At 46.6% G+C, this 287,241-nt stretch overlaps 11 protein-coding genes and 1 pseudogene across 23 annotated transcripts in view; 5 read left to right on the top strand and 7 right to left on the bottom strand.

Annotated features, from left to right (window-relative positions):
• LOC144094936 (sperm-specific sodium:proton exchanger-like) overlaps positions 1–6,135 on the top strand; it is a 25,092-nt gene extending 18,957 nt beyond the window's left edge. The window contains exons 16-21 of the mRNA XM_077628804.1: positions 1,300–1,395; positions 1,533–1,712; positions 1,924–2,061; positions 3,267–3,464; positions 5,797–5,931; positions 6,021–6,135. Of these exons, the coding sequence (XP_077484930.1) occupies positions 1,300–1,395; positions 1,533–1,712; positions 1,924–2,061; positions 3,267–3,464; positions 5,797–5,931; positions 6,021–6,083 (810 nt within the window). The 3' untranslated portion in view covers positions 6,084–6,135. The remainder of the gene's footprint in view (positions 1–1,299; positions 1,396–1,532; positions 1,713–1,923; positions 2,062–3,266; positions 3,465–5,796; positions 5,932–6,020) is intronic.
• A 4,954-nt stretch (positions 6,136–11,089) lies between these two features.
• Positions 11,090–49,035, bottom strand: LOC144094935 (protogenin B-like). The gene is made up of 7 exons (XM_077628803.1): positions 48,792–49,035; positions 46,542–46,832; positions 45,462–45,698; positions 41,630–41,847; positions 40,261–40,339; positions 17,504–17,758; positions 11,090–11,856 (listed from the first exon to the last, which is right to left on the bottom strand). Exons 1-7 carry the CDS (start codon positions 49,018–49,020, stop codon positions 11,423–11,425), a joined length of 1,743 nt encoding a protein of 580 aa, XP_077484929.1. The 5' UTR covers positions 49,021–49,035; the 3' UTR covers positions 11,090–11,422.
• A 1,784-nt stretch (positions 49,036–50,819) lies between these two features.
• On the bottom strand, positions 50,820–54,087 carry LOC144095466 (uncharacterized). The gene is made up of 2 exons (XM_077629196.1): positions 53,969–54,087; positions 50,820–51,212 (listed from the first exon to the last, which is right to left on the bottom strand). The coding sequence occupies exons 1-2, from the start codon at positions 54,020–54,022 to the stop codon at positions 50,820–50,822; spliced, it is 447 nt and encodes a 148-aa protein (XP_077485322.1). The 5' UTR covers positions 54,023–54,087.
• A 3,772-nt stretch (positions 54,088–57,859) lies between these two features.
• Positions 57,860–58,493, bottom strand: LOC144095465 (solute carrier family 22 member 7-like; annotated as a pseudogene).
• Positions 58,494–75,422: 16,929 nt separating this feature from the next.
• Positions 75,423–76,672, top strand: LOC144094020 (methylmalonyl-CoA epimerase, mitochondrial-like). Its single transcript, XM_077627861.1, has 3 exons — positions 75,423–75,692; positions 75,754–75,934; positions 76,305–76,672. The coding sequence occupies exons 2-3, from the start codon at positions 75,758–75,760 to the stop codon at positions 76,617–76,619; spliced, it is 492 nt and encodes a 163-aa protein (XP_077483987.1). The 5' UTR covers positions 75,423–75,692; positions 75,754–75,757; the 3' UTR covers positions 76,620–76,672.
• A 368-nt stretch (positions 76,673–77,040) lies between these two features.
• On the bottom strand, positions 77,041–111,745 carry LOC144094019 (uncharacterized). Its single transcript, XM_077627860.1, has 11 exons — positions 111,591–111,745; positions 110,800–110,946; positions 106,627–107,717; positions 97,485–97,578; positions 96,415–96,630; positions 96,035–96,135; positions 93,482–93,615; positions 88,309–89,176; positions 86,225–86,389; positions 82,556–82,693; positions 77,041–79,885 (listed from the first exon to the last, which is right to left on the bottom strand). Exons 1-11 carry the CDS (start codon positions 111,602–111,604, stop codon positions 79,386–79,388), a joined length of 3,468 nt encoding a protein of 1,155 aa, XP_077483986.1. The 5' UTR covers positions 111,605–111,745; the 3' UTR covers positions 77,041–79,385.
• A 184-nt stretch (positions 111,746–111,929) lies between these two features.
• Ccdc56 (Coiled-coil domain containing 56) lies at positions 111,930–113,189 on the top strand. Its single transcript, XM_077627858.1, has 3 exons — positions 111,930–112,058; positions 112,202–112,387; positions 113,024–113,189. Exons 2-3 carry the CDS (start codon positions 112,207–112,209, stop codon positions 113,092–113,094), a joined length of 252 nt encoding a protein of 83 aa, XP_077483984.1. The 5' UTR covers positions 111,930–112,058; positions 112,202–112,206; the 3' UTR covers positions 113,095–113,189.
• A 381-nt stretch (positions 113,190–113,570) lies between these two features.
• Positions 113,571–153,152, bottom strand: Mccc2 (methylcrotonyl-CoA carboxylase subunit 2). The gene is made up of 17 exons (XM_077627856.1): positions 152,916–153,152; positions 152,703–152,769; positions 152,255–152,339; positions 151,963–152,061; positions 145,334–145,461; positions 143,255–143,367; positions 142,448–142,561; positions 138,939–139,003; positions 135,993–136,092; positions 131,898–131,993; positions 130,200–130,272; positions 130,021–130,097; positions 129,309–129,375; positions 123,297–123,453; positions 122,002–122,116; positions 118,126–118,211; positions 113,571–113,712 (listed from the first exon to the last, which is right to left on the bottom strand). Exons 1-17 carry the CDS (start codon positions 153,045–153,047, stop codon positions 113,595–113,597), a joined length of 1,692 nt encoding a protein of 563 aa, XP_077483982.1. The 5' UTR covers positions 153,048–153,152; the 3' UTR covers positions 113,571–113,594.
• Positions 153,153–153,283: 131 nt separating this feature from the next.
• On the top strand, positions 153,284–184,901 carry AspRS (aspartyl-tRNA synthetase). Of its 2 annotated transcripts, none has more exons than XR_013306380.1 (15): positions 153,284–153,440; positions 153,753–153,849; positions 153,968–154,148; positions 154,891–154,993; positions 158,566–158,668; positions 159,171–159,245; positions 163,085–163,265; positions 172,272–172,406; positions 173,834–173,981; positions 174,660–174,728; positions 175,225–175,345; positions 177,027–177,107; positions 177,886–177,997; positions 179,389–181,291; positions 183,490–184,901. XR_013306380.1 is itself a non-coding variant. In XM_077627857.1 (15 exons), the coding sequence occupies exons 1-15, from the start codon at positions 153,409–153,411 to the stop codon at positions 184,840–184,842; spliced, it is 1,602 nt and encodes a 533-aa protein (XP_077483983.1). In that variant the 5' UTR covers positions 153,284–153,408; the 3' UTR covers positions 184,843–184,901. The 2 variants fall into 2 exon arrangements, 1 of the variants encoding a protein (XP_077483983.1); XM_077627857.1 differs by having other exon boundaries at positions 179,389–179,460; positions 184,751–184,901.
• A 3,866-nt stretch (positions 184,902–188,767) lies between these two features.
• On the bottom strand, positions 188,768–246,534 carry LOC144094014 (uncharacterized). Of its 9 annotated transcripts, XR_013306378.1 has the most exons (23): positions 246,358–246,526; positions 245,841–245,945; positions 245,550–245,696; positions 243,181–243,308; positions 241,272–241,381; positions 239,608–239,763; positions 239,228–239,322; positions 236,801–236,962; positions 234,303–234,456; positions 228,315–228,402; positions 226,476–226,565; positions 225,646–225,784; positions 208,621–208,702; positions 206,795–207,916; positions 205,704–205,916; positions 204,768–204,923; positions 202,873–202,975; positions 201,570–201,701; positions 198,927–199,013; positions 197,839–197,937; positions 196,393–196,448; positions 191,510–193,232; positions 188,770–191,192 (listed from the first exon to the last, which is right to left on the bottom strand). XR_013306378.1 is itself a non-coding variant. In XM_077627853.1 (22 exons), the coding sequence occupies exons 1-21, from the start codon at positions 246,391–246,393 to the stop codon at positions 196,418–196,420; spliced, it is 3,453 nt and encodes a 1,150-aa protein (XP_077483979.1). In that variant the 5' UTR covers positions 246,394–246,526; the 3' UTR covers positions 188,770–193,232; positions 196,393–196,417. The 9 variants fall into 9 exon arrangements, 5 of the variants coding, with proteins under 5 accessions (XP_077483979.1, XP_077483980.1, XP_077483977.1 ...); XR_013306375.1 differs by lacking the exon at positions 196,393–196,448 and having other exon boundaries at positions 188,768–191,192; positions 206,795–207,934; positions 246,358–246,532; XR_013306377.1 differs by lacking the exon at positions 196,393–196,448 and having other exon boundaries at positions 188,768–191,192.
• Positions 246,535–248,281: 1,747 nt separating this feature from the next.
• SNRPG (small nuclear ribonucleoprotein G) lies at positions 248,282–249,559 on the bottom strand. Its single transcript, XM_077628802.1, has 4 exons — positions 249,387–249,559; positions 249,123–249,145; positions 248,508–248,632; positions 248,282–248,442 (listed from the first exon to the last, which is right to left on the bottom strand). Exons 1-4 carry the CDS (start codon positions 249,416–249,418, stop codon positions 248,389–248,391), a joined length of 234 nt encoding a protein of 77 aa, XP_077484928.1. The 5' UTR covers positions 249,419–249,559; the 3' UTR covers positions 248,282–248,388.
• A 193-nt stretch (positions 249,560–249,752) lies between these two features.
• On the top strand, positions 249,753–277,506 carry mr (anaphase promoting complex subunit morula). 4 transcript variants are annotated; one of them, XM_077627850.1, is made up of 14 exons: positions 249,753–249,980; positions 250,046–250,231; positions 250,326–250,566; positions 250,932–251,040; positions 251,139–251,271; positions 251,548–251,637; positions 252,866–253,058; positions 255,860–255,977; positions 257,329–257,504; positions 258,550–258,641; positions 263,239–263,433; positions 266,695–266,953; positions 273,946–274,196; positions 277,262–277,506. In XM_077627850.1, the coding sequence occupies exons 1-14, from the start codon at positions 249,909–249,911 to the stop codon at positions 277,475–277,477; spliced, it is 2,331 nt and encodes a 776-aa protein (XP_077483976.1). In that variant the 5' UTR covers positions 249,753–249,908; the 3' UTR covers positions 277,478–277,506. The 4 variants fall into 4 exon arrangements, with proteins under 4 accessions (XP_077483976.1, XP_077483975.1, XP_077483974.1 ...); XM_077627849.1 differs by having other exon boundaries at positions 266,692–266,953; XM_077627848.1 differs by having other exon boundaries at positions 258,547–258,641.
• The last annotated feature ends 9,735 nt before the right edge of the window (positions 277,507–287,241 follow it).

The raw sequence follows: 287,241 nt of genomic DNA, 5'->3' as shown, positions 1-287,241 counted from the left end.
GTCACAGCGCAGCCTTTTGACGCTTAGGTTATGAGGAATAGCCGCCGCTGTGGCTCATCAATCCTTATGGCTCTCGGCTGCTGACCTGAAATACGCGGGTTCGATTCCGGCCGCGGCGGTCGAATTTCGATGGAGGCGAAATTCTGGAGGCCCGTGTACTGTGCGATGTCAGTGCAGGCTAAATAACCGCAGGTGGTCAAAATTTATTGCGCCCTTTACTACGGTATCTTTCATAGCCTCAGCCGATTCGGGACGTTAAACGCCCATAAACCAGACCAAGCCAGTTTACGAAGAAAGTATTTAATATTTTCTAGCTTAAAAAGTTCACCCTCATACTGCTAACTTAATGTTTCTAATGTAATGAATGATTAATGGGATCGTATACGCTTATGTAGTCCTTCTATGCAGCCCCAATGAGAATATTCACTGTATTTTTTCCAACTTCAGGTTTTTCTTACTGCGCAGTGGTGCTTTTGGCGTCATGAGAAAAAAATTGGGGGGGACGTTTAAGCTTCGCCTTCAAGAGTGGAACGCGACAGTTGTTGCAGCGCTGCCAGGATATTACTCATGTACGCAACAGTAGTCAAAGACACTTCACGAAGACAAACACCACAACGCTTTCACTAGATCCACTTTTATTCAGTTCGAACCAACGCTTTTGTATCGTGCTCGTAGCGTGTTTTGCGCGCACTCACCTCGCAGTCTGAAAGGCCTTGGTTCGATTCCCCGTATCTCCAAAAGTTTTTTTTTATCTGGAGGTTTTCTTGTTACCACGCCAACAACGCCAACACCGGCTTTTCTGCGACACGAGCTCCTTAACGCGGTCGCGTTAAAAAAAAAATTTCGGCTTGCAGCAAAATTTTCGCAGTTATTTTATACATCCAAGTCACTAAGTGCGCCTGTGTGTGCAAACAGTCATGATTGTTCACAAATACTGTACATGTATACTCATGCCGCACTCTCATTAAACAGGGCCTGAAGTCATGACAAAAAATAAATCGAAAGAGAAAATTCGACGAACCCGAAAACCGTCAGTTACCGCGTTTTGCTGACTGCACGCATGGGCGTCAGATGTCTAAACAGCGGGCGATATTCTCAGCCGTTCTAGACAGCCTCAAGAAGGGTTTTGAGGCGGGCTAGTTGGTGGATTTCGTTCATGATTGAACTGCGCGAAAGAAACGTTGACTGTGTGTGTGTACGTGTTTCTTCTTGGTCAACGTTTCTTTCGCGCCGTTCAATCATGAACTAGACAGCCTTGAGCCAAGGAGTGATTGAATGCGTGACTCACCCTCCCACCAGATACAAATCCGTCCCGTCGTCTTCTCTCCCGATGACGTCATCGTGGAGCGAGGGCAAGAAAACCCAATCTTGCTCACCTACTCCGGGATCCTGAAGGTAGGCACATACATCAGAAGCGCCGCTCGCGTCTCTGTACAGTAGCCTTATAAGGTGAGGCCCAGAGGACGAAAGCACAGTGCACTGAATGGATTGCAGATGATTGATGCATTGATCGATCTAATGGCTGCGTACAGATCGAAGGCGAGTTCGAGAACCCTGGCGACGGGTCGCTTCCCAACTCGGCGTCGCACCTGTTCTTCTACAACGAGGGCTACTTCCTGGACTACGTGAGCGCACCCGCTTGCCTCGGCGTCTTAGGACTCGTCACCGAGGAGCCGTCCATCACCCGAGTGGTCGCCGAGACGCAGATAAATGTGAGAACACTACTTAAAGAACTTAACCCGCCTTGACCCCAATTTTTTGTTAGGGGGTGGGGAGCAGGAGAGAAGAGGGGCCTTATGGGCAGAGAGTAGTCAGTCTTACCTTGCGACCAATCCTCCCAATCCTCATGGAGAACTCCTGCAAATTGTTGGCCTTCTGTCTTTTGGTCTTCTGTAAGATCACCAAATCGCCACGGCTTTGCAGGCGTACGTGGTTCCGAGGGATCGCGTCATCGACGCCATTCAAATCTTCACTCGGCCTCCAAGCCTTCTATACCAGATCTGGTCCTACATTGCCAGAATCATTGGCTTCATGGTGCTACAGACACACCCGAAATATCAGGTAAATTTCATGCGTCCAAATGCTTCTCTAAAGGTGCCTTTTTTACAGCACTGGAATATGGACTGCCTATTGCCGAAGCATGTATGTTGACCTCGGCACATTTCACAAAACGCACTAATTTCATGCTGAACTTTTGTGTTCTCCATTGGAAAATTAATTCGTAAACTGATCAAGTTACGAGTTTGTGCGATTAGGCCCCATATAATGGTACGAATGTCCGGTGCGCGGCAAAACCGCATGTTTTAAGCTTCTATAGAAACATTATTGCCTGTGTTCTTGAAACTATTCTCTAATTTTTTTTTCGAAAACACGTTCTTCCCCGAATTCTTCCTAAGCCTGAGACAAGCATTAGCCAATACGTTCGGCTGTTGCTGAAGCTGCAAGCCAGCTGCGTAGTCTTGCAAATGCCATACTCAAGACCATATAGAATCTCGGAAGTTTTGGAAGTGATAGAACGTCGTTGCAAAGAAACATAGCTACAGAAATATCTTTTACGAACGAAAATATCTGCATGTTTGCCAAAAGGATGCAATATCAATTAGGAGCAGCACGTTTCTGTTTGGCACAATGTTCAATCCGTTGAAATGAAATTAGCCTGCGTTAGCTACAATATGGTTTCAGTGAGGAATTTTGCTGAAGGTGATTTAACTAAAACATCCACCTTGATAGAAACCGGCAGAAACGCGGAAGTTTTTTTTTTTTATCTGCAGCAACGCAGTGGAAGCCGTTACGTAATATGTTTTCAAAAGCGTGTGTTCCATTTAAATTTGATTGTTTTTGAAAGGAAATATATATGGGCAAAATTACAAAATAAGCTGAACTTCACCTAAAATGAACGTCTGCATTTAGTTCAATTCGAAAAAAACTACTCACGTTATTGAAGTATAGTTCATTCAAGCGGCGTTTAATTGTACCGGGTTTGCGTGTTCCCTGTTGTGCAATATTTAAATATTCTAACCGAAAGAGAGTGGTTGTACAGACCTCTGCTGTCTGAAAAACTCTTTTCTACACTCGATGACATATAAATAGCTCACGAAAGCATGCACCGACTGCAGTGTAAGTGCAAGAGTGCCTGCAATTCTGAGTTCGTACGTTCGAATCTCATGTTACCAGCCGTATCGATGAGCAGCAGCAGAAAGAAAGCGACAAGCTGCTATCTGCAGCCAAGCCTAACAGCATCCACCTTTGTCTGCATTGCGCGCCAGACTTGGCCCCTGGATAAAATCAGCCGGCGGCTAGAATCCTTCCTTCTGCCCGACTTGGAACGCTGCTCGAAATTCAACCTGACGGCGGACATAGAAGACGCCATTCTGATACATGGCATCGCCCTAGATCCCGAGACGCAGGAATACTTCGTCGCTCCAGCCTACCTGCCACCGCAGACGATGAAGATTACCTTCCCGGTAAAGGACCACTCTGCCTGTGCTGTCAAGTAGCTGTGCGAGAAGCTCGACTCTCAAAAGGAGAGCTAGTTGCTTTTTAAATGCGACGCGTTTTATCATGAAAATATAAAACAAGGACAGAGTAAACGACAGCTCCACAGGACGAAGCGCAAGTCTCGGCTGGCGGACATTAGATGGACGTGCGAGTGTGTATCTGTGATATCACATGAAAATTGTGCTTGATATTAAATAAATAAGCCACTTGACAGTTGCGCTCCGTCCGGTGAAGTTAGTTTCTTGTGTCCGTGCTGTAATCGAAAACAATTAATAGTATGCGGTACCAACTAGCTCCCTTTGTGACTATGCTAAGAGAGAAGTGCTACAGCTTGCGCTTGTAAACTAGACATTCATGTCATGGCGTGCGATGTATCCACTACCAGCAACATGCGACATCCGTTGTTCTACGAAATATTCAGAAATGAAAAATTTTAATGGTTAGAAACGCAGTCATTTAACTTCTGAAAGTGGCCTATCAAAAACTAATTGAATTTAGAATTGTTTATTCGCTGAAAACATGGCCAGATAGCTTTACATGAGGATGGAATAACAGCACATGTACAACACTGTAAAGCACTATAGTAATGCAAACTGCCAAAGCATATCCTTTTTTTGCTGTTTTTTACCTTCGCAACTCCGGATAACGATCCGTTTATCGGTCCTGAGTTTTCAACCCTGAGTGCCCCGGATCATAAATTTATTTCCGTAGCAATAGAATTGGGTGCAAGTGGAACACAATATGAGTGTTACTTTTGGCATTCAGTTCACTGAATATATTTTGATTGTCACCAGCGCACTGACTATTATAGAATTCTAGAAGCGGCAGGATATTATCACGACCTTCTCACACCTTGCTTAGTTGTGCGGGAATAGTCCATAATGCAGTATATGCCAGGCTAGTGTCGTCATGCGACTTTGTCTATGCCTTTTTCTATGTGATGTCGAACTTCGCCATGCTTAACGCTGATTATCGATTAAATAGCCTGGAGTAATAGCATCCCAGCTTGCACGATGTGCGACATTTACTTCTGTTAAATGCAAGAGGTCAACCTATGCAGCCATAGATGTCATATTGTTGTATGATCGTCTAATAATGGGCCCTTCGTCCTACGCTGTGCAATGTGCTTGTAGAAGCTCTTCACCCCCGAGAGAATTTGGTGAATTTGCCCCATAACATCGCGCTGATTATCGAGAGGACAGCCTAACGAATATTTTCCCAAGCCAACCAGTAATTCAGCATCCAAGGCAACCGCGGTGGCTCAGTGCATGGTTATGGTGCTCGGCTGCTGACCCGAAAGACACGGGTTCTATCCCGGCCGTGGCGGTCACATTTCGATGGAGGCGAACAGCTACAGGCCCGTGTAATGTGCGATGTCAGTGCACGTTAAAGAACCCCAGGTGGTCGAAATTATCTGGAGCCCTCCACTACAGCGTCTACCATAACTTGAGTTGCTTTGGCACGTTAAACCCCCATAGACCAATGTAACCCAGTTCAGCACTCCAAGTATGTCTATGAGCGGCAGTTAACATGATTGGTAACGGCATTCGTCGGCGCATAAAACTCAGCTCACGTCTAATTAAGCTGAACTTTTGGATTGTGAACAGTGAGGCTTCTGCGTAATAAGGAGTTCTCCCAATTCTTCTCACTTTCTTTGTTATTTTTGGACTTCTGGCCCTATGGAGCAGTGAATGTTTAGTCATTTCAGAGAAAAGTACCATTTGGCTGTGCGAACCAACTACTTACTCACTGATCTCCTTTGGCGGAGTTGCCGCTTCGCCATGAGCCCTTCAAGCAACAAATTTATTCTCCAAAAGAGTACCAAAATCGCCAAATTTCTTGGCAATGTTGCCACAAATCAAATGATTCTTGTCCGTCTTTAAACAGCCTTTATAGGGGCGAAACACGTTTTTTGTGGACAACTACCGACCTCTAGGGTGGAAAGCCTTACAAACGTAAATGCCGGCCGTTAATCGTCTTTGTCAGTGGGAGCAGCGTAACATCAGGCCGCACGAGTGTGATTCGTCATTGGTGATATTAGTACTATCTCCCATGACGAGTACAGTTAGGTGACGGTGTTTGAACGTTAGACTCAAATCATCAGCCACCTTTGATTTGTTCGGGACTGTGAAACGAGGTGGCAGGTATCAACTTCATACATTGTGTCCGACCCAATTTACGTGATAATATTTTCCAAGGTTACGCTTCATTCTAAGCATTCGCTTCTTTTCTCTGCATTAACGTACAAACTGGGCGCTGCGTAAATAGTGTTCCAACTGGCTCTTCCTATCCGCACAGTTCCACCAGAACCGGCTGCGTCCGGTCATGATGATAATCGCCAGCAAGACCTACAGGCTTCCGCCGGAGGTCGACTGGCTCCAGACAAAAGTGGACGACGAGAAACAGACCGAATACGAGGACAATTTCAAAATGGTGGGCAGCCTCTTCCGTACTTTTAGGGAGAGTTTGACACTGGGAAATTGTAGTTCGCACTTGTGCTGATAATGAATTTTTTTTTTCAGGAACGAGGCGACGATTTAACCGACAAGGTATTGTCGCATCGTCAAAGCGTGGAACTGTATTGACATTGGTGGTGATTCATAAAAACCACCGCTGCATTATCTTCGCTGTGAGTGCCAGGTACCGTCGAGTCCCAGAGCACACAGCGGAGACGACGATTTGTTACTCTGCGCTGAGTTCGCACATCTGTTGTGTTTTAAAATCTTTGTACGTTTCAATTCTATTTCAGTAGACACTAATGTTGTTGTTTCTTTTTTGCGTACAGCAACTGGCATCTGCCTGAAGACGCATCGTGCAGTCTTGAGGTGACAATGCAGCCTCAGAGAGGTGGAACCACTTGTAGTCGGGCTCCATGCTTTATTCTCACTTTGGATGCCACTGGAATCTGAACCTGGCAAGGTTTGCAAGCGCAGCAGGGGGCGGCAGAAGGTTAGGTGGGCGGATGAGATTAGGAAGTTTCCAGGAATAGGGTTGGCGCAGCTGTCAAAGGATAGGATTAATTGGAGATACATGCGAGAGGACTTTGTCCTGCAGTGGGTGTAGTCAGGCTGATGAAAATGATGATGATGATGAGAGTACAATTTCTCGTCAAGTTCTCCTCCTCTTTCATAAATTCGGAGATCGCGGGGAGCCATACCACTGCTGGCGCAGTGGTTCAGCTGTTAAGCGATGGGCCATTGTGCGCCCGGAGGTGGCTGTTTCAAACACAGCCGCCCGGTGGAATATGAGACTCATGCTGCGCTGCCCGAGCTCCCGTAAGGATCATTTTTTGCGAAGATGGCTCTTCTGCAGGTTGTCGATATCTCTCGAACAATCAGCTGATGCCCAGTACACGGTGGGCAGGTGGCAATTGAATTTAATTCATTTGAATTAATTTAAGTTCCACCTGCATGCTGGGAAGGTTGCCAACAACCCGGTGGCACCATTGCAGGTGGGCCACTTTTGTGGCCACGTGACACGCTTTAAGTGTGATGTAATCACAATGTCTCGACCAATCCAGGAATTTCGTCTCGAACATCAGCGGAACTTAATCACAATGTTTCGACCAATCCAGGAATTTTGCCTCGAACATCAGTGGGACTTGTGTTACGTCACTACTTATGCGCTCTAATAACTCAGCAAACATCCTCGGTAATCATCTAGGGGGAGTCTCTGCCATTCTCCGCAAAACTTTCTGCACTTTTTAAGACTAATTTCAACCTTGATTGGCTGCAGGAACCATCTACAAGAAAATGTCAGCGATGCATTGTCTCTAATCTGAGAACACGCTCAAGGACAGCGTCAGGAAGCGAATATTCATCCAGCAATAAAAGCAGAGAGCACAAAAGAATGCGGGGTAAGAGTGCTTGAATAAATATGTTGTCTTTCTTGCTTCAAGCACACTACAGTCTGTCAAACAACTAACTGAATGCTGCAACGTTTGACCAACTCACGTCCGTGTATAGGAAATGTTTGGCCGATAGGCATGATCGCGGTTGGCACGCCAGCGACGCGTGACACATCAAACTCAGGAACATCTCCGCTCTGACGTCTGACGTCTGACGAACATCCGGCCTTGCCGAACGGAACCCGCCGCGGTGGCTCAGTGGTTAGGGCGCTCGGCTACTGATCCGGAGTTCCCGGGTTCGAACCCGACCGCGGCGGCTGCGTTTTTATGGAGGAAAAACGCTAAGGCGCCCGTGTGCTGTGCGATGTCAGTGCACGTTAAAGATCCCCACGTGGTCGAAATTATTCCGGAGCCCTCCACTACGGCACCTAATTCTTCCTTTCTTCTTTCACTCCCTCTCTTATCCCTTCCCATACGGCGCGGTTCAGGTGTCCAACGATATATGAGAGATACTGCGCCATTTCCTTTCCCCAAAAAAACAATTATTATTGCCGAACGGCAGTGCCTTTACAGATGCCGCGATGATGCGGCTTCTAACGCCACGCACAAGGTGCTGAAATTGTCCAAAGGCTTCAGCTGCCCACAGTTGGTGACGTACGGAAGCTGAAAAAAGGTGCCTTTGGTAATTTTTTTTTCTGCAAAAACTTTTCCGAATAGCTTCTCGCGATTAGGGTTTGCTGCAGCAGTCGGCCTCCAGCAACCCATTTTTTTTTTTGCTAAACTTCCATGCATGATGCAGACAAACCTGAAAGTTAAGCAAGCGCAATGCGTCGAGCAGGAACGCAGCGCGCGCCTATTGCAACTATAGCGACTGCTACTACGGCGAGGAAAAAGTGAGGGGACGATGTCATTGGTGAATTCCAACGTTGCAATAGCTGCCCAAATGAGGAGCGGAGATCAAATAATCTCCAAACACTCCGTGTCTTCTAGATACGCCCTCGGCACATCTACGAGCGCAAGCTATGAACATTAAGAGGCAACAACGAAGGAGTTAGAAGGTTCTTCTCGCTTCGATCTGTATCGTTGCGAGGTCAGGCCGTCTCGTTGCCGTTACGGCCCGTTCTTGTGATTGGCATTTGCACGAAGGGTGATCCCGACGACTTTCGTTGTGAAACAAAAAACTTTATGTATATTAGAGTAGCAAGGGTGATACAATCAAGACAGAAAAGAACAAAGGGAGAGCAACAACAGAGTGGAGCGCCAGCTCTCCCGGTCAAAAGCTCCTGGCGAACACCCCCCCCCCCCATTCCCGCCAACATCTGCTCTTAACCCCTCAGCTCATCGCTTATTGGGTCGGCCCCATCGTGACGTAGCCGTCGCCTGTGGCCGAGTATTTAGGCGGACTCACAGTGCTTCCAGCGAGACCCATGTGACTGAGATAAGGCACAAAACAAGAAAAGCGGGACGAAATCGTAACACAGCATCATCTCCTCAGGAAGTCGGACTGCGCTGACGAATCGAGGCAGGATACACACACACACACGCGCGCGAACAGAACCGTCATTTTCCCTCTTTTCCTCGAAACGGCGTCAGCCAGCAGAAACAAAAGCACATGGCCAAAAGAATAGTATCGGCGCCGCCGCTCACTGCAAGTTCGGGCAATGAGCGTAGCTGAGGTGTATATCTTTCCGCACCCCTCTTGAACCATGGCATGCCGCCGCCGCAGCCGCCCGTTGACTTAAAGAAACAGAGACCTAAAGGCCAGCGTTCGAAAAGCGCGCCACTGACACTGACCAGGCACAATCCGTGTTCCCGGCTTCCCGCGCGCCGCCCAGAAGCGGTGCCGTTTCCCCCACGGTGAATACGTGAACTCGGCACACACCCGCACGAACAAAAGAAAAGGGAGCGTTTCCCCGAGAAGCGGTGTGAGTGAAAGGGCCGTTTAGGGTTTCCCGAGGCAGGGATCCTCCAACGAGACCGAGACGAGACTGCCGGCGCTCTATAACTCGCGTAACGTGTACCCGGCCAGCTCCTCGGCGCGGGCACTTGTCGGCGGGACCGCGTTGATCGTGTCGGCAAAAAGCTCGCAGGCCGACGGGAACACACATATTTCGGCTGTTGCGTGACGGTCTTGAGCTCAGTGGCTCTACAGGTGGTCTGCATGCCTCGAAACAAAAAGGAAAAAATGGTTATATCCGCGAATTTTGTACGTAGCCACTGCACAAATGCGTGGGTCTTTCCTCGCGGGCTCTGCTAACTTACCCCTAAACCGCCACCCATTAAAAACAGCCGCCTCACGCTCCTACCACGTCGCCGCACACTATAGATTCAAGATGCAGCGCATACCTTTGCATTTTTCGAGCGCAAACAAACGAAGATCGTGGAAGAAGGGCTGTTTCATTTTTTTGCGCTCGAAACATGTAGAACCAGTACCAACCAGCTCGACTTTCCGTTTCACTGAATTTCTCCCCACCTCCTTCATCACTACCATCCCTCCTTAACCCTACCACTCTGCTCCACATGAGGCGACCAAGGCCACCCCGATACATTGCCTGTGGGAATGCCCCCCCCCCCCCCCCATACTCAAGCCACCCCCCTCCTCAAGAGCGGCCTGATCTGCGGGTTGCTAAACCGACTGGCCAAATACGGCAAGTGGAAGAAGCTCTCCGTGAAGCCCAAGCCTGTGGACTCCTGGGTGAGTATGAGCCCACCCTTGATGACCTTTAACTTTCAAACAAAACTTTTAACCACCGCCACCTCGGAACTGTATAGGGCCGACGAGAGTACACACGCAGATCTTCGCTCGCCCCACTTTCTCCTCTTGGGAGGCTGCTCTGCCCACCACAGACCCACAAGACCAGCAACGGCTGATCGAGCGGGAGCGCAGCATAGCGGCAGCCAACGGAGTCCTGGACGGCAGGACAACACCGGAAGAGGATGGAGCCCAACTGACTTTGGCTAAATAAGCTTTTCCTCCTCCTCCCCCTTTTTAGCGAGACAGTTTCATACCACCTCTTCGCAGCACCAAGAACAATCTAAGGAACCCAGGTCAGTGGACGTTAAAGGGGCACTGAGGACAGCTCTATCAAATTGCAGTGTGATGCGAGAGGCCTTCGCCGTGCAGTAGGCGTAGTCAGGATGGTGGTGACGACTCTAAGCGTTCGTAACTTTCATTCCGGCTAATAGGTCGGCTGCACGACGGTATGCCTGGTGTCCTGGCGCACTGCTCTCTCCACGATACATTTACTCCGTTTCTACTGCAGCTCGAGCAATCTATAGAAGCTTCTTTTAACTATGCGCACCTAGTATGTTCGTTGTAACAAAAGAACTATTTTTCTTCACTTTATTATGCTGGCCGCTCGGCCGGACGGGGCTGTGGTGCATCGCTTGACGGCTGCACCACTGCGCTAGGATTAGTAGAAAGATTCCCGGGAATCTATGAATGTAGAGAATGACCGATTCCGCATACATTGACCTTAACCCTGTACCGCTATCCGAAACCTTGCCACCCATGAGCACTGGACCTGAACACCGGAGCAGAAATGAAAACCTGCTAGCGCTCCTAATTCGCATTTTGCCTAACTACGCAAACCGATCTTTTTTCTCCTTCGTTTCATTTTAGGAGAGACTGCCAATCAAACAAAGTACAAACAGTAAATAATGAAGCGGGGACATAAACGCCCTGGAGCAGAAAACATACAAGATACCACGCGATCAATGGCATGATAAGGATCGCTAGCAGGAGATAGCAGCAACACGTTGTGTTACCAGGAATAAATACTCGTTAGCTGTGCGCGAACGCGTGACGTAGAGCTGGAGACGGGAACCCAGTGGTGACCGCAGGGAAAGTTCGGGCACCGGCAACCATTCTGCGGCACATATTCCGAGCACTTCCCACCGCGACGTTATCACCGACCAAGCACAGGAAAACTTTCTTCTATTATCATCGTCGATTAAAACGCCAGACAATTCAAAATTCATTAATCGTACACAAGACAGCACAAAACGTCCACAGTGGTCGCAAATTTCTTCAGGGCAAGCGCCGAAGGTTGCTGCCCTGCTGCTCAGGACACTCGACTAGTCGCCGCGTTCGCCGCATATCGGCAGCGAACTGGCTTCAGCCGGCGGCGTTTCCTCGGCAGCGTTCTCAGCCGCCGTCGTCGCGGCGTGTGGCGTCTCTATCCGGAGCGTCCACACGCGCGGCGCATCCTCGGCGCCGCACGTGGCGAGGGCGCGCACTTCCACGGCGTAAATGGCCGAAAGGCGGAGGCCCCGCAGAGTGAACCGAGTGTCCGCGATGGTCTCCGCCTGCAGCACGTCTTCGCCTCCGTCCGAGCCCTCCGGTGCCCAGGACACGCGGTAGCCCCGGTTACCCTCGCGGCTGCTATCGTTTCCGGCGGCTGATGCTGCCAGAGCACAGTCCTCGCCGGGACCCCAAGACACGAGCACCGAGCCGTCGCCCAAGAAGACGTACGTCACGTTGGACGCCGACGGTTCAGTCTTTCCTGCGGCTGAGAGGACCGCAGACAGAAAAGCGTCGCTTACACAGCGGCACTTTCTTGCTCTGGACGCTTCAACGCACACCGGGCCGTAAACGAACCGAAAGAAGCAGTGATACCAGTAATATGCGTTGTGCGTATAGTTGGTCCATTCTCGGAGTTCATTTTTGCGCACACAAAGGCGACACAGTAAGGACGAGGAAGACCAGATGACGAAGACGACACCAGGCTGCGCACCGTCCTGTCTTCGTCCTCTTTATTGTGTCGCCTTTGTGCGCGGAAAAAAGAACTCCGAGAAGTATTGTGGATCTTGTACTTCAGAAATGCTTCGGAATTTCCAAAAATTCGCAATCCACGGCGTCGTCGAATGATGGCGACAGCATGTTTTGCGGAAGTAGCGTAGCAATCCGTCGGATGGCTCAAAGATGCTGCCTTTAGTTTCGCGCATGAGATTCGTCGTGAGAAGGCCAGATTTTCGACTGATATTGCTGAGAATGGGAGCTAAAATGACGTCATGCTTAAGCTCAACATTTCCTATGAAAATAGGTTATGGGCAGAGTTAATTTTGAGGATGGGTGACTGATCGATCGATGTTAGTGACCGACAGATCGATGGTGTTGATCTTGAAGTCTTCTGATGGTTCGGTGATCCGGCGACACGTTGCGGAACAGACTGGACAACTTCTCCGGGACACCAGCTCTTTATTGTACGGGCGCTCACAGGCGACCTGCCCTCCGATCTCCAATCTCACGTTCGCGCCAAAAACTCGCCCTTAAATCCCTTCGCCCAGCATTCTGGGGACCTTTCTTGTAACCAATAGGAAATGCGCTTCTCGGAGCCAATCAGGAGAATTTCGTTCAAACTGAAGGAGCCAATAGCACGCCGATGCTCACGTTGTTGTTGTCGCGCGGGCACCGCGCGAATTCCACGAAGACGTTGCGCATTTCCGCTTGGTTACAGCACAGACACAAAATCACTAAAAACGCCAGCGGAAGCTCAGGGAAACCGAACACCCAGTCCGAACCACGCACACTGCCCTGGTCGCGCTCCCCAATTCTGCTGCCTGCTCCGAGGCGTCCGGCCCGTCCCGCGGCCGGTTCGCCGTTGAAAGCAATAAATTTACACGCGACCCCCTCTCGAAACCCCAGGGGTCCGCGCGTCGGCCGCGTCTTGCGGCCCGAGTGCGACTTTACAAGGACGGGCCTCCTCACTGCCGGTTAACCGTCGTTGCCACCATCTGCCGCGTTTGTCTCAAAACAAACCCATTTCTGCGGCGCCTGGATGGCGGCTTCTCGAGGAGCTCTGAAAAACATCCAACACACCCAAACACCAAGGGGGCCAAGCTGCCGGCTTCGGGGTGCGCGCGCGATCGGTCCCTGAGCAACAGCTCGACAACTTAACTCCTCCTTACCGAGAATGTTGTGCGTACACTCGCTGTACGCACAACACAAAGCGCGTTACAACAATGAAAAAGTGCGAAGGGACGTACGAACCAAAATATACGAAAAAGCACATCGATAATACACACAACTACCACATCTAACAAAAGCAACTTAAGTCTTAACAATGGTCCCGATAGTTTTCGTACGAACATATACACGCAAATTGCAACACACACTTTCAAGGCATTCGTACAGTGCGATGAAGAAATATGTCAGGGCATTGAATCGCGGTTCCAACTTAACCCCGTTTAACTTGAAGCATACCAGCGCAGCGAATTACACCCACATGCCACACCACACGAGGAATAATGAATCCAAGTCAATCACGCGCACACACACATCAAGGCAGGGCCCTGTCCTGCAAGCACTCAGTCCGCCATGTCGGTCGCTACCACACATGTTAGCTCTTGCACTTGAGTACCATGCTGCAACAGGGGCACCCCTTTCTCTTTCTTTCAGCTTCCAATGTCGCTATCCAGCCTCGAAAGAGCATCTGAACTGGAGGACATAACTGTCCAGCCGCTTTCTCTCTTTAACCTTAGCTGGGCCCATCCATTTGGGTTGCGTGTTACTGTGCTGGCCTGTATCCAGGACTACTTCCCCATTGGTGAACTCTCGTAAGGACGCGGCGTTTTCGCTGTCCTCGTGAAGTGCGGTTTCACTCTCTGCCCTTATCGTTCTATCAGCCAACTCAAAAGCGTCCTTCTGTACTCTGCTCAGCCCCTCGAAAACATCGGGGGTCAGTAACGCGTCTACTCCCTCAGCCAGCTCATCTGTAACGGCACAGAGTTTGAAAGTTTGCGGGTTCGAGCTGCCGTCTCTCGTGACCAAACTCAGGGGAACATACATGAGATCAGCCGGGACCGTGTGGCCGAACGCGCCGCGCAGTCGCACCTTTCCCGCGCCTTGCGCTTTGACGTTATCTGAGACAACCCCCTTCCTCAGTACCGTTATGTCTGCACCTGAGTCCAGGCAAGACTTGAACGGGCGCACACCAGAGATCAGCTCCACCCAAGTTAGTCTGGAGTCCTGCGCTGGCTCACTTGCCCCGATCTCTGTCTCCGCCTCCAGCTCACATGCGGCCCTCGCTGTCAATATCGACGACAGCTGCAGCTCCCCGCCTGACTCCTGACCAGCCACTCCCTTTGATCTAGTCTGCGGACAGTTCCGCTGCATATGACCGAGGTGCCCGCAGCCAAAGCATTTCACTGCAGGTCGGCGTTCGTTTCTTTGCTCGCCGCCCCATGTCTGGCTGCCTGCCTCTCGTGGCTGGCCATAAACTTCATTCGGCGCGTCCATCGTTCTCGGGCAGTGCACGACTCTGCTCTCCTCAAACTTTTCTGCAAGCTCAGCAATCTTTGTGGGCATAAACCACTCTCCTGTTTCGCGTTGCAGAACATATGCGCGCAGTTCGTCTGACATCATCTGTTTGGCGCGGTCCGCGACCAACAACTGGCTCAAATCCTCTAGCGTCGCGACATTTCGGCTACGCAGGTAATAATCCAACAAAATTTCCAGCTTAGTCACGAACTGACCCCAGCTTTCCTTGCCCTTACGGTATGCATAGAGCCTGCGCTTGTACTCTTCGGGGGTTAGTTTCAGCTCGGTGAGCACCAGCTCTCTGATCTCTGTATAAGGGAGCACCCGATCGTCCGACTTGTTGGCGACCAGAGTGCGGCTCTTCTCATTTAGAAAAGGAAGTATTACCTGGCCAGAAATGCTATCAGGGATTGGACAGCTCCGGAGCATACTTTCCGCTGTCTTAAACCATGCAGGCACAAGTTCATCAGATTTGGGCATCGGTGCGAGGACTGCCCTCAGATCGTCCGCGTACTGCCCTAATTTTGTCCTACCGCCTCGACCTCCACCCTCGATGGTTCTAGCTTCAATTTCAAGTCGCTTCAACTCGACCTCCAGTCTCAGCCTCTCTATCTCCAGCTCTCGTTCCCTGACTCGCATAGCAGCGTCACTGCTGCCCGTGGCTGCTCTGCCCTGCCTCTCCTCTGGAGAGCGCTGCTCTTCCGAGTTAGATACGTTCTGTGGGCTTCCAGCCCCTGATTCCAATCCCCCAGATTCATCTGCCCGTTGAGATTGCGACCGTGTGGTGACCGACATGATTGACCCGTAGCAAGCAGGAAGAGGGCCCACCTGAATTCCTCCGTCGCTGTCGTCCCGCGTGCACCCTGAAGGATGGTGCCCCGCTTGGACCGCACAGGGCGCCGGTACGAACCGGCTCAGGAGTCACCTTGCGCTGTCACCTGGAAGTGTTCTTATAGACGCGTCCCTTACTGTCTCGGACGCCTGCACCGAAGGGGTGTTGTCTCGTCGCAGCCGCAGACGCCGCCTCGTCCTTTCCAACGGCTGCAGCACTCTCTTGCTCGGAGACCTCTCGTTGCCTCCTCGTTGCTTCGCAGATTTGCACCAGTCTTCGTCCAAGACTCTCCTCAGCTGGCGTCCCCTCTTCGACTCCAACAGCTCCAGAGGCTTCGCACCAGGATGTCGCCTCTCTTCTCTCCCAACAGCCTCCGAAGCCCGTCACCAGGAGCTCGCCTGCTTCCTCCGCAATGGCGCCCACTTCTCGCGATGCTCAGCCACAGCGCCGGGGCCTCTCACCAGGGTGTCGTCCTCCGCTGGTGTCCCATAGTGCCCGTGTCCGTGTGCGCTCCGCAGAAAGCCGCCGGAATCATCCTGTTGACTTCGCCAGTTAATTTTTGATTGATGTTGGGTGACCGACAGACTGGACAACTTCTCCGGGACACCAGCTCTTTATTGTACGGGCGCTCACAGGCGACCTGCCCTCCGATCTCTAATCTCCCGTTCGCGCCAAAAACTCGCCCTTAAATCCCTTCGCCCAGCATTCTGGGGACCCTTCTTGTAACCAATAGGAAATGCGCTTCTCGGAGCCAATCAGGAGAATTTCGTTCAAACTGAAGGAGCCAATAGCACGCCGATGCACACGTTGTTGTTGTCGCGCGGGCACCGCGCGAATTCCACGAAGACGTTGCGCATTTCCGCTTGGTTACAGCACAGAGACACAAAATCACTAAAAACGCCAGCGGAAGCTCAGGGAAACCGAACACCCAGTCCGAACCACGCACACTGCCCTGGTCGCGCTCCCCAATTCTGCTGCCTGCTCCGAGGCGTCCGGCCCGTCCCGCGGCCGGTTCGCCGTTGAAAGCAATAAATTTACACGCGACCCCCTCTCGAAACCCCAGGGGTCCGCGCGTCGGCCGCGTCTTGCGGCCCGAGTGCGACTTTACAAGGACGGGCCTCCTCACTGCCGGTTAACCGTCGTTGCCGCCATCTGCCGCGTTTGTCTCAAAACAAACCCATTTCTGCGGCGCCTGGATGGTGGCTTCTCGAGGAGCTCTGAAAAACATCCAACACACCCAAAAACCAAGGGGGCCAAGCTGCCGGCTTCGGGGTGCGCGCACGATCGGTCCCTGAGCAACAGCTCGAGAACTTAACTGGCAGGGTGCACGATAGCACGCGAGGCTACCATTATTTCTGCGCGTTTAGAGATGATTGACTAAATTGGGCCGTGGTTGCGAGAAACTTGCCGCAAGCAATCTAGCAGTGCTTGGTCCAACTAATAACATGATCATTTATGCCAAGGCATTACTTTAACACGGCCTTGTGGATAAAGACGCAAAATGCCCATTGTAAATGTACACTGAAGAGGTATCTTGAGTGTGGCCTTTGAGCGGACGAAACACGAGTGGAGCACTATACTCCACCTCACAAGTCATTTGCAGTGCTGTGAAGGTTGCGGCGATCTCAGCCAATCAGAACGGCGTGCGCGGCAAACTGTGTTCTTCTGTACCTCTCACGCCGCAACCGGTGGCTCCATCGCTCGGAATGAAAAGCACCAGTGTACAGCTGCTGCGCGCAGGAGACCCGGCCGATTCGCCTGACTTGGTGTTCGGCATGCTTACGAATAGCGCCGCACCACTTTGCACCCCTGCCTCCGCTGTGCTGCGTTCGTGCGGTCTTTCTCTGCTAATTTAAACGTTTTATGCATTAAATACACGCTGCATATTCAAAGCACCATGCTGAAATATTTTTTCAAGTAGTTCAATGTTTTTTTTTAAATAGTCACAGCACTCCTCAATATTTGGGGGACTATTTGTTGTCTTCTTTGACCCTGATTGAACGAGAGAGCTCCGACTTTCATAGGGCTGCAAACGACGTGCGAGATGAAGAATAACCAGGCTCACCGGTGGTGAAGCGCTTCCTCAGCAGCAGCGCCATGCCGCGGAGGCGGAAGAAGCGCACGTCGTACGCCCTGGATGGCTCCAGGGGGCGCAGCAGGTGCCGGCGCGCGCTGCTGTTGAGGCACGCTTGGTGCGGGCACGCGTCCTGCTGGTCCGGCTCGCAGCAGGTGAGCAGCAGCTCCTCCTCGGCCACGTCGTGGCGCAGCGTCCACCGCAGCTCGACCCACGTCGCCCCGCTGCTCACGTTCACGTGCATGCCTGCGTAAAAGCCGCCGTCAAAAGCCCTGCTCAGCTATAGCCCGTCGAACACTTGTAAGTGCCGAGGTTTAAACGAAATTCCGGCAAACCACCGATGCGAAAACAAAATATCATCGTTGTTCGGCTTTAAAACGCTTAGTGAGATTTGTTTGGACAGGGATGGGTGGCACATCCTCCATTCTCAAATGTCACATTCAATAGCGAAGAAAGCTGGTCATGTTGACACACATTCACGGCAGGAAAAAGCGTGGTGGACGAACAGACTTTTTCCCTTTTTCCTTTTCCTCCCCTTTTCCTTCCCCTTTTCCTTTTCTCCTTTCTCTTTCTCCCTTTGTTTTGTATGTTCATCCACCGTGTTGTTTTTGTCATTCATTTGTCCAGTTTTTTCGAAAAATCTGAAGAACGCGGTATGTCTTTATGTCGTGGTATGTTGTGGTTGTTGTGTATCAACCCCCTTCTGGAAACAAGAATAGATTTCTTTTAGTGCTTGATCACATGTTAGATTACTTGCACAATCATGTTAATAGGTTTGTTATAATGGGTGATATGAATATTAATACTCTAGTCAATGATTCTCGTGCAAAAGTATTGAATAATGTTATCAGTCGCTGTTCATGCAGTAATCTTGTCGCAAGTCCTACTCTCATTACAACTCATTGTGCGGCCTTAATGGATGTATGTATCACAAACGATCCTGATAATTCATTTGCCGGCCTTCCAACATCAGATGTTAGTAATTATCTTCCTGTGTTTTGTTTTCTTCCTTCTGTTGGGCATAACCGCAACAATAATCCTGTGTCTATCTCCTATCGAGAAGTTAACATGATGTCTTTAGATTTCTTTCGGTCTCTCATAATGGATGTAAATTCGGAATTTGTTATTAATGAAGCCGACGCCAACAACGCTTACACCTTATTTGCAAACAAATTTAAAGAATGCTATGACAGATCCTTTCAGCTAGCTAAGAGTTTTGAAGAAACACAGCAAGATAAGGAAATCTTAGGTTATGAAAGTCCACTACAAAAAAATCGAGAACAAAATGTTTCACACATTTCTGTAGAGCCGGGACCATAAAAAGCTTCTTGAATTCAAGAAATTTCGAAATCAACTTAATGGTGAATTGAAGAAAGCAAAGGTAGAATACTATGCAAAATCGTTAGCCCGTATTTGCAGTGACCCTAGAAAAATTTGGCAGAAATTAACACTCTTAGGCATAAACCTACTCGCAATCCTAATACCACTATTCCAAGGCTTTCATTTGGGCTAGTTGGTTGTAGCAGTGAAACATATTGACTAGCGCAAACACAGACAGGAACCAAAGTAAGAGTAAGAGACAGGACACACGCTGGACCAGCTTGTTCTTGAGCGCAAAAATCATCACCCTAGCACGGAATGTGCTAAGAGCGATCAGGTTGACGTAGGTAAAAGAAAGATTTTGACACAAAACAGAGGGAAGGAGGGGAGGGCCCCTGTCTCTGTTTTAACATTATATCTGCTAATCAATATGGTTTCCGCAAAAATGTACCGAGGAAGCTTTACTAGATACCAAACATGAAATACTCCACAATATTGAAAATAAGTTGTTCTCACTTGGACGATTTCTTGTCCTACGTAAAGCGTTTGATTCCGTTAACCATGAAATATTATTAACCAAACTTAGTAATTGCGGCATACATGGTGGTGCACTAGACTTGATGCGGAATTATCTCACTAACAGCTACCAGTATGTAAAATTCAACAATGATGCATAGCCCAAACTAAAATTAATCAGTGTTGTCCTGCAAGGGTTTATACTAGGTCCAATTTTATTTAATATTTATATAAATGACTTGTCTGATATACCTGATTCCCCTCGTCTGATTATGTAAACAGATGATGCTAATGTATATTTTGCGTCTACTTCGCTTCCAAATCTAGAATGTACAGTTAATGAATATTTGAAGAAACTTTCAGCATGGTTCATACACATAGGCTACAACTAAATATAAATAAAACCAAATATACAATTTTTTCTCCAGTTATAAACCGGTTGAAACAACCACTACTATAATATTTAATAATATTAAAATGCAACAAATAGCGACGCAGAAATTTTTGAGCGTGTGGTTTGAGACCGGTTTATCTTGGAACACACACGTAGACAAGCTAAGTGCAGAATTAAGTAAGATTGTTGGGTGCCTTTGTAGTTAACTAACTTGATATCTCTCTGGTTGAAGACATTAAACTACACTTTATTTCATTGCCGACTATCATAATGCAGCCTAGTACGGGGTGCTACGAGTAGACCTCACGAGACATCTACGAGACCTCAAAATTTACCAACTAAACCCCTCTTCCTAAAACATGAAATCCTTAACCCTAGTCAGATATACTATTACAAGCTTGCACAATCCATAAATAAAGCTATATAATAACGTCGGACCTAAGACACCAAGTGGACACTGCTTACGAAAAGAAACACTTAGTACACCACGCGTACGTACAAACTATGGCACGCAACACTTGAACTACCAAGTCCCCCTATTTTCAAATAACCTAGGAGACAGGATTGATTTCAGGACACGTATTTCAAAGAAGTCATTAAGAAGATTCCTGCTGGAGCGTGAAATACTAAATACTTAACTTTATAATTTCTCCTTATGCTGCTTTGTTAAAATACAATAATCAGCGTGTGTTATATATAGTTGATGTATTTTTTATGCCTGTTAGTGTTTTTAATTTTATCTTTTGTTCATTTTCAACGTTTGTTGTCTGTACAAGATGTATGGTATATGCTAGCAAGTTTTGTTTGAAATTGCACCTTGTCTGCCGCAACTGCTCGATAGGGCAAAAGCCCCTGTCAAGCTACGCCTTTAGCTCCTGTTTTATTGCGCGTTTGTTACCTGTATAACAAAGCAACGAATAAATTTGAAACTCACGAACCTGACACTCTAGCACCAATCCTGGATAAACTAACCACCCACTGTCTTTGAAGCATGGATGCCGAGATCTCATGGCCGATCATGACTCGAGACCCCTGGTTTTCGTTTGAGAAATACTGGCCATGCCAAGCCCGCCCACAGGTGCATACCCGGCCGTGAAACGGGACATTATAACCATCCTATTCCCATTTTATTCTATTCTGATTTTTTTCTACCTTCCACTTGTGTTCATCGACGCTCCGGCCCTGGTAACGGCGGGAGTATAATATTGCTTGGGTGGAGAATGGCCTAGGAATAAAAACAAGAATTCGAACAAAATCATTGCATTATCTCGTTGTGGTCACGTGAAGCTTTTCCGAGATAGACCGAACACGTGCCCAACCCAGTTGAGACCTTTATTCGACCCCTCCGACAGAGGGGGGCGCTGCGAGCAGCCGAGGCGAGCGGACGCACGTTGCATGGGCTCCGCGAATTTCGAGCTTTTCGGACCGTTCAATCCCATTGGACCATCAAAATTTTGGTTGGAATCAACGGCGGATCAGAAGAGGACCAAACTTGGACACCAAATTCGAAACGGTGGGACCCATTTTTTGAATTTTACCGGACATTGAATTTCCCACGTGGTCGGCCGCACGCTAGGCCTATCTAGGCCTAACACAAGTACGGGGGTTCGCGAGCTCCCCGGCCTCGGCCCGAGGTGATATGCAGCCCGGAATGATGTCCCGACCTAGTAACCAACCCGGGAATCGACGTGTAATGGAAGGACCGACCAGGGATTTTGCCGAAACCCAAGACATGGAGGAAGACTACCTCGACGCCGCAGGGCCCGCACTCGCGGAGAGCCGACGCGGACAGGAGGCAGGCAGACAAGATCCGAAGTGCAGCACACCGTTAACAAGATTTCACGAGGAAGAAGAAGGCCATAATTGGGAGATCGCCATGTCCAAGCGATAGAAAAGGCGCCAACGAGACAGCGAGCGGAGCGGCCATACGGCGGCTGTGCAAGGGAATAGAAAAACCCCAGACGGAGCGCGGAGCACAGCTGGCGCGCCAGCTGCGGCGAATCAGAGAGGAGCAATGCAGAGAAGACTACCTCCGCTCCCGAAGGACGACCTCAAGATAGTACTCAGGCCGAAGGGGCTCATCGTAAGAAATTTACAGACCCATCAAGTGGCTCGAGTGGTGGTAGCAGCAGCCGGATCGAGGTGCAAGGCGGAAGATTTAATCACCAGACTACGTAACGGCTCAAACATTATTATCGTGAGCACGGACAATGAAGAAGCGGCCCAGCTCGTGAGACACATTACCCAACTCACGTTCGGGTGCCGCACCTACGCGGTAAATGCACACGTGGTGTACCGGAGGACACGCAGCGTGGAGTCATCCATGGCGTGGACCCAGGTACCTCACCAGCGGAGCTCAAGGCAAATTTAAGAGTACGCACGCAAGGAGTCAAGATCCTCGCCGCCCGCATGCTAGGAAAGACAAGCACAGCAGTCATCACCTTTGACGGCCCCATAACCCCGAATCAAGTACTATACTACGGAAGGGAGACAATCGGACAATCGGCACCATGTCTAAGCCTCCGATCCTGCTGTTACAGGTCCTGCCGTGGATTGTTGCCGCAAGCATTTCCACCTGTGGAACGGATGAAACACCATTTTTCTACGCGACCCATCACGACAGCGATAACCTGTTCAAGGGGCGTCTTCCGTCGATGACAGTGACGTCACCAGTGGCTAGCCTACAAAAGGAACTGCGCGACGCCGGAGCATTCAGAGGGCACGGCACCTGGACAATCGGCAACATGTCTAAGCCTCCGATCCTGCTGTTACAGGTTCGTTATTTGACTAATATTGGAAGTGTTAGGAGTGACAACCGCTTTCTGTTAGTTCTGCCGTGCCCTGGAAGATTGTTGACTGCTTTGACTGTTTTGAGTGACACTTGGTCTATGTTATTGTCTTTGTTGGTTTCTGGTGATATTGAGGAAAACCCGGGGCCAAAGACTGCTGAAATGTTGCAGTTAATTCTAGAAAACCAGGCCACGTCGGATGCTAAAATAGATAAACTGAGAACAGAAATGACCGAACTTAATGCAAAATGCGATAGGATGACTGGATTTCTTGATATTATCGAAGAAATGAACAAACGAATGCAAACTTTAGAGACCCTTGTTCGTCAGCAGGCAGATAAGTTGACTGAATACGAGAACAGGAGCAGAAGTAATAATCTTTTGGTTTTTGGTGTCAAAGAAGCAAAAGACGAATCAGATTCCGATCTGAGGGAAGCTGTGGTTCAGAAGATATTTAATGAAAAATTGGGCGTTCAGGCGAAAACTATAGACAGAATTCATCGTATAGGCAAGAAAAAAACTGGTAGCCATAGACCTGTCATTATGCACTTTTTCGACTCTAGAGAAAGAGAGTTGGTATTTAAGAATTGCGGGAAGTTGAAAGGCGGCCCGATAAGTGTAAGCCCAGACTATGCGAAGGAAACAGTAGCAGTACGAAAAAAACTGTGGCAAAGTAGTAAAGCAGAAAGAGATAACGGAACAAAGGTCAAACTGATACATGATAAACTTAAGATTAACAACACCATTTACGCATGGGATCATGAATGACAAGAGCGTTGTCTGTACCGAACCCACCAAGATAAGATAGGACGACCCAAAGTTAACGATGAGTCTGCTGGTCATAGTTCGCTATCCCCGACCAAATCAACTGCAGATTCCGATGATCATAGCGATTGCTCGCAAATATAGCTCAGAATTATTCTGTTAAACGCCCGCAGTGTAGCAAACAAAACAACTGATTTAGAACATTTGCTAAATTTCGAGAACCCTGACTTATTGTTAATAACCGAGACCTGGTTACATGAGGGAATTAGTAACGATAGCATTTTCCCACCAGGCTACCATGTTTTTAGATGGGATAGAAATTCTAAAGGAGGGGGGGGGGGGTGGCTATTGTTATTAAAAGCACAGTATCTGCAGTCGCTCTTAACTGCAGCCTTTCTGAAATGGTGTGGTGCAAGGTTTCTTGTGGGAACCTTGTACATTTAGTAGGTGTTGTGTACAGGCCGCCTTCTACATCTCCTGAATTTTTGGATGAATTGCTTTTGTTCCTTAACTCTCATGTAAATAAGAACACCAAACTGATAATGGCTGGCGACTTTAATTTGCCACATATTAATTGGGAAACTTTGTCAACAGGTAATGTAGAAATAAGCAGTGCTAATAAAGTAATGGAAATTATGTTTACTCATAACCTTAAGCAAATAGTAAAGGATTTTACAAGGGTTACATCGGGGTCCCAGTCATTGTTGGACTTGGTTTTCTTATCCCCTAAAGTGGCAGACCACACTATATCTGTCAAGCCGGGATTATCTGACCACAAGATGATCTGTTTGAATGTGCGGTTGAACACACAAGTTCGCAAAAAATCGCATGTTTTAATACGGGTCAAAGATTACAGCCGGGCAGACGATACGTCTATCTTAGACGTCTTAGAAGAAAACTTGAATCAGTTTGCAACTGCATCACACCATGAAAGTGTCGAGGAATTGTGGCAACGTTTTAAGGGCACACTAAAATATTGCATTGATAGGTTTGTTCCCACTCGCTCAAAGAAATCGAAGCAGCTCAATCCTTGGATGACTAGAGAGATCATTCAGTTAAAGCGCAAGGTAAAAAGGCTACGAAAGCAAAAAAAATAGAGCGACAGAACTTTCAAACATCAAAAAGAAGCTCAAAACAGTGTTATTAGACTCGAAAAAACTTACTTCAATACAACAATGACTAATTTTCTCACAAGCTCACCACAAAAGTTCTGGCGATATTTTTCAGCGAAAAAGAACGCAATCGCACAGGTAATGGATGGGGACGATGAGGTGACTGATAAAAACGATATTGCAAATCTGTTTAATGATTTTTTCCAGTCGGTCTTTAGTAGGGATGACAATTATATTGAGAGTGATCATACAACAATTTACCCGTTGCCATACTCAATGCACGAGATTCGCATTAATAGGGAGGGCATCTTTGAGCAGCTGCTGTCTCTGGACCCGAAGAAATCGAGCGGTCCCGATGAAATACCGACGGAATTCCTTAAACGGTATGCTGAGTGGTTATCATATTATTTGCAAATTTTATTTGAAAAGTCATTGCGGGATCATTCTTTACCTCGTGACTGGCGCAGCGCAATAGTAGTTCCGGTATTTAAAGGCGGTAATCGACTTCTTGTAAAAAACTACAGGCCAGTTTCACTCACTTCCGTATGTTGCAAGGTTTTTGAACACAAAATAGCTAAACACATCCTTCATTTTTTGGAAATAAATGACCTATTGTGTCCATTTCAGCATGGTTTTCGGACCGGCCTTTCGACAGTAACGCAGTTAATTGAAACAGTGAACGACTTTTGCAAGGCTATAGATGAACGTCAGCAGGTAGATGTGGTCTGTGTAGACTTCTCGAAGGCTTTCGATAAAGTTCCGCATCATAAGCTTCTTTTTAAACTACGCATATTAGGAATCGCTGAAAATATAGTACTATGGATTCAGGCCTATCTAAGTAACCGCTGTCAAGTCGTCAAAATAGAAAGTGCAGTATCGGATAGGCGTGAAGTTCTGTCGGGGGTGCCACAGGGCTCCGTTTTAGGTCCGCTTTTGTTTTTATTGTATATAAATGATATTTCTGCTATCGTCGAATCACCTGTCAGAATGAAACTTTTTGCCGATGATTGTTTAATTTACTCTCCTGTGGCTTCCCCGGCAGATCCGATGAACATAAATAGGTGTCTTCCGTCGTTAAACTCGTGGTGCCTGAAATTGGGTATGGAAATAAACTACCAAAAATCTAATTACATGCAAGTAACAAGGAAGCAGAATGTTATGATGTTACGATACAATATCGGTGAAAATTCCTTAGATCAAGTAAAGTGTCTCAAGTACTTGGGAGTGACATTAACAAATAATCTTGACTGGCGCACCCATATTGAAAATGTCTTTTTAAAAGCCTACCAGAAGGTCTGTTTCCTGAGGAGGAAGTTGCCGAATGCGACTAGAGAAATTAAATTGATTGCGTACAAGACGTTCGTGCGGCCAATCATAGAGTACGCAAGTGCAGTGTGGAGTCCTCATCAAAAGGGTTTAAAACGGCAACTGGGAAGATTGCAAAGGATGTCAGCACGTTTTATATGCTCTAAATACCGCCGCACTGATTCAGTCACAGCAATGCTAAAAGAGTGTCAGTTAGAATCACTAGAAGTAAGAAGAACAAAGCAGAAATTGAAACTTTTTTTTCTGATAATGAATGATAAAGTCAAAGTTAATAAACATCACTATGTTACACCTCCCCTGAAGCGTTGCCCTCGGAAAAATCACAGTAAGGTATTACAACCTATTATTACACGTACTGATGTCTATCGCTACTCCTTTTTTCCCGATGCTGTAGAAATTTGGAATCAACTACCAAATGACGTTGTGGCCCAAACAGATGTAGATAAATTTGTGATAGGTGTGAACGCGTTCCTGGAAGATTGCTGTGCAAATCTGTAATTCTGTGCATTTGAGTGTTTCTTTTTTTTTAGCGAAGAGAATTGCACTTGTGTCTGTATATGTTTCCCTCCCTGTAATGACCCTCATGCAGAGGGTTAACAGTATGAATAAATAAATTAAAAAAATAAAAAAATATCGCCCCACAAGACAAGTCTGCTACATCTGCTGCCAGCAAGGCCATCGATCCGACGTTTGCCCGAACCCCGAGACCAAGGCTTGCAAGCAATCCGGCGAGTAAAACCCGGCGGAAGAACATCATTGTAAGCCAAAATGCCTGATCTGCGGAGGAGACCACGCGACAGGAACGAGGGACTGCAAGCAGCGCCTCAAGACAGCCGAGGAGCTGCGAGGACGACCGACACAGAAGGGTCAGCGGCGCAGCCGGAGCAGGAGCCGGAGCCGCGGGTGGTGGCCGAGGTGGTTCGGAGAGGAAGAGACGGACCACACCCAGGGCCGGAGCAGAAACGAGCACAAGTCGAGGAGCCGAAGCCGCAACCGGGCCAGGAGCCAGAGCCGAGGCGCCAGCAGGGACGAGTCCTACCCACCGCTGGGGAAGCAGAACGGCGGCCCGGGCCAGCGGCAGGGGCAACCACAGCAACAGCAGAAGAGCGGCGTTAAGGCGAGCTGGGGAGTGGGCCCTCCCAAATCACTTGTTCCGCACTCGGGGCAAAGCACTAACAACAATAACATGCAAACAAATAACGACATGAAGCTAGCCGATGAAAACAAGGCGCTCAGAAAAGAGCTAGAATTATGCCGCGAAAAGACGAGACAGCTGAAAAAGAGGATAGACGACCTAATAAGGGAAATGCAGTGGCAAAGGAAGGCAGGGTGCTCGCCTAAGAGATCACCACCGCCGCCAGCCGAGCAACCCACACAACAGTCAGAAGAGCAAAGTTTCAGAGATGAGATGAAGAGCTTTATGGCAACAATGCAAAGCCAAATACAACAAATACAACAGAAAGTAGCGCTGCAGGATCAAAGCTTCCGCACCTACGTAAAAAAATCAAAATACGCAGAAAACCACAAACGGCGCCAGAGATAGGCTATACAACGAGAGGAGATTCGGAGCAGAAACCCAAAGTACAAACACTAACAACAACACAACATGGCAGGACAAAACCAACTAGAGCTGTGGCAATTGAACTGTAGGGGCTACCGGCGTAAACAGGGGCTCCTACAGCAGTACATGAAGACGAAAGACACACCACCAGACATTATCATGCTTCAAGAAACCAACACTACACCCACGCTAAAAGGGTACACATGCCAGGAAAGCGGACGCACCGCAACCCTCATCAGTAACAAGATAGTAACCACAGCACACAAAGAAATTGAAAGTACAAAGATAGAACACGTGATAACAGAAATAATTCCCAAGAAGAAATGAAGGGCCAAAAGCACCTTCGTAGTAAATCTCTACAGCCCCCCCTCCCCCCAGACAAAAGGACGGCGACTTCGTTAAGCTTTTCGCTGAAGCGAGTAGGCTAGCCAAGTCAAACATCCTAACCATAGCAGGGGACATCAATGCCAAAAGCCCGAGCTCGGGATACCAGAAAGCCGAGAGAAAAGGGCAGAATATATGTAACGCAGCAGAAGGGATAGGCTGCGAGCTCTTAACAGATGAAAACCAACCAACAAGGCAGGGTAACAGCGTCAGCCCAGACACGTGTCCTGACCTAACCTTTGTTAAAGGAGCAAAGCAGACCGAGTGGGAGAACATGCTGGAAAACCTAGGAGCGACCACCATATCATAAGAACCACGATAGAGGCAGAAAACGTCAAGAGAAAGATCGGCACGGCCCGCCTTACGAATTGGGACGCATTTCGACAGCACAGCCGACAGCTACAAGGCGAGATCACCTCGATAGAGGAGTGGTGCCAGCAGCTAAAGCAAATACAAGAAATGCACACGCAAGAAGTAGATAGAACGGAACAAGTACCGGAGGTGGACAATCGGCTACTCGGGCTATGGGAGGCAAGACGCGGACTCACCAAAAGATGGAAAAAAACAAACTGAATAAGAAGCTCAAGAAGAAAATAGCGGAAATCACGACTCAGGCGGAAGACTACGCAGCCGCCGCGGTCGGGTTCGCCCGTGTACTGTGCGATGTCAGTGCACGTTAAAGATCCCCAGGTGGTCGAAATTATTCCGGAGCCCTCCACTACGGTACCTCTCTTCCTTTCTTCTTTCACTCCCTCCTTTATCCCTTCCCTTACGGCGCGGTTCAGGTGTCCAACGATATATGAGACAGATACTGCGCCATTTCCTTTCCCCAAAAAAACAATTATTATTAAGACTACGCGGCACAGCCAGCCAGACAAGGGTGTCAACAGTCCAGCAGCTGGCTGAACGGAACACTCAGCGTGATGACCCCCATAATGCGCAGGTCCACACGGGACGGAGAGGCAAAGAGACACCGTATGGCTCAGTTTAAACAAACAGGTATATTCAATAATTACACATGATTAAGATTATACATCAGAGGCTGGGGCGTCCGAGCTTACGTGCCGACGACTTCATGGGGGCGATGGAGTGACTCCGGAGTTGGGCTCGAGCGGTTGCTGGCAGAAGCTGCACGCCGTCGGGCTTCGGCGCTGAAGGCCCTCTTGGCGAACGATGTCGTCCTGAGCGTCCTTCTTCCGTACTGCTTCTCGATTTTTATATCCTCTTCTCCACACTCCCTAGGGTGAGGACGCCCACGCCGGAGGGGAAGGAGGGGGGGCTAGGGCTTTCACTTGGGCGCACAAACATACCACCGCACTTATTGTCTCGCCCCCCTCACGTGTTGAGTCCGAGGGAAAGAATGTTGTCTTCGCGGTAGCGCATAGCGTCGGCTGTGGTACGGCGCGCTCCGGATCGCTGACAGTTCCCTTGTCCTGGAATCTGCCCGGGAGGGCCGCCCCTGAAACCGCCACGCCAATTGGGGAGGATAAAGCCTGTTTCCCCGCGGCGGCGGCGGCGGGTCCGGTTGGGTCCGGTTGGGCTTAAACCCCTTCGTTCTGGTTGTCACTCTCAACGAGCATGGCTGGGTAATTGATGATGCCTGTCATCTGGGTCTACGCCGCGCCGTCGAACGTGGAACCTCGTAGCACACACAAGCAATGTACCTCGTAGCCCACACAAGGAATGTACCTCGTAGCACACACAAGGAATGTACCTCGTAGCACACAAGGAATGTCACACTCGCTCACCCTCCAGAAGAATGTTCTCCGAACATTTGAGTCCCTGCAGCTCCCCTTGTCTTTCTGAATCGCCTCGCACAGTGCGTCCGACAAAACACTTTTCGCTGCACTCAACACCACTGCACAACACCATATGCCTCCGCTGTCATAACTGGCGTCTCCAGGGGCAGCACTGATCTTCTTTTACAGATAAACATGAAACTCAGCACCCAAGCCTCTCCTTTCTAGTCCAAACTGGACGAAATAAATTTACCACAGTTACAAAGGAGCTCCCACTTCTAGCACGATCACGGCACAGACAAAAATATAGATAACGAAAGGAAGTAGGGCAGGTTCTGCATGCGCTCCGCATGCTCTCCTGTGAAGGTGTTACTTAAAGACAGAAAGGTTTAACTACTAACTCCGATAACTTAACACATACGCATATAGCAATGTTATGAGCTGCGGCATTACACAATTCTGACCAGTTCACAACTCCGCTCTGTTTACACCATTAGTCCGACTTAGCTTTCCGATTTCGCAGCGGATATCGGCCTTCATGAGTCATACTAAGTAAGTCTGTGACCCTTTGTCTGCTTTGGGACTCGCGAGGGCTCGTGGCAGGAGCCTCTCCTGGCGTTATCTGCGCGGCAACCTCGCGCGCTTCTTCTTCTAGCAATGCATGAAGTAAATCCGGTGGCATTCTGGCCGTCACCTCTGGCGCCTGCCGAACAAATGCAGGAGAGGGCGTTTCTTGCGAACTATCTGCGCGCTCCGCTTCACTTCTGTCCCCATCAAAATCCGCGCTTTCCCTTTCCTCATTTCGTGAATACTGAACCGGTGCCGACTTGAGGCTATTTGCGTGTATCCTTATCAAGCGCCGGTTCACGTCTCGGACTCTGAAGTTTACCGGAGAAAGCTTCTCGACAACCTCGCACGGTCCTCTCCACTTCGTCTGGAACTTACGAGCTATCCCAATCTGCCTTTGGCAGTTTTCAATGTACACGCTGTCCCCCACATTAAACGGCGCGTCTCTAGCACTGCGATCGTGCACCTCCTTCCTGCGCTTCGCCGCTTTCATTAAGGCCTCCTTTGCGATGTCCCTCGCCACTTGCAAGCGCGATTCTAGCTCCACCTTATAGTCGTCCAGTGAAGCGTATGGGACACGACGGGGGCCCTCTGGCACTTCACTAGGCTGGTCCGGGTCTCGGCCGTAGAGAAGAAAGAATGGCGATTCGCCCGTGCTCTCGTGTGCTGCGGAATTGTAGGCAAACATTGCATACGGGAGCCACAAGTCCCAGTCCCTCTGGTCGCGCGAAACAAAATGCGACAGGAACCCGGCCACGGTTTGGTTCAATCGCTCCACCGCGCCGTTGCAAGCCGGATGGTACGGTGTTGTCTGCTTCTTAGCGATCTTAAGCAGCTCGCAAACTCTCCTCATTAGCTGCGACACGAAGTTCGTTCCCCGATCTGTCAAGAGTTGCCTCGGGGGTCCATGTCGGAGCACGATCTGTTCGACAAATGCTCTTGCAACCGTGTCTGCCTTCTGATCTGGGAGTGCTACCGCTTCCGCGTATTTTGAAAGGTGATCGACAAATACTAAAATGTACTTGTTTCCGGAAGTGGTCGCGGGCAATGGGCCCATTATGTCCATACCTGTCCGCTCGAAGGGAGCCGAAACCTCAGAGAACGGCTGAATTGGAGCTGGTCTTCGTCCCTTGGGTGTTTTTCTTTCGAGACAGGAATGACACTTCGCACAGTAGTCTCTAACATCCTGTCGCATGCCACTCCAAACGTACAAACGCTCCACACGCCTGCGTGTCTTCGCTACGCCAAAATGACCGGCGCATGGCGCATCGTGAAACGCGCGAAGAACCCTTTCTGTCCACGACCGAGGTATGACGACTCTCTCCCAAGCGGTTTTCTCTAATCTCCCTTTCCTGGTTGGCCTCGTGCGCCGACACATGGTGCCGTCGTTGTCAATGAAATAACCTAGCTGTTCGGGGTGAGACGGTGCGCCCTCTAAGTTTTCGATTATTCGCTTCAGGTCAGGATCTTTGCACTGCTCTGTGCGTAATTCGGCGGGGTCGACTACGGGGACAACCTCATCTATAGCTGCCACGGCAGCTGTGCGGCTGAGTGCATCAGCATTCAGATGTGTCTTTCCTGAATTGTGCTCAACTTCAAAGCAGTATTCCTGCAGGTGTAGATTCCATCTAGCGAGTCGCGAGCTAGGGTCCCTGACACTCATCACCCATTTCAGAGGATGGCAGTCTGTGACTAGCTTGAATTTGCGGCCGTAAAGGTAGCATCTGAAGTGCTTTACTGCCCAGACAACGGCGAGGCACTCCCTTTCCGTAGCTCCGTACTTTTGCTCTGTGGGGCTCAGCTGTCGGCTAGCAAAAGCAACGGGATGTTCTTTGCCCTCGATAACCTGAGATAGCACGGCACCAACTGCGAACATTGACGCATCTGTGGCCATAACGAAGGGCAAACTAAAATCCGGGTGGCGCAACAGCGGTGCACTCATTAGCTTCCTTTTCAGGGCCCCAAAAGCATTCTCCGCGTTTTCGTCCCAGCGAAAGGCGACATTTTTGGCTGTTAAGGCGGTGAGCGGCTTAGCGAGCTTGGCGAACTCCTCTATATGCCTTCGGTAGTAACCGATCAGGCCGAGAAACTGCCGGACCTGGCGGACGCTAGTCGGGGATGGAAAATCCGAGACACACCTTAGTTTCTCAGGGTCCGGTCGCACGCCGTCAGCTGAAACAACGTGCCCGAGGTATTTCACCTCGTTTTTGAGGAATTGGCACTTAGGGGGCTTCAGCTTGAGACCCGCTGCTCTTAGTCGCACCAAAACCTGCTCAATATCGCGCAAATGGTTATCAAAACTGTCACTGTATATGATAATGTCATCCATATACACGAAGCACAGCCTCCCCAGAAGACCTGCCAGGATAACATCAGCGGTTCTCTGCCAGACAGCAGGGCTGTTGGCCAGACCCATCGGCATTCTTTTCCATTCATAGTGCCCTGAGGGCGTGTTGAATGCCGTTTTCTCGGCATCTGCCGGATCCATTGCTATCTGCCAGAATCCCGCCGCCATGTCCACTACCGTGAAGTACCTGGCAGAGCCCAGCTGAGAAAGCGTCTCCTGTATATTGGGGATGGGGTATGGATCGATACGAGTTACGGCATTTAGTTTGCGGTAGTCCACTACCAATCGATACGAGCCATCTGGCTTTTCCACCAATAGTGCTGGTGCTCCCCAGGGTGACTTTGAGTGTTCGACAATGCCGCGATCAATCAGGTCCTGCACCTGCCGCTCTATCTCCTCACGTTGGGAGTAAGGAATCCTGTACGCACGCTGGTAAACGGGCGATGAAGTGCCGGTTTCTATCCTGTGCTTTATAACGCCACAGCAGCCCAAATCCAGGTTGGACGCGGCGAATACTTCCGAGTAGTCGTTCAGCAAACCAGCCAGAGCCTCCCTCTCCCTGGATTTTACGTGAGAAAGATCGAACGACACTTTTGGAGCAGCCGAAGGACTAGCATGCTCTACAGTTGCGAGTACCGTATCGGTGGGCTCACGTTTCTCTATCGCAGAGGTGAAGAAAGCCAATGTTTTGTTCTTGGGAAGGCTCAGTGGCTGCTGGCTACAGTTAACCACCCGTAGGGGCACTCTGTGGGCGTCATTAACTGTCACGAGGCACGCGGCTGCTTTCAGGCCATTGCTGAGAGAGTCGACCGGCTCGAGCACTCCCACGGCGCCGCTCTCTACATCTGAAGGCACAAACGCGTACAAAATGTGCTCCGACCAAGGAAGGACGACCGCCTCATCGACCAGCCTGACGGCAACCCGCGAATATACCTTCTCCAATGATCCCACTGTTTGACGGGTGTCAATATCGGTAATGCGAATCTCAGCCCCTCTCCTGTTCAAAAACGGAACTTTTGATCCGCCCGCATTAACCTCTTCCTCAGAGAATGAGACTACTTCCTTCCCTTTTCTCAAAAAATCCTGCCCTAATATACCTGACACTCCGTTTGGCAGAGACACCGTGTCCGAGCATACGTAGCAGGGGTGCTCCAATGCAATTCCGCCGAGAGAGAAGTGTAACCGGTAGAGTCCACCTATGCCAAGAGGATCCCCCGTTATGCCTACAAATTTGGTTGCCATACCACCAGACGCTTCCAACACCTCGCGGTCCCCCTTCCTTCGAAGCGTGTTAAAACTGCTCTCCTTAAGCACTGTCACCTTTGACCCCGTATCTATCAACAATTCCATGCAACAACCATTTAACTGGCAACGCACAACAGGGCATGCCTCGTCGGCCACACAAACTACCACCACCTCATCATCCACTGCTCCCTCCCCACGCTCCTCAGGCTGGGGAGGACTATCTAGTTTTTTGTCTCGGTATCTGGAGCCCCGCTGTAGGCTTGCTTAGGGCGTGTCTCGCCTGCTTCTCTTTGTGGCTCCCCACGGCGCACGTTTTGGCAGAACCTGGCGATGTGTCCGCGACCCTGGCAAGCGAAGCATACGATTTCTTCAAAATCTCGCATACCGCGCCTGTAGCTTTGTGGCGGTCTCCGGTTTCCAGCGAATGGGCACTGTTGAGCGCGCGCTTCAACCTGGCGTTCCACCTGCTGAGATAGCAGCTTTTCTAAGCGATCTAACCGCTCTGTCAAGAGAGCAACCTCAGGGTTGAGCACCGCTCTCTCTATGACGCGTACTCTCGCTGCGGCTGTCGTTAACGCCTCATTTCGTTCCTCATCCAATGCGGCCGCCACGGCTTGGTCGAAATTGCTCGGCTTGCGCGAGAGCACGAACCGGCGCACGGGGTCTTGCAGACCAGCCACGAACAAAGCGGTCATTTCCTCTTTAAGTATATCCTCCGCGTATTTCTTCTTTAGCTGGTCTCCTTCCTCCTCCCTGCTTAACGTATCGCGCGCTAAGCGCTGAAGCCGCGACGCAAACGTTCGCACGTCCTCCCCTACCATCTGTCCGGCGTCACGGAACCTCTGTACCCGCACGTGACGTGGTTCAGTGTCGAAATGCTCAAACGCGAGCTTCTTAAATTCCGCAAATGATTTTGTGGATTTTACTTTTTCGTCTCGCCATGCAAAATCATGAGCAGCTCCTGCCATCTTACACCTCGCCATTCCCAGCATTTGAGCATCGGACCATCCCCCCATTTTCCCAATCTCTTCTAGCATGGAAAAGAAATCGCAGATTGGAACCCCTGTCTTATCTCCTGTAAACGTCGGAATGACGCTTCCTAATGCCGGCATGCTTGCTCCGAGCGACGGCTGTGGAGTGGGAGCTCCCTCAGATGAAGACATTTTTTTTCAAGCCCTCCGGTGCCTCAAGCCTCTCAAATGGGGGTAAAAGTCCCACAATCAGTCCCGTGATTCCCTTTTGATTACAATTTTGAAGTCATGAATGTCGCAGCATTCAGAGGACATTTGCTTTTGAGACCCCACTTCTGACACCAGTGTGATGACCCCCATAATGCGCAGGTCCACACGGGACGGAGAGGCAAAGAGACACCGTATGGCTCAGTTTAAACAAACAGGTATATTCAATAATTACACATGATTAAGATTATACATCAGAGGCTGGGGCGTCCGAGCTTACGTGCCGACGACTTCATGGGGGCGATGGAGTGGCTCCGGAGTTGGGCTCGAGCGGTTGCTGGCAGAAGCTGCACGCCGTCGGGCTTCGGCGCTGAAGGCCCTCTTGGCGAACGATGTCGTCCTGAGCGTCCTTCTTCCGTACTGCTTCTCGATTTTTATATCCTCTTCTCCACACTCCCTAGGGTGAGGACGCCCACGCCGGAGGGGAAGGAGGGGGGGCTAGGGCTTTCACTTGGGCGCACAAACATACCACCGCACTTATTGTCTCGCCCCCCTCACGTGTTGAGTCCGAGGGAAAGAATGTTGTCTTCGCGGTAGCGCATAGCGTCGGCTGTGGTACGGCGCGCTCTGGATCGCTGACAGTTCCCTTGTCCTGGAATGTGCCCGGGAGGGCCGCCCCTGAAACCGCCACGCCAATTGGGGAGGATAAAGCCTGTTTCCCCGCGGCGGCGGCGGCGGGTCCGGTTGGGTCCGGTTGGGCTTAAACCCCTTCGTTCTGGTTGTCACTCTCAACGAGCATGGCTGGGTAATTGATGATGCCTGTCATCTGGGTCTCCGTCTACGCCGCGCCGTCGAACGTGGAACCTCGTAGCACACACAAGGAATGTACCTCGTAGCACACAAGGAATGTCACACTCAGCACGGCTAAAATGTGGTGCATGCTTAAAGCCCTTATGGATCCCACAAAGACTAAGGCCGAAAGCGGAAAGGCGATCCAGAGACTCATACACCAATACGAGGGTAACGACGAGCAACTACTCGAGGCGGTACGAACACAATGCTACGGCAAGAACGAACCCGAAGGCTACGACGGGGAGTACCCAAGAATAGAGAACCCCGACATGGACAGACCCATAACACGCGAGGAAGTCACCGCGGCAATGAGGGCGATAACCAAGAACACGGCAGCGGGAGCTGACAGAATCAGAAAGTCCCTGATACGCAACCTCAGCGACGAGGCGACGGATCAACTAACGGCATACCTCAACACACTGTGGAAAGAGGGAAGAATCCCAGACGAGTGGAAGCACGCCGTAGTGGTGATGATCCCTAAACCGGGCAAGAAGTTGCAGATAGAGAACCTCAGACCAATCTCCCTCACTTCATGCCTGGGGAAGCTCTACGAGAGAATCATCACGAAACGGATCCAACTACTTACCTAGAAAACAAAGGGCTATACCCGCACAGCATGTTTGGCTTCAGAGCAAACCTATCGACACAAGACGTCCTCCTACAGATCAAGGAGGAGGTCCTCGAAACAGCAACCAAAACGGGCGAAAACATAGTCATGGCCCTCGACATCAAAGGGGCCTTTGACAATGTCAGCCACGCAGCCATCATGGAAGGGCTGAATAACGCCAACTGCGGAAGAAGGACCCTTGACTACGTGAGGGCCTTCCTGACCAACCTAACTGCCACAGTAGGACTTGGGGACTTGAGAAGCGATACCTTCACTACGCCGAGCAAAGGAACGCCACAAGGCTCCGTCATCTCACCCATATTATTTAACATAGCGATGATTGGTCTAGCCAAGAAACTCATCAAGATCGAAGGTATACAACACGCAATGTACGCAGATGATATTACAGTATGGGTCAACCAAGGCTCCTTGGGAGAAAAACAAGAGAAACTGCAAGAAGCAGCAAGCTGCGTGGAAGATTATGTTAAAGAAAGGGGACTAGCCTGCGCCAAGGAGAAATCCGAGCTCCTGAGAGTAGGAAGACGCCCCACCCAAGCAGAGCTAGAAGTGAAGCTGGAGGGACAAAACATACCAGAGAGAAACATGATACGGGTCTTGGGCATGTGGATCCAAGGAAGTAATAAATGCAGCCACACGATCAGCCTGCTCCAAAAGTCAACGGAGCAGGTGAGTCGTATGATAACCAGGGTCCCCCAAGGAAGATACCGAATGAAAGAAGCTGATACGATAAAACTGGTCAGAACTCTGGTGGTCAGCAGAGTCACCTACTCGCTCCCGTACCACCCCATGAACAAGCAAGAAAGGGAACAAGCTGACACGCTCTTAAGAAAAGCATACAAGACGGCGCTACACCTGCCTAGAAACACGCCAAACGACAAGCTGCTGCAGCTGGGGCTCAGCAACACCTTCAGCGAACTAGCGGAAGCACAGCTCAAGACGCAGAATTCCAGACTCCGAACGTCAGCCGCCGGCTGAGCACTCCTAAAGAGGTTAGGTTACGACATGGAAGGGCATTTTGATCGATCCGGCGATATCCCCGACAACATTCGTAAAACCCTCCAAGTCTGTCCTATACCAAAGAACATGGACCCGAATCTCCACGCGGCTAGAAGACAGGCGCGGGCAGATTATGTGGAACGCCATTTGGCTAAAATAGAAAACACAGTGTACACGGACGCAGCGCTTTATCCGTGGGATAAACGCACAAGAATTATCAATGCCGCCGCAGCAGTCGTGGATTACTCCGGCAAACCGATCACATACGCAACCCTACGGGGCCACACGGTAGCAGAGGGAGATGAAGTCGCCGTTGCACTAGCGGCGGCCGAAGGCTATCGGAGAAACATATCACTGATCATATTAACAGACTCGAAATCCACATGCAGGAACTACGCGCAAGGTAGAGTCTGCAAGGCGGCCCTAAGAATCCTCCTCGAAACAGGGTCCCTTAGCCAAAAAGTAACCCACAAGATACTCTGGATACCCACACAGAGGGCAACTCAAAGGTGGACAGATTAGTTTGCGCGATCACGTTCCGAGCTGAGCTGTTGGAGACCCTAGAGAATTGCTACAGAGGACACAGGCTCAAGTACCCTCCGCCACACAACTCAATAACACAACAAGAAGCAGTGAACTGGCGGAGACTGCAAACAGGAACATTCTTCAACCTATACATTCTACACAAAATGTACCCTACACAATTCAGGGACACATGCCCGTGGTGCGGGGCAACCCCCACGCTATACCCCATTACATGGGAGTGCAAACGCAATTGTGCATTCCACAAACTCAAAACCCCGAGTGCGGAGCAATGGGAGGGTCTGCTCACCCGCAGCGAGCTCACAGCCCAAAGGGCCCTTGTGCAGCACGCAGGCGAAGCAGCAAGACTCAGCGGAGCCCTGGAATAGGGGCCCGACCTTGCGAAGAGGCGAGACGTCAACGATGAAGACGACGGCCCACCGCTAATCTCACTGAGATTTCAATAAATGTTTTTCTCTGTCTGTCTCTCTCCCCGACAGAGACGTATTTGTTTTCTACCCATAATTCATTCCCGCGTGAGGTCTCAAAGGGACTCTGGGGACATTTATTACAAATTTCGTGCTTAGCAAAATTACATATTTTTTTGCTTTTGTGGACCCATGCAGCAAAATATATGTTTAATCCAGGTAAATTCGGAGCATAACATTGAATACTTTTGTATAGACACTGTACACAAACGCGCGACGCTGGTGACAACGTCGACAAATTGTGTAGTCCATGAATGCTCAGAAAATCCGCAAGCAAAACACACTTGACATCATCACACTTTGTTCGTGAAACTGCATGTGGCGGCTGGTTTTCCCTCCTATAGGGTTCACGCACTTCTTCCCCACCGGAAATTTCCTGTACAAAGCCTAATGCAGATAATTTTATTCTTTGCACTACTCAGTAGCTAAAAACAAAGCACGCTTTACTGAACTGAGAAACAAAAACGTGAATCACGCCTACAAAAGCTTGTACTTTGTACCAGATGTTTCAGGGAAGGCAGCCACTAAATTGAAAAGTAGGGTTTTTGTGGTGAAGAGAAATTTTTTGCGGCATTGTAATACCAGTGCTGGCGGACGTCAAAAACAGGCGAACCTTGTTAACTAGTACAGTGATTAACTGAATTGGAATCGCAACTTTTTAACTATCACTGATCAATCAGAGGTTTGTAGCCGGCCGTTAGTAATACCCGTATCAGTTTATAGAATTTCGAAAATGCGATTACGCTCGCCGCCGTGGCTCATCTAATTTGGGCCATTTCGCGGGCCATTCGAAATCCGCGCGCTTGCGGGAGTGCGAAAAGATACGTCAACCAAATCGCGTCATTCCGTGACGCACGCACCCGGAGACAGTCTCTGCCCCGCCCGTGCTGCTGTGCTCCCCGCTCCTCTCCACTTCACTGCTCCAGCGCGGGCGAAGCACATGTTGTCACGCATCAGGTGCGCCATGCAGTGACGCGATTTGATTGACGTCGCTTCGCACCCTACCGCGAGCGCGCGGTGTTCGAATGGCGCGAGAAATGGCCCAAATTAGTTTAGAGTGGCGAAGGCAGTGGCGTTTGCGAAATTCTAAATACAGATGCGGCTATTACTAAAGGTCGCCTAAAATCTCCCATTGCATTCGGGCGCCTATCTGTAATAGTTACACAGTTAACTATTATAATTTATTTAATGACCTTACTAGTTAACGTGATTCGCCTAAATTTTGACGTGCACCAACACTGGTATTGCAATGCCGCAAAAAGCTTCTCTTTACTGCAAAAACCCTATTTTTAAATATTAGTGGCCGGCTTTCTTGAAACACCTGGGAAATGAACAAGGCTACGGGCTTCGAAAGGAGCACTGTGACAGAGGAGTGATTTACAGCGCACTGTTGCCACGAATATGTCACTGAATTCATGTAGAGCGTCAAGCGGAGGAATAATCAGCGCCAGAACGCCGTGATTCTCATCGCTGCAGTGCGAGAACGTCCTGATGCTGTTTCATCTACGCGCATTGTTAAGGTTATCTTTTTCTTTCGCCCGCGGCAGATTGTTAACTACAAAGGCACGAACAGCAAGCTGCCTCGAGTCACAGCGGTGGGCCGCATGACCACAGGAGCGCAGAAGTTGCAGCCCGCAGGTTGGAGAGGAAATGCACTCTGGACATGAAATGAAACGCGAGCAGGAAAATTGATCGCTTTGCTCTTCTCGCTGCAACTGCTCGGTTCATGCTGATATTTTTTTTAATCTGCTTACGCTGTGGTGCGCCCAAATGTGCAACTGACGCACTTAAGAAATATGCTCACCTGATCAAGGTGACGGCCGACTTTTTTTTGCGGAGTATTCATAAAGAGCGATCTATGACTTTTTTAGCTTGCTTCTACATTGCATAGTCCGCTTAAGTTCCATCTATGTTCTGCATACTGTTACGATAAGCTAGTGAGCATACGGTGAGGAAGATTTTAAGCACAGGCGGCTGCAGGCAAAAAGATGAGATGATGGAAAGCATGATGTGGCTCACCGGAGGAGTAGGAGATTCCGTAGGCGACCGCCTCATCCCCTGACAGGAAGCTGCCGGACCAGAGGTTGTACGCGGCCACCTGTTTGAATGGGAGAACATTGCAACGGATTTCATTGATGTGCAGACCGCAAATAGGTATAGTGTTTACTGGCATGTGAATCTATAATATGTACTTATATCCGCCGCCCACATCACGTGAAGCCCTCACAAAACGTACTGACTTTGTTGAATACGTCCTGTAGCGGCTCTTCCGCATTAGGTTGCAATGAACGTCAGCGGTACTATTTGGAAAGATTTTAGGACTGCCGAATAGGCAAAGTTTCGAGGCTGTTACGACAGCACAGGCCGCCGTGGCGCCATTTGAAGAACAAGCAGCGATTGACGATGTAAACCTACCACATTACAGCACAACGTTACAAAGACTGTTCTGCACTGACATTGACTTTACACTTTAGAGGGAGACAGGTTATTTTGGAATTCCCTGAAAATGTCTCAGCATTCAAAAGAAAAATCACACTCATGTTAATAAGTGTGCGAGTGTTGAAGATGATTGTAATGACGCCAGCGGTGAGCCTAGGAGACAACAGACCAGTAGTCTCCATGGGAAACACAAAATTAAAAATTATTTAATTATTATTCCTAACCGCGATATTTACTCAAGCACAGGTCGGGATGCTGGCCACTATGCAAGCCACCTGGCTTTTCCCACCAACATGAGAAGACACCCATCCGTACAGTAGCAACGTCATCGCCCACAGTGACGATGTCAGGGAGGCATATGCCAAGCCCTCCCTCTCTCAACCTCACCCTGCGAATACCATCATTCTGCTTATCAGGCAAAATAGAGCTAAACGTCTCACACACCTCCGCACGGTCCTATCTGTATCGCCTTCAAACTTCCTCAGCCTGCCTTAACTGCCCCCTTATCTTACGCAAACCCTGAGCATTTCCTGCACACGTGCCCGGTCGTCAACAATGCCCCCCTTCGATTAACCGCAACCTCCGTCATGGAGTGCGTGACCTCGCACCTATTAAAGGATCAACTGGCCGCAGAACATGCATGTTCTTTCCTCTGCGACTAACACAGAGTTTTATCGATTCATGCGTTATTTCTCTTCTCTTTCTGACTCAAGTTCCGCTGGATAAGCCGCTTGGCATCTGCTTTCTACTTGCAAATATTCGGTCGCCAAGCAAGAGGTCAACTCCAAGAAAAGTCCTAACGCTCTGACTTGGAAAAAATGCTATTGCAGCTAAAAATCTCAGCAATGAAAAGCCGCAGCTGTAGAATACATGATGATGGTTCCTGCATGCCATCGCGAGGCGCAGGGCGGGGTTGCTGCCCCTTCCTGGTGCTCAGCCGCATGTATACCTGCACGGTGTAGGTGTTGAGCTCCTCGACGTCGCCGATGAGCAGCGAGCGCAGGTCGCGGGACCCGAGCCGCAGCGCCTCTCCCTCGGCGTAGAAGGTGCGCCAGCGGACCAGGTAGCCGTCCACGGGGCCCCGGCAACGCTCGGGCGCCGACCAGCGAAGCTCCAGCGCCGACGAGTTCACCGGGGACACGCGAACATCCCGAGGGGCGCTTGGACCTGAATGGGGAAGGCACGCGATCCAAATGAACGAGAGACACGCATTAGGAACTGCCACTCTGCCCTTCGGTGCGGCTCGCTGTGCAGCAAGTTGCTTAAACGCGGAACAAAGCGCGACTCCTGCAACTCGAAGAGTGGTTCGCATCAGTGGCGCGAAGGAATGAATGCCTAATCGTGAAAACGTGAGGCCTGTGGCGCGTATAAAGGCTCTAGGATTTCACGCCATCCATTAGGACATCATTTGAAGCCATGAATTCGGAGTTTTCGTTTTGCTTTTTTATTATATTATACTGAATGCTTCAGAAGGGGCCCTATTCATAGCCGCCTAGACACACGCAGCGGTTCTGAATTATTTATGCACTGCAGTAGGCAGTGAGCATACTCAGCACGTAATGCAACTATCTAGTAGCGTTCATGATAACTATCTTTTACCGCTTAGAGACAAAGGAAGACCAGAAGCAAGCTCCCATGTACGCATAAAACTTCGCAAAAATGTTAGGCGCTAATATACACACAATGTTACGAGAAAAAATTTCGTGTCTGTGACGTCGTTTCGTAGAGGAATACCAGGAGGCATTCCTTACAGGTTACTGCATGAATACTGACTGAGTCTGAATTAAAAAGTTCATAAATGAAAAATTTTTCAGACAAAAGTCTCAGAATTCTGGAAGACCTATGCACGACTGTCGAGGGCAGTAATTATTTCCTCTGACGAGAGCGTAGAAAAGCTTTGCACCTTATATGTTGCCAGTGTTGCAAGCAGGTGTCTGATGCTGAACTTCGACTCTATGCAAATGTCTATAGCATTAAGCCGACGTCATACGGAAAAAAAATTCCGTTCATCATGCCGGCATCAAAATCACATAAAAATCTAATCAACATCACAAAATCAATACTATCAAATCAACAAATAATTTATGAGGACGCTATACTCTAAAGAACCAAACCAAATCAAACACGCTCACCACGAGGATCCCCATCAAGTCCACTACTGTGGAACTTCACGATAGCTGATATATTTAAATTAAAGCTTCCAAGAAACACTCACAAGCTTAAGCAGACGATATTCTACTTCTTATTATATTAAAATCTCGAACAGAGCTGGAAAGAGTAGCAAATGAAGCTCCAGAAGCTATCTATTCTTGGGGACGAAACAAAATTCACTACAATAGGAAAAAGATACCGTATTCGACAAAAAAATTTAAATAAAAAAATAAAAACTTAGATACACAGATGAGATTAAAATACTTGGGGTTATTTTTTATCATAAACTATCCTTTCTTCCCAACTTAAAATATGTTAGAGAGAAAAATCAATGCCCTAAATCATAATGTCTACAGATTCACTGATCAAATAAAGGCCTAAGAAAGGAACAGCTTAGGCAACAGCTTAGAGGAACGGAGCGAATTATTAACTATGGCTCACCAGTGAGGTACAGTGACAGGTACAGTGAAGTAGCCATAAAAAACAAGCTTAAGACAATAGAAAGGCCAGCACTGATACTTATTACGAAAGAGCATAGAACAACATCCAATCTTTAACTCTCGTCGCAAGTATCCCACCTGTACGTTTAAAATCGAACAAGAAAACGAATTCTATAGAATAACTCAGGAATGAAGAACGTTTCGGTGGAAAGACGCAACTTTCACTCAGGATCAGATTTCACGCAAGTATGACTTGTGGAAATATCAGCCGACTTTCACGCCAGCGTTTGACCTTCGAATATACGAAAGAGGATATAGATACTGCTGGCAAAATATATGCAGACAGATCAAGAAACAACGAAAAATTCGGAGCAGGTTTTGTAACAATACAAACTGCTGAAATATTCCACTAACTTTGAATCAGAAGCAACAGCTACAAAAAAGCAATATATTTTATCGAGAATAAAAATGACCATTACGAATTTCAAATATTTACCGATAGTTTGTAGGCACTTAAATCCATAAAAAATCCGAGCAACACTAACCCTATTTTTCACATAGTCAAAGAAAACCTGCAAAGACTCCACTGATACCAAATACGTTTAACTTTAGTCAAGGGAGACAGTGGAAATGCCGGCAATGAAACAGCAGATCAGCTAGCGAAGGAAGTGCCAGATAGAAGAGAGGAAAAAAGCTACCGATAACTACCCAATTCATAAAAAAGCAACTTGAAATTGAACTTGCAGATAAATAGAATAACATATGGCAGAACGAAGGAAAAAAAAAACAAATACCAAAAACATTTCCCACCAGTCACTACCTATCACAGGCCATCACTGGACATGGATGATTTGCATTTTCTTCCAGCGATTCAACATCCAAGGCAGGAAGTAATTGTAAATGGGGTTCTGAAGAGGAAGACTTCTATCATTACCTGAAAAATTGTGTCTTGAAAGAAAAATATGAACAGGAATGCTCGGGAAGAACATAGAGAAGAGAAAACCAGAGACAGTAAGAGATGAAAAGCGAGTTAAAATATTACAGGACATTGTGAAAAATAGGCGGGAGTAAACATACGACTAACAGCATGCCTGCGTTGGCACCCAAAGTCACTCCTGTGGCCGCAAGGCAAGGAGCTAGCATGATTCCAATGAGAAAACGCAGCCTGTACCAACATGCTCCGTCAACACAGCACAATCAGCGCCTGCGAACTAAGACGCATCAACAATGATTTGGACAACCGAAGAGTACGAACTAGGGAGAAGAAACAAGAAACACAAGATTTTATTGGACGCCCACATGGTGAAAAATCTAACTTAACTCTCTTTCCGACTTTCATATCCTGAACCTTTCTCTCTTGCATTTTTATCAAAACTGATTTATTTCCTTGGCACTGTGCCCCTTTCTTTAATTTCTAATTAGATTTTTTTCATCACCCGAGATTCGTTAGCGGCCTTCTTCTAGAGACCTCAGCCTATAAATAAGTATCATGCTATAAACACCGTCAAATAAAGCTTGAAGCCCTGAAAACACAATTTAAGAAAGGAAGGTATGGAACAAAAGCGGCACTGACGACGCGGCAGAAGTCCAGCCTCCGATTTATATGAACGTACAGTGACTTGTGAGGCCATACGAATGCACACAAAGGGCCCAAACACGAAGGAGATGAAAGAAAGTTGGATTATGGGTTCAAGGCAGCACATTGTAAAATGGAATTCGGTGACTGTTCCTTCCGGAAAACGTGTATTTGGACGTTAAGGAGATTTTTTTCGAAACGACATTAAGGCTCTGAAACAACTCAACCACCCCTGGAAGTAAACAGAAGCCATGAGTCACGGCCGTGCTAACAAAGGTCCGATATTGATGAGTTGGTCACGATCCCCGCTATGAATGGTTTTGAGCGGAGTGCTACGGCGATCGGATGCTGCCGGAGAAGGTTTCAAAGAGGCCTCTATACGTATGTCTCCGGAGAATTGAGCTTTCAGAGGGAACACGAGCAAGCGAGAATATATAAATTGGAAACCACGCAGACGTGTTTCTTACGACTCGTTGTGCAACTTTTGCATTGGAAAGGTAAGAAATTAGTGCGTTGCCTCAGAGTTGCCACATGTTTCTGCAAGAAAGCCTTCCACACGCATGTAGCCTCAGCCTAAGTAGTGTGCACAGTCCGCATGCGCTTGCTATGCTCACGTCCTGGCGGTGACCGGTAGACGGTGTAGAAGAGGAGTGCGTCCGACGGGTCGGTCACTTCTACGCTGGCCAGCGTCCAGGGCTGGCTGTTGGCGATCTCAATGCGGCCGCCGCCCTGCACGAACGACTTCTCGCAGTTGCCGGCCTCGAGGCAGTGCTTGACCGTCGACACGCCGGCGCCCGACCACGACAGCGACACCGCCATCCACGCCGATGCCTCCAGCCGAAAGACGAGCCCTGAGCACGAGTCGTAGTCTTGGCAACAAAGTCATAAGACATGTCTCGCATTTTAATAAGCGTAAGGGCGAGTTCTTAGTTCCCTCGGAGATCTCATCTACACTGAAAGACCTGCATATTAGTGTGAATTTGCTACACGCAGTCATTAAGTCGATGCACATGCAGACTGACCACGTGTTGGAATGGTCTGGTTTGGTTTCTGCGGTTTACCGTTCCAACGCGACTCAGACGATGAGGAACACCGTAATGGAGGGCCCTGGATGGTTTAGACCACCAGGGGTTCTTTAACGTGCACTGAAATCGCACAGTGCCTGGGCCTCCAGCATTTCGTTTCCATCGAAATGCGATCGCAGCGGCCGGGAACGAACCCGTGCCTTTCGCTCAGCAACCGAGCACCATAACCATTGAGCCATCGCAGCGGCTTGCGTTGGAACCGTAGTCTTTAAAGTTGGCGGGAGTTGGCTGCAAGCTGTACGAGTTAGTGTCGCCAAGCCACGTTACGTGCATTCAGCGTTCTAAAACTGCGATGAGTCCTGTCGCGTATTTTTTTTTTTGTCACCATTAATCAAGAAAAAAATCTGACTACGTAATTGTACGCATTCAGCAATCTCTTTTTATTAGAGTATCTAGTCCTTCTGCATGAATGAGCCGCTTAAAACGATGTTAGATGTCATTGTAACCACGAATGCCAAGATCCGTAATCCCGTGCCTGAAAGATCCGAGGGCCATCCTGGTTCCTCTTGGAGCAACCTAAGCGGGTTAAGAAATCCGATGCTTCCAGTGAGTGGCTCAGTCAGCCAATGACGAGCGACAGGGTTAACCTCATTGACGGCGCCCCCTCACCCTCGGGCGGCGTGAAGACGGCGACCTCCGCGTGCGGTCCTTCCAGGGGCACGTCCTCCAGCACGTTCTTGGCGCGCACGCGGAACGTGTAGTTGGTGGAGGGCAGCACGGGGCGCAGCACTGCGTGCCGCGTCTCTCGCGGCGTCTCCAGGGACTCGCACGCCTGGCCCGAGCACCAGGACACGTCGTAGGCGTGAAGGGGACCTCGGGGCAACTCGGGCGCCAACCAGGAGAGGCGCGCCTCGCCCGCGCCCACACGTTCCGCGTGCAGCAGCACTGGGGCGCTGGGCGCTGCGCGGCAGTGCGGGGTCAGTGACATGACCCACAGCCGCCAGATATGTATGTGCACTATACAGATTCGACGCGGTAGTCGTGGAAGAAATACCATTTTATTCTGCACTCATGAATAATGAAGCATTACAAATCAGAGAGATCTTACAGCAACAGCGATGAACGTCATGCTTAACATATAAATTCAAGCTAAATTAATCCCTAATTTTGATAGCATCCTAGACATGCCTCAGAGCGAATATGTAGCAAATATAAGAGAGTAATTTAACACGTGCAGCATAGTGCAGGGAAGCGAAATTCATAAGAGGACGCTCGTAAGTACAGTCCGGGAATGATGACCATAGGCAACTGGTACTTTTGGGGAGAACTGCTCGTTCAAACCAAGTGGCGGCTCTGCAAAAAAAAAAAAGCAAGTGCGTGTCCATCATATAATAATACTCGCCGGCTTAGGAAAGATGTACATATAGAGAGAAAAATAGGCTTTGTGCAACGTCACACTACAATAATGGCACATGGTTTCTCATGATGGCACTTATCTCGTGTTTTAAAACGCATTTTCCTGCTCCTCTTCGGTTCTTATTCTTTACTGAATACACACAAAACTATGATCACAACAAACTGACTGGCGATCATACGATGTGATGCGGCAGATCTTTGTTTGCAGCATTGGATTCGGTTTTCTCTTTCGATCTATATGTTTCACTATGACCGTCGCCCATTCCGTATCTGAACTTGATTTCGCCAACGCTTTTCTATTGCGCTGCGGCGTGGGTGGAGGCTTCTAGAGAGTGAAGGTGGGCCAGGTTGGAGGTCTTCTGAAGGGTGCGGTAGGTGGCGCGGTAGGCGGTGGGTGAAGGTGGACGGGTAGAAGCTTGATTTCTCCCGACAACGCGATAGTATTTGAGTTTTCTTAACACCGTGCTGTTATCCGAGATGAAATTAGCGGATTGATCTAAGTAGGTCACGTGATATTGTGGCGTCATCACAACATACCTGCCGTTCGTCGAGACAGGTCACGTGACCTTGTGAGGTTATCACAACCGGCAAAACGGGTTGCGAGCAACCTAGTTTCTGACAGCAACCGAGGTAGGGAATTGAAATCAGAAAAAAAAAACGATATATGCGAATGTCCGAATCGTTACAGCATAGCATAGCGGACACCTGATGAACCGAAAAATGGATAGAAACTGACGCACAGAGTGGTTACAACAGAAGCTGCGAGAAATGTGAAGCCTAATTCTATCGCATTCCACTCCGAATATGTTTCGTGTAGGTGCTGCGTGGACTTCTGGTGAATGAAGGCGTCTGGAGGCTGATGGGTGGGGGGAGGGGGGGGGGGGTGGCTTGTTGGGTGGAGTTTCATTTTAACCGGTGGGTGGTGCATCCACAAGAGGATGCTTCCGGAGGGCAGACGCTTCATACACACACAGTGATCACGGATTTTTGGGAAAATAATACTATACTGCTAACGCATTAAAAATAGGTTCAAATAACCCGTGGCCTTTACGCATTGGTCTTAGTATCATTACTGCGAAGCAGTGATCTTGTATTCTCCAGGTGTTTCCTGTTTACCAAGGTGTGCGGGCTCATTCTTCGTGATGGCGATTCTTATAGGGAAAGGATTCCCATTCATGAAGTCAGAAAACGTTCTCTTTTTGAATGCAACTCCGCGAGAACTAGAGAAATCTGTAAACAAACAACTACAGATTCAAGATTACCGGGAATAAGCTTTATCGCAGTCTCAGCGTGTCTGTGTGGTTTGCATTTCTTTAGGAGAAGGTGAAAGCGATCATGGATATATGCTCTGGTTTCTAAACATACACGTCTACTCAATACACGTCCACATATGTATTCTCATACATGTCCACACTTCTCAATAGATAAGCGTTTCAACTCCTAAAGTACATCAATGAATGTGCAAGAATAATTTCTGAATGCATGCATGGACCTATAGCTCACTGTCTGGCCTTGTCCTGAAGTGTGCCGCGAAGAGGGGCTCCGAGTCCCGCGTGGGGCCCCCGACGGCCACGTCGTAGGTGCGCCAGGCGCCCAGGTCGGTGATGACGACGCCGTCGGTGCCCGAGCTCTTGTTCTGGCAGACGCTCAGCGCGCCCACCCAGCGACACCAGGTGACGTCGTGCGAGCCGGCGCCGCCCGTCCACAGCAACAGCGCCCGCCTCGGCTCCATCAGGTCCACGGTGAACTTCCAGCCTGACAAGAGCAAGAGACAGGAGCAGGGGTGGGACGTTTGAAGGCGGCCGAGGACGAGTCCCGCTGCTTAAATATGAATCGAAGCGGTTCCTGGTACGGCAACCGGAGCCGTGACCATGGACAATCAGGTGTGGTCAACAAGCATCAAGAGCGAGAAAGATTTTTTTTATAAAAGCCGCCATGACAACGTGCCCCATACATCCTTAAGCTAGGGTTTCAGCGAAGATCTTCAGCAGTATTTAAACGTAAGCTTTTAGAGTACAGAGATATCATTTCTTTGGCTTAGTAGTTCAACGCCGGCGGACGTCAAGAAACAGGCAATACGTACGAGTTCAATGGTTTCCCTAAACCTAAGTCATCTTTAACCATTACAGTGAGGTGCCTCATTGGTAGCTGGTCGTTGGGATAACCATATTAGTTTTTAGATTTTCGAACAATGCTGCTCTGCTTGGCTTTACGGCGCATTGATTTCTGGCTCCTCCGACATGATAGACAGAAACCGAGTGGCCGAGGATCGTATGCAGCCGCACCCACAAGCACACGTCATCCGGCTGCGTATGTGCCCTGTTATCCCAACGGGGCTGTAGCGGAGTGCCGGCGTCCCATGTCGCATCACCGCACAACTAGAACGGTGGCAGTGGCTGCTTGAGCTGTCAACACCCGTACCACGCTACTTAACACCTCCTCGATTGCGTAGTGGGGAGACAGAGGGCGCTCGGGCCGCTGCTTCCCTTTCCAGCCGGCGGCTGAATTTCCCTAGTCCAAAAGATTCTATGCGGTACACGAGGTGATGCCCAGAAAAAAATCGGCAGTGGCTTAGCTCGGCTATGCCAGGATATACGTAGCGAGAGGTACGTTTCCCTGGCTGAGCTTGTTGTGGTCACTGTATATTTAGCAATAAGAGACATTGGGTATACACATCTTTTATTCATTTTGCTTCACAGAGACGAAGACTGCCCGATGATCTGCGAAGCAGCATGCAGCAGTCTCAATTTTGTCGATAAATTATTTCGATTTGGTAGAGCCTCTTTAGTATACAAGCTCTATAGTAGTTCCCCATTGTGTAGTCTGGACATGAGGGTCCAAAGCTAAATTAAAGTCAAACTTTTCTTTCATACACTGACTAAGAGAGTTTTGTTTCCTGTTGAAATCACCCAAAGTCACACACAACTGTGAAACAGTGACGATAGGCTGGTATACACGTGGCAACTACATCAATCGTCTGCTTGACAGATGTTCCCGGTGCCACGTAGACCCTTGGATGATAATGCCGCTCTCCAGAAGCCGAACACAGCAGGCTTCACCGTTATTCACCGCGATTTAAGGGAGATGTCTGACAGTAGTGGTACCTAGTTTCACGTACACACAGACTCCAGCGTTCTTAGTAGGTTCAAGCCAAATGTCAGGCGACATCAGGATCGGAAGAGTTAATCTTCTCTTGTCTATAACGCCGTTTAGCAGCAGATGGACCCTCCTTCTCTGCATGCATATCAAACGTTGATACAGACGCCCACTACATCTCCGCCTTTTATATGCAATGCTGCGCATGTGAAGCGCGGTTCGGGTGATAGAGTGGCGTGCGGCGAGGCGGGCCTTTCTGGTTACCATGGTATCGGCGCATGCGTACAACTGCTCATCTGAGTGACGCCACGCAGTGACGCCGAAGCGCGCGCCGCACTTTGCTCCTCATCGGTTGCCATGGTAACGGCGCTTGCGCACAACTGGTCTCTCCCATGTACCGCGAAATGTTCGACTTGTAGCCCAGTGTAGCTCTCGCTACAAAAACACCCTGAGCAGCGGGCGCATACCTTCCCGCTGTGCGGAGCGCACCCTGGCGCACTCGGCGTGCGGGCTGTATCCGCCCCCGGCACATCGGCGTCGCGCGCAGAACACGTGCTCGGTAGCCGGCTCCAGGGGCGCGGCGCTGATGGCGGCCGGCTCATCCGGGTCGCTGTGGCGGCACAGCCAGCGGGAGCCGCCGTCGCAGCCCTCGAAGTCGGCCGTGAATCCGGCGCGGGCCACGCTGCCGCGGCAGAGGCAGTAGGCGGAGGCCAGGCGTGCCTTCTTCCACAGCAGCTCGATGCGCGAGTGGCTCGCGTTGATCAGGTACGGGCTGATCGTGTTCTCGCACCGATCCTCCTCCTCCTCACGGCCCGGGGTGGCGGCGCCCTGCGAGTTTCATGGGTGTTCTGCACCGCCCGATCTTTCCACATCAAGGTTAGAGAGTTCCCCATTACACGCCAGACTTCATATAATGCGTTAGCATTTGAGGGGACATGCCGCGTTGAAAGTGAAGCCATAGGTGAAACCTAGGTGTGAAGCCCTACCCACCTAATGGTGAGCAAACTGCCCACTGTGGCAGGTGGCAGTTAAATTAATGATCGGTCGTTCAGGAAGAGCAACCTGGGCTCCACAAGAACCACCGCTGGGAGCACCTGGCATCGCAGGGCAGTGGCGCATTGCTTAACCGCTGCACCACTGCGCCAGGAGTTTCACGAGGACTCCCAAGGATCTATGAATGTATAGTAGAGACTGGCCAATGTCGCGGAGTTAAAAAAAGATGACGAAACCGAAGACGCCAAGATCGAGAATTAAATTAAAAATAGATCGGTGTGCGGTCAATGAGCGCAGTTCGTAAAAGCGACCACTCGAGCACTGCATCACCGCCTGGCTTTATCCTGCCGTAAAGACACAAAGAATAAGATAGGTAATCTTTGCTCTCGCGCTAATCCCACAAAACTCTTAGCCCCCTACACTACTCGAGCTCCGGAGACTTGGTGTGTTCCTCATCCTCGAACTAATTATGGTCAACAAATGTTATGCTACAGGTTGCCAAAGTTACCTAATGGCCTTACTCAATGTAACATCAACGTGCTCACTTGTTCTGTAAGACACCTGTTTGAAATATTTTTGTGCGCATGACTGATTTCTGTGATAAGCTGTGTACGGCGTTTTTTTTCTTGTTTTATTTTCTTTTTTTGTTTACTGTTTGAATAGTATCTTTTTTTTTGCTTGCCTTTGTTTTAACTTTTAGTATATTCATAATCCTTCTCTCCGCCCTGCTTCAGCCATTGTAACGGTACTTGAGGCCAGTCAAGCTGCCCCTGAGCAGGTTTTTTTCCTTTGTATCCCCCACAACCATCGTATCTCCCTGGTTGTGGAAATAAACTCAAACTCATTTCCATTTTGTCCTCCAAGCAAGTGCCACTTTTTTTCCCCTGCTCGCAGAGCAGAACTAGGATGATTAGGAAAAATAGCTGTCACCTTGCTGGTGGATTTCCGGATGAGAGATACCACGGTCGGAAACCGTATTTAACTGATTTTGCACGAGCTAGCTGGTCGGCCTGAAGCTGAGAGTGACAACGGGAAATGTTTGCATTGGTGGAACCAAGAGCTTAAATACAGGGGCGCCCATCAGCTAATCCGGAATTAAAAGTGTATTTGAAGATGGCCAGGTGCTAGAGAACGTGGTCCGACTCCATATTTTTCGCAGAAGAAACAATTCTGTACCCAAATTATGCAGATTCGTCGTTCAAGTAACACTGCCATCTGCCCACATCCACCAGCATAATTAGCAAGTTCCGCTCCACGGCATGAATTTAAGGTGGCCGCAAAAATATAAAGGTGCGCGTCCAAGTTTGGTTGATCCCTAATACACTCCAAAAAATTATGCAACAGAGAAAAATATAGATTAAGGTATTCCATCCCATGCTATATGTTTTGTTTTGTTTTGTTTGTGTTGTTTATTGTTTCCAATTATAAACTCCCTGTCCAGAACTATTCTGTGTATATTTCCAGAGCGCGGGACTCCACTAGTCCCGCCAGGTGATCGAACTATGAGACCGCCTTTTCCGTTTACGGAAACTAAACACTAGTAAAATAGTATCGAGCCCTGTAAGAACACAACACGCTTCTTTAATGGTCTTCTCATTTCACCATCGAAGCCTATTTACTGCCCGAACATTTCTTTTAGAGCGCCGGCCGTATTTCGATGGAGGCGAAATGCTAAAAGGCCGTGCACTTTACGATGTCAGTGCACGTTAAAGAACGACAGATGGTCGAAATTTCCGGAGCCCTTCACTACGGCCTACCGCATAGCCTGAGTCGCTTCGACACGTTATGCCCGGTAAACCGAACCATTTTTTTACCGAGTTAGCACTTATCAGCTGGTCCCTCTGTTTCGCGCTGTCGTCGTCGACTTCCGCTTCGCAATCTGCCTCTGTTGGCAGGGAGCCAAAAAGATAAAGGCAAATCCTCTCTCCGCCCGCTTTAGGGAAAAGGAGGGAGAGAGAAAGTGGAAGAGGGTTGTACGCGATGGGTAGCATAGTGGGGAGAAAGAGAAACCTTCCTCTGAGCCTTCATCGCTGCTCACGGTTTAGCACAGACAGGTCGCTCACCGCGTATAACTTGACATTAAGCGGATACAACCACTATTGTGAAAATCAAGATGCAGTAATCTCGCTATCCACGGCTGTCAACCAACATTCCCAGTCTATCAGAAGGGGGGGGGGTCTCCCTTTCGGCTATTCCCCTGTAGGAGACAATAGTTGATCAATGTGGCGCGTGTGGCGAGATGGATCAGAGGTCTCATAAGAACAAGATATAATTAGAGGCCACGGAGCCCCATGGCCTGCGTTGCGGTCATGTGACGAATAGTTTCCCTAAACAACTGCGCGTTACTCAAGTAGCGGGCAGTTGCCCTAAACAGCGAAGTGGAAGCTTACAGCTCAGCGCCTTTCTCCCTAACAAGAGCAACAGGCTCTGTCGCACAAAAGTCGGAAGAGGTAACGAGGACATTTCCTGTGCCACATCACGCTGCGCAGTAAACCGTACAAGATTCAACGACGTTGATCCTCCCTTTCGATAGGACGACGTCGCCCACCCTAACACTAGCGCACAATAAAAGCAGATGCTCGAGCACTCACCCAAATTGCGTCAGATGCCGACAAGGAGATGATAATTAGAGCAGACACAAGCATTTCGCCGAGTTGTCTGCTTCAGCAAAGGCGCCGTGCTTCCAGTATCGAGGGACACGTCACCTTCTGCGTGTCGGTAGGCCAAATATCCGCTTCGTTCTTCTCAGCGTCGTCTTCATGGTCGCAATGTGCCACAAACCGTAAGGGCACGCGGCCTGGGAGCAATTAAGGTGCAAGGAAACACGAAGCGCAATATGAACATAAAAGCTGAGCAAAGTAAACGAGAGCATCGAAGTGTGGCTACTTCATCATGACCAACACCCCTGGGCAAAAATTTTGAACATTATAATACTTTAAGGACATCATCATCAGCAGCAGCAGCCTGACTACACCCACTGCAGGGCAAAGGTCTCTCCCATGTATCTACAATTTGCCCTGTCCTTTGCCAGCTGCGCCCACCCTATGCCTGCAAACTTCTTAATCTCATCCAGCCACCTAACTTTCTGCCGCCACCTGCTACTCTTGCCTTCTCATGGAATCCACTCCGTTACCCTTAGGAATTAGCGGTTATCTTGCCATTGCATTACATGCCCTGCACAAGCCGATTTCTTCCTCTTGATTTCAACTAGGATGTAATTAACCCGCGTTTGTTCCTTCACCCACTCATGACCGCTTCCAGTCTCTTAACTTTACACCTATCATTTTCCTTTCCATTGAAGGTAACGCTCCATTCCTCCGATGCGTAGCAAAATCTTTCTTTTCAAAGTTTTTCCATCGCTCGCAACGAGCAGTTAAGACTGCAATATAAAACCGATGGGGAACATTTTTGACGATAGCAAAAAAGTTAATAGCAAACAAATGCAAGTCAGATGATGGGATATCTGCGGATTCATGTAACACTTGTTTCCGAGCTAGTCGGTGCATAGTTCTATGTACAAACGTTAGCGCAAAATATGAGACATTAACAAGAAAGGTGGACAAGACAACGCTCTACGAGGCTGACCGTTGTGAAGAAGGTGATGAAACACATTTAAAAGGGTGTTTCCAATACTGTGGGCCCTTTTCTATGTGTTTCATCACCTTCTTCCCAAGTGTCAGCCATCGTAGTGCGTTGTCTTGTACACCTTTCTTGTTAATGTATCGTATTTTGCGCTAACGTTTGTACATATCTGCAGATATATTGATTGTTATAAATGAAAAATTGCGTTAATGAACTCTTTGCCGTTGAAACATGCTTTCGTCCAAAGTAGAAGACTGGGCGAGTTGGTATGCACTCATACTGAAAAACAGCGCACACAATACAGAGACGAAGAAAAGAAACGACAACACGAGCGCAGCGCTCGTGTTGTCGTTTCTTTTCTTCGTCTCTGTATTGTGTGCGCTGTTTTTCAGTATGAGTTTTATGCCAGAATTTCTGGGTATGGAAAACAATCAGGTACTTGATATAAAACTAGGCAATTATTGAAGCGCTATGCAAATAAAGAAAAATAATGTAAGGTGGCCACCAAGGCAAAGCAGCATCCTCAAGTCGCAAAAGTTCTGAATGGCGATAAAACACTGCTTATGTTAAAGGGGTAGAGACAATAAATTTTCCGGAGAGCGTTTTTGTTCTTGAATGATGTGCACAACAGTAGTAAACATCGAGTGCCGTGTGGAATTCATAAGCGCTCAATAAGTAACTTGTAATTGAATTTTTTCCCTCTGTAGTTTCAGCTTGCCAGACGATGGTTGTGACGTCACAAGTGAGTATGATCACGTGAGGCATTTAAAAACTGCACTATAACCTCTGCTTTGTCGTCTCAGTTCATTTAAACTCTTGAAAACGCTAAACTGCTCCAGAAGCCGGAATGACATCATGTAAACAAACAGCTGTTATGTTGCAGTTTTTTATGCCTAACGTGATATGGCGCTCACTTGTGAAGTTGCAACAGTCTGCCATCGTTTTTGAGGCGTCAGCAACAACAGTCGTCCGACTGTTTAAGTGGAAACCAAAACTGCGTGCAAAACAATCGGACTACAAGTTAGGTACTGAGCGCAAGCGAATTTTCCATGACGATTCATGTTCACTAAAGTCACTCGGTCCGTGGCCACAGCAGTCGACTGCCCTCAAGACATACAAGGCACTCTTTGCCTACTTGAGAGCGACTGGATTGAGTGACAAATTGTGACAGCGTTGTGCGTGTCTGTGTTATGCCTTTTTCCCTTCTCTCTTCCTCCTTTTAGTCCCCTAATCCCTCTTCCCCAGTGCAGGGTAGCCAACCGGAACCCCTTTCTGGTTAACATCCCTGCCTTTCCCTCCTCCTCTTTATCTATCTAAAGTCGCTCTGCTTTGGATGCAGATATCGAAACACTCGCTTCCAGAGCACTGAATTTGCAGTTGGTTAGCAAACAGCTGTACATAGTTCACTTGGTGGGTTTTACGGCGTGGGTGCACTGGAGCTCTGCGTACCAACCTCGGTTGCATAAAATATTCTTACACGACAGTTTCCCCCTACATCTGAGTGCACCACACTATTTCGCTGTCTCGTGCATCGCCATGGAGTGGAAGCATGCCGAAGATCGTCCCCGTTCTCAAACCTCGCAAACAACCACAGAACTAGGAATCTTCCAGACCCTATAAGATGTTTAGCTAGACTAGGGCACAGATGATCTACCAAATTTTAATGTGGTAGAACCTTAAATTAGCACGCAACTCAAAGTACCTAAATTCATGGCGCATACAGAAATCAAAGGTAACCCCACTCGCACATAACAGCATGTGCAGGACCCGCCGGCTTCCTACAGCCGAATACAACTCAAGATCGAAGTGGCGAATTCATCTCAAAGCAGGCCCTTGAGACAAAAGCGTCGAGCGAGTGTCGCCACATTTAATCCCCTGTAGCGTGCAATCACAGATGGCTGGCCTGTGCCTCTGTGAAATGGGATTAACCACGACATCATGGCACTCGGTCGACGCCATTGGCTGGAGAGCCTCCTATGAGAGACATCTGCCGCTTCGTTCTTGAGTTGTGTCTGACTATAGAAGTGCTGGTCCGTATAACCCCGAACGGTCTAACCTCGGTGGCGATGGTATGGATGGGCATACATCCATCGCCACTTACCTATATCATGCGCAAAGGAAAGGCCTCCAAATGGAAGACGCACTTTCTACAGAATAGAAAGATGGGAGGAGTTTGATCGTGTTTTGTGGGCGCAAACTTTACGTACGGCGAGTGTATAAAGTCCCCACCCACACATCATCATGCACTTTCTAAGAGTATACGAGAGGAATCTCAGCAATGCCGTACGTGCACTCTTGTGTTCTGCACAAAGTTAACGCCAGACAACAGACCCTAAAACCTGCGGGCAGTGCGTCGCGAAGATGAAGACACTATACAGCGGGCTGTGTCTGGAGCTGGTCTGGGGCCGTGTAGATTGTGATCACCTGCCTCCGTATGAGGGCTCTGCGTCGTCGAAATTGAAATGAACGCACCCTCCATCCGAGCAAATGGTTCCTGTTGTGCGGCAACTCTAACTAATGTAGTCTTTGTCAAAAATATGCAGCCCAAGAGGCAGTTTTGCCATGCTCTACACTGGGTCCTTCACTCAGTTCTCCGCATCTGAACTTTGGGCGGAGAGTGTCGAACCTCGCTACTTGCTATAAAACTTTGCGCAAAATTTGCGAAACATAATTAATAAATTTTTAATCAAGCAAGAAAATCGCTGAGTCGTCTGGATGTCGGTGATTGCGAATACAGTGATCTGTGGTATGCGGATCAATAATATGTCTAACAATGATCCATTAGTAGTTTCTGTCTAAGTCCACTGTGAATTCCCTTATCGAGGCAGCGAAGTAAATTATATATATTCGCTCAATGAGGATGATGGATAGTATGATAGTATGATGAATAGCTCCCTCAGTCACTGCGCATCCTGTCTTTCACTTCCAGCCGCCTGCTTCGACCCCGTCTGGTCGCTCTCGCAAATGGCGGACTCGCCACTTTTGGGTCGCTTCCGCTTGCCCCCTTCTCGCGCGATCCTCAGGGGGGAGCGCAGCTGCCACTTTTCCGCCGCCAGGTCCCGCATCGTGTTGGCCGGCTGCAGCTGCGTCGTCTCCGGCAACGCCAGCGCCATCTGTCCGCAGAAGAGCAGCAGCGCGGCCGCCACGGCGTACATGCAGCAAGCCCTTCATGTCCTCAGAGTGGATTCTGTTGAGGAACGGGGCCGCGAAGGCGCCCATGCGTCCGCAGGTGTAGCAGAGGGCGAGCCCCGCTCCACGAACCACGGTCGGGTACAGCTCTCCGGGCAGGATGAACAGCGTGATGGCGCACAGCTCAAACACCAGCATCCACAGCACGACGACGGCCGCCTGCACGTGGCTGGGAGCCCGGACCACGTGCGCCGTGGCCACTGCTCCGGCCACGACGGCCAGGGCGGCCATGCTGAGGGCCAGGGTGCGGCGCCGCCCGGCGTGAGTGATGATGAGCACGTTAGCCAGAATGCCGAGAAGCTTGAGCAGGACCAGCGCGGTGCGCGCCCCGTGGTTGGAGCTCATCACCTGGCTCGTTGCGAGTTTGTCGTATACGGCGAACGTCACGAACCATGCATGCGCAGATGAGCAGGGGCCGGTTCCGAAGCAGCTCGGTAACGTGCACGTCTGCGATCGAAAAACGTGCCAAGAGCGTGTTTAATAAACACTGAAAGCATCTGCTGAAGGGTCAGTAGGTAGCCCTTGAGAATCCGGAGGCTTCTCGAGCGGTGACAAGATGCCTCCGAAACTTCGGAAGAAGTGCATCAGCTGAGATCTCCAGGAAATAGACGCCCAGAGTAACTCTATGATTCTAGCTATTACAGACACATTTTGTTTGCTATGTGGCTAGACTTGAAATGAAAAAGTGTAGCAACGCAGCAGTGCTTGATGTGCTTACGGTTTCATTCTTCAAGCAAACGCGCGTGGCGTTGATTGCATCAGCCTGCTCGTATGAAAGCGCACGACTAACTCTAGGCGGCTGAGCTTTTATATGCAACGGCTTGCTGCGTTTACCTTAGTCATGCAGGTCCCTTATGCGACTGTAATTAACTACTTGAGTCAAGCAAGTTATATGCCGGAGCTCGCAGCAGATGCAAGCCACAGATACTTTTTTCGTGGTTGACAAAGCACTGTGAAACTGAATCCCCACTGCTGCCTTGGCCACCAAAAGGTGGCTGGCAGTATTGAATAAATAAATAAATAAATAAATAAATTAATTAATTAATTAAAGTCGCAAGCCCGTCAAATTCCACAACTCATGTTGATTTTCAGTGCACATGGGTGTTTAAGTCGACCTATGCAAGTTATAAAACCAAAAATTATCTGCCACTCACTTAGGGCATGATGTTAGGATAGGTTCACTGTACAGCCTCCGCCCCCCAAACACACACACACATATCTGAAGATGATTTTCTCGTGGCACATTTCCTTTCTCTACGTTTCCGGACCTGCACTCTTGTTCCGTGGTTCCGAAATTTGACGTCCGCACAGAACTCTTTTCAAGTCCCAAAGCGACTCAGGCTATGAGGGACGCCGAATCCTTCGTGCTGTTTTTTACACCAACGACCTACTGGTGTCGTACGCATGCCGCTTATATATCCACTTCCTTAACTTAATTCTTGCTGAACGCGGAGGCATAAATTTGCTCTGTTTGTACGGACGGCGTGTGAAGTTATGATTGGTCTTCTCTTATGAAGGACACGCGCGCACCCTGCCACAAAATTCGCGCAACCAAGTGCTCCACCTTCATGTTCCAGAATGCGCGGAGCCCTTCTATCTACCTTCATTCGCAGCACCATCTGCAGCAGCAGCTGCTATCGGAGAGGCTCGTGCAAGAGATCGCCACACTACCCGCAGTATCGTGGTCATCTAATCACTCTTGGCGCTGTTTTGCATCGCTTCGTTGTGTTATCGGCCAATTTCTCGATTTCGAGTTCGACAGATACGCCGGGAGCTCGTGAAACCGTACTGAGTCCTGTCTTTGAGTCGGTATCTCGCGCTGCGTCGTGAACGATGTCACTCACGTCGAACTGTTTTCCACAGTCATGGACATGCGGCTAGTTCAACGTATAACAACAAGTTTCCCGTCGCGGTATGACCACTCCCACACCTCGCGTCGTTTGATGTCAGTACACAGAAAACACATCTTTTCCTCTCTTCATCTGTCGCCGGAAGGGCAGCAGGCAGGTACGCAGCAAGTCTTATGCATCCTCCGCGGCATTCACAACGTGTTAGTCCCATCACGCTGTAATGAACGGCAGCAACTACGTGCGCCATTCCACTCACTGACAACGCTCGCCATCTTCCCTGCCGTCTGCTTGGTGCCTTTAGACGACATCTATCGCCCATAACGTTACGGCCGAACTTCGTGCCCAGCAATGGAACTCTAGTTGTGCTGGTAAAGGGACATAAAAATGTTACGAAGACGACCACGAGTGCGAAGGACTGATACAAGCGTTTGTTCGTGCCTTTCCAACTTGCGGTAGTTCTTGACGCGCTCTCGCTTTATAGGGCGGAAATTTCGCAGGATCAGTTCCTTATTCGAATGTCTTCTCATCGCAGCATTGTGCCACCGTGACTTCCGTATTCCATGAAGCAAAAAAACCCCGCTGATGGACGTGATAAAGTGCCGCTTGTATCACATTTTCCACGTAAATGCGTGTTTTAACCGTTGGCCGCATGCCAAATCTAAGTTTCACAGGGTAGACCTACGTCGCTGCTACAGATATACGAAAACGTTCGCTCATAAAAGTTCTGTAAGGCAGAGCACAAATACGCACCAGAGCGTCAAATGCAAGCTCACACAATGAACTGACTCACTGCTGAGTGTCACAACCAAGCGCACGCTATATGACAAATGAGTGGTGAGTGAAGTGAATGCTTATGTGAACACTTGTGTATCTTCGGCGACATCTTCCCTTTGTGGGGCCCCAGACGCCCTTAACTGTGTGACTGCAGTGCGCGTTCTCGGAAGGCCGCTCTCTCCTGCGACATCTTCCCTGTGTGGGAACCCGGATGTGCTTGAACTGCGTGAGTCGCACAGTCCCTGACTGCACTGCGCGTTCTCGGAAGAAACACGGGGGGGGGGGGGGGGGGAATGCTGCTGTCGCCAGCGCTGAGAGGAGGGAGAACGATACACTGATTAAAAGATCGCTCGAATTGATGGGCAGAAAAACTAGGAACAGCCAGGCAGTTGCAGTTCGAGAAGCACTCTGTTCCGTGGCCGGCATAACTATGCTCTTGCGGCCCGCGTTGTCATCCGCACTGACGCCCTTCAAGTTGTCCGGTTGCTACGACGTGTTAGCCGCTGTCCAACGATATGTCAGGACATCCACCGGCTCGCGGCACGCATCCCGCAGCCAGTACGTATTGAGTGGGTCCCACGAGATCTGCTGACGTATCAAAGCCAGGCAGATTTAGCGACCCGCATTGCGAATCCAAACTCATCACTGCCTCGGCTCCTTCATTTGGACAATTTTACACTCCTTTCATCAAGAAAGTAACTCCTCTGGCGCCGCACACGTGCTCTCATCCCTCCGTGTGCGGTAACCCTCCCCCGCGGTCTTACCCGGACAGAGGAGGTTGCGCTTAGGAGGATCCGGGTCGGGGTTGCCCTCACACCTGCCGTCACTCGGAAGGGGCCTCAGTACCGAGAATTGTTTCCTGGGCCAGGTTGTCCGATATGTAAACACGAGGACATTGAAGCCGAGATTCATCACTTAGTGTGGGACTGCCCTGCTCTCAAGCCTACAAGGATCCGGCACTTGAAGGTAGGGGGTCTTTCACCAAGCAACCTTGCTTCATACATTGCTTGGACGCAGGGACCGTACCATCGTTCTCTGCTGGACTTCATCAAATCAGCTAGCCTTTTTTCATTCATTTAATCACTGATACATATTTCATCACACCTTCACCCATTATTGATGCCCTGGGGCAATAAATTTCGCTTGAAAAATAAAGCCAGGCAGTTGGCGACGAGCAAGGCCGTAGACGACATCGCAGGCAGCCGGTCCTCCGGACGGAAGCGAACAAGCCTGCGGGCAGAAGAGAAGCCTGGGCGAACGAGCAAGGCCCACTCCGAAGCCCTTCCGTTCCTTCTGACTTCGACGCCAACACAGCGACATATATTTGTTTTTGCTTTAACTGAATCTAGCGGTGTCTCTTTTGTCTCTCTGTCCAGAGTGGACCCGCGCAGTATGTGGGGTCGTCACACTTTGCTTATGGTTGTTTCTTGATGCTTTGTTTCCTATTACGGCGATAATTTAAGGAATGAATCCAATTTCGCCTTGCAACGTGTGTTGAGATTTCTTTTAATGCAATATCCCTGTAACAAGTGTCAGTACTTACAATATTGTGTCTGCAAAGCAAAAACGAGCACCTTTAGGCTGTGAGAAGAAGGCAAAGCTGATGGAGTCTTGCTGCCGTTTGAGTTCTACCTTCAGCGCATTTAGGCGATGCTTGAAGGCGTCCGGGTCGGCGCTATTGACGCGCGCCTCCCACGACAGCACGTCCTCTGCGCGCCGCATGTCCAGGACAGCAAGGAGCCAACACGGCGACTCTTCCATCGGGTACACGCCAAAAATCAGGCCACACGTGGGCACCACGTACATGATCTGGACGGCCTTCCAGTCGGAGACCGTGACGTACACGACAGCGCCGTAGAGCGAGGCCAGGAGGCTGCCGCCGGCTACGGCGAGGCTGCAGAACAGGGCCCGGTGCTGCGTATCGGTCACCTCGAACAGCACCACGGTGGACGTGACGAGGACGCTGGCGGCCGCGCCGGACAGGAGAGCGCGGAGAATGGCGAATACGAGTACTGTCTTGGCGAAGACCAGTGCTATGCCGGCAAACGCGAGAGGAAGATCCCGATGCACAGCACGGGGCGCCGATACGTGCAGCGCGGATGTGAAGAAGGCCAGCGTGGTGCAGAGCAGAACGAGCCTCTGAAACCAGCCGTGGCCGAAAATGAGGATGTGGTCCAGCGGCGACGTGAGCCTGGTAGTGGTGGTTGTTGTGGCAGGGGCGGAGACGGTCGTGCCCACCTCCTGCGGAGCTTCAAGGGACTGCACTGAGATCGGCGGGGCCGCGGAAGGTCGGCTGCTAGTCCGGCGATTTTTCTTCGTCGTGCGAGTTTTCCCTTTGACGGTGGCCATATCGCATCACAGGGGCAGCGCTGTTCGAATATCTGGACGTCTCTTCCCGATAGCTAGCAGCGAAGTGCAATCATGGCGGCTCCTCCGTGAGAACGGCCTTGCTCGTGATGATGGTGTTGATGTCCTCAGGCTTCGCTCACTGATCTTTTTTTCTTTCTCCTTTCAAGGCTTTGGAGACGGAATAATGGGCTCAGACTGGTACCTGAGGGCAGAAATAAAGCTCATATACATGTAGCTTTATGCGCAGTGCCGAATGCAAGCCTATATGTGAATGTAAATGATAATGACGCAAGGCTTTTTACTGTTTGTTCGTTCGTCAAGGCTTCCGGCACGCGGCTTCATCGCTCTGTACGTGTTGCGAGGCGCGGCCAGATTTATCTCGATTGATCGCACCCAGGCAAAGCTGATTCTACACTGTTCAAGACTGTTACGGTTAACTTGCTCGCCGTAGCTCAAAAGTTCGTGTCAGCTTGAAACCGAGCGCGACCGAGAGCGGCGGGCATTCTGTTCGACGACCGCCGAACACGCTTGTTGCTTTCGCCGCCGCCGAGTTATTCAGTTCTTTGTGAGCGCAGGTCAGCCCAATAAACAGTTTCTTTTTGAAACTCCGCTGCCTTCCCCACTGCCTGGACTGCCGTTACCACTACATGACAATATATTGCAAAAAGAAAGCCATAAAGATCAGAAGAGGATTTTTAGAACGCGAACTTTTTGCTGTCATGCGCAACTTAAAAATGTCCTGTTCATTAATTTTTGCTGCGTATGGCGTACTTTTCAACGTACGAGTAATAAATAAACGCTACCAGCCAGGGAGCCATGGCTGAAGAGGGTAAGGAAGACGAATCATGTTTAAGCTGCGCAGACGTCTTATACTCAGGGGTGGTATGTAATTAGTGCGCAGGCGCATTGCCATGACGTAAGACATAATCCCGGAGTCCTGTCTCTGGGTGCCATTCTACTAACTCATAGAATTTTTGTTTTTGCATAAACAATGTTGCGTTCGGCTGGCCATTAACTAGTCCTTCGTTTTCATTAAACAGAATTCACTACATGCCCTGTGCTGCGAAAACCGTTACCAGAGATTTCTTGCGGACACTTAAGCTTTTGCAGGTATGTGTGTGAGGGTTGAAACTATCAGCGTCGACTGGAGCTAATTCTGTGTATTAAGCAGCAAAACTCGGGCCTGTATGCCTGTAGTAATATGAGTAATACGCCAATAGATATGGCTTCGTCTAAATTTACGAGCATTTTTTTGTGCACCACCCGGCAAGGATGCACGTTTCCTCATTTGTAAAAGCGATGGGTAACCATCGAAATGAAGCATTCTATAGACTCGAAGGTATTTGTGCAGGACTCTTGACACTGCTGGCGATCCAGTTTGTAGTCCGGCTTCAGTTTTCACAAATATCTTCGGATTGATTTGGTGCGCAATTTTTTCATGACAGTGCGGTCACCGGACGCCCACTTCTCTCCTAACCTTTCTTTGAACTTGTGTGCTTCCTACGTTCTTTAAACCACTGCAAAACGCGCGGAAAGGAACACCGTTCCCTAAAGCCCTTCGTGAAAGCCCAAAGCTGTAAGTCTTGTTCGTTTAAGCAACCTTTATAGTCTCGCGACTATCGCGCACGACAAATGATTGCCACACAGACGAGAAAAAAACACACTCCCCCTATAGCACCGAGAAGCAAGGAAGCAAAGTCTCGAACAAACTAGGGAATAAAAATGCGAGCTGATTTCGACCTCATTGCTGGCAAGTGAGACAGTGCATCGCAGCGTACACTCTAAACACGAATACGCTTACCTATATAGGGGTAAGAAAGGAGCAAGCTGTCCTTTAGCACACTGTCTTTTCACTCATTTCTGTTTAGAATATAGCCTGCCTCAAAGTGTTAGACAGACTCGAAAACACTTAGTAGCACTCGAATTTGGGATAAAAATTACTGGTCCTTGAACCGAGCTTTCGTAAGGTGTGGCGGTGGTGTTGAAAACTTTATTTAAAAATTCAGGGGGCACTTTGTTGACCTAAAGTGCGGTGAGGAGAAAGCCTTTAGCGCGGTGTTGCTGCTTGTGTCACTGATGTGTGGTTAAGATGTTGATGAAGTACACTATTGTTTGTGAATCTTAAATGCTGGAGACACTGGGGGCGTTTGGGAGGCATCCGTCTGATTCGACGCCTTTCCACAAACACTCTCCAGCGTCCTAGACAAGGAGAACAACATACGCGTTGGCAGGAAGTAGCGATTGCAAAGGTTCTTTGCAATCGTCTGCAGCTAGTTGTCGCTCACTTAATAGGCACGCATCAGGTCTGCGGTATCAGAGGCCGCAGCATCCAAGCCCATATTCATATTGCACGTTCAGCAGTGGAGACAGTATAAGATGAGATCGGACAAGTAGCTCTAATTCAGATTGGCCTTGCCAAGGCGTTTGATAAAGTTCGTCACGATTTCTTGTTTGCGGTCTTACAGCATGCAAATATTGGAGATGTTTTGCTTAGGGGCATAAGACTGTGCTATAAGGAGTCCTATACAAGGCTAATAATTGTTAACCAAGGGCTAACCAAACCTATTCCATTGAAATTATCTGTTCGCCCAAGGCTGTTCATTATCGCCTTTGTTGTTTGGCCTATATCTTGAACCCCTTTGCTTCAGTATTATTAATTGCACATCTATCCGTGGTTTCTCCCTGGCACAGTGTGAAATTAATATTTTAGTCTATGCAGATGTTGTCGCCCTCTTTTGTTCTGACAAAAAAAAGTGTACTTAAGGCATTACGTTTGACTGAACAGTTTTGCGAGGTTTCAGGTGCGGCTCTTAATCTAGATAAATCCAAGGCGTTTTGGTTGGGCTATTCGGGTACAACGCGAATTCATCATAGTGGCATAAAATGGAACTGCGGGACCCTTCACTTCCTAGGGGTTCCTCTTCACCAAATTCGCAACAGTGGCGCCTACTGGGATTCACAGATAGTCTCCATGAGGCGACAAACACAGGCTTGGATGGGTAGGGAACTATGAGCATTTGCTCGAGCTCAAGTCTGTAACATTTTTTTATTTGCAAAACTTGCCTATGTGCTGCAGGTTCTCCACTGTGCGAGGAAGAAAGTGCAGGTGATGCACAGAATATTTGCTACATTCGCATGGCGTTCCCAATGGGGACCGATGCGTCGCGATAACATATTTCTTTTTCTAGAGTCTGTTGGAATAGGTCTTGCTCACTTATTCGTGCATCAGCTTAGTTCGTTTTTTTTTATTTTTCAAATCGTGGAGGAAAAACGCTAAGGCGCCCGTGTGCTGTGCGATGTCAGTGCACGTTAAAAATCCCCAGGTGGTCGAAATTATTCCGGAGCCCTCCACTACGGCACCTCTTTCTTCCTGTATTCTTTCACTCCCTCCTTTATCCCTTCCCTTACGGCGCGGTTCAGGTGTCCAATGATGTATGAGACAGATACTGCGCCATTTCCTTTCCCCCAAAACCAATTATTATTATTAACCACCCTTTTTTAGTAGCTGTGCTTATTAGGCGTCTCAGTGCTCGTTTTCCTTTCCTATTCGCACCGAAGCGACGCACTCGAGAGGGGCCTTTATTGAGATTCCTTAAGGAAGTTGCTGACACCTTCAATTTCCTCACTGTGCGCTTTTCTTTAGACTACCTGTATAGCCTCTCCAGAAGGCAGATGACTAAGACACTTACAGAGTATTTGTTCCCTGTACCGTTGTATCGGCAACCTTTTCTGGAGTTCCTTGACACCAGTGTTTCAAAACGTGTTAGGCGAATGTGCATTTCTTCTGCCGCAAAAACATTGTTTTTTTTAAACTGCACACATTTAACGCTGCCTGTGAAAGCATGGCTTCATGCTAAGGAGATGCTTGCGCCATGGGCGGTGGATTGCCGCCTTTGCAATACACCAGAGACAAATGACCGTTTTTTTATTCTGTGCATTGATGCTATATTCTTCTGGGACATTTTACAACGAACAGTTAAGAAGGACATTGACATCACACCCTACAGTATCCGTTTTTTTCCCGTGGAGAAACACTGTGTTGTGCGATACGATATATTTATAAGTACCGAAAGCTGGGCAAGTTGGTTACGGTAAAACAGCGCGGAAAAACACGTGGAAGGAACAAACACGACGACACGAGCGCTGACTTTCACCTGGTGATTTATTACGCACGTGTGTCCAAATACTATTCCCGCCAAACTCTAAACAGAGCAAAAGATAAGCGCACGTGCGCCCCATTGCTTCATCAGACATCCGTCATCTCCAAACATATATAAGGATCGGATAGCAAGGGAACTAGTAGAGGCATATCACACTGACAAAGGGGGCGCAGCATGCATTAGCAAGCCCTCATTATCGCTGGCTGACCGCGAAATCCCCTTTTTGGAGAATGCATTTGTAGAATTTCAGATTTAAGATGTTCAGTGATGACGCAGTGTTTATTCAACATTTTTTTGTTCTTTTTAGTGTTTGGCGGGAACTGTATATGTACATATGTGCGTGATAAATCACCAGTTGAGTCAGCGCTCGTGCCGTCGTGTTTTTCCGCGCTGTTTTACCATGGATCTATTTATGTTTCTGGGACTATTTAGTATCTGGAAGAGCCGCATGATGGACCGCCACGCCGAATCACCACAGCCGTCGAAATCTTTGTGCCGTGACCATTGCGCTTTGGTGCGGGGAGTATATGCTGCCCTGCAAGAGCCGCATAGCTGGCTCCCCTATCTGGATGCATGCGTGTGCCTCCCAGACTTTTGATGTTTTGGAAGGAGGGGTCATGCAGGGGTAAGGTGGCCTGGTGTTTTGTGGCGTAAGCGTGCTTAGATTTTTCTTTTCGGCACTATTTCCATGCAATAAAGACAAAAAGGAAGTAACGTAGTCGTTAGCACGCTCAGCTGCGGCACGGAAAGATGGTGGATCGAATCCGATCGTGCAAAAGAATGTTTTTTTTCGCATCGAGTTCCTGAAGAGCGTGACATCGGACGGACAGAGTCATGACCGCGAGTATGAACCATTACAGGCTTTCGCCTTAAAACAAGGGAGTTTAGGACACGCAGGTCCTTGGGTCCCCGCACGGCCCCACTGTACTCAAACGTTCATGTCCCGGAGGCTCATGAGGCTGGCAGACCGGCCTGTGGCGATGGCTTGCTTGGCCGGGTCCTCGGAGCGCAGTAGGGTCTCCCAAGCCTCCCAAGTAGTACGGGGCTCCATGCCCCGCGGGGGAGGATCCGCCGGGCAGATGCTTTGGGGTGGTGGCAGATGGTATAGGAATGGTTTGTGCAGTCGTTTTAACGCGATAGCGACTGCTATGTTAAGTTGTAAAATATTTCTCACGTTGTGTGCTTTACGAAACTTAATCATGGGTACACTTTTTGAACATTTTCTGGACGCAGTAGTTGCCTAGTAGGGCTTAATAGGTCCAATGGTTTAGTTCAGTTGGGTCCAATTGGCGGGGTGGCAAAAAACACACCTACAACCAATTGGAAAATGCACCTGGAATGCCTGACTGGTTCCAGTTGAAATTTCCAATCGTCTTTTTTTTTATTTTACTGAGGTCCGCAGCAGAGGGATGTTGAGCCGCCACAACCATTACGAAGTGCTCAGGATGCTTTGAATGATAGTAGCTGTCCCAGGAATAACCTGATCCAACACCGAACAGAAAATCCGGCTCTGTAGGGCAGTTAAAAATGGTTCCAGTTAATACCATTAATTTGGAGTTCCAGTTGGAACCAATGCGCTTTTTTCAGAGTCTATGCTGCTCTGTAGGTACTATAGTGTTCCTGGAGAGGCATCACAGGGACGTGGAAAGAATGGCCCTGGTCGTTCAGAAGCAAACACTAATGGAATGCATCTATGGCGACCTTTGTTTACGGGCGCGAGGCCGTGGCGAAGGTGAGCTGTGAGGATAGACTTATGCGCCTTCCCGATGCCAGCCTGGTCCTCCAAACAGTGGTGCACACCATTTTTGCGGCAATCAACGGGGTGGATGTGGCGGACGCTCCGCCTTCGTCCGCGACTCAGTCTGCCTGCGGTAAGCCTCGCGTCTCCAGTTAGATCTGACGGCAAGAAGCTGCTGGAGAAAGTGCGCCTCGTTGCGACGGAACAATAGCCGCGTTTACATAAATGCGACAGAAGTCGACTCCAGTCCCCTTTTTGAGGGAACTTGAATAAATGGGTAGCGCAAAAAGGACGACTACAGAAGGAAGACACCAGAGGAAAGAGGACCAGCCCCTTTCATCTGCCACTCCCTGCATTGTCACGCTAGCAGGGTCATGAAAATCGGCCGACGCCATTGGCTGGAAGGGGGTCCTTTGACGGGGAAAAGCCGTTTCATCTTGAGTTGTATCCGACTACAGACGAGGCGCCCTTCGCATTCTTACGTGCATCTCATGCCGGCCAAGCACTTAAGTTTATCACGGAGTTATTTTCATTGGTTATAGCACTTAGCACCAACCGGATGTAATAACAGAACTGTTTCAGTGTACGAGCATCGAGCTGTGCACTAGCATGGCACATGCTGATGACATGAACGCCAGGCGCTGCAAAGGTAGGAGATGAACCATTGCTGTTTGAGTTCCTTGGTCTGTAACTTCTGGGAGTGCTGCCTTCAGTGTCAGGGCCTTGTTCTTTTTTCTACAACGCTGCAGTTGTCTGTGGTCAACAGTTTTCGACTTCGCGGCCTGTTCATCAAGATTTGTCTCTGCAACTGCCCAGATATCAAGCCACCGATTCCGTCAGGATTCTCTCACTGAGATCGGTGACAGAAGCTGCAGTTTTCAACAGCTGTTGTGCAGCGCGTATTAATTCACGACGCAGCTGCCATCTTCTTGACAATAGCCTTCGGAGTTATTAGACGGCCTGTAGCTAGCTTTCTTGAGTAGAAAACTACAAACCTTCTCTGTTATTTCGCCATGAGCCCAACGCTGTCCACGCCGCCTGTCGTCGCTCTTACGAAGCAGTGACGGGGTTGCTTGCCGCTGGCTGTTGCTGCTGTTCGCTGGCCTTTTGCTTGCGCGTCTTTGCTTGCGCGTCTCTCTTAGAGACTCTACTAATTGCACAAGTGCTACCATACGCAGGCTTTACGGATTCAAGTGGTAATCGGACAAGTTGGCTTGTTTGTGACGTTACTCGCAACTAACCCATGGCTACATATCGCGAAAAGAGAAACTGTTCTGAGGATGTGATCGATTTGAGCTTACCCCTGGCCCCGGGTTTCTTTTAGGCATGAACAGCGTAACGCTATTAAGTACAGAACTGTTAACCGTTCAACTGTGCACTATAGTATAGCAAGCTTCATTGGCTGCTATAGGTGACATGGGATGTCTGCATTTTTTTGTTGCCTGTTTACCTCTGTCATGCGCTGTGCAGCGGCACTTTGTGCTCCTGACTCATTCCTGTGCGCTGTATTAAATGGCGCATGATTGCACTTTGTGCACACGCGTATTGGGCTCGCCATACTTCAGCGGCGTCGAAGATGCCACCGCTCTCGTTCAGCGCCGATCCATCTCTAAATCTATTTCTGCAGCTAAAGAAGTATCCTTCACTGGAAAACACGAAGATGAAATCTCAGCCACTAACTTGAACCGCTGTGGCCGCGACAAGCCGGCAACGAGGCTGGCAGACGGCGTGCCAACGTGGCGTAGGCCCAGCAGGCGCACGCGCAATACTAGTGGCACATGCTGAGCGAGAGCGAGAGAACTTTATTTTCTGAAAAATTGGGGCAATCCTCTATGATTGGGGCCACGAATAGGGGTAGTCCTCCCATCTCCATGGTGGGCCTCTTCTTAGGCCGGATGCCACGTGGCCGTCCAGCGACCTCTGCGGCCCTTCTCGTGACCCGGAATGAAACTTGCGGGTCCGAGCTGAGCAGCGTGGCCTTCCACTGGCATTGGCCAGCGCAGTGAGCCAACGTTGTTAAAGAACGTTGGCGGGGGTGGATTGATGGAAGGTAGGAGCGTCCCCTTTGAAACGGGGTTATGGCAGTTGCCACCATGCTCAGCTTTTTTTTTGTTTAACTGTGCTGTAAGTTGTGAGACCTCTTTCTCGAAACGTCCATCCCAATATAATATCCCTCGCCGCGTAGCTCGCGCTAATGCCCTCCATAAGTATTACGGCCAAGCCCCCGATGCCGTTTGGGTAGACGCTGCATGTACAGCGCATGAGGCGGTAGCAGTTCCCTACAATCAAACCCTACCCCACCCCCTAACTCACCGTCTTCCCAAGAGGAGACCGCCATTGCTCTAGCCCTTGCACATTCGGAAGCCCAATACATCTTCAGCGACTCCAAAACGGCTCTGTCCAGCTTTGCCAGGGGCAGGATTCACACCCCTGCCTGGCAATTGTTGAACACCCCTACCCAAAACTTACCGCGCAAGGTAGAGATCCAGTGGGTGCCGGCTCACTCTGGGAACCCTTGAAAAGAGGCTGCCGATAAATTGGCCCGAGATTTGATTTGCCGGGCTCAGGACAGTCTCGATCAAGGATTATCGAGGGAGCGCGGGTGTACACCTTTGCAGAGCTCACGCAAATACCCCGTTTGGACCGTCGGACTTACCCTCGTCCCCAACCCTCTCTTACGCACTCCAAACAGATAATATTCGCCTCCAGACCCGCTCTCTGTCATCTCTGCTGTTATCCCACTCTTGTGGCACATCCCCTGCATGCTCCCTATGCGATGCCCCTCACGCCACACTCTCCCACATCCTTTTCGGCTGCCCTGCTGACCCTCCCCCGCAGGGACAGCACGCTATCTCGAGCTGGGTGGACTGGGAGGTCCTGCTCACGTCTGCAGACCTGAAATCGAAGCTGGCTGCGGTGACTCGGGCTGCCGACGTCATGTCTCGACATGACCTTCACGATGCAGCGCGGGACAGCGCAGTGGCCCAGGGACCCAGCAGGGTCTAAAACTCACTTGAAGCAATAAAATTTTATCTCTGTCTGTAAGTTATTAAAACTCGAGATGTTCTTTACATACGTCTTCGCACGCTTCTAACCTTATGTCATCCTCTCTGCTTTTGAGCCACAAATCTTCCAATCGCTTTTTGCTAATTTCCACCGAAGGTTTATTTGCATGACCATAGTTATCTCTAAACTATAGGGCCCCAGGAAGAGTGACTGTGCCTGCATCGACATCGGGATGAATACCATCTCATTTTAGTATGAGGTCTTCTATTGTTCCTACAGATTTACCACACAACACAGCGCATGCGTCATCTTCTTTAAATATCTTTTTGTAGCGGCGCGTTCTAAGACACCCTGACCTAGCTTCAAAGAGTAGGGCACTGCCTCTTGACTCAGTCAGAAAAACTTTGTTTACAAAAAAACAAAAAACGAGGTGAGTTGAGAAAAGGCGGGGGTAGTTGCCTAGTCCGGCAGACCGGCTCGAGCCCGGCTGACCAGGCCACGTTGGGCCGTAAGCAATATTTCTTCTGAAGCAGATGCAATTTCACTACAGCATGACCTCAACTCTGTATTCTCTTGGTGCAACAACTGGAATATGGCGCTAAACATCTCCAAATGTAATCTGGTCCGGTTTACAAAAAAGAAACAATTCCTCCAAACAGACTATTTCCTTGGTAGCACTGAATTATCCGCAGTTTCAACTTATAAGTACTTGGGAGTCTTTTTTTCTACTGACCTACTGACATATCTGCTAAAGCCAGCCGCACATTAAACTTTCTCAGGCGTAACTTTAAGGACGCTCCCCTTACGCTGAAGGAGACATTATACATGTCTACTGTACGTCCGATACTTGAGTATGCTTGCGCGGTTTGGGACCCGCATACAAAACTGAATATTGAGGAGCTGGAGCGCGTCCAGAAACGGGCTGCTAGGTTTGTGTCCGCCGATTACAATTTCCAAAAAAGTTCTTCTGGTTTGCGCGAGAAGTTGGGATGGCCGTTACTTGAAAACAGGCGCAAATATTTGAGACTCTCTTTCTTTTATAATGTGCTTAATAATAAAACTGGAATTCCAAAAGAGAAATACATTAATGAACCCAGCTACATTTCCGCCCGCACTGACCACCCTCTTAAGCTGCGCGAGTACAATTGCCGTATAAACGTATTCAAATATAGTTTTTTCCCACGAACAGTGCATGATTGGAACTGTCTCCCTTCGCGGGTCGCTACCGCTCCTCCTACATCGTTTCTGGCCGATTTGCAAAGCCACCTGTCAATATAAGTGCAATAATTCTTGTCCGAGTGTATTATGTTTTAAGCAGTGCTGTATTTTAAAATGTATCTTTTTTTGTGTGTATGTGTGTGTTTAGGGTATGTTTGCCTTTCTACAATGGTTTTTATTTTGTTTGTTTGTTTGTTTGTTTTTGCTTCCGTGTGCATGGGTTTATTGTATTTTCTGTGTAGACCGCATCATTTGCCTAATTTATTACGTACTAGATGTTTGTTATTATTTATGATGTTTCCCCCCTACAATAATGCCCCAATGAGGGCGCTGTAGGTACTGTGTATAAATAAATAAATAAAAATAAAAAATAAATAAAGGCCAGCGCAGTTGGGCAGAGCAGCTTCACACGCCTCCTTTGTTATGTTGGCGGTCGGGGTAGCGTTGGGGCTGGAGGGACAAGCCCATACCATGTGATAGGTATCAGCCTGCTCTGCATCGCAGAGCGGCCAGGCTGTTCTGGATGTCGTGAATGTCACCTGTTTCGGCGGTGGTCCATATGATGTCCTCCGCATAGAGGGCGTGTTTAATGTTGCGGATAGCTGTTAGTTTCGCCGGAAGGTGCATCATGGCTATGTTGAAAAGAAGAGGGGAGAGTACTGCTCCCTGTGAAGTGCTCCTCGTTCCCAAAGTGCATGGTCCACGTTCTGTACCCTGAATCTTTATGTACGCATGCCTATCAGCCAAGAATTGCTGGATGTATCTATAGGTATTCCGTCCGCAGCCTGACCGTTCTAAATTGGCCAGTATGACATCGTGTTTGACATTTTAAAAGGCCCCCTTAAGGTCGAGTGCCAGTACTATCTTGTGGTCGTAAGTATATGTTGGGCCCTTAATAATTTCTTTGTTGAGTTGTAGTAGAATATCTTGTGCAGATATGTGTGGTCGGAAACCATGCATTGTGTGCGGTATTACGGTCCGCATATCTGCGCCATGCCCGCATATCTGCGGCCCGAAACACTTGCGGTTCTGGGTCAAACGATCGTTCAACGACTTTATGTGCAAGGTTTTTCATACCGCGGTTCGCATATTGTGCGACCGGTGTCGCGCACATAGATTGTCTTTTCGGGGTTGGGAAGCTGTTCGTGTGGCGGTGGTAAACAACCTTTATTGCCAATGCACCTAGTCCAGGGCTCTTTGCTCGTGAGCTGTGACAACGCCTCCGTTGGCTGTGACCACGCAGGTGTCTACTCGGCTATGTTGGCGGCAGGTATACGTGTGCCTCGCGCTGTCGATACGCTTGGCATTCAGGCATGCCACGCTCCTTTGGCGAGAAGGAGCGAATAATTCGAGCCCCTACTATCATGATTAAATATCGCATGGACGTAAGGAGGTAAATATACGCGCGACGACGCCGTGAAAGAACTGCGTTCGCTCCAGCGGAACGAGAGCCGCAAAGGCCGCGGTCCGTAACTTTGCGAAAGGCCGCATCTCCGAACCCGCTTTCCGGCTTCTAAGCCGGTCTCCCGCCCTTACCCGACCTATTCAGCTTCTCTGGGTCCCGGCCCACGCCGGCCACCCAGGTAACGAGGCGGCTCATTCTTTAGCTCGAGGTTTCGTCAGCCGAGCAGGAGCCGCCGACGCCTGGGGAGACGCTCGAGATCGAATGGTCGCGTATCACGAGATCACTCTACACTACCGTGAGCAACGGCTAACGTATCCCCCTCCGCACAAGTCTCTCACTAAATTGCAGCAGGTCACGTGGCGACAGCTACAAACCCGCCCCTTCCTCTCCCCTGCCCACTTAGCCCTGTTCACCCGGGACTGTTCACGCCAGTATGCACCCTCTGCGGCGCTCCGAAAGCGGATTTTGCACACATTCTTTATTCTTGCTCTGAGCTCCTTCCACCAGCCGATTGGCAACTCACAGACCTCGAGCGATGGGAGGCTGCGGTGTCCAGTTCTGACCCGGCTGCCCAACGGCAGCTAGTGGACTGGGCTTTGGAAGTCGCTGTGAAGCATCACCTTCCGGCCACGACACGCATCCAAGAGCAATTCCATCACTAGAATGTAACAATTAAGGCTTGCTCTACTTTATATAAAGTTTTTCACCACCACCACCGTTTCGGAACCGGAAAATCGAATGTGCCCATCGAGAGCCAATCCAAGCCCAAGCCGTAGCGTTAAATGGTCGCTTGCTTACGCTTGCTTGTCGGACGTGCGTAGAAATTATGAGGAAGCAAAAGACGAGCAACCTGTACAACAAACTACACAGGGGGGCAGTAACCAGCCTCATTGCACTTACGGCGCTCAGCGGGGGATATTGTGTTTATTTAACCTTCAGTTTCCTGCAGAACACCAAACTCCAAAGAAAAAAGCGAGAGCTAGCCGTGCAAGACCAGCTTCTCGTGGACGGAGCGAAGGAGCTAAGCAACTGAAAATTTTGCAGGTATGGATGCAGCGACATGCCGCGTTGTCACGCGCCGTTAGCAAAACCGAAACTTTTCCAGGACAATGCAGTCGCTGCTGGCCGGGGTAGTCCAAATCACCAGCAGGCCTCTCGTGCGAGCGCTGCAAACGTCGCCGATTGCCCGCCAGAAATGGAAAATTCTCCGCCTTAATCACGTCGCCGTGGCTACTCTTCAGCTCGAGAAGCTCACCAGTTTCTACAAGGACACACTGGGGCTTAAGGTGAGTGTTTTGATTGCCCGAGTTTACGCTTCGATCTAGTGCTTTAGATCGTTAGTGGCGTGTTGCGAATGGCCAGCATAACTGCGGTATCACAGCATCATTGGGAGCTTGCCAAGCAGTCGCATTGCACCAGTTCGCACATGGCCGAGCCGTGTGAAAGCTCCAACCTTTCGGTGTTGCTACATATCGATACCTTATCATAATTTCGTGCCGGTCCGCTGTCGTTTGTACCTAACTCTAGCCACTTCAGCAGCGATTAACTACCTTAGTCGACATTCCAGACAGTCGGTGCTGCAATTTTGTGTTTGGCGTTTTGCGACCCGCAGGGACGGCACCTAACCTGTGCTCCCGTTTCCCGATCGCTCCTTAGGTCAGCGAGCCAGTACCTCAGAAAGAGCACGGGGTGACGACGGTGTTCGTCGACGTCGGCAACACCAAGTTCGAGCTCCTGTTGCCGCTGGGCGACAAGAGCCCCATCGCAAGTTTCCTTGAGAAAAACAAAGGTGGCGGCGCCCACCACGTCTGCCTGGAGGTCGACGATATCGAGGCAGCCGTGGCCGACCTGAAACAGAAGGGCATTCGCATGCTGGCCGAGAAGACGCGCATCGGAGCGCACGGGAAGCCGGTCATGTTCCTCCACCCGAAGGACTGCGGAGGCGTCCTTGTCGAGCTGGAGCAAGCGTAGACACTCCATTCCTATGGTGGGTTAGGTCTCATTAAAGGAGTTGGCCAGAAGCAGCAGCGCAGTCACTTATTTACAGCGGCACTATGGATAGTGGATGCTGAACTAAAAGCGTCATTGCTGGCTACGCAGCACGATTCTCTCGTCTGGGGACCCATTTCCATGGAGGCTGGTTACACTACAGTGGAATGCTTTTTCTTTTGCAAATTTCAAACCTTCCAAGAATAAGAGCCGAACAAAACAACCGTAGAACATCCACACCTGTTCAGAGCAAGCTCTGAACTGTCTTTGTTTCGAATGAAGGGAAACAAAGCCTGCTGCAAGCTGCAAAGAGCTGCACAGCTGTAGCACAATCTGTAGGCGCTGTGAACTCAGACTCTGGGGCTAACTGGGATCATGACAAGAAATCGACACCACAAGGCAGTCGAGGTACAACATAAAGTTGCAGGAGTATTTATTCCGCAGTGATGGCTTATGGATACAAATCCAAATTTAGACTGGAAAGCTGCTATCAGCCCCATCCAAATCCACCTTAATGCAATAGTGACAGGTTATTTATTCCTGGAAACATTAAAACTGCTGGCAGGGTGCTTTGAACAGCTGCTAAAAGCCAACTTATTTAAAATGTGCTTAACCAGTGTGAGCGCGGGAAAGGAAAAGTGAACGCAATGGGTGAATGAACATATTCGGCCAGCTTTGTATGAATGCATTGCACAGGACTTTCTCGAAGACAAAAAAAAATATATACCCGTTCAAGAACACAATGCATTTAGGGAGGTGCCTCAAAGCAACAAAGGCCAGTTAGAGCGCTATTAAAAGCCATTCACGATTCCTTCCCCTGATCGTTTTTAAAAACCCGCTTGCACATTGATATGAAGTAACAGTCACACTGAGAGTTACACGATAGTTGTCTAAACCATTCCGAAATGGTACACTGGTCAACTAACCCAAGAACCATCTACTTCGACTACTCCCCAAACGAAGGTAGGCCCGCCGACACCACAAGGCTCCATCCAACACGAGCAAAACCAGGACAGCCAGGCGGCACAACCCAGTTGTGTGGGAAACCAGCTCTGCTTCTCTCCGGCTGCCCTCACGCATCCACCATCTCCATCTTGAAGCCTTGGCTGCGGCTTCTTTCCAATGTCACTTCTTCCAAGAGTCCTCCACAAAGAATCAAGGCAGACGAACTGATAGCAGTGCCATGCTAGGCAGTGTGGACATACCCGACCTAAATGCATATTGCGAGCAGTTTCTTCCTAATCGCTTAGGCTTCAACAGTTCCACTCGTCCCAACGCACTTTTTTTAATCTTTTATGAAATATATAAATAACAGGGGTACCACAATGATGCAACGAATATGATAAAAGAGATGGGCAATGCCTTCCACTTCTCACTCTAGATGACCTAAACTGATGAGGCGCCATGTTTCATTGCTAGAGATGTCATGATCAACAACACGTCATTGGTACGCTAAAAACAAAATCTGTACAAAAATCGTGTTTGTGTTTGTTCGTATCAAGGAACCAAACAGATTAAAGATTGATTTTTTTTTTCTCTTTTTCCTGCCACAAGAAAATGCTTTTAACACTACACTACTAAACTCCTGCCAGTATACGAAAAGAAGATCTATATTTTTTTTTCCAAGTAGCAGACAACACCGATAACGCCATTTCTGAAACAGCAAAGTTCTTATCCCTAAGAATAGCATTACTCATATACACATGTATACATATTTATATATATATAACATACTGGCAACCTTTTATGTCCACAAGTCATATGGTCCACATCACAAGATGAAACAAATGGAAAGAAGTGCGTTCAACAGTAACTCATTTGCTTCAAATTGTGCAACAAAAAGTCATTGCAAAATGCATAAAAAAAGCATGCCTCACCATTTGAACATCATTAAATACCTGTACACAGGATGATGTGTGACAAATTGTCAACACCGACAGAAACAGATATAACAAAAGTTATCGCCACGGCAAATGTGAAACAATGACAGAAAGCAGCATCAGCAGCGGGCACCTATGATACACAAGAGTTACTTTACAACCACGCTACCTATCACTTGGAGGGGACAATGAGAGAGAGAGAGTCTCGAAAGTGAACCGAGAGCTGTACAAGGCTAGGAAGGAACCAACAAAGGGAGAATAATGCGCTCAATTCACAGGAACACTTCTGCCATAGCATTTTTTTCTTTCATTTCTCCCCACCCACCCTTGAAGAGTCCTGTCAAAAACGTCACATCACTGAATATATCTTCACAAAAAAGAAGAGAGAAGACCACAAGCACAAGAAATTGAGCACAACAGCACAAGGAGAGAGAAACTGGCAGCGGCCACCACTGCCAGCCTCTGGACGGGACTCCCACATGACAGCGAGGCTGCCCCACTAGGGAGAGCCGCCACAAGAACACGACAATCGCCCCTCTTCCCCCTTTGGAACAGGTACGTGTGCGAGACCACCGGAGGAGAACCCTTCTGACCCAACCCCGTCTCAGGCCACCGTGGCAGGTGGCGGTGTCCCCCGCAGCAAAAGTGGGTCTTCCCACCACAGGAAAGAGGGCAAACCCAACCGTGTGTGTGGGCTTTGTACTGCAGCTTCCGCTGGCGCCATTGGGAGGGGTGCCAGGGAAGGCGGGAGATGTGTCATCGAGCCAGGAGCTGCGCCTGCCACCACTGGACAGAGGAAGGAACACTTCACAAGCGACTCTCGGGCCCAGACAAGCAGCAAAGCCTCCCCTCTCCCCTCAATTCACCGCTAGGACACCGACTCTTGGGCCAGCACCGAACGTTTGGGCAACACTGCATTGGAACCCTGGGTGGGAACCTCGGGAGCCACGGCAGACGAGGAGGAGGCGAAGTCGGCAGTTCCCAGGAGCCAGCCTCCAGATGCTGCCGAAACAGCTGGCGCATCACCGCTGGTGGCAGCTACAGCCTGTTGTTGCTGGGGCACAAAGGTGGGCTGTTCAAGCAGTGTGAAACCCTGGTCGGCAGAGGACAGCAGTGCCACAGTTCTTAGTGCTTCACCGCCCATCAGAGCTTGGGTGAGGGAATTGATATCGCTCGTGCTCAGCGGTAGGTCTGGGAAGGCATCCACCAAGTCCGGCAAGTCGGGAACTTCACCCTGTCCGACACCAGCAGCCGAAAGCTTGGCCAGGGACTCTCGTGCCATGTGCACATCCTTGGAGACAGCTGCCAGGGCCCGTTCCAGCTCCTCAGTTTCCTCCTTGCTTGGAACATACTCTCCATTCTTTGCTTCTGTAATGGCAATACATCGTACCATTCAGCACTGCACATGATGAAGGCTCCCAAGAAGCCTGCAGACCCATGCGGGGATTACAAACACTGTGGTAAGTGCTGCTTTCGCCTGCCATTTTATGCTGTTTTTGCAAACCTGTTAAAAGTTAATTTCACATGTGCTTCAAGAAACAATGCAGAGTACTCTTCCAACAGCTGCAGATCTGCAAACCAACTTGCCTGCACTTTTGTTTGCAATAAAAATTTGGACAGACAGAAGGAAAACAGCAGCTATATGCCATCAGCCACTAAGAAAGGTTATGTTCAAGCCGGGCAGAAAGTTTCAGTAGAGGCTCTTCAGAATAAAAACTGTATCCTCTCTTCTTTCAAAGTTTGCACAAGAGCAACACCATGCACTACAGCAACATTTTTGTAGCGATAGCTACATTACGGTAGCATTTTGAGCCTTCAGCGTGGCGGTGCCGCCACGCTGTCACGTGGTTCGTCACGCGGTGTGGAGCAGCTGCCGGTGGCACGGCACCGTGGCTGATCACGTGGTGGTCACGTGACCAAATTCTACTTGGCCAACGGTAGCTATCGCGTCACTTCAGGTTTAACCAGAGCTAAGCCGCTGCCAATTTTTTAGTCAGCTCCATATTGGAAAACTCAGCTTTCTAACAGTCATTTGAACAAATAAATAAGCACTGGAAGCCACACATCACCGCCAATGCAGTTTTTCTTCCAATGCAAAAGAAGCACAAAATGAATGGCAGACATATTGTGAACCTTGACCACAGTAGTACCTTCCTCCCTTCAGTTTGCCAATCCATTATTACAGTCGCCGACCGATTTTTCGGACTCGAAGGGACCAGGAAAATTGTTCGAATAATCGAACAGTCTGAAAAATCCGTGAACTACAAAAAAATCACTTTATTGAGATTAAATCGGCTTAAAAAGTCACTGATTTTACTTCGCAACAAATTTCTCTTGCTGGCAACGATTTGCGCCAAAATTGTGCTTTCACTGTACACGCTAGACCGCGAAGTCAGGGCGTTCATTTGAATACTTCCCACGCTTCTATGACGGGCCCGGCGGCACAGGCGGGGCCATGTTGTCCACAACCCAAGTGTGCACCACACCTCTCGTCAAACATACGCAAGGACAAGGCACTTTTCATTCAAAGCGGAGTAACCGCCGGATGCAATGACAAAATGGCGAACGGATGTAACTTCGTGAAGACTGAGCGCCACTCGGTCGACGCGGTCGGAGAAACCCAAGTGAGGAAACAGCGAATGGCCAACTTTCCCCACCGCAGTGGCTTAGTGGTTAGGGTGCTCGGCTACTGGTGCTCGGGTGCTCGGCGTGAGTATTTTTTCGGCTGTTGGCGCAGGTTCATCACCGCTGCGACACATGTGCAAATGAAAAAAATTGGCGGTGGTTTAGCTTTGGTTAAACCTGGAGTGACGCGATAGCTACAGCTGGCCGAGTGGAACTTGGTCACGTGACCAACCATGTGATCAGCCACGGCGCCGCAGCGCGGGCAGCTGCTCTGCACCACGTGACAGCGTGGCGGCGCTGCCACACTGAAAGCTCGAAATGCTACCGTATTGTAGCTATCGCTACAAAAGCCACGAAAACAAAACTACACTGTGGCAAACACCGTTTGGGCAGCGCTGTACGAGAAGCAGTTGCACGGGTTGGCTCCGAGGCATGTTTCTGTCATCCGAGTTTTCCGCGCCACCTGTAGCCTAAAAATGCAATTTCTAGGTTGGAACTGACGAGGATTGAGTGTTGTGTTTTATGGCACATAGGCAACTGAGGCCATCATGCGCCAAGAACATGATGAGGATTGAGTTGGATTAAAGCGGTCACCGCAAAAGTAGGGCAGAAGCATGCACACATGCCCAAACTTCACCCGCTCTCTTTGCTGCTGCCTCCCTTGCACCAAGTTTCAGGCTGACAGAGAGGCATTGCAGGGCACTTAGGACTTTCTGTGCATGTGAACGACCCCTAGAGATACAAACCCTAGCAAATTCCAGTATAACGAAAACAACAAGGAAATGGCAACCACCGACATACACTTTTCTTTCCTTTTTCATGCACGCTTTGAGGCTACATTTCCCAGCTGGTGCGCTTCTTTTACCGCCGCTCCTGTGACAAATGTTAACAGCAGGGTTCTACTCTACTGCTCTCGATAACTGGAAGGAGAACCTAAATTTATTCAAACTATGCAGCGTCTGACTTGAAGGCCATCTCTTAATACACTTGATGCTGACAGGACCAAAAGCATCGGCACAAATTAACGGCAGTTTACTGGTGTCGCAGTTACTGTCAAATGCTTTCTGCCTCTCCTGTTCACACCAGAGATGCAAAGAAAGCAAAGCATCAGTGAGGATGTGTGTTTATCTCTTCTGAAGCCCCAACATTTTAGCCCGGAATGTATAAACATTCCCAGGATAACACAAAGACAAGTGCTGTAGCATACAAAGCATCTCATACTTATCTTGGAAATCGAGACGCTGCACACTATTTCTTCTGGCAGCCTGTTACCAGCAAGACGCCATGAATCAATGGAAACTATACCTCCTGCACATACCTTTCACACAAGCAAGCCTGCTCGCACATTCGATCTGTCAGACAAAGTTTGTTGGCTGATCTGTTAGAAGTGCCCAGAACCTTATCGCAGCTCACCAGCAAAGAAGTCGCTGAAAGCGTCGTCAGAGATCTTGTTCAACACCTCAGTGAAGTCGTGCTCCTCAAGAAGTTTTGTTGCTTGATTTGCCAGCTCTGCAGCATCAAGTGGCAGCTCCAAAGACTTCTCTATTGTATCTGCAAGAAAAAGTGTCACACCATTTAAAATAAAGTAGCAGAGTTGAGCAGGGAAAGTTGATGCCTCTGTTTTCATGCCTGGTGCATCGTAGCCTTTATGGCTGCTGAACCATAAATGTCAAATTACTACTGCTACAAACTCTCAATTCCGAATAAAATTATATATTTTAGGGTTTAGTGTCGCAAAGCGATATGTAGGTGAGGAAGGATGCCGTAGTGGAGGGCTCTGGGTTAATATAGACCACTTGGGGCTCTTTCAACACACATTGACATCGCACAGGCACCGTTTGCATTTTCTCCTTCATTGAAATGCAGCCACCACAGCCTGGATCAACCTCGGATCGGGCAAAATGAATGGCAGCATCTACAGTTGAATCTCAGTGAAACGAACACAGTTGATAAGTACGAATTTCGCGATATGAATTCGTTACATTCCTTGGCCACAGTGCATTGTGTATAATGTGTAAAATTCGTTGGAGGCACTTACATATCTCTTAACTGCGGGAAGACTTAAGCTGTTTGCAACTCATTGCACCGATTTGAATTTGAGCGGTGACGTCACGCTGCACATGCGCAGTCGTTGCTTAGCGGCGGATCACAGCACCCGCCACAGTGGGCAGTTTGCACACAGTCCAATTGCCAGGCTGTGATCACGTGACGTAGGATGTAACAGACGGACAAGGTCGTGTGACCTGAAATGTAACGGATGGACGCGAGTATGAGCCATTAAAGGCTATGGCCTTAATATTCCTTGCTCTCTCCCGTACCACTACAGATGATACGAACGTGCGAGCCGCAACCTCACCCTCGAGCGCTAAATGCTGCTCGTAAATCACTGAAATCGTAAGGTATACACACAGTGAGGTGCAGTCCGCACCCTGCACATCGGCTCATCACGACCGCTAATCGTACGTTACAAACCACGGAGCAGCAAGCAGCGGTGCGTGGCCCGTACATCGCCGACGTTGTGATTCTAATTGTGCAGGACACGCCGCGAGCAGTGAGCAACAGTTTGCGGGCATGTCCGCGGTGGGTAACATTAGGGCCAGGGCAGGCTTGCAATCGCCACTCACGCTGTACATACCGTGAGTAGAGAGCTGTGGCCACACTGCCATGAATAAATCCTGTCAGCAGTGAACAGATCTGTGTTTGAATGCATTTTCCATGCTTCTGCATATGAATTTTGTTTTTGGATGATACAAAATTTTGGATCATACGAATTTTTTCGTGAACCCATGAGATTCGTATCACTGAAATTACACTGAAGTTTCAAAGGGGCCCTGCATCCTAAGTGTGGTCTTTCTGGGTTCCTTGCGAGCATGCTTAGTTATATCAGCAAGATAAGAAAAAGTTTTCTTTCAGTTTCCGACTTCCCAACTTCAAAACACATTACCTTAAAGGTGCTCGAAACGCCTTCTGAGGAGAGTATATCAATTTGCTCGATCATTGCATTGTGTTGTCATGAACACTTGAGCCAAATACGGTATAAAGGTGTGTAAAGGCCACACCTTTTGTTCCAGATTGGAGGGCCAATTTTCGGGGTGCGGCCAATCGGCAATGTGCGGGAAAAAAGTTTTTTTAAAAGTAAGAACACACCAATCAGGGAATGAGCAGCATTTACTCTACGTTCAATCGTCACTCGTGGGGTCTTCCAACTCCGAGCTGGTGCTGTGCTCTGGTGCAAGTTCATCCCACAAGAAGTCATGCAGCATGGCAGCTGTTAACGCGTAGCCATTGTTCCGCACTTCCATCACATAGCAGAGCAGCTCTTCTTCCAGTTGGGCAAACTTGCACGGCTTGCCGCGGAAAGCACGCTTTTTGCAGCTTGCGTTCCTCAATGCATCCCTTTGGATGCACCACCACACCACCGTCGGGCGCACTTCTCGGCCGTGTCGAATTTCCTGCCCGCTGCACGCTTGCCTTGTTCATGAGCAAACTCCCAGTCGTGTAGCTATTAAGGTGATTGCCCGTCGTGCTAAAACTGCAACGCTCGGCAGCAGCACATGAAAGCCACAACTATGCTACCACAACTCCCGTGCCTTTGACAGCCACTAAAAGCTAGAACTGGTGATACTGATGCCGATATGGATAGCGAGAGCTCGCGGCGGAAGAAAAAGCTGACAATGATGATGATGAGCCGCAACACCAGGCGCCATCTGTGGGCAGTCCCTGGAAGCTCCTGTGCGCGTGCGCAGTGTGGTGTGATCAAGCGCACCATAGATCACAGCCGGAGCTGATTGCGGAGGCCACGGCGTGTGCCGCCCCAACACAGATCTTTATTTTTTTTAAATTTCCTTAGGGAAAACAGGGTGCAGCCCTTACAGGCTTTCAAATGGTAATATACTGCAGAGAACGCACTATCATGAACAAAAGTTGGCGAGCCATTTCGGCGACTTTTTCATGCTCACACCCTCCTCCGTCGCTCCTGCCTATGTCAGTTCAGATATGGCTATTGGTTAGATTCTTGCAGACCTCAGGCAGCTACCATAACCGCAACCAGTAAGCCATGTAGCTAATATCAGCCTCCCTCATCTAAAATTTTCTTAATTTGCTGTTTCCATTTCAGCAGTCTTGTTCATATGTTTGATTTGTTGCTTATACAGTCTAACCCAAATTTAAAATTTGCAAAGTAACACAGTTTTTTGTTTCCCAATCTCTGCCTCATCAAAAGCCATGTATTTTTTTTTTTTTTTTCAAGTGATGCTATACCGCACTTTCAATTTAACAAGGTCCTCACACATTGCTTGACAAGATGATGAAAATGAATACTTCAGCCGAGGCAGACCACGATTTGCGTGCACCCTTTTATGCACAAATGTTGCCTGTGGGCTTCAATCAGTAGAGCAGAACAGGAGCAGAACATACCGCTGTGTTATAAGTCGCGTACATATGAAACCTGCGGTGGACGCGCTCCACTACCACCCATTTGTGTAGTGCGGTGAAGCCTGCCGCCTTTCATCACTGTGGGCATCAGTTGGTGATAGGGTTCAATATACCTAATCTTGTTTTTTTTTTTTTTTTGCAGGGGGAGGGGGCTCAGTTATTGCCGGCCGGAAAAGTTCAAAGCTTTTTTGGCTCTTTTTTCCGCTGGATGTGTCGCATCACCATTTCTGCGCGCCCGCTGGCAGGCACATTGTGGTTCGTATGTTTTTATCATTTGCCGAGGGTTGACAAATTGTTTGCATCACCCAAAGCCGTATTGTATAGCAATGATGCACTCTGGCTGAGGCATTTTAAAAATTCGTATAACAAAATATGGATCAACCATAATCATATCATGAGTTTCTGCTGTACGTGTATTTAGAAGGTGCCATCTACCAGGAGTGTTCAAGAATCTGTAACTTTGTTTGAACTACTGAAACATAGGAACTTCGAATTAACGAAATTCGCGATTTAACTAATCATTTGGCTGCAAGTATGACTGTTATATCGAGGTTCAACTGTAGTACATAACGCTAACATTGTCATCACTAAAATGTGGGAGGAATAAAAAAAAAGAAGAAAGACCTATATGCGTTTTCAATGACACACCTGGTGAGAACTGGTTCTCGAGATCGCTTGCCAGGTCGGGCTCTATCCTCTCAACCAGTTCCTTGGCCACAGTCTCGGTGCCGATGCCACCAGAGGTCACCACAGGTACATAGCTGTAGCTGTCAGCCATAGATGTTGCACTCAGCGCCCCAACGACTGTGGCAGCTGGAGGGAGCAATGAGCACCATGTGTGAACAGCAATATGGCTGCCAGCAAAAGAAGTATCTCCACTGCAGCCACCTCCCAGACATAAGCTTCGCATACTTCTGCGAGACACAACTGGTAGTCCCAAATCTTTGAGCCATGAGAATCAAGCAGCATCGACATGCTCTTACATCAATGTTCAAATTCTCTTTCAAGCCAGAGATGACATGCCTCATCCGCTGCTACTCCACTTATAGCACTCTCCTTTACATTGCAGTCTGATGCCTTTCAGGATGCATTACACCACTGTTTGAAGGATTTGAAGAAGGAGGTGCCCTTTCTTGACGTTTGAAGGACACCAGAGATTTTTTAACACATTATGAAAGTCAGTGGGGTTCCCAAGGCTACAATGGTTGAGAATGCCTGCTTTTACAAGGTCTTAGAAAATTTAATGAAGTCATAATTATGAAATACAAATACCTTTATTTCAAAATCAAGGATGTTAGGGAAAACCAGGGAACATGTATCTTTGCATACCGATTTCGAGTATGTCACTTAATTCTATGTAAAACAAGTCCTTGTTCACTTGCGTAACATTATGCAACTTTTTACAGAGATTGATTGACGAGGAAATGTTAATTGAAAATGATGGTGGCTGGAGCGCATGCAGGTGGGCCCACAGGCCAGGGCTCCAGAGGCTTCTGCCGACCTTCTGGCGACGACAGAGAGCACTGCCTGGTCATCCAGGGTTTTCAGGAAAATTTGTTGCAGGGAACTTGCTAAAATGCATGCCACTGGTTTCTCGACATTGAGGAATGCGATAAAGGTAAAATTATTACCCTGCCTATCATAGAAGTTGAGTTGTAGGGTTTTGAAGTTGCCACAGAAACAGGAAGAAAAATTTGTATTCCTGTTTCTGAAGTGGAACTTCAAAACCCTATATAACTCCCGCAGCAAACTACCTGTTTCTGAAGTGGAACTTCAAAACCTTATAACTCAACTTGTATAACTCCCGCAGCAAAATTTCTTGAAAGCTCACGGCTAAATGTTGCATACCATATTATATAGGTGCACAAGGACTTGTACATAAAATTAAATGAGATATTTGAAATCATCTCCCAAAAATACATGTTCCCTGAAGATTTCATAGTAGTGACTTCGTTAATAGCAGTTTTTTTTAAGACCCTCTTCCCCTTTAAGGACTATACACACCAAATTTATGCTTGCATGTTTCCTTCTTTCAAATGATGCGTCAGACATTAGAATACAAAAATCATCGCATAGTATTCGATTATTATTGCTAAAAAATTTGAACTGAATTTCTCGTTTCAGTTTGATCAACCGAACAACGGCTATTACCTGTAGTTTAAACTTAAGTCACGTGCGGCATGAAAAAACAAAAACAAAAAAAAACAGCGCTATAACTGCTGATATGTCATTTGCTGTCATTTCGGCTCTGAAGCAGGCTGGTTTAAAGTGTTGTAGTGAATTAAAACTGCATATCAGCTTTTATAATTTGCAGTGTGAACTACACATCACAGCCATCTTTCGGTTGATGGAACCGAATCCTAAACAGCATGAGTGAAGAAATTCAATTACAAATTATTTAGCGGTTGTAGGCAAATGCCACACGGTGACACATGTATTCTAAAGTCTAACGCATCATTTGAAAGAAGAAATACACAACTAAAATGAGGTGTTTATATTCCTTAAATGAGAATTTGCTGTGCCAATAACTGGGTGAACCATATTCAAGAGGCAATTAACAGTGCCCACTGTTCCAACTAGCACACCACGGAATTCCCAAAACAATGTAGCATTTCACAACATAATATTGACCGATTCAATAACCGAGCACGAAGCTGAAGCAGTTGCACCAAACATAACCCACCTTGAACATTTGAACAAAAATGACACAAGTGGCAAAGAGAGTAACGCACCGGGTGCCTCCATGGCCACCATTGTGGAATGTGGCACGGCCACTGTGGGCTGCGCCACCAGGTGTGGGTGGCTCACTGCAGGTCGGGCAACCATCGCCCCACTGGTCACCAAGTGCGAAGATGACTGGTGCGTGACAGCAGGCAGCACACCAGCTGGTGCATTTGCCAAGTGGTTTGCCGTGGCAGGGATGGCAGCCATTGGCAATGGGGGGTGGTGAACGGTCATTGCCCGGGCTGTCGTCAGGACGTGCGGTATCGCTGCCACTGCTGCTGCCACCGTGACAGGGGCGTGGCTAGTTGTTGCTGTTGACCTTGGCAGGGGATGACTCGTCAAGACTGGCATTGTGAGGGCTGAAGAGGAAGAGGAGGAGGGCAGCGAATGGTGCAGCTGCTGCTGCTGCTGGTGCACCATCGGGGGTGACTTGGGCTCCGTCTTGATGCGCACTGCCGTTGAGCACCCAACGGGCACCACTGTTTGCAGGAGGGGCTGTGGTGTGGTCACGGCAGCAGGCGATGTCAGAGCAGGGACTTGGCCAGAGGAGAGTGCTGCCCCCCCTGGAACGGCCACAAGGTTGCCCAGAAGACCAGATGATGAGTCACTGCCTCCGAGAAACGGGGGTGACCGAGAGGAGCACGGGGACGAGGAAGACGAAGAGGAGGCTGGCGACTGGACAAGAACCTCGAGCGGCACACATGATGAAAACGATGACGATGAAGGGGAATGAGGCGTTGGAGGTGGAGATGTCATGCCCAAAGGTACAGCCTTCTTCTTCTTGCCCCTCTTGGGCGGCCGCGTGAGCGCAGGCGGCTTGGACTTCTTGCGGGGCTTTTTGGGTTTGGGCTCAGACGCCATCTTGTTGTAGTTGTCCTGAAGAAAGCACGAAGACAAGAGGCCACAACAGCAGCCCCGTGTAGGCTATGAGAAAGAGCTACGAAGGTGGAACACTGTTGCCATTCCTTAGAAATGGCAGGACATACAAAAACTTGTCAAGGAGAGTTCGTTAAGCCAAACTTTCTCATTCTTTGCTCAATTCAGCAGAGAAGTGGTATGAACCATTTGCAAGTCCACGTCTTCCGACAAAATTATTCCTAAAGTAACTATGCATTCAACTCCTAATATCAGTGAAAACACTTCAGTGGCAAGAGGAGAAAATGTGCCCAGAAGTGTGCCACTCAGCATAAATGTGGATTACACACCTTGAAATAGTTTTCGACACAGTGTAAGCAGATATTGAGCAGTTATCATATGTTGCCACTTATCAGTAGACTATGAGGATGTTGCCCTCCCTCCCAAACTTGCAGCCTTCACTGTTCATAAAAATATTTTACGATTCCAAATTTAAGTTGAAACATACTGCCCTTCTTGCATGTGTGGTTGAGCACATAGCTCAAAGCAATACACGCATAACGATGTAGCTGCAAGGCAACCAATTAGAGACAAACAGGGATTGCAAGCGATAAATTTCACTCCACCCTGCCTTCCATACTCTTATGCAGCCCCGATGACTAGCAGAAAAGCAAACTGCTGACAGTCCTATAGTTTCGCATTCTGGCACAAAGCATGCTCAAAAGGTTAATGGAAGTTTGCTCATGTGCTGTCTACCACATGTAGAGGAAAGCAACTGCCAGTGCGAGTGAGCTAGATAAACAGAGCGCCATTTGAATTTTCGTCAGTGCAACAGGATGAAGTATCTTTTTTTTTACATATGCAGCTCCATGCATCCTGTCAGGAACAAGCATCAGCACAGGGTATGTACTGCTCATAGCTCAGCCAAACTGGGCCAAAACTACGTTAGATTGGCTTCGCAAATGTATCGCTCCCCAAACTTTAGAAGACTGTTTCAGGCAAAAAAATATAAATAAAAAATCAACTTATCATGGCAATACCGTATTTACTTGTATAATGAAGGCCCCTCTTTCTTTCGGAGCACAGTATGTTAATAACGATGCTAGCAGGTCCATTTTCTTAAATGCTGAAACACCCATGTAATAGTAAAGAGCCTCATCCGTTGAATGAATGTCAGGGCTACTACAGTGAAACGTCCTAAATCAACCCCCTTTATCAGACTGCCTAAGTGGTCCCGGCCAGCGTTCATGCAAGTTAATGGTGCCAGACACAGGTTAAATCGGAAACTGCTGGGCCCACACTGGTCAATTCGGAGGCACTCCCGACTGGAAGCCGTGTCGCTCTATGAACAACATAGCGAGCATGTTAATCTTCCATGCCATGTCAAATATGACGTCGGAGAGGCATCTGTGCCTCTTTTACCAGGCAATGGCTGCTGTGGCGACATTTGGAGGGCCCCAGCGATGAAAAATTGTGCGGCTGCATAGTTTCGGTTTCTCTTGAGAGTTTCCCTCTAGAGCGCGGTGATGGCACCCTGGCTGTGCCCCGGCCAACCAGATGAGTGTAGTTTTTGCAGTTTCGTATGCTGATTGGTGCATCACTGGCCTTCATTTTTTCTCACCAAAAGGTGTACCGCCGTTGCTGCGCAGACGTGTTTCTCTCTGTTCTGACTACATGATTTTGCAGTCATTTTATTGCGGCAAACTGGCACTTCCCAAGTGCTGTTTGCAGTTTGTGCGGTGGTGCACCTTCATGTGCAACGACACCGCTTCTGAGGAGGCTCCACTGCTACTGCATTGCACCATGATAGAGGCCACGGAGGCCTTCTGAGAGCGTACATGCAGTATGCATCTGACAGCATTAAAAAAAAAAAAAGTTTCTGTACGGTCGTTTCTGCACAATTTTCATCTCAAAAGCAGACAACAGCCACCCTGGTTTTTGGCAAATAAATTTACTACAATGCAGATTGCTTCTGACAATTTCAGGAGGGAAGTTGGGGGGGAGGGGGGCATTTGTTAATTTGGACATTTTTGCCCCATCCTTTGAAGTCCGAATTAATGAGGTTTTACTGTATAACCTCACCCTACAGAACATTTCAATAAGAATGTTCTGGGAGGAAATCCAAGAACCAGAAGAAATTATGCTTGATCACGAAAGGCTTCTCTGTTCGATCTGCCATACTGAGGATTGAAGCAACTAGTCGTGATTGGGCTTCGTGCTGAATGCTATCAGTTGCTGCAGGGAGAACTCTGAACGTGCTCTCTCTCGACAGAATTATGGGCCGCTAGGCGAGTTATACGTACAGAGTTAAGACAAAATTTGTTTATGCTCTTGAGCACAAAAACCATGCTGAAGAGTGTGTTTTGCTTTTATTTGGAAGATAAGTCGTACTGAGTGAAGCATTTATTCCATCAACCTGGTTTTGTCAGAGTTTTTACCACTTGTAATGACACCCCTAAAATTATCGAACTTTTTGGGGACAAAAAGTGCATTCATTTTGCGAGTAAATACGCTATACAGTACATTCAAAATCAAAACGACCAATGAAAGTTCACAATAATCTCAAACAGTCTACAACAATCCTGGAATGACATGACTTTCTCCAAGTCACCTACAGAACCCTTCACAGTAGTACTGTTCTGCACGAGAGCCGTACACAGTAAAAGCTCATTAATTCAAACTCCTTGGGGATGCCGACCAGCTCAAATTAACCAAAGTTCGAACTAAAAAAAGTGAACAGAGTATGCCGTACTCTGCTATTGGAAAGCAATCAGGTAGAGAAATTGCCCTATTTTATTGTTCTAAAATATTCCGTTACCACCTGCTTTTTTTCCCCAGAAGGCAACAACCGACACCTGTTCTAAAGCCCGAACTTATTGCAAAACCTGTACTTCACCTTGACAACAGAAAAAGAGGTGGGCAGAGTTCAGCATGTCTGAACTTGCACAACGGAGGGCCGCAGCGGAGTCTCGAAACGTATGCAACCCACCTGTGAGTCCGAGGTCCAAAGGCTGGAAAATCGAGCACTGTGTAGCTGTCCCGCGGATGGCACTTTTTTGCAACCTCTGAAACTCGTAAATTCATACTTGCGAGTCACGGAGTTTGCATGACCGTTCAGGTCAAAAGCGAAAGTCATCAGAACAGTCTCGCTTACATGGCCTGATATTCCAGCCTTCCGACCCCAAGTCACAAACTGCCAAACCAATCAGCATGCTTTTCGGCGATGTCCTCTTTCAACAACACATCGGCATCAACTTCACGCATGGTTTCTGTCTCCTCTTGAAGTGTTTTGTAGCAGTAACTAGTGCAAACAGACATTTCTGAATCATCACACCGAGGTACACCGCATTAAGCTGACCACTATGTATATAGTTAATCACATGGAACGTGATGCAAAGGGCGCTGGAAAACCGAGAGAAGCGTAGCAAACATCAGCGAGAACTCCAAATCATTTTTTCGCAGAAGTCGCGGTTCCCTGCATGACCACATGGTTTCAAGTTTAGAGTGGTGAGGCCGAATCCACGAGACGGTTCGCTTCCCAACCAGCAGCCACACCGTGCGGCACCAAGTGCGATTGGCCGCATTCGTCATCGCCGGCATCATGACAATCGGAGGTCCCCTGTTGCTGGGTCAAAAAATATCCTGCAGTAACTGTAGCTGTCAGCCACACATTCGCCAGTTCTCCAAACACAGATGCGCACCGCTTTCAAATGCCAATTGGCGCCTTGCTGGTCACTTATTTTTCATTTTTAAAAGCAGTCTCGCCTTTCCAGCTTCAAAGTATGTTGCCCTCGCTTACGCCCATATTGTTCTTCCAGCACGTCAAAACTCTGCACCCATCCTCATAAGGTTTCACCACATTTTTGGAATGTTACCTTTCTTTCTGGGGGTGGGGGGGTGGGGGGGGGTTATAAACCAAACTTTGGATAATCTGGCCATTTCCTCCAATCTCTTGAAATATGAACTAATGAGGGTTTGCTAGCGATTGCATTATCTTTTAATAGCCAGTCATGTGTCATTTGACAGATTTCATTTTGTTACTCGTGACGTGGTGTTGAGTCAGTCTAGCTTTGTTTATTTCAGCTGCAAATATCATTCACTATTTAAAAATAAATAATGCAACAAAATTTACCTGTTTATTCTTCTCTGAAATATTTTCATACTGAACAGATAGTCAAAGCCATTTTTCTTAGATTTATATTCGATTCACACTAAAAACAATATACAAACACCCTAACACTACATGTAGCATGTAGGTAGAGGTGCAGCACTGTGATGTGTTATGAACAGGCAGATTCCTGGCAAGACTGAGGAGGAACCGCTCACCCTCTTCTTGGCGTGCTCCGGGCAGAGGGGCAGCTCGTGGCACATGTCAAACACTGGGACGCAGCACTGCGTGTTGTCTGCAAACTTGGCGGTGCAGTGCTCAAACAGGAGTTGGTCTACGTTGTACATTATGTCTATGAGCAATGACAGTCAAGGAAAAGGCAAATAGCACATCAGACAAAGAAGAGACTTCTTTAATAGCACTACCATCTCTACCCTACATTTTACAATACAGTCGAGCCCACTTATAACGTCCGCAAATGTAACGAATGCTCACTTATTACGAAAGAGTGCGGTACTACAGTCAAAACATGCATTAGGGAAATGGCGACTCGTCTCAGATACGATGAACAACAATGGCCACACCACCAAGAGGCACTGTAAAGTTGACCCCCCCCCCCCCATCCTCCCCTTCAGAGTTCGAAGTTGAACTCGAAGAGTGTCTCTCCTCCCCCCCCACGACACCGCCTGGGAAGAACAAGTCGATCCCCTCCACCCCCCCCCCCCATCCCAAAAAAATAAAAAGGCAGCATTGCAACAATAAGTAAGCACCATCCAAGTGTGCACATCGATGGCCTACAAATTCAATTGTTGCCTACATGTTCACTGGCTGTGCAGAGCATCCTAAGCGGAAGCAGAAGCATGCAGGGTGTGAGATAGGGGCAGCATCGAAAGTGAAGCTACTGCGCGTGTTCATGGATCAACTAACATCAACGATTTGAGAAGTTTGAACGTCTTGCTGGCCATGTGGTATGTGTCTTCTGTCCAGTCAGGTCCACCTTTTGTGCTGCTGCCACGTGCAGTCACGCCAGGTTGTGAAGAGTGCATATGATACACACTGTGCCACAAGCGTTGCGCTATTTTCATCGCTGCATGGGCCCACGAACGACAGATGTAGGTGTCATAAACACACATGATCAGACGCTTGCAGATTTGTGGCGACAAGCCGTTGGTGTGTAGCTGGCCAGATGTTTCTTCGGATTACTACGTTCTTGCGAATGACACTGCAGAGCTGTGCACATGCTGTGACGAAGCCCTTGCATGTCAAGTACGAGCACTCCCTACCGCTAGGAATCTGATATGGCTGACCTGCCACCAGCTACTGTGTTCACTGCAACTACGATTAGTTATGTCCTGTCCCCAAAGCTGATCGACTGTTGCCAGCAGGGTCTCGGCAAGGAGAACATGACCGCCCTGGAGAGCCTGGAAAGCGCCGCCGTAGGGTCTGCTTTCAAAAAGAAGACGTGCATGTAACAGTATTTAAAGAAATAAACACCACTTTTGGCGGACTTGATATTTATGGCCGCAACACAGAATGTCCACTTAGTACAAACATCGGATACAACGAACAAAACCTGCCTGATTGTCAGGTTCGTTCAGTCGATCGTCAGTCAGCAAGCTCAACTGTGCTGTAACATGTGGAGCCTCCATTTATTACAAGGTGAAAAGAAGTAGCGACAAGAATGTAGGGCAAGCGAAGCAGTTCGAAGTAATGCATTCCATTTGACAGCACGAGTTCCAGGAAAAAAATTCTAGTGGTGCGAAAAACTATAACTGTTTCCTGCGTTTCATTAGCAAGCAACAATATTAGGTTGTATTTGAGCCAGAATCATGCTTTCATATCCACAATATATCACATCACCGAACCAGACCGCGCAACACAGCCAAATATCATGTGAGTGACGTGTGCATGTGCGCTGCAATTCATGCCCTGTGCTGCTCTACATGCACTGCAGAAAGAGAGAACCGAGTTTGTTTCTCTGGGCAACGACAGTTGAAAATACAGGGGGAGCGAACCCATGGGAAGAAGCAACTATATAGGGTAGAAGTGAACGGAAGCGAGCGCCTCCGACAGCACCTCCACCCCTGTGTCATCTGCCCACAACACGGGTGGCGACGACTACGCCGCAGAGGACTCTGCAGCTGTCGCAGTTTCAAAACAATTGCACGCATTTCTTTTTGGGCCATCCCGACAGCAATGAAGAGCGTGCCATTAACTCGAGTAGCAACATGAGCAACACATCCAAGCCAGTCCATCTGACAAGACTCCGTTCATGATTCCCTGTAAATCCAAGATTGTGCCTTTCATGGTGCTGAAGAGCTGGCCGCTTGCGACAGCGATGTATGCTCGCATCCACGTTAGGTCACAAGACACAAACTTTTTGTCAAAGGAACGACTTCCAGTATTGCTGGCACCAATTTTAGTCTAAAAAATTGAACTTCTGAACTCCAAAGTGCAAAATATCATTGGTGAATATACATATGTACATGTTCTTGTGAGACGCATTATGGTTGGTCAACAAAGCCCAAAATATCACGTATCTGTATTATTGGAGTCTGAAAGATCGGTGAGCTACTGTAGACAATTTTTCTTATCAGTGCACAGACTTCACTTCCACGAAAGGAGAAAATGGTTTTCAAACAATAAGAAACTTCATATTAGGTGCTCGACAAGCCATCAAAAGTCTGCAACAGTCAAGCAGAGAAGGAGGATTTGTTTCTGCTCTGCCCCCCCTTTTCCGATGTGCCCTTTGTTTTCCAAAGAAAGGATACGCTTTGTACAGTGCCTCGTGTAAGGAAGAGCAGGCTGTGTGCAGAACACACTTTCATCCCGGTAGCAGCAGGTACGTTTCTCCACAGCAGCAGGCTTCGGCCTGCAATAGAGAGACACAGGGTCCAATCAAACTGACTCCTCAAACACACAACTCAAGAAGCGCCTCCTTCTCTGTCCGCTGCCGTAACAGGAAGCGTCTGCAACACTCTTCCAGGTTGGATCTGGAAAAACCATGGCCTCCCTAGGCCCCCAAAGTGAAACTGAGAAGCTGAAAAGCACATGCAGTCATAGCAATCATTTTAGTTTCACACGTTCGGAGGAGGGAGAACTAGCAGCTATTTTGGAGGGTGATGATCTAGCACACATGCGGTGTGCTAACCTTGTGCTGGCGGCGCTGTTCCCCATGAGGACCTGGGCTGCAGCATCGGGGCAAAGTTTGGCTGCGCGCGCCAGATGCCGGACCAAGGCATCTTGCCTCTCCAGGGAGGGTCGTGCTGCTGCCTGCCTTTTGCACAGCACCTCGTAGCGCTTGCGCAGCTCTGCCCGCAGTCGGCTGATGCGGAGGGAGCGCACGCTTCGCACCGTTGACGCATCACTGCACAACACACACACGCATGCACATCCGCACAGGTCAAGCGCCAGTCTTGGCAGGTCCACATCGCAGCACAAAGTAATCGCAGACATGAAATCAAGTCGTCTTCCTTTTTGAGAGGAAACTGGTCGAGAGGCCCCGTAGCCCTACTTCTCACATAAGAGCTTGAAAGAAATTTCATTAATTACCATGTGGTTCCATCACCCCGTTTACAGCAGCTGTGTAGCTTCATTGCCAGCACTTTCCACACTGCTATTCTTTCATATGCGCACTTTTAGAGGCACAGCAGTAAAAAAGAACTCCCTTCAACCTGCAGATGAGGTACCATAGGTAGCACCAGGCATCGGGATCTTTATACTTTAGGCCTGCGAAATCAGTACTGATTTTAAATTATAGCACACTTCATATCGGAAGCCAAACACATACACAGCTGCCAAAAAATTGAAATGCGATATGAGTGCACTGCATTCAGTATATTCCACATCTCAGTGTACAGGCCCCAAGAGACAGTGGAATCAAGTAACCCAAGCAATCTTGTAGCTCCATTCTATTTTGTTCTAACCCCACAAGGTCAGGACAACATTCCTAGGAAACTTAGAGTAAATACATAAATAAGAAAAGCCATACTTGAGGTCATAAATTAGAATGCAGGCAGAGTTACTCTGTCCATCTCTCCAAGAACATAGCATCACAAGAGGAGAGGGTCAGGGCTACTTACTTTGACACATGCCTTGCTGAAAAAAGAACAGTAAAAGGGGTGCTACCTGATGCACAATATATGTCAGCCCAAAGCGTTGTCGCACTCAAGCATTGCTCGTTACGCTCAATCAGCAGCACACCATCCACCGGCCACTTACCTACAATCAAGGTCCCAGTTCCATAATGAAGGCGCCCGTTCACCACCACTGTCTTCATCCTCACTTGAATCACTAGCTGAGCTGTCCAGATCTCCTGCACCACAGTAAAGAGCAGGCACTTTTTGCAGTCTATTTTGTTCACCTCACCCAAACAGCAGAGAACTGTACAGAGAGCACAATCCATTCTCATAATAAACTGTACATCTCCAACCAAAAATTTAACTTTAGCCCAACGTTTCGAAACCGACTCATCTCCTTCATCAGGGGTGACTGAGGGCAGTAGCTAGCAGTAGCTAGTCTTTTAAGTATGGAGGGGAGCGGTTTAGGCTGTTAGTCACGCTGGCGCACTGCAGGGAGGTGGTGAATGGAGACTTTTTTCGTTGAGTCCAAAAGTGAAGTCCCTGGGCATATACTGGGGGCAGGTTTCCTTTTGTGCGGTTGATGTTGTTTGGGGTGGTTTGGATGTGCCAGGATTCCAGGAGGAGGCTTTTTGTGGTAATTTGTTTCGGTTCTGAGGATGCGGGTTTCTTCAAAGTTGATTCTATGGTCGGAGTCCTTGGAATGTTCGGCTACTGGATTGCGCTCTCTTGCGAATTTGCGGACGTCGTTTTTATGTTGCCGAATTCTTTCTTTGAAATTTTTGGTTTCGCCGATCTACGCATGGACGCAAGCTACATCAGCGAAACCAAAAAACAAAAAAAAAGTCGCCATTCACCACCTCCCTACAGTGCGCCAGCGTGACTAACAGCCTAACCCCCCCCATGCCTTTCGCATCACAGATGTTGTTCCTTTGACCCCCTCCTCCCCTCCATACTTAAAAGACGCTAGCTACTGCCCTCAGTCACCCCTGATGAAGGAGCCGAGTCGACTTCGAAACGTCGGGTTAAAGTTAAATTTTTGGTTGGAGACGTACAGTTTATTATAAGTCTTCAAACCCAACCAGACAGGCAAATCTGTCAAAATGTTTGGTTTTCAATCCATTCTCAGTACCCGATCTCACTTACACAGCAGGGGTTCTCAAACAGGGTTCTCTGGAGTGCTTTCCATGCACTCACCAAGCATCTAAATTTGTGCATGCTTCAACATCCCCCCCCCCCCCCCCCCTCGCATTTTTCATTTACCCACCTCAGTTTGTGACTAACACACCATAATTGTTTGAACAGACTCTCTCACCATACGGCCAGTCATTGTGGAATTTGGCATTTTTTGAGGGGCCATGCATCTGCAAGCGCTCTTCTGCATGCATGTTGGGCAGGAAGGGACTGGAGCCAAGACATCAGGGGTTCCTCAGCATCTTTTGAAAGCCACCGGGATATTTCGAGGTTAAAAAGAGAGCCCCTGCTTTACAGATTAAAGGTGGCTACCTTTGACTACAAGCCATATCACTTTATTCAACACCGCTGCCACTCTCATGTAATGCTGGGGTCCTCGAACCGGATTCCATGGGCTAATTTAGCGGTTTCTGCGAGTGCCCACTCTGGCCGGTCCCCCTTTGTGGTACATATCTTGCAGGCACCTGTGGGCAAGACACAGCATCTGGTCTGTTAAAACTTTTGATTTTCTTGGCTTTTAAACGCTAAATTATCTCGCATGTCGCACCAGCAGGGTAGGACCAAGTGTGGCAGTGAAAAAGTTACATCCGACATCATTTCGTAATCAAGCTCATTCTCATCATTAACCGCCTATATTTGCACTTCTATTCCTCGGTGGGAAACAGCGTTGCACATGTGCACTTGGTGACTGACCGCCAAGCCAAGCTGAGCCAAGCCAAGCCAAGACGAAAAAAAAAAAAAAGAACGAAGTGCACGTATCCCTGCCAAACTAATCATCGACCATATTCGAAGTTTTCCCAAGCGTTTCGATGGGGGCCACCTGCACTGAGGCAAAGTCTTGCTACCGGTGAGCCCATTTGCACCAAAAACTCAGTAGTCTTTTAGCCTACCACGTGCCATGTGCCACCAGTGCACATGCTCATGCTGATTGGTCCCAGCACAGCAGGCATGCACGCAACTGGGCAGAGCCTGGTGCCATCTGGGGCACTCAAGGCAATCGGTGTATGTGCACTGACATCGCACGTTTCACGGTACATGCCACGCTAAAGGTCTCTAGTATCTGCCGAAACAGGGAAAAAATGTTGGTGCTATGCTGCCACTTAAGCAGAAGACTGCCAATGGCAGGCAAGCTGTCGTGCTATTCTGTGTAGCCCAGCTGGCCGAGCGCACAAATGCAGTGGAATATGTGAGAGTAGTTTCCTGTGTTCTTGCCTTGGAGTAAGAGGTCTGACCATAAGGGAGAGTTGGGCATTTAATAATAATAAAAAAACTGACAGCTGAAAGCAACAAACAAGCAAACAAAAGTGGACGAAGCTGTAAAAAGACACAAAGGATCCATTCACAAGCAACACCAATCAATTGTAACATTTCGCCATGCAAGCACCAATATAAAACATGAAGAGTAAGAGAGAGAGAGAGAATGCATGTGTGTGCATGCGTGGGGGAAGGGGGGCTCCTTGCCACACAATGAAGGCTGCCAGGGTTCATTGAGATAAAAATGTTTCAGAACTCTTAAGGTACTGGGATGGTGCTTCTGCCACCATGACAACAATGTGGTCTGCATGCTCGAGAGACCAAAAAAAAACCACGGCAGTGCTGCTACAAGAGTGTCTTAGTGTGCTGCCCTTGACCATCTGCCGTAGCAATGCCTTGCTTCACTCATCTTGAACCACATTCCCAGAATGTTCCCTTCTTCATGTAAAAATGGGACGCTACTCCATCTCGATAACCACATCCAGTCAACTTCAACGAGTACCATGTTTCTTGGCACTACTATACCATGCACACTGAGGCAGCCTGGAAAATCTTCTGCCTCATGAATACAAGTTCACTCCCGTGTATGTCACCACTTCTGACAGCCTGTTCTATCATTCTGATCCATTTACTCAAGACCACCCCCCATCCCTCCAGTGAAGATACTTACAGCTGGCCAAATCACCTAGTCTCGGACTGGAACCCGCCACCTACCGCTGCATGGGCCCATGCCTCGAGCCCTACTAGGTTATCCTATGGACACAACAGCCTTTCAAGATACTGTATGCTTGCAGGTGTGCGAGTGTTGTGTATGCTTGACTTCCTTTTCATCTTTCTTTTCCCTGTCTCTTCATAGCATGCCACGTCAACTACCCGGCACACCTCTTCTGCAATCAACATCTTTATGGTGAAATAGCACCAACCCTGCCAAACTTTCATGCACTTAAGATAAATAAAGTTGGCCTTTGTTGATAGGATACTGCAGTCTAATTCCGAAGAGACCACTCTCCTCACTTTAAGCGAGCTTTTATAAGCTAGACACGACGAAAAACGAAATACAGTGAAAGCTCGTTAATTCACAACTCGTTAATTCGAAATTTTGGATAATTTGAAATAGTCATCGTGGTCCGGTCCACAGTGCATAGAAGTCTATGCGCGTAACAGCTCGTTAATTCACTCAAAAATTGGCGCCGCCACCCATAATTCGAACTGCGCGCCGCCAAGCGCCGCTGTTGAAAACCATCGTTGGAAGCTTTCACGGCAGAACGATAGATGGCACAACCATCGGGGCGCCGCTAGGGTGCTGGAACAAGTACTAACCAGTCTTTCCTGCCGCGACTGCTTCGAGGAACGACGTTTTAGTGTTTTAGCCCTCGTTTTGCACGCCGCTTGCTCTGAGCTTGTGTCCGCGAGATGTGTTTGCGTGGGAAATACTGCGCCAAGACAGTGAAGGAGAAAGTGGCGATTTTACGCGAGGTGGACAAACGGAAGGCCAGCAAAGTGGAAATCGCGAAAAAGCACGGGATTCCACCAAGCACGTTGTCGACCTATGTCCGAAATAGGAAGGCCATCGAGGATGCCTACGAAGCCGAAGATTTCGCCAGCAACAGAAAAAGGCTCCGATTAGCCAAGTATCCGGAAATTAAGACTGCTGTGATCACGTGGGTGAAGGAAATGAGAAGCGCAGACATTCCACTGAGCGGCCCAATTATCATGGCGAAGGCGGCCGATTTCGCCCTGCGCATGAATGTGGAAGATTTTGTCGCCTCCGAAGGATAATTTCACCCCTTTCGAGACAGACATAATCTTGTCTTCCGGGTGTTGTCCGGAGAAACCAAAGAAGTGAACGCAGAAACTTGTGCCACGTGGCGAAGCGGTGCTCTGCAGCAGTACTTAGAAAGCTACTCGGCACAAGATATATTCAATGCTGATGAGACGGCTTTGTTTTATAAGCTCCAGCCCGACAGAACAGTAACATTTAAAGGGGACAGCTGCGCTGGTGGCAAGCGAAGCAAAGAGCGGATTACTGTTCTGGTCGCCGCTAATATGACCGGGACGGAGAAGGTCCCTCTTTTTGTTGTCGAAAAGGCAAAGAAGCCTCGGTGTTTCAAGAACATTAGGACACTGCCAACAGATTACGCCGCCAACAGCAAGGCATGGATGACGGGCGAATTGTTTAAAAAATGGCTCCTGAAATTCGATCGGAGGATGGAGCTAGGGAAGCTTCATGTTTTCCTCATTGTGGTTAACTGCTCGGCACAAAATGTCGACGCCGAGCTGAAAGCCACAAGGCTAGTATTTTTGCCCGCCAAGACGACTGCGGCCTTGCAGCCAATGGATCAGGGGGCGATCAGAAACATTAAATGTTTCTATAGGCGCCACATGATCGAGCGCAAGATTTTGTGGACTGGAAAACAGAAGACCAGCACCATCACATTGCTCACAGCAATGCACATGTTGGTGCCTACATGGGAGCAGGTCACGCCGTCCACAACTGCAAACTGCTTCCACCACTGTGGCTTTGCTGCCGGAAGTATGGAAGAAAGTGGCGACCATGGGAGTCCAGAGCCTCTGCCTGCGGCTGTGCGTGCTGTGCTGCAGGACGTTAGTTTTGATGATTACGTTGAAGTAGACAGCGATGCAGCAGTGTGCGGCGCCCGAAGTGATAAGGACATTGTCGCTGAAATTGTTGGGGAGCAATCTGTCCCAGAAGACGAGGACGACAAGGAGCAAGAGCCCGTGCGTCCGTCCGCGGCAGAAGTTATGGGAGCGCTGAATGTCGCGCGCCTTTTCTTCAGCTTTGAAGAGGGGGAAGAAGACTCTCTGCGTCGCATTCGCGCGCTAGAAGACCAAGTGACTACGGTAGCCCTCAGAGAGAAGAAGCAGAAGATGATAACAGATTGTTTTGCTAAATAAATGTTTTTCCAGGCATCAAACGTGTCCATTTTTGCTCACTTTCATTAGTTCGAATTTTGGTTAATTCGAACTGGCCTGGCGGCCCCATGGAATTCGAATTAACAAGCTTTTACTGTACAGGTGTGGTCACCAATTTTGTAAGTAAAGTGCCTGCGCTGACACCGATTTTTGGGCACGATGCCAGAAGCAATGCTACACAGTCCTTTTAGGTATAGGCTTCATCAGACTGAATCATCTGGTGGGCACAGTCCTTTTAGGTATAGGCTTCATCAGACTGAATCATCTGGTGGGAAGATTTTTAAATGAAATGTTCCTGGCGAAAAATGCGCCTTTTGCTGCCGGATAAACCTCAGAAAGGGCCTCAGACAGAATTACTTTGCATAATTAAACTGAGCAGTTTGACATATCTTGATTAATCCTAAAAAGTTCTCCGAAAATGCTAACTCATTACTCTATGAAATCATCATTAAGTGTGCGGACAAATCGCCTTATTGTCAGCACTATCGCTGTGGAACAGATTCCTGACAGCCAGCATACCAGCTTGTCTATAATAGTTTTTTTAAAACACCTTTAACCCAGTCTCAATAATTTCTTTTCCACATAATCACCCATTTTAACACCTTAAATGTTTTATACCAAATTTACTAGCCTAATTTGTGCATTTTTTTCCTTTAAATTAAGGTTTCAAAAAGGGGGCACACAAATTACATGGAGATTTTGCGAACACGTCCTTAAAAAACTACAAAGGTTGCAACATACAACCTATGCTGTATACTGCCGACTATACATCAACCCCTCCGACATCTCGCACCTCTCACTGGCCAAAAAAATCGATACAATCGCAAAGCTAGAAGGAAGGGGCAAACGAACTAGTCCAGCCAGCAGCCCAGCAGGCTAGCAGCAAACCGGACAGCAAACAGTTTGGCAGTTTCAGATTCCGGAGCGCCGGAGGTTACCGGCAGTTCGCGCAACTGTTCTTCCAGGAAGGTCACCACACCACAAGTGAGCCAGGTAAACAAAGCGCAATTCTAATTCTCTGGGGGGCCGACTTAGCGGCATCACCTCGCCACTCACACCTTCCGCAGTGCATATAGCAAAACGGCCACACTGATCTTCCCAAGACTGTCTTGTGCGCACCCACATGCATGCTGGTGGTTTGGTGCAGCAGGGAGCATAAAATGCGCGTTTTTTATGCGTTGCATATTGCAATCACTCAGTTCAGCCCTTGGGCGCGGCCGGGCAGCCACCATTGACCTTTAGCGCAACCACGTGACGTGACGTCACGACAGCCGGAGGAAAAGCTGGGCCCCAACTCGCGCGGTCGCGCGCGGCCGCAGCCACCACCTGACTCCCGCTCCTCCCGCTAGGGGCGCTGCGCCGGCGCGTGACGTCACGGAGGAAAAGCTGGGCCCCAACTGGTGCGGTCGCGCGCGGCCGCAGCCACCACCTGACTCCCGCTCCTCCCGCTAGGGGCGCTGCGCTATGATTGACGTCACGGCATATGTATAAAAGAGCTGCGCTCCTTCGCCAGGACAGTCTTATACCCCTGTCACACGGGCATTTCGAGGGCCCTCTGTCTATCGACTCAAAGGCGATCGAGTGCTGCTACACGGGCAGTTTCAATGGCGATCGAGTGAATAGCCTATCGAGTCAACGGAGCAGCACGGAACTCCATCGAGATATGCAACGCATTCTTGGCTTAACCAAGCTAAGCCTGGCCATTTTTTAAAATAAACCTGAGTAACAAATTAAATCTGAGAAAATTACACGAGTAAATACGGTATTCAGTATTTTTGCCCTGCTGCTGTTTTGAGACTGTTGAGTTCCTGTATTTCTTCATTATCGGTATACATTTTCAATATTCGTTTTGCAGCTCTACATCCTTCACAGAAAACTCATCATGAAAGCTCTCATTTAGCAAAAAAAAAAGTATTTCAGAGACTTGGATACATTATTGAATAACATTAGTTTGTTACGATGCCTTTTCCCTACAATGTCAATTCGGCTGAAACCGTAATGAGTGAACAGGCCAGTTCCACTGCTAGAATTCAGGCAATATGTTTTATGCTTCTTTGCAACCCTCCATCGTTAATTGCTGAAGGGTTTACTCAATTAAGGGGGGAACCTGGTCTTGAAACAAAAATTGTATTAATGATGCCACGGTTAAGAAATCTTCAAGGAACATGTATTTTTGTGTGCCGATTCTAAATATTTCACATAAAACAATTCCTTGAACACTTCTGTAATTTTTATGTATGTATTTTGTGAAGAGCTTTAAAAAAAATTTGCTGCGGGAAACTTGCTGATATGTATGCCATTGGGTTCTCTTGATACCAAGGGATGCAATAAGGGTAAAATTGTCTTCCTGCCTATCATAGAACTTAAGTTATAGGGTTTCGAAGTTGTTGCTTCAGAAATGTGAAGTGTGTATTCCTGTTTCTGAAGTGGCAGCTTCACTACCCTATAAATCAAGGTCTGCGATAGCCAGGATGATAATTTTACCATTATTGCATTCCTTGGTATCAAGAGAACAGAATAGCATACATTTCAGCGAGTTTCCCACAGCAAATTTCCTTCAAAGCTCTTCGCAAAATATATGCAAAAAAATTTGTATAAGAGCTCAAGAAATTGTTTTACATGAAATTAAATGATATATTTACAATCAGCGTGAAAAAATACATGTTCCCTGAAGATTTCATAACTATGACTACATTAATAAAATTGTTTTCAAGACGAGGCTCCCCCCTTAAATATCTGCCTAATTTTTTTTTTTTCCAGTAACCAGTCCCATTCACCTAGCTTCCCATAAGATGTTGCAGCCTTACCTAGTTCCCAAGGCAGACCAAAAGCACACAATAATTGTTGCGAAGTAGCAGTCCCACATTAAACAAAATAAACACAGCTCCATAGTAAAGCACTCACTACTCTATGATGCATTTAACACTCCTCAAACGTCTCAACACTGCACACTGGTTGCGCAGCATGCTGTGCACACATCGTTCATTGCCTAAGGAAGTACGAAGGTTTTGGAAGTGAAATTTTTTATTTTTGCCTCAAAGATAAAATTTGGCACGCTTATTGGAAAATGCACCAAATCAATAAATGCAAATTTTTACTCATATATCTTTAGTAGTTATAACTGCAGAACTTTGTGCTTCATCGCTATACCGAACTTGCAGAAAGCATGGAGTGACAACATAACATGGTAGGAGCCTAGAGTCGCTCTTCAATTTTAGCCAAAGGAATGGTTCATGCAGTGACATTCTCCAAATATTTTTATCAACCAGAGTTCCTTCTACACAGAACATTATTTGCATGTCCACATAATGCACTCATTACTGTCATGTGAAATTAGTGACAGGGTGAAAAAAAAGTAATTCAAAAATATAGGAACATCTCTGCATGTAGAATTTATCAAGGAACACAATGCAACAAACCACATCAAAATCCATAAAGCCATTGTCATGCTATGCTTTCAGCAAGCAGGGCAGTTTAGTCAAAAAACACTTTTGAGAAAGCTGGCATTTTCACGCAAATCTCAGCCAGTTTTTTGCTACCTATGACAAAAAAAAAAAAATTGTTTAAAGTCAGTTCTGCACTGTTTTCAGCAAAATTTTTGGGATTATATATAGAGAGATCGTATAGATATGAAATCTGGTGTTTTCTCATTTTTTTTCTCGAGATTTTCGTGATTTGCAAGCCAGGAGGTCCACATTTTAAATAAAGCAGATTTTTTACAAAACAGGCACCGTTCGAACAGCTAACTGATTTAAATGGGAGCTGACGTGCCAAAGCGACTCGGACTATGATGCTACGTTTCACTTCAATTTCGATGCAACCAAGACCGGGTGGATACTAAAATCAACTCATAATTTAAAAGACAGTGAGAGGGGTGAACAGATGACAGATGACATGCTTACCTGCACCCACTTGGGAGCCCAGACCAGGAAGTGAGTGGCAGGTACTGTAGCTGCCACTACCACTCGTGCTGGCCTGCGCCTCTTCCGCTCCAATGTTTTTCTCAGCATTCCAGAAACGCCGCAGGTTGCGCAAAGCAGCAGCAGGACTGGTGGCCAACGATGTGGTTGTTGCCGTCGGAGCCACAGTCGCAGGCGCCACCCGAATACGTCTGTCCCGGTTGGGCCTCTCACGTGGCCGGACCAGCACACCTGGCTTGGAGACTTCGTGCCTGTCGTGCACAAAGGCAGCCCCCGCAAGCAGCGATGGCGGCGTTGATGAAGATGCAGAAGACACCGCCAGCCGGTGATTGTGACTAGAAGAGCTCGACGTGTGCCCAGAGTCCTGCTGTGCTCGTTTGAGCTTGTCCAGCACTCGGTTCTGTGCTATCTTGGCCTGCAGCCGGTTCATAGTCTTTGGCTGCTTGGCCAAGCCTCCGGGAGTGGCACTGGTCCCTGTGGCACTGCACACGGCCACCGCCGTGCCACCGCTGGCGGCAACAACCTTTGGCTTGACCTCCGCCAGTCCAAACACAGTGGTCCCCTTGGCGAAAGACACGGACGACAGTGGCTGGGAGACAATGGGCAGCCGTTGGATGGGCTGGACTGCCTGGACCTCCTTGTGCACAACCACTGGCTTAGACTGGGCCCTGTGGTTGAGCAGCGGCTCACCACTGTGCCGCCCGAGGCTGCCATTTTCAACGGTGCGATGCACTTCGGATGTGGTGGGTGGTGACGCGCTGGCTGCCACCGAGATGGGCGTTGTCTGCTGTGGCAGGGTGGCAGCGGTGGTGGCCGCTGCCACCACCACCGAGGAAGGGGGTGCCTCTGAGAAGTCATAGGGGTCCTGGGGAACGCCCCCTGGCTGGTGGTTCTCACGCTTGAGCAGGGCCCGCAGCCGGTCAGCAAAGCGGAGCTTCCCCTCCGAGGGAAGCGACACGGCGGCACGGCGCTGCCGCCGCTGCTCCTTCCGGCCTCCCACGTGAGGGGGACCGTCCACCAGGCTGGGGCTAGCGTAGAGGCGGGCGGCCACAGGGGCCCCTAGTTTCCCATTCCTGTAGGGCAGAGGCAAACAGTCAGACTAACCTACGACAGCTGGGTCACATCTTGAAGACAATGTTTCTGTAACAGAGTAGCAAAGTGGACTAAATTGTGTGTTACCTGTAATTAGTGTAAGGTTACCTCGTTTGTGTGCTTTTCAATAAAATGTTGGTTGTTGTTTACAAAACTGTCCTGCGTCCTCCTCCTCTTTGTGCCTGTTTTTTTTTTTAAACTGGCGCTGTTACGTCTCATTATTCTCCCATCACCACAATCATACATATGTCAAAGAGAGCATCCACGGACTGTCATATCCTAGACCTGGAATAGCAGTCAGATCTCACACCGCACACTCTCACATTAGTCTAGAACAAATTATCACAACAGTACTAATCTAAACATCAATGCCAACTAAAACACAACGTAATTTCATACAAATGACATCATGTGGCCATGGTACATTTTCTGATGAAAAGGATCCACTCTAAGAGCCTGTATAAAAGTATATCACAGCAGCAAAAGAACCCAAGTCACCACTACAAACCACAAAAAGAGCCCCAACAAGGCTCACTTCAGTTTTTTCCCATAGCCATGAACATTATACAAATGCAGTGAAACAGAATCGCACCATCAAAAACCCCCCAGGTTCATTTTTACCGACACTACCTTTTTCTCCGGACATTATTCCATGCTTACAATAAACATCAAGGTACCACTGGTACCATAACACACTAATCTTTGGCCCAGACATCAGTGCAGGCCAACCAAACTAAGGAGTCTGTCAATGCGACTCATCCAACATTTAAAAGGCCTATAAAGTTTTATCTCTCTGTTTTGCTCGTGAGCCACACTGGACATCAATGACTGATATAATGAAGAACCATGCCGCCAACACAGGGTCTCACTAACCTCCAGTGCCCAATCAGAGCAAATCCCAACAGTAGGGGCTATAGAGCTCTGCATGTTACATACACACTTCAGAAAGCGCAGTGCTCACTGGCATAACACAGTCCACATAATGCTGCCTCAAATGCTCAACATGTAGAAATTACCCACACCTTCAAGATTTAAAAGAAAGAAATAAAAAAAGACGACGTGGGTCACCGAAAAAATGCTTCAGCTATTCATCACACGAAAAGCTCCAAGGAATGAGGCATTTCAAATTGGATCATAAAACAGCAGCTTCCAAAAACAGGTAATCAATGAACTCTATTATAAGGAGCTACAAATTCTCAATGTGCTGCTAGGCACACACACCAGTTAATGATATGAAGCTTATAGCTGCTTGGCGGTGCAATGGAGCAATGTTTTTCTGATCACATAAGTGGCCACCCATAACATCACAGGTGGGCCCAGTATCATTCCATAGCACACCTCATATTTTAAGCAGCAATCTACGTAGAATTTCGTTCCTGCAATATTTTTCTATACGCCTAGCATTCTGCAATGTGTGTGGTTTCAATAACTAGGACTAAAGATTTTGGAAACAAAACTGTTGGTGGCTGGCTGTGCAGATGGCGCTTCACTACCTTCATTAATACAGAAACACTTTTAGACCTCTCAAAACATTTTCAGTTCTATAAACTATAAAAAAAATAGCTACTAAACAAGTCATCACATTATTTCATAGTGAAATTTACAAATCGTACAACCTCCTTAATATACCGTTGCACCTAACTAGAATTCAACCTTTCCAGCATGCCAGAGAAATGGCTAAACGTTTTTGAAGGCTGATAAGAGAATCTCAGGACACAATCAGTTGACACAATAAGTTGAATTTCTAGAATTATGTCTCAATTACTGCCATAGGATGGCGCACAAGCACGCCAAGACACCCCCGCCAAGTGAACTCTCTATACTCAAGCCTGAAATCGAGCAACGAATTTATCACACCCAGAGAAACAAACTACGCCATGCAGGACATGGAAGAAAAGTTTGCAAAACATGCTACCCAGTTTTTAATAAGTTTCAAATAAATGAAAATCCCTGCCATACCCACAGCATTCAAACTACAAGGCAAGTACACCACAAATTCAGCGCACATGAAAGTGAAACTTGGCGCATTCACTAGTTGTATTTTTCTCACTAACGAAGTGCAAAAAAAAAGTAAACAGGGTTATCTGCTGCAGGAAAGAAATGCGATTACGCTCAGGGACCCTAGATTACAGCCCTTGTCTTCCGGGTCAACAACCTTATCTTGAAAGCTATCAGGCAGCAGGACAGTCATACATACCTGCAAAGCATTGCAACAGTGAAGGTGTTTAACTGGCAGAAACAAGGCTCTAGAAAACAAAACTGAAATGAGGACCACCGTGTTTAATGTAAAAATGCACGCATTAGTGACGAGTTGTTTCAATAAATGGTTCTCTTTGGTACAGGAGAAAAATTAGTACTACTGCTGAATAGCAGAAGTGACCCGAGTGCCTGCAGCCACTCCCAAGATAAATAGCAAGCCCAAAACCCCAGTCACATGAGTAAAAGGCACCACATATCATCAACAGAACAAATAACCATCTTCATGCTGTTACTAGACTATATCGTCATATTCATAGTAGTAGTATTAACTTAGAAAGCAGAAAAAAAAATACAAACACGTCACTGCTTACTTTGAATGGCTTTTTGTCGGGCAGTAATCGGACATCAAGGTAGACTTACGATCAACTACTGAAGCGCCAAGGCGACATTACACAGACTATGCTTACACTACGGCTCTACGCCGCTCTCTAGGTAAGCACGACCCTGCTACAGAGCTTCTTGCGTAGACACTACACACAAACTTCGCGACGGCACAGCGGCAGCGCCGAAATGCCCAGCCTCTGAAAGCGGCAGGCCTTCGCCTGAAACCTCAATGTGCGGGCGGCAACACCTAGCCGCGCTGCGTAAACTCATGCGCAGAGAAAACGCCTTACGAACCCACTGAGCCAATCGCGCAATGTTACATCGACAACAGCATAAAACAGCGCGTACGAAGCGATTCTGGTTACCACCGGCGCACGCGATGGCCACGATTTCTGACACCTGTCAAACGGCCGAGCAGACCGACCGCGATTCGCACAACAGCACAAAAAGTGATCGGAAAGAAGCTCCACATCTACTTACTGCTCTTCGCTGGAGAAACCGTGACACTTGTTGTTGAGCTTCGTGGCGTTATTGCTGCCGTGGGAGTACCCCAGAGTGTTTTCCTCGAAGATTTGTCGAATGCAGTACGTGTATCCATTCAACTGTCCCTGTTTGTATAATTTCGTACTGCGAACGAAAACCACAAAACGCACGTTTATTCACGCGGCCGTCACAGCAGCTGTGCACCATGAAAGACACAGATTGCGCGCACGAAGTGATATTTCGCACCGATCACTCGTACTTATACAAAGTTAACATCACTGTTTACATAGACGACTGACGTGAGAGCACGTATCGCCGACTTGACTGGGAAGTTTTCAACGGCACCAGCAACAAACAGCTGCTACAGCGGTGACAGAAACGCACCGCGTACTCTTCCGCCGCAGAATAAATCAAATAAAAAATAACCCGACGAAATAATCGCAAAACTGCAGCATTTTAGTGAACCACTCTCGCGCAAAGGTCCCTAGGCCTAATCATTAACACACTTGCGTCTCTTCGAAAGAGCAGAATTAGGCTTACGAAAAAAAGTGTTTAATCTCAGTGAAACAGTACGAGCTCACTTGAACACTAGGAACAAGAATTTTCCCTGACTTAAGCACTCAAAGATTCCAGATCGTTTCAGTGTATCCGTTAATTGTAAAGGGAATTGATCGCAAAAGAGTGTCACATTTGAAGGTCACTTTCTTAGGGCTAGCTTCACAAAGCATAAACATTGTCAAACGTATATTAAAGCGGAGAGCCACAAAAATGTGAGAATGGCTATTTACCCATTTTTGTTCATTATCGAGCTTCTCGCTATGATGTACACTTCCTAATCGGAGCCAATTAGGAGAATATATCCAACATCCGCGTGTAAAATCATCGTTTCAAGGGAAACCACAACAAATAATATGGCTGCCGTTGCGCTGACACAAGTTGATTCATCAACTTTTCAGTCGCCTGCAAATTAGTATTCACACTAACTGCACAAAAAAATTGTGCTATATAAGAAAAAATATTTTAATTTTAGCCTTAAAAATAATATTTATATATAAGATGCTTATCCTAGCCTGACAAAAAACACGAAAATCTGGTCATGTGCTTGGTCGATTGGTCGGCTTCAACTGGATTTATTAAACTTGCTTTGCGGCGCTGCTATGTCTTCCATGTGGGAGTGCTTCTGAGGGTGTTTGCATTATTCCTAGTTTCGTTGTCCGCTTTCGTTAAAAATCGTTCCTACCGTGATTAATTATAAGGTGAGGAATAGTGCTACGGTGCTGCGAGTGGCTCGTTATTGCGGTTAACGCGCCTGTGTTATTTAGATGCACACAAACAAACTGACCTACGAGGCACGTCTGCTGCTCTGCGGCGTCACCTTCACGATATATTTTTCTTTCAGGTAAAATGTCGGGTGACAACGTTATGCCCAAGATCGACATTCAGAAAGAGCTGAGTGGGTCGGCGCAGCTCAACTATATGAAGATCGTCGAGAGAGAAAACATGGAGAGGGTGCGGAGGCTGAAACGCATTCGCCATAGGAACCTGCTGACGGGATTTCTGCTCGCTGGTGGAGTGTGTGGAATATGTATCCTTTCATTAAGCATTCCTCAGTCAAGTGTTCTTTTGCACTTTCGTGCTATTGAAACAGGGAGACTTAATTAGAAAGCGCATTCATTGTAAATGCAGGAGGCCACCGTGAACGACTTGCTTAGATACCCCCATCGTTTCTTAGCGGTGTACTCAGAAATATAGTCGCACGCTCAGCGCAGGAGCTGACTCGGGAAAACGCATGCATAAAGCTGTTACTAGAAGTGCTACAAATCTAGCAAGCAGTTTTTTTCCAGATTCGAATTCTAAGTGAAGGACAATTTTGGCTTGGAAACGAGGAGGGGGGCAAAGGTCAGGTGCGCAGACGAAATTGTGGAACTGGGGTAGCCATGGCTAGCACAGGACCGGTGTAACTGTTGATCACTAAAAGAACACCTTTGTGCTGCAGTTGTAATCGGCCTATGATGATGCAATAACATTGCATACATGGCATGATGAAAGCCAGCGGAAGGATGGAACGCAGAGCAAATAATGGTTTGGCGCGAACTGTCTGCTCTTTTGTTCCGTGTTCCATCCCTTGACTGGCTTACACCATGCCTGTGTTGAAGTTTTTAACATTTCTGTAGTGAATTTTTGGCATGCCATTTGCGTGATACCTTAACTTGCTGTGCAGTTGCTTACTCGATACTTGCTGTCAAGCAGGAGAGCTTCCTTGACGACTTTGAGGAGCCTGCTCCAAAGTAGATGACGTAGTGCAAATTGTTCTGTACATAAAGTATTCTTGTTGTTCCGTGTTGTGCAAATGACTGAAATAAAGTGTGGTGAGTTTACAAATATTAGCCAGGTAAATTATTGTCATATGATTGTCACTGTGTTGTCGCAAGGCGTTGCCGTAGTTTTAAGGTTTTTTTTTTTACTACACAGGCTGTACACAATTGCATGCTGCTCACTCCAATACACATGAATTGCCATTATGCAAGGGGAAATTTGCCCCTTTTTGTTTTCAGCTGAAATGGGCACATATACAATGCACACCAGATGGAAATTGCCCAGTACTTCACTGGCCCCTGCATAACGAGTTTCGAAGTTCTTAACTTTTTCCACTAGACCATGCAACAGAAGTTGAAGGAAAAAAAAGTTCATATTGTATTTTGGAACTATATTTTCGTGGAACCATAAGAACTATTGAGCACACAACAATTGTTGTGTTTTTGTACATATAAAAGAAATGGCGTGAACATTTATTACATTCTGAACACTCCAAAATGCGTTGGTGGAATCTCTGCATTTAGAGCAGCACTTAATGACAGCCCCAGCACTTTTCGTGTGTCTGCAGGGTCGATGACACCGTCGTCCCAGATCCTGCATTAAGGAAGAAGACAGTGATTGCAGTATAGGTTATACAATTGTCGTGAGTGCTTCACATATAGAGACAAAATTTGCTGATGACAGCATTCCAACTTTTACTTTTTAAAAACTGACATTATCAACATGGTGCAAAATTGAGAAGGAAAGTAAATCGCCTGTGACATGTTTAGCACAGGAGTGATTCACTTTTTGGGATGGTTTAACATCCCCCCCCCCCCAAAAAAGCTGCTCTAAAGCAGCTGCTAAAGGAAGCTGCTCTTATTGTGCTTTTCATGCCAGCTTCTTATTCATAAATTTCCAATTTTCTATTCTACTCTGAGTGATCTCGGACCACGTCTCTGCAGAATGCAAATGTAGGTAAGCACATAAAATGACAAGTTAATCACAACAGGCTTTGCTCACACAAAAGCAAGGTGTCTGGCTAGTTGGTATTGCATACTGAAAGAACACGGTGCCTAGAACCGAGGACACAGGAAGAAAGGCTTACATGAGTGCTGACTAACAACTGAAATTTTATTTCAGATCAAGGCACATAAATAGGCTGTAGGAAGAGGTGGAAAAATGTGGAATGCCACATGATTGTCGGGAATCAGTATAGTCTCGTCGCAAAGTAAAAAGGATACAAAACGTAGTCAAAAGGGCGGGTAAAAGTGCAGAGGCACAAAAGAGAAAAATAAAAAGGCAAAAAAATGGGTTGAAGGCCATTCCTGGTCCATTCCAGGAAGGGTTCATTCCCAGTGATTGCGCAGCATTCAACATTTTTTTCACTCCTTCCTACAGGCTATTTATATTGTTTGTCCTGAAATAAAATTTCAGTTGTTAGCCAGTGCTCATGCACACCTTTTTCTTCCTTTGTAGTGTTTTTTTTGTGGCATGTTCACAAATTCTCCGCATAATTTGCTCACCGCCTTTTTTGAAGGCTCAATTTAAAGAAAAAAAATTGCGCAAATTACGTGAGCAAATATGGTAACATATAAGAAAACTGGTTGACCTCAAGCCATTCCTTAGCAGGCACATGCAGAGGAATGGAATGTGCATTGCGACGCTGGCTACAATGATCAATTAGAACAAAAATGGAACCATGTTGCTGATACCTAAACAGGAATTACATACGGGCTGTTGTTGCAATACTGAGACAATTGCCACTGGCTCTCTGCGAAATGTTCCAAGCACAAATTTTGTTTTATTTTGTTGTGCATGTTTTTTAGCATATCCTTATTGTGTGCTGCTCTAAAATTACTCCAATTCCTGGATATGCAGCAAAAAAAAAAAGTTGCAAAATAAATGTGCTTCCTCGTTTACATCCTAGCTGGACCCCAGAAAACAGATCTGAGCATAATAGGATGTGGGTGTCTGATCACAATCTCCTCCTTGTGCTTGTGCACGTCTTCAACTTGCATATGGCTAATTATCACAAGCAGGTACCACAAAACCAAAAGGATAATATGGCCATAATAAACATGCCACCGGTTATCAAGCATGCAGCACACTCTTACATCCGGGACCAACAGGTCACCATTTGCAATATGCATTGTCCCACAGCAACATCTAGGCTGCCGTTCTGCAACTTAGCCTCAGACATTCCTGCACCTGAAGGTAGATACAGCAGGCTATTGAGGTTACTGTTTGGCCATGCATGCTTTTACACAGCTGAGAGAGAAATGACTATTTCAGGCAGCAAAGAAAGTGCTCAGAAGACTTAGAGCCTGGCACCTAGGAAACCAGCTATGTGACTAAGAGCACATGCATGCCAGGTTCCAAAGCCTTAAGTGGCTTTCCCTGCATAGGCATTTCAGAAAACGTACTACTCTGCCATTAAAAGGGCACTGTGACGTCTTTTCCACTACCAATTATTCTTGTTAAAGAGACTCCTCGTGTTCCAGACATCTGTGCAAAAAAAGAATTATTAAAATGGGAGCATGCAAATGGAAGTTAATCCACTAGCAATATTCAAAATAGAATGATCACACAAATATGTATTTTTGTCACTCATTAAGTGCTGAGATAGGGCGCTACCAATCTCGTAAGTATGTGGCGTGTGTGCGAGGTATACACATGCAGCTACCCTGGCAAGGCAACAATTGCATGCTGTATATATTTTGACGGTGTCGCCGTTCCACAAACGGCACGGGCAGCTAACACAACAGACAGAGCTCTACAATATTTCTCTGTAATCCCTTTGGTGCTGGTGTTGGAAAGCTACCACTGCCCTCTGCCTCCTGTTTTGCTTTTCGATTCACATTTTTTGCCCTTTATGTGTTAACCGGTTTTTCTTCTGATGCCTACTCAGTATAGCAGTTTTGAATTGCAGTGCTCACTTCCGCAATACAAGCAAAATGGAAAGTGTCGTCCCTGAGCCTAAGTATCATTTTTATCAATATTCGTTCACTTTCACTGCTTCTTCTTTTCGTTTTTTTTTCCCCATGCAAAGAGCTTGCAACACTCGGAGGCATCACATCTGGATCAATTTCCAGAGTATAGACATTTTCAACCGGTGCACCGGCATATTGCTTACTGCACTGATTTTTACACCTGATGCTACCAACCTACTGCGTCTGTGGCAGAAGTGCACAGCAGATTAGCGAGCAATAACCAGATTACCAGAGAGTGCTTGACAGCGCAAGATGCAAAAAGCAGTCCAGACAGCAATACAGCGCCACACAGGCTGGAAAAGTCTAGAAAGGAACTAATTTCAAACTGGATGCCCAATCAGTCAGAAAGGCAGTGCCCAATCTGGCTGCTGCCTCATTTCTGTTGCCGAAAATCGTTTTTTGACACCATCGGCCTAAAACAAGCATTTCTGGAGCAGTATAAAATATATTAAATACGCATTACGATTTCGGTGATCTCCTTGAGCTTTCAAACATTGCAGTGTCCCACGCTATGCATACAAAGAATAAAAAACACGTTTTATTTGTGTCATAGAATCTTCACCTCATACCAAATAATAGTTTAATGGCACACCATTTTTAGTGTCGTAGGCCACTTTGAAGCAGCATTACCAAGCAAATTACCAAGCATCCGCTCAATCCCGATGTGCAGTGCAGTCTAGGCTGTGAGAATAAAAGCCCCAACGTTTTTGAAAATGAACCGGGCGCAACCTCTAGCCATTTCTGGCTACACTGATGCCCAAAGAAATGAAGAAGTTCTGGCAGCATGTTTGTGTCGAGTTGAGCAGGCTGGTGCTAACTCGCCCTATTTCAGAATTCCCCCCCCCCCACCCCTGAGACTTGGCAATGAAAAATTTTACCGGTATACTAAAGAACAGAATCACAGGCATGACAACCATGGAAGGAGGTTTAATCCTCCACAGTTACCACACCCTGAATCACTTGAACCACACAGCGGAGTCAGGGTGAAGAATCTCGCATGAGGGCCTCTACCGAAATGCTAGACAATGCACACACCCGTATGCTTGGAGCAGGGTGCAATGTGCTGTTGAAGCTACGGTGCAACTCACAGGCCAGTGGCACAGACTTATCTCATATTTGTCTCCAGCACTAACTGTATTAGCCCAGTTCCCCCAGTTTTGCGTCATTGGTGTCATCATCCATCCGTATGCCCCATTCAGTGGAAAAAAAGACAGCTAACTATATATGTACAAGGGGTACTTTGGTGCCACCACAAGGCTTGGGTTTTTAAGGCAGAGAGAGACGCTTTTTGGGCCAGTGTTGCCGGACATCAAAAAAACAGGCAAATCAAGTTAACTAGGAAAGTGGTTAAATAGGTTCTAAAAGTTAACGTTTTAACTATTACCAATGGGCACCTGACAGCAATTAGAGATTTCTAGCCGGCTGTCAGTAATAGCCATATCAGTGTTTGGAATATTGAAAACATAATTACCCTCACCGTTGGGGCTAGACTAAGTTGGGCCATTCCTTGCGTCATCTGAAAACCACGGACTCTGCAACGCACATACAATGCGACATTTTCTGCCCCGCCCATGCATAGTGACTCTACAGTTCCTCTATGCCTGCTCTGCCTTGGACTCCATCATCCAAGAAGGGCAACTTAGGCAACCACATTTTAAGCAGAGGTTCTAATCTGGGCCATGTTGCAGAGTTTGCTTCCAGTCGGCCATGAATCCACACAGTTGTTCATTGGCTACAGTGGCTATTCGTACTTGTTTATTGGCAGTCATGTGTGGAGTCATTCGTCACACTTGGGATAAAGAGCCTTTTTTTTCAACAGCGTACTTAATGCCGCACCACTGAATAAATAAAGCTTGGACAATATCAAGCCGTACACACTTTAAAAGCAGAGCACATAAAATAACCACATCCTGCTCAGACCTCTGCATCGCTACGCTGTTCACGCTTTGTTCCAACACCATTCTGCTAAGAGTCCGTGTAACTCAGATGCTGTGACATAAACAGCCTTGCCTTCAGTACATGTTAACATGCATACCTGGCACTTGCATAGTAGGGGTTCCCTTCGGTTTCATATTTCTCTATTATGGGATCCCTGATGGCCTTCTCTTCTTCTTCCGTCCACTGAAGAAAAATTTACAAGGTTAACTGTGGCACCACAACATTTGAATAGCCTACACAAAGCAACCACAGTGCATCAGCCAGGCACTTCTTCAGCAATAACACTTCTGTTGGGTCTAGTCGGTTCACGGTGATACAGATGAACGATGTGCGCAAAACATTCGACTAACCACATACACGGGAGAAACACAAGGACTGGCGCAACACTAACAGCTATTTTCTTCTTCTCACACCAACGCATACATATACATTTTTCCACACTTGCGCAAGCTAACAAAAAATTCCAGTCATGCGAGATTACTGGCAACGATGTGTGCACAAAAACTTCAATTCGGCGAAGTAAAGTGATAAGGAAGTATCGCTAACACATCCTTCAGTATTTTTCTTGAAATGGAATGCTTCGAGAGCTGGAATTTTTTGTTAGCTTGCGCAAGTGTGTAAAAATGTATATCTATGCGTTGGTGTGAGAAGAAGAAATAGTTGTTAGTGTTGCGCCAGTCCTTGTGTTTCTCCTGTGTATGTGGTTTGTTGAATGTTTTGCGCACATCGTTTATCTGTATCACTTCTTCAGCAGCTTCTACACTTGCACTAACTTTTTTTTACAGCAAGTGCTGTTACTGGGGGGGGGGGGGGGGGGGGTATGTCTGCTGAGGACACATGTGAAGCTTATAGCACAGTCGTGTCACAGCTGGTGAGCATGCTGCATGCAATATAGGTCTGCAGCATGCCTGAGGGATGGTGCTGGTGCAGCTCGTGGCAGAGTTGGTAAATACCTTACTCTTTCATGCAGTGGACTGGCAGAACCAGACTATCACTGACGCATTTCCTGCACAAAAGGGGTGTGCATCTTGCGATAGCCAGGGCTAGACTACAACAGCGGGTGGAAGTGAGTTAAGCCAGGTTTCTTGTTGTGAAATAAAATACAGCGAAACAGTTTTGGCCAGCTTCCTTGCCAAAGCATGCCAAGGAAGCTAGCTGCACCTGAAATCATTTCCTTCAGAAACACACTGCAACATCTCATCATGAATCACTGTGTTATCTCGCAAATCCTTGAATGCACAGCCATTATTTAAAATACCTAGACCAAAACCAGCACTAGTAAATCGAAAAGGCAATACACTTTATACATAACTCATATAGGCATGGCTCAGCTGACAATCTGGCTATAAAGTTGATAACCTGTCAGCAACAATAAAAAACACCTCTGTTACCAAAAATGCCAAATACAGTTGCCGACCAATTTTTCTGACTCTGCGCCGTGGTGGCTCAACGGTTAGGGCGCTCGGCTTCTGATCCGGAGTTCCCGGGTTCGAACCCGAACGCGGCGGCTGCGTTTTGATGGAGGCAAAACGCTAAGGTGCCCGTGTGCTGTGCAATGTCGGTGCATGTTAAAGATCCCCAGGTGGTCGAAATTATTCCAGAGCCCTCCACCACGGCACCTCTTTCTTCCTCTCTTCTTTCACTCCCTCCTTTATCCCTTCCCTTACAGCACAGTTCAGGTGTCCAGGGATATGTGAGACAGATACTGCACCATTTCCTTTCCCTAAAAAAACCAATTTTCAATTTTCTAGGGATCGCAAAAATGTTTTAAAGAATTGGGTATTCTGAAAAATCTAATTTCACCTTAAAAATCACTTTACGTCAACTTCTAATTGCCAGTATGGTGGAAGAAAGGCTTAGCACAGTAAACATTCCAGTGCTTCACAACACTCTAATCTCACTGCACGCAATGTACACAAGGCTGCTTTCATGAGCTTGGCATTTGATGGCTGTAATGCTGTTGGCCCGTCGCAGACCAACACACAAGTTGGGACGAAGCCCAGACACGAAAGCGAACTTGACGCTATGGGAACTACTATGTGCTGGCCATACCGTGGGCACGAAACAAAAAAGTGAAGATGGCGATAGAGATAAGAGAGAACTGACAAACAGCTGACACAGGCATTTTGTTGCGAATGGCCTTCACAGTTAGGCTTGTCATCGAAACGCAAGTCTTGACGATGTTGCGATAGACCAGTCGGGATGCGCTTTCTCACGGTTACAAGCTTTGCTTTGAAATGCGCCGTTTTTTTTTTTCCGCTCACCATCACCTAAAAGCTGTACACCTCCCATACACTTTGCTGCTGCATCTTCACGAACTTGGGTTCCGCAAACTTTGACTACTATTCAAGTTGGGCTGTAGATAACTTGAGAATGCTATGAGCTTGCAACCGCATGTATGCAACATGCGAACTCAGAAAGAATATCAGCCCTACGCTCAATAAGCCCCCTTTTAGCTTGAATTCCGCATTATTAAATCAAGTTTTCACTTTTCCTTGAAGTCTGAATTAACGAGGTTCCAGTAACACATAATATGGTAGCTTGGCTGTTGGCTGCGGTGCCGCTCGCTGGTTCGAAATATAAAGCAGTCAGCTGCGATATGTTCAAAATTTCAGGCACTGTTACATTAGTTCTATGGGGTATGTCACGGTGCCACGAAAGAGTCCCAATACTCAAGCATGTCTAAAAATTCGAAAGCCTGATCTTTTTTTGGTCATGGTCAGGGACTGTAGTCACAGCCACAGATACGAGTTGAAAGGACACCATATATTCTGAGGTGGAACCAGAAGAAATATTTGGATTATCTGAAGTTCGAATTATGAAACTGACAAGAAGCGCTTTCATCATAGTAAATTTATTTGGTGAGAGACCAGGCAATGGTCGCCAGTTTTTGAGATGAGAACAGCACAACAACGACTATTTTTTAACTTTTCCATCAAAGCCTTATTGTGTGCACACTGTCGGAAGCATCGAAGCAGAGCTCCTCCAAAATGGCAAGGGCCTCCTCGTCATCTTTTTAGTGCGACATGGCTACAATGAAGTCCCTTCAAAAGCAGCAGTGTTGCTTGTGAGGCAGCCTCACTGCATAAAGAGCAAGCAGCACGCGACGAGCATGCAATTTCAGCGCAATGGAAAAATGGGCAAACCATATGGACAGAAGTGAGGAAAATGCACAGCGACGCCAATCGGAATTCGAAATGGCGCGCAGCTGGACTTAGTTGGCTGGTAGGTGCGTGCCCAATAGCCACTGTCATCATGGGCTGGCATGAAGCTCAGAAAGATGAAAAAGTGAAACTAAGCGATCAGGCTATTCACGAAGATGGGGCTGCCCACTTTTCATCGAGCCTGCTGTTGCATGCACATCGCAGGTGTGCGGGCGACTCTACAGCAAGCAAATCTGATATGAGCAGGGCTAATTTGATCATCACTAGCTATGCAGGTCACACCTGTACACATCTCCCTTCGGGAGCTGTCTGAATTAACCAGTGCAAGACTCGCAGCATCCGAGTGAGCGTCCGACATCGCAGACTTGCATAGGTGTTAAATGGGACTGCTCCTGAAGTTCGACTGTCCGGTTTTGATCAATGGGCTTTTACGGTATGATGAAATTATATTGACCAGAGGTGGTAGTGCAATGACCCTTGTTTGCACGCCACACACACACTGCATGGAGCTATGGTGTTACAAATGAAAGAACAATGCTTTTTAAAGGTGACAGCAAGGCTTGTTTTTTTCCTTTCTTCTGCATAAAAACTTAAATCAGGCAGAGAAATTTATGATCGTCCACTGTGCTTCAAAGTTTGCAACAGTCCATAGCCATAAAGTGGCAGCGCTGTTGAGAAACTTTAAATAAACAAGGTCTTCTAAAACCTACCATGTTTCATGCAGAAGCAGACAGTTTTAAAAGGATATTCTTTTCTCAATCTTAATTATAAAAGGTCGGACACATGTACAGTGAATGACTTGTCCTTACTGGCTTGTTCTCCCTGGCCCGCTGGTCCTTGGCAATGGTTGTCAGCACACCTGCTGCCTGCTCCCCGCCCATGACAGAGATGCGGGCATTTGGCCACATGTACAGGAACCGCGGCCTGAAACAAGGACATATGTGTAAGCATGCATGCATGAGGCGCTGTGCATGATTGCAATGAAAATAGTACAACTGGACTGGACAACCAGAGGAGTGCACCTGCATGGCACCAGTACGGCAAGCCGGGACATGAAAACAGCTAAACTGGGAATCGGCCACACTGTTATTAAAGAATGCAACTCAGCGAGAGCAGAGTGGCATTACTTACTACTCGTATCACCTAGCATTTAGGGTGGCTCTTAGGACCGTTCAAAACAGACTACTTATATGCATAGGCTACTTATGGGTTGTCTGAATAGTTTATGCTGCTTCTATAACACTGCACTGGGGCATTGGATTGACACATGAAATGACAAGAGGGACTGCTGAGATGCTAGGCATAAAAATCAACCGTTTATGCACATTTGATGAAAGGCTTGCCAGCTTTTGTCAGTACCAATATCTGGCACCGACTCAATGAAAAGGCATAATTAAAAGGCACCTTTTCTGCAGCAACCGGGATCTGTCCTGCAAAGTTATCACCGTCGGCATCGCCGGATGCTTCGCCCCATTGCACTACTGCGCTGCAGAGAAGTTATCGCAGCAGCTGACTGCTGCTAGCCTGCTATTTTGCTGCTCTTCGCACCGCATGACCCCAGGCTTGTATTGCTCGCACGCTAAAGCATATTCCGTAAATTGCCAAATGTATCACAGGGTAAAAATTATCTGAAATTATGAATGCACTTATTGAGAAGTTGCATAATTCAGCAATGTATTTTCCGGAACAAAACGAAAGAAACATCATGGACATTTTACCTAAATGCATGCAATTTTGAGCCCATGAGTCTGAATTGTATCGAGGTTTTACTGCGCACTGCCTGCTTAATTTTCTCAGCGTGAGGAGCTGCATAGAAAAGTATAAGGTCAGAGCATGCTTCTGTCAGCTGGAATTACGGAAAGGTACCATGGAGCTTCCCAGCTGTGGACAGACCACAGTAGAATGAATGGAACTCTTTCCACGGCCATCCACATGTTTCCATGTTTCGATCACCATGAACTTTCCAGATAGCTCAATACAGTACAGTCATACAAGCACCAGCTCCAAAACTCCTCACTCTGCTTCAATGTTGTCACTGAATTTGCAGCTCTTGCCTTCACGTAACAAATCGCAGCAAGGAAAAAAAACCGCAATGGATACTCACGAGTAGGAACGGCCACACATGCCGTAGTTTCCAGCACCGTACGAGCCACCGATAAGCACCGTGAACTTTGGCACGCTTGCGCACGCCACTGCAGTGACCATCTTGGCGCCGTGCTTGGCAATGCCTCCTGCCTCAGCTTCCCGACCGACCATGAAACCTGCACCCGAAGAAGTGAAAATGAACACAGGGCTTCATGTATCCAAAACAATACACACTCAGCCAGCACTCCTGTAGGAGACGGAGAGAACCAAATCAACATACACGGTGTCTCAGCTCAGATAAACAACATTAAATATAAAGGAAAGCATATCAAGCCCAGTACTGACAGCTAGTTATACAGCTGGAATGCCCCAACATCTGTCATTGCTCACCAAAATCATGAATATGTAACAACGTAGTGAACAACAAAATGCAGTTTCATCACATTATACTTATCTTCTCTGATGCAAAGTGAAAGCATTAAACTGGGAGCTAACCCACCACCGGCATAAAAATTCTAAAAACTGGTCCCGCCTGAGCACTGGACTGATGGCAAGGATGTCAGCTGCATTAGCCTGCATGCCCTATTAATGTCGACAGAGATAGCACTTAAAGTTGGACTTAAAAATTCTGATGCACTATTCACCCCCCACAGAGACCATTAGCTTGATATGGCGAATAGTAACAAAGAAATCTTCACAAGCTAACCATGTGTCACCAGTGCAACCCAAAACATGCACACAAATTAATAATTCCCTTTACTGAACGTAATTCATGTTTAAGCAGTTCTATAACATTAATTTCACTTTAAAGTGAAAACAAAGCTTCCAATGTAACAGAAAGCCTTTACTAAAATATGTATTGTCACTTAGCCTTTGCCTCTATTGTATAATACTTTTTAAAAAGTAGACGATCCTTGCATTTCCCTCACATAAATTGCACTTTAAAAAAGGTGAGGTAATAGTGTTTCAAGCTTATTAAACCAATTATGTTCTAGTAACACACATTTAAGTCAACTGTCCACCAAAACATCAAAAATGCTTCCATAATTTTTATGACATGGTTGCTTTTATTTCTACGGAAGTACAGTAAAATTTCACCAATATTCTTCCGGTTCACGATTTTCCGGATCATATGCTCAAAGCTGCTGGTATTAAAGGTGTCCCATAATTACATTATTTTTCTGCCAGTTCATATGTTACCAGTTATAATAAATTACCAACTACTGCATTTAAAATTTCCACAAGTTCTGATAGTATAATAGGTTTAGCAACTGCCTGCACAAATGTAATCATATACAGGTGCCGAACCTGAAGGCATGCGACATGAAGAGCTGAAATGCAGTGGCAGTCATCCGCCATGATGATTTCTCTGCAGTGCCCAGGAAGGACGAAGCACAAAAAAAAAACAATGCGCTAACATACGAGCGGGCCATTTCCTGCAGGAACACGTCATTAAAAAGAAAAATGCAGTGGCAGCTTCTGTGCAGTGCATAGGTGCGATGGGGCAAAGCATCACAAAATGCCAAGAAAGGGCTCACGGTTCCTTCTTCCGCCAATGCTGTCGATGGACTGGAAGTGTTGCGCGCTTAAGACAACGCAAATGTGGGCTGAATTTTGCAAGCATTAGAAAAAGGGCTGCTCAGACCTTGTGCCAAGAAATGCTAATCAGCATTTTTATGAAATGAAATTACTAATAAATGCCATACCTCAGTAAAGCTGCATTTTTCAAAATTAGGCAGTTAGAATCATGCATTTTTCAGGATAATACGTTTGCCTTGATATTTTTTAAGGCCATATTAATAAAGCTTTACTGTATAGTATTTCATGCTAAAACTATGGTGACACTAGGCTACCTTACTGGGTGCAAAAATATTTAATTCTTTCTCTAAATTCGTGTCAGTGAAATTTATCAGTACGCATGTCATTATGGCACCAGATGCATATTACCTGTAAAAACATACACACAATTATTGTGCACAAATGCACAGCCACTGTGCTTTTTATTGTGCACGTGCATGTCAGCTCTTTGAGATTTAAATGTGAAAAAAATATTTGCTATTTATGTGTGCAACACGCTTCCACATTTGTAGTGCCTGTTGCTAAAAGAGGGCTAGAACGTTTTTAAGCTGCTGCATTTCAACTTGTTCTTTTCTTAGTTTTTAATGAATATCAAATAACCTGACACTGACACTGAAACTGAGAACTGAAACTCGACTTATGGGAGGACAACATCATGACATCTCACTGGCCAACTGTGTTTCTGTTGACAGCAAACATGCACACAACCCCTCAAATGTACTGCGAATCATATCACAGTAACAAGCTCTGCTCCTGAGAAAGACCCACACTACTCGTCTGCCCCAGAGTGAAGAAGTGATGACAGCAATAACACTTCCTAACTCATGTGAATACGTAATACCAAGGCCTAAATGGTCCAGGTCAACCTTTAGCACAAGGCCCGATCAACATAAAAAGTGCCAGTGACTTGAGAGAACACTATTCTTTTTACAATAACAACTGCATCAGGAGGGTTTTTTCAGGGCCGCCATTGTACTAATGGTAGCAGTGGTATGCCAGTCATACCAGAAAGCTCAATGACTTCACCATCCATCGAGCACGTACCACTGCCATGTTTGCCTTCTAGTAGCGCCATCTGTAACTGCAGAGAGCAACGGGCCTGCTACAGGAAAGAAGTGGGAGGAAGTGCAACAAAGGCCAAAGTCACGATATTGATTTTCCCTCTCTCTCTAGTGCGATGTTGTTGTTGCATCCAGATGTTAACGTGGAGTGGTAGAGTGAGTGACCCGGGGGACGTACTTCGCGACTGGTGAGTTTGAGAGACAGGCGTGCAGGTCTTCCGATGTTGGCACTTAGAAAGGCTTTCCTCAAAAAATTATTTATTACAATATTTACAACTTATTTACATATGCTGACAGATTTCGACCTCTCCACTTTAACTAAAAAAAAGACAAAACTCCAACACTCTCGCAACTCCGGACCACTGTCGGCCACCACACGGCCAACCCGCCCGCCCGCTGCTCAAGCAACTCGCTTCTCCAACTCTGCTCAAGCAACTCGCTTCTCCAACTCTGCGACCCCGAGACTACCACTGGCCGCACACGACCGATCTGTCCGGCTGCCACCAACCAACCTCCCGCGCTCTCCTTAGCGCGCACCCATCTCCTTGTCCTCCCGCCAAAACTACACCCTCAGCCAATAGGTGACTTTCCCACCACATTTCGGACGCAACATATCACAACACAAAAGAAAAGCACACAATATAAAACACACGACTTGCAACGCAAAAGAAAAGCACAAAATATCGAACACACGGCTCGCTGCAAGCTGTCGTGGCTAACTAGAAAAGTGCCACAACGAGGGGGGAGAAACCATTTACGACACATGCGTCCTGTTAACCGCTCTGGCCTAGGGTGCCCGGATGCCCCGGCGCAGGCCCATCGAGCAAACTGCCGTGGCTAACTAGAAACATGCCACAACGAGGGGGGAGAAACCATTTACGACACATGCGTCCTGTTAACCGCTCTGGCCTAGGGTGCCTGGATGCCCACTTGCCTCCGGCGCTGGCCCATTGAGCAAACTGCCGTGGCTAACTAGAAACATGCCACAACGAGGGGGGAGAAACCATTTACGACACATGCGTCCTGTTAACCGCTCTGGCCTAGGGTGCCTGGATGCCCACTTGCCTCCGGCGCTGGCCCATTGAGCAAACTGCCGTGGCTAACTAGAAACATGCCACAACGAGGGGGGAGAAACCATTTACGACACATGCGTCCTGTTAACCGCTCTGGCCTAGGGTGCCTGGATGCCCACTTGCCTCCGGCGCTGGCCCATTGAGCAAACTGCCGTGGCTAACTAGAAACATGCCACAACGAGGGGGGAGAAACCATTTACGACACATGCGTCCTGTTAACCGCTCTGGCCTAGGGTGCCTGGATGCCCACTTGCCTCCGGCGCTGGCCCATTGAGCAAACTGCCGTGGCTAACTAGAAACATGCCACAACGAGGGGGGAGAAACCATTTACGACACATGCGTCCTGTTAACCGCTCTGGCCTAGGGTGCCTGGATGCCCACTTGCCTCCGGCGCTGGCCCATTGAGCAAACTGCCGTGGCTAACTAGAAACATGCCACAACGAGGGGGGAGAAACCATTTACGACACATGCGTCCTGTTAACCGCTCTGGCCTAGGGTGCCTGGATGCCCACTTGCCTCCGGCGCTGGCCCATTGAGCAAACTGCCGTGGCTAACTAGAAACATGCCACAACGAGGGGGGAGAAACCATTTACGACACATGCGTCCTGTTAACCGCTCTGGCCTAGGGTGCCTGGATGCCCACTTGCCTCCGGCGCTGGCCCATTGAGCAAACTGCCGTGGCTAACTAGAAACATGCCACAACGAGGGGGGAGAAACCATTTACGACACATGCGTCCTGTTAACCGCTCTGGCCTAGGGTGCCTGGATGCCCACTTGCCTCCGGCGCTGGCCCATTGAGCAAACTGCCGTGGCTAACTAGAAACATGCCACAACGAGGGGGGAGAAACCATTTACGACACATGCGTCCTGTTAACCGCTCTGGCCTAGGGTGCCTGGATGCCCACTTGCCTCCGGCGCTGGCCCATTGAGCAAACTGCCGTGGCTAACTAGAAACATGCCACAACGAGGGGGGAGAAACCATTTACGACACATGCGTCCTGTTAACCGCTCTGGCCTAGGGTGCCTGGATGCCCACTTGCCTCCGGCGCTGGCCCATTGAGCAAACTGCCGTGGCTAACTAGAAACATGCCACAACGAGGGGGGAGAAACCATTTACGACACATGCGTCCTGTTAACCGCTCTGGCCTAGGGTGCCTGGATGCCCACTTGCCTCCGGCGCTGGCCCATTGAGCAAACTGCCGTGGCTAACTAGAAACATGCCACAACGAGGGGGGAGAAACCATATACGACACATGCGTCCTGTTAACCGCTCTGGCCTAGGGTGCCTGGATGCCCACTTGCCTCCGGCGCTGGCCCATTGAGCAAACTGCCGTGGCTAACTAGAAACATGCCACAACGAGGGGGGAGAAACCATTTACGACACATGCGTCCTGTTAACCGCTCTGGCCTAGGGTGCCTGGATGCCCACTTGCCTCCGGCGCTGGCCCATCGAGCAAACTGCCGTGGCTAACTAGAAACATGCCACAACGAGGGGGGAGAAACCATTTACGACACATGCGTCCTGTTAACCGCTCTGGCCTAGGGTGCCCGGATGCCCCGCTCGCCTCCAGCGCAGGCCCATCGAGCAAACTGCCGTGGCTAACTAGAAACATGCCACAATGGGGGAGAAACCATTTACGACACATGCGTCTGATCGGACCATTCCCCCTCGCTTAGGCCGAGGCTCCCGACACTCGCGCGCGACGCCGCCTTGAGAGCCTCTCCCTTTTGTCGGTGCGTTCCCCTGCTCCCCTTCGGCGGCCCTCCTCACGCCTTACCACGACGTACGCCAGCTGCGTCGTGACAGCCAGGATAATATAACGACTCTATTTTAGCTTCACCCTGACTGTTTTTCCACTCTTCACGATAGGACCAAGCCCAGCAATAGTGAGAACATGGTGCAACTTGGGCAAATGACAAAGAGTGGAAGAAATAAAGAATGTGATCAACAGAGAATCATGACATTACTCTGACACAACTGTTACTAAGTTCCTTGCCCTGAACAAGGGCAAAAAGTCACCATTTCCTGATGCATATCCTTTTAGCATACAGCACAAGGTTTATATGTTTATATATACGTGTACCTATATAATCTAGACACTATGACAGTCACCACTGCACATTATCATTTGCACAATGAAGCAGCCTTGCATGCTAGCATAGCAGCCAGATTTGCATAAATAACAAAAAGTTTCAGTCAAGGATCTGAGCAGGAACGCCAGGGAAAATGCCAAAGAGGAAATATTTTCACATGAATTGAGTTCATCACATACAACGCCTGACGTGGTAGCCATGGCAATGCAAGCACGGCTTACTTACCAGTGATATTCTGCAGGAAGATCAGTGGGATGTTCCGCTGGCAGCACAGCTCTATAAAGTGGGCAGCCTAGGAAGTGAAAAGCGAGACTTGTTCAAAGTGCCGGCGCATCTCTTGCACTTCTTTTTCTATTAACACAATATGAAGCCTGGCAGTGTTGCGAACGAAGAAAACCAGTTCTTTCGCGTAATCTGCATCCACACTCCCAACGTGATATTGAGAAGAATTTATCCTGATTGGTTGGGGAAGTGTAAGTGGTTGCAGCAAGTTCAGTTCCAGCAAAAAGCGCATGCTTGCCACTTGCACCCATCCTGCGCTCGATTAAGAAATAATCACTCGTTAGCGTCCACTTGAGTGCAGCCACATGGCTATAAAAAAAAAAGCTATACAGCTTTCTCAGAAAACTACGCAGCTGGAGAAACATTCTTCCTGGTCCGGGCATCGAAACCTAGGACCACCGCCTGACCAGGGCACTCGCTCTACCAAGCTAACCAGGACGGTTCGCAGATGGTAAGGCATGGCTGACCTGATCAACAACTCTAGCGGGAATGGTGTCGTTAGTTCAAAGAATTTAGTTGGTGTTTCCTCTAAATTGATTCACAAAGCAGTTTCTTTCAGCAGTTGACAAAGGTTCTTTTGCAAATCAGTTTGCTAGATTTGCGAACAGAAAAAAATTTTTAAGTACAAGCAATGGTTAAAACTTTCATGTCTTACTTTGACAGCACACTCTGAAAACAGCACCCCGTTGTTTGCGATAATACCAACAGGAAATCCATACAATCTGCCAAAGCCTGAAAATGAAACAGCAGGTGAGACAGCAGCAAAGAGAAAAATGCAGTAGAATACAACAGAAACCAGCAAAACCAGAAAGCCACGGAGCTCTTGATAATTACCTGTAACCACAGTCTCTCCATAAAGAGCTTTGAATTCATCAAATTTGCTTCCGTCTACAATCCTTGCAATAACCTGAAGGAATGGAAAGAGAATGGCATTCAGAATTTGACAAAAAAATAAGAGAAAATATGGCAGGCAGACCCATGAAAGTTGCCAAAGTACAGGCAATTTTATTGTCAATAATTAAGAATAAAGAGTGTCTAAAACAGTTTTGTTACAGAACCACACATTATCCCTAGTCCTTATCAAATATTATGACAAAATGTTCTCAAACAGGACAAGTGGGAATAGCAACATATCTCGTATAAGTGCAATGAGACAGCATTGCTGGTTTCTGCTAAAAAACAAGCTTTATAATAGGATAAAACTTAAAAGAACAGCAGTTGTTAACACTGGGTCATGGTCCGTGGCGTCTGTATTGCTCTGCTAGACAGTCACAACAGTAATAAAAATCAGCTTTTTAATGTTTGACTTTATTAAGCAAGCCAGATATCAAAATTCTAGAGCTTATAATGTTTTTTTCTTGTGATTAGCTTCTTGTTTATGTAAGAAAAGAGTTTGAACAATGGACTACTTTTTTGTTGTGGAGGAATTCTGTGCGGGGGTCCTGAATGTGTGCGGAGCTTCACTGCACAAGCTGTATCACACTATAAGTGAAGCTATTATGGCAGATTTTGTGCATCATAAATTTTAGAAACAAAGTCCTTTCAGTGAAACTGCTTTTACTATTATCAGTGGCATGCAGACAGGCATAGCAACGTAAAGAAGTGATACCGCTTGGAGATTAAAAAGATGCAATGCACCACATTCCTTGCTTGCACAGATACAAGACCACCTGAATAGCCATCCTTACATCAAACTGGCCTGACAATTTAAAAAACAAGGAAAAAGAAAAATCTGGCAGCTACTTTTCCAAAACAGCTTACTAGTACAATGAAACCAACTGAATAAAATCACAAACGACAAAATTCAAACTTTCTTTCAAACATCTTCAAAGAATGCCCCATTTCTGAACAACTTACTTCCACAGAGCACTGCTCATGAGAACCAAATATAAATGACGAATTGTTACGACTACACTAAGATAAAAAGTGGTGTGCAAGTACGTGATGCAAAATTTGCTTTTCTGTGGCCTCTTTTGAAACTCATGAGGGCAAGCTAAACTAACAGCCAAGTCTCTTATGCTAGGCAGAGTACAGAGGCACCACTTTGGTCACAGCCAGAGTTTTTCGATCACAGCAGTTGCAAAACTTTATAGGAACCACGCATTAAAATCCAGCACTCTGACTGGGCCAAAATTAAGTTTCAGCCTTCAAAGATTCAAATTCAAAGGTTTAGTAACAAGTCAGCCTTCATCTGTTCTGGAATGTCTTTGCTTTCTTTCTCTTCACATCTCTTTTTAATTTTTTAATGCTTTTTTTATCCACCTTTCATGCTTCTAGGCATAGTATGTCATGTATGCCAACTAACTGAACTGTGACATTTATCCGTATCACAGGATTGAACAAAGCCTTTTTCATCCTGACAGCCTTGTTGAAAGCATGGTGCCCAGTGCAAAGCTTATGCCCACATCAGAAACCACTGCAGCATTTTTTCTACAACAAATTCTACCCATTTGGTGTAACGTTGTGTAGGCACATGCAGGTGCATAATAGCACTATAGCAAGATGATATAAGAAATAGATAAAACTATTTACCTCCCGCACATCATAAGGTCTCTTGATATTGTCACCTACAATACCATAAAGGTCGTCGAGTTCCAAAGCTGGTTCCTCAACATCTGTAGTCGCCATCTGCAAGTTGTCACACATGAACATCAGAGACACTTGCACATTCGAGGTTGCGCTGCACGTGAATATCTTTCCAGCTGATGACAGGCTGCTGCTAGTTGTTAAACAATCAATCGGCCACTGAGTCTAACTGCTTGTAATTAAGAGGATGCATAACTGCTGACAGCAACATACCATGCTCAGTACGACCTCCAGCATGTGAGAGGAAGTTACGGCACACTTTCAGGCTCGGCATACCCACTGCGATCAGTACTGCTCAGAGAAGCAAGACTGGGGTGGCATCGCAGTTCCTGTATTACTACTAGGCACCGCTTCATTCATGCTAATGCTTTTGCCTTTTTTTAACTGTTGGCCAAAAACTAAGAGATGAGCATGCAGAACTATGCATTTCACATCACAAGACAACAACTACACTTAAGACACACCTTCAATAGCTGCATTGATGCTCTTTATGTGACCCACTAAGCAACCATCGGCAAATGAAGACATTAGATGTCTTTGACAAATTATCCTGGAAAACCCTTCATAAGCACTCAACCATCTTCCCATCAATTCATCTAGCAACAAGAAGTATGAGGCCACATCCTTGGTGGGGATTGACTCTTCTGTACCGAAGAAAATTGCTCTTCCTTGAAGCCGCGTCAAAAACGTAAAGTACCAAGCTTGTTTAAGTAGCAGTGAAATTCTGCACGCATTAGACTAAGCAAGTCACTGCATGATAAGCCCTTTCAGACAGAAACTTACACAAACAAATTGCAAAATGAGCCTTCAAGCAAATGTACTAGCCGTTTACTCTAATACCTAGCCATTAAAGTGTCACTACAACCTCAGCAAACTTACATCTTCAATCAGGTTTTCGCAGCCGTTACACAGCTACTCTAAAAGAACATCAGAAACCACAGTGCTTGACGTGCGTAGTAATTAAAACATTTCCATTATTTGTGCACACAACGCAATTACATTTCACTCAAGTATGCAACTTTTTATGCCCATTTAGAACAGTATTTCATTTTAAGCTAGCTGTTATAGCTGCTGAGTAATTACAATTGACACTCTCTTAAAGTTATCTCTGGGGCACTAAATATTTAGGGAGAAAATGCCAAACATTTTTATGTTAGCATGTCCACAAAGCTGTATTCTGCACAATAAACCTATTAGTTTCTTTTTAGACATCCAGTATTCATAAAGATAAAATTCAAACTCCAGCATGTATATTTACACAAAAACGTTTCTTACAAAAGTAACTTTCAAAAAGTATTGCACAAATAGTACATAAAAAAAAACAGCTTTATTGAACTCAACGTCTCAGGATTCATATGCAAAAAACAAACATTCTATAGTCATTCGCTATGAAATGACAATGAGATAAGTGACAATAACCGCAATCACAGAAAAAAGTGCAAGCTGAAACAATTAAACTTAATGTTTATTCTCTCGTGTGTCTCGAATATCGCCTCGTTTGCCTTTGATTTCGGTAAAAGAAGTGCGGTATTACAACCAGAGGCAGCTCTGATCTCTCCTCTTCACAATCATAATATCATAATGATGGTGATCCTCTGTCACTGCAAAGCCGCGGAATCCGCGATGCGCTGGATCTATCAGAGGCAAGGTTCACTCACAATTTTCAACGGCCACAAATAAAAAACAATTTTCCTAATTTTGGATGCATCTTCCGCTACAAATTTTCATCATGAAGCAAATGAAAACCTGAGGTTGACAAAAAACATTAACTGAGAAACCGAAAATTTTGACCAAATTCGCCATTTTATTTGCAGTGTCCCCCCTTAAGCAATTGCTGGGAGCTCCATTTCTATGCAAATTATTGCGATAAGTGCTGGATTAGACTGTTTTGCAATTAAACGCGCACCGTAGAATGCACCTCACAGCTAAACTGGTGAATTGTTCAACCTCAAATTTTGCACAGAAATGACATTTGGTCGGCAGAATTGTTTTATACTACATTTCTTTGGGGTGCTTGCCTGAATCAATACGAAAAACTCAGATATTCACATCATCTGTGGCGACTACGAAACGAAACAGGCCGCTCTCTCATCGATTCCTCCAGTGGCGCCATCTCGTTGGTCAACCATGCAGATTAGCCAAAGGAAGCTTAGGTTGGCCAAAACTGCACTGAGTTTGAAGAATTTCATGATACATTATCTTCAACCTTCCTGCAAAACACTCCCCTGCCTCCTTTGCCGAATATCTACGGCCGAATAAAAAGATGGCGCCACCGGTGAAATCAGTGAAAAAGCGACCTTTTTTATTTCGTTGTTGCTGTAGAGGATGCGAATATCCTATTTTTTTCTTGCTGACTCGGGCAAGTACCCCCCAAAAAACTGGTAAAAAACAGTTCTGCTGACCAAATGCCATTTCTGTCCGAAATTTGAGCTCGAATAATTCACCGGTTTAACTGTAAGGAGCATCCTACGGCACGTGTTTAATTGCAGAATACATTGTAGATTTAGCAATGCGCAAAATAGACCAAAGCAACTGTCATTTTGTTTACATTCACATTCACTTTATTCCGCATTTCTCCCAGCACAGAAAAAATTTGAGGACAAGGACTAAAAGCTGCTACATAAGCAGCTTGACTAATGCCCTTGTCCCCTTTTATGGCAGCGTACAGCGGTTACAAATCATAAAGTGAAACGCGGTGGAGATGCATAGTTTCAATATACAGAACTGTAAAGACAAGCAATGTTTCCACATAATATCAATACCTGTTAACTGAATTAGCTCCTATTTACAGATCATAAATATTCACATTATTTTCTGCTCAAGTAGCTGCATTACAGTATGAAAATATAGTTAAATAATATTAGTTCATGCACATAAACACTAAAGCATTATACTCTTAAGCATTATATACTCAGTCAGCACACACACACACTTGTAAAAGAAAAAAAATGTATACGCAATAAACAAAAAATCTATGCAACATGTACATACTTCACAAACAAAACTATACACAAATAAATACATTTATAGGCAATGTGCACCTTAGAACAAACGCTCAGCAGTGATGACAGAACTTGATGATGCCTTAAGAGTCCTCTTTTAGCACCCTCATTTCACAAACTAAAAGGTTACAAAAATGACTCATGGCATAGTCAGCTGCTTTACATCGCTCTCTTGCTGTTTACTTTTCATATCCAAGCAATAAACTATCCCAAACTCTGCACACGTGGTGGTAACAGCCAATCCCCTGAGCCGGCGAGCTCCCCAGCCTTCAAAGTGTGCTACTTGCGGCACAAACAGTAGGTGGGTGAGGAGAATCAAGAAGGCAAACAGGGAGGTGTGAACGATAGTGCCACTATACTCAGAATCAAGGAGCTTTAGTCACGCCTACTGTTGTGCACACGTCCGCGGTATGCGCGGGCCACAATGTACCATGCAATGCAGGCTTGAGGAGGGCTGTTTAAACAACCACCGGCAATGCCAGTGATATCTAGATGCAGCCTCTCAACAGGCGCCCATCCCAATTAACTAGTGTGAGCCCACTAGTGCCCATTTTAATGGGCGTCTGACGCCATAGACTGAAATGGAGCTGGCGGGGATCGCACTGCCAGTCCGAATGATCTGAACTTTGGAATGAATGAGGTTTTACTCTACCACAACCATGATAAATTTAATTACAGAAAGCCGTCTAACAACTGTACCTGTGGTCTCCCTGATTACAGTGATCAATTGTTATGGCACCAGGGCAGCTTTCGACAAATAGCATCGTGGCACATCATGTTTAGGTCTACTCAAGGTGGGGTCAAAAACCCATTTCCCCAAGCATTTCATCTCGAATAAGCTGAGCACCAGGCCAGGTGAAAGCTTGTACCCGCTGTATCACCAGTCGATACCGAGCGGAGCTCAAACCATTAGGCCACCGCTGCGGTCATTTGTGGTTTCCAGATAGCGGCACAAGCTGCTGCACGTTTTCTAGTTTACAGAGTTTTCCAACATACTGTTTTATACATCACAGACAAAATGCCTCAGGTAAAGTCTCACCTGAATGGGTTTTCTCCTATTCAAGTTGCTGACAATTCTTCGTGTTATGTGCAAGGCATGAACATCATCATTGGCATAGTGGTCTGCTACACCCGACTGTCTGAAAGCACAGAGTATGAGAAGAAAAATGAGAATGACAAAACATAAGAACGAAGAAACACCGGTGATGAATCAGATTCTCAGACATGAACTAACCTTCGGGCAAAGAATGTATATTGAGGTAATCTGTCGCACACCACTTCATCATGATAAAAACCTTAAAGCGTTCCACTACAATGTAGAAACTTCTGTTCCAAAAACTCACTTTTGCCGGCACCAGACAACTCATGCCTTGGCACTTGGCAACTATTCAATCTTTTTCCTTTATATAAACACCCATGTCAGAGCACTTCAAAAATTTATTTCTACCATACTGTGACATACATGCATGCGCCAGTGAACCACTCATGTAATGGAGCAAACAACTTGATTTCACGCAGATTAATTCTTCATGGACTAATTCGCGGCGCTGCCACAGCAGGGTGCGGATTCCGTGAAAATCGCCAATACTTTCCAAGGCAATGTATTGACTTTTCCATATACAGTTAAACCTGGATATAATGAAATTAAGAGAAGTTTGCGATTTTTCGTTATATGCACTTTAGATGTGAAGGCTCGAATGAAAAATGCAGAACGGAAACCAAAATCAAAAATAAATGTCTACGAAATCACCTAGCAAATGCTCACGGTACATGCTCATTATTAGAAGTAAAAAACAGGTAGAACATTTCGCAATAGTGTTCATATTGGGACAGCAGCATCGGCTCCCACCCTGTTCACTGTGTGTACGGCGCCACTGTACATATGAAGTGGGGAGAGGGTGTGTAAGTCAGCAATAGCTAATAGAAAGTTGGTGAAGCAAGTTAGTTACATCAAAGTAAACTGCCACAAAACCTTCGTTACACAAAGTTTACAAATACGTGCGCTTCAAAGGGGGTGGTGTTGGGGAACTAAGGAACTTCGTAACATCAAGGATTTTGCTACATGGAGGTTCGTTACATTTACGCTTATCTGTGCCCAGTTTTAACGTGACAGGTTAAGGCTCCCTTTCTGCAGATAATCCGCAGACATTGGCATCAGCATTGTGAGCGAAAAATCCGTGGAGAAGCAACCTAAATGAGGCACCTAGATCAATTGAGCTTGTCGAGTCATCATAACCTGCCCACAGGATTGTGAAGCAAATTGACCACCATGGCAGATGGCAGTTAAATTAACTACTGGTCATGAGAGGTTGCTCGGGGAGAGCAACCTGTGTCACACAAGCCCCACTGGTAGCAGCACCTGCCATTGCAGGGCAGTCCCGCATCACTTAACCGCTGCACCACTGAGCCAGGAATGGTATGAGGACTCCCGGGGATATTTCAACGTAAAGTCGAGAATGACCAACTCCGCATATATTGGCATTAAACTACTAGCGCTATCCCGTCATACCCTTAAGGCAACGCTTAAGTGTCCGCTCCAATTTGTTCTATATATCTGCATTTTATATATCTGAGATTGACTAACTATCACAACAAAAGTTTTAATAATAATAATTGGTTTTTGGGGAAAGGAAATGGCGCAGTATCTGTCTCATATATCTTTGGACACCTGAACAGTGCCGTAACGGAAGGGATAAGGGAGGGAGTAAAAGAAGAAAGGAAGAGAGAGGTGCCGCAGTGGAGGGCTCCGGAATAATTTCGACCACCTGGGGATCTTTAACGTGCACTGACATCCAGCACACGGGCGCCTTAGTGTTTCGCCACATCCAGCACACGGGCGCCTTAGCGTTTCGCCGCGGTCGGGTTCGAACCCGGGAACTCCGGATCAGTAGTCGAGCGCCCTAACCACTGAGCCACCGCGGCGGGTACAATAAAAGTTTTCCAATCACCTTCTTGAAACTAATGGCTCCATGTCTTTATGCTACCCCAACATCTTTTTTCCCATAGCACCACACATTACTTGCAGCCTTGTAAAAAGAATCTTTCACATATGTATCTGGTTGTTCTCGTACTTGGCTACTTTTATTTGCACTTGGCTGCCTGCACCCTGTGTTTGTTTTCTTTTTTCTATCTCTTTTAATGTGAAAGTGTCAAGGAGCCTGCACTGCAGAAAAGCAGATGGCGGCGGTGGCGGCATTGACAGTAACTAAAAAATCCACGAAATGTCCTCAGAAGAGACACCTAGATAGGCAGCCTAGGTGGGCCACCGAAGTGACCTAAGTGGTCTAGGTGGCCCACCTAAGGGGGCAGGAAGTGTTGATACCACAAGGTCACATGACCTCGTGCCATCATCACAACCTGCCCACCTTGGCAGTTCAATTAATGACTGGTCGCAAGATGTTGCTCAGGAAGAGCAACCTGTGTTGCACAAGCCCCACCGGTGGCAACACATGCTATCGCAGGGCAGTGGTGCACTGCTTGACCGCTGCACCACTTCGCCAGGAGTAGTACGAGGCCTTTCAGAGATCTCTGAACGTAAAACAGAGTGACCAATTCAGAATATATGGGCATTAACCCGCTATTGCATCATACTCTTAAGGCAGAGCTTAAGTGTCTCCTCCAATACTTTTTTGCTCTTGAAAGTGCTGTTTTTCATGTGATCCTTGTTACCCCTGTCTGCCTTCATGTTCCTCGTGAGCATGTCAAATTCTTTGTGATCAGTGTTTTTATTGCACCTGTACTTGTTTTCTCTCCAGCTGTTCTTTGTCATCTTGTCTGCTCCGCTTAACGCTTAGGCTGCAGTAAAAAAATAAATGTAGAGGCCAAAGAGCATAAGTACAGCTCTCCGCCAATAGCCACCTACATTTACAATTACTAATATTTCTTCAGCTTTGAAATTATAAACCAATAAAAATATTCGTTCTGAGGTCTCAGTAAATAAGAGCTGTCTTACTCCTGAACATGTGAAAATAGGACATCTGTTTACCGGCAGTGAAGATCGGCTCCACCCAAGTCTTCAGCACTAATTTCTTCCCCAGTGGCCGCTTTCACCTGAAACAAGCAACAGACAATGCGTGTTTCAGTCTCATGCTGACCTGTGTCACACTAGCCTGGTAACATTGGTTATGGTAGAGTTAACACCAGTGCAGAAATGTGATGGACAAAAAGGGACCAACATAGATTGCACAACCCACATTAAGGTAGATATCGTAGCAGCCTCAAAGGCAGAAATGACAGCTCTGCTCATGGCAAAGATTCAAGTTTTTCATACTCGCCGCGGTGGCTCAGTGGTTAGGGCCCTCGGCTACTGATCCGGAGTTGCCGGGTTCAAAACTGACCACAGCGGCTGGGAAACCCTAAAGCACCTGCTGCCCCTGTGCTGTGCGATATCAGTGCGGGTTACAGATCCCCGGGTGGTCCAAATTATTCCCCAGCCCTCTACTACAGTACCTCTTTCCTCCTTTCTTTTTTCACCCCCTCCATTATTCCTTCCCTTACAGCACAACTCAGGTGTCCACGATACCTGAGAAGGATACTGCACCATTTCCTTTCCCCAAAAACCAATTTTGATGCCCCTGCTAAAGCAAAAAATACAGCTACCTTCAATAACTGGAGAATTAACTATCATAACCCCAAATACCCATAAGCTAGTAGGCTGATTAAAATGAAAAGTTAAAATGGTGCAAGAGAAATGCAAGGATAACAATGGGTGCATCACAGCAAACGTAACCTTGTCCTTTTTCAACCCCACTTAAAATAATTTTTCAACAAGCACTCACATAGATTCGAAGGTAGCAATTCTAAACTCAGTCTATTAACGCTGATTCGCCTAGCACAGTACATTGGAGGCCTATGGAATTCACACCACACGAAAAGAATGATGAGGGACAGTTAGCACAGAATAACTGATGATAGTCGGTTAATATGGCACAGATCTAATTAATGATGGTCGGGTGCAGATAGACAGTAGATTAATGCAGTTGACTCCCTGTAAAGGGACATTGAGGACAACTTCGTTCAACTGTTGTTCCAAGTAAAAATCTACGACTCTTTCTGGCTATGCTGACATTTGTCTGGCAGCAATATGACATACTGATTACTGAGAAAATTGCATTAAAAATTTTTCCTGCCACTGTGAACAGCAGTGTACACTAGCCTCTGGGGATCCACAACCAACACTTCACAGGGCTGATGATAATGACACCTGTATTTCCTTTTATTTTGAAGGGAAAAGCTTCACTGAGCCATAGCGGCAAGAGTGAGGGGGATTTGACCTTGAATGTAGCTAGAGGTCAAACAAGAAAAGGATGCCTGTCTCACATATGAAAATTGGTTTTAAGGAAAGGAAATTATGCCTGTCTCATATCTATAGCACTGTAAGGGAATGAAAGTGAAATAAAGTTGGTTTGAAGGAAAGGAAATGATGCCTGTCTCACAGCTGTGAAGGAAAGTGAAATTAAAGTTGGTTTTAAAAAAAGGAAATTACTCCTGCCTGTCTCAGCCTTGGTGCAACTCAAGGAAAAATGAAAGTTGGTTTTAAGCAAAGGAAATGACCCCTGTCTCATAATGCACCATTTCCTTTCCCCAAAAAACCAATTTCTTTTTCAATTTGGCTTTCTGAAATTATCTGCAGGGTTTGTGCCTCCTTTGCCATATCTCTGCATACAATGAGCAATAACACAGTTGTAAATATCACCCAAGCTACATTAAATATATACTGTCTTGTGTGAGCGCCTGTCCTTTCCAAAAAATAAAGATAATTTACAAATTAAAAAAAATGCCTACTACTGTGTGTGTCGCTGGACCACAAAAGTAGCCAAGCAGATGCAGCTTTTCGATTTCGACCAGGGTTAACCAGAGCTAAACCACCAGCAATTCTTTTTACCTTATAAAAGCTTCATTTATGGCGAGAGTGGGTTCTTTGTATTTATAAAACAGTACATAATATACTGATACAAGCCACTTCAATTTGTCCTCAGTGTCCCATTAAAACGAACTGTGCTAAATCGTACTGCATAGAAATACCACCACTTAATGTTTCTTGCAGATTCTTACAAGTGCAGTAGAACCCCGCTACAGTCAACTCGGATATAGTGAAAAAAAACTCGGGTTTAATAAAGTTAAACTGCAGTCCCATTTTGCCTTCCATAGATGACTGTACATTTTTTTTTGTTTATTGTAAAGATTTTTTTACAAAAACAGCATAGTAAGGTGCGTCTGGCCGCGATGACATCGCGGCACGCGTGAAGTCGAGGATAGCGAGGCCAACGTTTGGAGGCAAATGAATACCAAAGACGACAAAACGGCACTTTTTGAGATGGCATCACCACTAGACTCAAAAACGCAAGGAGAAGCCAACTTTTAAACGGCCTTGGGGTGAGGCAAAGCGAGCGGTGCACATGGGGGGAAAAAAAAAAGAACTGTAAAGAAGGCGCTGCAGCTCTCTGGGAAAGGAAAGTTAGCAAAAGTGAAGTGATGAGTAGGAAAGAGAAGAAAAGGGAGAGAATTTTCACAGCATGGCAGCGGTGGCGGCACCTGCGTGGGTGGTTTTGCAGTGTTTGACTGTGTAGTGCGCGTTTCTTAACCAGTGCCTCTTAAATGACTTTGATGCTGTGGAAGACAACGCCGTGCTCCTGCAAAGCTTTGGTTTCCACACAGAATCAAACAGGCATTATATTCGTAGCCATGTCATATTTGTGCAAATGCACTACTTCCACAAGACATAAAAGAAATGAAAAATGTGATAACATAAAATGTGATAACTAAAAATACTAGCATATAAAAGGTCAGTAAGAGAAGTATGAAAGGTATCTCTGAGTGTCTTTTATAAGCCAACACTTCGTATTTAGTATGTAGCCAGAGAGTATCCTCACAGCCATGCTCTATAGAGTAAAGACACTGATATAGAAACATTTTTGCTGGTCCGAGTGACTTTACTATACAGGGTTTCTATTGTAATCTCCTTCTCTTCATGGTGATTGTGTTTGCAATTAACCCTCCACTGCAATCATTTGTAAGGTGCTGCACCTGCCTTGTCCACAGGTGCAGAGCAGCCATTTGAAGTTATGTAACTCCTACAGCTGCTTTGTCCTTTTAATAAAACCTTGACATGCAAACAGTGACAATACAGTTTTGACTTGTGGTCTTTCCCCTGTGTTCCGTTTTCCTTAGTGCTGTTGCACCTTAAAGCAATATCGATTAGTCTGTTGCAGCATCGTCAACTTTGCTATCACAAAAGTAAGAAAAATAATCTAAGAAAAGCACATGCTGTTACGGGGGAGGGAGCATACTGCTGTTCAATATGTGCATGTACCTGACAAACAAGAGTTTTATTTAGGTACGCGGCAGTACCCTTTCAATGTTGCATGAAATTTTTGATGACATATACATTCTGCTTGTTGAAACTGTTCAAAACAAACAATAATCTAGGATGTCTTGGATAAATACAAGAAAGTGCAACTATTTTGCTTTCACTGTAGAGCATGCAGTTCTTACCAGTGGAGGTCCTGCCAGAAAAATGGTCGCTTGCTTTCGCACAATCACAGCTTCATCTGACATGGCAGGCACATACGCTCCTCCTGCAGTGCAGCTTCCTAGCACAACAGCGATCTAAATCACAGAGAGAAAGGCACAGGCATCGGACACAAAGACTGTACGGTGACCAACACTGCCACAATGCGCGGGTGTGAGCTGACGCAGCTTTCAGCTGCGCATTTGCACAAATATAAGAAGTTTTTTGACCCCCTCAAATGATCAGCCTTGTGTTATATACTCAGAACCAACGTACGAACAATAGAGCAATTTTTTTTTTTTGCTCTTCTTCGTGATACCTACAACGAGCTCGCCCACTAGGCTCATTAACTGCAAGGGAAAGCCAACTTCTCAACGACGTGAAGCGAGCATCACAACCTGGCTGGAGAGAGGGACTACAAACGTGAAAAGAAGGTGGCGCAGGCCTATGAGGAAAGGAAGACTATAAAAGAGCCAGGTAGGATATGAAAGGAAAACAGGTAGAATGGGCACAGAACTGTGCAGCAAGATAGCCACTCTTGTGCAAAAGGCTGCATGCGTCAACACACAGGAGGCTTTGCAGCTCTCGATTTTGTCTCATGCACTTCTGAAGTGTCACCCCTTGAATTAGGCTGACGACATGGAAGTGAAAAAATAATAAATCAAACGAACAGCCCTGTGGTTTAAAGCTGGCCTAGGCCACCAACTGAAACCTAAACGGACTATACAGGCAAAATGACATCTACTGAGCTAAATGCCAGAGCAGTTATTAAGAGACTTGCAAAGCTGTACCTGGGGAATGCCTTGAGCAGACATGTTAGCCTGGTTGTAGAAGCTGCGTCCAAAGTGCATCACATCAGGGAAGACCTCTGCTTGCTTCGGCAGAAACGCTCCACCAGAATCAACTGGGCCAGACCAAGGAAAAATACAGAGCGGGATACACTGTAGCATGGTAGCACTGGGTTCTCACCCCATAGGCCCAAGGTATAAGATCATGTACTTACAGGAAAGCTAGAGCCTGAATCATTTTTACAATGAGATAAAAAGGAAAAGGAAGTAGGAAATTGAGGATAACAAAAAAGAAGTGATTCAGCAGGACACGTTGTAAATTAGTGAGAAAGTAACGACTCAACAGTAATTATGGGTGAACTACATTAAGAAAAATTAGGCAAGCAACTCAAATGAGCATGAATGGTTCTGCTTCTAAAACCGTTGTTGACGAAAAGCACCACTAACATTCATTTAGTCCCCCTGCATTAGATATCCTATGAAAAGCTGGGTAAGAGCAGAGCTACCTCTGGCCGTTACTGGAGTAAACCACCTATCCTCGTATTTACAATATCATTGAAGCAAGTTAATTCTAGTCCAACGTTTGCGACACTGATAAAAATTATTACACAAAAAACGCATTCACAAACTTAGAAAGGAAATGCTCTCAGCTTTAAAATTACAAAGCTGTGCTACATCTACAACACTGTGTGCCTTGGAAGCCAGTGAAGATGCTTGCTTTCAAGTATACTATTTCGGAAGCACTCTCATCCGAACACATGGCCACTGAACTTCTATTATATGTCCATTAAGCCCAGATGTAAAAGATTCAAGACAAAAGCTGCTCTGCTTTTGTTTTCCTCTTGCATTACAAAGAGGAAGAGGGGGGTGGGGGACTATCTTTTAACAAGCAGCAACAGGTAAACTTGAGATAGCGAGGGAACAGTAATATCATAATATGATAGTTGGCAAATCCATGGAGGGACTGATAAACGGCGAAAGATTATGGTGAAAATGGCAAAATCTTGTTTATACAGTATTCATAGCATTGGCATTACAGTTTGCAGAAAGAATATTAATTCTACTTAAACATAGACAATTGCATAAGATGAGATAAAGCAGCGTTGTATGGTGAAACTTCGATACTGTCATCCCACTCAATAGCCACATATTGGTATGGCATACATGATCTGTTCTTAAATGCTTCATGTTTTTCATTTGAAAAGAGTTTGTTAGACTTCATTCACTTCTACACTTTATTCAATGCATCTCCCGATATAAAGGACAGTCCGACATCAAAACAGTACTGCCTTTAAATTGAGTGGAACGGAGGGATGTTAACAGCCCATGAGCATACATGCACAAAAACACAAAAAAATTGCGAATTGAACTGTCAGTCATGGGGTAAGTCGTTATGAAGTGCAACATGGGCTATGAAGGACATCGTAGTGGAGGGCGCCGGATTAACTTTAGACAACCTGGGGTTCACGCAAGTATGAATTCATTAGCATAGAAAAAATGAAACATTCTTGGAGGCTTATAAAATGATAATAATTGTATTTATTAATTAGAGGCCTTTTCTTCTTCTGGCTGGGGCTGCAGTTATTCGCAGCATCTCAGTTCTGCCCACATGCTACCTCTGATATGGTCACTTATCATTGTTTCCAGCATAGGCATAGATGAAAACGAGCATGTGCACTGCTAAAAAAAAAAGTTTCTTAAAAAAGTTTAATCGCATTTGCATTGCAACTGTCATGGGTCTTACATCAAGCTTTTAATGGCACTGAAGAAAATTAGAATCCGTAAAAATCATCTGTCAGCATTCTAAGCCTGATCCAAAGCTTGACTACCTATATTACCCACATGAACACAAGTCATGATAGCTTATTCTCGCAGACGCAAATCCAGTTTTGTTTCCAAGGTTTAAACATCAGACATGAATGTTATGACTAACTTTCCCCAGGCAAGCCTTCTTCAGTGAAGCGACAAAAATGAGAGCCCAAAAAAAGAAACAAGCTACCAGGCTCTTCATGTTGTCCCAGAGCAAGGAAATGATAATTACAGCTACACCACCCCATCACAAGTCAGCAGACACAAACTCACCCAGATAAATGCAAGGGAGATTGTTCTGCTGCGCAATTTCCTGTGCCCGCAGCTGTTTCTTCACAGTCAAGGGGTAGTAAGTTCCACCTTTCACGGTGGCATCGTTGCCAAAAATCATGCACTCTGTCCTGCACGTTAGAAAGAAAGCGAAAAATAAACAGTGCATGCCAGGTTACCACTGAGACCAGCCCTGGACAATCACCAATGCTTCCATCTACAAAATCGATGTTGTGGGGCAAAGCACCGCCAAGGTTGCGCTGCTAGTAAAACTAAACCCTGCAGCTCTCTTCAAAGGCTCACTAAGGACAAATAGAAGTTGTCCTGTGTCAATAGGGTACTGTGTTCTAATCACAAAAGGACCACTCTCACTGAAAACTGAGATTTTATAAGCTAAAAAAAAAAAACAATATACAAGTGTCGCTATCAATGACCGAGTTCGCAAGTAAAATGTGTGTGTCAAAACTGATTTTTGGGTGTGGATCCCAGAGACTACAATACATACATCGCCATTCACTTCAAAAGGGTGGCGACCCATATTTTTCGGTAAGGACGCTGTAAGTTTGATTCAATAGGGCGGAAGATTTTTAAATTTAATTCTCTTTCCAATAAATGCATCATTTGCTGCCGTACAAGGGTTAGCATAGCCAGAATGAGCCAGAGAACCAATTTTTTTGTGAGAATAATAATTGGATGAAGTTATCCTCAATGTCCTCTAAAATCCCAGAGGTCAACAAGCTTCACACTTCAAACAAGCAAGCACAGTTCTTTATTTGGAAGAAAGCCAGGTCAATTTTCCTGCCATCTTTTTGCTGCAAGTGAGCATCCATGCAGTGCATTTATACATTTAGCAATATGAACAGAATGTAAGGTGACAATGAGAGAAAAGCGGCCTTTTCCAGCACCACCACTGGTGCATCACAGTCACAGGAGACAATAAAAGCTACTACAGCAACGAGAACAATAGCCAATGTCTACATAAACTCATTCCATGAAACTATATGCATTTTGCTTGTGCAGCCACTGCCATCTGTTTCCAGTGTCTCTAAGAAGCAAGGGACACTCTTTATGTGGCTTTCAAGACTATCACAAAAAATGTGCAATGCATGATTTCATCACTCTAGGTAGAGGAAGGTTTACAGGTTAGAGTCCCAAGATCTATGCAACTTCTCTGAACTAATTTCGACCACCGGGGTTCTTCAACATGAACTTGCATCACCAGCAAATGGGTATGTTTGCAGTTCACCTCCATCATGATGCAGCCATGGTGGCCTGGATCTGACCTCTGACCTTGGACTCAGCACTCGAATTTCACAACTACCACACCAGGCATCATTGTAGGCTAGGAAATTACTGCCAATTTCTGTCATAAGTACTTCACTTCTCATATTTTTGAAGTATGCAAACGCATTGGCATCACAAAGTAAAAATAAAAAACAAATAAAGAGTCAGTGTGAGTGAGCAAGCCTGAGTGGATGAGCATGCAGGTGGGTGAGTGGGTAAGCATGCAGGTGAGTGTAAGGATTAATGAATGAGAGTGAAAGGGTAAGGGATGAGTGTTTTTAGGTGAGTGAGCGAGTGAGTGGAGTGTGCAGGCGAGTGAGTGTGTGGAGCGTGCAGTGTGTAGGTGAGTGAGTGAGTGGGTGTGTAGGTGAGTGAGCGACTGGTGTGTGAGGTGAGTGAGTGAGCAAGTGGAGCATGCTGGTGAGTGAGTTTTTGGTGTAGGTGAGTGAGCAACTGGAGTGTGTAGGTGAGTGAGCGAGTGGAGTGTGAGGTGATTGAGTGAGCAAGCAAGTGGAGCATGCTGGTGAGTGACTGTGTGGAGTGTGTATGTGAGTGAGCGACTGGAGTGTGTAGGTGAGTAAGTGGAGTGTGCAGGTGAGTGAGCGAGCGAGTAAGTGGAGCATACTGGTGAGTGAGTGTGTAGGTAAGTGAGCAACTGAAGTGTGAGGTGAGTGAGTAAGTGGAGCATGCTGGTGAGTGAGCAAGTGGAGCATGCTGGTGAGTGAGCAACTGGAGTGTGAGGTGAGTGAGTAAGTGGAGCATGCTGGTGAGTGAGTGTGTGGAGTGCGTAGGTGAGTTGAGTGTGCAGGTGAGTGAGTGTGTGGAGTGTGTAGGTGAGTGAGTGGAGTGTGTAGGTGAGTGAGCGAGTAAGTGGAGCATGCAGGTGAATGAGTGTGTAGGCGAGTGAGCGAGTGGAGTGTGTAAGTGAGTGAGCGGAGTGTGTAAGTGAGTGAGCGACTGGAGTGTGTAGGTGAATGAGTGAGCGAGTAAGTGGAGCGTGCAGGTGTGTGAGTGTGTATGTGAGTGAGTGAATGGTGTGTGTAGGTGAGTGAGTGGGCTAATAAGTGGAGTGTGCAGATGAGTGAGTGCGTGGAGTGTGTAGGTGAGTGAGCGAGAAAGTGCAGTGTGCGGTGAGTGAGTGTGTGGAGTGTGTAGGTGAGTGAGAGAGAGTGAAGTGTGTAGGTGAGTGAGTGACTGGAGTGTGTAGGTGAGTGAGCGAGCGAGTAAGTGGAGCGTGCAGGTGAGTGAGTGTGTGGAGTGTGTAGGTGAGTGAGTGGAGTGTGTAGGTGAGTAGTGGAGTGTGTAGGTGAGTGAGCGAGTAAGTGGAGCATGCAGGTGAGTGAGTGTGTAGGCGAGTGAGCGAGTGGAGTGTGTAAGTGAGTGAGCAACTGGAGTGTGTAGGTGAATGAGTGAGCGAGTAAGTGGAGCGTGCAGGTGTGTGAGTGTGTAGGTGAGTGAGTGAATGGAGTGTGTAGGTGAGTGAGTGAGCTAATAAGTGGAGTGTGCAGGTGAGTGAGTGAATGGTGTGTGTAGGTGAGTGAGTGAGCTAATAAGTGGAGTGTGCAGGTGAGTGAGTGCGTGGAGTGTGTAGGTGAGTGAGCGAGAAAGTGCAGTGTGCGGTGAGTGAGTGTGTGGAGTGTGTAGGTGAGTGAGAGAGTGAAGTGTGTAGGTGAGTGAGTGACTGGAGTGTGTAGGTGAGTGAGTGAGCTAATAAGTGGAGTGTGTAAGTGAGTGAGCGAGCGAGTAAGTGGAGCGTGCAGGTGAGTGAGTGTGTGGAGTGTGTAGGTGAGTGAGCAAGTGGAGTGTGTAAATGATTGAGCGACTGGAGTGTGTAGGTGAGTGAGCGAGTAAGTGGAGCATGCAGGTGAGTGAGTGTGTAGGCGAGTGAGCGAGTCGGGTGTGTAAGTGAGTGAGCGACTGGAGTGTGTAGGTGAATGAGTGAGCGAGTAAGTGGAGCGTGCAGGTGTGTGAGTGTGTAGGTGAGTGAGTGAATGGAGTGTGTAGGTGAGTGAGTGAGCTAATAAGTGGAGTGTGCAGGTGAGTGAGTGAATGGTGTGTGTAGGTGAGTGAGTGAGCTAATAAGTGGAGTGTGTAAGTGAGTGAGCGAGCAAGTGGAGCATGCAGGTGAGTGAGTGTGTGGAGTGTGTAGGTGAGTGAGAGAGTGAAGTGTGTAGGTGAGTGAGTGACTGGAGTGTGTAGGTGAGTGAGTGAGCTAATAAGTGGAGTGTGTAAGTGAGTGAGCGAGCGAGTAAGTGGAGCGTGCAGGTGAGTGAGTGTGTGGAGTGTGTAGGTGAGTGAGCAAGTGGAGTGTGTAAATGAGTGAGCGACTGGAGTGTGTAGGTGAGTGAGCGAGTAAGTGGAGCATGCAGGTGAGTGAGTGTGTAGGCGAGTGAGCGAGTCGGGTGTGTAAGTGAGTGAGCGACTGGAGTGTGTAGGTGAATGAGTGAGCGAGTAAGTGGAGTGTGCAGGTGAGTGAGTGACTGGAGTGTGTAGGTGAGTGAGTGAGCTAATAAGTGGAGTGTGTAAGTGAGTGAGCGAGCAAGTGGAGCGTGCAGGTGAGTGAGTGTGTGGAGTGTGTAGGTGAGTGAGCAAGTGGAGTGTGTAAATGAGTGAGCGACTGGAGTGTGTAGGTGAGTGAGCGAGTAAGTGGAGCATGCAGGTGAGTGAGTGTGTAGGCGAGTGAGCGAGTCGGGTGTGTAAGTGAGTGAGCGACTGGAGTGTGTAGGTGAATGAGTGAGCGAGTAAGTGGAGCGTGCAGGTGTGTGAGTGTGTAGGTGAGTGAGTGAATGGAGTGTGTAGGTGAGTGAGTGAGCTAATAAGTGGAGTGTGCAGGTGAGTGAGTGAATGGTGTGTGTAGGTGAGTGAGTGAGCTAATAAGTGGAGTGTGCAGGTGAGTGAGTGCGTGGAGTGTGTAGGTGAGTGAGCGAGAAAGTGCAGTGTGCGGTGAGTGAGTGTGTGGAGTGTGTAGGTGAGTGAGAGAGAGTGAAGTGTGTAGGTGAGTGAGTGACTGGAGTGTGTAGGTGAGTGAGTGAGCTAATAAGTGGAGTGTGCAGGTGAGTGAGTGAGTGGGGTGTGTAAGTGAGTGAGTGAGCGAGTAAGTGGAGCGTGCAGGTGAGTGAGTGTGTGGAGTGTGTAGGTGAGTGAGTGGAGTGTGTAGGTGAGTGAGCGAGTAAGTGGAGCATGCAGGTGAGTGAGTGTGTAGGCGAGTGAGCGAGTGGAGTGTGTAAGTGAGTGAGCGACTGGAGTGTGTAGGTGAATGAGTGAGTGAGTAAATGGAGCGTGCAGGTGTGTGAGTGTGTAGGTGAGTGAGTGAGCTAATAAGTGGAGTGTGCAGGTGAGTGAGTGCGTGGAGTGTGTAGGTGAGTGAGCGAGAAAGTGCAGTGTGCGGTGAGTGAGTGTGTGGAGTGTGTAGGTGAGTGAGCGAGAAAGTGCAGTGTGCGGTGAGTGAGTGTGTGGAGTGTGTAGGTGAGTGAGTGACTGGAGTGTGTAGGTGAGTGAGTGAGCTAATAAGTGGAGTGTGCAGGTGAGTGAGTGAGTGAGTGAGTGTGTAAGTGAGTGAGCGAGCGAGTAAGTGGAGCGTGCAGGTGAGTGAGTGTGTGGAGTGTGTAGGTGAGTGAGCAAGTGGAGTGTGTAAATGAGTGAGCGACTGGAGTGTGTAGGTGAGTGAGTGAGCTAATAAGTGGAGTGTGTAGGTGGGTGAGCGAGAAAGTGCAGTGTGCGGTGAGTGTGTGGAGTGTGTAGGTGAGTTAGCAAGTGTAAGCTTACAAAGAGTGTAACCAGAGAAGTGACTGTCATTTATATCAAAAGAAATGAGAATGCAAGCAAACGATAACCTTAAAGGGACATTGAGGAAATCTCAATTCAATTTTTGTTCTTGGTAAAAATCAATTCTTTGGCCCTTCCTAGCTATGTGGAGTCTTGCCCGGCTGCAAAAGGCACATTTATTTCTGAGAATATCACATTTAACAATCTTTCCACCACTCAACTCAAACTTGTGACATCTATGCCAAAAAGGACTCTGTGACACTGTTTTGAAGTGAATGGCAGTGCAGCCTAGCGTCTGGGATCGGCGCCTAAAAAAAACTGTCGATGCACCATAGTTTACTTGCAAGATCAGCCAGAAATGGCAACACCTTTAGCCTCTTCTGGCTAATAAAACCTCCTTATCCAATGAAAGTAGTGTCTTTGTGACCAGAATGCAGTAATCTATCGACACAGGCCAACTTCAATTTGTCCCCAGAGTCCCTTTAAAGCCTAATGGCCCGAGATCTCAAGAAATCGACCTTACTTATTGATGTAGTGTGCCATAGGATGATAATGAGTGGACAAGGGTAGGAAAATGAGAGGCTCGTTATGAGATACATTAAGGAAGTCAACAGTCACCGAAAACAAGGAAGATATAGGGGAATGTTCCTATTTTTTTATTTGTGGTAATAATCAATGGGAAACTAGTAGTGTAATCATTTTATGGCTGAAAGATAATTGATTAGAAAGCAGAAGAAAATACAACCACATGTTGCCGGTGGGATTTCAGCCCATGACTTGCAAATTTCACGTACAGTGCTCTGCCAAATTAGCTACGCCAGCGGCTGTCCGATCTGCTTTTGAGGTGTTTATGTTTCATGTAATGTAACACTGAGAGTGGTCACCAGTGCCAGCCTTTTCTTCTGCTTTCTTATCAATTATCTTTCAGTCATAAAATGATTACACTGGTAATTTCCCATTGATTACCACCACAAATTTAAAAAATATAAACATTCCCCTACGCTTTCGTTGGCTTCAGTGACTGACGGCTTCCTTCATGTATAGGATGATAATAGGCATAGGAACCACAAAGGCTGCCCAGTGCCAATGACATCCTGCTGCTGAGTATGAATAGCAGGTTTGGATTTATGACTGCAAACCAAATGTCAATGAACACAAAATGCAAAATGGCTGTATGCATGTATAAATAACTGTATTATGTGTGCATGTGTATTTTAAAAATACCATTAACACCTAATGAATGTGGTTTGTAACATGCATGAACAATAAATATTGTTCAAATTCAATAACTGTAATATTTCTCGGGAGCACACAATTAGTTGGTTTGGTTTATAGGGGTTTAACGTTTCAAAGCGACTTAGCCTATAAGGAATGCCGTAGTGAAGGGCTCCGGAAATTTAAACCACCTGGGGTTCTTTAACGTGCACTGACATCGCAAATTACATGGGCCTCTAGAATCCCACCTCCATCGTAATATGACCTCCGCGGTTGGGATTGAACCCACGTCTTTCGGGTCAGCAGCCGAGCGCCATAACATTCAGCCACCGCGGCGGCTGGAGCACACAATAACACCAACTGCTTACCCGCAAACCCTGCCAATGCCTGTGATAATACCAGCAGCTGGAACACTGTCTTCATAAACATTGTAAGCAGCAAGCTGGGACAGCTCCAGAAATGGGCTCCTGTAATGAAAGGATGCATGTTCATAACATTTCAAAGTGAAACTTTAACACGAATTGTGTTCATACTTAAGGCCCAACACAAACAAGGAAAAACACTGCAAAAGCACACTTTCTCTATTGAAATGAACTTTCTCTGCCTTTTTTCGTGGTCATTTATGTTGCACTTAACCCGTTGCTGCAAATGCCGACTTACCCGGGGTCAAGTAAAGTGTCTATTCTGTCTCTAACTAGGAGCTTGCCCTTTGATGTGTGTCGCTTGATTGCTTTTTCACCTCCTCCTGCAGAAAATGTGGGATCACAGTGAGAAAGGCGGCTTTTTTACTTCTGTTAAATATTTTCAGAAATGCATGAACTAGTCAAGGTTCTTCACAGAAGGTGGTTAGAAACGTATTTCATATGAACGTGAACAATGTAAAAAGTACGCCAGCCGCATGTTAGATGCCACTGAAGGTTGCAGAGCAAGAAAAAAAAAACAGCCAGGAAGTTATTGTGTGCAGATATACCCGTATTTAATACATCACATAGCCGAGTCTTTGGTAACAGCTTAACTACGAATTTTGGAACTTGAGCCGTCTAAAACCTCTGTCAAGTACTCCAACGCAGGTTTACAAAGTAAAATGGGAAAGGATGCAAGCTCTTACCTTTCGTAATCTCTTCAACGGTGCTCCTTAGCTTGTCAACCAGCGCTTTCATGCGCCCGTAATTTTCCTTAAAAAGTAAGTTCAAAGCATCAACATTATGTGACAGCCCACAGCAACAAAATAAAAGCGAAGTCCACGAAAACGCCAGCGACGGTGGCATGAATGGCGTGAGGTCCGGCGTGACCACACGTCAAGACGGCGTCATGCACTCACTTGAAATTCGGGCGAATTCCTATTCTGTGGGGTACCGATAGTGTTGACGGCATCGAGATGATAGCTTCTATGCCTTCGTGAGATGTGCTTCGCATGCGTTAAGACGCACCGGCTGCAACGACTTAAATACATACTGCAAACTTCAATAGGGTCTTAAGCAGTCTTATGAGATCGCCTGAGGCTGCCGGTGCTAAGCGGAGAAACGAAAGCAGTCGAGAAAAATTGATGTCGATGTCAATGGATCAGATGATTGAGCTTCAACAAGTAAACTTTCTGCGCTTAATTACACTGACTACAAATAAAGATATCGCCACAGGTGGTCTGCCTTAATTTCGCAGGTTTAGATTACACGCTGATGATATCAGGTTTCCGTCTGTTGCTCAATATGTTGCTTTTGCTGTAGTTAGCTTTTCGTCAGCGTGGGCCGTCGATTGGCGTGAGCTGTGTGTCGCACGTATCTGTACTGTTTGTACGAAGGAGTGAGACCGGTAACATGACGAAAGGCGACGAAAATGTTCCTCTCGGGTACGTGGTTTGTTAACGCAAAGCTCGATTATTGTGGTGCCGCTTGTTTCGCATGCGGATTATTTTCATCATCCGGGCCTGGCGCTCCGGCGCTCTTCTCACACGTGAACTGTCTGTAGACGCTGTTTTCAACTCATAGCAGGTTGTACTGTACTCTGAGTTAATTGTTGAGTGGAGTGCTTTAAAAAGTTATTGCTTTATCACCCTTGTGTCGTATCTTTTCATTGCAGCTTATTCGGTAAGCGCCTCAGTGGGTTCGCGTTCCTTTAAAGTTGATGCATTGAGCCGTCGATTCTCATCTCTACTTTCCAGCCCTGATGGCCAGCCGCTGTCAAAGAAGGCGCTTAAAAAGCAAGCCAAAGAGCAGGAAAAAGCTGCCAAGAAGTCTTCGAAGCAAGCCTTAGAAAATGTGAGCCTGCTGCTTTTAGTTCTTTCATGCTAAGGTGCAGTATCTGAAAGCGCAGCAGATCTTGCTTTATTGCTGCTTATTTATTTTTATCGCTCTCTCAAACGGCTACGTCCCCCAGGCAAGTAAGCAGTCGGGAGATGCCGAAAATGATTACTCGGAGGGCCATTACGGCAAGTTGCCAATGCTGCAGTCCTCGGAGAAGACATCGCGTGAGCTGTCACGAGTCAAAGACTTGGCGCCGCCTTTGTCTGGCCAGAACGTGTGGCTGCGAGGACGGCTGCACACAAGCAGGTCCAAAGGTGAGACTGCATGAGCGGGCTGATGTGCCCGTGACAAGATGTGTGGCCATGGGCCTCCAAAGTGGGCGTGTGACAGTGAATTGCTCCCACAGCGCGCCGAGAAGAAATGCAGCGTGCAGAAAACGTAGCTCCCAACTCGGACAATTTATTAATTCTTAGCATTTTGATCGCAGTGTGAAGTGAACGAGATCAATGTTCTATGGGCCTGCAGGTTAAGCTTTGACTTATAATGCAAAGAAAATTACTTGGAAAGCAATGACAGCGACAAACACTTAAACAGAAGGGCTTTGCAAATGGGTGAGTTGGGAACGCATTGGGCAGCATTCTACCATTTTGACAAAACCTTTTCATTTGCAAGTTGTTGTGTACCACTGAGCAGTAACAAAGTTCTCCACAGAGTGCGTAAACGTGAAAAAGCACATTCCAGCTTTGTTGCAGCCTTTGTTGAGTGCCAAGTAGACCACAGTAAATGTTGTTCTGGGCAAGTTGGGGCTTTCCTGGGTTATTAAGGAATGGGGCCACTCTTGACCATCTTTTTTGTGAGCGAAATAGGCATATGTTGCGTTTGCTGGTAGCCTTTGTACAAGCAATGAATCACCTTCCAGCTGGATGTAGCCAGCTGGTTACATGGCTTTTGTGGCTGGAGTGAACTGCCTCATGACTGCTGCATTAGAGAGAGCTTGGAATTCATGTAATGCTTCATTGACGAATTCGAGGTTTTGAGACTTATTTTTTTTTCCAGGCAAGCAGTGCTTTTTCGTGCTACGCCAGCAGCAGTACACGGTGCAGTGCCTCGTGGCAGTGTCGGACAAAGTGAGCAAAGCCATGGTAAAGTTCTGTGCCTTGTAAGTGGCGCTCCTGGGAAGGAAGCTTCTCATCTTTAAATGCCTTTCGCTTGCATTGATTTAATCTGTTCAAGTTCAGATATTTTTCAGTTATCAGAAATATATTTTAATATAAAGCATAAAGATGTTTATAGGTGACATTCCACATGCTTTAGGAGTGAATTTAATGAAGCTGAAGCTAACTTCCCCACAAATACTCAGAAATCCGTTGGTCCATCCAATTCATGTGAAATGAGTTTCAGAGCAAGGAACATATGACCTTGGAATGGGGAACTGGATGTACCTGAAGAGCACCTGTAAAGTAACTGTAGCAGTAAATGCATCTTGGATATAGCTAGGTATAGGAGTTTTCAGTTTAATCCCCCCCCCTAACAAAAAAGACATACGCTTAAAAAGATAAGCTTGCTGGCTATTGAGTACACGTTACATTCTGTCATGACCCCACCTTGAGTAGAAGAAAAATGCCTTGTGCCATGGTGCTCTAAAGAGGCAACAAAAGTTTTGACCCGTATCACACGAACACTTGTAAAACCGATGTGTTCAGATCTAGCTCATTTCGTTCTAAAACAGGATGCCCTTGTGCCATAAAAATCCATCATCATCATACAATTGACCATCGGAGAGAATTAGCAATGTGCAGGAGCCAGGAGCCCGCTGACACAACAGGATTGTTAAATAATTTAGCCTAGTTGTACAATTTAAGGCAATACTGTGCTACTTTAGACAAACGTCGATGAGACCACTCCCTTGTCAAGTTTCTTCTAGCGTGGAGCCTTCTCATAGGTTGTTGTCAACTTATCAGAGCTGTTACTTGATTAAGGAGCTTTTGCACAGCGAGGTAGAACATTGACCGTTTGTACTATAACAAGCCACAGTCAACTCGGAACCATGTGCAAGCGCTCTGAAAATGTCACACCTGGCTTCCATACTTCCATCATACTTCATCATACATACTTCCATCGCTGCCCTCATCATGTGGCCTACATGACCGCAGGCCGTGTGGCTCCTCTTGGAGCCACAGTTACTTTTAGTGCGAAAGCACTGTTCCAGACGTACCAACCCTGAGCAAAAATCTTGTCTTGTGCTGTGCTTGGGTAGCTTCATAGGAGCATCATGCCACCTGTAGCCAATCGGAGGAGGGCGTCGTGCCGCCTAGGTCAAGTGGCCTTGTGGCATCATCACAACCTACCCATTGGATTGTAAGCAAGCTGACTACTCTGGCAGGTAGCTGTTAAATGAATGATTGGTCGCAATAGGTTGCGCGGGAAAAGAAACATGGGCAGCACAATCCCTAGAAGTCACTGCGATAGAAACGGCCACCTGCCAATGGGGTGGCGCATCACTTAATAAATGCTGCGCCACTGCGCTGGTAGTGGTCTGCAATCTATGAATTTTAAGTTTGGTTTGGGGCATTTAACGTCCTAAAATGACCCAGGCTTTCAGTCAGCGAGGCTATGAGTCAGAGAATGACCAATTCTGCATACATGGGCATTAACCCACTACAGCCCTTAAGGCTTAAGTGTCCCCTGCTTTGCACGTGTACTCAGTTTAACTGCGTTAAACTCCTACCACTTTTTCTCTCTCTCCAATTCAAAACTTTGTTTTTGTTATGCGTTTGCTGCTTTCACAGTTCTTTCCATGACTGAAGGAGTGAGCAGTATGTCGCAAGCAACAAACACGCTTGCATTTATCGCAGTCAAATAAAGCTGTAATCCAACATGAGATCGACTAGACAGAAACACCTGGTTCCACTTGCCTAAGCGAGGCAAGTGTGTGTGTGTGTGTTGCTCCCCTCTTGCTTTCAATTTCTTTATTCTAGTTCATTTGGCTTTTTTTTTTTTTAGCAATCAAGTGTTAATAAATTAACTCTTATCGACATTTCTGCGTTATGACCCAGTTGCTTAACTTCCGATGGCGCAGTACTCGATTAATTAGAACTTTAAGGGGCCACAGATTTTTGTTTGAATTATCAGAAGTGCACCTTAATATGTTCCAAGGCTAATTGTAATTTGCTTTATGGATGTATATGCATACAAATAGTATTTTGGAATTATTCCTGTGTGCAATGCAAGCACAGCTAGAGGCATTAAGCACAGCATAAAATATGGGTGAAAGGCACTGATATGTTTACTGAACCAGCAGTCTCCAACTGGTCGTGTGGTTGAAAAAAGTTATTAATGATATACTGATTTCCCACTAGCATTAAAGCACATTAATTAGGACCTCAAGGGACTGGAAAAAAACGTCCAAATTATCTTAAATTCAAATCAAGTTGCTGCGGAAAAAAAAAATTGCAGAAAACTGCTTTATAGCACAAATATTTTAATTAATGAAAAATAGGCAGTGGTCTTCAGCTTTTGAGTGAAAATTGCATGGCAGTGATGTTATTCTCAATTTCATCTTGCTGTACTGCATGTCCGCTGTTGGAAATACCGAGTAGAATTGCTCCAAAAGTGCTTCCGCGGGAGCTTCAGAGGTGCGACTCGGTAGTGGTCGAGCCTCCTGACAAGCAGCGGTGTCCATATGAGGAGGCTTCACTGCACAAACAATGAGCAGCTCGTGATGTGCGTGTGTTTTTGTTGCGACCACGCAGATTTATGTGAGGGGAATGCACGTTTGCACCAGAATGGTGCGACGCCTTCTAAGGAGAAAAATGATAGCATCATGCCAATCATTGTCTAAAATATGGCACACAGCTGTACTTGCATTGCTGATCTGTGGTTAGTAGACGCTATCGCCACAAGCTGGTAGTGAAGCTCAAAAAATGAAACTATGCAGCGAGAGGGCGCCTCCAATCTCTTGGATTGCGAATTGGGCCTCGACACCACCCACCCTCTCTCCCTTCAAACCATGTCTGAGTTAACGGGTTGGAGGGGCCGAATTTACAGCTCATGTGACACCACGAACTTGACATATCCGACCTCGGCCACCACTTTTTCATTTGCTGGGAGTATTGGAGCAAGGCAGAAAAGTTTGGTTTAAGCGAATTTGAGAGGAACCTTGGGTGAGTTAAGTGGCTTCAGAATGCATTGAAAATATATCTGACCATTGACTTGTCTAGAGTGGGAAGAAAATTTCGGACAAAAAATTCAGTATTCGCAAATTTGAAAAACAGAGAATGTCTTCACCTGCGCTATGGTCGTTGGAGGGCAGCAGAACAAACGGGGTCAAAATAGATACAACAGGCGTGAAGAAATCTGCTTCATGAGGTGAGCATGTAGTCAGAAAACCGTAATGAAGAAAAACACCCTTTGCTTGAGTGTTGCACAGCTGCTGTGGTTCACAGAACAATTTTATGCTACTTCTTCGTCGATTTCAGCAATTAAACTTCAGAACAGCACAAAAAATGCAGCATACAAGAGCATATAGAGCAATTATAAAAAATCAATTTTTGTCGTTTTTTCTATTTCAAAGCCGCGTCCCCCTTAACACTGTGGAAAACGTATTAGGGCTCTTGTTTGTAATTCTTCAAGCCATTTCAGCGAGCGTCTTTTGAACGACAACTGCAAATTTTGGTAACACTGAGTTTTGTTGTTTTGCTTGTTACAGTTGAATTTAATTTTGCCATGCAGAGTCAACAAAGAGTCAATAGTGGATGTACATGGCCACGTGCAGACGTCTCCTCAGAAGGTGGAAGGCTGCACTCAACAGGAGGTCGAACTTCACATTGAAGAGGTGAGGTTGAAAAAGTTGAGTTGCTGCAAGTTTTTATCTGCCAGGGAGAAAGAAATGCAGGAAAAATTTTTTGAGGTTAAGTCTTTTGAGAAATATAACGAATTCTTGTTGCCATTTCAAAACCTACTTTCTTAATCTGTCTCAGCCCGCATCAGCCGTGCCAGCACAAACTGCATTGTAGTGGCAAGCGGCTTTTTGGTTTCTGCTTCCAGTGTCGTTATCAGTGACGCCTCGCCACCAAATTAAAGTACTGTTTGAAAGAACACACATTGTTTTTGTGTTACATGCAACTGTTTGGAGAGCATTGCTTGTGCAGCGTATGCATATGTATTAAAGTAAGAAAAGTTATGTTCACTTGTGGTCATTCGGGAGCACATCCTTAGCTATAGCGCTATTTTACTGTCATTTTCGGGAATATTACTTTCATTTTGTGTTTGTGTTCTGCCTGCTCATATGGAACATCTCACATTGTGGTGATGCCCTGCGTGTTTCTCTCCTCTAGTTCTTTGTCGTCAGTTCTGCTGAACCACGCCTTCCTCTTCAAGTTGAGGATGCTGCCAGGCCTGACACCGAAGAGGCAAGCAACAATCTTATTTTAATCTGACAGTGTCAGGGGTCCTGTTCAGCTGCAGCCCTGGCGGCGTCAGCGCTTACGTGTCGAGATAAGCAGGTGGCCCACCTGCCTGCTGTGGCAGGTGGCAGTTAAATTAATGATTGGCCCTGAGGGGTTGCTTGGGAAGAGCATCCTGGATCTCACAAGCCCCACCTACTTGGTCAGCGGCACGTTGCTTAAATGCTGCACCACAGCGCCAGGAGTGGTATGAGGATTCCCAGGGATCTATGAATGCAACATAGAAAATGAGCAGTTGCGTATACATGGGCATGTAGGCAGAACCTTGGCAACAGAGAAGGAGTACTTGCACGGGAGGGATCTCTAATGCTATCGCCTTGTACTCTTAAGGGCAGGTCAACCGTAATGTGATGATGGAAGAAAGAACAGTATCCATGCCTGCGGATTGATACGCAAAGAGAACCCCAGGCCACTGAAGGAGCTGATTAACGCTATCACCTCATACTCTCCTTAAAGGTGCACTAAAGAGGAATCTGAACTCATATTTTTACCGCGGTAACTCTATCTACACGTTCCGGGCATTCTTAGAAACTTAATTATTGGCCTGTGGGGCCGATTTGCCTAATTTAAATCGGATTAAATGTCCCGGCTCCCGCCTTTTTTTTTTAACTGAACGCGGTACATAAGCGGAGTCAACCAACGTGTCAGTCAGTCCCGTGGCGGCTTCGCTTTTATTTTTTTTAGGTTTCTATAAATAAACAGTTTCAGTCGCGGACAATTCAGCCGCAAATTAGGCCCATGGAAATAAAAATACATGTGGACTCTTTGATTTATGTATCACTCCGCTGATGTCAGAGCAGCAAGCCGCTGCGGGACTGGCTGACGCGTTGGTTGACTCCGCCTACCTACTGCATTGAGTTAAAAAAAAAAAAAGGCGGGAGCCAGGACGTTTAATCCGATTTAATTAGGGCAGTCGGCTGCACAGGACAGTAATTCGAAGTTTCTAAGAATGCGGGGAGCGTGTAGATAGATTTCTCGTGGTAAAAAAAAGAGGTCAGGTTCCTCTTTAGTGCACTTTAAGGCAGAGCTGTGTCCCCTCAAGTTTTTCTTTTGCTTTTCGGAAAGTCTCCATGTAATCGCGCTTATCTTTACCCGTTATTGATTTGTCTTTGAAATTTTAATTGAAGAAAACAGGGAAAATGGTGCTTGCCAAATATTTAGCAAAAAAAATTTTTTGCCTATATAGTCTGCGCAAGCCATAAGGAAGCCTCCCGTCAGTCATGTTCTCAACGCAAAACACGGGCGGTTACTTTTGTTACAAGCATGCACAAAATTTTGTTCTAAGTGTCATAATGGTTGGAAACTGACATCAAAAAACCAGGATTTCCCATATACCCTAACTACTTGAAAGATTGGGGAACGAATTTTTTTTTTTTTTGAAGATGCACATGATGCTAGAAGCACATAAAAAAATGATCTGACATGGTTTGTTATGTACACGACTATTTAAAAGAACATGCTGCCAAGGTTATTGTTTTGAGGCAGTATTATTTACTGCGTTTGCTAGTGAACAGGGAAAGGACCCCAGTTGTGATGGGAAGAGTGCTGAATTATTATAAAAAGAAATCTCTTCTAGCTATAGCACACATCTAGAGAAAGCTGCCAATTTGCAGTGCACACAGTTATGCACATAACACCGGAGCGTGTTAAGGGAACTTGGTCATACTTTATTCCTCAAAAGGGCAGAAAAAAGAACTTGGGGGTTTCGCATCTTGTTTGATAGACAAATATGAAAGCAGGGAGGCTGTAGGTAGATGGATGAGCACCTCCACTGCACAGGCTTTGGGATTTTAATGTACCGTATTTACTCGCGTAATCCTCGCACTTATTTTTCCCTGAAAATCAACGCGAAGTTTGGGGGTGCGATAATTATGCGGGGAAAATTTTCAAGCAAATGTTTCGGAGTGTTAAATGCAAAGATGAATGGGTGCAAGATCAGGATTGTCAGGTCCGCAATTGTAAATATAACGAAAACATTACTTTCAAGCGTAACTTACCTTCGTTATGAGAGTACAGGGTGAATGTAAACTCAAGCTGCTAAAGCACTTTAGTTGCCGCGCGCAACCTCCCCGTCACTACTCGTGTTGCATACGTCCTGCAGGCAATTCTACTCTTCATCAGAGTCCGTGTCGACACTGGAATCGATGGTTTCTTCATCTTCCGATGCTTCTTCGTCGTCCCACACCAGGTGGTCCTCGGTCGCATCCAGGGCGTTCGAAATTCCTGTTTTCTTGAAGCTTCTGGCCACCATGTTTACATCAATCATCCCCCATGCCTCTGATACCCAGCTGCACAGCAGCTCCACGGACATTCTTTTGATCTTGCCACCCGGCGTCGGAGCATGTTCACCTTCGGCCATCCATTCTGCGTACAGCCTCCGGACGTTATCTTTAAATGGCTTGTTCAAAGATACGTCAAGAGGCTGTAGCATTGATGTGAGGCCGCCGGGTATAACAGCCAGGTCCGTGCGCAGTTCCTTGAACTTCGCCCGAACCGACTCTTGAAGATGGCCCCGAAAGCTATCAAGCACGAGGAGCAACGGAAAAAGAAGCGCTCCCGGTCGCCGCCCCCACACAGTCTTCACCCAGTCCACCATAAGGTCCGCGGTCATCCACCCCTTTTCTTGGACGCGCACGTGTATACCAGGGGGGAGCTTTCCTTTCGGGAGGGTCTTCCGCTTGAAAATGACGGACGGTGGGAGCTTCCGCCCGTCCGCCGTCACGCCTAGCATGACCGTGCACCTCTGTTTTTCGGCACCTGTAGTCCTGACGTGCACAGTCCGAGCGCCTGTCTGTTCGACTGTCCTGCTGCTGGGCATATCGAAATTCAGCGGAGTTTGGTCCGCGTTCCATATCTGGGAGAGCAAGAAGTTTTTCTCCTGCCGGATCCTGATAACGAATCGATGGAAGTCCACTATTTTCTCTTCATAGGCTGCGGGCAGGCGCTGGCAAAGCATCGTACGCCTCCTGAGCGAGAGTCCATTGCGCCGCATAAATCGTGGGGCCCACCCGTTACTAGCGCGGAAGTCTTGCACCAGGATGCCCTCCTTTCTTGCGATTACGAGCGCCTGGTTCCGTATCAAATCAATCGACACAGCACACCCATCCGCTCGTCGAGCCTTGATATATTCCAGTAAAGAGGATTCGATGGCAGGAAATTTCTCAGTCTTCGGTCCACGGAAGGCCCGGCGCGTCTTACCAGTCGTCGAGTTCGCCGTGCTGCCGTCTCCGATACCAGACGCAAAACTCGTTGACGCCGAAGTGTCTGCTGGCGGCGCGGTTGCCAGGTTGCAACTTATACTCAATAGCTTTTAGCTTAAAAGCAGCTGTGTAGCTTGCATAGCATCCCATGGCGAAGCGGCACAAAGAGCACGGTGCAACACGCAAACAAGGCAAACGAGGCCTACGAGACACCGGAGAGCTGGAGACACCTTCGCAAAATGGCGTAGCGGTGGTGAGTGGATGAGCGGTAGCGGCGGTGGTAACGGATGATAGCACAGTACCGCCGCCTAGTAGCACGCGCGCCCAACCATGGCAGTTAGTTGTGGCCGCAGTCAATAGATGACGATTGCTATGACAAGCAGACGGCTCGTGGCAGTAATTTTGGGGGTGCGATGATTATGCGGGGAAAAAAAAATTTTCCAATTTTTGATAGCCAATGTGGGGAGTGCGAGCATTACGCGAGTGCGAGCATTATACGAGTAAATACGGTATTTGGTACTTCACGAAGACCTGAATACTCCACGGGCTGCTGGATTGCATCGCATGCATTGCCTACTTTTCCAGGACACAGAAGGGCTGAACATCAGGGTGAACCAGGACACCCGGCTGGACAACAGGGTCCTCGACCTGAGGACACCAGCCAACCAGGCAATATACAGGCTGCAGGCAGGGGTCTGCAGCCTCTTCAGAGAGTCCCTGACAAACCGTGGCTTTGTAGAGATACACACGCCCAAGATCATCTCAGGTACTCCACACATCTGCACTGCAACTTTCACTATCACAGAGGAAAGGCTTCACCACATGTTGGTCTCGTTTTTATAATTTTTATCAGTTGCATCCATCAGCAAAAATGTCATAACTGGAAAGGTGTTGTTCCGCAGGGTGAATGGAAAAGCTAACATCTGTAACAGTTTTTCTCGTTGACGACTTAATTACCCAAATGGTATTTAGTAAACAGTATTCAACAGGCTTTGAAACTGTGGAAGAGAATTGCTGTCATACTACGTAACACTGGGTTATCCCTTGAAGGCAATCTATGGAGGAACTGATGGGAAGGTCACATCAATTTGGCTCAACTTGTGGCTGGTGCTTTGTTGCCATCAGCCCCTCTTTCTTTCATAAATATTGTTAAACCTCAATGTAACGAAGCCTGTAATATCTGCAGTTTACTTTGTAACATTGAAATATCGCTGCGTCGAAATTCATTTCCTAGCATGCAATGAATCTCCCAAAATGTGCAGCGAATCACTCGTGTGAAAAAAAAAAAAAAACTTTCTTTGCGCTGAAATCTTTGCGCTGAAAGTGATCCATTGCCTCCAGCTTTTCTTCGCCATCAACGACGACATTGCAGTCGTTGGCATGACCATAGAAATTGCATTACATCTCATGTTGCAAGCTCGCGAACCACCTCGATGTCTATTGGTTCATGCACATTTATTTATTTATTTATTTATACACAGTACCTACAGCGCCCTCATTATTGTAGGGGGAAACATCATAAATAAGAACAAACATCTAGTACATAATAAATTAGGCAAATGATGCGGTCTACACAGAAAATACAATAAACCCATGCACACGGAAGCAAAAACAAACAAACAAACAAACAAAATAAAAACCATTGTAGAAAGGCAAACATACCCTAAACACACACATACACACACAAAAAAAGATACATTTTAAAATACAGCACTGCTTAAAACATAATACACTCGGACAAGAATTATTGCACTTATATTGACAGGTGGCTTTGCAAATCGGTCAGAAGCGATGTAGGAGGAGCGGTAGCGACCCGCGAAGGGAGACAGTTCCAATCATGCACTGTTCGTGGGAAAAAACTATATTTGTATACGTTTATACGGCAATTGTACTCGCGCACCTTAAGTGGGTGGTCAGTGCGGGCGGAAATGTAGCTGGGTTCATTAATGTATTTCTCTTTTGGAATTCCAGTTTTATTATTAAGCACATTATAAAAGAAAGAGAGTCTCAGATATTTGCGCCTGTTTTCAAGTAACGGCCATCCCAACTTCTCGCGCAAACCAGAAGAACTTTTTTGGAAATTGTAATCGGCAGACACAAACCTAGCAGCCCGTTTCTGGACGCGCTCCAGCTCCTCAATATTCAGTTTTGTATGCGGGTCCCAAACCGCGCAAGCATACTCAAGTATCGGACGTACAGTGGACATGTATAATGTCTCCTTCAGCGTAAGGGGAGCGTCCTTAAAGTTACGTCTGAGAAAGTTTAATGTGCGGCTGGCTTTAGCACATATGTAATTTACGTGTGTATTCCATGATAGGTCAGTAGAAAAAAAGACTCCCAAGTACTTATAAGTTGAAACTGCAGATAATTCAGTGCTACCAAGGAAATAGTCTGTTTGGAGGAATTGTTTCTTTTTTGTAAACCGGACCAGATTACATTTGGAGATGTTTAGCGCCATATTCCAGTTGTTGCACCAAGAGAATACAGAGTTGAGGTCATGCTGTAGTGAAATTGCATCTGCTTCAGAAGAAATATTGCGGTAGATACAACAGTCATCAGCATAAAGTCTGATTATACTTGAAATGTTACTAGTGAGGTCATTTATAAAAATGAGAAAAAGAAGAGGGCCCAAAACCGACCCCTGCGGAACACCTGAAGTTACACCCACACTTTCCGAGCTGACACCGTCGATAACCACGCACTGTCTCCTTTCCGCAAGATACCCCTCAATCCAGGATAAGAGTGAGGTAGGAATATTTAATTCTGAAAGCTTCTGTAACAATAGGTTGTGAGCAACTAAATCGAACGCTTTTCGAAAATCTAAAAATATACAATCTACCTGACCGGCGGAGTTTAAGGAAACAGATATGTCATGTGTGAATTCCACGAGCTGTGTTTCACATGAGAAGCCGGACCTAAATCCATGTTGTGTCGAACAGAAAAAACTATTGTTTTGTAGATGGCTAATTAACTGAGTATAAATGACATGTTCCAGTGTTTTGCACGACACGCTCGTCAGCGATATGGGCCTATAGTTACATGTTTTAGTTTTATCACCACTCTTATGAATCAGAACGACATTGGCACTTCTCCAGTCAAGGGGCAACGATTTCTGAAATAATGCAACGAGATACGGGGCAACTGAAGCTGCACAATTTTTCAAAACGTAATTGGAAATGTTGTCAGGCCCTGGTGCTGATGTAACTTTAATTTTCTGTAATAAAAGCATGATCCCCCGTTCAGAAATTTCTACGTCATTCATTCTGGTCAGGGTGCTGAAAGATTGAAAGTCAGTATGTCTGTTAATGGGATCGGAAAACACCGATTGGAAATAAAGATTGAAACTTCTCACTTTACCTTTTGAATCCCTTCCAAAATCAGTTGCGTCTAGTATATCAGGCACAGAGACCCTGCTGTTTCTCTTATTTTTAACATATTTCCAGACTGCCTTTGGGTTTGTATTTATTTGTTGGCCTAGTGTGCTGAAGTATGCCCTTTTCGCTTTACGGATTTCTTTCGATAAGTTCTTAGTTTGCTTTTTCATCTCGGAGTACAAAGTTAGTGCGGGCGTATCACAATATCTGCGAAAGAGCCGTTTCCGCCGGTTGATCATTGCCCGCAACTGTCTATTCATCCAATGCATATCGTCACGACGCTTGGCTGAAATCAAGCGGGATGGGATGAAAGTCTGCGTCAGTGACAAAATTTTAGTTTTAAACAAGTTCCAGAAGGAATCAATATTCAGGGATGGCTGATGTGAAAGAAACTCAGGAAAAAATGCGTCGAGTTCCTGTGATAGCGAAGCATAATCCCCTTTTTCATAAAAAGACACTTTGCATGGTTGGGTGTGGTGGGTCTTCATAGCATTACAGGATACTTTTGCTAAAACTACAGCATGGTCGCTTATGCCTGGCAGCGTTATGACAGACGAGACTAGGCTAGGGTCATTGCAGAAAAACAACTCTAGCACATTACCACTGGTAAGGCCGAGTCTGGTAGGGGTTTGAACAAACTGAAATAATGAGTGAGCACCAATTACTTCACGGAAAGCGGTATACAAGAGGGATGCAGTGCGAATTACTGGTTTAAAACAAGACCATTCTACGCTGGGCATATTAAAATCACCGGCAAGGATAATATGTGTTGCGTCTAAGGCTAATAATGTGTTGCTAAGTTCAAAAAATGGCTGTGCGCAGGTTGAACCGGGCGTCCTATAAAAAGAGCCAATTGCCAAAGAAGTACCATCGCCCAGCCGTACCCTGCACCAGACAACTTCACAGGAATCGTCTATGTTAACAGACACGCTTCTCAAACTGCTATGAACGAGGATGAACACACCACCACCGCGTACATTGCGATCCTTCCTATACGTGGTATAGGATGGAGGAAATATTTCACCATCACTTATGTTGCTGTCCAGCCATGACTCGGTTCCAATTACCACATGTGCGTTCGTCATTTGTAAGAGTGAGAGGAATTGGTCAGTTTTGTTTTTTAGACTGCGGCAATTAACAACAATACAGACAAGTTCATTTTTAATAGCAGTTTGTGGGCTAGCTAAAAGCCTCGGTGATGGCTATTGGTTTACACAAGTGATATCGTCTGTTTCAATTTTGTACATATAGGTTTTGTTGTCCAGGTTTAGCTTATTAATCCGCAGTTTCAACTTTCCGCCGCGTGCCTTAGCAAACTGCATGAGCTTTTTTCTTTGTTGCCGTACTTTGGCCGAATAGTCCTCGCTTATCGCCCAGTCAGTATCTTTTAGTTTGGCAGCATTTGAAAGAACACGATTCTTTTCTTTAAAGGACAAAAATTTAACGATCAGGGGTCTGCGCTTGTCGGGCGCATATCTTCCTAGTCTGTGCGCTCTTTCAATGGCAGCGGCGTCAACGGAAAGTTTTAACTTTTCAGCGCAAAAACAGATAATTTTAGTCTCAGACTGTTCCCACGATTCGGTTTCTTTGTCATGGATGCCGTAGAATATTAAGTTGTTTCTTCGTGATTGGTTCTCCAGGTTATCGTGCGATGACTCCAGGGCCGTGCACGCGACAGCAAGTTTCTGGGAACTTTGAGATAATCTTTCTACTTCAGGCTTTAGCGGGAGCACCAGTGACACATTATCTTCAACGCTTTTGACTTTTTCTGCGAGTTTTGTTAGTTTTTCTTCGAGATTCTTTTGCTCAAGCCGAATGGAACGTAGTTCGTCCAATATTTCGGTCTGTTGCTGTTGTATCACAGGTATTGTCATGATAGTATCGAACATCCGCTTTTCCTGCTCAGCAGACAGAGGCCCAGGGTTTTGCTCTACGTCTCCCGCAAGCAAAAGCTTTCTTTGAAACAAACCTATGTATCCTGAACAGCTCGCGAACACGTCGTACAGAAGGCGTAAAAACATGCACACAGCAAAGTTGGGATCTGGCGTCGACTTCCTAAACGGTTTGCCATTAACAGAAAGGTAAGAGTAACAAACCTGAAGAAGAACAAGATGTAAGCGTCTGGCTGTCATGTCGGCGCCAGATCCCGGTGTGGCTCGGTACAACAGCTGCTTATGTTGGTCATGCTTGTGTGGAAGGTTCCAGGGTTGCCAGTCGATGAAGCGTTCGAGCGCCGGTAGCGCTGTGAGGTCCAACGGCGAAGCGTCACCCAAAAAAGCTAGGTCAGCAGAACAGACTTGCTCGGTAGAAGCGGCTCCGTTCATTGGCAGGCACGTTGACATCGCGGCAGCATCGAAAATCGCCATCATTTGCAGCACCTGAAGAAGAACAATATGTAAGCGTCTGGCTGCCATGTCGGCGCCAGATCCCGGTGTGGCTGGGTACAACAGCTGCTTATGTAGGTCATGCTTGTGCGGAAGGTTCTAGGGTTGCCAGTCGATGAAGCGTTCGAGCGCCGGTAGCGCTGTGAGGTCCAACGGCGAAGCGTCACCCAAAAAAGCTAGGTCAGCAGAACAGACTTGCTCGGTAGAAGCGGCTCCGTTCATTGGCAGGCACGTTGACATCGCGGCAGCATCGAAAATCGCCATCATTTGCAGCACCTGAAGAAGAACAATATGTAAGCGTCTGGCTGCCATGTCGGCGCCAGATCCCGGTGTGGCTGGGTACAACAGCTGCTTATGTAGGTCATGCTTGTGCGGAAGGTTCTAGGGTTGCCAGTCGATGAAGCGTTCGAGCGCCGGTAGCGCTGTGAGGTCCAACGGCGAAGCGTCACCCAAAAAAGCTAGGTCAGCAGAACAGACTTGCTCGGTAGAAGCGGCTCCGTTCATTGGCAGGCACGTTGACATCGCGGCAGCATCGAAAATCGCCATCATTTGCAGCACCTGAAGAAGAACAAGATGTAAGCGTCTGGCTGCCATGTCGGCGCCAGATCCCGGTGTGGCTGGGTACAACAGCTGCTTATGTAGGTCATGCTTGTGCGGAAGGTTCTAGGGTTGCCAGTCGATGAAGCGTTCGAGCGCCGGTAGCGCTGTGAGGTCCAACGGCGAAGCGTCACCCAAAAAAGCTAGGTCAGCAGAACAGACTTGCTCGGTAGAAGCGGCTCCGTTCATTGGCAGGCACGTTGACATCGCGGCAGCATCGAAAATCGCCATCATTTGCAGCACCTGAAGAAGAACAAGATGTAAGCGTCTGGCTGCCATGTCGGCGCCAGATCCCGGTGTGGCTGGGTACAACAGCTGCTTATGTAGGTCATGCCTGTGCGGAAGGTTCCAGGGTTGCCAGTCGATGAAGCGTTCGAGCGCCGGTAGCGCTGTGAGGTCCAACGGCGAAGCGTCACCCAAAAAAGCTAGGTCAGCAGAACAGACTTGCTCGGTAGAAGCGGCTCCGTTCATTGGCAGGCACGTTGACATCGCGGCAGCATCGAAAATCGCCATCATTTGCAGCACCTGAAGAAGAACAAGATGTAAGCGTCTGGCTGTCATGTCGGCGCCAGATCCCGGTGTGGCTGGGTACAACAGCTGCTTATGTAGGTCATGCTTGTGCGGAAGGTTCCAGGGTTGCCAGTCGATGAAGCGTTCGAGCGCCGGTAGCGCTGTGAGGTCCAACGGCGAAGCGTCACCCAAAAAAGCTAGGTCAGCAGAACAGACTTGCTCGGTAGAAGCGGCTCCGTTCATTGGCAGGCACGTTGACATCGCGGCAGCATTGAAAATCGCCATCATTTGCAGCGCCTGAAGAAGAACAAGATGTAAGCGTCTGGCTGCCATGTCGGCGCCAGATCCTGGTGTGGCTGGGTACAACAGCTGCTTATGTAGGTCATGCTTGTGCGGAAGGTTCCAGGGTTGCCAGTCGATGAAGCGTTCGAGCGCCGGTAGCGCTGTGAGGTCCAACGGCGAAGCGTCACCCAAAAAAGCTAGGTCAGCAGAACAGACTTGCTCGGTAGAAGCGGCTCCGTTCATTGGCAGGCACGTTGACATCGCGGCAGCATCGAAAATCGCCATCATTTGCAGCACCTGAAGAAGAACAAGATGTAAGCGTCTGGCTGCCATGTCGGCGCCAGATCCCGGTGTGGCTGGGTACAACAGCTGCTTATGTAGGTCATGCTTGTGCGGAAGGTTCCAGGGTTGCCAGTCGAAGCGTTCGAGCGCCGGTAGTGCTGTGAGGTCCAACGGCGAAGCGTCACCCAAAAAAGCTAGGTCAGCAGAACAGACTTGCTCGGTAGAAGCGGCTCCGTTCATTGGCAGGCACGTTGACATCGCGGCAGCATCGAAAATCGCCATCATTTGCAGCACCTGAAGAAGAACAAGATGTAAGCGTCTGGCTGCCATGTCGGCGCCAGATCCCGGTGTGGCTGGGTACAACAGCTGCTTATGTAGGTCATGCTTGTGCGGAAGGTTCCAGGGTTGCCAGTCGATGAAGCGTTCGAGCGCCGGTAGCGCTGTGAGGTCCAACGGCGAAGCGTCACCCAAAAAAGCTAGGTCAGCAGAACAGACTGCGGGAGTTTTGGTTCTCTCAAGTCTCAAGTTTTGGTTTCACTGTCATCATCCGCTTGTGAGTTCCCGAGCGCGTCGCAGAGACAGAGCAGCGCATTGCACTTCTGCCATCACTACAGCTTCACGGGAGGTGGGCAGGGAAATAAAGGAAGGAAGGCTGGGAGGGAATGAGGCAGGAGGTTGGGTGACGGTGGGTCACTCCTTTTGCTGAGCTTTGAGAATCGATCAACGAGACAAACGCAGTGCGCTGCCTTTGATCACAGTAGTATACCACATTCGGCACCGATATTGGGCAAGATAGCAAGAGCTGCGAGCTGGCATGGGTGGCTGCACCGACACTTGTGCTAGCCTTGCCTGTACTCCCCCAGATGGCACAGTAGCCAGTATGCTCGCCACTGTGATCGTCATTGCATGTCCATCTGCCCATGCGCTCTACATCTGCTAGCTGGAGCAGCAACCACTTTCATGTACTTGCTTTGAAGCGAGTTTCGTTGCGCACTCCACGTAACTACTTGAGCCCTTACAAGCAGTGAAATTTCCTTGCATTGAAAGGGGCAAGACTTACTTTGTTTTACTGAAACTGAAAGTACATGGCATTGTATCAGTGCAAGGTTATTAAAACCAAAATATTTCATTACATGGAAGGATTTTGTTACACTGAAGTTTGCTACATCAAGGTTTAACACTGCATGGCTGCTTGCTCTTCAGGACAGAAAAGATCACTTTTCACCGTGTTCATTGTCAGCCTCCGAAAGCGACAACAAATTGGCTGGGCTTTCCATCATTACACTCTTGACTACAGAGCAACCCATGCATGTACTTTTCTTGCCTCTATCTTCAATTCTATTGTCTGAAGAGATCATGACAAATACAATTTCATTGGCTGTTAAAGATGTCATGAAGAGTGCTTTTTAAAAAGTGTTGAGAGGCGAAAAGGACGAAAAGCTGCCGCGGCAGTTTAGTGGTTACGATGCTCGGCTGCTTGCGGGTTCATTCCCAGCCACGGCGGTCACATTTCGATGGAGGTGAAATGCTAGAGGCCCGTCTTCCGTGCGATGTCAGTTAAACAACCCCAGTGGTAGAAATTGCCTGGAGCCCTCCACTATGGCATCCCTCGTAGCCTGAGTCGCCTTGGGACGTTAAACCCTATGATCCAAACCTAAATAAAAAAACTTCAAAAGTTTTCAACTGACAGTTAGATAGCGTGGCTTTAATGTGACGCATGGATGAAGTGAAAAAATAAGGTAACTCGTTGAGAAGCTCACAGGCCTAAGCAGAAGAGTGGCAAAGGTAAAAAGGCACAGAATATGCCTGCTGCTCACTTTCATTCCTGGGCAGCCCAGTACCACAACAAGAGGAAGCTCTTGAAATGGACGCTGGGCGCAACTGAAAACTATTAATGGTTTTCACTGCTACTACATTAATATTTCTTTCAAAAGGTGCTGGTATAGTGACTTTTGCCTTCGAAGGGTGTGAATGCATTGTCACCAGAGCCACTGTACTTGATGTGCTTGAACAGGTGAGGAAGAAAACACATCATGTATCAGCAGAACTTTGTTAGCTTCAGATCCTAGCTTTCAAGGGTGCAGATGCTCAAATTAGTCACTTTTGTATCTTTCTGTCGTTCCTGCTGATATCTGCCACAGCATTAACATAAAAAAAAGGCGAGCATGGCTGCTAACTCACAAGTCAAAATATAAACGCTCAAATCTGCTATTTTTCATGGAGTTTTGAAAATGAGCCACTTTACTGATAACTGTGTCCGATGTGCTGTTGGCGCGAATGCGTCTTGTGCATGCATAGCGGGAAGGAAGGTTTTCTGACAGGGCACTGAATTTCTCTTTACAGCTGCAAGTGAAGGCGGTGCCAATGTGTTTGAAGTTTCCTACTTCAAAGGGAGTGCCTACCTGGCGCAGTCACCGCAGCTCTACAAGCAAATGGCCATTGCGGCCGATTTCGACAAGGTCTACACCATTGGGGCAGGTGAGCTGAACTGCGTATGGGCAAGTGGTGGCAGTGGTGCTGTTTGGAGCCTCACTTTTGTGAGCTTAGTTTGGTCCGAGGTTCCCATTCTTTTAACCTTTCCAACCACAGTTCAGTCCAGCTTACCACAGTTCAGTCCAGCTTTTATAAGCTGCTCGCTTGTTTTATGTTGAAGGTGATAATGATGACAGATCTTGCCTCAGCACAAGGTGATGCCATCACTGGATTGTGCTCATTAAAAAGGCTTACCATGGTCTATGGCCTTCTGTGTGCTGTCTGCATGCAAAGCGGTGCCAAGGCGGTCATTGTTCCTCATCCATTCCTGCTGCTTGTTTGTATCATACTTACCCGAAGGAAGGTGTGGTTTAAGCATGGAATATGAAACACTTCAGTTCTGTCGCATGCAGATGCAGTTTGCTCGGTGGTCTTTTGATGTTGCTTCTTATTGTGTGGATCCAGTTGTACGAGATCTGTACTGCGAGAAGGATGTTGCTCATTTTGAATAGGTTCCAAGAATAGATGCATATTCAATATATTTTCAATAGATACAAAAGAGGTGATTCACTGTCCTCCTGATTTGTCACCGTAATCTAGACTTGCTCGAATTCCTTAGGAAATTCAGTCAGCTTGCTTTTTTGTAGACCTGTCTGTCAGGAAAGCTCAGGTTAATGTTGCTGGATCATGTGAAGCCACACTATACCATATAGACCAGACATGTAACGAGCTGCAGCAGCACTGAAGACGACGCATGCTCCAGCAGGCTCGCTGGCACAAGGAGATTGATATTTGGAGCTAGGTGTGTGGTGGTCGCACACCGTCTTTGCTTGCCAGTGGTGTGCTCTCTTGTGGCTCAGCAACTCCTTGTCAAATACATTTGTGTACACCGGGCACCGTTTTCTATCCAGGGGCTTTTCCAGTACGGACATGCTCATTTAAATTCCTGATTTTGACTTTCATGAGAACAAGTACTTTCAAATGCAGCTTCTTTTCAAAAACTGTCACAGAATGGAGTTCTTTGCATTTTTCATGTTTTTCAAGCAAGCGACATTGTTAAGGAATTTGAGCACTTGCATCGTTAATTTTATTTGGCTCGTTCTAAAATTTAATGTAGACTGACATATGCCAGTCCCCTGACACACACGGGGAATTGTGTGACATGTCTCCTGGAGCATCTTGCTTGTTTTTCCCATTGTGTTGTATGTAATTTTCCGTTATATGCACTGACACATACTTATGGTCATGTCACTGGTGACCTTCATGCTAGGACCAGCTGTGGTTGGGAGTGTGTTTAAATAAATAAATAAAGAAAGAAATGGTGTACTATAAGTATTGGTGATGGGAGGTGCCATCCTATGCTAAACATGCAGGTGGCCTTGGTGAGTGGTGCTGCTGCCTTGCCTGATTCTTTCTTCCGTGCTTGGTTCCAGTGTTTAGAGCAGAAGACTCAAACACGCATCGCCACCTCTGTGAATTTGTGGGCCTGGACTTGGAAATGGCTTTCAACTATCACTACCACGAAGTAGTGGACGTCATCGGGCAGATGTTTGTTGACATCTTCAAGGGTCTGCGTGACAGGTGTGCCTTTCCTCTTGTGTGCCATTCGCTGCAATTAGCCCAGCATCCCAAAGAAGCACTGGCAGCTGCGACAGCTGCTGTTGTGTAAAAAAGCCCCATGGTAGCTGATGGTATATGGTGTTGCTGGAAGCACTCATGGTGAAAGCGTTTTTTTTTTTTTACATTTTCTTGTGTTGTAATCACATTTTTATTTGGGAGATCTGACCTAACCAAATGTGACTCATCCCACTACACCAAAAATAGCCAGTTTGCATGATGCTATTGCTTGTGGTTTGGTACAGGGGCTAGTGCCACACCTCGCAAGAAAATAGACTGCTGTTGCCAGTTCTAGCTGTAAATGATGCTTCCAGCACTGGTTGCTCACTTAGTCTGTGTATTGTCCGCCTGGGCGGCCATAAGAAGCGAGTCAAGGCTCAGAATGACATGCCAGTGGACACTTGATTTAGGCGGGGTGGGTTTATATGGGGGAGCAACTGTGATAAATTACCGGCCAATAACAAGTACACGTACACATAAACAAGCCCAAATCCAATCCAGTAAACAGAAACTGAAACCAGAACTCTGGACACAACAGTTGTGAGTGCCAGGTTCGTCCCTCGCATCACTTTTTTCGCGTTATTGCTGACATCAGCTCATCAAAACAATGTGCTGTAGGATAACCCACTTTCTTACCCTCAGGTTTGCCGACGAGATTGCTGCTGTGAATCGTCAGTACCCAGCACCTCCATTCAAGTTTCTGGAACCTAGGCAAGTCTTTCATGTCATGAAAAAAAAAATGTTTAGGAAGAAAGTGAAACTCAAATAAGTCACAGTAGTTTTTAATTACCTCCACCAGTGTCCAGATGTATGTATTTTTTTACCTTTTTTCTTTTTTTCACATTTGGGTGCTACTTTTCACATAAAATTGTGTACAAAATTAACTGTTAGCACTTCTTCATGCTATGAATATATGCGAGACATAATGTGGCGCCACGTCTGAACGGTGCATAGTGATGACGAAGAACAACAACAAAAAGAAAGCAGTAGCTGTCACTGTTTTAGGGTTTAGAGCATGCCAGTGTGGAATGCTGTTTCTTGTGATTTTCCACATTTGTCTGTCTTGGCTTTCTAATGCTACAAGCATGTGTTTGTCTTTTTTTGGCAAAATATTGGCTTCTGTCATTTTTCGAAACTTTTTATACAGTTGTGAAATTTAATTGTCGTATGCTGAGTGTGTCCCCACTTTGTTGCTGTTGCTCTGAAGCCTGAGGCTGGAGTTCCCCGAGGCTGTAGCCATGCTACGTGAAGCTGGAGTTGAAATAGACGATGAAGATGACCTGAGCACACCGAATGAAAAGCTACTCGGGCGGCTGGTTAAGGCAAAGGTTCGTGCACAGGACTGTCTCAAGTTTCTGTATACTGTGTTTACTGCCAAAATAGACCCACTCGCATTAACAACCCCCCCCCCCCCCCCCCCCCCCCCGCATGCACACACACACACACACACACACACACACACTTTTGTTGATGAGCTTTTTTTTTTAAGCATTAGCTTTTCTTAGTGTATTCCTCAGTTTCGTGCTGTCCATAACGCAGATCATGGCAGCGTGCTAAGATACTGTGTGCCGATAACATAATGACATGTTTATCTTTTTGATTAGAGCACCTGCGGGGATGGCACACTTGGTAGACTTGGCAGTGCGCCAAGATGCTGTGTGCCGTTGACAGGAGTGCTGATGGCGGTGGCTTGCTTGGTGCGCTACTGCACGCCTGGCTGCACCAGTGTATGCTTAGAAAGCCGACATCTGCTTGAGCATTGGAGAGGAGCGTAGCAGTTTAAACTTGAGCACTATAAAACGTTCTCTGCACAGAAATGCTGTGAGGACAGAAGGACCTTTAGACCCTGAACGATTTGGTGAGCTCGAGACGGAGCGAAAATACCTTACCCCTCGCACCACAGCTAACGCTTAAACATTTGCATTACACACTTGTAGCCATCCTCCGAGTTGTCTTAACCTCATGTAGAAAACATGCACCTCAGGGCCGGTGTTCAGCACGTTTGCTTTACCTTGCCACGAACGGCTGGCGCCGTCGTCTATCAATCATCGTATCGCGCTGTGGTACAGCAAACTTTTTCGAAGCGAACAGTGCTGAACACCAGCGACACGAACACAGCCAAACGTGTGTTATTGTTGATGATGGATGGACGGAGGGACGGACAAGCCAGCAAGTGGGGGAATGTTTTGGCTTTCGCGAAAAAATCTGTTTTTTCCCCCTGTGTGATGACCCCCCCGAATTTATGTCTGTGGAAGTTGAGATTTTGTGGCAAAAAAGTGGGTTCATTATGCTAGTAAATGCAACATATTATGCCATTTTTGTATTCGTATGAGCTCTAAGGGCTTGACACTGAGAAATGCAGCTTAGTTGAGTTTCATTGTGCTTAACTCCTAGTTACTAATATTTAATATAATGATGATAATGTAGACTAATGTCAGCTTTGAATTTCCAGGGTCTGAATGAAAAGTTTTTTTATTATTATGATCATCATCATCCTTGTTGTTATTACTATTATTAGTTCATGTTGTCTAAGTAGGCTGCATAATGTGCAGCTATAAAATTACTGTTGTCAGAATGACTTGTTAGTTGGTTAATCCATGTATTTCCTTACATGCATGCCATTCGGATATGTGGCTCCCCCACTCCTGATTGCTTTCTGTATGCACCTCAGCAAAAGTGGTCCTAATGCTTTTGTAGCTTGCTCTTAAAGCAAAGAGGCATGGAAATATAGTATGTGCATTTTAAAGTCGCCTTCAGTTTTTAACCTCTGACCGTAGCTGCATAGCAGAGCTTTGGAGGTTTCCATACCTCTACCAGAAGAGTGCATTCACTGCGCAACTTGTAATAGTGCACAAAACCTACAGCTGAGAGCTCTGATTTGGCACTTTTTCTGCTTTGCACCAAGCAGTAGTGTTGCATTAATGCCGGAAAACTGATTAGCTGAGCTCTGCCAAGCGCTCTGGCATACTTGTAGTGGTTGGCGGCATTTTCTTTTGCTTGTCTTTGCAGTATGATACCGACTTCTACATTCTGGACAAGTACCCACTCAAAGTGAGGCCATTCTACACCATGCCTGACCCTCGTGACCCGGTATGCTATGCTGCTTGTGATTGTTCACTTGAGTGGTTATATGAGCAACCCTTCTTAGCTAGAACCTGGTGTACACAACGTAGTTTAGCAAAAGGGAAACTGTGGCACCTGCCTGGGGTTCAATCAAAGACAAGCTGTCGAAATGTATGTGTGCTTTTTTAATCAACAGCTGGTGCTGTGGGGATGATCCAGATTGACGTATGGCAACTGTGCAGAATAGAATGAGCAACCGTATTGCAGTGAGGAATGTGTGTTTTGCCTTCTAGTATTACATACACATGGTGCTGCACAAGGAGATAACTAGAACTAACATCTGCATGTGCAGAGCACTATCGCTACAAAAAAATAAAGAGCTGTACAGACTTCTTAGATCTTTGCAGTTCAGAAAAACTGCCTTGGTTCTGGACAGGGGCAATACTCTCAACATAAGGCTCTGGGCTTTCTTTTGAAACTGTGCGGCTGTGCTCAAGTGGGTGTCACTTGTAATTATCTCCTTGCTTGAATTCCACTCCATCTTGGGGTTCCTCCAAAAATGTGCATCAGATAGTGTCACTGTTTTAATCATTGTCAGTCCCATGAAACTGCACTTTAGAACGTTGCTGTAAAAGCTCTCTATTAGCTCATTAAATATAGGCATTAGTGATCAGTGCGCTAGTTCGCTTTTTTTTTTTTTTTTGCATGCATGGAGCCAGTTGATTGCAGGCTTAAATAAACATTGTGGTTGGAGTTACTGTAGCCGCCACTGCCTTACCATGATGTGTCCTCATTTTTGTTACAGAAAGTGTCAAACTCCTATGACATGTTCATGCGTGGAGAAGAAATCCTTTCTGGGGCACAGCGAATTCACGACCCAGAGTTTTTAACGGAAAGAGCCAAAGAGCATGGAGTTGGTTAGTGACTGTGGCTTTTGTACTTAGTGTGCTGCACTTGGTAATGTGACAATGGGCACTGTAATGACTTGGGTACTTCTATTTATTCGCAGTGATAGAGAGCTGCCACTGTCACTCATTATGCACTCTGCACAATGAGAGCTCACGACAGGACGCAGCTGCAGTACTTAATTAGCATGAATGGGCTTTTATAAGTTTGGCAGCAGTACTGCTCAGAGTACATTACGAAATTGTCCATGCTGCGAAAGTCTAAAGCACTTAGTTCACTCAAAATGCAACAGACATGAAACAGGCATATCTACAGTACTTTGATCTTGCCACAAGTTTCACTGTGGCAAGTTTCACAGTTTCGCTGTCACATTTGCATTTTTGCTGATGTGAATGACAGCTGAGTAATGCACTGCAGCCACCGTAAGCTAAGAGCACTGATTAAGTCACCTAGCAGAGCCTTGGGTGTAACTTTTCTCAGCACTACGCTCAAGGTTGTCACAAGTCGAAGTGTATGGTAAGGTGGTGAGAAGTACTGATCTATCCTGCCTCGAGGTAGACTTCAAAATCTGCAAAATGTAGTGCTTCAGGTGGGCACATGGCTTTTAGCTGCTTTAATGATGTCTGCAACTCGTGCGAATTTTGGTTCGGTTGTATGGCTGTCCCTGTCAGGTTTTGCACCCTGGAGGAGAAAATGTGTCAGAAGTTCTTCTTGCTTAGGCTGTTCATTGACATTAGCTCCTTCAGAATATATATGAATATATACATATAGGTAGCAAACTTGCATTTCATTACATACATGTTTTGTTTCAAGCTTCTTAATATCCAAGAATTGATCTTTAGGCTTCAGCTAGAGTTAGACTGGCTGGGCATTGAACCACACTGACTATTGAAATTTTGGGGTTGTCAGGTTTGCCAGGAAGGTTTCTTATTTTTCATGGTACAATGTGTAAGTGACAATTGGAGGATTATTTCAGAAAAGCGTGTTGTCATGATTGATGCACTGCTGTTACGTATCTGCTGCTGCTGTTTCTTTGGTTACTCAACTACTTAAGCGCCGCTACGGTGGCTCAGTGGTTATGGTCCTCGGCTGCTGACCCGAAATAAGCAGGTTCAATCCTGGCCGCGGTATTCGCATTTCGATGGAGGTGAAATGCTAGAGACCCGTGTACTGTGCAATGTCGGTGCACGTTAAAGAACCCCAGGTGGTCGAAATTTCCGGAGCCCTCCATTACGGTTTTCTTCATAGCCAGAGTTGCTTTGGGACGTTAAAGCCCACAAAACCGATCAACCACTGCACAAATTTATTTTAGTGACAAATCCTTGCATTGCGAGCCTTCACTGTGTTGAAAACTGTGGTGCTTAAACCTCGCATACCGAACTTGTTCCATTGGTGTGTGCAGATATTAGCAAGATCAAGGCCTACATTGACTCCTTCCGGTACGGTGCACCTCCACACGCAGGTGGTGGCATAGGTGAGTGGCTGCCTTGGTTCGTATTGTTTAATGCACGTTCGATGACAGTAGCATTGCATGGCCCTTGCAAGTGTTGCAGGCAGACAACTTTTCCACGTGTTGACTTGCTTGGTGGTGCCTGGCAAGCTTGACAAACACAAAATGCCTGCTAGCAGTACATCGCTGGACTCGAGAAGCAAACTAAAGAAAAGGCCAGGGCAAATTTTCCTAAATTACCTAACACCTATGCGTTCCTTGTGGCGTCAAGGTTTGATCATGTTTCGAGTAGCCAAGTGTAGCTACCGGCTTGTTGAGTAGATAGAAGCTCATTGGAGATGGAAGATCATTGGATGTTTGGGCCACAGAGTAGCACGGGTAGAGGAGGTCCAGTCAAACACGGCAAGGTTCCTTGCTGCAGGGCCATTATGCTATTTAACCAGTCGTGGCAGCCAAAGCAATTCAGGTTTTTATTAATGGCATTTTCATCGTTTATGGATTTTTTTCATCTTTCTTGTGGGTACTGTGTCTCTCATAAGGGTGGGCCAGAGGAACCCACTGGCCCTGCCATCTTGATGCTATTCAGCACTGTTGTAGATTTTGTCAAATCTCTGGACACAGAGGAGTTACCATAGCCAGCCAATGTTTTAATTAACACAGCAATGACATCATTAGCTTTAATCATTGTTGCTCATTGCTTTTGCCAAAGTTCAACTTCATTGACTACAGTGTCTGCATATGCAAAACTCATGCTCGCCTCATGAAACAAAGCACGAAGAGGTGCGAATATAGTGTTTGCACTGGCTGCACTTCTGTGCACAGGGAAGGCACGAGAAAACAGCACACACACAACAGAAATGGCAGAATGACACAGCACTCACCAAAACAGCATGCCCAGGAGTCCTCAGATAATGCAGCCACCTTACCAGACCTTTTCTCCAAGCCTCCTTGCCATCGCCAAGGCAGCCTCTGCTGCGCTTATGTTTTTTTTTCGCTTCAGACTCTCTGCCTTTTTGAGGGGGCTTTGCACCTATCCCCTTCCAGAGTCCCAAATGAACACATGCGTGTCCGCTGGGTTTCCTGGCCATTAACAGCTATCACCATAAAAATCACTGCTATTCATTTCTAAATTATGCTGCCTGTTCTGTGTGAAAAATTAATGAACACTGTTTTGCACAGTTGTATTCTGTTGTGCACAGAACTTTATTTACTCCTTCAGTCATGTTGTCTCCGTAATTTGTTTAGCGTCCGTTTTGGATATTGCTGGATTGTAAATTGCTTTGAATGGCTGGGATTTATAGCGGCATCTAGAACACACTGCGATAAGCCACACAAAACCATCTCAAGTCAGGCATGCGAAATGAATGCCAGAAAATTGTTTTCAAGACACATGCCTCTGCTTTTTTTGTTGACTGTGTTGTGGCCTCAACGAGTATATGAGCATTGGGACGGAAAAGCACAGCAAAGGCACAGACAAAGAAAACACTAACATGTGACTTTTTCGCACTGTTCCATCCAAATGATCTACCGTACAGCCTGTTCATCCGTCTTGGCAGCCGTGAGCACTTTAAAAGGCCTAAAATGTGCTCTTTTGATTACATAACTTTTATAGGTGAAATGATTCAAAGGTTTTTTTAAGCCCTTCAACGAACTTGAAGGACCAGAAAATCTATTCATCTTATCAGAAGTGCCTCCTAAAAAAAAGGTATGCGATGCGAGCATGCTAGATGTTTCTGTATATATGTTACATGAAAACTGACTAATGTAGCCTGTCAAGAGAGAGGATAATTGAAAAAGCCTACATTGCATATTGCACAAAGTGAGCTGAAGACAGAGCTTGAATCAAGCTCATGTTGTCCTACAGTTGAACCTCTATGTAACGAACCTCTATGTAACGAATTCCTGGATTTTACGAAATTTTTCAATTCCCCAGCACATCCCCCATTGAAGCCCATGTATAGGCGACCTCCATTTAACGAACTCTTTGCGGCAGTTGACCTTGATGTAACGAATCCGTGGCTCTGATCATCGAGCTGTATCTTGTAATGTTTTGCCCGAAATTTGACCGGGCAGTGCGCAACTTTAATGAATATTGTTTAAGTAAGTTTTTATATTAAAAGGTAAAGTAGACCGCGAGCAGAACGCTTGCAATCGCAGCAAACAAGCAGACCTCGATGATGATGATGATGTTGAGCGCCGCTATCGCCGCTCCGTGGCAAGCGTAGCAACTTTTAAGCTTTCATTTTGTAGCTTGACACTAGGTGGCACTACTATGACAAATTCTTCGTGGTGTTGCGGCGCAGTTATGGTAAGCCTTCTTCTTCTTCGTCAGCGTGTTGACGTGCGTGTGCCGGTGTGTGTTTACGGTGTCGGTTCGTTACGATGATTTCCGCTGTGAGGAAACGCAAAGTTTTGTCGCTTGAAGATAAGCTCTCGATTTTGAATGCGGTTACCGCCGGCGAAAAAAAGAAGGCTGTCGCTGCCCGCTTCAATATACCAGCCAGCTCCCTGTCAACCATTCTTGCTGCAGAACAAAGCATCCGCAGTGCGATGGAGTCGGGCACAAGTGCCCAGAAGAAAAGACTGAAGACGTCGACGTATGCTGATGTGGACAACGCCGTTTTTGCATGGTTTTTGGACAAACGAGCACAAAACGTGCCCATAAGTGGCGTGATTTTGCAGCAGAAAGCCATAGATCTTGCTTGCATCCTGGGCCACGACGACTTCAAAGCGAGTAACGGCTGGCTACAAGGATTTAAAAGCCGGCACGATGTCGTCGGAAAAGTGGTATCTGGCGAGTCTGCCTCCGCAGACAGCGATGCTGCTGCCTCGTGGGTGGCTGAGAAGCTTCCCGGCATTTTCAGCCACTATGAAGCTGCCGACATTTATAATGCTGATGAGACGGCCCTGTTTTATTAAATGTTACCGAGCCGCCCGTTCTCACTAAAAGAAGACTGCCGCGGTGGAAAGCAAAGTAAACTCCGTGTGACGGTTTTGCTTTGCGCCAACACTGATGGCAGCGACAAGCGAATCCTATTGGTTATTGGCCGCAATGCCCGATCCGGATGTTTTAAAGGAACAAGGCGGATGCCAGTAAAATATGTGGCAAACTCCAAAGCTTGGACGTCGCGGGCAATTTTTTCCGACTGGCTGAAGGAGCTCAACCAAGATGTCAAGCGACAAGTTCGCAGCATTTGTTTGCTGCTTGACAACTGCTCCGCGCACCATGTGGAAGGCCTACAGCTTTCGAACGTCGAGCTGCAGTATTTGCCACCTAACTGCACTTCTCTGGTACAACCCTTAGACAAAGGGGTTATTAACAGCTTTAAATGCTGTTACCGCCGTCGATTGATACAAAAGACGCTCCTGGACATCCGCCTTGAACGGCCAACAAAAGTGGATATCTACCAAGCAATCGGAATGCTTGCTGCGTCGTGGCAAGAGGTCGAATCACAAGTGATCGCCAATTGCTTCGCCAAGGCTCAGGTAAATAAGGCCATTCAAGCTACAGTCAGTGAAGACGAACTTTCAAGCCCACCCGAGGTCGCAGAAGCGTGGGATGAACTACGCATGAACGGTGGGGTGCCCGACGGTGTCGAGCTGTGCAACTTTTTGTTCGTGGACAACGGCACCGTGGCTATGGAAGAGATGACTGATGCGGCACTTGTGGAAACCGTTAAAAATAGCCTTGAAGGTGGCGGTTCGTCAGAGCCTGATACGTTTTGTGCTGTGCCCACCGCGAGGGAACTGATGGACGTGGTGGACGTTCTGCGCCATTTCGTCGGCTCGCAGGACGATGAAGCAGCCCTGGATGCCTTAGTTTCCTTGAAGCGCCGAGTAGTGGCTTCAATTGGGCAAAAACAGCAAGCGAAAATTACGCAGTTTTTCTCTATTAAATAAATTTTTTGAATGGCGAGTTCACTTGAATTGATATCTGTCGAATTTTTATTTCGTTTTGGCATGATCCTTACCAGTCTTAACCCAAAACTGGATCTAACGAAAACCTGGATATAACGAAAAATTGCGAACTTTTTTCAATTTCGTTATATCCAGGTTTGACTGTATTTGAAAATGGCATTGCTCTGGTTTTCTTTTCTCATTGCATTCCACAGCAGCTGCTATTTATATGCATGTGTATTTCTGGTTTTTGCTTTCCAGCCTGCCCTTAGAAGTGCTTAGAAGGTACCCGTGGGAAGCTCTCTTATTTCGCTTCCTCTGCAACATAGCTGTTACCAATCTATGAGCAGGCGCACAACGAGCCTTTACATACACCACAGGCAATGCACGTGGCACGGGAACGTGTGCTGCAACGCCGTGTTGGTGAAAAATGCGACCTCAGAGCTTTAAACCACAAATCAATGAGCGGGTGCTCTTTGTGCATAGGCCTTTTAGTCTGGTGGAGGCAGTGTATGGCACATGACAGGCGCGATGGTGTCCCCCCCTCTTCTGCACCAGCAAGAAAGCTTCCCGAGAAGAAAGTGCGTGCCCACAAGATTGTTTTCCTGCAGTTTTGCGCGAAGGTGCACGGAAGCCATCTTGTGGAGGTGAACTTTCTTGTGTAGAACTGCTTTATATAGTTTTTCTTACAACAACAGAGCTACATGGACACCCTGCGAGTACTGTTGGCGACGTCTCTATGGTTCGCGGTCGCTGCGAAAGTTCGTTTTAATCGAAGAACACACAATACATTTCATCTGAAGCAGATTTTTCTTGCATTTAGTATTATGGGAAACCAACCAAATGGCCTCACATTGTCCATCTTATCTAGAAATTCGTCAATCGAGTTTGTCTTAACGGTAGTCTACTCTAGTAAACTCTTATCCTGAAATGGGTGTTGAGGCACAATGTGATCGCATAAAGATCCCACAAAAATCTCGTGTAACTAGTAATTTGGGAGTAAATTTTTACTCAGTCTTTGCATGTTGTTTACAAAATCTGAAAGTTTTCTCATGCTGCATAATATTTCATGACTGAAGGGGCTATAAAAAAAAAACTTCCAGCTTCCATTACAATGCTCCTAACGCAGCCCTGTAACCATATCTCCTTCCATAAGTGAGGTATCACTCATGGTAGAATGGCAACTTGCTGCCCCCTAGCGCCTCTCACTAAATGCTACCACTAAAGTCAGTCAAATGACCCCCGACAGCATGTTTGAAGAACATAATGCACTTACACCTATGATGCTGTCTTTCACTTTTTTTTTGCCCGGGGTGCATTGCACTGTTCCCCTGGAACCATGGGTGCACTTTGTACCTAGACTGTATTGCAGCACACAGGAAATATTTTACTTTTGTCCCCCTTCTCTATTTTGCAGGCTTGGAACGAGTTACAATGCTTTACTTGGGGCTGGACAACATCAGGAAGACATCAATGTTCCCACGTGATCCCAAGAGGCTGACTCCCTGAGAAAGCGGCCAATTGTGTGTTGCTCAGAAGGGTGAATTAAAGCTCGGTAGTTAGTTTTATATTATTCCCTTTTGTGCCATGTATAAATCACAAGTGTCTGGAGACAGAATTCATGCATACTGCACCTTTATAAAACTCAAGCACCAATCATATATAGCAAGGAGGAGGGGAGAGGGGAGCGGTGGTGCCAAATGCTTGTGCATGATTTTAGGGTCAGCTCCAAGTCAGCACTATCAAGCCAACACAGCCAGTGGTTAGGGTACTCAGCTACTGAGAGAGAATGCCCAGGTTGAATCCCAGCCGCAGCGGCCACATTTCGGTGGAAATCCGTGTGCTGTGCAATGTCTGTGCACCCCAGGTGGTACAAATTAATCCAGTCCTCCACTATGGCATCCCTCATATGTCACTTTGGGAAGTTAAACACAATTTGTTTATTTTACATTAGCTGGTCACAGACGTGCCGTCTCTCCTGTGGGTTAATATTATTTAAACCAGTGCTGTCCCAGCTTCGGGGCTCTTGATGCACTTTGCCAGCGTTTCTTCACTAAATATGTGAACTATCAGTTTTTCCCTCGTGGCAAAAGAAAGACGACCCGCAGGATTCTTGGGAAAAGGGGTAGAGAGAGACTAGCGTTAGAGTCAGAGGGATGTGAGGGAAAGGAGGCGCGATTACTTCCACTCGGAGCCCAGAGAACAGTGCAAGAGGGGAAAGGAGGCGCTTAGCAATAACGCCCCCGAGGGACGCAATATCTGCTTTTTCCACAAGATGATGCGTACTCTGGGGACTGCATGAAATTTACCTGCTACCTACAAAACTGGTTGGAAACAAATGCACGTCAGTGACTAAAGTGTGATCCAGTTCCCTGAGGAGCCAACGGCGCCTGCGAAGTGGCAGGTGCATGCTTGACTGCTGACACCATTTGCTGCTATAACATGAACTGCAAGTGCACAGTAGAATTTCTCACTTTTTAACTAGCAGCATGCGGGAGAGGAAAGGGGAGGCATGCCTGCGCAGAATGGCCACATGAAAAAGGCAAATACTAAAAGCGAAGTTCAAGAGAGAAATTAAAATCTTACTACCAACACAAAAATACCGCATGAGGTTGTATGATCGCCTGTCTTTTTTTACGTATCATGATATGCAACTTGCCTTCATTACAAGGTCTGTTTGATTTGGTTGCACTCGCTGCACCAGTTGCATATATGTAAATGTATGCATGGATGTATAAGGCTGAACCCTTTAAATCGGGCAGTGGTTCAAGCCACCTAGCCATATATACTTGAAAGAAAGCAGACGTGGTGAAAAACGCTATTTTTCTTCATGTTTCGGCTACGGACCGGCTTTAGTGCGGCAAAACTAAGCTGCAGGCAGTTTCCTAAATTTATAATCATCAGCCTGGCTACGCCCCCTGCAGGACAACGCCTCTTCCATACCTCTCCAATTAACCCTGTCCTTTGCCAGCTGTGGCTATCGTATCCCTGCAAACTTCTTAACCTCATCCGCCCACCTGACCTTCTGCCGCCCCATGCTGCACTTGCCTTCTCTTGGAATCCACTCCCTTACCCTTACGGACCAGCGGTTATCTTGCCTTCACATCGGATGCCCTGCCAAAGTCAATTTCTTCCTCTTGATTTCGAATAGGATGTCATTAACCTGTGTTTGTTCCTTCGCCTATCCAGCCCGCTTCCAGTCTCTTAACGTTGCACCTATCATTTCCTTTTCCATAGGTGCTGCATTGTCCTTAAGCTAAACCCTTTTCGTTAGCCTCCACGTTTCTGCCTCATAGGCAAGTACTGATAAGATACAGCTGTTTATACCTTTTTCTTAAGGGATATTTGAGGTTCTTTACCTTTCTGTTGAGGAATATTGGTGAACTTCCATTCATGATCTGAGAAAACCTGCCATATGCGCTCCACCTCATTCTTATTCCATCTGTTTCCCTCTCACGATGTGGATCAGCGGTCCCTACCTGCCCTGTAGATGTATTCCTTTACCACTTCCAGCACCTCGATACCAATTGTGGACTGCTTCCCTTGCGAGACTGTTGAACATTACTTTGATTCTCTGCATGCTAATTTTAGACTCACCGTTCTGCTCTGCCTGCCTAACTCGTTGATCACACTTTGCAGTTCAGCCCTGTCAAAAGCTGTTTATCACCTTCTTTTAGAATTTGTGGTGTTATCAAGTATGGTCAAAGTTGTGCAGTCCCCCTTCTCTTGAGGTGCTCTAAAAGAGGTAGATTTCCACTTAGAGGGAGGACTTGAGGTAGTATTTTTTAGTTGCGGTGGAGCAGATGTGGGCGCCTGAGGCGTGGTAGTGGGAACAGGTTGAAGGGGTAGAGTAGGATTTGTTTGAGATGGTGGATCGGGTGCAAAGGGTGGTATTTAACAGATCAGACAGCGGTCTACGTCGCCGCCGCCGAATACAATGATCGCGATGCTTTTTCGCTCGTGGTTGTAAACTACTGTGGGCGGCCGTTGGTTGTGTGCTCCATTCCCGTCAGATCGTCTGAAGAGGCCGAGGAGGCGGCCATAACCTTGGCGATGGTCTCCACCTCTGCAGAAACCATCTTCAGCGACTCTAAATCTGCGATTCGTAATTTCGCCAAAGGCCGGGTCTCCCCCGTCACCGTATCTCTCCTCCGCTCAACCAAGAACCAAATCTGCCCGATCCAATTGATCTGGGTCCCTGCGCACTTGTCCTATCCAGGGAACAAGGCAGCGCACAATCATGCCCGAGGATTCGTCGACCGGGATGTGGTGTCACCCGTCCTGCGGACGGTGAGAGATCGTATGGTTACATTTCATGACATAACCATGCACTACCGCATAGGTAGACTTCTATATCCCCCAGCACATATTTCTCTCACCAAGCCCCAAGAGGTTGCGTGGAGGCAACTCCAAACGACCACCTTCCCCAACCCCGCGATATATGCCCGCATATACCCTGGGGTCTGCGCTCCGTCCTGTCAACTATGAGGCCAACGTGCCACTCTATCCCACATACTCTGGGCTTGCCCTCAGGACTCCCCTCCGCGAAGTTTTGCAGCTCTCGAATCCAGACCAGTGGGAGGCCGCATTGCTCAGTTCTGACTCGGACACACAGATCCGGGTTATGACGAGAGCCCTAGAAGTCGCCAAATGCCAAGGGCTTATGGCCACTTGATGGGGCCCACACCAACTGCTACCTTGGTCGACGAAAATAAAGTTTATCCTCCTCCTCCTCTAAAAGAGGTGGGAGTCTGTGTTTCCACATTTTGCGGTGGCAGTCAAAAGACAAAGGATTTTAGCATGAGGTAAAGCAACATTGCTTAGAGCATAAAATGTTCAGAACATCGAAGAAACTATTTCAGTGATGCTTCCACACCTGGCTGGACTGGCTTGGAGCTCAAGGTTAAGATTGAACAGTGCCTGCTCATGCAGCAGGCCATCGACATCTTAAGTGCCTAAGCATTGTTCCCAAATAAACTCTTTTACTACTACTACTACTACTATTTTAAGAAACATTTGGCAACACAATTTAAACTCCAGGTCTCAGAACAATAGAACAACTGATTTTATTTTTATTGAAATTTTTGATAATCTGAGTTTAGTGTGCATCTAAGTGATTTTATCTAGTATTCCCTAGTGCACTACAACATAATTCAATTAGAGTGGCGAACTTTCACGGTGGTACATTTTTAGTACAAGCTCTACAGTAAGTGGCTGACAAGCGTACTTTTTACTGTGAGTAAAATCCTTCACATTTTTTTTTTCTCATGCTCGTATGGGAAGCAAGGTGTGTGCACTCGATGTAGCTCACCTAGACAAGTACATGCACATGAGCCTAACCCAGGGAAACATTGGCACATTTAACACAACAATCTTGCAATCTTGAAATTCTGTCATTACCAACATTACAGTGAATTCAAAGACCCAAGTCCAGCTGCACTCCAATAATCTTTTTATTATGTTGTCTGGTGGTTACATGTTCTGATTACAGGAGGCAGTCTCCAACTAGTTTGCAGTTCGATCACACCTTTGCCTGCTTAAGTACTGGGAGACTGCTTATCTCAACTAGAGCAGCCAAGAGAGCTGTACTGAGCGCTCCCACTGTTTCTTTTTCGTTAATGTAACTGAGCATGGGTAAAGCTTGTATCCTCGGATGCCTTGCAGAAAGCATGCGCCCTTCACTTCTTGCTTGCAACATGGTGGTTGCAAACGCACCATACATTACAGAGTACTGCCAAACATTGCTAGCACTTCAGCAAGGTAGTTGCTCTCGCATATTGGATGACCCAGTTATCTGCACAACAGCACAGCATCGCTCCAGAGACAATTCTTGTTTCAATAAAATATTCCAAGCTGACTGCTTTAAAGAACAGCCAAGATGGCACAACAGCTAGCTCTACTGGGCCAAATGAACAACTGTCTGACACTGCCATTGCATTTCCAAACTTTGAAATCACAACACTGCACAGAGTATGGGCATTTTGAACACATTCATCATCACAAGAATGTTCCCGGATGCAAGTAAACAAACAGCAGTGCTACCTTCAATAGTTGCCCTTACTCACGATGTGTAAGTGTGCATACAAAATATATGTCTGTACCTTGACTATCTTGGCCTCACTACTGTGAACAGAAAATAGGGAATCGGCTACAATACAATCGGCACGTAACTACAGGTGCAATACTTGTGGGCCTGTAATATACTTGCTGCTGTTCCAGTACGGTGAAGCTGAGGAACTTGTAGACAGCAACAGGCAAAGAAGCAGCTGCATGTGCTTGCTGCTTGGTGTGCTGTGCCTCAAAAATACTGGGTGCAAATGGCTTTAGGTCTAACAGTCAACTACTCTATAAACTTTGCAACATTGTAACTGGAAACAAATAAGCTCTCATAACAGCAACACTCTTTTTCGAAAACACTACACCAGCACCTGTACCAGCTGAATTTAACACAGTGTAACAATGCTAATATCCACAAACCAGACAATAACCAGTCAGAACGAACTCCTTAACGCCGTGCTCCACTCGAGCTGATCAAGGCTTGATTAAAGACACAAAAACTGTGATGACAAGGCATTGAGACAAACCTCACAATGTGCTCTCTGAACAATGAGGACATTCAACATGTATTTACAGGCCGGCAGAGAGATCTCGGGAAGGAAAAGACACACACGTAAGCGTTGGCTTCCAACTTATTCGGTGTGGACAACACTTTCATACCACGCAGATACATAATCAGATCCAAGTCCCATGGTCACACCTGCCTAGTAGGTAGGCAGTGTTTTCTCTGTTCAACAGGCTTATTGACAAAATGCTGATGCAGGTTTATCCTCCTAGCGCAGCGTCCTCAGCCCCAGCTGTCTCTCGCATCAGACTATTTCTCTTGCACAGTGAGACCTGTTTCAAGGGAATTCCAGCACTGGAGCAGCGTTGCCCCATCCGATCAAGTCGCACGACATGCAGCATCCTGTGATGTCGCATTTGGTGGGACAATACTTCAGAGTGAGGACGCACAGTCACGCAACACGACAGTCACATTGTTACCTGTGGCGTTGCAATTGTTGCCTTTCATATGGCTCAAAGAAAAGGGATACCAACAACAGCAGCAGCAGCGACAAACATCTTTTACCGAGTTCAGTGTCTCACCCAGCAAGAGTAAGCACTGGTAGATCTCTTAAGGAGAACATAAGCTGTTCAAAAAGTGGCAGGTCATAACAATTAGCAAGATGCACTTGCGTGGGCTGGGTTCAGCCCCTCATTTAAGAGTCAGCCTGTGTGTCCAGTGCGGACATATGCAAATTACAGAGGAATGGAACGGACCACCCCTTATATGCACTGGGTGAACATGCTTTTCTTATTTATAGTACAACCACCTGCTCTTCTGCAAAAGGAACTAGTGGTCCATGTGAACACATTCACTCATCCAAGCTTTTAGAGACTGGGTGAAACAGGCACAGCAATATTCTGCTTTTTTGCTCAGTTAGTGCTGCTTTCCTTCCTTTCACAACTTCCTTATCATAAATCCTATTCTTCAAATTCTTAACGAGTACAATGACAACCGAAATATGAATTAAAATAGTGTACTGTGATTTACGGTAGCATTCAAAGTTTAAGGCTGCACAATGCAAGATGCGAGCATGGCTTTTCATTGCATTGCTAATTTAATCAGTAGGCATAACCTCTTAACAAGTATATAGAGGGTATTAAATAGAAAAAGTGGCTTCTCACCTTCCTTCATAAGCTCAACAAGTGTTGTCACCCAAGCAGTTGATTGCGATAATGGGGAGCTAGAGTGAACCGTTCTTCACTTGCTCGCATGTCGAAGTTAACAGATCAAAACAACTGCAGTGAATTAATAACACCTTCATTAAGTCGAGCTTGAAATTTTTGTTCTAGCATCGAAAACAAAATATCAACACATCTTAGTCTTCACAGACGGCGACATATTACTAGCGTTAATAAACACAAAGGACAGAGAGCAGAAACACTCGTCGCCGTCTGTGAATCAAAAGCACCAACTAGCCCAACTTAATTCTTTAATAGTCTTAGTCTTCAAAACACCTAAAAATAAATATTTAAAACTTAGCTTCACAGGAGACCATACGACCAGGGTCTTTGCAACTTAGTTTGGTTTGGTGTAGCTGTAATGCTTGTTTTAGGAGTTTGACTAAAAATTAGCTGATCTTTTAAAGATGTTCCTGGAGTCGGCACACACGTCAGACCGACGGCAGGGAAAAGTTTCATGTCACAAGTTCCAGCAATAGCTTCTTTTACTCTGGGCAATTCCATAAAACATGCGAGAAGGAGGGTAGCTCATTGCAAAATGTAGATGCTCAGGGCCAGCCCCCCGAAGCCGTTAACATTCCTGAAAGAACTTTGCCGCATTTAGCTAAAATCACTTAAAACCAGGGGAATCATATGCATAGTATTTAAGTATTGTCCACATCAAATAAGTTAGAAGCCGGTGCCCATGTGTAGGGGTAAGCGACTAGTACTTTTTCACAACAGAGTTGAATACGAATAGTTTAGCTGAAAACCGAAACAAATTTGAACAGAATATTTTTACACATATTCGTTACTTGTATTAATATTTATACAAAGCGAATAACTGTGCAATGGTAAAGTGCTGGTGCCAGCACTGCGGTACAATGCTTTAACTATAGCGCTATAGTTGTCAAAAGACTTAGTACATAGCTCTACACAAGGCAGCACACATTATTAAGTCTGTATGTTAGCTCTATGACCATCGTGATGTATGTACAGGGAAATTATCAGGCATCAAAGCTGAACTTGCCAGAGCCCTGCCGCGTTACCCCATCTTGGAGGATATGTATGAGCGTTACAAATGCTGTAAGTCGAATGAACTGCATTTCAGTGCCGCACCCTCCGTCCCGTGAAGATCAACTGCAGCAGCATGTGGTGCAGCACTGCAGGGGCCATTCATGAAAAAGCCCTAGAAGAAAACTACAGAGTTCCCTTATTCGAACGTCACGGCAATAATTTGAAGTTTTAAAAACTTGAGAACAAGTTTAATTCATTTCTAATAATTTTTCTACATTATTTAATTTGGTCCAATGAATCGAATAGAAGGGTATCAGATTCGCTATGATTAGAAAATTTCGAATATTCACACACACCTGCTGGCATGTATTTTTTTCCTTCATTGTCCTCATCTGCAGCTCTGTAAATATTCATTTAAAGCATGATGTACCAACTTGCCCCACAAGTTGCACTACGTGAGACGTTCCCCTCAGAGTGCCGTTTAGATGCACACACAGACAGCAATGATATGTTTAATAAAAGCATCACAATAGAAACGTTTCTACAAAGAAAAAGAAAATCTATAGCCTCTCATTTTTACACCCACAAATCTGTACTGTTGTGACCTGTTTGAACAAGAGTTAATGACTGCCCACTTTTGCAGCAAAACACAAAGAGATAAAATTCTGATCTGCAATGGAGAGTTCCGCAAGCTCCCACAACACTTACGGGGTAACTTTCTGTACAAAGTACGAACAAAAAGTCTCTACACATGTCGATCAGCAGTTCAAACAAAACACTCATCAGAAGGAAAACTTATTTCCACACACAGCATATAAATACAACCACGCCTAGGTCCAGGCGTAACCGAGTCATAACTCAGGAACACCATCTCCTTGTCAAGATCAAAACTGCTTTGCTCCAGCTGTGTACATATGACAAACAAATACCTGGAGCTTGTCTACTGAAAGGCTAAAAGCTGCTCAATGAGAATTTCCAAAACAACAGGTGCGATGAGAGCCATGAGCAGCACACTGCAGAGCGGTCAGGATACATCATCGGCAACCACCTTTGGTCCGGGCAGAACCTTTCGGTTGCCCAGCTTTCGCTTCTTCTCCTTGATCATGTTCTCAAATTCCAGCCTGAAACATATCAGTTTGATTTCACTACCAAGCACAACTCATTCGCACAAAATGGATGCAACTCAAGATCCATTAGTTGCACAGGTGACCCATCAATACCTGGTATATACATACCAGGTATTTCAACAAGGATAATCTGCAATTTTTAAAAATGGGTTTTTTGAGTTAGAAGAGCACTTTTTCTGGAATAGCACTGTCAGTGGTGTAGCACATCAAAGTACAGCTAAGAAGTGACAACTAGTCAGCTGGTTAAATAATCATCATCATCTTCAGCCTGGCTACGACCACTGCAGGGCAAAGGCCTCTCCCATGTCTCTCAAATTAACCCTGTCCTTTGCCAGCTGAGGCCACCATAGCCCTGCAAACTTCTTAATCTCATCCACTCAACTAAAGTAATTTCTTACGGGTTGTTAAGACATTTTCCTTCAATATTTTCTGGTTCTGAATGAAATGAAGCTGTTGCCAAAGACCTGCCATGCGGAGCTATGCTATATATATTGTTGTTGAGGTACATCATCATACAAAATTGTTCCATTAGGTCGAAGCACCATAATTATGAAATATAATTAGGTGACATTACTGTTCACAAAATTTGATATGTTCGACACAGCCATAAAAAAATAGCTCACCTTCATAGTTTAGCTCTTTCTGAACTTGATATTATCAAGAAAAACATAACGAAAACTACCTCGAGGCAAGCCATGCTATTTGCTAGTCAAAATTACATTTTTAGTGTGCGCGCCATTCATTCGGAGGTCGTTGTAGAAGCTTCAAAAAACAGTGGATCGCCACTGACTGGGACCTGCCACGGTGGCTCAGTGGTTAGGGCGCTCGGCTACTGATCCGGAGTACCCAGGTTCGAACGCGACCACAGCAGCAGCGTTTCAATGGAGACAAAACGCAAAGGAGCCCGTGTGCTGTGCGATGTCAGTGCAGGTTAAAGATCCCCAGGTGGTCAAAATTACTCTGGAGCCCTCCACTACAACTTCTTTTTCTTCCTTTTTTCTTTCAGTCCCTCCTTTATGCCTTCCCTTATGACACAGTTCAAGTATCCGCCAAGATGTGAGACAGATGCTGCGCCATTTCTTTCCCCCAACAACCAATTTCAAATTTCCACTGACTGGGCCGCCCACGTCACCGAACTCCATGAACTCATGACCGTATAGTGCAGTGGGGCCAGTGACCCACGTGTCCAAAATCCCTTGGTCATTAAAGTTATTTCTCTCTCCCTTCACAATAATGAGTAATACCAGGATGTAGAAAACAGCGCCAGCTTTTGAACAAGACCAAGATGGTGACCATTGGGGGGGGGGACATGGTTGTCGGAAACGATGGGCGCAAAGTTCTGCCGCATTTTGCTCAGAAATTGCCATTTCAGAGACATTACATACATGGATTTTTTAGTAGTTGGAGGTCGAATTAGACCTTAAAATTTTGTAGGTAGATACATAGAATATGACAATTTAAAAAATTAAACTTTCGCATTTTTTTACCATTTTATGACCCACATCTCCCCTTAACCACAGCTTACACTGACAAAAGCTTTAGCAGTACGGTTTATCCACAGGGCTGCTAAATGGCAAGCATATGTCACATTTCCATGTAAATGCATCTAAATATACACTGGCTTCCTCCTAATAAGTTCAAGCATGGCCCCTACACTGCGTCTAGTCTTGAATATGTTAAATTCTAACATTGTTTAACGTTTAACAGGAAATCAGCGAAAAGGTGACATAAAATCGACACATAACAGGCAGCCTGTTCAGCAGCATGCCTTCCCAATAAAGCTTACTTGCATCCCCCCGTGCCTATAGCCGCTAAAGGCCTAAGGGGACATGCTGGCCTACTATGGGTAATGCTTACATATAAGCATTACTCTGGCCTACATCAGAGTAATGCTTATATGCATTAAGGCTTTAGTAAATTGCGCACGTTTCCACACCGAAGTGCTATGACTTTATCTGCTCTAGTTTCTATACGTTTTTTTGGGGGGGGTGGGTCAGTGCAACACACTGATTCTGACATCACAGCACCACTACTGACATCACCGACAGTGGCATAGCAGATCAGTGTTGCATCTGGCTGAGATGTTCATGGCTATATGCATTACAATGGGCATGCTCTTGCAATATGTCTGAACATACAGCCTTGGTAAGTATACAGCCCAGCGGGGTTTGCTTCTGGGCCCTGCTGTGTGGCGCATTACGCATGACCAGCTTTGTAAGCCTCTTGAATGTGACAGGAATGACCATCCTCTTCCCTCAGACAGTTAGAGGACTTCTGTGAATGCTTCTTGAGTCCCACTAAAAGACAGAGAAGGAAACCCCTTGGACTCCTTAAAGGTGCGCTAAACAGGATTCTGAGCTCGTCAGTTAACCACAGGAACTCGATCTACATGCTCCAAGCATTCTTACAAGCTCCGAATTATTGTCCCGTGTGGCCAATTTCCCTATTAAATCGAATTAAACGTCCTGGCTCCAGCCTTTCTTTTTTAACTCACCTACGAAAGTAGGAGTCGACCAATGCATGGAGTGCCTCTCATCCATTCGCGCGGCAGCTTGCTGCTCTGGCACTGGCGGAGTGATACATAAAGCAAAAAGTCCACGCATATTCTTATTTCCATGGGTTTAATTTGCAGCTTTGCTGTCTGTGACTGAAACTATTTATTCGCGGAAACCTAAAAACAATATAAAAGTGAAATCGACTGGCTGAAGGGCACTCCACACGTTGGTTGACTTCTCCTGCTTTTGCAGATGAGTTCAAAAAAAAGGCAGGAGTCGGGACATTTAATGCGATTTAATAGAGAAATCGGTCGCAGAAGACAATAATTAGAAGTTTCTAAGAATGCTTGGAGCGTGTAGATTGAATTCCCACGGTAAAAAGACGAGCTCAGAATCCTCTTTAGTGCACCTTTTAAGTTTCACTAAGGCTGTACCTTTTTATGAGAAGCTTGTTACCAGGATCACATGCACATTTGAGTTAAGTGTCAACCACCAGTAAGATAGATGAGATACTTGGTGATTAAACAAGACTGAATGACTGGTAATGCACAAGACACTCAACATCACAGATATTAAAGCGACAAGACACACTCAGGTTGAGGCACAACACACAACATGAAGCATGTTAAAAAGTGGCCAGTAGAGGCAAAGAGCATTACCTCTATGAAGAGAAGTGAGGCTCTCCTATCCTTCAAGGATGCGTTCAGCATCGAATCTTTCAGGTGTTAGGGATGAAAACAAGGCAGTTAGTGGCAGCAAAAAGAAAAAAAACAACACATGTAAGCACTTCTCAAGCAAATGCCATTGTTTAAGCAAAAAGCTGCACTGTACTCCAATGCGTGAAGCATTTTCTAATTTTGTTTTGTGTCCATTGAGAAATCCCTCTTTTATTGCCAGCTGCCTATACTCGGTGTTAGTCCTCACAATAAAACAGACTCCAACACATGGCACAGGAAAGCACAGGGAAATGCTTTATTTTTGATTTGTGGTGTTGTACAAAAGAAAGTTAGTTGTGTAATCCTTCTTTTACGTGAAAAACAACTGATCAGAAAGCAGAAGAAAAAACAACCACATGTCACCAGTGGGATCCGAACCCACAGCCCCTATATGTCACATACAGTGTTCTAAAAAATGAGCTATGACAGTGGCTGTGCAATCTTCTACTTTTGAGTGTATTCGTGCTGTGGGTAATGTAACCCTGGAAGTGTTCCCCAGCGTCACCCTCGTCCAAGCAGCAGATGTAAAACGTCCTGTAATACCGCAAGTGCCATGTGGAATGTGATTGAATGGGGAGGACGGCAACTGTGTGAGAACCTTCTTACGCTACCTATGGCATGAACACGTTAAGCATTTGAGCAGACAATGGCAGAGACATGAGGGCCTCATTACGACATAAATTTGAAGGAACATTCCATTATTCACTGTGAAAACAGAATGTGGACAACATGTACTGCACTATTCCAAGGCCAGATTTTACAGGGAAAACTGTTATAGCTTTGGTTTAGCCATATAGCCTTGCATTCTACCGAGGAATCCATGGCATCAATAGTAAGACCTTTAATCAATTACTGAAAATTAGGATTAACTTAATCTTAATGAAATTAAATGATTGCTTGGCAGGTGGCAAAGTGGAGAGGAAAATCCTCGTCCACATTCCGCTTCTCCATGTTTTGGTGAGAGGAAGTAGAGGGAAAGTAGGACAAGGAAGAGAGAGAGGGCGAAGAGAGTGCAATTAACCTGCATTGCTAAACCAAAGCTTTAAAAGCTTTCACTGACTGATGTGCTAAGTCGGTAAGCTCAGCTCTACAAATCTTTCTGAAAGGACTGCAGCTTCACCATCAGAGATAGATCAGCCATTAAGTTGCCATGAAAAAAGTGACTGCTGTACTTGTGGTAATGAAGCATTGCAACGAGACTGAATGAGAGCTCTGAGCACTTTGCCACAAGCGAAAAGCACTAGCTCAGCACACAAGTTCATACAACATTAGCGTGCAATGATGAAAGGGGGCTTAGTACGGCTATGCTACGAGCAGGACATCATGCAGTTAAAAATATACGAATGCTGCAAGCATGAGCTGGCTACTTCAGGCAGAGGGCTTACTCACTGTTTCACTTTGTCGGGGATGACCACATGGTCTAGTGGCACCAAGCAAGACAGTTCCTCCAGGTTGTACACAAACTGGAGCTTCCTGCTGAACTTCGAGCTGGAAATGCCCAAAAGAATGGGAAGGTTCAGTACACAAAAGAATTTTTTTTATACTTCCTTTTTTTGATGTCTAGTGTTATACATGGTGTTTCACCTCAGGCTTTCTGCAATTTTTAAAAACAGGCTTTTCGATTCAGAAGAGCGCTTTTCTCGGCATAGCATTGTCAGCGGTGTATTGCATGAGAATACAGCTAAGATGTGCAAACCAGCAGGCTGGTTAACTATTAATACAGGCAACTTTTCAACTATTACCATTATATTGCTTCCTTACTGAAAGGCACATAGCCCGCCTTAAGTAATATCCAAATCAGTTTTACCGTCGCCGCTGTGGCTCAACAAACTTGGACCATTTCTTGCGCCATCTGTAAATCGCGCCCCTGAAGACAGCGAACAACAACAACCATTGAATCGCGCCACCCAGTGGCACACGTGTCACCACTCCTTGCCACATCATTGCTGCACTGCGGACGGGAAAGAGATTGTCACTTGGCATGTGTACCATGGAGTGACATGATTTGATGGACGTCACTGTTTGCTCTCCACAAACGAAGTTAGCGCATCTCAGCTACATTCGGATGTACTAAACCACTGACAATGCTATGCCGAAAAAATAAAAAATCTTCTAACTCAAAAAAGCCCATTTTTAAAAATTCCAAAAAGGATTAGTGAAACACCCTGTGTAGCTTTGGTGCCTTATGTTTTATTTTGTACCTTCTTGCTTGCATAGTTCTTGCGAGTTATTTTCTTTCCAGTATTTGCAATCTGTATTCTAGTGAATTTCCTGAGATGCATTTGCATTTTTTTTCTTCTTTTATAAAGCCACTACATCTTTAACCACATAGTTCTGTCACTTTTAGTTGTTTTTCTTCTTTTTCCCTACTGCCTGCCAGAATGCCACAGCAATTGAAGGCATAAACAATTATTAGACTGCTGATGAGAGCGTTTGGCCATGAAAACTGTTGCACAAGGACAGCTGTCCAGGCTGACCTGATGAAAGGCCTCGTCATGATAACAATGGTCTTCAGCCAAAATGTGGGGTGCACCAGATAGAGCCCCTTGAGGTTCTTCCGCAACCTGCAGCAAACAAAGTTGCACACCACGTCACCGAAATGTTTTCTTGGAGCAAGTTTTGATACCTCATGAACAGATTTACAAGTTCCTATTGCGCCTGCACTGAAGACGACTTCAGGTTATGCAATGTTAAATTATAGCTGTTATCATGACAACTGGGCTAGCCTTCACTTGTTCCTTGCTCATATGCCCCTCCAGTTGATCATTCTTTCACTTACTTTTGAACACTATGCATTTTGAAGAGATCAGATTTTTTTGCAGTGCTGCAGAAATAAGAGGAAGTCTGTACTCATCTTGGCATTCAAAGGTGGATTTATACGAATATGTAATCTATATATAAAACAATTTTAAAATTTCACCTCGTGCACACCATTGCCTGTCCAAAACCACAAGTGAGCAGCTGCAGGATTCCTAACTTATTCTTCCCGTTCAGAATATGCCACAAATCTAACAAAGCGAAACTTTTACTCTCCATCCCAAACTGGGGGTCCTGCAATCAATAAATTTTCCTAATATTACAACAGAACCCCACTGTTACATTATTCATGAAACTGAGAAAAAAAAAAAATGTAATAGCCGGGAAACGGTGGGAAGTGAGCGTGAAAAATTGAAATCATTGTTTGCTGTTTTTCTTTTCCCTTTTTTTTATGCCCACGAAGTGTATACAGTAATTCCTCGTTATAACGAAGTCAGCGGGACAGCGAAAAAATTCTTTATAAGCGGTAATTCGATATAAGCGACCACGCGAGAAAATCTAAAGCAGTCGACCTTTAATTGCACCGCAACGGCGAGAAAGTCAAAATACAATGTATTCAGTGAAGCAAAACTTTATTCAGGTGCAAAAAAGGCAACGAGCTTTGGCTCTTTCAAGTTCTTACCGGGCGCGTGCAATCTCTGCTCTAATCTGACCAAGCATTGCACGAGGCCACGGTCGCCACCCATGCATTCAACCTTCGGGGTGTTTCGAATCTCGAAGGCAGTGGGCGCTTTCAAGCGGGGGGGGGGGGGGGGTCACGGAAATGCCGTGACTCGAGTCTGAGGTTGTGTTTGCTGAGCTCAGAAAAACGATTAGCCACTCATTGTAGGTACACAGTGCGACCGTGAAAACTGAACGGTTTTGCAGTGGGGGCTTTGCATGATTACGGGCAGTTTATTTTTTTCCCGAGGTGTACAGCTGTGAAGTTTGCAATGAAGTTTTTCGGCGAGACTTTTTCGGTGCACCGCTGTCGGTGAAACTGTGCGCGGCGCCACTGTGCTAATTCTACGCTTCGAGTGTCAGTGTTCACGCAGCGTCGCCTCCGCGCCGTTGACAGATGTCTAGGAACAAAATTCAATGACCCTACCACGCATTTACACCATTTGTCTAGTCGGATGGCATGAATCAAGCATGACCGGCTCGAGAAAATTGCCGGGGAAACCCCGTGGTTGCATTGACCTGCCATGTTGACAGTCCGACTCGCCGCTGGCGACGCTCAGATTTTTCATGTTTTTGGCAAGTTATCGGTCGATTTGCACCGTCAAAAGTGCAACGAAGCTAAGGGCGGTGTTTTATTGCGATGCAGGCCGATTATGATGAGCGGCAAGCAAATTTCTAGACCGGCTTCCCCAAAGTCGTCTTCCCAATTTGTTAACGTAGCTCCTCGCGTTGAATACGGCAAAGAGCGTGCGACCAGACAGCAGCTCGACAATACCGTTATTCACACTTGAAAGCGCGACCAGCAGGTCACCTTCTCGTTTGAAGCGAAAACTCTCGGACATGACGTTGTTACGCGCTTTCGAGAGTTTCGTCTGCTTTGGCCGATGTGAAACGGTTAGGCTTAGTGACAACTACAGCAGCCAGGGAGCAGCTCAGTTCGCTGCCGAAAGCTCACCTCGCTCGCGACTCGCAAGCGTGAATGGGCTCATAATCGGAGGGACACTTCTTTTGTGTTTTTTGGCATGTTTCAGCGCCAGAAATGTTCTTTAAAGCGGAAAAATTTTGCTCACCGAGCGCACTCCTTGGAATACTGCGGCGCAAATAAGCCTGCCCCGTGGTCTTTTGGCCACTTTTCGGCATCCACGAGACGGCGGTTTTCTGGCATCACAAAGTGTCACATAATTTTATTTTCGTTTGGATTCTATCACTGGGGACACCAGTGATGCGACTGCGACCGATTCGGGCGCGCTTCCATTCGCATCCGCTGTAAACGGCTGAGGGCACTCGGCACTCGCTTGGTACCCATTACTAGGCAGGTCCTCGGTCGTAGGTTTGGTACTTTTGTGGCCTGTTCTGTGCCTGCCTGAGACTAATTCGTCGGCGGTATTAATTTGACACTGCATGCGCAAAAAGGTCACAGCCACGGCGGCAATGCCTCCGCTCGCCATTTCGCTCTAAGCGGGTGAAGCTTTTCGCGCACTTCGAGTAATGGGGCTTAAAATGCATGTGTTTGGGTCGGGACCGGAAGAAATTTCGGATGAAGCGATATTTCGAGTAAAGCGATTTCATTATAACGAGGGATTACTGTACATAAAAATTACATGAGGATGTTGGAAAAGAAAATAGGTAATGCAGGTTTTCACCTTCTGTCAATCATCTGGTAACACCGCTTGAGCCATCCGAAACTGGGCATCTTGCTACGTTCAGTGGCACCATGGAGGTAAACTAAGGCGTAGCTGTCAACCACTAGTTGGTCTAACGTTGACAGAACGTATCTGAAATACAGCAAGGGTCAGAGATTTTAGTGAGAAAGATATGCACTTTTCAGTGCACTGAAGTAGGCTGAACTGCAAATCCCAGCATGAATAAAAATAAAAAACTGGTTTGCGAAAACTCCACAGCTGAATTTGACAGCCACAGCAATCGAGCATACAACTGCACGAGCCAGAATATTATGCCTCTTTGGTTTAACTCCACACATCATGTCATGCATGGGCTCAGGGCAAAGCTCAGACTCACACTCTCGCAAAATCATCATAATCATTAGCCTGACTACGCCCACTGCAGGACAAAGGCCTCTCTTATGTCTCTCCAATTAGCCCTGTCCTTTTCCAGCTGCGGCTACCATATCCCCGCAAACTGCTTGACCTGATCAGCCCACCTAACTTTCTACCGCCCCCTGCTATGCTTTCCTTCTCTTGGAATCCACTCCGTTATCCTTAAGGACCAGCGGTTATCTTGCATTTGCATTACATGCCCCGCAAAGGCCATTTTTTCCTCTTGGTTTCGACTCGGATGTCACTTCTGCAAAGACTTTCAGTTCTCATGACACTCAACAAGGCCCACCATAAGTCATCAGCAAATAAAGCAAGGAATACTGCACATCGCACACATCATTGTCAAACCGAGAGTACAAGTGCTAACCGCTAAATAGAAAGACCACCATCTAAGTCAGAAACCCATCACTGCTAGCATGCGTTTGCGGTATCCAACGCTGCTAAACATTAGAAACACAAATTCTAGGCCGTTGCAGCCAGAAAGATGATCATGACGACAGAATTCAATTCATCATAACACAGGATGCCAGTCCCCCCATACTTGCATATGTGCCCTCCATTTGAAAGCTATGATCTAAAACAACAATTAACTGGTTATGCATGCAGTGATTTTGCGTTCGTCCTATTTTTGGCTGCCACTTTTTGATTGCTTTGAATAGGATCCACAAGGTAATCTAAAACATAAATGTGCAAATATACTTGTATATAAATATGTGAGAATCACACGTAAAAGTTCACACTGAGATACATACTTTTATCACCAACCGTAATCTCAGATAATTCAAAGAGGAATTTAATTAATGAAATTCTACAGTTCTTAAAGGCATACAATAACCAAAGCGCAAGCCATCACTAGTCACTGACAACATGGGCTTCAATAAAAACTCACAGAAACAGGTTATCCATGACGTAGTCATAATCCCTTCTGCAGCGGTCAGGTAGGTGGCAAGCACTGAACACAATGATGGCTTGGCGATCCTCTCCAAAGTAGCCTGGCGAGGACAGGCAGAAAAATGGCAATGCGTTTCACTTCAAAGCTTTGTTCTTCGATGTTCCACTCCAAACCCAGGCAAGAGGAATCAACAAAAACTAGACGACGGCAATCCTTCTGCTTTTGAAATTAAAACAAAAAAACAACTGCAAGTGGAGGCCTTGTACTTTGCGCCAGTGGACCAGTAAATGGACTTTCACTTCTGTCACTCCACCACTCTTCTCACCATTCAGTGCTGCCACCAAGCAATGAAATCCACCGTGACATGAAGCATGCAGTACAGTTCTACATGGTAGATGGTAACTGATTGCCAGCCAAACAGAAAACAAAATCAAAATTCTATTACAAGCTCAGTATTACAGCGTATTACTGGATTAAAACACAAGCATTCAAAATTACCTTCCAGGTGCCACCCCCCCACTCCCTTTCCCAGCTCCATTCTGTGCCATGCAGAAGCAAGCCAAATTTCTTTATTTGTATTACGAATGCATCAACCTTGTACAGTTAACAGCAGCTTTAATTACAGCAAATGCTTCGCACTGCAGCTCCAGCTCTCCATTATGCTTAAACCAAATAGATTTCTCATTCAAGCCGGAAAGCCCATGCACATTCCTAGCAATAAAAAGCACCACTGCTGCTCTGGCATCATTTGGGCACAAGCGGAAATTTCAGTTTTCATAAAACACATGAAAGAGCTGGCATTAGAGTGTTTCTTTTTTTGCATGGCTCCTATTAGGGTTTAGTCTTGTGCTATTCTTTGCACTTTTTTTAATGCGGCTTAATGCTTTACAGATCATCACTAAAGGATACTAGTATGTAGGCTTAACGCCTCAGGAGCGAAGGAAACGAGACCACTGCTACGAGCCGACACCAGAACAGAACTGCCAGCCGTGGCTGCACGAGCCATGACCAGGTGCCGTCTTTATTCTCTTCGCAGGGTGGCACGCGCTAGCCGGGTTGTCGGTGCCGCCCAAGAGAGGGTGCTAGAAGTACATGCAATCAGGTCTTGCACAGTATTTTACCCGATGAAGCACATTCTACTCCGGATGTTTTATTGACAAGCTTAGAAGCCTGCCCGCAAGCCTGGATGCAATTTTACTGGATAAAGTGCTGGATTTATATCACTACTGCAAAACACTGTTTTTCTTTAATCTTTGGAGGTGGTGGTGAAAAACCCCTATTGCCATTGCCCCTACTTTAGGGCTGTTACTCTTTGGTCATTTCCATTATCAGTGGCAGAGTGGCCTTACCAGTTTGTTGCAAATGAAGGGACCAAATTTCTCTGTTATTGGTATGTGGCGGTTTTAACATCCATAAGCAATATGTAGGCTATCAGGAACACTGGTGGAGGGCTTTGGATCAATTTAGACTTCCAGGGCTTCTCTAATGTGCGCCGACATTTCTTAAAAAAAATGGGCATCTTTTGCAATTCACCTCTGTCGAAATGCAGCCGCCACAGCTGGAATGGCTGCAGCAGTGCAGAACTGTTTTTGCAATTTCAAGATTATCATAGTTGCTTGGGTCATCTTATCTCCAAAGTTTATCTTCACCTTTAAACTGAGCACTGCCAAGAACGACCATCATTATTAATCGAAAAGACTGCAGAATGCAATTGTTGCTGTCTCCACCACCAAGTTGCTTTCTGTTTGAGGGTGCAAGATCACCCAATAAATGGTTTCTGGTTTGATGCAAGCCAGTGTGTCTCCATTCTCACCTGCCTGCCGCCATCCCTACGTGACACTACACTGGAAAATCAGATACAAGAAGGTTGCGTCCAAAAACTGCATGTGTACCTCCATGTGAAAGCACCTTCTTGTAGGGGTCAATGACCCTCATGTCGATCTTGCGCTCAACACCCCCCACATTGCAGGTCTTCCAGCTTCTCTCCTCTGCGTACTCTTCTCGAGCAGACATCTCAGGAATTGAGTCACTCAGGGTCGAGTCATCTCCTGTCCAAGACCCAAAGAAGCCGCAAATGAATAAGTGCAGGTCACATTTAGGCGAAAAGAAGCATCAGAGCGTCACTCTGGCATGACAGAAAAGGGCCACTAGCAATAAGCAAATTCCAATGTCCATCAACTTTATTGTACCAAGTGCAATACGTAAGCTCCAAAGCTGAACAGCTAGAGAACCACTGTTTAGTTTAAACAAACTATTAATCTGTGCACTTTGGCTCATTCAAACTATTGCAGTACCAAGACAGCATAACTGAATGGGTATGTACACATGCAGATGTTCCAACAACGTGGCAGGAGCAACATTGCATTATGGGTGGCCTTGCAAGAGGCTTGTAAATCTGTTTATTAATTAAAGTAGCAGGTTATTTCTCCAGGAGTACAGAGGTTGTGAGTAGTCCTAAGAAAATAATAGGCTGATGTATTTATTTCTGACTAGTGAGCAAATGACAGAAGAAAGGCTAAAAACTAAAACTGAGAGAACTCCAGGAGATATGCGTGATTTCTGAAGATGTTTTCCTTTCAAAGTGCTTAGCTAACACATTCTTGCAAAGTCTGTTAACTTGTGCAAGCCTCATTACCTATTTTACTAATATTGACCATGTGCTCTTACACAACTATGCCTTAAAGGGAGTCACTTCATTCCTGCATTCCTTCCAAAATTTATCCCCTAAACTTACTTGCGATTCTCAACTTAATTCTAATCTGACCTCAAGGCACAAAAAGCTTGAATTAGTTTCTGCAACAAAGCTGCTGCACAGAAGGGGCACTCACTTCCCAGTACAGAGTCACCCAGTTCATCAGGTGTCTCGATATCTGGCGTAGCCAGGTCATCCGCAGGTGAGAACACATCTCCATCGCTCTTGTTACTCATGGAAGAAAGGCTCTTCTGGTCATCGTCGAGGCCAATCTGGGCCCGGAGGATGTCTGGGTTGACTCGGATCTTGCGTCTGTGCCGGCCGGTACCGCTCAGGCTCGAAGGCCTCTCTAACAACGGACGAGGGAGACGCATTTGTAGAAGAGATCCCCGAGTTGCCACATCATTTATCACACATGGTAGAACAAACACAGGAGATGGAAGTGGGAGGCAATGAGTGCACAATAGGACAGGTAGACATCAGCAAGAAAACACCACCCCGTTATTAACAGCCTTGGCGCTTTCCAAGCTCTCTCCAAAGCTAGTGGCTGAAGCGAACAGAATGCAGATGGGGTCATTCTCCACCAAGCCACATTAGGCATGCACTTGGGAAAAAGAATTCATACGGTACTGCTGTATTAATGCAGTATGAAAAATACAGAATATTTAATAGGTAATAACCCTTCCACCATTCTGTTCTCTAGGCATTTTTTTTTTTTGCACATGGAGATGCATTCAAAACCCTTTATCAAAATTACTTCCACTACCATATAATTAGCTTTTCACATTCAATAAAACCAACTGCACACTTCAAATATAAGAGAAAAGGGTTAATTATAATGGTTAGTTTTTCAAAGTTTAGTTAAGAAATAGCAAGCCCAGCATCCCACATGACGGTGCACAAAAAGAAACCTGGAAGTTCTATGATGCCACACACAGGTGCACAGACAATAAGTTTCTAACATCCTTTGGACAAAGAATGAACATTTCACACAAGCAGGACAAATTAAGAAGCCTGCGACAGCAAAAGCGCTGGTAAGCACGTGCTCCCTGCAGAAATACACAGGAACCCAGTGCACATAAGCAGAGTCGTACACATGGCGACTGGACTTTGAAAACCGTACAGCGGTGCACAGGCTGGTAGACGCAGAAAAAAGAATGGTGTTAGTAGCTGCACAGCTAAGAAGGTGGGTTAGTGACGCTCGATGCAAAGTGATGCACCACAAACCTGCTGGGGTACTGGAGTCATTTTCCTGCTTTTCTTCTGAAACGACTTCAGAGGGAGGCATGGAGGCACCGTCACTGTTGAAAGACTGCTCCAGACAGACTGTCACTGGCAGCTCTGGATCTGAATGGGCGGCGTTCACCTTGACTACACGTTGGTCACAAGACAGGTCCGCTGGCAGGGAGGACAGACTACGAGACGATTCGGCCGTGAATCTGCTCGGCATGCCCTCACCTGTGAGGTTTTCCAGCTTTTTCAGCACAGACTCTTCGACATCTATCCTCTTCAAAGAGTGAAAACCCTCTGGTTCGGCCGTGCTATGGCAATCACCAGCCCCACAGTGAGCCACACTCTGCGGGGCAAGACTCTCAGACTTGTTCACACTCTCACGTGGGGGAGGGCTACAGCTGTCCTCTTCATAAGCGACCACCACAATGTCACTCGACTCATCTGTGAATGGCTCTAGGTTTGGAACGATCACCTTCTTCTCTCGACCCTGACTGCCACCATTTTTCAAGCTGTGGCTTCCTCCAGCCAGTTCTACAACAGCCTCCAGAATGTTGTCATCGATGAAGCTGGAGTACGAGACGTAGTTGTTTACAATTTCATCCACTTCTTTGGGGGTCAGCAGGTCCTGAAGCTGTCCGCTCAAGATGTAGCCATCTTTGATTTTTTCTTCGTCAAAGCAGCTTCTAATCTTTGCAAGAAGCCCTTCGTCAGGTATTTCTCCAGAGGCCTTCTCCTCGAAAAGAAAGGAGTCGCCACGGTCAAACGGAGGAGGGAAGTTATGCAGGTTAATGCGTGCCACATCATCGGAGCACTCCTCGTCACCTTCGCGGCCGATTGAAGCCTTGCTGACATTTGGCGTTGAATGCTTGACGAAGGCATTGCAGTCGCCGTTCTGCAACGGCTCCAAGAAACTGGGCTCTGAAGCAGGTGCTCCCTCTTCACTCTCGGCCTCAAACTCAGGGCTGGAGGAACCGACGCGAGGAACAGAGAAAGCTGTCTTGTCAAACATGGGGATGGCCATTCTCCCACTCAGGAGGCTGTCCTCATAGTACTCTTGCAACTCCGAAGCCAGGCTCAACGGCTGGCTCAACTCGAGGCTGCTGACTTCAGTTGGTGCTGGAGAGAAGGACGCTGCTGTGTCATTGCAAGAGTGTGCAGCACATTACTCACAGCGCACAGCTGTTATGCTCTTACCAGTAACTATTTCAACAAAAAAGCTGCAGATATCTCTTGCATCCTTTAAATTCTTCGCTGAGAGTACTACAGTCGACTTGGAAACCAAACAGGGCCATCAGTTCAGATAAAGTGCCAGTTTGAACTTTAAAAGAAATTTCCATTGTATTACATTATCCATAAAAAAAATGCTCAATTTAAGTAGTCAAACATGCTGCAAATGCAAAGAGAGAAAAAGTGCTGAAGACTGTCAAACTCAGTGCCAGCAAAAATGTAGTTAGTATGCCACTCAGGCACGTAGCCAGAAATTTTTTTCAGGAGGGGCTCGAGGCAAGGGGGGAGGGGGGATGCCTAACAAGAACACTGCTGTGGGGGAGAGGGGGTTGAGCACGATTTTTGGGGGAAGGGGGGGGGGGGGTGTTGGATATATGCCTGATGCCACTGTAAACAATAAGTTTTGTTCACCAAGAGCCTGTATCACAAGCTCACTACTCTGGTAAAACGGCACAAATTGCAAGACATGGGCACAACCATGGTTCCCTATCATGCCCATTTGTTAACACTGCAATCATGAGACAAAACACCATTTGATTCTTTTGTTTCTGCATAAAGCTCACAATGAATGACAACAAATAAATGGCAAGTACCTCTTCTTGTTTCAGAAACTGACATATGGTCTCCTCTGGACAGCACTTCATCATCCGTTTCATCTTCAGCACATGTGGAGCCCTGAAATATAAACAGCAAACTCTTCAGGCATATATACTAGTAGAAACTCGTTGATAAGACCCCAGTTCATACATCTACAATCGCAAGCAATAAAAATGTCAAATAAACAGAATCTCGACGATCTGACTGCAGTTGATAGAAATTCGTAATATTGCCTGGTTCGGAGAGCACTGTGTACAATGTACAGACTTTCGGGTGTTCCAAACACTTGCCCACACCACTACATAAGACACGAATGGGCCGAGCGGCGACCACACCCTCAAGCACTATGTTCTGCCTGCACGCCGCCGATGCGTGATCGCCAGCCGCATAGTATGCGTCACAAACACGCTGGTGCGCTGGCACGCGGCTCACATGTGACTGATACCGCGATCCCCACTCATGTGGTACGCACCACAAGCAATGAACAGTGGCGCACGGCCGTCAGCCAAACAGAACAAAAAAACACCATCAGACAGAAACAGATCTATGCATTTCCCATGCTTCTAAATATAGATTCTGTTCATTTTGGATGATATGAATTACAGATGATATGAATATTTTTCAGGACCCTGTGATATTCGTATCATTGAAATTTTATTGTAGTTGGTGTTTTTCTTCTGGTGAATACATTCCCTGATGATACCTTTTCTCCGCAAGAATGTTCATAGTTTCATCAAATTCTGATCGTATATGTTTAGCGACAAACAGTAGATGTGCTAAAATGCGGGTGGGCTGAGACAAGCGGCACCATGCGACATCAGCAGAAGCCCAGTGGCAGTACGGCACCAGGGCTGTTTCTTTGTATTGCATCAGTGTGAACAGAGCAAAGCATTAAAACAAAAAAACTGCAACCGAGCGCTAGCACACGAGTAGGCCAAACCTGACGGCATGCGAGATGGAGAGAAAAGTGTAGTGGCAGTAACCACTAGAGTGGATTCTCAGCAGCGCACAAGTGCGATGAAGTGCAATAGGGAGAGGCAACCAAAAACGACAATTGTGACAACAAAGAGAATCCGGCTACTATCATCTTTGCCATCGCCGGACTGGATATGGTGCGCAGTTTCTTTAGCGCTACAGACGATGCAAATGTGGGAATCCGGAATCTTGTGCCAGAAAGTGCCAACTAGTCTGAAATTCTAAAAAAAGCCTTTGTATTTGTCGTGCTTGTTTAACAGAAATTTGACCATACTTGACGACAGTTTTTTTTTCTGGCAATGAAGAGATGGCTGCAGGGGCAGAGCATCTGTAGCTACATCACTCTGCCAGCAGTTTGGCCGCAGGAAGGCAGCCTGAAATGCTGCTCGTTGAACTGCCATCTATGGGTACTACTAGTAACAAGACATGTCTCAACAATTTGTTGTAGAAACTGTTTTTTTCCGGGACTCTCCAACATTGAAAATGCGTAGTTACACTAGAAATGTACCTTAAATAATGAGTGCCGCCAATATACCATGTTTTACGACAAAACTATTAACTGCAATCAAGGGCTCTAGACCAACACCGTGTTTACAAACAAAGTGGGGGGTTTGTGGCAGGCAGATCCGATTGGGGGCAAAAAGTAGGCTTAGCACCCTTAAGAATACATGGAAGCAGAAGTTTTCAAAGTAATTTTCTGATTTCACATTGCACCTATGATGTTGTCCCTTCGTGAGGAACAATAAAATTTGTCCTAGAACAGGTTCTGAAAGTATGAAGCGTTCATTGCAAAAGCGATGTATTTTTCAAACACCGCGTTAAGGGGGGATGCTAAGCTGAGTCAACTTTTGAACTACTGCACCAATTGTGATAAAATTTTCAGGGATAGTGGACCTTCTTCTCATTAGACTTTATTAAAAATTTTAACTCCCTAGCTCTAACCGAAAAAAAGTTATAGCTGTCATATTGTCAGGTGTGTCAGTTTAGGAAAACTATCATTTCAAAAACAATGGAGATATACTAAATGTTTGTGATTATATATCTTCTAGATGGTTTATAGTGCAGGATAAGGCCAGTCTCATGTTTTTTATACCATTTCTGCAAAATTTTCATCACTAGTTCAATTTTTCTGTTGTCATTATATATATGTCAAACATCTCAAAATAATTTGTGTTAGAAACTATTCAGCGATCTAAAAAGTGCCTTATCTTGTTCCTGAGAAAATTTCACTTGAGGAACCACCTTGAAAGTAGCTTTTGGCGATGTAGCTTGGAAAACTAATTGTTTTTGTTTTTCCAAAAAAGTGCAAACTGAGAAAAATGAGTTCAATTTCAGAAAATGCTATTTTACTTTAGGGTTAAAAAAATATAGTCAAAGTGCCCTGCTCCATAGGTCGGGCCCTCCTCTTCAACACGATGATGCTCTGTGGCAAATGCTTCAACCCTTCTTTTCTTTGCTTTAGAGCTGTCCATCGCCCTTGCCTTCACTCGTGAAATACTTTGATCAGCTTGCTTGCTGGACGTGCTTCATCGCCTGGACTTCATGTTCTAGTTCCAGTTTGTTAAACACTCTCTTGATGCCAAGTGTGCCCTCAATAAATTGTAGCACAGCCAAGGCTGCTGCAGTCTCCACGGTTCTTAGTGATGTAAATTCGGTCTTCGGGTGACGAACCATCATCAGAGCTTGAAGGGTTCGTGTCAGTCGCCGACGGCAGGCTTGGGCCTGGCGAACACACAAGCAGATGCTCACTTGCTGGCGGTCACCCAGTGCTGAGTGGGCCTCTCGCTTTCCTAGTGCGTTTTTCCTTCCCAAGGCTTCTTTGTGTCGAAGCCTTCATTGCGAGCATCTTCCGGTCACACCACCAGCCACCCGCTGATCGCAATGAACTCACAGAAAGATGGAAAGGTAACAGATAGCAAGTGTTGAACACAACCAAAGCGGGAGCGACTCCGAATTGCGCGAAAACAGCGTTGGGTGGTCACATGGTATTTTCCCAACAATCCGGGCTCCTGTTTTGGTTTGGCAGCCACTCTGTAGTTGCCGCGGCCAGAACTATGCACCTTTCTTTTTTAGTTTGTCATTAGTTAGCTTGTGTATTCTCGATAGGTCTTCCGTGACTAAAAAGTGCGAAAAACAAACTTTCTAACGCGGGCATTAACTTCGCGTTCGGATTTTTGCCTGCACTGAGGCTGCGTCTTGAGAAGAGCGTTCATAGACACCTTCGATGGCAAATGCGTACCACCGCCCCATGAGAAGAATTAATTTTCTTCTTTCATACTGCTCAGATAACAACCAAACTTGATGATAATATTTTCCATTAAACTAGCAATCTAAAACAAGTCAAACTTAAATACACAATTTTTTCCGAAAGTCGGTATTTTAGCCCTGCATCCCCCCTTAAGTGCGCGTGGGGGCGACTCCTGGCATGGGGCACAGAACGGGAGTGCGGCTCATTGAAACACATGTAAGCAAAGCTGTCAGAAATATTTTTATTGTTTCCAAGAGCACCCATGGAGGTGGCTGTTTGTTAACATTTGGCGAGTGCTTTGAACAAGAATGCAATAAAGTACGCTTTGTCATTTCAAAGCTATCTTTTTAAAACACCATTATAAATATGCATTGCAAAGACGGACATACCCCAAAAGGTACTCTATCCGTTGGGTGTTTCCCTAAACCGCACAAGCTCCTGATGTAGTCTGATATTTATACTGCGCATGATGCATCCCCTCGCAAATACTGCTGTTCAATTGGTGGCAAGGTTTAGATTGAAGACAGTCCTCAAACAGCATGGTAAATGAAATGTGCACAGTACCAGACGACTAACATTGTGACTGCACACTGTGGGATACACAGGTATCCCCTCCTCGTCCCCCGCGCCAGCGGCGACCGTGACTTACACGGGCGCGCAGGCCGCCAGGAATGTGGAGAGAAGGCACCCCCGCGACTCTGCTCATTTCCGCCCCAGCACTGACGTGACGTCACGGCAGCGCGCCGCGTTCTGCGGAGAGGGTAGCACGCCTAAGCTTGACGGTAACGATTTGCTGCCAGGGAGGCAATGACCGAGGGGATAAAAGGGGTGATCGCGCGGCGGGAAGGGGCTCTCGCCGCCGGACCTTACCTGAGTGCCCCACGGACCCCTTTCGCTGCCCGCCGGCCCCCGAACACCAACGCCGGTCGACGTCAACGACTTGGTGAGCTACGGAACATCCATTTTACGGATAGAACATTCTTCCGCAGTGTGCTTTACCTCGCGTTAGGATAATAAACTATTTCCTAGCGTGCCCTGCCGTTGCCTATTTCGTCCGGACCTGCCGTGGCTGCGACTCTGCGCCACGGGTTGGGGAAACGTGTTGCGTACTTAAATAACGCCTCCGTGTAGCTTGCACGGAAGCTCGCCTTCCCGGCCGGCTGGACGCAGAGTGGCCCCATATCTTGGCGCCCGAACGTGGGGCGAACTAGGCAATCGAGCAGTGACCTTTGTTGGAGCGAACGACTACCGTCGCCCTAACAAAGGATGGCAGCCGACAGGAGTGACTTGCAGTCTTTGTTTATGCTGTCAGAGCCAGCGGCACATAACCAGGGCTCCCTACTTGACGCGCCGTTGGAAGGGTTTGAATTTGTGAATCTTGGGCGTTCCACGCGGAATAGCCGAGTAACATCCCCTGACGCGTTGGTAGGACTTAGGCCTGGCATGGGGGGCTCCACATCGGGCGCCTCGCCGCTCCGCGGCGCGAACAATGAGGCACCTAGGCCACATCATTCGACGCCATCAGCGGCTGCGCCCAACTGCGGGGGTGTTAGTCCGCAATCATCCGAGGTGCTCTTGCAGAACGCAATGCAGGTTATGCAGAGTCTAGCGGGTATTTTGCAAAACAATTTGCAAGCCCCGGCCCAGTCACCACGTGTTAGGATAGACTTGCCTACCTACACGGGGTACCACGACATTGCGGGAGCAAATGAGTACCTCGACCGTCTGCTGCATTATCAGCAAGTGACAGGAATCGCAGACGCCGAAATGCTCGCGCGTGTTGTGCCTGTTTCTTTGACGGAGCAAGCGGCCCGCTGGTACCGACTAGCCGGCAACCGAGCGAGGACAATGGAGGAGTTTTGCGCAAGCTTCCGCGACGAATTCCTTCCCGCAAACTATGAGTGGCGTTTGAGGAGAGAGCTGGAGCTCCGAACCCAGCACCCCGACGAGTCTCTGTTAGAGTACGTCCGAGCGATGGACGAACTTTATCGCCTCGCTGACCCTCGCGCCACGAACACGGAGAAAGTTGAGCGTGTCACGAGACAAGCGCACCCGACTTTCACTGCCTACCTGAGAGGAGTCAGGTTCAGAGATTTGGATGAGCTGGCAGCTGAGGCGAAGCACATTCAGGGAGACATCCTCTCTGCGCGAGCGTATCGGCCGCCCCCACCCGCATCGCTGTCACTTAAGCCGCGCTGCGCGTGGAATGGCAGCTCAGCCCGCAGCCCCTCCAGAGCTGAAGCGTCAGCACGATTTGCTGACGAGCGTGTCCCAAGGGGTTGGGAGTTGTCCGACCGCGCTTTGGACCCATTCAGCTACGTGTTGCGAACAGCACACGCTGTCGCAGAGCGGAATGAACCGAGGCGAGATCGCGAAGCCGACACGCGGCCCCCACCATCCGCGCCGCGAGTTCGAGATGACCGACCGGAACGGGGCGACCAGCGCCTAGCCCGTCGGGGCCCGGGCAACCGTTGCTACCGGTGCGACCAGCCGGGACACTTCGCCCGCGAGTGTGGCCGCCCTCCCGCCCGTGACCAAACACGGTCGGGAAACGGCCAAAGCCGCCGGTGATCGACCTTCGATTCCGCGCGGCGTACACAGAAAACCCCGGTTTGCTAGCGCCTTTGGCATGTCGCGTAGGAAATTCTGTTGACCTGTCAGCGCCGTTCATTGAGCTAACAATAGCTCGAAAGAAATTCACCGCGTTACTAGATACAGGAGCAAGCGCTTCTTTGTTCGGTGACGAGGTGTTAAACCATCTCCGCGAGAACAAAATCCGGCTGAGAGAGTGCGATACCACTTTTCGCCTCGCGAGCGGCACAGCGCAATCAAGCGGTGCAGCTAGGATAGTGGTTCGCTGGGAAAGACGCATGCGGCGACAACGCCTCGTTCATCTTCCCTGTTTATCCGTTCCTGTAATTCTTGGACGAGACTTCCTAGCCAAGACAGGTATTGTGATAGACATCAGCAGCGGAGGCTACAGGGAGCGCACGTCAGGCGCCTTGAAGCCTTTCGCGAAAGCGCCTGCGGCGTCGCACACCATTCAGACTCCGAACGCGGCGCGAGCGGGGGGAGACCGTGACAAATCCACCGCGCCAGCCCGAGATCCAGGAGGCGAGCGGACCATCGCCGCTGAGGGAGAGGGCAGAGAGAAGGTGGCCGCGGTAGAAAGCTGCTCTGCCGCGCAGGGGAGGTCAGCGCACCCCTTGTTGTCGGAAGTGAACAGCGTGATGGAGAGGGAGAAGGCACGTTTGTCATCGCTCCTCTACGAGTACAACGCGACATTCACTGACCGCCCGGGCCTCACTACCCTAGTCAGGTACCGAATAGACACGGGTGACGCACTGCCTTGGAAGTGCAATCCTAGACCAATTAGCTTGGCCAAGAGAAAAGCACTGGACAGCGCCTTAGACGAACTTATCGACACTGGCGTTGTTGAGAGGTCTAACAGCCCTTGGGGCTTCCCGGTAGTCTTGGTTCCAAAGAAAGACGATACATATCGACTTTGCGTGGACTACCGCAAGCTGAATGAGGTTACGAGGAAAGACGCCTACCCTCTACCCACCATTTCTTCCCTAGTGTCCAACCTAGGTGGGGCGAAGTACTTCACAACGCTCGATGCTAGCCGCGGATACTTTCAGGTTGAAATGAATGAGCGGGACAAGGAGAAAACTGCTTTCACTTGTCACAGAGGCCTTTTCCAGTTCAAGAGAATGTCTTTTGGTTTGGTAGGAGCACCCGCTACTTATCAGCGCCTAATGGACCGTGTTCTGGGAGATGCGAAGTGGCAACATGCGCTCGCGTACCTAGACGACATCGTGGTGTACTCGAAAACGTTCGAGGAACACCTGCGCCACTTGAGGGACGTCCTAGAGAGGCTGAGGTCTGCGGGAATCACTTTGAACCCGAAGAAGGCACAGATCGCCACGACCCGAATAACACTGTTGGGGTTCACGATCGACAGAGGCCGCATTCTGCCATGCGACGATAAGCTTGAGGCTTTGCTTAAGTTTCCGTCGCCCACAGATATAGCCGGACTCAGGCGCTTCCTGGGAATGGCGAACTTTTATCGCCAGTTCATCCCAGAGTGCGCAGCGCTGCAGGCGCCTTTGACAAAGCTTTTGAAGAAAGGCGAGCGCTGGAGTTGGGGTCACGAGCAAGAGGATGCACTGCGCAACCTCACCAAAGTGCTCGCTGACACGGCTGAGTTGCAGCTACCCGACCTAAACAGGGAGTTTGTGATTCAAACCGACGCAAGCGACCTGGGCTTAGGAGCAGTGTTGCTTCAGGAGCATGAAGGCTTTCTCCGTCCGGTAGCTTTCGCGAGCCGTTCGTTGACGCCGGCAGAGAGAAACTACTCGGTGACAGAGAAGGAATGTCTCGCGATAGTTTTTGCTCTGCGTAAGTTCGACTACTACGTCGATGGGGTGACATTTGTGATCGAGACGGATCACATGGCGCTCACCTGGCTGAGACGACTCAGCGAGCCGAGCGGCCGCCTAGCGTGTTGGTCCCTGTTGCTGCAGCGTTACGACTTCACCGTGCGCTACCACAAAGGGAAAAACAACGCTGTGGCTGACGCACTCTCGCGAGCGCCTGTCCAGTGCGAGGAAGGTCACGCGACCGACCGCCCGACAGCCGGGGAGAGCGAGGGACTGACCCGAGCCGTAGCCCATGTAAGGAACGTGGACCAACCAGGGCGAGAGCGAGAACCACGTGGACTACGCGAGTTCCGTGGGGATCGTGTTCAGCAGAAAGGAGCTGCTCGAAGCTCAGCAGAAGGATCCGTTTTGTCGAAAGGTATTCGACGGGCTCCGGGAGCCGGGCGGCAGGGCCGCCGCGCACAAGGAGACAGCTGGTTTTGCTGTCGGTGCGGAGCGCTGGGAAACAGCTGGTAGAGCTGTGAGCGCGATGGATTCGTATCTGCTGGATTCCGACGGCGTCCTGCTGAGGTATATCACCTCCGAGAACGACACAAACGAGGCGTTCAAGGTGGTGATACCGCGAGTATTGAGAGCAGCACTGTTACGCTACTTTCACGACTCGTGCATCGCTGGGCATGCAAGCGGCCCCAAGACTTACACTAAGTTGTGTCGCTTTGCTACCTGGCTTGGCATGAAAAGGGACGTAATACGCTACGCCCGCTCGTGCCACGTGTGCCAAAGTGTGAAGCCCCGAGGCGGACGACCACCCGGCCTCATGCACCCGATTAACAGCCAGACTCCCTGGCAAATCGCGGCGTGCGACATCATGGGACCATATCCTATGACACCGTGTAGGAGCAAGTTCTTGCTGGTGGCCACGGATCACTTCAGCAAGTGGGTTGAACTTTTCCCCCTTAGAAAGCTGACGGCACGAGTGATCATGGAGAAGCTGATGGACGTATTCACCAGGTTCGGTTTTCCAGAGCAGCTGATAACGGACAACGCGTCCTACTTCACTGCGAAGGTGTTCGTTGATTCGTGCGCTGCACTCGGCATTAAGCACAAGAAAACGACCACCTATCATGCTCAGTCGAACCCCACGGAACGAGTCAATCGCAACGTTAAGCACTTGCTTGTCGCGTACTCTGAGAGGCACAAAGATTGGGACTCCTATCTGCCGGAGATCGCGTTTGCTTTGCGTTCGACCGTTAACCGCTCGACTGGGTATGCGCCGTGTTCTCTCAATCTGGGTAGAGAGCTGCTAAATCCGATGGACCGGATTCTATCGGACAGCAGGAAGATGCCAGTCGCTTCGTCAGCACGAGCTGAGTACGCGACGCAGCTGCGCGCTAAGATGACGGAGGCCTTACACAAGGCTCGCCGCAACCTGAGCACCGCTAGGGCGCAGCAGAAAGCACAGTACGACCGCTCGCACCGGGATGTTCACTACGAAGTGGGCGATCTGGTGCTTCGACGCCAGCACGTTCTCAGCGACGCTAGCAAACAGTTTGCGGCCTCGTTGGCGCCAAAATGGATCGGGCCGTTCCGCGTGCGAGAGAAACTTTCCTCGCTCGTTTACAGGCTCGAGGACTTGCGGTCGAAACCGACAGGCGGACCGGTGCACGTATGCGACCTGAAACGTTACGTGCAGCGAGATGAGTGGGTAGAGGACACAGCCCGACCCGCGCCGCAGTCGGATAACGAGATCTGCGATCAGCCGGCGAACCCCGCGTCCCGCTATAACTTGCGCCCTAGGCAGAAACAGAATCTGCCTGCGCAGCCTAGAGCGAGGGCGCGAGCCGGCAGGCAGTCTCGTTAGATGCATGAACGTACGGGCCGCTCATGCCGATCAGTGTCACGCAAGACTGACTTGCATTAACCCTCATGACTCTCGTGAGGGTCGAACAGCCACGCAGCACGCGCTGCGGGAGCTGGCTACATCTGTGTTGACCTTTTCCAGCGCAGATGGAAAAGAAGCAGGGCACATCGGAACGACACCGTTCCACTACCAGCCACCATCCAGCTTCGGCAACGCGCCGCGCCCAAGGCTCGACGCTACGCCCCGCCCGCGACCTGCAGTTGCCACCCTGGCCACCCCGGCTACCTGCCACAACGCATCGGAGCTGCCCACCCGTCGACTGTGCGCCACCGCCTGCGGGGCCCCATTACCACCGCAACCCTGGGTCCTCGCCTGCTGACCAGGTATGCCAGGGCAGCCCAACCGCGGCCTCAACCATAAAGCGCCGCAGCCCTGGCCCCTGAAGCCACCTGACCCAGTACCTCAGGGGCGCAGCCATGGACCTGGCCTCCAAGCCATCCCAGCCGGCGCCAAGGACGCGGTCGACCGAATTCGCCGGAATGGCGCAGCCGCGCGCACTCGGAAGACCGTGAGAGGGAGCAAGATTCCAAGCGTCATCGTGCGGGAGGCCAAGCCCTCGGAGCGAAGCAGCTGATCGGCGGGGGCGTGGCGCGGCCGTCAACCGATGCACCGGCGGGAGATGAAGAACTTCGATCCCAGGATGGCGGAGATCAAGTAATGTTGCCCCTGTTTCTGTGTTTGGGAGGCTTCTTAAGGAGGGGAGGATGTGGGATACACTGGTATCCCCTCCTCGTCCCCCGCGCCAGCGGCGACCGTGACTTACACGGGCGCGCAGGCCGCCAGGAATGTGGAGAGAAGGCACCCCCGCGACTCTGCTCATTTCCGCCCCAGCACTGACGTGACGTCACGGCAGCGCGCCGCGTTCTGCGGAGAGGGTAGCACGCCTAAGCTTGACGGTAACGATTTGCTGCCAGGGAGGCAATGACCGAGGGGATAAAAGGGGTGATCGCGCGGCGGGAAGGGGCTCTCGCCGCCGGACCTTACCTGAGTGCCCCACGGACCCCTTTCGCTGCCCGCCGGCCCCCGAACACCAACGCCGGTCGACGTCAACGACTTGGTGAGCTACGGAACATCCATTTTACGGATAGAACATTCTTCCGCAGTGTGCTTTACCTCGCGTTAGGATAATAAACTATTTCCTAGCGTGCCCTGCCGTTGCCTATTTCGTCCGGACCTGCCGTGGCTGCGACTCTGTGCCACGGGTTGGGGAAACGTGTTGCGTACTTAAATAACGCCTGCGTGTAGCTTGCACGGAAGCTCGCCTTCCCGGCCGGCTGGACGCAGAGTGGCCCCATAACACATAGGTGGCAATGGCGGACGCTGGAGGCGGTCGAGGGTATTGTTGGCGCCATGTGCTAATGTGCTAGAGTACATGGTTCTCTTTCATGCACTAGCCATAGTGTTTGAGAACTGCTTTTTCATGTAATGCCATCTGGGCTGTCTAGTCCTAACTACTGTATTAGTGAGCAAATGTAGTGCATGCGGAAGCATGTCGGACTACAAGAGAAGCTCGCACGTTTCAGGAAAACGCCCTGCGGATAGAGCACCTTTTGGGGTTTACACACGGCTTTTTAACACGTTTTTCGCGACACATTAAAAAGATCGCTCTGAAATGACGCAGCATACTCTGTCACACTCTTCTTCAAAGCACCTGCCAACTGTAAACAAACAGCCACCTCCATGGTTGCTCTTGGAAACAATAAAAATATTTCTGACAGCTTTACTTGTATGTGTTTCAATGGGCCGCGCTCCCAATCTGTACCCTCAGCTGGGAATTGCCCCCCACGCACAATCAATGCGGTGTTTTAAAAATACATCGCCTTCGAAAGGATGCTTCATATTGTCAGACCCTGTTCTAGGATGAACTTGGTTGTCCTTCATGAAAGGATGACACCATAGGTGCACTGTGAAAACAAAATACAGCATTGAAAACTTTTGTTTTCATGTATTCCTATGGGCACTAAGCCTACTTTTTACTCCCAAGTTTTGCCCAAATCGTCCCAGCTAGCGACAACAGTGCCACCGCATCTTGCTTACGTCACAGATCGGTGTCGGTTCATATACTAAAGCGCAACAAGAAGAGGATGTGTATGGCTCGATAGCTTTGCTGCATAGCTAAAATAGTTGTTGCAGGGTATAGCACTTTTAGAAAAACAGACCGACCTTTCTATTTTATTTCTTTAGCACGTATGACACGGAAACACCAATTGCATCAGCTGACGCCTGATGTGGAGACCATCTCTGTCATAAGCTCGACAAGAAGGAAAACATAGAAGCTGCGGTTTTCTACCTCACACTGCTTCTAACCAACAGCAGGATCTAGTGACCCACTGTAATTCCCACTCCTGTACTTTCAAAGAAGCTTTCACTCCCCAGAAGCTTCGAAGACAAACTGCAGCTTAATATAAGTGACAGCACCAAACCTTGAACGACCAAATTTGCTCCTAGATCAGCAGTTCGTGTGCCACATGCGACAGCCCTCAACTAATATTACAGCTGCTTGCAACACTTGCTGCAACGCAAACCCATACAGTTAACACTTGATGTAACGAACTTCAATGTAATGAAATCTTCAATGTAACGAAGTATTTCAGTTTTTATAAATTCAAGTCCATAGAACAACATGTATTTTCAACCTCAATATAAGCATATTTTGGTGCACTTTCGATTACATGAAATTTCACTGCTGGCTGGAAATGAACCTGAGGAAAAACTGCGCTGCTGGCGCGAGTGGCTGAGCGGAGCGCATCTGTAATATGAGCGCCGCCCAACTTTCACATATAGAGCGCATAGGCAGACGAAAATACGATGACGATTACAGTGGGGAGCACAGTGCCGATTGCGCCATCTGGAGTAGTACAGGCGAGGCTGGCACAAGCGTCTGTACAGCGTTCGCCAGGCCAGCCCACGGATCGCACTGTCTCGCCAAAATCGGCGCCAAATGCGGCGTGCTGCCCGTCCTCGAAGGCAACGCGCCGCTTTAATCATGTTTACAGATGCCCAAAACTAGCCGTGAAGCCCGTCTCAGGCTTCGGACCTGACAACCTCGCTTCTCACTGAGACGATGTATGTGTGTACACTGCAAAAAAAATTGGTGGTGGTTTAGCTCTGGTTAAACCTGGAGTGACGAGATAGCTACAGCTGGCCGAGTGGAACTTGCTCAGTTGAATTGCAAAATGCCGCCGGCAGCTGCTCCGCACCGCAAAACCAACCACGTGCATGACAGCGTGGCGGCGGCGCCACCGCCCCGCTGAAGGCTCGAAATGCTACTGTAATGTAGCTATCGCTACAAAAGACACTCAATCTTGCTTACAGCGGAAAACTCGAGGAGCGGGGTGGGCCTGATTTCATTTCATTGGTTAGTAATTAGAGGACACTCTCTTATCAACGTGAAGAAAGAAAGGAAAGCAAAGGAATAGGAATGGAGTGGGGTGAGGGAGGCAGCGTGACCCGCTGCGAGGCTGCCGCCAATGGCCACGAGGTCGCTGCGGCGGAATGTGCCGTCATGTCGGCGGTGTGCTCGAGGATGATGACAGTAAAGAGGATGACAAGAGGATGATGACAGTAAAACCAATACTCAAGATGAGTGTGTGTTGTTGCCATCACCTACGAAGTGGTTGGACATCATGAGGCGGCTCTCGAGCTGGCAACATAAGCACGACGCATGTAACATCGTTGCTGCTGGCAAAGAAAGGGCAAAAGCAAAAGAAGTAAAGGAGCGCTTTAATCGCAAATAAAGGCTTTTCCTGTGACTTGTCAGCAGCGCGTTTTTGGTGGATTCTTAGCGTGCTAGAAGATGATTTTTGATGCAGTGAAATCTCAGTATCACGAAGTAAACTGCCGATTTTACCAACTTCGTTAAATCTAGGTTTAACTGTATAGCATGGCTAAGCATGGCCACCACAACTGAACGAAGGATAGGACAGAAAGAACGTGAATGGCTGCATGCTGGGGCCTGCTCAAATGCTAACACTGAACGCTTTCAATAACTGTGCACACAAGAGAGGCTACATTGTGAACAATGATGATGATGCAAGCTGTCGTTCCTTGTGCATGAGACATTTGCATGCATCGGCAACAGCATGTGCCATGTATTGGACTGCATGATCTGTTCTGCTTCCATGGCACCATCACTTTAATGCATACCATTAGAGTTGTCATCACACCAAAACCTTGTCGATGTCCAGTGTCAAGAAATTCACTGATTTGTCAAGAAAGGTTATGTGACCTTGTGACAATCACAACCTGCCGACTGGCCACCCTGACTGGTTGAAAGATGTCGCATGAACTTATGACGTCGTCACAACTTGCCTACCGTGGCAAGTGGCAACTTGTCCACCGGATTGTGAGCAACCTGCCCACCATGGCAGGTGGCAATTAAATTAATGAATGGTTGAGGGAGGTCATGCGACCCTGTGACGTCAACACAACCTGCCTACTGGGTTGTGAGCAACCTAGTTTCTAGACAGCAACTAGAAAGAGAATTTAAATCAAAAATCAGAAGAAAAAAAAATGTGTTACTACAGTCGAACCCGGATATATCGAACCCGCATATTTCGAATTATTGGCTATATCGAACACACAGATTACCCCCTTGAAAATACTATGTAAAAGTATAGGACAATTGCGTAGTATATCGAATTTCATTTTCGTTGAACATTCGATATATCGAACGGCGCGCTGCGCCGCGCCCCTGGAAGGTGCGCTTTTCCCAAAGACATTCGTGTCCGGTCCTCAGAGGTAAACATTTCCGCAGAGTCAGTCAGCAGGCTCCTCCTCTGCGCATGCGCGGCCGTCGCCTAGCGACGGAGACGCAGAGCCTTTCCCCCGTTCTTGCGCCCCACCGGCGCGAGCTCTCTCGCTCCTCCTCTACCGCCGGCGTGTGCATTGGGCAAGGGCATTGGAGCTCATCGAAGAGAGTGCGCGGCATGGAGACGCGGCGACGTTTCCAAGCCACGCTTCCTGGGAAAAGGGAGAGAGAGAGAGTGAAGGGTCGGCACGGTCGCTCGTGGGCCAGGGGAGACGAGAGAGCCAGAGAGGGCTTAAAAAACGAACATAGCGCCTTCGACGGCATATTCCGCCGATCTTTTTCCCCGCTCTCTTCTTTCTTTTCCCTTTGTCGTTCCTTCGCAGCCCCGTTGACTGTCGCTCGAACAGGCTTCGCTCGGACTGCTCCATCTGCACATCGTGCATGTTGTTGTGCGTACCTTTGTTTCAACGTGCCGTGTGTAGCGTGTATGATTGCAGTCATCTGGTGAGCTATGGCATCCGCGGACATAAAAAAGAGGAAGAATCTGGACTTTGCAAGAAAGCTTGAAGTAATCCGGCGTGTCGAGAATGGAGAAAAGAAGTCCTCCGTGGCAGACGCGTTCGGCATTCCGCGGAGTACTTTAAGTATGTTGTTAAAAAACAAGCAGGACATCAAGCTTAAAGCAGGTGAGGAAAGTCGCTCGGGAGCGTGTCGTGTGCGCCCTGCTGCTTTTGACAAAGTGGAGAAGGCACTCTACACGTGGTTTCTTGAAATCCGAGCGAAAAATATTCCCGTGAATGGCCCGACCTTAATCGAAAAGGCCAAATGGTTTGCTACGGCTCTTGGCGAAGAGAACTTTTGCGGTGGCACTGGATGGCTGCAACGGATTAAAAACCGCCACGGCATTGTAGGAAAGGCCATTTCAGGCGAAAGTGGGGCTGTCAGCAGCCAGGAGATGCAGCAGTGGCTTTCTGAGGAGTGGCCGAAGATCACTGAGAAGTTTTCGCCTGCAGAAATCTTCAATGCAGACGAAACTGGTCTCTTTTGGCAAATGTTGCCGAATAAGACACTCGCTCTTCGTGGAACCACATGCCACGGTGGTAAAATGAGCAAAGTGCGTGTGTCGGTGCTGCTTGCAGCCAACATGGACGGCTCGTGCAAGCTACGGCCATTCGTGATCGGGAAGAGCAAATCACCGCGCTGCTTCAAGAACTGTAAACAGCTTCCCATCCGCTACGGCTGTAATAGGAAGGCCTGGATGACACGTCAACTTTTTCTTGAATGGCTGCAGGCTTGGGACGCTGAGTTGGGCAAGTCGGGCCGCCGAGTTTGCCTTCTGGTAGACAACTGTTCGGCCCATCAAACAACTTGCAAGCTGCAGCACATCGAATTGAAGTTTCTCCCGCCGAACACCACAGCGAGACTGCAGCCCCTCGACCAGGGTATCATAAAGGCATTCAAGGTAGGCTATTGGAAGCGACTTATTCAACGGCTCCTCATAAACCTCCGCATGGGAACCGATCTCAAGATTGACCTGCTTGGCGCGATCCAGATGATTACCGGCGCTTGGGGCGACGTGAAGCAGGCCACAGTAGCCAACTGTTTTGGCAAGGCAGGCCTTGAAGTGGCCAGAGATGAATGTCCGGAAGCTTTAGATGACGATGAGTACTTGGAGGACGCGTTCCGCGACTTGTCCAATTTTTCCGGCACCGTCCCGCCCGAAGTTACTGTTGATGACTTCATTAATGCTGACAGAGAAGTTCAAGCGGTAGCCGACCTCGCTGATGAGGACATTGTGGCCGGAATAGCTGATTCCAGCGACAACGAGGGCAACTGTGTTTTCGAAGAAACGCGTCCGTGCACAGCCACTGAACTGGCGTCAGCGTTCAGCCTGATTCGGCGCTGTTGCGGCGAAATGGAAGGCACTGGGCTCTCGCACCTAGACAGTCTCGAGAAGATTGAAACTAGTGTTTTAAACTTCATTTCCCTGAGGAAAAAGCAGCCCAAAATTAGTGATTTTTTTTCCGTGAAATAAAGCGCTTTCATATTGTGTGCACATGCTATGTGATTCGCGGCTGTTCCAATTGGTAAGCCACAATTTTTTATGATCGCGAGTGCTTTTTTGGCCTATATCTGTATATCGAATTTTCGCTATATCGAACTATTTTCCGATCCCCGTCGAATTCGATATATCCGGGTTCGACTGTATATGCAGATGTTCGCACCTCACAGCACAGCAGATACGTGATAGCGCAGGTTGTAGTCCGAATATGGTGGTTAATGGACCGGCAATTGCAAAAAAACTGACACAAACACACACAGAAGTTGCAACAGAAGCTGCGACAAATGTGAAATCTAATGCTATTGCATTCCACTGTTAATGCGACTTTAGCGTCCTCATGGTGCTTTTCACAATTTCCGCATTTGAATTTAAATACAATATTAGAGAACTGTGTGAAACAGCGGCTTAAGTAGTGGAAAAATAACGTTTGGGATTGTATGATTCCTGCACAGGGAGTGGGCCCATGCAATGCACCCTGGAAATCGAACCAATGGTTTCTGCTATGCTGCACATTTCTTGTGCTGTGTGCGGCCATAAGGAGGACCGACAGATTGCAAGTTAGCTGCAGTGCATGAGCAAAAGAAATGTTAAATCTCGCCTGTCACGCCTGGTAAGATGCTTGTCATTTTCCAAACCCCCCACAAAGCAGCAGTAATGACTAACAAAACAGGAGCAGTGCTCACAGTTTTCCGCTGCGTGGACCTCAGGTGTGGGCTGTCGGGAAAATCCACTGTCTGGGCTCGGTACAGGAATGCCGCCTGACTTGGAGCATCAGCATCACTGGCCACACTGAGGCTGCCATCATTCAGCTTCTCTGTGCCACTGTGAAGGACCCAACTGACAATCAGCAAGAGAGAAACTGAGTTCGCATGGTTTAACATGCCCTTTAACTTCAACTTAAATAGGTTAGCATACTACAACTTACAGTATGAATTATTACCTGTAGTACTAAACAATACTAATAATTACTGTACAAATCATTATTACCATTACTATAAAAATTTTATAATATATACACAAAAAAAGAGTAGTTGATCTGTAGCAAGATTTTCTCTGTTACCAATACAATCTAAGCACATCTAAATTTGTAAAAGCAGTCATCAAAACCAAGGAAAGCATAGGGAACATTTTTTTAAATTTGTTTAGTCGATCAATGAGAAAATAGTATTATAATCAATATTCACCTGAAATAAAATCGATTAGGAGATAGGCGGTTGTGGGTTTCCAATCCCACTGGTGGTATGTGGTTGTTTTTCATGCACTTTCTAATCGATTGTATTTCAGTTAAATATTGATTATAGCACTATTTTCCCATTGACTGACACCACAAATTAAAAAGAAAAGAGTTCCCCTACACTTTTCTTGGTTTCCTTGGTTCCAATGACTGTCCACTTCCTTCAAATGTACGTCACAAGAAGCACTTCATCCCTCCACCCTTGTCTACACAATATAGCTGCAAAAGCAGGAAAATGAATTAGCAAAGAGAAACAGCACAGGCACGTGTCACCCTCACCCATCTTTTGCAGTTTCCGACATGCTGTTTGAGGAGTCTGAAGGTGAGAAAGGAGGGTCCCGCAATGCAGTGTCCTCAGGACTACTGGCACTGAAATGTCACAAGGAATATTCTGCTGAAGTGATTATGGTCAGTTCGCATAACAGGGTGATAATATAATTGAAAAACATGCCAGTTGAATGTGCACTACACACCAGTGCTTACATGACTGGAAATAACAAATTTTTGCAAATCACTGATTAATGTGAAAGAATGGCTGGGTAAATGCTGCAACATTTACACCACATTTCACAAAACGTATACACGTGTTCCGTAAGTGTTCCATAAAGCATTTATTCCACAGAAAGAAACATCAAAATTTCTTCAAACAGAGACGGACACCAGGCTATGCTTACTTCTTTTTGATTTGCACAGCAGTACTGCAAACGGCAAGAACGAAACAAAGAAAGTCGAGAGTATATTAATATATCAACTACCTCATCATCTCAAAACTGCCATAGCTACAAAATCAGCAAGCAAAAAGTGTGTCACATCACGTGTTTCAATATCTCCCCTGACCAGGTTTTGACATTTTAAGAAAACAAGTGCAGTGTGTAAACCCAGCAGCTGTGATAATCACTGCAAAGTATGTGCAGTGTGTAAACCCAGCAGCTGTGATAATTACTGCAAAGTATAAGAGCCAAACATGCCATGAAAGAAGGCAATAATTCAAGCCTAAGCCTGTTCCTGCTCCCTCTCGACTTGGCTAACCTTCTAGTCCATGTAATGGCAAAGCTGCATTGCATGATGCACAAAGCCCAGATAGTTTCACAGGTCGATCATCCTGACTGACGGATGACAGGGTTCTCTGGCTGTGCTGTGTGGTCACACACTTTTCCTGCAGCGTCCATTCTTGAGCATGCATAGGCAAGTGCACTACCTTTGCTCCATCTCAAGACTTTGTTGCCAGTGGAGCACAAGCAATGAGCACAAGGTGTCAACTCTCAAGCTGTCCGGTAGGCTTGCAAGCACAAGAGAACAGCTTCCATATGCACACCGTTCTCACGCACTTGCCACCACTACTTTGTAGCTTCCACTCAACTGCCAACAAACTGTCAGACAGCACTTGCGCATTTCTTTGAGGCCTGTGCTGTATTGTCATTTTATTCATTTTTCTTTGTGCTGCAGCTTCATCATGCTTGCCAGCACATAGCCCCTGTGGAGCGTGCATTTTAATCCACTGGCTAACGGGCTGATGCACCCTACAACTCAGTTGCGATAATCGTGCCTTAGCACAGCACGACACAGTTATTTAGATCCACTATATGCATGCAACAGGCATCAGCATAAACTTGTGCCCACAGAGAGAGGCATCTATACATTTCCCCTTAGAGGGGAGCAGAAAAGGAAATTCTGCCTGCAGAGGCTAGCCACATCATCGAGGAAGAGGATCACTTGGGAGGCGGCTCAGAAGAGAAAAGCATAACGAAACTACTTTACTATGACTCCATTATTAACCAGTCTTTACAGAAAATTTCTGTAAGGAAAAAAATTTCCATGAACAAAGCTTTCAATGAACAAAGCCTCAAACTGTCAGAGGATACAAAAATTTCGACAAGAGGATGGTTAAGCGCCCTTTGAAATGGCAAAGCACACGCGTTAGTCAACACTGCACACCACTGGCCAAAGGCACCTTAGCATCACAAAGGACAGGCAGCTACAAGCACATGTATGAATGACAAGCACATATCACACTTGTGACGTGTGTCTAGTGACAAGAATGACTGGACTGTCACACAAGCACTAATGTGGCAGTAGTACATGTGCCTGCCTGAAGGCAGTGGCTTTAGCATAACTTACGTTGTTGCAGCACAGGACTGATTGTTGACAGCAAGGGATCCATTTGACTGAGGGCAAAGGTCATTCATCTTAGGCAGGACGTTATCCTCTGTGTTGAAGAGAAACAATCACATGAATTTTGTATCAAAGTAGCACCAAGAAAAAAGAAACAAAGCCCACTTGCTCTTCGTAAACATGCCAACAATGAATAAAAAAAGGTGAAAATGAAAAACAGTGCACTGCAGATCTCTGCTTTACCTTATTTGTGAATATCAATGATGGTGACAACAATAATAATTAATTTCAGACACCAGTCACATTAAAGGCACCCTCCAGACTATGCTAAAACTAGCCTTTCTAACTAAAGTGAAAGCTTGTTAATTCAAACCCCTTAATTCTACCCCTTAATTAGGAAATCAAGATGATTCGAACTGCCGGCTCAGTTCCAGCTAACACCCGTGTAAGTCTATGTTGTCATGCGCTCATTAATTCAGACGCTTCGGGTCTCACACTGGTTAATTCGAACAGGCTCCTCAAGGGAGGGCATGTCCAGGTAAGACAGGCGTGGCAAGAGATCGTCAAAATAGCTCTACTCAAAACCTTAATTCCATGTTGCAGAGTCGCTAGCAGCTCGCGCACCTCAGATGCAATGGCAGACGTGACAATGAACAGGTCTTCTTGAGCAGTTCGACGACTTAGTTTCAGTTTCACTTTTCTGAGCTTCCCGCCAGCCTGCAGCTCGACGAGCCGGCATCAGCCAGCCAACGACGTTTCATATGCAGATTGGCATGTCGCTTGTGTTTTCTCCTCTCTCCCCCGATTTTCTCCCCGCTCCAGCGCCGCTAAGCGTTTCCTTCGCTTCCATCCATGTGGTTCCATTCTTCTGATGCACTGAAAATGCACACTCCTCATGGGCCGTTTGGAGTTCGTGTGGTGCAGCCTCCTCATGCGCAACGGTCCCGCTTGTGAGAGATGGGACAAAGTGGTGGCATAGCTCCACCGCATCGCACCGTGAAGGATGCGCGGATGCCCTTCAGATTTTGAAGCACTTCTGCTTCGACACTTCCGGCAGTATACACGTAATAAAGCATAGATGGAAACATGAAAAGCAGTCATTGCCACGCCATTTAAACCTAAAACGTAGGCACCTGCTGCCCAATGTTTCATTAAATTTACTGTGACCCAAACAGTTCTTGACAGCTTTTTCAGGGTCATTCGATAATTCGAACTTTCGGATAATTGTAACCTTTTTTTTCTGATCCTTTGAAGTTTGAATTTAAGAGCGTGAAAAATTAGAATGCACTACCACTAACAGTTGCTACCCTATAACAAAGACAAGTTGCTTTGATAAGGTTTTTAACACTTTTTCTGTGACAAAAAGTACACATGATGGCAACTATTCACTGTCTCATGTTCTAAACATAATTTTAAATGCTCATAAGATGTCAAGTACAACAAACTGAGCACCCTGATTTATCATTTTGATCATTCACTATATTCTTGGGAAGCAAATGGAGACTGATATACTTGCTATAGTATGTCAAAATAAGTGAAACTAAAATGCAGCAAAACGTGGCAAACTGAATTTATTTTTATTTTGTTTTCTTCACCTTCTCTCAACATAGAAAAAAAAAGAGGAGTGGTATCAAGCATAACTTTCAGCTACAAAACGAACATTTGGCATCAGGTAGTAAGGAAAATCAGAATGTAAAAATTAGCAAATAAAGTTCTATTATACGAAAATGACAACATGACATGTGAGAGGTTGACTTCAACTTTATTTTTGTTCACACATTCAGGATTACGTCAAGCACATGCTTTCACAAGACAGGTAAAAAAAGCCAGATTTTACAAATTTTATATTCCTTCCCTAAAGCCTTCGATCCGGTGCTCATGAATGTAATGAATGTGACGTGAATAAGAGAAGCCATCAATGTCCTTAAAAGCCGCCAGGTTCACTTGGAGTTTTTTGTTATCATGCTGCTCCTCTTTCCAGCTTTATCCTGCAGTCTAAAGCATCCGAAATCTGCACAAAACTTTGTGGATGTCAACGACGCTCCTAAAAATCGATTGATCTGTATTTGTGTCTTGTGGCGACTAGAAGCTAAAAGGTTACGCATTTTCCAAACCGCAACAGATGACATAGCTACGACCATGCTCAATGCAGCAGACCGTACTCTAAACCTAGCGAAGTGCAAGGCCGGGGAGACACCTCGCTGCAGTACATTGTTGCTGCTAGTGACAACTACAGCCGGAGCCACATTTTTGAGGACGACCTGCCTGCCTAAGGAAACAACACACATGGAAGTGAGCGACCGGCGTGGTGGGTGCGCAATGAAGCACGGCTCGGGCGGTAACAGTGTTGGAGGCCTCGAGGCTGGCACTGCGGAACAAATGGAGGAATTTTTTGCTCTAGCTTTCAATACATCACAAAGAAAATAATGCTGAGACCTTCTGCCAAGCAGCAATCTTTGGCGTGAACAGGACAAATAAATTTCTAATGATGTAAGCAATATACAACCAACAGATGTGCTCTGTTGCATGCAGCAGTGCTTTCAGCACAGGGCAACCTATCAGTCCATTTTTCTTCTTTAAACAAAGGAAAGCATTTTACAAAGATGTAATACTTGGCATTTAATGGATGCCTTGCATCTCTTTTTGCCTCTGACTGCTGGGTTTGTGAATGTATCATTCCGCGATTATTGCTTTTAGCTGCGCATGAGCCATATGCCTTCATGTGGGGAACTACAAGATGTGGGTATAGGATGGGGGCGGGTGCAGGCAGGCGGGGGGTATATGTAGACTCATATTTGGACTCAACTTTTTTTTTTTTGCCAATGAGTGGCATGAGCTGCGGGGTCAACTTATACACGGCGATATACCGTAAACATTGCGCAATATGTCCTTGTAGAGATTTTAGGACGTTTGCAAAATCTCAGTGTAATTTGCGCACGCCCTTCTTGAAGCCTTAACTTTAGAAAAAAAAGTGTGCAATTTATGCGAGTAAACACAATGTTCCCAGTTCTGAATTGACAACTTTAAAGCCCTATAACTCAACTTCTATGAGAGACAGAGTAATAATGCCATGCATCTTAGCAAATTCTCTTGACCAAAATTTCTTTAAAGGTCCCAGAAAAAAGTTATCCAAGGGCTTGTTTTACATGGAATTATCTCTTTCCTTACTGAAAAAAAGTGACTGATTTTGAATGCTTTAAATTAAAAACTATTTTTTTCAAGAAATGCCAAATGTACCGCACATTGTAAAGCATCAAATTGTAGTTTATTGGTTATACTTCTAAATGAAAAAAAATGCACGAGTTGTGTATGCAAAACTTTTAGAAAAGTATTGGTTAAATATGCTGGTAAGACAAAAAACAATATAAGCAAAACAAGAATAAGCCACTGCACTAAGCCAGAAGTTGATTACAAAAAAAATTAAATATACAAAACGTTGCTCATGTTCTTAGCTACGATTCTTGCCATTTCCAACTGCATGCATAATACACCGCACTTTCCGTGACCTTTCAAGTTGGGGAATATGACTGCTGTGCCAGTAGAGAAAGCAGTCATGTGATGATGATAAGTCGCGATGGATCTGGAATGCGCTGCATATTACACTTGTTCCAAGTTCTGTTCATTCTTGTTTTCTACAGCAGAGCTTGCAGTTCCTATTTTTTCCACTTTTTTTTTTTCAGCTGGTAGCGAATGGGTTCTATGGGTGAAAAGGGGGCATGGCCTTCCTTGACATCATCATAATCGAAATTCTGCTGGCAAATTTGGTAAAATACCGAGGCAGTATGTTACAAAAACTCTAAAGCACCAAAACAAAAACCACTCCTCATTTACAAACCAAGTACACTACATAAAATACAACATGAATGGTAAAATTAAACACGTGCGAGCATACACTGATGTTCCGGGCCTCTGAGGTGAAGTTTTGCTATCGAAACTGATCCAATCAGTCCGCATTGCCTAACTCATCACTGCTGCTCTATTAATGCCTTGACGAAAAGGTACAAAGCATTAAAACAGTGTCCATGCTATGAACCTGATTTTCACAACCTGTTTTATTTTCCCTATTTACCAACCATCAATTTTCTTTGCAGCCAGTCTTCACGATTCAAATACAAACGGTCGATGGCCACTGTGAGTTGTGACTGCAGATTTCTCACATTCTTCATGCAAGGAATATAACAGTGTAGTCAGCAGGCACTGCGTTCACAGCCTTCTGCGAATGCAGGTGCTCAAAGTCCAAGTTAAGCGTTGAGCATTTTGTTGCCGCTGTGCAGAACACATGTGGCTAGCACTTGAAGTGCCCTAATTAAAGTCACTGAAAACAAAAAACATCACCTTTTTAAAGGTTGTGATCCTTTTTTGATGAAGTTTTATAGTAAACTTCATGCATGTGACGCCGGAAACCTTTTTGTTGCAGTCTAGCGTTCAAGCAAATAATGCAGTCTCAACTACCTTGCTGTTGCTATGGCAACACATATATGTGCATCTCCTTAGACTAAGGACAGCTAAATGATATAAAAAAGAATGAATACTCAGTACTCGCTCCCCATGATCTACGGGAGACAAAGAGATATGACTAACGCACAATATGCCACAAATGTTCACATCTGACAACGCAGAAACCATGACGAATTGGCTCAAAAGGAAGCAGCGTCATGTTGCAAAACAACAGATACCTAGAGTATGCGTAAGGTTTCACTTGGCACGTGTTAAATAGCAGTTGGCTCGGGAACAAAACATAAGTTGTTGAAGTTATTTGTTGGCTTTAATTTACAAGCTACCGGACCTTGGACTGACTTGACCTAATTAAGACAAAGCCATAAGCTGCCTTTAAAAACCTATTTATGAGCGAAACATATAAATTCAGGTTTAGGTTTATTGGGTTTAACGTCCCAAGGCGACTCGGGCTATGAGAGACGCCATAAGAAGGCCCCAGATAATTTAAACCACCTGGGGTTCTTTAAACACGCAGCGATATATAAGTTCAGTTTAGAAGCAAAACAAAAAACAAAGGTAATGAAAGAAAACACAAGAACATAAAAAAACTTAATTCATCCTTTGCTCACTACTAAGAGACATTACAAAACCACAAAACACTGCACCTGAGCACACGCAGAAAAGCTTTCGCATCGCATCCCAGCTATTCCAGTTAGAGAGATACTGCAGTCTGCACTTTGAAATGGAAGAGTTATACACTATCCGTACCTATTAGCATGACTGATAATGACCTGCGTAGTAGAACCTTGGGGTTGCGAAAAAATTCGTGTCGTCCGAAATTTTGTATCATTTAAACGAAGAAAATCCGTACACAAAAGCATGAAAAATGCATTCACACAGATCTATTTACGGCTGATGGGATCTATTCACTGCTCTGTGGCTACAGCTCGTTACTCGCGGTGCGTACCGCGTGATTGGCGATCGTGACTTTGGCGATGTGCGGGCTGCACACCACCGCTCACTGCACGCAAAGCGTACCGCGCGATTAGCGATCGCGACGTCGGCGATGTGCGGGCAGCGCTTAGTACTCGAAGGTGCGGTCGCAGCTCGCGCATTTGTATCTGCAGATGCGAGGAAGAGGGTTCGGAACATCAGAAATTCTGCACATCGTACACAATGCACTCTGGCTGGGGAATTTTCCGAATTCGTATCATCGCGAAATTCGTATCAACCAGGTTCGTATCACCGAGATTCTACTGTATCAGTATGTGCAAAAAAATATTCATACGACTCCTGGCCACACCATAGCTTGCTAGCAATTCAAACTCCACCACCCCTCCTAACAACATATGGAAGCACAAAAATCCAAGGAGCTAATTTTTAAGAGTAACCTTCACACTTGATGCTCTATATGGAGCTGAAAGCTAGCACTGTATAACCTATAACCTAAAGACTTGAACATTTTTATAAAGAGGTTGAATTGCTTGCCTTATTAGTAATTCTGTCGATCAAGATGTTTGCATGCGTTAGACAGCAAAAATTAAGCTTGCAGCTCACCTAGAGTGCTCAGGAACTTCCTGACAACTGGAAGAACAACTTTTCTTGAGGCCTGTGCGTTGCCCTGGACAAATGTGATGAGGTGGTCGGTCGACATGTGAGACACTTGAAGGTCGAGGGAAGGGTCTCCCACTGCCAGTAGTGTCGAGGTCAGCTGCAGCAAAAGACAAAACAGTAATCACAATGTCAATGAAGAATCTTTGTTATTTTGATTGTAAAGAAAAGATTATGCGCGTCTATGCACATCTAGAGTGACTAATTACATGACAGTCACTTTCCACAATAAGGGGTCGCAAAGGCATGGTGGAAGATGCATGCACTGATCACAGTACATGGGAACCAAAAAGGACAGTTCAAAAATGCCGACACTCCTCAGAACCCAGTTTAAGAGCCTCTGGAATAAATTAACAGCTGGTGGACTAACCTACTGGGTACATTAACTGTCAAGCTCACAAGGCAGCCATGAACACCAATCCCATGAGCACGCAAAATAAAAGCATGCTCCCTTTGTGATCCTCCCTTTGCAACAGACACACACTGAAGCTATGCGTCTAGTTCCTTCAGATATTAAATATTACTGCTTTTCAGAATAAAAACTTAAAATGGTAAGCTTAATCACAAAAGCAATTTCCAAATGGAAGCAACATACTTCTGCAATTATACTATTTAACTGACAATTTTATGAACACCCACTCAAATGGTCTGAAATATGATATCCCACATGGGTGCATTCCTGCACTATGAAATGAAAATTTGGCACCATGCACGCCACTATTTGTTCTGGAATTCGGTCTCAAATGCAGCAGTCATTTATGTACATCTGGCATCAAAAGTTTATGGAAGGCCACTCCACTCTGTTATAGCGAACAAGGAGGTGCAGTGAACTTGCCTCCTCAGTTGAAAAACTCGCGCTGAGATCGGAGAGCATCTCTCAGTCCCCATGACATGTTGGCCAGAACAGATAGTGGCTGGCCAAAAAAGCAATAAAACTGCACATAATGACAGGTCAGGCACATGCCAAAAGCATAGAAGGTCGATCAATGCTCTCGTGTGAGCCGGCTGGCAGAGCGTCTACAGTAGAAGGATTATCGCGGTGGTCGCGACACAGGCGCCAGTGCCGAGTTGAAAGCGAAGCTCCTGCGTTCGGTCGCAGGTCAGCCAATGGCACGGATTTGAAAAGTTTAAATGGCCTGCTAGTTCTGCTGTTCACTTGGCTTGTGTTGCCTCCCGAGCCGTCTGTCTGCCTTTTGTGCTGCTACCGCGTGGACGTGGCACGTAGACACTATATGTGCAGCTTATACGTTCTGTTCGCATGTGTGCTGGGCTATAATTATGTCGTTGCATGGGCCTAGGAATGACAGATTACGCAGTGAAAAATCCAAGTGATGAGTCACATGGAATTTGTGGCAATGCGCCGTTGATGCACAGCTGGGAGGATGCCGTCTGGGACAACTACGTTGGTGCGGATGCCAACATGGAAGCGCCGTGCTTTGACAAAGGCACTGTACACGAAGTACGAGTCCTTCGCAACCGCAGGGAACCTGAGCTTAAAGAACTACCTGCGACCAGCTGCCGTGTACACTTTAACCGCGATTACTCTTACCGCGCCCCTTATTAAGCAGCTGGTTTCCAGCATGAGTCTCAGTGGGAAAAACATGGGCACGCTAAGAAGTTTGGAAAGCCTCACGATAGGCTGTGCTTTGAAAGAATACACGCACATAACGCACTTGTTAAAGAAATGAACGCCAGTTCTGTCGGGGAACCACATATTTGGATGTAATGTGAGAAGTCCATTTACCATGAACTTCGGATACAACAAATGCAGTTCACGTGACCGTAAGGGTTGTTTTAAGTAGGCTCAATTGTATATGGCAATTTCTTCGTATCTAAAGCGTATTGCTTGGGATTTATTGCTGCACTATAGTTCGCACAGTGACAATTATGCTCCACATATCTAATCCAGGATGAATGGAGAGACAGTGATCAAAACTTTTTCCCCTAATATCGCCCTCCACTTACTTTTAACTGCGGGTGTACACAAACCCCACGTTAATAGGTAACTCCTCGGCAAACGAAAGTGCTCTATTTAAAACTAGGAATCGTTTTTGAAACGCAAACTTCACGTCTCAACACAAAATGTAACGATCTTGCAACATGTGAAGACGCCAGCGTGGCTCATTACAACACATTTTTCATGCTGCATTAAGTCAAGCACTCACTCATGGAGTTGCTTAACTAAGTAATAGCACATAACAAGCAAGCAGACACACCACAGCAGAAAGTACAGTTAAACACTGTCTTTTGCATTGCATTCGAATTCCCCTGGCACCCGAAGCCCTCAACCTGCTACACCTTCTATAATGAATGAAAATTCACACAAGAACCCCTCACCCCTGAATGTTCGCACCCAAAGCTTCCACCAACATGTGAAAGCTGGCAACCAGGACACCTGTTCAGAAATAAAGCGGGGCACTGAGTCTACAAATAGAGTGGGTTACCTGCTGCTTGAGCATAATATCTGAAGAAAAGACTGCCAGCTGCCTTTGGACACAGTTGCTCTTCTCCTCGACGGCTATTGTGAGAATGATGAGGGCACTGTAGCCGTGTGTCTCGCAGAACTTGCCGAGCTCTGCCTCCATCGTGTTCTCCTGACAAATGCTCTGCACCAGATAAAATCGAAAGGATGAATAACCAACCATTCAATCAATGCATATGCAGGAAAAAATTCGGGGGACACTTAAGCTCCGCCTTAAGGGTTGTGACACGATAGCGTTAATGGCTCCCTTCTGCGGCCCGGGGTCCTCTTTGAACATGACTGCGCAGACATGGATCTTGTCGGACAAGACCCACAAAACCTCCCGTTAACCAAATCGAACGAACATGCCTCAGTGGCCTAGAAGCAGTGTGTCTGACTCAGGATCCAAGGGGAATGGATTCGGTTCCCATCTCACCCCATTTTCTTTTCAGTGCTGCAATTATTTTCTTTTCATTTTTACGTGTCATAATGACTTTTGAGTCGTGCGACCTTATATTCACAATTTACGTGGTGTTTTAATCTTTTTTCAAATCCACCGCTCCATGTGTGACGTCACTGCCTTTTCAACCAATTTGCATCTTCTTGCACGCTGCCGCTGAGTTCTTTACTGAACAGGAGCCTTAATGCTGTCGTGTTAACATAAGTGAAGGGCCGAAGCACACAAGAATATAAACAGCACATGCTGTATCTATGTACAGGCAACCACCCATGTGCTTTGTACCTACAAAGTAGCTCCAGTGTGAAAATAACTGCAGAATGAATGTTTCGGTTCGTGTGAGACACAAGGCGGCCTACTCATTTTTCTTTCCATCACCCACAGCTACACAAGCACTACAGATGCTTGCAACAACCCACTGCAGTGGCTCAGAGGTTAGGATGCTCAGCTACTAAGCCAGATTTCCCAGGTTCAAACCCAACCACGTCAGCCACGTTTCGACGGAGGCAAAACGCGAAAGGAACGGTATGCTCTGCGATGTCAGTGCATGCTTAAGTCCCCCAGGTGGTCCAAATTATTCCAGAGCCCTCCACTACAGCACTTCTCTCACTTTCCTCTTTCACTCCCACCTTCTTCCCTTCCCTTAAGGTGTGGTTGAAATGTCCAGAGAAGTGAGACAGTTACAGCGTCTTTCATTTCCTAATAACTAATCATTTGCAACAATGACCAAAACACAGCCTGCTTAGGATGCAAAAGTGCTGTCAACGCAGCTGCTACACACATTCGCAATGCAAAAAAAAGTGATGAACGATTTACTAAGTTAAATAAACTAAATGCGATGAAGGTGCGCTAGCACAACTGAACCTTTGTTCGCAACACTACACCAGCTATACCCACTTATAATGTGGTTTTCAACTGTCCCATTGTTAGCTGCAATCTTAACAAAGACTAGAACTGGTGTGACATGAATGTTCTCCTTAGCGTGATGCAGGTTTCCTCCTTTCCAGTGAGCTGCAGCTATCATGTAGCCTGCCCCATCTTGGGAGCAACTACTGTGACATGATTTCCTGCTTTCCAGACTGATGCAGCTGACGCGACACTTTGTTGCAGCTGCTGCAACACTAGGAAGCAGCTGTTGCGAAACCAGTTTTACTCCTTTCCACCTGCCCACCTGTCATGGTGGCCAGGTGGCAGCCTGCTCACCAGGCGGTGGGTAGCCTGCTATCCTCAGGCTTCAACCGTAGACAGGACGACTTTTTCGCAAGCAAGGCAAATTGTGCTAGCGCGCAAAAAATATCACCAAAAAAAAAAGTTTATTTCTCTTGTTATGGTGCACAAAGAAAGAGAGCCCATATTTCAGTGATGATGAAAGGAAAAGAAACTGCCACAGCCTATCACATTTCTGCTCTTTGAAAAACTATGGCGAAATCCAATTCAAAGGCAAAATGGGAAGGCAATCAGTGCAAAAGCTAAATGTACAAACAATATTTTTTTACTACTACTACTGCTAACGGATATTTATCACTTCACATTACATGACTGCCTGTGCATTTTTTTTTGCACAAACTTTACCTCAAACGAGAAGAGTGCAACAAGGGTGAAACTGAAATTTCAGTAATTACCCATCTAATTACAGAACTTTCACTCTTCAGCCATAACTCATAGCCGACGTGTGTAAACAAAAGAAGTGTGAATACAAGCTCCACAAGGATGCAAGGCTCAAATAATCAATACTTATTATAAGACCACAACGCATGTCATGATTCATGAAGTGCATGTTTATTTAACATGCAACATTGTGGGACGCAATGCTATGTGATAACAACAAAGTTGTTCGCCTAGTGAAGCTTCAATAACTATATACATCAAATGCTGGAAGACAAGCACAGTAACACATTAACAGCAACAAAAATGTTATACCCAGTAACAATGTAGACAACAAGCTACACATACCTTTATTTCTCCAGGCACGGAAGATATCGCTATGCGCTTTGCCGATGAGCAGACAACCTTGAGGTCCTTGCGAAGGAGCTCGTCCAAGCACAAGCCTGTGAAAGTCAGTTAAGCCGCACACTCTCTATACACTGTTTACAGAAAGCTAAATCACTAAGTACCACAAGAAAAGCTGCAACAACAAACCAAACCAACCAACATCAGAAAATTTGAGATATTTAGCCTGAGTGATATGTATGTGTTTACTGGCTCATATGCATCAATAAGCATTTAAAGAGAACTGCACAACAAAGCACAGCTAAGATGACTAATTTTTAGCATCAAAACCTCAACCTTCATTTGCTTGACATCATTCCCGTTTTGCACATTCAGCAACTCACCATCCACATTGGACTTCGCCCTGCATAGTGGCTTGAACACTTCCTCCTTGTTCAATTCAGGAAGCAAGGCTTGCAGCCTAGACACCATTTCCAGATCTTTGGCTGTTGTCTTCCGTGCAGACTCTGAGAGACACACTGTGTCCAGGAGGATCGTGCCTGCAAAGGTCATGACCAAGTGAAGCTGCACACTCAAACCAGCTAGCATTCCTTCAAAGACATATGGCAACAAAAAAAAAGTAACATTAAGAGATTGCAAGGAGACTGCACATTTTATTTGAGTGTATGCAGTTTTAGGCCATGGACTTAGTTGAACCCCTAGCTTTAGGGTACATATGGGTAATAAAAATTAAGTATAGACTGACCTCTGATTTCAGAAGCTTGTGATTGCAATTTTTTTATGGCGCAAGGGCATCTGAGGCCAAAGAGCGCCAAGGCACAAGGTATTTTTCATCTTCTCAAGGTGGGGTCAAAGACCCATTTCCCAAGCATTTCACCCCAAATAAGCCGAGCACCAGAGCAGGAGAAAGCTTGTACCCACTGTATCACCTGTAGGTACCCGGCGGCACAGGGGTCGAACCCCACACCTCCCACATGCGAAGCGGATGCTCAAACTACTAGGCCACCACAAAAATTTTAAGATAGCAAGCCTTTACTTTCTATACACTTAATGAAACATCAAACATGAAACGCGCAAGCTGCAGCTTCATACGAACAAGATAACCCATCTTCGGACACTTTATCACGCGTCTGTCAGCCCGTCACGCCACAGGAATTCCCAAGAATAACACTGCCACCAACCATCACTTTCGCGAGGTAGGCATGTGGTTATTGCTCCTGCTATTCGAAAACAACGGCGGAGAGGCGAAGGAGGAACACATGAAATGGCCTTATCACAGCAAGTCACAAGACGTGTGGTAAGGGGAGTTGACATGCTAAGCTATGCAAGGTCATGATTACAGGTAAACACACTGATTATGTCCCAACCTTGCTTGGCCACATCGACTATGTATTTTTGAAGGATATTTTGGGAAGAAAAAGGTCAATGTAGCTTCAAATATATATGGCAATGTAGATTTCCGCCTTTTACTATAACTACAAGTATTAACGGAAGAGTGGGCATTTTGTGCCAGTGTGAGTAGATACTATCAGCGCATTTACATCATAAAAACCAAGAAGGAAAAACTGCACTCTCACTGTTGCACACACATGTGAACAACGCACTTCTTGTTTCAAGGATGTGTGCATCAACTATGAGAAAGATGTCTTTGTTTCAAGACTCCCATATTCTCAACTGGTTTTATGTGGACTTGCCTCTTGATAACAGCCTAAGAGAAATGGTACGGCATGTTATGGTATACTATGGTAGGTGGAGTTTTATGTCTCAAAAGCCACATGTGGGCTGTGAGAGACACCGTAGTGGAAGGCCCCACATTATAATCCCAACCACCGAGGGTTCTTTAATGTGCACTGGCATTGCGCAGCCACAAGGGTGCCACAAGAATGTTTGCTTCGGGTCAAGAAAATGCACAGGTATTTCTTTCTACTTATTTCTCTCATGTGTAGTGCCTGCACCCTCCCCCCTCTTCTATGTTTCTGACAGAAATGCTCTAGGCACATTACTAAAATACTGAGGCTTGTAAATAAAGCATGCTGGTCCAACTTACCGTAAAGCAAAAGAGCGACTTGGGGGTTAGCAAGCTCTGGTTTCGAGTGTAGAAGTTTTTCAGCCACCAGTGTGCAGCACGACCCAACCATTTCCACTGTCTTGTCACACCTGAAAGCCAGTGTACACGAATTGGTACGTACACCTTCAGCAGGCAGAAACACAGGATGGAAGAAACGGCTACTAGAGTGTGGAGTGAAAAGATGATGGCACGCAAAGTGGAAATACCTTGATCCCTAGGTTCCATTAAAGAAAGCATATGGCCCTAAGCCCATCTTGTTTCCAAAGACTACACCAAATCATGAAGTGGTGAGAACGTACCCAAAGTAAATTCAGTCTAATTAGTCACTCGAAGTGCCCAAATATATCCCAGCAAGTTGGTAAGGTAATTAACAAACTAATCAGAAAATTATTTGGCTTCTTCAAGCTTTCATACACTTTTGGAGTGCATTCAAATGAATGCCCAAAAGCCAACCTATACTACACATGGCATGTGTAAAACTACACGTCTCAACGACACCACAAACACAACAAAGCTGATATACAAAAAATTAATTTCTTTGCTCAATGCTTCCCATTCTTCCTAAGAGCCAGTGCCATACTAATAGAAGCATTCACTGACAACACAAAAGAACTGTCTGAACATGACAACATATCCTGGTTAAACTCTTGCTGGAAATGCCCTGTTGTGCAAAGGTATTTCTATTCAACCTTGTTGCTACTGCTGATAGTGTAGGGAATTTGCGGGGTCACAGCGGAGGGCCAGAGCAAGAGGACCAGCATAGCAGGCTTTTAGCACCGAACAGCCCGTGCCGTGCGTGTGCACCGAACACGTGCCATTCATTTTTATTTTCTTCTTTCGCCGGCTGGGAACGCCGATCTTAGCACCTCTGCTTTGCAGTGTCACTGTGCGCTACAATAGCAATGTTTCAGTAAAGTATTATGCTACTCTCTATTCTAATCAACTGTCACATAAAAAGAAACAACGGGCAATCGTAGCTTCACAGCATCCATTAGCCATAAATTGCCAGGCATATTATTGCCCTTATATTGTGTTCCACTCCCATTAGCTTCTTTGTTGCACTACCAACAATTCAAACAATGATATTACTTAACAAAAATATGAAGTCCATATAAAGTCCATATAAAGTAACCCTAGACCCAAAACTCACCTAGCGTCAACGTAAGAAATGCAGATTTCATCAAAAACAGCTTTGATGAGTGGGAAAGTAGCATAGATAGCAAGCACGCACGGAAATGCACCATGCACTTTTCCTCAAGATGTGCGATGGTTTTATTACAAACAACTGCACTGTTGCAAATTGCCATTAAAGCCTTCAAAACATGGTTAAACAATATAGTTTTAGTCTAGTAGCAACTGTTTCAGAATTGTGCAGGAGTAAGGCAGTGCAAAGCATAAAATCCATAAAACATCAAAAAAGAAAAAGCTCAGGTGACCTATACCGAACTTTGACTTTGCAACTATCATTCAGGTGGCGAAATCGAAACAGCATGAGAGAAGAAATTCAATCACAAATTACTTAGCAGTCACAGGCAGATACCACGTCATGATCCGTGTATAGTTATGTTTCATGCATTACTACAAAGGAGAAAACATGAAACCAAAATTTGTTGTCTGTTTCCTTAAACATTAGTCTGGAAGCATCATCTATAGTAACACAGCAGCCCTATTAAAATGCCACTGCTTTAGAAATGAATTCGCATCGCACTCACACACAAAAGATAACACTCTTTACAACAGCATCATGTGCTTCACAGATATTTGACACCAGAATTATTTCAATAATTTCTTCAACTGGCTTTCTATTCCAAACCAATGCACACAAACGGGCCCCCCCAATTGTTTTCCTGCAGTATGCCAGAAAAACCAATCAACGAGTGATACGAACCTGTGAGACGTTTCCAGCCTGTGGTGATCAATTATTTCTTGCACCGCACCTTGCAGTTCAGCATCTTCTTTGGGCAAAAGATTGTGGTCCACCAAGGTCAGGGACAACTTTGACTGGGAGTGAAGTTTCTGGGCAAATAGATACTATGTTGTTATAACAACTGTTTTCTTTTGCTCATTTATTAGTTCAGCAATACTGCTCAAGCTTGATTCTTTGCCCAATATTGCAAGGGGGAAGGACAAAATATGCCAGACATCATGACTCCAATTGTACAAAGTGTAGTGTAGCAAAAAGAGGAAGAAAAATGCCCAGATGACTGCAAGCCCTGCTTAAAGGGGCTGCAAAACACTGCTTGAAGGGATGCCATCTGTACTTCAAGTTAATTCTTTATGCCACATACGGCCCGTAGGAATGAGAGCTATTTAATGAACAAATTTCATAATACAAGCAAACAAAGTGCCGCCCTCAATTCGATTTTCGCGGTGTTTCCCCATTCCACTTTCCCAATGATGACATTGGGTGGGACCAATCAAAATAGCCTATCTGAGTACGTCGCAGAAGTTTGCACACCATGGTTGCCTGTTCACTGCAACTCGCTCTTGCCAAGGCTGGCAGCATCATTTCCATGGTTACGAAACAACATGGACCCCAGCTATAATACCTCTATGCCAAAGCTGGCCCAGCGATGCTTCATCGTCACGTCGGCGGCACAGAAGGAAACGCTGACCAATGGCCTTCCCTGACTTATCCGAACTCGAGCACGAGATATTACGATGAAGTGACGACCTGTGCGAGGTACTAGATATTTTAGAATAACACGTACTACTGCTATCGCTCACTGACTACCATGGCCCGAAACTACAAACGCGCTGATTGGTCACGGCGAGCAAGGCGCGCGTGCTGCTGACAGGAACATGGCACCATCTGGCACAGCCGCCCGGTGATCCTTCACATGCTGACGATGGGCACTGGTAAATGGGAAACAAATGGGCTTTTTTCTTTGCGTCCTTCGCTGGGATCGAAACGAATGCTTGTAGAATGCAATGGCTTGATCAGATGGATTCCGCCGAGCCATTCTCAGATACATAAAGAGTAGCCATAAGTGCTTGTTTTTCTAGGTCGTAGACGTGTACAGAGAGGTGCAGTCGTTTGATGCAGAACAATAGCCAGAGCCTCTGGTGGCATTTTTTTTTGTTCTACTTGATTTGCAGTGCTTTTAAGGCAAACATGTTAGTTTTGTTGGCCTAATATAAAACGCAAACACAAGACAAAACGTATCTTCATTTTAACACAATTTATAGTACATTTACTGTTTGCCCAGTCATCAAGCTCCCACCCAATGATGTCATATCCACTGCTAAAAACCGCCACTGTGTGGTGACACCATCAGCGCCATAAATTAGTTTCTGCGAGCTAATTAAAATATTAAAACCGGAACATACACGGCAGAACCGAAGCTAATAGCATCATTATAACTCACTCTATGCAACCAACATGCAGTACAGTGTGCTGAAATGGTGTTTCACGGTCCCTTTAACAGTACGTTAGGACCACGGAGACAATGCAAAAAAATACCTGAGCAGGTTTCAAATATTTGAAGCAAACAAATTACAGTTCTATCACTATGCTGGCTAAGATGCATCACTGAACCCTTGAGGATACCTTTCAGCATATTTAAGTCAGTGCTGAAGGAGGCAAAGCATTTCTACAGTGACATTTAAACAAAGTTCCTGGAGAAGATCTTTGCTTGTGGACTGCAGGCGATTTCTGATAACCATTAGGTGACCACGAAAAATTATTCTTGTTGCTATGCAACAGGAATAAAATGACTACATTCCATACCTTATGAATTGGCAGAAACAACTGTATTTCAGAGGTGGAAAATAACTGATCAAAACAGTCACACGAGAAAGAAAAAAAAAGTGACTCTGGTTCTACTTGGTTTAATTGTTACAAAGATTATGGCAGGCTGTGCGGGCAGACAGCTGCTTCTGGCAGCTTGACAGGGCTTGGAAGCAATGAGTACAGGCCCTTTAGTTCGTTTCCTGTGTTTCCACATTCTTTCCGCCAGAAGTAACACCACCAGCTGTGACACACAACAGCCCAGAATATTGCGCAATTCAAAGCAGCCATAAGCTGCCCTGTAGTGAAGCTAACATTATGACCCTCGGAGCACCAGCAGACAAAGCGCTACAGGACGACCGCAGATATGAATCAACATGGTTTTTGTTTCCCTGGCAGAACGCCACCAAGCAAAATCAGCGCAGCTATCGCTTTATGATGCGGAAATAGCACAATCGGAAGAGGTGAAAGCGGACGACATCCGCCGGCTACACCACCTTGCGGTGGGCGTGACGGGCGGCATTTACCTTCAGGTCGATTTCGTCCCGGCAGACCACAGAGTCGAGCGGAATCTCCACTTGTTCGAAGAAGTACGTGACCTCCGTGCGCAGCCTGACGTCTTTTCTTGCGACATTAAGTACAGGAACAACGAGTAAGCTTGTGACCGGCTGAAGCTGAAAGTAAAACAGGTTCGCTTACGTAGTACACAAACTAGTAGCTGAGCTGCGCTAACCGTGCAGCGATGATCAAGTGAAGCGCGTTTGAGCGCGTACTAATCAAGTTAGTCGATACGCTTACAAGAGTGAAGAAACTCTCACCTCGTGTAACAAATACGCAGTGACAATGGCAGACACGGCGGAATCCAAGTCGCAGGATTCGTTGCCCAGGACGACATGGACTTTAGTGAATGAGTCGATCTTTTCCTGAAGACAATATAAACAGAGCTGTTCGTTCACGGTCCCAGAAACGTGTTTTTTAAGCGTTACGCTACGTCATCTCGAAGGGTTCAAGGAAAACTTCTGCTGACTAGCGATAGGAGGCTTTCGAAACTGAATAGAGATGAGGTCGTGGGCAGCATCCAGATCAAACTGGGACATCACACAGCAGCGAACAGCCGGTAAATAAACAGCGCATATTCGATACACACAGTCGTGGTACGGTCCTCGCGCAAGCGAATTAGGCAATAAGCCATTTAAGCCAAAAAATGTCTCAACATGCACGACGAATAAGAGGCAGACCGCTTGCACACAAGCCGCCGCCGATCGGACTTCCCACGATACATAAATACAGCTGACCGGGCGGGTGACACACGAAATTTACTAAACAGTAATTTACCAAGTTTCGCTTGCACTCCAAGAGAAACCTATCCATGTTTCGAGCTGTTGGTCACTCTATGTTTCTAGACAGACAAAAGGGGACTTAACGCAGGCCAAATATGATGGTCATTGTTGCGAAAAGGTGAAGAGTCAACTCGCAGCCATTCCCGAATGCGCGAAACATACGCCGCACTACATGCAATCGCACGCTGTAATGCTACGCCATTTCCCCTGACAAAACCTCCTCAAGGCGCTGCTTTTGCTAACACGTCGCCTATTTATTAGCTCCATGTTTAGAGCGGCACGTACAAACAGAGAGGTACTAATCTGTTTAGCCACATCTAACGAACAGTCAGGAATCGAACTATTTCTTGACGCTGTTACTGAAAGTGAAAAGGTGTCAGCAGTCACTTTGAATAAAGGCGCGATATTGAAAAGTTCCTTCCGGGCTCAACTCGAGAAGTCAAAATTTTGCGCGGCTCTAGATATGAAGAAAACTAATACAGATCAAAGTCCGCGTACGTTAAGGCCAATGTTTGGGTGCAAATCAAGTCTCATATTTCGCAGAAAGCTTGCGAAAGCTCCGCATTTCCAGTACCTGTATGAGCACAACTGGGCTGAAAAGCGTGCCGATTGGCGCGGAAAGTATCAAAAGGCGCTTAGTTTTTTATGGGATGGTTGTGAAAGTTCAGTGGCATTTAATAGATAACTGATGGTGAATTCCAATCGCAGGCCCGGAGCGGTCTGCACGCTCTGTGACAGAGCGCCTGAATCCGGCGCAAAGCGCGCGACCTGAAATTGCGATTGGAGTACACTTGCTCTGGCCAGAGCATGTAGGGCGCCGCTATCGCCGCTGAAAAAGAACGTCACGCAAACTTCCGGTCGGATCCGCCGATTTCGGCGGAGCAGTCCCGACTGCTCCACGGAGCAATCTCGTCGGCTCGGCAACCGCTCCCTGTCTACGATTGGAAGACGCGATCCGTGCCTCAAATCTGCATTTGGAATACAGTTGCTCCGAAAAGAGCAGAAATCGTTGCTCCCGAAGTGCTCCAACTCTGCGATTGGAAGTCACCATGACTGTAGCGACGCTAAACGCGCACTACGCTGAATCTGCTTGTTATGGGAGTCGTCAATGCTGCAGACGACGCGTACTTATACTCTGATGAAATCAGGAAAGTACTACATCGTCCAAGCTTCGTTTTGAAAAAGCAGGACTGTGGTATACCATCTCTGCGTCAGATTCCTGCGCGAATAAACGAGCGGATTAACCGAGAGAAGCATTTTACGGTACGCGTTTAACGACGCTTTTTTTTTTTTTACGGCGCAAAGGCACCTGTGGCCAAAGAGCGCCATGGCACAAGGATTTTTCTACTGAGGGATGGGTCGATGACCCATTTCCCAAGCATTTCACCTAAAAGATGCCGAGTAGCAGACCAGGACAATCCTTGTACCCACTGCATCACCGATGGTTACCCAATGGGTACCAGGAGGCACTGGGGATCGAACCCCGCACCTCCTGCATGTGACGAGGGTACTTAGTCGTGGCGTAGACTGTTTTTTTGGCCATAAACCTTTAGAAAACGTTTGTGATATGGGAGCCAATCACAAATCGTACATGTTTGGGGTACACATCTCCTGTTCAATATGAATTCATGTAAGCTACCAAGTGCCCGAGATGGCCGTATAGCTTTTCTTTATGGTCAGCACTCCCTTGTTTCAAATCTGCTCCACCGTGGGGTATTCCCCTAAACACACTGGACAGTATGAATACAACAGCCATTTCAGGGGAGTAGACACGTTTGTTTCGAGAGAGATGGAAATAGTGAGACTAACGAAAAAAAAAAAATCTGTTTCATGTGGGCCCTTTTTTGTTTACACTGTGCATGCTTCAGCACTTGTGCTTCTACAATATCTGGTGTATTTAAAAATAAGCAACATGTTAATACCAGTTTCCTTGCACATTTATTGAGACTTAGATGGAGCACAGCATGTGAATGAGAAGAATACAATGGGATTGCATGGTTGCCGAAAGTGTTCCAGGCGCACGATGTCAGGCTATCCTGTCTTGGCTCTCAAGCAGGACGATGCTGTTTCCCCTGACAACCTGTGAATGCAATGCAGACAGTGGTCACAATCAAAACCACAACTTTATGTGCCGAGAGCACCTACCACCATGCCTATGTTGTGCTTCTCCCCTCCCTTGGCTTCCTCAACTGTTTCGTCAAGCACCAGGTTCATGAAGGGGTCGAAACCACGCAGGATGCCAGTGATGACACGACTGCCATTGAGTCTCACTGCAAGCAAAAAGAAATTAGCCAGACACAACTCCAAGATGGAAGCATTACCTAATAGCAGGTGTTATAAGAACCTAGTTATCCAGTGGTTTTAGCATCGATGCAGTTGCAGTGGTTGTTTCAAGTGTTTGACTGAAATTGGTTGGCTTTCTAAATTTGTCGCTAGTCACAGGTTCCCTTCATTTCGTGCGAATGATACAGGAAATTGAGCAATTCATTGAGCAATTCAAAGACTTGAACCTACTTATCAAACATAGCCTGTTGCAGGCTGCCAAGAATGCTTCACATTAAGCCTTTGTTTTGAACTTCCAACAGAATACTGCCATTTTCGTGTCACTGTGTTAAATCAAAACTAAGTATCAGGCAGCGCAGTAGCGTAAGGCACTTTGTGCGGCGCACTGCCTCGGGCAATAACGGATACCCTACCTAGGCAAGAATAGCACAGAGAAATAACAGCCCACTGCAATGATGCAGCTGCAAGTAAACTTACATGACAGCTTCTTGTCCATGTACCTGAAATGAGCAACAAAGAAAAGTTATGTAAATAGCCCTTTCCTAGAACTCATTACTCAACAAATACTAAGTAGCGAAAAAAAATTCAATGACCGAAGGTTACAGCGCACTTTACTTAGCTTCAAACCTGTAGTCAAGATAAACTTCGTCTTATGGATAACACGGCATACTGTCTGACGCCGGCATTTTGCAACAACTTTCAGACGCTTGCGCACAGTAACAATACAACGGCATAACTTACTTTTTAAGCTCAGGGGGATGTGCTTTACTCATGTTGAGCTAAATCGGTGAAAACCGAATTACAACACACAGTTTCACAGGCGAAACAACGCTGACAGAAAAACCACGCGACTGCAAAACGCAAGCTGATCGCTGTTGCGCTGATGGTTGGCGCTTAACTGAAGGTGGCTAGCATATAACAGCGGTTTCGCCATGTCCACGATGTGTGTATGAAAGTGATATCGTTAAGGATTGAACACTTATTTTTATAGAAATCTCTTTTATTTTTAAATTTAATCTTTTATTTACCTTCAGCGATGTGTCGATTTGCTGAAATGCTTATGTTCTCCAAATCATCCGAAATTTCGAATCCAATGATCCAATATCCAATCCGCAACGTCGTCGTGGCGGCGATGGTTTTGTTTCGTTCTGCGCGTCTTGGCGGCTTCTATGGATTTAGTAGATGCGCGTGATTTCGTTTCCCTGCGGTTATGAGCGGGCACCGCAGCTGACATCCCCATTTTAGCGCTTTATACTGCATAGCATGAATGCAATGGCTGCTCTAGAATTCACAGAAGTTTGGTCATTCATTGAACAACGCATAATGCTTCACAAGGTAGGTTACGGACACTTCCTTTCATTTTGTTACTCTCTGGAATGCTCATAATACGCTTACTGCAGGCCAGCGAGACCATAAACGAACATGAGTGGGACGCTGTCATGGACATGCTGCAGCGAAAGGAAATGACTTCTATTTTGACTCCATGGTTTACCCACGAATATGAGAAGCAGCTACGGCGAGAAATCATTCCGGAATTCTGGTCTTGCTTCAGATCTGCGGCTGATCTGAACCTGAAAGACGTTCGGGTCAGTTTACACGTTGCATTACACGCAGCAGTAGAGTTTCAGAGTTTCCACTTTTCCACTTTAGTGTGACGTGAATAATCATTCGTTCTCGTAGGTTGCCTTCACAAATGCAGTGACGGGGCTCTACACGGTGATTGAGAAGCGTCTTTCAAGCGCCCGATTCATCACCTCCACACAAGAGAAGCTCGGCGACATGGCAGAGCCACGGATTTCACTTGTGGACTTGGTATATGACAGTCTGCAAGCAGCCCTCAAACTCTCGGTGCCCCCAGAATTCAACAAGGTCTTGCTGAAGTTCTACTCTGCGGCATTTCGTGCATTTCATCGTGTAGCAGGTACAAATTATCATCTTTGCGAGTCCTGACAAAGCAGGCGTGGTCATTACGAACTTGCATGAATATGCAAACAAGGCGCCGCGACAACGCTGTCAGCTGATGCGAGCTTGCTGCTCTAAATTTTTACCTGAGAAGGAAGGAAGGGGGGGGGGGGGGTAATTGTGCGGTGTTCAGCCACGTTGGATATGTCTGGCACAGATTAAGTGTGTGCAGTGTTTTGCAGAGAGTACTGAATCATTTTCATGTTCAGGGCAAGGATCCATCACACTTTGGATTGAAATTTTCTTTCCCTTCATTCTCGTCACAAATAGTTTCTATCTTTTCATGGCGCACTTATGAAAGATAAATGCTTTCTTGTTTTACAGGGGAAGATGATGGAAGTGATTCATATGAGTGCCCTGGTTGTGAGCTTGAGGCTGACAACTGTGAATGCACCCACCTTCTTGAAGATTTTGATGGCATTAACAAGAAACTGTGAGTTCACTGGGTAGTGTTGCTTTCAAATTAAAGCACTACAGGTCCGTGCACCTCTCATTTAGTGTTCTCTGATGGTTGGCAAATTTTAATTCCAGACATGATCTTCGCTTACTGGATGCCGTTGTCCGAGATGCTGTTTCGGCAGTTGCATACAAGTACATTGAACAACATATCCAGAACACCTGCAGGGGAATCTTTGAGAGTAGATTCCTGGACAGCCTGGAAAAGGTACTGAAACGAGCAGTTCTAGACATCTGCACATTTCACGGCTGATTGAGGCATGCAATGCAAGCATTATGCTTTATCTTCTGTATGTATTATTATTGTAAGTGTACAGCCTTAGCCTTAGTGTTTTTCAAAAGTCTTTCGTGCAGTAAAAAAAATTCTAACTTTTGAGATAACAAAATGGGATGGCCGTTCACTTTTATTGCTGGCATGATCGAGCTTACTTTGTCTGGCAACAATGCTGAATTTTTCAATGATTATGTTTAAACCTCTTCTCAGTGGTTGACTACAACTGTTATGGAATGGTTCCGTCTTCTGTACAAATACGACACTGGGACCGAGACAGAGGGAGCGCTGAAATCTTTAGAGGTGCGTCTTTTTCCCTCTATTTTTTTTATGGTCTGCGATGTTGCACTGCCGATCAGTGGCCGCATACCTTGTTTACACGAATATAATATGAGTTTTTTTCCTCACCTCATAAGTCCCAAAATGTGTCTTGTATTGTTCTCGGAACCTTGGTATGAATATAACTTGAACTTCTTCCTTTGCTGCTCAAGATAACTACAGTGATGTTCGCCACTGGACTTGCAAGCTGTTAAGCTCTTTAGATACCCTTGGGGACATGCATGAGAAGATGAAAGTTTGGCTACGAATGTAGAAAAAAGATGGTGCCTGGGCCATTGAGAAGGAGAAGGCATTAAAAGAGTTGAGTGGAGTAGAGAAACGAAAGAAGGGCAAACAGTCACGGGACTGGCAACAAGAAACATGAAGGTAGTGACTGCTGCATGCGTTAAATATAGTAACTCCAGGGACTTTCTGAGGTTACCATATTCTAGTGAAACTTATAACATAGGTTTAGTTCTAATTTGCAATTACTTCCACTAAGTTTGGCAGCCGTCCAACATTTCATTCCGCCTCAGATCGATTTTAAAGTTTGTCATTTCTGTGGTCTTACTTCAGATGATTTCTATGGGGAACACTGCATTTTCAATGTTGTAAACATTTCTCACACAATAATACCGGCGCTCCACTTCCCTAACAAAAATCTGAGGCTTGTTTTAGGTCTTCTCAGGCATTTTATCAAAAGGACTTATCATTTTCAATTGCTACTTAAGCCACTCAGCGAGCGCACAAGTGTTCTTCTAGTAATGTTGGTGACGTCATCGCTGCATCATGTGGAACATCATCCCTGGCCGCGTATTGTATTTCTGTTTTAGTTCGCTGTTTTCACTGTTTTGAAATGGTTTCACTCAGTACTTTGAAAAGCGGATTGTTTTGATAGAGAAAAGGGGCATAAGCTAACGTAATGTAACTATGAACTCGAAATGGTCTAAAAACCCCAGGGCTCTCCCTTTAACGTGTCGGAGGCTTTGCTGCGGTCGATGACGTCGGGCAAATTTCCAAGTGTTGCCTCTCAAATAATAGTGACATTTCTGTTTCTTCAGTATTTTTGCATGCCGTCTCAGTTTTTTTCTGAGCTCTAGGCGGCCTGGCTGTAGTTGCATGGCTTCAACAAACTGATCGCATTGTAATGATTTTTATTTTATTTTTTTGTGGTTATGTACATGTAAATACGATAATTTCTTCTCACATTCAGGATCATTTGCGGCATTACCTATATGACACCTATGTCATGGTACGTGTGGACCAGCTTTTTAGTATAATCATTGAGTTTCCTGAATCTCAAGCTGCATTGGAAGACCTCAAGGACTGCCTAGAAAGAACAAACCTGAGATCGAAAGTCATACACTCATTGAAGAACTCCATGGAGAAGCGTCTCCTCCACCCAGGTACCCCTTTTTTTTTTTTGCATTAAGCAGCTTTTGTTGCTAGTATCAGCTTCTAACACAGGGTTTACAGTTGGCTCAACAGGAATTTATTCCCAACACTTAAGCAGGCCGGGTCCGGCCTTCTTCCCAGGGAATGTTACAGGATTGATAATGGGTTTTTAAGCCAGCAGCTAACAGAACATATACAGGGTGTCCCAGCTAACTTGGACCAGGATTTTGAAAAAAAAAACTAAGCCTTCTTCAGATCTATAATCGCGTGGATGTTGTTAAGGTTTTTTTTTTTTAAGTTACAGTAGCATTTTTTTGCTTGTCCTGCTTGAATAGTTAATCGAGATAAATTAACTTTTTAAATATAGCTTGAAACTTTCAGGCGTCAATAGGAAATTTGTGGAGCTCCACAAATATTGTCCAACCCAGGCACTTCCAACAAGATAGACTTAGCGTGGTTGTTTTAATTCGGGAAAAACGAAAGCCCATGGAGTTTAAAAAATACCACGTTACAGCGCACTCTGTGCGGCCGAATGTGCCACAGTTACAATGCTCTCATCCATGCTTTGTAAAAAACATCACTCGCTTCGCGCCTTTCATGCTGCACACGACAGAGCTTCGCATTGTGCTTGGTTCCAAGATAAGCACCAGTGGGTTCCAGTGGCTGTTGGAAGAAATGCCGGCTCCCGTTTCTGCAGCGATTATTGCACTCTCACGCTAGTCGAATGCACAATGTGTGGTCAGCCGCCACCGGTAACGTCAGAGATGAGCAAAGACAGAGGCCCTTCCTCATAAGTGAAGAGAAGGTGCGGTGCTGGCGATGTTTTTACAAATTACGGATGAGAGCGCTGTAATCGCGGCACATTCGGGTGCACGGAGCATGCTCTCACGTGGCGTTTTTCAACTCTGCAGACTTTCGTTTTCGCTGAATAAAAACGGCCACGCTAAGGCTATCTCGTTGGAAGTGCCTGGGTTGGGCAATGTTTGCCACAACTTTCCTATTGACGCCTGAACATTTGAAGCCATATTTTAAAAAGTTAATTTATCTCGACTAAATATTCAAGTAAGACGAGCAAAATAATGGTACTGAAACTTCAGATAAAACCTAGCAGCATCCCCATGATTTCAGTTCCAAAGAACGCTTACATTTTTTTAATATCTTGGTCCAAGTTAGCAGGGACTCCCTGTATATATTATGAGCAAGGACATGATGTGCAATGCACATGGCAGAAATATCAATGTAAAATGCTTCAAAGATTAATGTTTTTGATGTAAAATGGCAATGAGAAAATATATACATAAATATATGGACTGCCCAAGTTTGTGTGAAATGACAGCTTATCTCCTACTTTGTTTTATAACAGTAATTTTACAAATGGGCATTTTGTGCCTCTGTGGCATTCATTTAACAAAGAACCTGGCTACAGGATGAAAATTTCAGTAAAATGAATTCTATGGGACATTAAATTCCTTTTTTCTTTTGTGAATCATGCAGATCTGTATTTTAAGGTTGCTGTTTTCAGTTACTGTTGTCCTAGACATGACCATGACAAGGTCAATTATAACTGTGTCTGATTTGCCTGTCTGGTGATGAGATGGGGCAGAGTGAGGTCTAGACTTTTTTGGATTATGGGTTCCTGCTTTTGAAACTGCTGCTATAATTGTTTTCTTAATGCTTACTGGAGAATCAGTTCACTTAATTAGTTCACATTGTTTGGAAAAAGCTTATGGTGTTTGGGTTTAGTGTCACAGCATGTTGCAATGTAAATCATGAAGTTTATCTGTTGTTCATCTTTTGGAGTCTTTTTTTCTCTGGGCAAATTCAGGTGGCAGAGATGCTGCTGAGCACTTCTGATGTTAAGGCAAGGTACACATGCTACGGGCATATCAATAATCAAGACAGGCTTTCACTTTGTTTTTGTGTTTTTGAAATTTTTGTGTCATTAGGCAATAGCTTTTCCCAGCTGTGCTGGGAGTGGCCTCTTATCTATTATGTTTCTTGCCTAGTTTAAGCCTTGCTGCTAAATTCACAGCTACCTTCTGCATTCGCCATGCAGCAGCAGACTTTGTTGTATGTCCTCACTAAGCTTGCATACTCATACTCTGTTTCATCAAACTAATTCCACTTCGTGGCTGACGCTTAGAAGTTTGGAACCCAGTGCCATGGTTTGAAGTCAAGGATTGCATTGTGGTGTTATAATGATGCGTGCAATTGCCTTAAAAAACAGTAAGGACAACTCAGTCTTATTATGGTTCTGAGTAAAACTTGATTATGGCTCTTTCTGGGCATATTAATATTCATGCGGCAGGAAAAAACATTTGTGGCTGAGAAAATTGAATTTAAAAATTTCGCCACTCTATTCAAACTCATGATGTCCGCACCAAGGAGGACTGATTGCCATAGTTTTGAAGTTTTGAAGAGAATAGTGATGTAGTATGTACATCTTCTGGGGCTTGAGCCAAAATTCGGTGTCAGCACATGTAATTTTCAAAATCGCAGTGATGGTGACTCCTGTACTTAGTTTTTCTTGCCCTATTCTAGCTTATAACAGCTCCCTTTTTGGTAAGAGTGGCGCCTTTGTCGTTAGAATGCCATAATCCGTCAATACAGGCCAACTTCAATTGTTTCTTAGCGTCCCTTTGATCCACAGTTTAGGAATGTTAACAAGTATCGCTGTATTTTGTGGTTGAAAATGGCTGCACAGCTTCTATGTTGAGCCTTAATATGAGGGCTCGTGTCCGCACACTTGTCAAGACGTGATGTTGGCTGTGCTTGTTTCTGTAGTGAAAATTTGCAAACTGTGCTTTTGCAGGCGTAGAAACGACCCAGATCTTGACTGCATATATATCAGCAATTAAGGCTTTACGTGTTCTAGACTCAACTGGATACATTTTGCATCTTGTATGTGAGCCAGTCTGCAAATACTTAAGGTGGGTTATGTTTAATGCATCCTTTTAGTGCGAAAGCACTACTTCATGAGGTTTCACCTGCTCACCGAGTTTGTGTGAAGCTTGACCTTGAGGGTGACCTTGGCCAAACCTAGCGTAGCAATAGCCCGTGCAGAAATAAAATAAATATTGCCGCGCCTGGTGTCGCACCAGCAGCGGCGCAAACGGGTCAGCCTCGCTGGCTACTGCATGAGAGCACTATGCTATCTCCGCAGTCGCTCACACCTCATGTTAAACTGCAACGCGCTGTGCATTACACATCGTCTTCATCAACTAATACTACTTATTATCGAACTAATATCATCGCCAGACATGCTGATGGCCCAGCAAACCAAAACCATGAGCCAACCAGGCCGAACACATGCTTTCGCACGTTTACTCTGTTTGACTACGTTAAAATCCTATCACTTTTTTTTTTTATCATCTTTGCATTTTGCACCCCTCAACAACAAGACAGCAAGTAAGGTTTCACTTTTGCAATAGAATGACTGCAAGTTTTCAGCATATATCTCGGTAAGCAACTGTAAGCCGGAACCGCACAATGTACTTGAGCTTATTATTAATGCATGTAGTTATCGAGCAAAAGTTTAATTACTTAAGCATACTTAATGCTTGTAAAAAAAGTAAGAAACATTGCTTTACATTAAAGGCTTGTTTAGGTATCTTGCAATTCAAATGTCGTAACATGAAGATTCATAATTTAAAATATATTTATTTGTTTGTTTAATACATACTGTTGGCCTCACTTTGAGGCTTCCTTCTGAAGTGAGCTATAACTATGCAGCTGCATCGAAGTATTAGTGGCTGCAAAAATTACCAGTGTTTGGATATGTCACAGTTTTGGAAAGGCCTTTTTGTACATTGCCAGTTCTCTATTGAGGTTGTCATCTAGCATAGATGATTGGGCTGGCTGGTTAAACCAAGTCTCTGGAAACAGCACAACACACAAGAAAAAAGATGGAACTTACAATGTTGCCTTAGTAAGCTCTTTTGCTAACAACCATAAAGATAGGTTAGCTAGAGGGATCATTGAGGCACATGAAATAATGACGCTTGGTGATTACTGTGGGAGCAGCCTGTCGTGGACAGCTGTTGTGCATTGCTGTCGGCTTTCTTTTTTTTGAATTCGTTTGTGCCCTGTGTATATTTTGCAAGCATTGTTCTATTCAACGTCAGACGAAAGTCAGTTCCACCGTGTTTCTACTCTTCGACTACATTGCTGTGCATTGCGCTATTTTGAGACGAGAAGTTCCCAACAGTGGGATCAAACGTTTTACCCATTTGTCACTCGTGAGAAATGATTGCCTACACTCCTCGCATCTCTGTTGGGCAGGACACGTGAAGACACAGTGAGGTCCATAGTTTCAAACCTGACGGACGAGAGCTGCACAGAGCTCGAAGCGGAACTTGTGAAGTTGACACCGATTGCAGTTGAAGACAGCTGCCTGAGCGATGACGATGATGAAGACTGGCAGAATTGGAAGCCAGCTCCAGTAGGGAACGAACAGGGTGCGTTTGAACTCAACATAAAAGGGAATGTAGACAAAGCCATGCTGCATGTCTGTCAATTGAAAGCTTTATTCATGCAGTGGCACGAGTTAGGAAAACAAATATAGGTGCAGGTTGATATGGAAAAAAATGTACCAAAAAATGTATCAAATTCATTCAAAGGGGCAGGCCTACAATTCATTCATAAAGGTAAGCCTACAATTCATTCATAGAGGCAGGCCTAAGGCTGTTGGGATTCCTTGGAACAGAAAAGTTTGAGAACCCTTTTTTTAATTTAACCAAATGCTCAGGAGGGCTGTGGCCCTTGGTTGAGATTCTAGATTAAAGCAAACATTTTTTTTTTTAACCACAAGGATAAAAAAAACAGCATGGCCTTACTTAGCAGCCATATAGGTGTGCTTAGATAAGCCTCAATTGTAGTTGTTCATATGTAGAAAATTTGATCCACATCTGAGAATAGTACTACCTCCAAGCACCCTGGTTAGCTGTATGTGTTTATTATGCAACTATATAAAGTTCGGCAACCAAGTAAGGTTGCCGAAAACTAAAAAAAGTTAAATATATGCATATGCTGGTAGAATACATCTGGAGGTACACTTTGTTTCCTCAAAAGATTGTTCGTTTTAAAGAGTGGGACTTAAAGCAACTATACCAGAGAGTGACAAAACCACGTCCAAGTGCTCTAAGTTTCTTGTGTGTGTTGTGTGTTCTTCTCTTGGTTTGTTTCTTTTCTCTTTCATCGGTTCTCTGCATGTTTGCATGAAAGCTAAGCAGATATGCATTTACAGAATGACTCGTGCAGAAATTTTTGCACATCTCTGCACGAACACTTACAAAACTTATGTGGAAGTTTACACACAGCAGATCTGTTTTCGTGAAAGAATCAGTTTTTCTGGATTGTCTGAATGTTTGGACTTAGTTGCAATCAGCATGAAGCCTCAGGCAGTCTCTTGGCAACATTAGTATGAACTACCGCACTTTCCACTACTATTACTTGGACTTCATGAGAGATGTGTTGTGTGTTGTGTTCCTGTCATCACAGCAGTTCAGGTGTCAAAAGGAGCACGGTCATCAGACATAGTCAGCATGTTAGTGAACATCTATGGAAGCAAGAAACTCTTTGCATCAGAATATCAGGTCAGTGTTCTGAGCGTTTGGACAGCTTATAATTTTTGTATGGCGATTGGGTTTGTTAGCTAAATAGATGTGTAATGTTCCCAGCACCTTTAATGTGAAAGTATTGTTTGTCTCATTACGAGAAAAGCCGGCGACGTGTGTACGTGTGTCTGTGAACTCGCAAATGGTGCAGGAAATATCAGCAATGGCAAAAAAAAAATAGGGTGATGTCACCAAGCGGCCGTATGACTCACTCAGCAACCCGAGTACCGCCACTTCAGACAATCCTATGCATCTCATTCATGTATATATATAATCGCCACTGGGTGACCTCCATGTGGTGCCAGTTTTTCCGACAACATTCGTACCAAAATTGTGAGGTAACTGTTGTCATACAGAGTTCCGGGTAGTGTCATACGATTTCTTGTTGCATATAGCTTAATAAATGTACTAGTCGATTGGAGGCTAGCTTGCGACAAGGATTCAAACCGACAACATATGCACCTTCAATTATATACCTTCTCACACTCTTTAACCCTTCTCTTTAGTCCTTTTTGAGGTGTCAACCGAGATGTGAGACAGTTACTGGGCCATTTCCTTCCTTCAAAAACAAATTTTTATATCAGGATTGTGATGAAACCGCTTGTTCTCCAGTGTTTCCGCTGGTGCCATATGTGTGCATGCGTGCATGGAGGGTTGGGCGTCAGTGCACCTTGGGATAGTAATCCTTTCGCATTCCTGCACGTAAGCAGTCTTAAGTGGCTCTGCCGAATTTTTTTCTGCAGGAAGTGTCAAAAAATTTCTCTGGCAATTACGGAGTCAGCCTGCACTCAATTTTTCCAATATATTGCTCATTTAATATGTGCTTAAGGAAATGCACTGCTGCCGTTATGTAAACTTTGACATTTATAACAAGACAAATTGTTTAACACTGATTTCTAAGGTTATGAAAGAGGTCTCAGCAGGGTGCTTAAAAATTAATTTGCTATCTAAAATTCATTATTCTAGCAGCTGCCGTCACTGAAACAGATAAAGTGTACCCTTCGTGTGTGAATACAGTCAACTCTTAACAATTTGAACTCGAACTGGACCAAAAATTTGTTTGAAATAGGCGGAGTTTGAATTAAAGGCAACTTTTTAAAAATATGTTATGTTGGCAGGACAAAAGTATAAGTCAGTCCAATGTTTTAGTTGAGTCCCCCAAGGTGGAAAAGAATTGTAAAAGGGGATAATGCTAGCCTACTTGGTTCTCTCAGTTAGTAGAAGAACTGCTCCAGCGAGCCGGTGGTCCTGGGTTGGAAACCCAGACCAGGAAAAATTTTTCTTCTACTCCGATGTTTCTGAAAAAGCTGCGTACCTTTCATTTGTAGCCGTCAGGCTGCGTTTAGGACCAAAGTATGAGTTTGAATAAACTGGAAGTTTGCATTAAGTGAGTTCAAGCGAGAGTCCACTGTATGAAAATTACGCTGTGATGCTTGGTGACAGAAGTAGTAGTGCGCGGCTGAAGTTCAATGCAACAAACCCTGAATGAATTCTTAGTTCAATTGATGGCTGTATGTACTTTTTACTGTTTTGGGGAACTATAATCTCTTGCTGCAGCATTGATTCAATGCATCACATGCACATGTCATAAACCTTTTTGCAAGCACAAATTACCATCAGGAAGGTCATTCGCGATTGTTTTAATGCGAGAGCGTTAGTACCCCTATGTCGGAAAAAATTGTAGGGTGTCGGTGTTGGCAACCGTTTGAAGCCTCATAGCCGGGCACTCTGGCAAGCTAGGTGGGTCACATGACCTTGTGGTGTCATCACAACCTGCCCACTGGATTGTGAGCAAACTGACCACCGTGGCAGGTGGCCGTTAATGTAATGATTGGTTGTGAAAGGTTGCTCGGGAAGAGCGGCCTGGTTCTCACAAGCCCCACCGGTGGAAGCACCTGCCATTGCACAGCAGTGGTGCATCACTTAACCACTGCACCAGGAGTGGTATGAGGACTCCCAGCGATCTATGAATGTAAAGTAGAGAATTACGAATTCCGCATCTGCATTCGATAAAAACAAAGCAGTTGGCGAGTGCATGGCAGTTGAGTACGCAATCCGCTTTTGGCGATCACAGGCATACATAGCATGGGCTTGCTGTTGTGCAGTAACCACACATACCGTGCTCCCTGTATGACAAGTGTATTCAGTGAGATAAGAAGTGCACCAACATTCTGATAGTTTTTGGTTAATGAAGCTCATGAACCGCTTGGGCATTGTAAACAAAATGGCAGCCTATAGCTAACGAAACCATGATATATGTGAGCAGCCATGGTGGCTCTTTTGAACAGCTTGGGCAACCTGCGCCGCAGCTTTGTTCTTGACTGTGTGCCCCTGCACCTTCAGATGTTATGCTTATACTACCCAGAATGACTGCCAGTGCCTCTTGTTTATGTAATTAGCGCTAGATTCATTCATAAAGGCTGATTAAAAGGATTTCTTGCCACCAAGGCTTCTGAAATGTGCAAACCTCAGCTTTATGAAATATACGATTTGGTGTAGTGTTTGGCTGCAAGTATGGCTTTATTATACAGTGAAAGCTCGTTAATTCGAACCTCAATAATTTGAAACTTCGGATAATTCGAACTACACTACTTGGTCCGGCTAAGCTCCATAGAGATCTGTGTATAAAAAAGCCCGTTAAGTAGAAAGCGAGTCGGTTTCACTATGGATAATTCGAACTACGGGCCGCCACGTCTGGATGACTTGGCACACAGCACGTGGCCAAAAAAAAAAAAGCACCTCCGCATAGTTAGAGACTGGGCACTTCCTAAATGGGGACAGAAGATGGAAACAGATAAAATCGTGGAAGAGTGGGTAAAGCCTAAATGGCGCCAGGGGTTGGCCTGAAAATGCACATTGGTTTTTGGGGAAAGGAAATGGCGCAGTATCTGTCTCGCATATCCTTGGACACCTGAACTGGGAGTGAAAGAAGAAAGGAAGAAAGATCATTTCGACCACCTAGGGCTCTTTAACATGCACTGACATCGCACAGCACATGGGCGCCTTAGCGTTTCGCCTCCATCGAAACGCAGCTGCCGCAGTTGGGTTCGAACCCAGAAACTCCGAATCAGTAGCCGAGCGCCCTAACCACTGAGCGGTTCGAGTTGGCGGCTACCTACCCTCTTTTCCGTGCAGCCTCCGAAACTCACAACTAAATACTCGTTAATTCGAGCCCTGTTAATTAGGAAATACGGATAAGTACTGTCAGCACGGTCCCAGCCAATGCCCCTGAAAGGCTATGACTTCGGACGGGTGCTACAAAAAAAGGGTGCGAAAAACTTTTTTTTTCTCTTTGCGAGTGTCGTCCATCTTTCCGCACATCAGCCGCCAACAGAAGCACACGGTCGGCCTCGATCATGACGCCGGCTTTTAACATCGTTCACTGTAAAAGGCGTTTGCTGCTATCGCACGTTCCAATGATTGAGTCGCAGTAGACGGCGCCCGCCCCAATCGCCCATGGCACGATAAGGCGAACGTACTGAAAACGAGGCTTGCATAACCAGACAAGCGCTGTCACTGCCAAGTTCGCTCCCCCCTTTTGCTAGAGCTAAGGTCAAGAGGTAAACACATCCTGCTGTTATCCCTGTGCAGCATCTTGGCGCAAAAATCAGGGGTAGGTGGGTTGATTATGTGAGCGGGTTCGTTATGCAAGTAGATACGGTACATATCAGTTATGCAAATGGTTCTTGTCAGTTCTTTCAAGGCCATTCGATAATTCGAACATCGGATAATTCAAACTTTTTCCCGGTCCCGTGAAGTTCGAATTAACAAGCTTTTACTGTATTGAGGTTACTGTAAAAAAATTTATTCCATCTTTTCTGTGACCTCGCCACTATGTATTACAGCAGTAACCTGTCTTAACTTACTACTGGCATCAAGAGCATAAATGCGTCAACTGTAATCAACTGTAGTGGCATTAACACTGTATGGTTTTACAAACCTTTCTTTCCCAGTGTCATAAATATCAGGTATCAAGTATCATAAATTGTCTCCAATCTTCTGCATTCTCACATTGCTGTGTCATCAAACTAACAGCCATTACTCAGTTACGGACAGAATGCAGTGCATTTGTGCTAAGGCTTAAAAATGCTGCATGGCATCATCGCATAACTCATAATCAGTCTTTCACATCCATATCCAGCATGTGCCCACTGCTGTAACTTGCTGTGCAGCCAACATAGTTACATAGAGCTACAACAGTAATGTAGTTTCATGAATTGGAGACTGTTTGTTTGCATAATTTTTGTTTATGATTGTGAGTTGATTGCTTACTCATAATGCTGTGCCAGCAAAATGCGAAGACACCTCTGTAGGGTGATGTCAGTTCACGCTCGAGAGGCTACAAGTGATGAAAATGAAATGAGAGCACTCCACTGTGGCACCCTCCGTAGCCCTGGTGTGGCCTTACGACGTAAAAGTTCACGAGTTTAATTTTCGGGTATTATATTGTCAGCAGTTTAAAAATGTTAGCGTTCAGTTTATGTTATATTCAGCTAGATGTTCAGCAATGTTTACCTTTCAATTTTTTATTGATGTACAATTTTTCTGTCTTATTTTAAAATCCTGCATTTGCCAGGTGTTGCTGGCCAACCGGCTGCTGACTGGCAGCTTTGCTGACACGGAGCGTGAGGTACGGTACCTGGAGTGCCTCAAGCTGCGCTTTGGCGAGTCACAGCTGCACGCTTGTGAGGTGATGCTAAGGGATCTGGCTGACTCTCGCCGCCTCAACAGCCACCTGGCATCTGGCGAAAACCCGGGATACACCGCAGGGGTAGGTTACCCCCCCCCCCCACTTTCCACCTGGCATGTTTGTGTGCTGGCTGTTGGGCCTAATGTAGACATATAGTACATATTTTATTGCAAGCTACAATATAGAAGTATGTATTGTTCAGGTACCTCTAAACTGGATTTGTGATTGTAGTGTCATTCCCCCTCTCCCTCAGCCAAGGAGTGGATTTTCACAGCCAGAAATTAAGAATTAGATGAATTGATTTCTTGAAACAGAAGGCAAATGCCTCTCGCATCTTAGCATTTGTAAATGGGCAGTGGTGCAGCATATGTCAGTGCACACTTCATTGTTAAGTAGGCTCCATGCGAACAGCATGTGCAGGTGCAGGGTCGGTCAGAAGTTCCCAGGCCACATGATCTGTTTTTGAGCAGTATAGTCGGGCAGTTACGATACTCTAGAAGCTCAAAATATCTGTAGAGGGTAGAAGTAGCACCGTTCTAACCTCTGAGAATGTTTATATCTTTATTGGCTATACCAATGATTATCGGCATCTTAAGTGCCAAGACATACTGATGAAGAGCAGACCCTGTGGCCTGGGAACTTCTGACCACCCCTGTGCATGCCAGTGAAGCTATTGTGACCCAAATTCACTGGCACAAACTATAGAAATTTTTATGTCAGCAACATAGGGTGTCCTGTCTTCACCTATACGGTAGAATCTAATTGGTACGTTCCCAGTTCATACAGTTTCCAGGTTCAGACATTCAGAATCTTGAGCAACACAAATGTTCCATAGCCTACTTGACCTTGAAAACCGAGCCTTGGCCTGAAACCGAAACTGAAGTGAAAACTGATGTGCTAGCACCTAATTTGCACTGTTTTAGTGCACTGGAGCTTCTACTCAGCCACTTAGCCGTTGCCTGTGCGTTCCCTATGCGACCTTGCAGAAGTGGGTGGCTAAGTGCCACCCACCTTGGTAGCAGATGGGCCACCTAGGTCATAATCTGTTCACTGAATCGTGAGCAAACTGCCCATCCTGACAGGTGGCAGTTCAGTTAATATAAACTGGTCACAATAGGGTGCTTGGGAAGAGCAACCTGATTTGCCCAAGCCCTACCAGTGGTAGCACCTACCATCGCAGAGCAGTTGCCCATCGCTTAACTGCTGCACCACTGTGCCAGGAGGGGTGTGAGCACTCCGAGCGATCTGTGAATGTAAAGAAAAGAATGACAAATTCCGCGTATATGGGCATTAACTCATGAACGCTATCGTGTCATACCTGGCACTGCCTAAGTGTCCCCTCGAGTTTTAGTGCGCTAGCACGAATGCCCTTATTCTACCTTTGCACCAATCTTTATCTGACGCTGCTTGAATGTGAAAGCCAAGCTTCATCACGAAACTGAAACTGAAGTGAAAACTGAAGTGCTAGTGCACCTAATTTGCATTTGGCCTAGCCATGCTAACATTTCGGTAATTTTTTTCTTCCGGTTGAACATTCCTGGATAACATTATTTCCCGGAAAATTTGTTTAAAATTTTGACAAATTCTGAACATGTTCTGGTTCTGGTCTGGTCACTTAGCGGCAAACAGCAGATGTACATGTGTATATACTAGCAGGCCGAACCTGGATGTGAGTGGCACGAAAAATTCGAGTGCAGCCTTAGTCTTCTGCTGTGGTGACTTCTGTGCAGTGCCGAGGTGCAAAGGGGCGAAACATCCAAAACAACAGTGCGCTACATATAAGCGGATTGTTCCTGCGAGGTAGCAACTTTAAAAGGAGAAACGCAGCAGCTTCTTCGCAGTGTCAAAGAGCAGAGGGGCGAAAAATCCGAACACTATAACATTGCACTTGTGTAGTACGGGTGGGCCGAGTGTTATGAATGCAGCACAAAGAGCAAGAACGCTGCAGCTTTCCTACAGTGCATTGCTTCGAAAGGGCAGAGTATTCGAAATACGGAAGAGGTATTGACCACTTCCGTCATTGCTGTCGCCAGACCAGATATGTTGCTAAATTTTTCCTGCGACAAGGACAATGAAAATGCGAACTGAATTCTGTGAGCACTAGGAAAGGAGAGGTTCAGACGTTCTGGCAAGAAATGCTGATATTTTCATGAAAGAAAAGTGTCAATAAATGCTTGCATACCTCATTCAGTTATATTTTTCAAAATATTAGGTGCCCTTGATCATACGTTTTCCCGGATAATATGTTTTTCCTCATATTTTTTAACGTTGAAACAAGGTTCTACATTCTCAGATATTATGTTTTTCCCTGCATTTTTTAATGTGTCAACAGGGTTCTGCATTATTACAGTCACATAGTGGTGATGATAAGCATGGAAGCAGGCATAGAAGACAGGCTGGCTGACATAGAACTTGGAATAAACTGTTTATGTGGGCGAACTTGTGCTCTTAAACAAAAGATGTTTGGTGGTGACGATGGCAACAGGCACGTTTAGCTACTGAGCTGCATTCTGCTTAAAGATGGACTGGAGACTGTTCATATAACACGCCTACAAAAACACCAACAGGCCTGAAATTTATAGAAGTTGTCATACGTGATCCCAATCATTCCAGAGCACTGTTCTATGTCGTCCTTGTTTGGAGTTTGTTCTTGATGTTTGTTTCAGAGGCTTGCTTTTACTTCGAACAAGAAACTAAAAAAAAGCATTCAAGAAAATCATTTTTGATACATTTATGGCTCATTTGTCAGACCAGAGCGTAAAGCCAAATGCATTTCTGAACATAATAGGCTGCTAAATGCTACTTCTGTGCTAGGCTAGGACATAAAAATGTGGGTTTCTATATGAAGGAGTTTTTAAAAGTTCCCTGTCTAGGATTTATGGTATCAGAATATTTGGCTATACAGGCAATAGGGACTCTGTTAATAATAGCCACCGTCTCATGTATGATTACCACCTTGCTATAGTGCAGTTCTAGTTTGCTCTTCTACATCCATGTCCTGTTATTTGGCTTTAGGACATTTTGCTGTTCTCCAGATATACACATCTGGTATTATACATTTCCTTATCTACCCAGTGGAAGTGTTTGTATTGCTCACAATAATAAATTTTTTGATTGGCGTTCCCTCTTACCTGTCAAAAATTTTGAATTAAAGTGTTTAGTGGCACGGCAAGTGTAAGTGATCTTGGCTTTGTTTAGTGGCTCATTTTTTTACACTGTAACCACATCGCATCCCCCGCACCCCACTCACCCTTCTGCAAGCCTCTCTCGTTATTTTTCAAGGTTGTTAATAGTTTTGTGCGTAAACAAGCGCCCAATGTTGCTTCCCTGCCCTGCCAGCAGGATGTGGACGTGTCGGCCATAGTGATTTCGGCCCAGTTCTGGCCCCCCTTCAAGGACGAGAAGCTGGCCCTGCCACCACCCGTGCAAGCATCACTCGACCGCTACACGCGTGCCTTTGAGGCTATCAAGGGCAACCGAACCCTGCAGTGGCGCCCCAACCTGGGCCAGGTCACACTCGAGGTGGACACGGGCACCCGCACACTACAGCTCACAGTGTCACCCATGCATGCCACCCTCATTTACCACTTCCAGGAGAAAGGTAAGGTGGGCAGCAACCTGGTCCACCATGCCATTTGTTCATAAATCACTCTGTTGGCTTTGCATTTAAGATGATATTGTGCATTTATTGGCCAAAAGTTTGTTGCATGCGTAGAAACTGATCTTGCATTTTGAAGAAACTGAAGAAAGAAACTAATCTTGCATTCTCAGGGGCTTCCACAGCAGTTGATGCCAGGGTCCACTGATCTCAAAATCATTTGGTAGCTTTAAAAAATTCGGCATAGAAATGCTGAATTTCAGGCACAGTTTTGAAACAGGTATATATTGAGAGGTATGACCAGTAACTTGGTTCTTCTCCTTGGCTTGCAGCTGTTCATGAGCTTTATGAGAAAGGAGCAAGTTATAGTGGTTGGTACCAAAATGTCAAGTTTCTGTGCGTGTCAGATTTATAGTTGGATCTTGGAAATTCACGACGTTTCAAATCTTTTTTTGCCTCGTGGGAGCCCCGGCAGTTTTCAAAAGAGTCTGAGAAACCCTGCATGTCTTGGCTTCCTTTTCGTCCTGCGTAACATGGACGCTAAACAAACGGAATGCAAATGCGCTGACGCTCAAAAAATGCCCAGGGGGCCCGAGGATTCCACGCAACCCAGTTTGAGAGCAACTGCAGTAATTCAAACTCAAAGGGGGCTGAAATGTTGTTTGAGTTATGCAAAGTTTGGACTAGAATGAACCTGACAGGAATGAGAGGCTGATGAGCTGCATTGTGCGGGCAGCTGTGTTGAAAACGCATCATGCCTGCTATGCCTTTTCATGCACATGGGGTCACTCAGCACTGAGGTCAGGTGATAGATCTGTGAGAGCCTTCAGCATGCACCAGCACCACACAGCTGTCTAAGCAAACCAGTTCCTTGTCACTGCAGGCACATGGAAAAAGAAATGACAGGTGAAGAGGTAGCAGAGCTGAGATACACAACTTGCCATCATCTTCCTGCGCACATCCTCTCTCAGTCTGCCTGGCCGTTTTTGCCCAAGGATGAGGACCCTGTTCCCAGCTCACGACCCTGCTATCTCTGCCATGAATTCTCTCCTTCTTGGCATACGTCAGCTGTTAATGCGGGAGTTGCGTGAAATACACAGCGACAGCAAGCGTGACACATTGTGGTGTGCTGCTGTGCACTTGGTCGTTGCTTCGTGGTGTTACCTGCAGGCCGTGTAAACCTTTGCACACACGTAGATGGCATCAGCATGCATGTAGCATTCTGAAAAGCAAGCAAATACCACAAATGCAGAACAAAACGATAAAACTCCATGGAAAAAGCAGCTGAGAACTTTGTCACTTCATGATGCCATGACTGTGCCCTTCAAGGTGCTTTCAATTGGGCAAATGGTCTGGCCAGATAGAATATAAGGAATTCAGATCAAAGGATATGTGCATGCAAAGAGGCAAATGCGCACGCAGAATCTTGGTTGTGACCTGGTCCTAAACTTCTGTACATGTGCATAAAAAAGTTTGTTTTATCAAGCCTTGTTGGAACTTCTAAGACTGTTGACGCGGGAAAAAGCCATGCTGGCTCTGTGCCAGCATTAACCCAAGGTTCATTCTTGAGTCTGCAGTTGTCAACCTGAACTGTGCTCCCATCTTCACTTTGCTGCTTGCTCTTCGGGCCTCGTGGATGTGTGCTCGATCAGCTTTGCTTTGCTTTCTTTTCTCACCTCTCCTTTTGCTCTTCTCAGCAGTCTGCAGCATGAGCACCCATTCGCACGTGGGTCTGTTTTTTTTACAAATTTAGTGCTTAATGCGGAAGTTCCTAGACAAAGCACATTTGTTGTCATAATTGTCATCGAGTAGCGCCTGTAGCGGCGCTGCGGATACTAGCGCCGTTGAACATCTGTGCAACAAAGCATGACCTGCAGGAGGTGGGCAGGGAAGGCAGATGGTGCAGAACAGGCACTCTGCATAGACATCCCGTAAGGCAGTCATGTGACTATCTTGTGCCTCATGCTAACTTTCCTAAAACAAAGATAGTAAAGGCTCCCAGAAAAGGCATATTTGTCTTCGTAATAACTTTGTGCTCTTGCAGCTGAGCATGACCTAGGGGAAGGGGGAAAGGAGGTGTGAAGCCCCGTGCAGGCATCCTGCACTGGCAGCATCTTCTCCTGTGAGCAACCATTATCGTGTGCAGCTGGTGCTTATTTTCTCCATTTCCAGTTGCGTAATTGCGACTCATCTCTTTTGTTTTTCCTGATGGTGACTGTTTCAGCTAGGCTTATGTGCAGAATTTTGTATTTTATTGAAAAAACTGGAGGGGATGCTTAAGCTTCTTAAGGGTACGACGTGATAGCGTTAATGGGCAAGTGCCCGTTAACATTCGTGGATCCTCCAGAGTCCTCATACCATTCCTGGCGCAGTAGTGTAGTAATTAAGCGATGCGCCACTGCCCTGCGATGGCAGGTGCTGCCACTGGTGGTGCTTGTGAGACCCAGGTTGCTTTTCCCGAGCAACCTCTCGCGACCAATCATTAATTTAAGTGCCACCTGCTGCTATGGTCATTTTGCTCACACTCTGATGGGCAGGTTGTGACGATTCCACAAGGTCACATGACCTAAGTGACCCACCTGGGTTGCTTCTCCGGGGATTTTTCGATCACAACGCCGAAGGCACCGCTGCCTTCGCATTTTCTGCAGAATGGGAGCCTTGACACTATAGCATTAAAATTCAATTGTTTCGTTCTGATTGACAGATGTGGTCCAGGTGCGTGATGTTTGTGTTCAGTGAGGATGTGAGGCAATGAAAATGGGTCATGTATGGTCATGGGATCCATGTGGGCCTTCACAGCAAACAAGAGTGGTTTATAGCTGCCCTGAATTGGGGAGCCAGAGGCAACCAACCATTCCTGTTTCTGGGCAGATAAAAGAAGAAGGTTTTACATATCCCACATTGTTTGACATTGCTGACACCCTCATTCGCATTTGCGGTTGCCTGGGCTTATGGCTGTCGTATGGCTGTCTATGGCTGTCTATGGACTTATGGCTGTCTGGTATTGCCCTCATGTAGGGTACTGTAGGCAAGACTACATTTGCAGATGTACTTCCCACACAGATAAAAAATAAATGTAGTTGTAAGCTCCAGAGGTGCAGTTGGAATCAAACAAAAACTGAACGACGTGCTGAGGTTTTCTAGCTTGGAGTGGACATATGTGCATTGTATGTGTGTGAGAGTAAAGCTCCTGTTCATAATAAGCTTAATTTTCTGAGAATCTGCTGCGCTTTAGGCTAGGTAGAACTATTTTAAATGGTATATTTCCAATTGCATGCTCAGGACAAATACCAGAAATGTATGGATGGGATGGGTTCGTTTTCTACGTTCTACCAACTCGGGTATCCCTATTCTAGTTGGTGGTGACTTCAACGGCGCACACACTGCGTGGGGTTACCCATCGGATTCCTCAAGGGGTGCACACATCCAAGGGAGCTTTTCGGATCATTCCTTTCAACTTTTAAACCACCCGAATACTTCTACCCGCCCACGAGGTGGCCCGTATTCACCTGATTTAACTTGGTGGTTAGGCCCCGGTAACCCTCGTTGGGCAGTTGATTCTGATACTAGGGGTAGCGATCACAGCCCTATTTTTATCTCCCTCACGCCTACGCGTCTACGGAAAATACGCTGCACTGTACGAATAACATCATGGGACTCTGTACGCGCAGACAATCATTTATCTACATTCAACCCCTCTTCAGCATTGTCTACACTCTCTGCTGTTCTCGCTACTCACACTATTACGACTACTGTAAATGAAGACGACCCAAACCCGGACATACAGCTCTTGAATCTGTGGGCTGTTCGTCGCCAGGCGGATCTTTACGCTACTCGTCACCCCGATGACCTTTCGGCTCTTCCTACTCTTCACCGCGCTACCGCACGGGCGCGGCACTATGCAAAGCGGCTAGGCAGGCAACGCTGGGCTGCATGGTGTGCCCGCCTGTCCTTTACGCAGGGCAATCGACATCTTTGGAGAGTGTTTCACGCCATGGAGCGCCCTTCTTAGGTTGCAGATTACACAGAGAGCATTCGCCTCGCGCTAAATATGGATGAGGACACATTTGCACAACAAGCGGCCCGTCAATTTTTTCCAAACCATGACTGCACCGCTACGTCTCCACCTGACTTATCGGTAACAGAGCCCCCCGATGGGATTACTTCTGACCTCACCATGGCAGAGCTGCTGGCCTCCATTGAACGTTTAAAAACTACTACTACTCCCGGGCACGACGGCATACCTAACTCCTTATTCCGTAACTTGGAAGGGAGGGCTTTGCAAACCCTACTTGATACTTTTAACGAAGTGTGGCTTTCTGGCGTCATGCCGGGAGACTGGAAGCATTCTATTGTGGTTCCAATACCCAAGTCAGGTCAACCTCCAGTATCTCTCTCGGCTCTTCATCCAATTTCCCTTACGCCTACCATCTGCAAGCTTTATGAAAACATTCTAGCTGCACGCTTGTCGTGGTGGCTGGAATCCCATGATTGTTACCCAGATTCCCAAATTGGTTTCCGCCCACAAATTGGAACGGAGGACGGCCTTGCTACTTTGGCTGCTGACGTGCTTGACCACTCTCCACAGAGTCACCTTGTACGAACCATAATCGCTACAGACATAACAAAGGCATATGATAACATCCTTCACTCTGCCATTCTTGCCTCCCTTCAAACTCTTGGTCTCCCTCACCGGTTCCTCCTCTCCATTCACGCTTTTTTAGCAAATCGAACCTTCAGCGTGCGTGTCCACGGAAAGCCCTTTGGTAATTTCACTTCCAATAGAGGAGTGCCGCAGGGCTCCGTTCTCGCCCCCACATTATTTAATGTGGCTTTAATTTCTCTTGTTCGAGCCCTAGAGACCATCCCTTCTATCCGCGTGTTTGCATATGCCGATGATATCACCTTGTGGTGCTGTCATCCAGATGCGTCTATTCATCAGTCGGTCCTTCAACACGCGTGCTGGATGTATTGACATCTCGCCTCCCACCTCTGGGTCTAACACTCTCTCCTACTAAATCATGTTTCATTTGAATTGGAAACAAAGCCGCCTTACGGAAAAAGCTCCCCCTTTAAATTTTACGGTACATAATTCTCCGATTCCTCAGGTAGAAACTGTTCGTATTCTTGGTCTTCTCCTCCATACATCTGGGACTGGCACCCCGTGGCTGACAGCCACCTGTAAATCGGCTCACGCTACTCTAGGTCTGATTCGTCGCATAGCTATGCGCTCTGGTGGCGCACGTGCTCATATGGCCCGCCAGCTTGTGCGCTCTATCCTTCAGCCACGGATAGTATATCAGGCACAATTTCAACGTCTCACCTGCAGACAGTGGGACTCCCTTGAAGCTATCAATCATGAGGCTATGCGCGTCATAACATATCTGCCTCGTTTAACACCCATACCTGTGCTACAGGAGTTCGCCGAACTTAATACACTCAGTGAAATCATCGACCAACGGGTGGCAAATAGAGCTCGAAAACAGTCTCTCAAACTTCATCGTTTAAAGACACTTCCACCGTGGTCCTATTGCCAGCTCACTGACAATCGCCCCACTGTTTCCCCGTCGGTATCAGCAGCGTATCTGCCTGAAGGATGCATATTATACACGGATGCATCACATTCTGCAGAGAGGGGAGCTACTGCTGTGTATAGTCCATCTCATTCGCATCCCAACTCTCGCGCGACGTATACTGCGGATATGTGCACTCCCCTGGCATTGGAACTTCAAGCCATTTATAATGCCATTGCTTCCCTTCCGCCCGTTCCAACATTCAATACAGTTCATATTTACACCGACTCCCGCGCCGCCCTTAAACAGCTTAAGGCTGTTCGACGAACGTTCCAGATTTCACAATCAATTCATGTGCTCTGCGCAAAGTATCCATGTCCTGTGCGCATACACTGGATTCGCGGCCATGCCCAGGATCCACATAACATTCAAGCGGATGCTATGACTCATCTTCATACATTAGACAATCCGCCACCTTCCCCTCTTCCCCCAGATCCGTTCCTGTCCCATGTTTCCGATTCCGAAGTTCTGCGCCAGCGAACACGCGCTCTAATTCCTTCGTGTTCGCACCCTCTCCCGCGTAGTCTTACTCGGCAGGAGGAGGCATCCGTGCGCCGGATTCGGGCAGGGGCGGCTCTGACACCATCTGTCCGTCATCGGTGGCGTGCCAAAGATCTGCCAGTACCTGACAGGTGCCCTCACTGTAGCACTGCACCGGACATTTGTGATGTGCGGCACTTGTTGTGGACGTGCCCAGCGACGGCTGCTATCAGAAAACGGCTCCTCAGGGAGGTGGGCCTGCGGTGGAACCGCGAAAGTGACTACGTGAAGTGGACTATGGACAACCGTTTCATTAACAACCTCTGCGACTACCTCAGCGCAACGGTTCTTCACTCCTACTTTTAACTTTCAATCCCGTGCATTCCTTCCCCCCCCCCCCCCCCCCCCCCCCTTTCCTTTTTCAACTTAAGCCTCATGGCACACTTCTCGAATAAAAAAAAAAAGAAATGTCATATGGGGCTTTAAGGCTTGTAAATATATGACAGCTTGCTCTCTCCTTGGCTAGGGAGTGGAGCAAGTGTTTGCATTTGAGGCACCATCTCATTGCCCCTGCCAACACTGGTGTGAAAAACTGCGAACACACTGTCACATTTTGGCATTGACGCAATGCACAACTCCAACACGTGTGGCCCTCTCACATCTGACATTAATTCCTTAGGCCTTCGCCATGTCATTCTACACCTAGCGCCATCTAGTGTGTAGCCTCTCAACTACAAGACTTACTAGCACACTCCCATGACACTGCCTGCAACTAGGAATGTTGTACTGTATCAGCTGCCTTCGCCAGCACTGACTCCTAACACTTGCATGCACACGCACATGCGTGCATCGCCTGTAGTTAAGTTCTTAGTAGCGTGGTTTGGCTTTTTGCAACGTGATCACTATAACAAGGTGCCTGTGCATTTTTCACATGGTGCACAGCTCGTTGGACCCTGGATGAGCTGAGTGCAGTGACCCAAGCATCGGCCACACTTGTGCGTCGCAAACTGGCCCTGTGGCAGGGGCAAGGAATCCTGTTTGAGGAATCACCTGGCGTGTTTGCACTGGGGGCCCCTGGAGACGGTGCAGGTGGCAGTGGCATCCCACCCCAGCCCTTGGAGTTGGACGACGATGAGGAAGAGGCACCCTCAGCCATGGCCTCCACCCAGGACCAGAAAGAGAGTGACCTCCAGGTACGATAAGTACTTCTGTCTGGCTTGAGGCTGCTACTAGTGCCTCGACCAGGGGTTTGTCGACAGTGGCCAAGGGGTTGTGAGTAAAGGGCTGATTTGCTAATTGTAGCATAACTTGATGTGGAGATAACACAAAATTCAGTGGACTCTCATCAGTTTGAACTAACTTATTTCCATCTGCCAATTTACTCGAACTGACACTTTAGTCCCATCAACAGCAAGTATTGTAATAGGTGTATATTGCCTTATCACTCTAAACACCACTAAAAAAATGGTCTTTTGTTAATTCGAGCAAGTTTTCAGCACCTGTCATGTTCAAATTGTCAAGAGTTGACTGTAGTAAGAAGCAGCAGTGGCTCAGGCAAACAGGGTGCATGGGAGACAAGCCAACAATTCGGAATTTCTGCCTAGGGTTCCATCACTCCATCCTAAAATGCTAAGTATACAGGCAGGCTGTTTCAGGCAAATACTTACCTTTTTTTGAAGCTTGGAAAAAATCCACCTTGGCGCAAATAAGTTCACACAGACAAAACAAAAGAGACAAGGGGACAACGGACAGGCGCCAACGGACAGGTCCCCTTGTCTCTTTTGTTTTGTCTGTGTGAACTTATTTGCGCCAAGATGGATTTTTTTCCAAGCTTCAAAAAATGCTCAACCAACTAGCCCAGCAACATGCCTTACTGAAATACTTACCTAGTGCCAAACTTTAAAGAATGTCGGGGAACTCTTTGAAGCTTTGACTAATGCAGGGTCACAGGCAGTTGTCATGACCAAGCCAGCATATCTTTAAGTGTGCCTGATTTTCTAACAAAGGTAGACAAGGTGGAAGCTTGGGCATGTTGATGTGTCATTATTGTTGCAGCACAAAAGATGAGGACGAGATGAGTACACAAACACGGCGCTGGACTTACCGCTGATCTTTATTGACGGTTTGCCACTCCTTAAATACTGTTGAACAGTCTCAATGAGAATACACACACATACAAACAATAAGAATGACATCACCTCTTTTGTGCTGTAATGATAATAACAATTTCCTGTTTGAATTGTTAATTTTAGCACAAAACTTTAAATGTAAAAGTTGTAGGGCATGTTGAAAAATGCTCGTCAGTTTTTGAAGGAACTTTATAGTGGTTCATCGTTTTGTGAGCTCAAAACAGAGCGTGCAAGATATTAAAATTTATCACTTGACTGTGCACCACTATATCATGTTGTAAGCTCCCTGAAACACACCGTGATTGAAGTAATTTGGATATACAAAGGCATGGTAAGTAAACAGGCCATGGGTCATGGCAATGGTTTGCTTGGTTAGAATGCTGCAACTTAGGCACAACCACGTTAGACTGTAAGAATTATTTGTGCTGCGCTGTGAAATGGTGGTAACATAGTTGCACTCTAGATGATGAGACATGCTTGAACACCACAAATGGCACAAAAGACTAACAGCACACAAACAAGTTTTGAAGACAGGATGCAGCATTCCTCCTGTCTTTATCTCTTCTTTGTGTGTTGTCTTTTGTACTCATTGCGGCGCAAATTGAAAAATGTATGAGGAATTGCGTTCGGATTCAGTGCTTCTGGTTTCCACTCCTGTGTGCAGAATCTAAATTTCAAACGATATTGTGCGACCAAGAGAAATAATAACTATCTTCTATGGTTTGCCAATCACCAAAGGCATGAAACGCAATGCAGCAAGGACAAGTGCTGTACAGCACTCCAGTGCAGTACTTTTCCATTACAGTAAAACTTAAATATAACAACCTTCATGTAGCCAATTCCTCGATATTATGAAGCTTGTCAGTTCCCCCTGTCGCCCCCATTGAAGCATGTCTATTTGTGAACTTTGTGCAACGAAGGTGTTGTGGCAGTTGAACTTGTTAATAATGAAATTGCTGCACTAACTACCTATCAGTTAGTGGTGTGTTTCTTGAAGTTCGGCCGAACTTCACGAAAGTTTCGTAATGGTAAAACAAATGGCCACGAGAGGAATGTCTACGATTGCAACGAGCAAACACAGTTGAAACAGCGCACTGCATTCCAGAACCATCGGCACCACTCTGTGGTGGATGCAGCATTCTCCACAGCATTCGCTTCTGTAGCATCACACTAAGTGGCACTGCAACAATGCATTTTCAAAAGCAGCGCAAAACTCTAGATGATGAGACACTCTTGAACACCGCAAATGGCATAAAAGACTAACAGCACACAAACAAGTTTTGAAGACAGGATACAGCATCATCATCATCATCATCATCGTTTTGTTGTTCGCATTATTCTGGCGCCAAGAGCAGGGACGCTGGAGAGCACAGGAGGCGCGAGGACAGAGTTCATTTTTTAGGGCAATAACACCTGGGCACACCAAGAGAGGGGACACATAGGAAGGGGTGGGTGCCTCCAACTCTTCCTTCTCCTACTGCCCTCACCCCATGTCTAGCGGTGTTGTGTGAGCTGCGGCAAAGATGGTGGTGACCACTGCCACACTCCCATTATCAGTGTGATCACACAATGCTTCATTTTAATTACCTCAAGTTACGGGGCTTACTGTGAATATTTGCTAGGTGGTTTCACCTACATTTATTTCTCATATTGGGTTTAGTTTCTGCATTATTATTTCCAGTTTCTGCATTATTATTTCCAGCCTTCACACGAATAATGCGTGTAATAAAAGCCTGTACATACAGGCTTTTATTACACGCATTACGTTACATAACGTAAAATTGCTGACTTTTCTTAATTTCACTGTATTCAAGTTTAACTGCATATGCATGTTACCACGCTTTTCTTTGCAGTGAGCACATTGTGTGGGCACATTGATTCAGCTAGCCCAAGCTAGTTCTTCTGAAATATTTGTACCCCTTATTTTTTTTAGCTGAAAGAAAATGCCCTGTGAAGAATAGAGTTCTGTCATTGTGCCATCTGCCTTCTCCATTTGTGTAGAGTGGGGGCAAGGGACGTAGCACTGGAATTTCAAAGCACATGTTCATTGCTTCAGGCTGTGTTGAAAGTGACACGGTGAGGTGTAAGCTTCAGTCTTTTGGAATACTGTCAACATGATTCCATTGCAGATCTACTGGTCCTACATAGTAGGCATGCTGACAAACCTGGAGTCACTGACACTGGAACGAATTCACACCATGCTCAAGATGTTTGCCATGCAGACCCCCTCGACAGCAGAACTGACTGCCCCAGAGCTGAGGCATTTTCTTGATGGCCAAGTTTCCAAACAAAAGCTGCTTTACTCCGCTGGGCATTACAGGCTGCCGAAATCAGACAGCCTGTGAGAAATAAAAGGCTCTTGGCCTGGAACTTTTCCTTGTGTTATGTGATGGTGTGCAATACGGTTTAATTGGGGAATTTGTTTTATTGTGAAGAGAAAATTGAAACTTGCTTGTTACCAGATCTCGTGACGTGGTAAATGGCCTTGGAAGAGGGGATAGTTGGTCAAGTTAAAATGATGTATTCATGCTGAACATAACTGCTGCACAGACAAAGAAAGAGCACACATCAGTATAGTAAAATGATAAATGGTAAATAATGAATGTTGTTGGTGTAAAATGGAAAATGGCATTGCTCTGTATTGAAATTTCGGGTGGTGTCACACGTGATGAACTTCTGTGGCCACTGTGTGTATGTGCTGTACCCAACTGGCACACTGGTGATTACATTCTCAGCTAGCATTCTACTGTGTGCTCACTAACAGCACCACAATGCGCAAGACAATGAAAGTACTAGTACCCTGCAGTGCCAGAGCCAAACCAAATTTCTTTGTGTGTGCACTTTGCTATTTACGTTACTGTGTGGAAAACAAGTGACTGGTGAAAGCACGTCAACCCTTGGTGGTTGCTGTGATAGTGTCATTCCGGCTGATGACAAACACAACTGCCATGTGGCGTTCGTTCGCTACATCCAAAAGTTCGCTGTAAGTAAAGCGAACTTCCATGGTGTGCTTTTTTAAGCAATATACACGAGTGGCCATCGACCCAGTGAAGTTTTGGTTGGACTGTTTTGGCACCGCTCGATTCTGCCCCGACTAGAATGTGACTCAATTAATGCACTCAGCGAGATCAACAGGTAGATAGGCATCTTGAGACGTGCGTGCTGCTCGAATCTCATTTTAAGCAACATTACTAGAACCAGGTTCAGCTTACAAACTCTTTGTTTCTGCCAAGTATTTCTGCAGCTCTGGAGCGTCTCCCGTTGTAGGTGGAGCAGCGGCAAAAGCTGCAATGCGGTGGGTAGAGGGCGGCTTTTCGGAAATATTCATCTGTCTAGTGCACTGATGTGTACGTAAATTGATATCTAGCAGTAGGTGCCACTTATTAGTCCTGAAAAGCTAAGAAAATGTGAAGTGAAAGCTTGTAGGCAACCATTCTGAACTTGTAGTGGCAGAGTGCGTGACTCTTAATTGCCAAGAAGAGCCTCAAATGGGCCTAGTTGATTTGTAATCTTCGACATTGTTATTGCGCTACTCATGGTTTACTCAAACAAGAACGACACATACAGACAGGGCACAAACTATCAGTTGATATAATTGATTTTATTGAGCCCTGTCTGTATGTGTCATTCTTGTTTGTGTAAACCATGAGTAGCGCAATAACAATGTCGAAGGTCTTAATTGCTATGGCATGTGGCTAGTTAGCATGTCTTAGCTACATTCTGTTATTCTACACCGCTGACTATGCTATGGAAAAAGTGCTTTTCAAACTCAAAACGCTTATTTTTAAAAATTGCAGAAAGCCTTAGGTGAAACACTCTGTGTAGCTTGCAATTAGTGCAACAATCACACCATTGCTAAAAAACACGCTAATTTCATCCGCGGTAACATTTATATAAGAAGACTACATACGAGAGCTTAACTTTTAGAGCGGAAGCTCTACTCCTTCCATTCTTCAAGGTCATGTCGGTATGTAAAACGACCTTGGGTGGCAGCGGAGCACAAAATAAAAATAATAAATAAAAATGAAAACAATTATAAGATGAAATAATAAAATTAGAGCAAAAGCTTTACTCCTTCCATTCTTCAACTTCATGTCGGCATGTTTTCTATTTTTAGTTATTTTATTGTTATTTATTTCTGCTTTTTGTTTTCCATTCCTTTTGTTTTTATTTTTAATTTTTGGCTTTTTATTTCATTACATCTATGCTGCTTAGCAACTGTTCATTAGTAGTTCGTGCGGGTAACTTCCGTCCCCAAACTTCCGTCCACGCCACTCATGAGCCAAGAAAGGCTTACGCCTTACAGTGACATAAATACGAATTGCAGAAAGAAATGTAGAGAATTTCAGAAAAGCAGCTTTCGCTCTTATTAAAGAGGTGGAGACACCAAATTTTTGGTTGACGTTTTCTTTCTTTCAAACATTGCGTATTGCCCCAGGATGCATGATACATGCTCTGCAATTCACATATGTGCGGTAAGTAATTTGTTAGTTCATTATTTATACTGAGGGATTTTGGTTGCGGTTTCTGAGCACCAGAGTTATGATGTTCCTATGGAAGAGCAGCCACCCTCGTCACATGGCCCCCAAAAGTAGTGACACACAAACCGCTGCATCGTCTGCTCTCGTACACATGCTGTGCATACCATGTGCCTTTCAAAATCCCTGCTGGTACTGCTGTATGCTGCGCAAAGCCAAGTGAGTCAGGGATGACATTGAGTCCTTAAACCAAGCAGCTCGCTTGAGCTGATCTCAGTAGGCATACCGCGTATGCCAACGCAGTTTCTGCCTTGTATATAGCTTTGCCACACGACGTTGATGCTTGGCGGACGTCTATGTTGGTGGCTCGTAGCTGACTGCACGTTAGACGGCATATCCCTGCACACATTACCGCGACACAATGTCACAGTGTTCGTGTGGACCAATACCGCTGCGGTCTCCACTTCGCTCCGCCCTCAAAGCCGCGTCGCGAGACTGCTCCAGGTCACGTGGCTGCTGATTTCGGTATTTGTTGTTCGCTTTTTCTTGCTGCTTGTTTAGAAAACAGTCCGTATATATTCGCTAAATGAATCCTTCAAGATAGTTCTATAGGATTCGGCATTTACCGCACAAGTGCGGAATTCCCCCAGGAATGCGGCTTCTCAGCGCTACTTTTGTTTACATTAATTGCTACCTATCAGCAATTGCATGTTCGTTTGGCATTAAATGTAAAGATACATTCTATTTAGGATGAACAATTAACCTCTTTTTTTTTTGCACCGGTTGTACAATTACTTGTTTGTGCACTGCGATAAATCAGCAAAAATCGGCAGTGAAAGCGAGTGCCAGCTTGGGGACAGATACTGAGTGGCAGTTTACCAATATCCCTCAAGAGAAAAGTATACAACAGCTGTATCTTACTGGTACTCACCTATGGGACAGAAACGTGGAGCCTAACGAAAGAGTTCAGCTTAAGTTAAGAACAACGCAGAGAGCTACGGAAAGAAAAATGATAGGTGTAACATTGAAACCGGAAGCGGTCTGAGTGCGTGAGGAAACAAACATGGGTTAGTGACATCCTACCTGAAATCGAGAGGAAGAAATGCGCTTGAGCAGGGCATGTAATGCGAAGGCAGGATAACAGAGTGGATTCTAAGAGAAGGCGAGCGTAGCAGGGGCGGCAGCTAAGTTAGGTGGGCGGATGAGATTAAGCTTGCAGGCATACGAAGGGCGCTGCTGGCAAAGGACAGGGTTAATTTGCAGAAACATGGGAGATGCATTTGCCCTGCAGTGGGCATATTCAGGATGGGGATGATGAGGAATTAATTAAATTGAATTAATCAAAATAAATGCTGTGCTTGGAGCAGGTTTGTGTGGCTGTTACGATGAAAAACGACGGAAATGCATGAAAAGGCTTACTTAGTGTAAAAATAAAATAAAAAGAACAAAAATAAATAAAAATAAAAACAACGAAATTTCAAATTAAAGTGAAGGGAGCAAGAGGTAATGGAAACGCTTTCGCATTTCCGCTATTAAGCAGACTCAAGTGCAATCCTGTAATTTTTTTAGCTTAGTGAGGTGGGTCGGACTACTTGATAAGCGGCTCTGTAGCGCCTGATGGAGGGAAGCCATCCTAAGTTTCTCAAAGCGAGAAGCATTCCTTTTGTGCTTATTGTGAAAGAGGAGTTGAAGCTAGACGCGATAGGGGTGTTATTTCACCTACAACAAAGAACGCGTTTGCGACTCCGCTGGTCCCTATCCCCAAAAAAGATGACACTAACCTGTTACGTGGTGTTTAGAAAACTACTGTAAACCAAGACTTTCATTTGAGCTAGTTGGTTGTAGCGTGACATTGTTTATGCAAAAAGCGTACTGGCGCTAAAAGACGGAGACAACGCACACGCAAGACAGGACTGGTGCCAACTTCGAACTAAGTTTATTCATAAAAAAAAAACACTTTATAACCACAGGCAAAGATAGCAAAACGTATACAAGTGGTGACATAACAAAGGCACATGTGCCAAAAGGACCTAACAATGATTATAACGCTGATAATGAACCACTGAGAAAACTAAACTCTTCTTCCGACAGCGAGACAGATGGCTTGCTTATACAGATATGACCCCTCTGCTTGATGTGATAAGCTTCGATGATTTCACGCTCTAATCTGTCTTTAGACATTGCAATTAATGTAGTGTTTTTGAAACCTGGACGACACTTGCAGCTTTCGCAGTGAGTGGCCATGTGGCTACCATAACCATTTTTTATAGCAATCTTGTGCTGCCTCACTCTCATTAAAGCACATGACCTGTCTGGCCGATATATTCCTGACCGCAGTTTAGAAGCACAACATACGCAACGTCTGCAGTGCAATCAGTGGCGCGGATTTGGTGATTCTTTTTGCACTGCCTAACCATCCTTACTTTGATCAAGATGCAAACATGCAACAGCTTGCAGGGAACAGATAGAACCACATTGACCCTATACCTGCTGGCCACTTTCTTTATTTTTGTGTGAAAGCCGATGAATATAGGGAGTCACCACCGTCGGTTTCTTTTCTTTATCCTTGTTTTTTTGAGCCTGTTCACCCTTTGATGTCGCCTTGTGCTTCTTGACAAGGTTCTCACTAATACTAGTGATGAGGTGTATTGGGTACCCAGCTTGGTAAATGTGCTCAGTTTGCACATCAAAGCTCTGTGCCATCTCGTGCTCACAAGATTTTTCCAAAGAGATGGCTCAGAGCTTTTATGCGCAAACTGAATGCATTCACCAAGCTGAGTACCCCCAACAAACTCAAAACCTCCTCAAAATTTCCCCAAAATAGCCCATCGGGACATTTAGAATCTCCCCAGGAGGTGCTCATTTTTACCGAACACATCCAAAAAACTTTCCCACAACTAGCAGTGTCCAAAATGTTGTGCGTCCCAGGGAAAGCCCCAAAAGGTTGATGCTCGATTTCTCGGCTCTGGCTCAATAAAATTATTTCTCCTTTTTCATGCAGCCTTCAGGCATCTAAGCACACATATGTGCCAAATTTCAGGCACTTGCTTACGTTGTAGGTGGTGTAATATATCTGTCCACTCGTGTGAATGCATGCTAGCCGGGCTGCCCTGGACTTACCTGTTCACTTGAAATGTGCTAGCATTTTACACACAAAGAAAATATGACTTCATAAAGTCGCCTGGTCGATCCTGCCCATATAACAGGAAATAGCAGCTCAATACAGATGTCATTTCAGTTTACTAGATGTGCTTTTTGCATTTGAATGAATACAAACAGCAGATGCATATATGTATGCACCATTTAATGCGCAATGTACATAGCACTGCGACACCAGCATTTAATAATGGCCACTTTTTCTCTAGCGCTGAGAAATCTTAAAAATGAAACAAGAAAAAATAATACAGGCTGAAAGTTGATGCACCTTAAGCAAACATCCTAAGGGCTACAAAAGCATATATGCACACGCAAAAGCAAACGCATGTAAAGAGCAACTTGGGTGCCAAAAGAAAAGACGAGATGGGCGTGCGCTGCAGGTACGTGTTTTCAGGTCACAGATTTTTCTGCAGGTTGAAACCTCCCTCTCGCTTTGCCTCTCGCACGGGCCTCGCAGTAAGCTTCAGCAACGTGTTATCAAAACAGAAAAAAATTAGGCGAAAATAAAAAAAGGATAAATCAACATACCTTGACGATGTTGCCAATAGGAAGACAGGGATGAAATAAAAGGCTGCAACAGCTGCAACCATGAATTCAACGCAGCCTTCTGTCCTGCGCCTTCCCACAGCACAGCGAACACTCAAACATACGCGTTACATCCTCGTTACACCCCGTTTTATTTTCTTGTGACTAAGTGTGGAGGAAAGGCTGCTTGGAGCCAGACGGGAAGGGAAACGTCTTTAGGTAGGAGCCCTGGCTCGCCGCACCCATGGTACAGCGGACCGCGCGTGCGGCACAATATGGCGTGAGAGGTGAGATCAACGTGATCAAGGCACAAGTAGTCCGGTGGGGGTGGGGGATCACTAGCCGCGCGAACACAACACAATCTATACCGCCGCGACAGGACGGCAATGTAGATAGAGCAGGTTAATCCATGGGCACTCGCAGCAAGAGTGTGGTGGGCCTCCGAAGGTCCCTCCCGCCTATGGCCGCAGTGGACAGCCACGCTGCCACCAACAGCACGCCGCAGTCGTCGGAGGCGCTGAGGAATGCAGAGTGCGTGCTAGGAGTCGCCCATTGCCTTGAACTCCGCCGCCGCGAACGCCGTCTGGAACAGCGGCATCATGGATCGAGTAGGGCCGTGAAGCTGCGCAAAGGACTTCAGATGCGCCGCCGCTGCATCAGTCCCAAAGAAATTATGTGGGCACACCGAGGTGCGCGGGAAAGCTGCCGTAATCAATGCTACGAAGTCCACGACAGTCCATTGATGAGATCAAGAGCTGCCGCACGCTGGGAATTGCGCGCGAGCGGCTAGGGACTGCGCGAATACGTGTGCGCAAGATGGCTTCCGTCCAGCGAGGAAGCCGGGCGAGTGACGGGAGGCCATTACTGCGCCTTCTGCTAGACAGCGGCGCAACGAGGACTGCTGGTAGTTGGAGATGCCTGCAGGGACCGGCGCACCGTGTGGAAGTTGGAAACACTTTAGAAGACGGGCACATTGTTGACCGCCGCTTCCGGCGAGATGAAAAGGCAGACCGCCATCGCCTACCTGCAGCATGGACCCGACGACCCACGTGCACTAGAAACGCATGCGCCGAGGGAGATGCAGTGTTAACTGCTTTCTTCGGCTGTTCGAGCGAAACTTTCAATAATAATTGGTTTTTGGGGAAAGTAAATGGCGCAGTCAGCGCTGGATTAGGGGGGAGGCTAAGGGGGCTGCAGCCCAGGGCCTCACCTCGGACAGTAGGAGAAGGGGGCCCACTTATTCTAACCTGCTTAGTATATGGGATCAGGGGCAACGGAACTTCGACCGTCATGTATGAAGCGAGAAAACCAGAACGAGCAGACGGGGACCCCTGCCTAATATAACAGCATGCGTTTAGCCTGATCATTTGAGGAGAGCTTGTCGAGGAATCCCCCGCCACCCCGGCGGGGCCCTCTTTCTTACGAAACGAGGTGCATTTGCTTGGAAGAGTTTTCGTGGTTTCCTGTCCATCTGTCCAGTGCTGTCTGGAGAGGAGTGGCAAGGGACCTAAATCTCCCTTGCCCCTCGTCGCCACCCTCCACCTCTCAAATAGTTCTGCCGCTGTCCTTCTCATAGAAAGGATGTCCTGCAGTACCCAACAGTGCCTCTCATTCGACTTTTCTTTACCGTGATGGTAATTTGGGCGGGGGAGGATGAGTCCGATAGCAGATGATGATGAGTCTGATGGCAGAGTCTAGGCAGGAAAGGAAAGACGACGTCACACGTGCTTTTGTCCGCGTGCCGTGGGGCATCGAATGTTCACTGTTCGGGCTAGGGTTGTGGAAAAGTGAAGGGAGAAGTTGGAGAGCTGGACACAACGGCCTGACTCCAGGGCCCATTCCTGCGTAGTGGCTGCGCACCCTCGCGCGCTCGACGGAAAAAGCAGGTCAAACTGGCCGCCGAACTTTCCAGAAAGAAGTAGAAAAAGATTCAGAGGCGATGGAAGGCGCGTAACTTCGCCCGCGCTAGGAGTCGCCCTCTCCCCTTCGTTCTTGCGCTTGGCGTCGACGGCGCGAAAGTGAAATCGAGAACCTCCCAGAACAGACAATTGCTCCTAGCCAATAGGAAGACGATACTGGAGCGGCAGAAGAGTAAGGTTGTACGGAGGAGGGACTTTGTACACGGAACTCTATGCGTATGTGAACGCCTGCTTTGGCGCTAGTAACATACTGACGCGGCGCGCGTCTATGAAAGGAAGTTGATCGCGGGCTGCGATTCAGCCCCGGACCATCCAGGCAGCGTGCGCCAGTCATCGGGACGGCCACCGTTGAACACCTGCGGTCGCGTCGGACTGACGAAGTGGCCGGTGCGGTGACCAATTAGCATTCATTCATGCGAAAATGCTCGGACGGAACCATCAAAGCGGTGCGTCTAAACGAAAGGCGAAGTTATAAAAGAGAAGAGCGGGAAAAGAAGCTACCAAAGATGACAAAGTACCTACTGAATGCAGCTTCCGCGGAGCAGTATGATCGCTCTACCCAGGTTCCGTGCCAAACTGCCAATAGTACCGACTGTGCTTCTGTGGAGGACTTGCCAACTCCATCACCACGGTTTCCTGGCAAGAAGCAAGGTTTGGCTCATCTTGGTTGTCTGGATCCTGTGAAAACGGTGCCAACCTCGGCCGTCCATATTTTTGAGCAACCGACGCTAACCGAGCTTGTCCTGTTCCTGAGTCAGCAACGTCTATATGCTACTCGGCCGGGCACCTGTCCAGGTGCCCGGTCCGCCGCGCCCGATTTCAACTACTGCTGATCAACAGGCGCCAAACCTCCCCGATGAGCCTCCTCCTACTGACAAGCGCCAGGAAACAGCACTCCAAGAACCGACTCACTTCTTTCCTGTTAGTTCGGGTTCAAATAATCATGTTACCACCCACAAAGTGTGCCTCGAGAGGACGAATGAAACGGCTTCTCGTTGCGGCAACAGAGAAGTACAGACACCCCCGCAGAAAGAGGTATGTTGCGAGATTCTCCGAAGTGACCCTGCTAAGTGGCCGGACGTTATTACTGACAGCTTTCGGAGTGTATGCCTTGAGGAAGGGCCATTGTATTTTCAAAATCGGGCAGAAAATTTTCCGTCTTCCGAAAGTCAATACAAAACTCAGAGACGCTATATGTCACCTCATCTTTTCGTGCGAAAGGCTCTAAATGGGGAGGCGTACGAGCGACACTGGGTAATCATGCTCACAGTCCAAAGGTTACGTTTACTGTTTCATGTGCAAACTTTTTTCGATTTCAAGCAACCCCAATGCTTTCACCACGCACGGCTTTTTTTGATTGGAAAAGAGCAGAAGAAAAGGTTTGCGCACATGAAAATAGCATCGAGCACCGGAACTGCGTGGCAGCATGTGTCGCCCGCCCTAACTCGAGCAGCACAATTGACAAGGAGCTGCTTAAGCATCTTGCCACTGAGACCGCTTACTGGACAGAGTTGTTGAAGCGCGTAGTCTTTGTAGCTAAGCTTATAGCTGAGCGCAACCTAGCGTTTAGGGGCAGTGAGGAGATTTTTGGTTCACCGAGAAATGGCAATTATATATGGGAGTGCTTGAGGCCATTGCCAAGTTTGATCCCTTTCTAGAGGAGCACATCAAACGCTACGGGAAAAGAGGAAAAGGTCACCCATCGTATTTGTCAAAAAACCATTTGTGATGAATTTATCGAGCATATGGCAAAGGCTGTCAAGGAACGTCTCGTTGACGAAGTGGAACGCGCAAAATACTTCTTTAATTGTTGATTCGACCCCAGATCTTACTCACGTTGATCAGCTGTCAGTTGTTTTACGAAATACTATTTAAATGGGAAAGTGTACGAACGTTTTCTTGGATTTGTTTCAATCAAATCGCATACCGGCTTGTATCCTTTCGATACCGTGATGTCCTTCTTGACGACCAATGACATCTCAATTGATGATTGTAGGGGCCAAGTTTATGATAATGCGAGTAATATGTCTG

The sequence above is a fragment of the Amblyomma americanum genome, chromosome 6 (genome assembly GCF_052857255.1).
Source record: "Amblyomma americanum isolate KBUSLIRL-KWMA chromosome 6, ASM5285725v1, whole genome shotgun sequence".
Taxonomy (NCBI): domain Eukaryota; kingdom Metazoa; phylum Arthropoda; class Arachnida; order Ixodida; family Ixodidae; genus Amblyomma; species Amblyomma americanum.
This window is presented reverse-complemented; position numbering and strand designations above follow the sequence as displayed.

What these genes read in the sequence shown, in the direction of transcription:
- Mccc2 (XM_077627856.1), bottom strand. Translation starts at nt 153,047, where the DNA reads ATGTATTTAAGTCGTTGCAGCCGGTGCGTCTTAACGCATGCGAAGCAC. An exon ending in TTCTGGCAGGACCTCCACTG is followed by an intron (nt 139,004 to 142,447) that starts GTAAGAACTGCA and finishes TGCTTGTTTCAG; the next exon opens with GTGAAAGCGGCCACTGGGGA. An exon ending in GGAGCCGATCTTCACTGCCG is followed by an intron (nt 136,093 to 138,938) that starts GTAAACAGATGT and finishes CTGTGCTTTCAG; the next exon opens with ACAGTCGGGTGTAGCAGACC.
- LOC144095466 (XM_077629196.1), bottom strand. Translation starts at nt 54,022, where the DNA reads ATGCTTGTGTCTGCTCTAATTATCATCTCCTTGTCGGCATCTGACGCA. An exon ending in CGGCATCTGACGCAATTTGG is followed by an intron (nt 51,213 to 53,968) that starts GTGAGTGCTCGA and finishes TGAAACTCGCAG; the next exon opens with GGCGCCGCCACCCCGGGCCG.
- mr (XM_077627847.1), top strand. Translation starts at nt 249,909, where the DNA reads ATGAATGCAATGGCTGCTCTAGAATTCACAGAAGTTTGGTCATTCATT. An exon ending in TGCATTTCATCGTGTAGCAG is followed by an intron (nt 250,567 to 250,931) that starts GTACAAATTATC and finishes CTTGTTTTACAG; the next exon opens with GGGAAGATGATGGAAGTGAT. An exon ending in TCCTGGACAGCCTGGAAAAG is followed by an intron (nt 251,272 to 251,547) that starts GTACTGAAACGA and finishes ACCTCTTCTCAG; the next exon opens with TGGTTGACTACAACTGTTAT.
- AspRS (XM_077627857.1), top strand. Translation starts at nt 153,409, where the DNA reads ATGACGAAAGGCGACGAAAATGTTCCTCTCGG. An exon ending in GCACACAAGCAGGTCCAAAG is followed by an intron (nt 154,149 to 154,890) that starts GTGAGACTGCAT and finishes TTTTTTTTCCAG; the next exon opens with GCAAGCAGTGCTTTTTCGTG. An exon ending in GGTCTACACCATTGGGGCAG is followed by an intron (nt 172,407 to 173,833) that starts GTGAGCTGAACT and finishes GCTTGGTTCCAG; the next exon opens with TGTTTAGAGCAGAAGACTCA.
- LOC144094020 (XM_077627861.1), top strand. Translation starts at nt 75,758, where the DNA reads ATGCAGTCGCTGCTGGCCGGGGTAGTCCAAATCACCAGCAGGCCTCTC. An exon ending in AGGACACACTGGGGCTTAAG is followed by an intron (nt 75,935 to 76,304) that starts GTGAGTGTTTTG and finishes ATCGCTCCTTAG; the next exon opens with GTCAGCGAGCCAGTACCTCA.
- LOC144094019 (XM_077627860.1), bottom strand. An exon ending in GGGCTCCCAAGTGGGTGCAG is followed by an intron (nt 97,579 to 106,626) that starts GTAAGCATGTCA and finishes ACTGTGGTGCAG; the next exon opens with GAGATCTGGACAGCTCAGCT. An exon ending in TTTCAGCGACTTCTTTGCTG is followed by an intron (nt 79,886 to 82,555) that starts GTGAGCTGCGAT and finishes TTGCCATTACAG; the next exon opens with AAGCAAAGAATGGAGAGTAT.
- SNRPG (XM_077628802.1), bottom strand. Translation starts at nt 249,418, where the DNA reads ATGAGTAAAGCACATCCCCCTGAGCTTAAAAA. An exon ending in CATCCCCCTGAGCTTAAAAA is followed by an intron (nt 249,146 to 249,386) that starts GTAAGTTATGCC and finishes TGCTCATTTCAG; the next exon opens with GTACATGGACAAGAAGCTGT. An exon ending in CATGGACAAGAAGCTGTCAT is followed by an intron (nt 248,633 to 249,122) that starts GTAAGTTTACTT and finishes TTTTGCTTGCAG; the next exon opens with TGAGACTCAATGGCAGTCGT.
- Ccdc56 (XM_077627858.1), top strand. Translation starts at nt 112,207, where the DNA reads ATGTCGGGTGACAACGTTATGCCCAAGATCGACATTCAGAAAGAGCTG. An exon ending in TGGTGGAGTGTGTGGAATAT is followed by an intron (nt 112,388 to 113,023) that starts GTATCCTTTCAT and finishes CTTGCTGTGCAG; the next exon opens with TTGCTTACTCGATACTTGCT.
- LOC144094014 (XM_077627851.1), bottom strand. Translation starts at nt 246,393, where the DNA reads ATGGATAGGTTTCTCTTGGAGTGCAAGCGAAACTTG. An exon ending in GGCGAAGTCCAATGTGGATG is followed by an intron (nt 239,323 to 239,607) that starts GTGAGTTGCTGA and finishes TGACTTTCACAG; the next exon opens with GCTTGTGCTTGGACGAGCTC. An exon ending in AGTTTCTGAAACAAGAAGAG is followed by an intron (nt 207,935 to 208,620) that starts GTACTTGCCATT and finishes GCAATGACACAG; the next exon opens with CAGCGTCCTTCTCTCCAGCA.
- LOC144094935 (XM_077628803.1), bottom strand. Translation starts at nt 49,020, where the DNA reads ATGGAGCCGAGGCGGGCGCTGTTGCTGTGGACGGGCGGCGCCGGCTCG. An exon ending in CTTCAGGACAAGGCCAGACA is followed by an intron (nt 46,833 to 48,791) that starts GTGAGCTATAGG and finishes ACTGCCGCGCAG; the next exon opens with CGCCCAGCGCCCCAGTGCTG. An exon ending in CGTCTTCACGCCGCCCGAGG is followed by an intron (nt 45,699 to 46,541) that starts GTGAGGGGGCGC and finishes ACTCGTGCTCAG; the next exon opens with GGCTCGTCTTTCGGCTGGAG.